General features: G+C 34.8%; 1 protein-coding gene and 1 pseudogene across 1 annotated transcript; both read left to right on the top strand.

Annotated features, from left to right (window-relative positions):
- The first annotated feature begins 86,859 nt into the window (after positions 1–86,859).
- On the top strand, positions 86,860–243,511 carry KCNG2 (potassium voltage-gated channel modifier subfamily G member 2). The gene is made up of 3 exons (XM_003760117.4): positions 86,860–86,969; positions 157,698–158,547; positions 242,278–243,511. Exons 2-3 carry the CDS (start codon positions 157,792–157,794, stop codon positions 243,100–243,102), a joined length of 1,581 nt encoding a protein of 526 aa, XP_003760165.2. The 5' UTR covers positions 86,860–86,969; positions 157,698–157,791; the 3' UTR covers positions 243,103–243,511.
- LOC100926628 lies at positions 192,202–193,575 on the top strand (annotated as a pseudogene).
- Positions 243,512–243,793: the final 282 nt, after the last annotated feature.

Raw genomic sequence — 243,793 nt, forward strand, 5'->3', positions numbered from 1 at the left:
GAGGCATCTGACCCCTATGGCATAAACCCAGATGACTGAAAGATGGTGTGAAAACAAAATGAAAAGAGGTAAAGTGACCATAAAGTAAAGAAGCAGTTCTTAAAGAATATATCAGAATGTTGCCTGGGATCCAGAAACATTTTTAAAAAAAACTATTTCAATATAATTTGTTTCCCTGATGGTCCTGTGTATTTCACACATTTAAAAAACATTATTCTAAGAACATATACATAGCTTTCACTTAAGGTGTCCACGCTGCAACAACAATTAATAAACTTTGCATATGGGGTTTTATACTGATTCCATTGAGTCAGCCATGTTTCAAAGTACTTTTAGACTGCTCTTTGAGAATTTCCCTCAGAGACTACAATACGTTCTTTCAAGAGGGCAATACCATTTTTGGTCAAAGATTAGTAATGAGACAGTCTTTTGTGTATCTCATAAAGTAGCTCCAAATGCAATTATTGAATGTGTTTTGAGCATCATTGGGATACACGATTGACCTCCCAAGAGAGCTATTTGGAAAGAAAACATTCATTTGGGATAGATGGGTTGTAGTATGAGCTGTTACATACATAATGCCTCATTACTTTATGGTCCCATATTACATATCGGATCCTCTCTGACTCCTAAGGCCAGTTCTCATTTAGCAGTTCTGATGTTCTATCCCTTACATCTTTAGCCTTTTCTCCGTTACCCATGCATAGCCGAGCACAGCCTTACACCATTCATTTCTAATAAGCCAAATGACCTCACAGGCTGAAGGTGGATTCCAAACTGCTTACTTTTCTAAGTCTAATTACTTTGTTTCCCTACTGTGAAAATCTTTCCTGAAAATCAAGAAGACTTACAACTTCTTTTTAATGGGGACAAACAGAAAATGCTTCTGGAAAAACAGAAGATGCAGACACAGCTTTTGTTTTACTTGCTTTTGTTTTCTTCTATCCATTCCACATGAATCATGAGTCTAGATGCTAAAACAATAGAATTAGTCCTTGTGTCTCCAGAGCCCCCAGATAATGGTTCAGCAAAAACCAACAAACAAAACTAACCAACCTTTTGTGTTCAGAAATTAATTCAGAGGCTTGACTTAGTTTTTCCCTTTTTAATCAGTAGAAAAACATGCTGTGAATGTAGCTTAAAAAAAAAAAACTTTCCCAATTACATGTGAAGATAACTTTTTAAATTTAAAATTTTTTTATTATAGCTTTTTATTTACAAGATATATGCATGGGTAATTTTTCAGCATTGACAATTGCAAAACCTTTTGTTACAATTTTTCCTCTCCTTCCCCCCCACCCCCTCCCCCAGATGGCAGGTTGACCAATACATATTATATATGTTAAAGTATATGTTAAATACAATATATGCACACATGTCCATACAGTTACTTTGCTGTACAAAAAGAACAGGACTTTGAAATAGTGTATAATTAACCTGTGAAGGAAATCAAAAATGCGGGTGGACAAAAATAGAGGGATTGGGAATTCTATGTAATGGTTCATACTCATTTCCCAAAGTTTAAAGATAACTTTTAAAACATTCATTTTTTTAAAAAAAATTTGAGCACCAGATTTTTCCCTCTTTCCCTTACCTCACCTCAGGAAGGGACTGAGAGAGATTATACATGTATAGTCATTCAAGACATATTTCCATATTAGTCATGTGTATAAGAAGACATAGACTTAAAGGGGAAAAAAACACACACACAGACACACACAAACACACCCACACGAAGTGGGAAAAAAAACATGCTTTGATCTTCATTCAGACTTCATCAGTTCTTTCTCTTGATCTAGATAGCATCTTTCTTCATAAGTCCTTAAGAATTGTCATGAATAGCTAAATCATTTATAGTTGATCATCACTCAAAATTGTTACTGTGAATAATGTCCTGGTTCTGCTCACTTCACTTTGAATCAGTTCATGTTAAATCTTTCCAAGTTTTTCTGAAATTCTCCTGCTTATCAATTCTTATAACACAATAGCATTACATTACATTAACATATCACAGCTTCGGCCATTCCCCAACTGATGAGCTTCCCTCAGTTCTTAATCTTTATGTGTTATGATCTCCTTTGGTCATCCAAGAAGACCTTCTCAGAATAATGCCATAGAGTAAAATACATATGAGTATTAAAGGATATAAATTATATTTAAAAACAAAAATAAAATCCATACATTTATGATAACATATTTGATCAAGTACACATACATGTGTGTATATATATATATATATATATATATACACATGAAATACAGTAATTTATACATACACATATATAAAGAGACAGAGAGAGAAACAAATTCAAAGGCTCCAACTTAAGAACCCCTGGGAATAATTAGTAGTTTCTTTAAAAAAGTAATGTAAGGCAAAGAAAGGAGAAGTATTGAAGGAGAAGAAGCATCTGATAGAATCATAAATCTGATTTTTACATTTTGTTCAGCCCAAGGATGTGTGACAGTTTCAAGGTTAGCAATTTATCATTTCTGACTATGAATACTTCAACATGACTGGTCTCAACACTACATTGAGAGAATTTAGCAAGCCTTATGGATCTCACAGAACCAAAGAATCTTAGAATTGGAAGGAGTCTCAGAAGTCATTGAATCCTGAAACACAAATCTCATCCCCAGCATCCCAGAGCTAGCAAGTAATCATTCAGCAACCCAAATTTATCTTTATATTTAGGAAGATTCAGACAAGGAAAAGTAATGTTACATTTAAAAACTAATAGGTAATCATGATGGAAATTGAGAGCCCTAGTGATATTGAAATCATAGAGTTAACAACATTTTAGAGCTGGAAGAGAGTATAAAGGCCATCAAGCCCATCCTTTTTATTTGACAGATGAGGAAATTGAGTTTGATTTGATCATAAATCATAAATGGACAAGTAATTGATGTCTCTTCTTTAAAAAAAAAAAAAAGGGGTGGGGTGGGGAGGGGAGGGTAAAGTTCTGAAAACTTATTTAAGGAAAAATAGATGCCTAAAATTTAACTCTTCTGATTAAATAATGAGGACCACAGTGCTTGACATAAAGCAAATACATAATAAATAGTAAATTAGTAAATACATAATTAATTGACTTTTTCAATGACTTATAGAATTAAAAAATTTTAGAGCTGGAAGGGCCCTTAAATATGAATTAGATCTAAACCCCATCATTTAACAGCAATAATATATATATATATATATATATATATATATATATATATATATTAAGACCTGTAAATATATGGCTAGATTAGCCCCAGAGGGCAGAAGTGGAAACAGTATATAAGGAAGAACCTTCCAACCATTATAACTACCCAATAGTAGGTAAGATGTCTCCGGAGATAGTGGGCTTCCCTTCTCTACAAGTTTTCCAACAAAGCCTGGATGCTCACTTACCAAGATTGGTTTAGGGGAATTTTGGGTCAGATATGAATTATACTTGAGGCCCCTGAAGTCCCAGCACTGAGATTATATGACATTAATCAAATTGTGCAAATTCCCACATTCAGTCAGTGGCAGAGAGAACCAGAACCCACATCTTCTCTCCCAATTCTGTGCCTTTTCCACTACATTATTCAACACACCATGCCTCTTTTTATACACAGTAAAGACTGGGAATTCATCTTCTGACAGTGCAGGAAAGCACGTAAGAATTATCATCAACATTTTTGAGTACTGTGCAGAAGTAGAAACATGGTTTTCCTTTAGTAGAAATATCACTAAATAATATCCATTTGTCAAACCAGACAGTAACTGCCTCCCCTCACCAAGTTACCTATTCTAAGAGAGAAGAACAATAATATGGGCTTTCTACTTTGGAATAAGTGAGTAGTTACTAGATTCAGATAGACAATTCTACCTCATTTCTAGGCTTTATTAATTTTTTTTTCAGGTTGTCTATACCCAGAATTTTATCTCACCACTAAGGATTTAGCCTGGATTTACAAAAATTATTTTAGGCAAATCATTTAAGGCAGGGTTAAGTGATTTGCCTAGGATCTCACAAGTAATAAATGTTTGAGATCAAATTTGAACTCAGGTATTCCTGACTCCAGGACTGGTACTCTATTTACTTTGCCACGAAGATGCCCCCAATTAAAATTATTTTTTCAAAAAGCAACATAGAGTAGGGGATATGCTAAGTGGCTTCCAAATAAAAAAAAATATATAAATTCAAGTCCTGTTTCTTAGAAATCTTGGTTGTGTGAACCTAAGCAAGTGACTTAAACCCTTAATAACTCAATAGTCTAAGACTATAAATCACAAAAATGATGGAAATTGGACAGTTGGGTGGCACTGTGGGAAAAGCACCAGCCCTCAAATTAGGAGGTCCAGAGTTTAAATACAATCTCAGACAAATAACACTTGCTAGCAAGTTGTATAAACCCAATTGCCTCATACATAAACACACACACACACACACACACACACACACACACAAATATTATATGTAAGGAAAAAAAGAAGAGAGAGATGTGAATTTATATTGGTCAAGAAAGTTCTCCACTGCTCTAACTCCTCGCACCTCAAAAACAAACAAACACACCCTCATCATTTAAAGACAACTATGACATTTGAATGTTTTCTTTTATGAAAGGTTAGGTAGTAGAAAGAGAGGAAGGAGAGAAACCTTTCATGGGGGATGGTAAGGAGGAAGGAGAATGAAAAAATATAACCAGAGAAGATCTTATCAGGGGCATGGGTAGCTCATTATAGGAAAATGAAGGAGGTAAAGACATTGTGTTCCCCAAAGCAGTCCTAGGTCCTCCTTTCTCTTCCCTAAATACAATTTATTTCTGGATGACCTCATCATCTACCATGGATTTAATTAGATTTATGTACATATATATATATTTTTATATTTGTCTAGGCCTAATCCTGAACTTCAGTCCCACATTACTAACTGCATACTGATCATTTCAAGCTAGATGTCCCAGAGACACGTCAGACTCAATGTGCTCAAAATAGAACTCATTATCTTTCAGACTTCCCTATTTCTGTCAAAGTCACCACCATTCTTCCAGTCTCATAGATGCATAACTTTTCTGGACTTCTTACTTTCCTTCACCCCACTATCCAATTAGTTGCCAAATTTTGCCATTTCCCCTCCACGTCTTTTTCATTCAATCCCTTCTTTCATTCACACAGCCACAATCTATGGTGAGAGATTTCAGCACCTCTTGCTTAGATAAGTACAATTGTCTTCTATCTGGACTGCATACCCCAGTCTCTTCCCATTCCACTTCATCTTCTGCATGGTCACCAAAAGCACTTTCATTGAACAAAGACCTGACCACTTCACTCTCCTATTCATGAAGTGTAGTGGCTCCATATTGCTTTTAGGATCAAATAGAAACTCCTCTGTTTAGCTTTTAAAATCCTTCATAAAGGCCCTAACCACCTTTCTTGCCGGGTTATACCTTACACCCACTCTTGTACTCTTCAATCCTTTTTAACTGGCGTTTTCTTTGTTCATTGTACATGACACTTCATTTTCTTGTCTTTTTGCATTGGCTAGTCTCCATGATTGGAGTACATTTCCTTTTTGCATCTGCCAAATAGAGTCTCCTTATTCCTTCAAGATATAGCTCAAGTACCAGCTATCCAAAATCTTTCCTAATCTCTCAGCTGTCTTCTCTCCCAAACTACCTTGTATTTATTCTCTTTATTATATATGTATATATATACATACACATTTATATTAATATATAGTATTGTACTTGTACATACTTGTACATAGACATACATACACATGCACACTTCTATGTGATGCTATATATACACATACACATACATAGATATGATGAGGTCCTAAATGGTGTGTTGGACAGAGAGAAATTGAAAATTGATCCCCAAGGCAAGCAGGGAGAAGGCACTGGTAGAGATCAGTTTAGCTTCATGGTCTCACCCTCTGGGGAGGTTTTTCAGTCAGAAATACAAGTGGTTGTATCCACTGAGATCCAACCTCTGTAGGGGTCTTAGGCAGTCTCATCTTGCCATGTCCTCTCAGAAATCCCAGTCATGTCTCTGGGGTTAAACTCTTCCTATAAATTTACTTATCACTGCCCTCCTTTGATTGAGTACCCCTCTTCACTCTACCTCGGGGTGTCTTTCTTCTTATCCTCCCCCCATGCTGTGTGGAATCTCTCCTAACTCCACTATGTTTCTTAACCCCACCCCACCCCTTCTCCCTCCTTATAGCTAACCAACTCTTTTAGGATGGCAAGTCCCTTTCAGGATTTAGCCTGTCAGCTAAGTATATGCCCCAACCTCATGGGGTGATCCCTTTCCACTGAGTAATTGTGTGTTTCGCTGAGGAACTTGTCTTTCAAATGCTCTCCCACTCTATTTCATATTTACCATTCCTGATGTCTATCATATCCCTTCATTTTCTCCATAACCTATTCTCCTAAATAAATCTGCCTTTTGCCAAAAAGAATCATCATTGTGAATTCTTCACATGACTGAACTTCAACTTTTGGTGCCTGTCATCATCTGGTATTTATAGCCACATCACATCTATACACACATTTATATGTTTTATACATACATACATATGTATATTTGTTATTCCTCTGTTAGAAAAATTAGCTCCTTTAAGTCAGATTGTGAGAATAGGGATTATCCTATTCTGTATATTTGTATTCCCCCACTTATTAGCACAGTATATACTTAAAAATGCTTTTTGGTTGATTACCAGAGAGAATCATCCATTACCCATCACTCCCCTCTCTCTATTAATTCTCAGGCTCTATCTAGGAGTTATCTGTCAACCACTGATATCACTTATCGGCTCAAAAATCCCCTCCCCATCCCCCATCTTCTGATCATTTTTGTCTGGTACATCTAGGCTGTTCACATTCTTTTAGAACTAAATGGCATGATTCTTTTTAAAAGCTTGGTTAATGTCCTGCCTTTCTTTCTTTCTTGGTTTCCTCAGTACAGGTGTGCAAGGTGTTATATTATGAAAAGAGCCACAATTTATCAGGTACCCACCACTGAGAAGCAAGACACAATATAAATTTGAAATGCTAGGTATGCTTCAATCACTTTGAGTGACATTGGTGGATATAATATATTTTTCAATAATAGATTACTGGATTAATCACTAAAAGGGGACAAGTTCATTCTGAGGTTTCCACACTACACAATATAACCTACTATATTTCCCTAAGGTTAGTAAATAGGAATTCCTAATCAGGCATCAAACACCATCCAAGATCAATATGCTCAAAACAATGGAATAAGAATTACATATCTGTGGTACAATACTGTGAAAGGTAGAGATGGTTTCAAGGCAGTCAGGTGTAAAGTTATGTTTGGGATTCAGCCACCAGCAAGTGCAGGAAACTGTTTGATTGCAGTTGTCCTATTCTGGGCTCCGTAGAAGCCAGGAGGCTCATGGAGTAGTTCGTCATCTGTTTACCAGAGTCATATCAAAGGGAGCTATTTGAGTGCCCCTATTCTCCTTGTATTGATCAATATTCCAAGGTCAAGCTGGTATATCCTAATAAAAGGCCCTGGATCTGATGTAGCCTGATTTTATATTCTTTCCAATCAATGGTATTTGAGATTATTAATCAATGCCCATTCAATATACCTGAGCTTGTTTGTACCAATTTGTTAATACATTGACATCAATGCTGAAAATATTTCTAGGATGAGAGAAATAAAAATTTAAAGCTATACTGAAACACAGAGAGGGTGAGTGAATGGATTTTCCATGGACAACTGTTTGTGAATGTCTAATATGGAATTTGAGTCCAGGTCTTCCCAAATCCAGAATTAATAAATATTCCTAGTTATCTTACATTTGGAAAACAAGTAGCTATACAAATTTGTCTTCACCATCTACTATATTGGTAAATTATAAAAAATTTACATTCTTAAAGTGAATGAAAAACATTAAGTAAGCAGTTAGCAAAGAGAGGCTCTATGTGGCATAGTAGTTAGAGCGCTACGATTAGAGTTAGAAAGACTCATGTTCATAAGTTCAAATTTGGCCTAAGACACATACTAGTTGTGTGACCCTGAGCAAGTCATTTAAGACTGTTTGCTTCGGTTTCCTCATCTGAAAAATGAATAACAGAAGGAAATGACAAACCACTCCAGTATCTTTGTCAAGAAAAATCCCCCATTTGGGATCACAAAGGGTCAGCCATAATTGCAACAACTGAAAAAATATACAAAGGATTGTACTAAACACTGGAAATATAAATAGAAAAATAGAGACACGTTCTTTTCTCAAGGAATCTATAATCTATGTGGGGAGACAACACATATAGGAGCTCTTAGTTGCAACTCAGATAGAAAATTATCCTAGTCCTTAGGGTGCAGTGGCAAAGCAGATATCAATGACTCATTTTTAAAGTTATTTCTGCTTATAAAATTCTATTTCCTGTTTTGAAACATATGATAGTGCCAAGGACTTGAGTATTCAAGTACTTTCTTTTCTAGGTCTTCAGCAGTTGTGACTGAGGAAGTTGGAATTGCAGCACTTAAAAAAAACAAACAAACAGTTGCCAGGTCACATCTCCAAAGGGTGATGGCAGGAGGCACTGGAATTCTCAGGGCTCTTAGGGTTATCTGCTGATGAATGGCACTTGGTTAGTGGGCCCTTTATCCACAGTTATTTGTCTTCTCAATAATGGTTGTGGGGTTCAGCTGAAAGCATGGTTGATGGACTGGGGGGTAGACAGAGAACACTGGCCTGGTACTGCAGTCCCAGACTCAGAATTGGTGAACTCTCTCTCCATTGTTGTGGTGTTTCTCTGTATCAGCCTTTCTCTTTTGTTGCAAAAAAAAACAAAACACAAAAAACTCAACAAAAATAAAAATAACAAACTATTACTCAGACCAGTTTACCCAGAAATGTGTTGCTACTGTACATCATTCTGGGAATGAGACTGAACTAAAAGAAAAAAAAAAAAACATCAATTTCACAAATCGCTCCTTCTTTTCTAATAATGGCATTTTCAATAGTATTGGCTAGATTTCTCTGTGCCATGATTGCCCAACAGCAGAAATGTCATTAAAATGGCTTTCTTTTTTCTGAATTGACTTTAGATATCTTTAGCCTAGTTAGATAGATTCTAGCCAAGCAGGGGAGGTACAGCATCCTTATCTCAACTCCTACTTGCATTGATAAATCAAGTATCTCTCCATCAGAGTTCTAGTGATGTTCTAAAAAGGTTTGAGTGAATCTTTTAACCTTTCATTCTGGTGTGTACTTCCCAGTATTAATCACCAATTATTAGCATCCTGACATTATTTTAACCTAAATTAATTTTTATGAAGGGATATTTCCTAAAAAGATAAAGCCAGAACTAAAATACAATACATTTTTCCAAATACTCTTCCCTATGTTATCTCAATCCTTGAGGATAATGGACTCAGACTAAAGATGACTATGACAAAAGATTTCATCCCACTGAGTTAATTTCTAAATATAGCATAGCCACTAGATGAGTGGCTTTCTGACTGTAGGATGTGTATCACAGATACCAAGTTGATTCATTTTGTAGTTACTCTTCAGGACTGTGCTTGTGCTTCACCAGATGCTCATTTTCCAGATGAGGAAACTGAGGCAAAATCTTAAGTGACTTGCTCAGGGTCACACAGCTAGTGTGTGTCTTAGACCACATTTGAACTTATGAACATGAGTATTCCTGACTCCAACCCTGATGCTCTATATACTGTGCCGACTAGTGTGTGGACAAACTGGTACAGACTCCAGTTCCAAGATACCTAATGGCTTCCCAACCTTACAGAGTTATAATTTGGTCTATTATATCTCCAGTAAACCTTCATTTAAAAGTAACAAAGAATAGGCACAATAGGGTAAGATACAAAACAGAGTCATGCATTCAAGGACCTCATAGTAAAAGCTCCTGGGAAAATTAAAGGTCTAAGGCCTTTTTCTCCATGGGAAGTTTCCCCTTACTGCAGTGCAGTCAGGGAAAGTAATCACTTTGTCTGGTTAGTGTTTTTTTTTTAAATAAAATGCCCAGTTTCAGCTCAGCAATGGAGTAACCTCTCTATTTTGAATACTCAGAATCTGGCTCATCTAGCTTCCAAGTGGTGAATTGCATCAGGCAGAGTACACCTTATATACTCCCAAGAACTCCTCATACACTCTTGCTAGCCCAGTCCCTTCTCTTCCTTACTATATTGGATTAATTATCAACAACTCTAGATGAGAGAAGTAGAATCAAAAACCTGGAGAATACTAGCTGAAATTACAACCACTCAAAAAAGTATTGTTTTCCTAAAAAAGAAAAAAGAAAACCATTTGAAAACTCAAAGTGAATACTAGGTCTACATCCCAAAAAGATCATAAAATAGGGAAAAGGCCTACATGTGCAAAAATGTTTGTAGCAGCTCTTTTTGTAGTCACAATGAATTGGAAATGGAGTGGATGCCTATCAATTGGGGAATGCCTGAATAAGTTATGGTATATAAATGTAAAAGAATAGTATTGTTTTATAAGAAATGAGGAGCAGGCTGATTTCAGAAAAACCTGGAAAGATTTACATGAACTGATGCTGAGTGAAGTGATCAGGACCAAGAGAACATTGTATACAGTAACAAGAAGATTATGTGATGATCAGCTATGATAGACTTACCTCTACTTAGTAATACAATGATCCAAGACAATTCCAAAAGACATGAGATAGAAAATGCCATTCACATCCAAAGAAAGAATCATAGAGATTGAATGCAGATTGAAGCATACTACTTTCACCTTTTTTTGTTTGACTTTTCTTTTGCCTAGTTTTTCCTTTTTGTTTTGGTTTTTCTTTCACAACATGACTAAAGTGGAAATATGTTTAAAATGATTGCACATTTACAATCTATATCAGATTGCTTGCTATCTTGAGGAGGAGGGAGATAAAGGAGGGAAGAAGAAAAAATTTGGAACTCAAAATCTTACAAAAATGAATGTTGAGAACTATCTTTACATGTAAATGGAAAAATAAAATACTATTTGAGAAAAAAATCTCCCAAATCCAAGTGAATCCCCCAAAATTTGCCACACTATAATAATCAAATCTAACTTCTACCTCAGCTCTGATATTCTGGGATCATGTAATTCCATGACACAATTTATACTTTTCTTAATGGGAAATGAAAAACATAAAAGGAGATTGATACAATCATAATAGGTGTATGTGGGTTTTTTTAAAACTATATGTTTGGGTTTTTTTTTTTTGCTTAAACATAAAAAGTTAGATCACATATTCCACCAAATGAAAATATTCTCCTAGTTTTTAAATTCTTTTTCTGTGACCATTGAAAGTTAAAAAAAAATTTTAATGTATTAAATAACTTTTTTTTTCTTTTAAAACTCTAAGAATTGGTTAGATGGACTGGGAGATCTTTGCAGAAAGGAGGGAAGGAACATCATCTTCTTTATTGATAATTCATTATGTAATTGTACATTTTATATTTCCAATACTTAACAATTGTTAATTTGCTAATCTATTGCTAATTGCCATCGTTACTTGATAATCTATTGTGGACTTTAGGCATGTATTTTTCAGTTGCTGAACTGAAAAAAATTGATTTTTTCCCACTTAAACTTAACTGGTTTTATAACTTTCATCTTATTTACAGAGCTTTTGTTACATCTCTCTGTTTTATTAAGATATTCAGAATTCTGTTCAGCATAATAGATTGATTGATTTAATTCAGCAAAATTAAGCAGTTTCTACGTTTAAGCCTAGATGTTAGGGATATAAATATTAAAAACAAATCTTGGCCTTCAAGAAACTGACATTTTATCAATACTATAATATGCTCATAGATAAATAAATGCCAGGGAAGAGAGCATTGCCTGGCTGGGGGGAGGGTAGTATTTAGAAGGTAAAGCCTAATCACTATTGTATACCACAGGAGGAATGATACAGTCCCCTGAGCTCAGATAACTGTGCTAGATGATAACGGGAACATGGATTTAGAAAACTTTCAGTATAATAGGGAGTGGGGACATAATTGACACATAGATTCATTCATTTATTCAATAAACATTTATTAAATGCAAAGCCCTAGGCTAGATGGTAGAGAAGATACAGAATTTAGCATTTAGAATGCTGCAGGACCTTTCATTTCCAGAGGACAAATTACTGCTTTTCCTTCAAATAAATGCACCAAAGATATAAATTAGTAAATAGGACCTGAGACAATATGAAATTATTCTTCAGGGCCACTCAAATCTACATCAGAGTTGTTAGTGAAGGAACATTCAGCAAACTCATCATGAGATCTGGCCTCCTTTGTATTCTGGTAAATACCTATGAGATCACTGACTATTTTACATTAAGAATTAATGCTTTTATATTACTAAATGATTAGAAGACAGCTCTGCCCAAGAAGATATGGGAATCATGAGGTGATTAGACGCATTAGACATAGTGCTTCGTTGATATAAAGAAATCCTAGATAAGAGAATTCTCTCTACCATGGTAGGTTGATACCTGCTCTGCAACTTATGATCTTAGAAAGTTTTTGAGACTATTGAGGGGTTAATAAACTTGTCCAGGATCACACAGTTAATATGTGCCAGAGGTGATATTTGAACTCAGGTTTTCCTGGTTTCAAGAAGGACTCCCTTCCCTGCATCATGGGAATGCTTCTCTCAGAAGCATTAGCTATAATCATAGCCAACTTTTTTGGGGGCATTTTATGGTTACAAATCACTTTTACATACCATTACATCCCTTTGTAGTGACCATGATGAAGATAGCCTTAGGTATTATCATTCTTACTTGATAAATAACAGGCCTTATTTAATAGGTAAGGGATTATATTACATGGCTTCTAAAGTCTCTGTCAACTGATAAGTCTAGGTTAAATTATAGTTATGTTATGTTAGTTTAGGTTATGTTAGAGCCAAGACTTAAGCATTAATTTCTCCTAAAGACTTCAAATTATTGATTCCATTTTACCCTATTAATGGATAAGATCAATTGCTCAGCTGTTATTAAATCATTATGTTGATCCAGATTCTCTCATGTGCCTCAATTGTTCTCAGCATCTTCTTCTTACTTAAAAATTTTTTGGGAATGGGGCAGAGGCAATTGGAGTTGTTACTTGTCCAAAGTCACATAACTAGCAAGTGTCTAAAGCTAATTTTGAACTCAAGTCCTCCTGATTCCAGGGCTAATGCTCTATCCACCATACTGTCTAGTTACCTGGTGACCCACTATTAAGCAGCCTACCGAGGATGTTTTCGAAGGCTGCATGATTCAAAAAATCTACCTTAGTATCTGAAAATCTCAGAATCATCTTTGTTCTTTTCACATCAAGAAAACTTTAGAAGTCTCCTATTGGGATATAAATATCTTATTTGGAAGAGGCAAATACATCAACACCTAAACCATTCCACAGTAAATAAATGTTAACGCTTTTACCTACAGGGTCATTGACAGAATGAGCTATCATAAGGACAGTAAGTTTTAAACGGTATATAGTGGGAGTGAGGAGAAAGGAAAGTTTTAAATAGCAGTGCTATAAGGCTCTAATGAGGTAATCAATGTAAAGCACTTTGCAAATCTTAAAGCAGTATATAAATAAATGCCAGTTATTATTATTTTTGTTAGCCTGCAGTCTAGTGATGATTTCATTCCCTAAGCTTTCTGTATGCTCTTGCTGAGTTCTAGCAATGTTTTTAGAGCAGCACAAGGATATCCTGGTAAATATTTAACAATTGCTCTCTCCAGAAAAACAAAAGTTTGCACACATTTTTTTTTTTTTGGGGGGGGGGGAGGTAACATGGCATTTAGGGCTAAGTGACTTGCCCAGGATCACATAGCTTGTAAATGTTAAATGTCTGAGGCAGGATTTGAACTCAACTACTTTTGACATCAGGGATGGTATTCTATCTGTTGGGCCCCCTAACTGCCCCCGTACATGTGCTTTTAAGATTAATCTGCTTTTTTAAGTCTAGACAATCAACAATAAATTAAGTGCCAATTCATAGCAGTTGCTGATTTTTGAGGTATAAATGCTCATATTAAAATTTAACACTGGGTTCTTCTTGCAAACTAGTTAGAGCTAGCTCCACAAGACCCCTAGTTATGAGCTATGTCTGCAACAGGGGAAAGCAAATCTACCTGAAGTTCTATCATGGAGGGATTTAGTACAACCAGGAAATACATTGTGTAAGATTATAATTTAGAACAAAGAGTTTTCTAGAAAGCAGGCATGTGGTTGGGCTATAAAAATGAAACCAAATTCTTTCACATGCTGCCTTAGGCTGCAAGTTATTGTTGGATCTGTGATCTTATGATTTGGGTACACCCTTCAAGGACATAGGCTACAAACCCAAACCCTTCTTACCCTCTACTACTTTTGTCTACATCCTTTAATAAATCCTTGACAGTGGAGATCCACTTTGTGCTAGAGTTATTCGGGTAAGTCAGGATACTCGGACCCTAATTAACTCATGTTAACTCTCTTCCCAAGTAGACTGACTTGAAATATAAATGGAGCCAGTTGGTAGGAGCTTTATTCCCAAGCCTTACCCCATGAAGCTTTAACTAGATTTTCTTTAAAAGTATTAAAAACTGGGGCAACAAAGAGATCATAAAGAAGGGAAAGGGACCTGTATGTGCACGAATGTTTGTGGCAGCCCTGTTTGTAGTGGCTAGAAACTGGAAACTGAGTGGATGTCCATCAGTTGGAGAATGGCTGAATAAATTGTGGTATATGAATATTATGGAATAATACTGTTCTGTAAGAAATGACCAACAGGATGATTTCAGAAAGGCCTGGGAGAGACTTACACGAACTGATGCTGAGTGAAATGAGCAGGACCAGGAGATCATTATATACTTCAACAACAATACTATATGATGACCAGTTCTGATGGACTTGGCCATCCTCAGCAAGGAGATCAACCAAATCATTTCCAATGGAGCAGTAATGAACTGAACCAGCTACGCCCAGAGAAAGAACTCTGGGTGATGACTAAAAACCATTACACTGAATTCCCAATCCCTATATTTATGCCCACCTGCATTTTTGATTTCCTTCACAAGGAATTGTACAATTGTACAATATATAATATAATTGTACAATATTTCAGAGTCTGATTCTTTTTGTACAGCAAAATAACAGTTTGGTCATGTATACTTATTGTGTATCTAATTTATATTTTAATATATTTAACATCTACTGGTCATCCTGCCATCTGGGGGAGGGGGTGGGAGGTAACGAGGTGAAAAATTGGAACAAGAGGTTTAGCAATTGTTAATGCTGTAAAGTTACTCATACATATAACCTGTAAATAAAAGGCTATTAAATAAAAAAAAAATGGGGGCAAGTAGGTGACACAGTAGATAGAGCACCAGCCTGGAAGTCAGGAGGACCTGCGTTCAAATTTGGCCTCAGACACTTACCACATCCTAGCTATATGACCATGGGCAAGTAACTTAACTCCAATTGCCTCAGAAAAGAGAAGTATTAAAATTGCCCTTCAGACTTAATTAATTGGCTCCAAAGTCTAAGGTTCAGGTCATTGATATAAATCTCATGTCCTAATGGAAAAGATTCCATGAATAAGGAAGTAACCCTTTGCTTCCTTAGGTATCTGACAAGCAGACTAACACAGAAACAGAAAAGCTACATTCTGCAGCAAGGCTAAATATCTTTTTCCTGTTGTGGCTAAATCAATTTTTTAAACTTTCAAATCATGTCATGCTTGTCTCATTTTTGAACATGACCTATCAGAACAACATTGACATGGAAGCCAGAATTCTCAATTAGCTCATTGGACTCTAATCCCATCCTGTCTTTATTTTTATTATCTTTAGAAAAGTGTGGGGCCTACTCAGTCACATAAACTGCATCGGGTTCCTCCCTGATCCCTCTCTGGCCTGTCCCTAGTTCCCCCTCCAGCCCCTCCCTGGATCCTCTCCTTACTCCTCAGACCCTACCCTTGCTCTTCCTCTTCCCTGAGATTTTAAAGGTTCCTGAACCCCAGAAGAATGTTGTTAATCATCTATGATTCTTAGTCATCTTTGGTTAAGTCTGTGAGCTCTTTCATGTAATAAATGGCAAATCTTTGTCCCCTGATAAATGATTTGTGTGATTGTTTCATGTTGAATTAAACCCTTATGCTTTTCCACAAAATAATTTAGTATTCTCTTAATTTCATACCACATCAACATGGCCTATCCTAGTCTTTCTACCTAACTATTGGAGTTGAGTTTAGGTTTATTAATCCTGGTAGAATCTGTGTAGGCAACTTTTATCTGGGGAATTATCGAGCACATCTTCATGGAAGATCGAGGGAAATGTGCTCCCTTGTATACAGCTTACTCAAGTAGTTATTTAATCTTTTAGGTTGTCACTTAATAACGAACTTTCCCTGTGACAAGGTCTTTCTCCAAATGTGCTTTATATCATAGTTGAAGAGATTATAAATACTGGAGAGAATACAACCTATTAAATGTGAAAAATTTAGGCTCTATCCATGTCTAGGGCCAACTTTCTATCTAAGCAAAGTAGATAGCGACCTACGTGATAAAATATTCTAGGAATATTCAGGAAACCCACCTGTCTCAAAATAGCTCCCCCTCCCACTTGCCATGCTTATGAAATCCCACCCTTGGAAGTGACAAGTGCCTGCTTCTAAAATACATGCCATAGTTAAGTTATAGAACTGATTTTCCTTTAGTTTAAATGCCTGCTGTAAATTTGTTTTCTTTCTTTGAGAACTGGGATTCTGTCATTAAGGGGATGGAAGTTTTGACTAGAGCCACAGAAGAGAAAATGATGGGAAAATCAATCATTTTAGGGTAGAATGGGTAGAATGCTGTAGGAAGAGTAAAAGGCCAACAGGTTCAATGAGTGGAAGTAGATCCTGGGTCTAAGGTAGGAAGGGACTCAAAGATCATGTGACCCAAACTTTTCATTTCACAGATGCAGAAACTAAAACTTAAGGAGGTTACATGTTATAAGTGTCTGAGGTAGATTTTGAATACAATTTTTCTTTCTATAGAACCAAAGTTCTCTTTCCTCTACTGTAGGAGAGAGAGAAGAAATCCAGAGACAAAATTTCTTTTTTTTTTTTTACAATTTTATTTAGGTATGGTCTTGCCTATATATCTATTTAAATTTATCCTTAGTGTTCATTTGGATCAATTCTGCATACATTTATAAAAATGTTTGTGAACTGTTTAGGTTCATGGAATGTATCCTATTATCATCATTCAATACTTATCAATCACAGGCATATAAGTATTGAGTTTTCTGAAGGGGGACTTCACAACATGTAGCCCTTATCTCCTAGCACTTGACAACCTTTCAAACTGTAGGAATATCTGTCTGAATAAAAATGATGCATTCCAGCACATTTTCATGTTAGAAATTTTGTGACCAGGAAGTATAGGATTTAATCTATCACATCACAATTACAGAATCTCAGATTTGGTGGGAAGGTAGGGAATTTCAATGACAATCTATCCAACCTGTTCCTGAACAAGCTTCTTTTCAGTAATACACCAGATAAAGGATCATTCCGTTTTTGTTTGTAGGACTCCAAGTAGGGATAATCAAATAACTCCTGGTATCCCATTTTTGGACCAGCTCTGATGGGATAATTAGATGGCACAGAGGATGGAATGTTGGGCCTAAGAGTCAAGAAGACCTAACTTCAAACCCAACCTCAAACACTTACTAGCTGTGTGACTGTAGTAAATAAGTAAAAGTAAGATGTTAAAATCTTAATTTTCTCATTTGTAAAATGGGACAACTAACCTATTTATAGAACTTAATATGTGCCAGACACTAAGCTAAGTGTTTTATAATTATTATCTCCTTTTATCCTCATAACATCCCTGAAGGGCAAGTGTTAATTATGAGTAGCCATCAAGAAGGGTTTCCTTACATCAAACCTAAATTTGCTTTTTTTGCAGCTTCATCAGAAACAGGGAACAGGCAGAATTTCTTTAAAATGCTTTTAAAATTTTAAACCAAGAATAATTATCTATAATGGAAATAAAGTAACCTCAATAAGATAAAGGCTGAAGCAAAGTTATTTTTATCACCCTTATTATTCAATATTATATTAGTAAAGTTAAAGCAATAAGTCAAGAAAAAGAAATTAAAGGAGTAAGCTTAATCAATGAAAACTCTGCCATTCTTTGCAAATTATATGATGGTATAATTAGGGAAACCTAGAGAATCAACTAAAAAAAACAACTAGTTGAAACAATTTAAACAAATTTTAGTTAACAATTTTAGCAAAGTTGCAGGATATAAAACAAACCTATATAAACTATCAATAAACAAAACTAATAAAACTCAGCAGAAAGAATTCAAAAGAGAAATTCCGTTTAAAGTAACTACAGGCAGTATAAAATATTTGGGAGTCTACTAGCCAAGACACACCCAGGGATTATATGAGCACAATTATAAAACGCTTTTTATGCATACAAGAATAAATCTCAACAATTAGAAAAATATTAATCATAAATACTTTGCCAATATAAAAAAATGACAATTCTATCTAAATCAATTTACTTATTCAGTAAAATAACAACCCAACTTCTTTAGTACTAAAAGTACTAAAGAACTGTTTTATACAATTAGAAAATGATAATAACAAAATCCAGCTAGAAGAACAACTTCAAGGAAATCAATGACAAGAAATGTTAAGGAAGCGAGTCTAACAATACCAGATTTCAAACATGGTAACCATCAAAAGAATTTGGTTCTAAGAAATAGAATGGTTGATCAGTAGAGTAGATTCACAACATACCATATACAGGGATAAATGACTACAGTAGTTAGTTTGATAAAAACAAAAATTTAAGCTTTGGGGGTAAGAACAACTTATTTGACAAAAAATTCCTGGGAAAATTGGCAGTCTGGTAAAACGTATGTATAGACCAACATCTCACACTATACATGAAGATAAGATCAAAATGGCTACAAGATTTAGACATAAAAGGCCATAAGCAAATTAGAGAAGCATGGGAAAAAATTACTTTCAGATCTATGGATAAGAGTTTGTGACCAAACAAGAGAAAAAGATGAGCACAGGAGATATGGATAATTTTGATTATATGAAATTAAAAAGATTTTTCACAAACAAAACCAATGTAGCCAAAATGAAAGGAAAAGCAGCAAAGGGGCAGGGTATTTTATGTTTCTCATTTCTCAGATATATAGGAAACTGAGCCAAATTTATAAAAATAAAGGCCATTCACCAAATGATAAATAATGAAAAGATGTGATTATTCAGTTTTCAGAATAGGAAATCAGTTATCAATTATTATATTAAAATGTCCTAACTCACTAATAATGAAAGAAATGCTAATTAAAACAATACTGAAATACCATCTCATACCTATAAGATTGGCTAACATGACAGAAAAGGAAAATTTAAAGTTCTGGAAATGATGTGAAAAATAGGAACACTGGCAAAGTTGTGAACTGGTTCAACCATTTTGGAGAATAATCTGGAACTATGTTTAAAGGACTATAAAACTGTGCCCTTTGACCCAGCAATACCATTATCACAATACCAATAAAAATACATAGATCTACATCTCCAAGAGATCAAAGAAAAGAGAAAGGACCTATATGTATAAAAATATTGATAGCAGCTCTTTTTGTGGTAGAAAAGAATTGGAAACTGAAGTGATGCCCACTGATTGCAGAGTACTTGAACAAGTTATACTTTATACAACTGTTATAATTTTTATATAATCTTGCTATTGTGCTTAAAGAAATGACAAGAGGAATAAATTCTAAAAAACTGGAAAGATTTATATTAACTGATGCAGTGAAGTGAGTACAACTCTAGGAGAATATTGTAGATAATAACAATAATGTTGTAACTGTGTTATAACAAGATGATCAATTGTGAAAGACTTAGTTACTTTGATCAATGCAATGAACCAAGACTTGATGAAAAATACTATCCACTTCCTGAGAGAGTACTGATGAATTCTGTGAGTACAGCATGGTTTTTTTTTCCCCACTTTATTTTTCTTGCTTCCCCTCCCCATGTAGCTAATATAGAAATATGTTCTGCATGACATTATACATATGGCATTACCTTCTCAATGGGTGAGATAGGGACAAAAAAAAGAGAGAGAATTTGAAATTCAAAATTTTTTAACAAATAAAAAAAATTAAAATAAAGTCCCTTCCAATCTTCAAAAATATTTTAAAAAGTCATTAAATAGTTACTAAAACAACAACTGTTTTGGAATGTAATATTTGCATCCCAATTTGAACTTTAACTTTTTACAATGATTGTGTGTTAAGCATGAGGGAAAATGAATGAATGAGAAGTCATATTTACATATTTAAATGTATTCATATAAACACATGTGAATATAAGTTATATACATGTATATATAATATAATGATATAAATTATATACATTTTATTCTCCTGTCTCCACATTTTAATTTTCTTGCAGAGTTGTTAGCTAAGGGATCTGGAATCTCAGAGGGCAACAGGTAGGCCTGGAGCATACAGATAATCATAAGTTAGAATGACCTCAGAGATTATTTAGTTCAATCACCAAGTGAACACTAAGTCCTTTTAGTTTTTGTTCATGTAGGGCAACTCAAGAGGTAGTAGAAATATTTTTCTTCTCGCTGACATCTTCTCCCTGGCTCCCTGGCCTTTGAAACATAATGCTCTACAAAATTAATTGGCACCAAATTGCTTAAGATTATCTATTAACTCCTTTAATAAGCTCCCAGAAGGTTTCCAACCTACTTCTTAAATGAAAGCAGCAAAGAACAATCTGTCTACAATTAAGCTGTAGGACTCCAGTAACACTTTAAAATTATTTATAAATATTTATGTTTGTTTGTTTTTGAAAACAGCCAATTCCCTGATTTTGGAGGGTGGACTGGCAGGCGGAGGGGAAGAAGAGGCGAAGTATTACACTATCTTGCTCAGTGGAGATATGAGTTGTCAGTGGGGAAGGCTCATGTATTTTTTCCTTTAAGTCATGCAAAAATTTATTCCATTTAGTTTTACTGCAAAGTCAAAAGTATTTGTGTATAACAGAGCAAGGTAGCAAGAATTATTAAATAGAACACCATTCAGGAATAAATGACTAAATAGAAGAATGAATGAGTGGATGGATGGATAAAAACTTTCATTCTATGTAATGCACAGTGCTAAAGTCTGCAAATATAAATAGAAAAATAACACAGATCCTGCTTTTCAGGAGCTCATATTTGTAAAGGGTGACAACTCATATAGAAGATTTTAGCTTCAAGTCATATGGAACAATCCTGTGGTCCTTAGGGTGCAAAGGCAAAACGGAAGGTTTTGCCTCTTCTTTAATGTTATTTCTACGGAGAAAATCCTATCAGTTTCTGATACTGAATCATTTTATGGTTCTGAGGACTATAGAGAATTTAAGTTGTCCTTACTAGAAGAACAACATTTGCTAGAACCATCTTCCCTCCTGCTTACAAAGTATGGTGTTATGCTCTAAGGTTGTAGTTGTTTGTCTCAGACCCAATGGCAACAGGAGGGTGATGTCTTAACTTACAAGTGATTGGATTTAAAAATCAGAGTTGTGCAGCCATTAGCCTCACTTTCTCCTCCTGAATCATCAAAGTCCAGTTGCAAGAATACAGTTCAGGAGGATCTTGAAGACAAAAAGACTCCTGTTTCTAGTGCTTAACGGTGCTTTGCCCACCAGTGCTTGCTTCTGTTTGTCTGCTGCACCACACGTAATAATTGTCACACTTAAAAACTTGTGTTCATTGAACTGGCTATTCTTTGAGTCAGAGTTGGGGAAGGTCCACTCAGGTCAGGTAGATATAAAGATCATAGAAAAATCAGACCTGAAAAAAAAAAGTCATTTAGAAGCCATTTAGTCCAATTCCTTCATTATATAGAGGAGAAACTTGTATTTCCTAAGGTCTCACAAATAGTAAAAGACAGAGCCAGGATTGAAACTTCAGTCTTCTGAATCCAACTCCAATATCCTTGACATTATGCCTGGTATTTATCTGAGTAAGATCTATTCTCAGCCCACAGGAAGGTATAATCATATAAAGGGAAATAGTCTTATTCCTCTGCAAGTTTCCTTCCAATTCAGAATTCTAAGGGCCTGCAATTCTGACTCTCTTCTTTACCTGGGTCTCTATGTACAGCACACATACAGAGGTAATAATTTAGTTGTCTTTCCAAAGAAAAGCTGTAACTTTCCACTGGCTTCCCCTTTTGAATATCTTAAATTTGCTCTGTGTTATGTATTTTAATTAGTTAATTATTATGCATGTCAGATTGTATTTTAAGAAGTCAGAATCACACTATATTCTAGCTATTAGATTCATTCATTTAATTTTTGCATCAGCAATTGATGGATATTCTTTAACTGCTCTTTATTACTCACTTTATCACAACAACTGAAGCAATCTAACTTGTCACCTCAAAGGATTCTAATAAGATAGCCTTGTTGAAAAATTCAAACTAACCAAACAGAATGCAGAATGAGATCAGCATAAATTGTATAGTCTCTACTTCAAATCTTTTTGTCAACTTAGAATGGTCTTACATCTACCTCATAGGAGAGTAGATCAGCAATTTCAGTTTGATATATTACAATTGAAGTTGAGTTATAGCATTAGAATGCTGACTAGAACATGAAAATACACTTTCTTAGTTTCTATCTACACAACAATGGACCTGTCCATCAGTTCAATCAGTGAAGTGACAAGAGTTAGTCTGATAAGTAGGTTGGTATCTCTTGAATCAAATTCACTGAGGGAAGGGTTTTTCTTCCCCAATTTCCATCCCTTTTTAGTAGAGGGGAGGGGACAGGGGATGAAGTATTATGTTGATGAGGCCCAGTTGTGATTTTACAAGTAATATACTTATTAGTCATTTGTGATTGTATGATTATCCAGGAAAGACTCATTTTAATCAGTATTTACATGATTACAACCAGCTGATTTTTCCCATATGCCATAGAATTTGTTCTGGGAGTGAAGTGTGAATTTTATTTTCTTTCTAAAAGCTGTGGAAACAAGGGAAAAAATAAAATCCCAAACCATTTCCTAATAGTGACAGATTTCCACCAGCCCCTTGCTTAGAATGCATTCCTCCTCATCTTTGCCTCTTAGAATTCTTATCTTCTTTCAAGGTTCAATTTAAACACCCCTTCCACTGAAATATCTCTTTCTCTCTCTCCCCCTTCTTCCCCCCCTCTCCCCTCTTTTCTCTCTTTTTCTTTCTCTCTTTCTCTGCCTATGTATCTCTTTATCTCTCTATTTGTGTATTTTTCTGTCTCTGCCTCTCTATGTCTGTCTGTCTGTCTATCTCTGTGTGTCTCTGTCTCTCTATGTTTCTCAGACAGAGGACAGGAATATTAGTCTTGGTGTGACATGGAAAATGTTTTCTAAATGTAGGAATGTTTCAGCCATTTCTATTTACACATGCCCTGACAACAAAGATTTCAGTTAGATTGAACTTCATTGAACTTCAATGAAATTTATTAAAGAGATAGTATACCTCACAGTACTCAAGATACTGCAAAGGCCCCTAGAAATCATCTAACCCAAACTACTTCATTTTACAAATGAGAAAACTGAGGGTCGGAGAAAATAAATGATGTATCCTAGATTCACTTAGCACGACGTTACTAAGAGGCAAGATTTGAACCCAGGTCCTAAGGGCTCTTGAGACAATGTTCTTTATATTGCATCACACTACATCTTGCTGATATGTTGACATCAGTTTAAGCATATTTTAGAGTACCAGGCCATATTTAGCACTGGTTACTACAAAAAGTTGATTGTGAAAATTTGACTCATTATTTTGGAGATTAGGTCAGCTCATTCTGAACGGTCTCTATCTGTAGCTTCCTCTGGAAGTTGAATAGTGAGGAGTACACAGCTTTGTTCTTCTCTCAAGCTTTCATCTGTGACAGTAAAACATTCTCTGGGCTCACACTGGCACGTTCCCCATTCTTCTTCCCACTCTTTTTCAAAACCATTCAGGCAGCTTTAATGTCAGCAGAAACTCAGCAGGGACCACGAGATGGAATAACAGATTTGCCCAGTGATCTGTCTAGTCTTCTCAAACAGCAAAAAAAGTAACTAATGCTGTACCTTGAAGAGAAATAGCAGGAAAATGAACAAATATAAAACAACCCCTGGTAATCACTGTAGACGTCACAAAAGTGAATGCTGACCATCAAGGTTCAGGGTGGTTCAAGGGAAGGGTATGGAGCTGAGATTTCCTTGGTGTAGGCAACTCCTGGTATAGAAATTTCCTTTAGAGGGAAAGGAACCCACATATGAAAAAATGTTTATGGCAGCTTCAAATTGAGTGGATGCCCATCAGCTGGAGAATGGCTGAATTAGTTATGGTATATAAATGTTATGGAATATTATTATTCTATAAGAAATGATCAATAGGATGATTTCAGAGAGACATGGAGAGACTTACATGAACTAATACTAAGTGAAATAAGCAGAACCAAGAGATCATTATACATGGCAATAGGAAGATTATACAATGATCAGTTCTGATGGACATGGTTCTCTTCAACAATGAGATGATTCAAGGCAGTTCCAATGGTCTTGTAATGAAGAGAGACATCTGCAACCAAATAGAGGACTGTGGGAACTGAATGTTTATCACAACATAATATTTTCACTCTTTTTGTTGTTGTTTACTTGCATTTTGTTTTCTTTCTCATTTTTTTTCCTTTTTGATCTGATTTTTTGTGCGACATATTTGTGGAAATATGTATAGAAGAAATGCACATGTTTAACATATATTGGATTACTTGCCATCTAGGGGAGAGAGTGGGAAAAAGGAAAGGGAAAAATACAAGGTTTTTCAAGGGTGAATGTTGAAAATTATCCATGCATATGTTTTGAAAATAAAAAAGAAATTTCCTTTATTAATACAGATCAGCAACTGTCCTACAAACTTGAAGATATTTAGTGGAAATAAGAGCTCTGAATCTTTGTTTTTTGTTGTTGTTCAGTAATTTTTCAGTAATGTCTGATACTATATGACCCTATTTGGGAATTTTTTGACAAAGCTTTGCGGTTTGTCATTTCCTTCTCCAGCTCATTTTATAGATAAGAAAACTGAAGCAAATAATCTTAAGTGAGTTGCCCAGGGTCACACAGCTAATAAGTGTTTATGGTCATATTTGAACTTACATAGATTAGTCTTCTTGCCTTTAAGCCCAAAATGTTATCCACTATATCACCTAGTTCCTTGTGGTAGCACCCCTACTCCTCTTAGATAGATAGTGGGGTAGCTAACTTGCCACCATAAATTTTGGACTGCTTGCCTTATCAGTTGACCTCTTAGGATAGTTTTGGAAGTCTCCAGGATTTAGAACATACCACTGTCTTTTGTTATTGAAGTATCTGAGAAAATAATAAGGCCTAAAGTTTTTCATCCACTGAATATTCATGACACATCATTACCAAGACTTTTGATTACAATCTTTCTAATGCTGGCCCTCTGTGGCAGAACCAGGTTGATTACAATGCCCCCTCACAATTCTTGGGTACCTGGCACCCAGCAGTCCCTTTCAGGAATTAGATTTGAAGGATTCTTTCCCATAGAACATGTTGCCACACATGCAAGGACTTAAACTTTATAAACTTACTGAGTTATCTGAGAAAAGCTGTTAGTGTAGACACTTGACCTCTCCTCACCCAACCCCCCGTCAGTTAAGAATTTATTAGTACTTACTATGTGCCAGGTATCAAGTTAAGTGCTAAAATGTAGGTTTAGTTGGGTCACTGGATATTTGCTCACCATGGATTTTTTTTTTACCTAGACTGCCAAATTAACTATCCACCATTTCTTGGTATTTGGAGAGCTATAAGCAATGCTAATACTATCCTCCATTATTATAGAACTTTGTCCAATAAACATGTTTTCCCTGTCCATTAATAGCAAAATCCTACTTCCTTCCCATCTTTAATTTGATTCTTTTTGATTCAACAGTGCCTTAATCCCCATGAGATGAAAAATCTCTCATCTCCTTCCATTACCCCTACCACTTTCCAGATCTTTTTCCCTTTGTCTTCTCTTTTCTATTGTGCCACATGAAATTCTGTTCTATTGTAAATTAACTCTTCTTCCATACTAGATTCCTTCCTTTCACCCTTTTAATTTTGAGCTCACAGAAACATGGCAGATAGAAAATGGCATCCAAGACAACTGAATGTTTCTTCTCTTGGGTCTCCCAATGCACTGCAGCACAGGACTGATTAAACATACCCCTTACTCCTCACTGCCAGTTTCCAGGCTGAATCTTTGCCATCATTACTTAGCAATTTTTTTTTCTTTATAGATTCATTTTATCTATCTATATTACCTGGTTTTAGTCATGTTGGATAGTCATATACCCAAGATCAGATCACTTTTTTGTCTTTTATCTGGGAATTCAGTATCTGGTTCAGTCTTCTCTGCCCCAATACACAAATTGAAGTATCTTCTAACATACTAACTTTCCATGCATCAGGTTCCTCAACTCCCATGAACACAGTGATAATCATCGCTTAGATCTTACCTTTACCCTTAATTGTACAACTTCTTTAATGCTGATCTCTCTCTCTCTTTCCCTCACTCTTCTCTTTCTTTTCTCTATCTCTGTCTCTCTCTTTCCCTCTCTGCCTCTTTTTCTCTATCTCTTTTCTTTCTGTCTCTGTCTCTCTCCCTATCACTGTCTCTGAGTCTCCTTTTGTCACTATCTGTCTCTGTGTCCATCCCTCTGTCTCTTTTTCCCCTCTTGACCTCCTGTCTTTTCACTTCTCCTAAACAAGAATAACTGAATAATTTCCTCAACCTCTTCTTTGTACTCACCACTAACTGAATCCCTGTATCCTTCACTGTCCTCACAGTCATTGTCTATAAATATCAGCTTTTTAAGTATAGAACAGGAGAAAAAAAGAAGAGACAGCAATTCCTTCTATCCTTCATGATTTAATTTCTCTGCTGAATGACTTTTCTAATGTGTCTCTTTTCCAGGCTTAACATTCTTTTCTCTTCACTATCTCCTCTGGGAAGAAAAAGCTGCTACTACACTTTAGCTTCTTTTTACATGTCCAAATGGTTATCTTTTAAAGTTTCCTCAGAAAAGAAAAGTGATTTTATACTTGAAGATAGTTGTCTTTTACTAACCAAGGTGGTGATTTAAGTAGGGCTTCCAATAAAAAAAGGCAATTTGTGCTATGTAATTGTGTATGTGTGTGTTGATTCTCTCTTTTTTTATTTCACAGGCTAATTTCAGAGAAATCAAAGTGAGACAATGGCTCAGAATTTATACAGGAGCAATAGTTGATTAACTCAGTGATTTTCCTTAAAAAGACTTCAAAAATAAGGGGCTCAGTCTATTGAAAACCAAATTTTCTTATGTCAGGTTTTTGCCTTATGGATGAGTGTAGTAGCAACTTCTGTGGAAAAACATCACATAAACATTGTTACTAGATTAATTCATTTCTTTTCAAGATGTCAAAACATGTATATTTAATGAATGAATAATGAAAATACAACTTACTCATCTCAGCTAGTTCCCCCTCCAAAATCAATGAATGCTAAAAAGACCAGTCTCTGAGAGGGGAAAAAAAGATTATATACCTTAGGAAAAATAAGGAGCTATGCTCCTTATCAAATTATCTTTATTAGTTTTCTAATGGTGGCCCTCTGTTCCAGAACCAGGCTGACTACAATGCCCACTCACAGTTCTTCAGTACCTGGAGCCCAATGTAGAATGTTTCTTCTCTGCCATTGCCTGACGTGTTTCTCTAGTCCCTTAGCCCCCATTCTTAGGAACTTATTCCCCAGTGATTATTAGTTCCCAAGTTTATTTTAATAACTTAACTCTAAGTAGCTTTGACAAAGGGATATTTACTTCAAAGATATTGCAAGAACAAATATACAACATTTTCCTCAACACCTCTGGGGTAGTGTTCCTTCTTCCTCAGTCTCTGAGGGTACAAATTCAAACTTAGCTCAGTTGCCACACATCCCACTGGTCCCATCAAGTTGTTATTTACAGGTTGCATTTCACATTAAAATGTAAGCTCCTTGAGGTCAGGGATGCTGGGAAGTGGATTCTAGAACTATGATGATGTGTAAAGGAAGTGCCCTGGAAAGACTGTGAAACATGTGCAGAGATATAGTAACTGGTTCTGGTTGCTTAACTACATAGTTGGAAGGAATCTTTTTCCATTATCTGCAAAGCCAGAACTTTTATGCTGAGTAATTTTTGACAGTTCTTTTACTCATTATGTAATAGTTAGATACATTCAAAAGTTTTTAATATGGGACTGAGCCTCAAGAGACTAGAACTGGATATTTAGATTTGGGAATTGTCTGAATGAAAATGATGCAGATAATTAAATGCATGGAAACTGATTAGATCATCAATCTAATTAGTATGGAGGGAAGGGAAGTTAGATGCTATAGTGGAGTTGAGAGGATCTGAGTTCAAATTTGACTTCAAATATTTACTTGCTTTGTGACCATGATCAAGTCACTTAACTCTGATTGCCTCCAAAAGAAAGAAAGAAAGAATCAGAGATAGTATAGAAGGAGAAGGAAAAATGTTCCTAGAAAGACTTTTTGTGGGACACTTTAGATAAAGAATTAGCAAAAGAAATAATTAAGAAGGAAAGGTCAGACAAATAAGAAGAGCACCAGGAGAGAGCATCCATATTGGGAAGAGCTTTAAATGCCAAGCAAATGAGTTCATAATTATCCTTAAGAGCTAGTGAAGATTATTAGGTAGTCAGATCTATGCCTTATGAAAAATCCTTCCTTAGTAGGAAGACTAATTAGAAAACTATTACAATAGTATAAGTGAGGGATGGAGTGGGGATTCAAGCCTTAAATTAGAGGGTAACTGTATGAATGTAAAGAAGGGTTGTATAGAAGATATGCTGTAAAGATACAAATGATGAGATTTGATAATAACTTCTATAGAGAGAAGTGACTACTCAGGAAGGAGAAAAGGTGTCAAACTTGGGAGACAAATCAAAAAGGATTATGATTGAGAAAAAGTTATCAGATTTGATGATTAAGAGATTTTTGCCCAAACTCATATATTTTATAAACAAAATCAGATCATTTAATAAATATTTATCAAGTGTCTATTACGTATTAGGCTATGGATAAGAATAAAGAAAAGAATAAAGCAATCCTTTCCTTCAAGGGGCCTACATTCCTATTTGAGGGAAACAAAATGTGTTCATATTAGCAAATTAGAATGTGTGTGTGTGTGTATGTCTGTGTGTGTGTGTGTGTGTGTGTGTGTGTGTGTGTGTTTGTAAGGTTCTATCCTTAAGTACTGCCCTTTCATGGGAAGAAGTTTGTTGCTGAGTTAAATCTTATTTTGTTCAGTGTTCTAAAAGGATCAAATACCTTTCTTCAGAGTTCTGAGATGGTTGCATTTTGAATATGACAAGCAGCCCTATACTGTAGAATTGAACACTAGAATTGTCCTGCAATTATGTGACAAATGTAGTTTCTCTGATTATAGACAAAAGACCAACCTTAAACTAAGGTGGGGTAATTTACAGAGAGAAGTCAAAATCTGAATTCAAAAAAATAAAAAGTGGGACAGGTGCAAGGATAGATTTCAGATCTGCATCAGATAAATTTGAAGATGGAAGTGTTAGATGCTACGGTTGCAATTAAAAAAATCAGAAAAATCTCCCAGTGGATGAGTTAGTTCAGCTAAGATATGAATCTAGTAAAGTTTGAGTTATACACATTATGGATAAACTTAGCAATGAAGGAATCTGTTCAGTGCTGAAATTAGGTTCATCAAGAAACTTATGGACAATAGCTAAGACAGAAGGAGGACAACTAAGTTTACTGTTCTAGAGTTGTTAGTTACTATTAATTTTTCTTATTTGTGTACCTCTATGGCAGGTTTCTATGTAGTCCACTTTCTCTTAAATATAATAAGAGCATGTAATAGAGAGGGTGACCCAAGTTTATTGTGAACTCCTGCATTTGCTTTGATATATGAGTGCCCTTAATGTTTTTTTAATTTTCTTTTTGCTTTGTTAAAATCAAAAAGTGTCATTGTTTGTGAGTAGCTCATTTTATGTAAATGGAAATGCATTAGTTGAGGTTTGATATTTGAGGGGAATAGGAATATTTTCCTCCACAACAGAGTTATGCCTAAGATCCAAGAGAATTTCAGAGGAACTATATAGTTGTGGTCCTTTTCTTGAAACCTAGGCCTGCCAGTGTAACAGCAGGTTGAAACAATCTAGCCAGATCAGAAAAGTGAGGTGTTCATATATCCTGTGTGAAAGGTATAAGACACTACAGCATGGATAGTCATCCCAGGCACATATTAGCTATAGCAAGTTAACACAGTATAATATCCAAGCCAAGAGAAAGAGTACAAACAATTGGGGAAATCAGGAAACAGACTTATATATGAAGCAACATTTCAAATGAGCCCCAGAGGAAGTCAGGGATTTTAAGAGGCACAACTGAGAAAGAAGGGCACTTTAGCCACAGGAGTAACCTATACCTGGGCATGGGGGTAGAAGTAGGCCATTTTGTTGAGGAAGTGTTTTTGTGAACTCAGTCTAAAAAGACTTGAGAGTAAGATTCTAAAGTGCTTTAAATACCAAAGGATTTTACATTTTATCCTGTAGAAAATAATGAGCCAGGAGAGTGACAAGGACAGATTTGTCCCTTCAGAACAACAATTAGGAAGATAGATGGAAATTGAAAGGAGGAGGCATTGAAGAAAGAATAAAATTAGACAATTATTACAGTAGATTACAGTTGAGGCAAAAAGGGCCTAAATGAATATGGCAGTCATAAGAAAATGAAAAAAGGGGGATAGTTGTGAGAAATGTAGCAAAGATGAAATTTGTCAAATCTAATTTTATTAAGCCAAGGCTACAACCCAAAGCTTCTTCCTCCAATTTCAGAGCATTCCCCACTATACCATGAAGTAGTAGATTATGCTCTAGTAAAGTAAGTAAGATTTAAAAAGGAAATAGAAGGCAAACAGCAGCTGACATTCTCACTGCTAAATATCCTATAACTGGACTCCTAGTAACATCTCTGTTTCTTTTTTTTTTCTTACTCTGTCCTTTTCACTATCATATTTGTTTTCTTCTCCCTAACCCATTTGGCCTGCCTCCTACTTAAGAACAGCTTGCCATTTCTCATCTTCTGTTCATTTTTCCCACCCACCTTTAAATCTCTGCTGACAACATGTATCTTCCACACTGATTTCTATGCTTATTTCATTGCTCCCATGAAGGTTCAAGTTAATCCTTTTCTCAAGATGTACTCTTCTAATGTGTATACTCTTTTAATGTGTATGACTAAGAGTAGGAACTCACAAAGGACAGCATTTTGGTTCTATTTTTTGACAGTTTGTTTGAAATCACTAAAGCATAGACCTACTCAGAGACAGTGGGATAGAATAAATGACAATGTTCACACCTATGAACTTTTTTCAAAAGATTCCCACCCTATGAAAAGGCCTCTCCCTCATAAAAATTCCCTACAACATATTATTTTAAAGGCACCTTTTTGCTCTCTTGATCTACTTTGCACTAAATTATGTTTGTCTGCATCACATATTGCCCCTATCTGGTTTCCATTTCTACATATTAATGATTGCAATATGCTTTTTCTTATAAAGATATGGAGTCCAAGTATTATTATTTCTATCTTCCAAATGAGGGAACTGACATTTAGAGATATAAAATGATGTGCCCTTTACTATTCTGGTAGGTCTCAGAGGTATGATTTGAACTCAAGATTTCTCCACTCTATCACTTTGGCATTCTATTAGGCTATCATGGTGCTGTTGTTGTTTTATTTTTTCAGTCATGTCCAACTCTTTGTGACCTCATTTGGGTTTGTTTTGTTTTTTTTTGGCAGAATACTGAAATGCTTTGCCATTTCCTTCTCCAGCTTATTTAACATATGCGAAAACTGAATCTCATGGAGTTAAGTTGCCTATAGTTACTATGTTAGTCCAGAACTCTGTTCACTGTGCTATCTAGTTGTCCTATGATGTAGTTTTTCTTTTTTAATGCCTTGAATTAAGAGTCAGGAGACCTGAGTTGAAATGCTAGTTTTTACTATTTACTAGTTTTTTGATGCTGAACATGCCACTTTACTTTTCAGAATCTAAGTTTCCTCAACCATAAAAAGATAGCATAAAACTTGTACTATGTCCTTTATATAGTTGTAAGAAAAGAATTTGTTTAAAACTTAGGATCAGGGCAACCAGGTGGCGCAGTGGATAGAGCACCAGTCCTGAAGTCAAGAAGACCTGAATTCAAATCTGGTCTCAGACACTTAACACTTCCTAGCTAGGTGACCCTGGGCAAGTCACTTAACCCCAATTGCTTCAGCAAAAAAAAAAAAAAAAAATTTAATTAACTACAAAACTTAGGATCATATATCCTTTGACCAGCAATACCATTACTAAGTCTGTCATTTTAAAGAGAACAAAGAGAAGGGGAAAGTAGCTATTGTACAAAAATATTTATAACAGAACTTTTTTCTGGTGGCAAAAATTGGAAATTAAGGAGATGTCCATTGATTGGGGAATGGCTGAACAAGTTGTGGTCTATGAGTGGGATGGAATATTATTGTGCTATGGGAGATGATGAGGGAAATGGTTTCAGAAATAAACACTCCAAGATCTGATCAACAAGGTTAGGTGAGCAGAACCAGGACAATAGTGTAAATTCTAACAACAGTATTGTAAGGATGATCAACCATGAAAGATTTGACTACTCTAATAAAGACAATTATCCAAGACAATTACAGAGGACAGATGATGAAAAATGTTGTACACTTCCAGAGAAAGAACCAATAAATTCTGAATGCAAATTGAAAAATGATTTTAAAACATATATATATGCATATATTATTGTTTTTTGGTTTTCTTTTGCAACATAACTAATACATAAACATGCTTTGCATTATTTCATATGTGTAATTTCCATCAAATTGGATAGCATGCTATCTCAAGGAATGAAAAGGAGTAGGAGAGAAGGAGAGAATTTGGATTTAAAAAAAATTTTAAGTTGAAAACACACATTTAGGAAACAACTAAATATTTTAAAAAACTTAATTGTATAAACAAAAGTTTCATTAAAATTCTAATTATTATTGTGAGCTCCATGAGGGCAAGAAATGTATCTTTTATATAGCTGTATCCCTAACACCTATCGTGGTCATTTACACTTTATAGATCTTTAATAAATGTTTACTGAAATGCTGTTTTAAAAAATCAACCAAAATAATACTTTAGGAAAAGAACCAATGATAGGTTTGAAAATATTGAAAATCTCTATAGAATTATTACTCTTGGGTTACAACTGACTCCTTCTCCCCGCTACCTACCTCGCCTTCTGCAAAATATCTGAAGTATGACAATTCAGTGGACTGTTGTGGCAATTTTGTTGTACCAACCTCAATTTGTGACTGATTATTGTTTCCCTTGGCAGAATTACTTAGCTATTGGTCTTGGCTCAAAGAAACTTTCACCTCTTTACCTTGAACAGAAAATTTACTGGGAAAGAATCTATGTAGTCTTCTATTTAGTCAGATTCTATTTTGAGAGTGGCCTTTTTATTTAAGGCTTTAAGATCCAGGATCTCTTCCTTCAGTGGGAGCAGGAGTATTCTGCCCACTATAATTCCTGGAACTAGAACTAAGGCAAGAAGATTATACTCCCTGTATTCATTGAAATGTCTTTCAGCAGAGTTATAGTAACATAATTACTATGTAATAAAAGAGGAAATTACAAAGCTTCCATTCTCTCAGGGTTGATCTTTTTATAACAAAGAGTTGTTTCATTATTTTAAAAAGATGAAGTAGCGGGAGGAGGGTGGAGAATCTGGTAGATCTCACAAAAATGGCAGACATAGATCATTACATGGCAAAATTTAAATAATCTTTTTAAATGTTTTTAATCATAAATGCTATGCCAATGCTATTTGAAATTTATTGAAACAGATTGACATGAGAACAACATGTACACGACAGATGTCACAGTAGACCATGTATATACTTAGCTTTAATTTCCCATATGAATTTCAGAAAAAGCTACAGTGAAAAACTTTAACTGTATGAATATATATTTTATATCTGTGTCTATCACAGATATAACATACACACATATGTGCATACTGTATTAAAAGACAGTTGAAGTCTGCTTATTCTCACACATGCAGAAAGAGTAACTGCCTTCTGATAAAAACAATGCTTATGTTACATATATATAATCATCTGAAACAAACATTTATCAAAGACATAATATATTTTTGAAACAATAATAATATAGTCTGATCTTTCAATTCACTTATCAACTCACTTACCTACTCTCTGCAGGAGCTTTTACAAACCTTTTCATCCTTCCTTAAACCTTCCATAGCTGCCTTTTCCTTCCCATCCTCCTTTTAAGAACTTTGTTTGATATTTTACAGAAAAAAAATGGGGGTCATTCCCCAGGAGCTCCCTTTTCTCCCTTCTTTCTCATCTCATAACTCTTCTTTAGCTTCTCTCATTATCTCCCCCTTTTCCCCACATGATGAGATAACTTTATTCCTTACCAAGGCTAACCCCTCTATATCCTTGAGATTCCATTCCATTTGGTTTCTTTCAAGAGATTGTCCCCTCTGTTATTCCCAGCCTGCTACCTATTTTTTATCTCTCCCTTCCTACTGGCTCATTCCTTTGCTGACTCAAAACCTGCCCACACTTCCATCTTAAAAAAAAAAAAAAAACCACTTATTTGATCCCTCTATCCTTGCTGACTACTTCTTCTATATCCTATATCTCTTCTGCCATTTATAACTAAGCTCCCTGAAAAGGTTGTTCTCTAATAGTGCCTATGCTTTCTCTCTCCTCATTCTCTTAACTCCTTATGAATCTGTATTCTGGCTTCATTATTCCACTAAAACTGTTCTCTTTAAAGTTATTAATGATCTCTTATTTTTCTATGGAGTAGCCTTTTCTCAATCCTCATTATCTTTCACATCTCTTGTAGTCTTTGAGACTGCAGATCAGCCTTTCCTATTTAATACTTTCCTCTCTAGATTTTGAGCACCCTACTGTTTCCTGGTTCTCCAACTACCTGTCCAACTACTCCTCAGTCTCCTTTGCTGAGTCCTTCTCCAAATCATGCTCTCTAATTGATCCTTATTCTTTTTTTCTTTCATAGTACTTCATTTGGTGATCTCAGTTTCCCTGGACTTGATGATCATCTCTTTGTTGATGATTTCTTAAATCTTCTTATCCTGTCCCAATATCTTGGCTGACTCCAATCTCAAATCTCCCCTTTCAATTGCCTTTCAAACTTCTTAAACTGTATATCTAGTAGATATATTGATACTGTTCCCATGGCTGTAAAGTTCTTACTTATCAATTCTCCCTAATGAATTTCTTGACTTTCTTTAAGTCCCAGCTATAATCCCATCTTCTATCGGAAACCTTTCCCTTAATTCTAGTTAGTCTTACCTTTCTTAATTATTTATTATATTATAATATAATTTATACAGTATGTTTATATGCCATATAATTATATACTACATATAACATACAATTAATCATACATGTTAATATATTAACTAATTATGTGCATATATAATTGTGTTTATAACTATTTTGTGTTTGCCTGCCTATTTTTACCTTCTGTTAGACTATGAGCTCCATGAGGGTAGGAACTACCTTGTTTTAATCCCCAGAGTTTAGCATAGTGCTTGGCAAACAGCAGGCACTTAATAAATGTTCAATGCTAAGTAGAAAGACATAAGTTGAACAGAGCAGTGATGAATCTAGACCTAGAACTAAGTCATAATAATAAAGACAGCACCAAAGTTGGTGCCCTGGATTTAAGAGTTTGGAAGACCTGGGCTAAAATTTTCTCTCTGATGCTCACTACCTGTGTCACCTTACACAAATGACTTAAGCACCATGATCCTTAGTTTACTTACTCCATAATCCTCAGTTTTCTTATCTGTAAAGTAAGGTGGTTAGACTGTATGACCTCCAAGACCCTTTGTTGTCCTGGCTCTATAATCTAGTTTGTTATAGATGAGGCACAATCTACAGTGGTAGGGACAATGCCCTGTGCTAACTAAATCTCAGCTCTGGGCTGATAAGAAATCTTCAGGAATATTTCGACCATGGGAACTTAGAGGATTATAAGAAATGTCATCTTTTCAATTTAGAAAATGAAATTAAAATGCACTGTTAAAAAGAGAGCCACTCAAACAAAGCTGGCTCTGTCTTTCTCTAAAAGTAGGAGGTGATGTGTATAATATAGTTTCAGGGAAATGTGAAAGCTGCAATGCCCCCAGACCTCTCCATTTCTGGAGATATGTGACAGGGCTTCACACACACACACACACACACACACACACTGTCTATTCAGTTTGAAATTTCCATTATCTTAGCAATCAAGAGAAGAACCAGACCAATAATTTCAATGAAATTAAGAAGTTCTCACTAACAATGCAGGCTGGCATAGTCTCTTCAAGGAGTTGCCTAGAGCAATGAGTATTTAAGTGACTTGCCCCTGCCCACGCAGCCAGTAAATATGGAGGGATGACTCGAATCCAAGTCTTCCTGACTCCAAGGCTAATTATTTATCCACTATACCGTGTTGCCTCTTATTGTTTCTTGCAATCAAAAAAGTACTAACTGGGCATCTAGTATGGCATTTAGACACTTTCAAGCTGATCATTTAAGTAAAATTGCTTTATTCAGATCTCTCAATTGTCAAGTATAATGATCATTTCTTAATCCACTTTCTTCTCACTCTCTCTGTAATCTTTGATACTAGAGATCACCTGCTTCTCCTTAAAACTCCCTTTTTATGAGTTTTCATGACGGTGATCTCTTCTTGTTCTCCTCCTACCTATCTGTTCACTCCTCAGTCTCCATTGTTAGAGTTTTGTCTAGGCTACTCCTGTTAACCATGGATGTCCCTCAAGTCCCTTGCTGTTCTTTGTACTTGATACTCCATCTCTGATTTCCATGCCTTTGCAGCGTCTGTCTACTGCCTCAAATGTCTCCTTGTTCTCCCTCCTTGATTCTGACTCTTAATTCCTTCAAGACAGAGCTCAATTGTCATGTTATATTCTGTAGGAGGCCATTCCCATTCTCACCTGTTTCTAGAGCCCTCTCTTCTAAATGTAGCATCTATCTACTCTATATACATCTTATAAATGCCTATTTACTTATGTTGTCTCCTCTGTTAGAATATAAGCACTCTGAAGGTAATGACTATTTTTGCCTTTCTTGTACATCAAAGATGATGAATGCATACTGATGACTCAAGAGTTTGTTTAGTATGATGGCCAAAAGTCTTCTAACTGGATATGGAATTAGGAATTGCTGAGAAAGAACTGGGTAGTCAGAAGGACAACCCACCACTTTATTACTTTCTTTTAAATCTTCAAGAAGGTAAGATTACTTAAAATTGGCACAGAAAATCAGTACCTTAGTAGAGAACATAGTCAGCATTCCTCTCCTCTACAAAGGGTCATTCTCCGTGAAGCTACCTTTACTTTGATGACTAGCACTCCCAAATGGGTGTCTTGTTTTCCACTGGATGAATTCCTCTGATCCAGGATGAACCACCTGCTAATATTCCATTTTCTCTGATTTTATACTTAATATGAGGGGGGGGGGAAGAAAGAGAGAGAGAGAGAGAGAGAAAGAGAGAGAGAGAGAGAGACAGAGAGAAGAACAAGAACAAGAACAAGAAGTACAAGAAGGACGAGAAGAACAAGAAGAAAAGATGAAGGGAGGGAGAAGGGAGGGAGAGAAGGAGGGAGGAAAGAAGAGAAGTAAATAGAAGGAGAGAGAGAGAGATGTTTCTTTTAGGCATTTAGCTGGAATCCTATGAAATAGAATTTATTCATCACTACACTGGTTTACGGATTGACTAAGGTCAACATTGGACTTACTGCTATTAATATATACATAAGTTTTCTAGGTGTGAGTGATCCTCTTAACTAGTCATTTTGCCTTTTTTCTTTGCCCAATCAAACTGATTCACATCTTGTAAAGAGATTGCATGGTGTAGATCATCTCATTTACACACTTTAAAATTTCATAAAGTTTGTTTATTGATTAATTCAACTGAAGTGAGAGGTACAACCCCACCCTTACATGTGTACCCCAAATGTTGAGTACAGTGTCTAGCAAAATAGTTAATGAATTCTTGTTGATTAATTGACTCATAGTTAGGAGTTGTTTTGTTCAGACTCAGAGAGAAGAATCAGAACTAAATGGATGAAAGTTTCAAAAACAAAAACAAATTTAGTTTTATTTTAAGGAAATACTAGCTAACAATTAGAGCAATGATTTGGAGTATTCAAATTTTTGAAACCTCAGAGTTTTTTCTACTATTCCCTATGTAAACATGCAGACAAATATTAGAAAATAGTATTTAGAATCAGAAAGGATATAATAGAGATATAGTATAACTTAGGTATATATTTTGTGTATGTGTGTATATACTATATAGATATAGGAAACAGGAAGAATATGTATGAATAAGGGAAACTAGCAAGGTTGTGATAGGCTAAATGTAGCACAATAAAGTATTAGAATTTTTGTTGTTGGCAGAAATAAATATATAATTAAGGTAGGAGGTTGATGAGTGGCTTAGTTTGTATCCCTACCTCTAGCTACATTTGCAAGCCAAAGAAGATTTTTAGATAGATGAGTGCCCCATTTCTACAGGCTCTATACAGCTCCTATGAGAATTTGGGGAAAATGTCTCAAAACAGATTTTGGAGTTATAGTTTAATTATCATAGATTTAACAGGATTGTAAAGGAGCTGGCACAAGGGAAAGAATGCTCAAAAGTTTAAATTTAAATTTTTACATACTCTTTATAATAATTTTATATAGATTTAATTTTATTCTGCGAAGTTTGTAGTACTCTATAATTCCCAGGTAAATACCATCAATCTTCTCCTGGAGATTATGCTAGCTCTTTTGACTGCCTGAATGAATATTAAAGCTTACAAAAGAATACTGGCTTTGGACACCAAGGACCTGGATTCAAGTTCTAACCTTGATACTAAATGTCTATGTGAACTTGGAAAAAGTCAGTACACTCCTCTTAGTCTTGTCTCATCATTGTTAAAACAGAGTTGGATTAACTGATCTCTGAGACCTATTCTAACAATATATCTACAATCTCATGATTCTTATCTAAGTTCTAAAAAAACACTTTTCCTTCCAAGGGGCTTCTTTTTTTCTATATCTCTTTGAGTATATTAAGTACTATTAGAGAATAGTAGGTAGTACAGATAGTGACTATGAGCAGCCTGGCAACCATAAGATTAGGAGATGCCATGTGGAGAACTGAGATGCATTATTTAGCAGAGAACAATGGAATGATATAACCATTGAAAGTGTAAGTTGCTCTGGCTATGTATGAGCTCTGGCTATGTAGGTTCCTGATATATGTGCCCTCCAGATATATTTCCAGTAACATAGATGTCTTGTATGTGCGCCTTCTCACATGCTCTTTGGCCCTATATTCCCTACATGGTGTCATCTATCTGTATTCTTTGGTAATATGGGCACTGATGGCATGGAAGGAATCTTTCCTTGCTATGTTACAATGTTTAATTATATAGTTATCCTGTCTGCATTACAGGGGTTAGGGGTATGACCCTCCAAAATCTAGAAAATCCATATTTTTTTTTTACCTTCCCTTCATGCCAGAGAAAAAGAAATTGTGTAAATTTATGGCATCAAATGATAAAATATGTTGATATTATATAATATTATACATATATTTTATACATTTCTGAGTTTAAAATTTTTCCTGTGTTATTGGCTGATCTTTGCTTGTCTTCTATGGATCCCACAAAACTCCCCCAAAATTCTCATTTAATTTCTTATTCCAACCTATGATATACTCAAAGTGATAGAGAAAATTGCAATATGGAAAGAAAGGATAACTCTGTTTTTACTAACATGTCCTCTGATTGTTTGGTAAAAAGAAAAAGTAATGGTGGATCTCATTAGCTATAGTTTTGACCAGGTCTTGATCCACATAGTGTCTTGATATTGGGGTAGCATTTCTTATGGCCCACAGGGGAAGAAGAACCCTCAGTATAACAATTGATTTGTAAATTTTTCTCTTAGAATGGCTTCAAAAGTTTCCTGTTTATTTCATGAAGTTTGTAGTACACTGTGGACTCTTAGTAAATACCATCATAATTAAATTTTCACAGTAATAGAGTGTTCTCACATACTTAGAGTTTCTTTCACATGAGTCATTTTATAGTAGAATAAATGTGTTAAGTATATGCCAAATACGGTAGAGAATAAACATTTCAAGAAACATCTGTTTTTCTGAAGACTAAAATGATCCTTTTTAAATTTCTTATCATTTTTCTTCCTTTTAACAAAAGGTATTATGACTTCTTCCATTTATTGTCTTTTTAACATATCCTCTTGTCACTTTCAAACATTTATTCAAAATTTCAATTAGTTTCTAAGAAAGTATTACAGATATAAACAATAAAATTACATGGTATAAAGAAATCTTTACTTAAGTGGCAATGTTGCTCACCTAAAATTTTTTTCAAAATTTTAGTTCTATGATATGCAATATGCAAAACTTTTTATAGCAGGATAGTAATCTTAGCTTTTGAAATTAATAAAAAATTATATCTTCTTCACTTCAGGGTTTCATTTTAATGGTAATAATCTACCCATTACTTATGAATTAAAAAGGAAAAAAGGAAATTTTTTGCTCCTGTTAGGTATTTTCCTAAGTTCTCCATAAATGTATTTATGAAGCTTTATTATGCTGTCTAAAAAATATCTTCTTATGTTATTCCTATTGGAAAACTTCTGGTCTGGCTTTTATGAAACTGCAAATTCCTTTAGTTTCAGAAGTTGAGAAAATACCCTGTGAAAGCAATCTATAACAAAATCAAATTTTCTTAAAACTCCAGTGACAAAGAAATCACTTCCCCAAAATTAGATAACCTCATAACAATAATTATTGCAACATTCCTGACAAATTATAAAACAACCTTCATTTGAAGATGTGACAAAAATATAATCCTATTATTGCTTCTGGCAGGTTTAATAGGACGTAATAATGTTTGACAGGAGGTAATAATTGTTTTTAAAAACTATTCCCAGTATTCCTTAAATAGTTTCAGTGGCAAAAGGAAATTGACCACATACAACTATATTCCTTATCTTTGGTTAAATATAAAAGAATATTTTATTTTAAATTAGCCAATAGGTGGCACAGTGGATAGAGTACTTGGCCTCAAATTAGGAAGATTCATCTACCTGAATTCATTTGATCTCACTTATTAGCTGTGTGACTCAGAACAAAGTCACTATGTCCAATTTGCCTCAGTTTCCTCATCTGTAAAATGAGATGGTAAATGAAATGGAAAACCACTCTAGTATCTTGACCAAGAATACCATAAGTAGGGTCATGGAGAGTCAGAAATGACTAACAAATGACTGAACAATAAAATCTTTAAATGAGAACTCTTAGAAACCACTGATAGCACATAAGATACTTGTTTTGGATATAGTATAAATCTCCTTGAGAAAGAAGAACTGACAGACATATCTGGAATTATAATGATTACAAATAACATAGAATTTTTTTTAAAATATGCATAGGTTATATATGGAAAGATAAGGAGGACCAATTCATAAGCTACTTTTTTGGATCTGTTTCTGAACAGCATTTATCTTCCTGCAAGACCCAGTATTATTCCTGAACTTATGGTCTGTTGCATTTCTTTTTTTAAACCTATATTTTTCAGCTTTTATAACATGGCTAGATTCCATTTTTTTAATAAAATGGAAATCTAACAGTATTTGATTTGTTTTTCATTCTGTGTGATAGTGAAATGTTTCCCTAAGTGCTTTGGCTATTCTGAATACACAACAGAGAAACATTTAAAGTAAAAGTCAAAGGGAATTAGATTTTTCTGTTTTGTTAACATCCCAACTTGGTAAGGGGGAACTTTTTACTCTTGTTTGTGATAGTCTTTATTTAAAATAGTGATGATATATTGGATTTAATATATAATTTAACATATTTAACATGTATTGGATTATCTGCCATCTAGGGGAGGGGGCAGGGAGGAGAGGAAAATTTGGAACAGAAGGTTTTGCAAGAGTCAATGTTGAAAAATTACCTATGCATATGTTTTGTAAATAAAAAAGATATCATAATAAAAATAAATAAATAAATAGTGATGGTTTCATGACTTTATTTTTCTTTGGATTTAGGGATTTTTTGCTATATTTCAGTTAAATATTATTTAATATGTTACCAATAAAAATCTGAACCTTTCAAAAATGTAAAGCTTTACCTTTAATAAGGATGCTAAGTGCAAATCATAAAAATATCTAAAATATTCAAAACAGCATTTATATGTCCACTTTATCTTGGATATTGTGTTCATTCCAAAAATAACAATACACTACTACAACTTTCTGTGTCTATCTCATGCATCATAAACATACCCCCAACACACACACACACACACACACACACACACACACACACACACTTGCCCTAAATTATCACCTAGTTATAGACTTCATGGTTATAATCCTCTTCTGACTTCACTGAGCTAACCTACAACAGCAGAAATAGTCTGTCAATAAGTCCATATTCAAATACTTTCTGGTTTGGTTGAAGATACAAAACCTTTCAATCCACTGACAAAGTCTTTAAGAATCTCATTATCATATGATGAAGTATCATGAAAAGGCATTAGTGGAGATTAAATATTTCTAAGTGTCACTCATGGATAAATTCTCAAGATATCAAAATAGGACATCAAAATGAGAAGTTTATAAAATCCAAGGAGATGTATCTTTATTTAAGCAAAGCAACCAATAAGATGTCAGTCAATCAATAAGTCAATAAGCATAAGTACCTATTTTGTGCCAGGTAGTATGCTAAATGCTGTAGATAGAAAAGTAAGCCAAAAGACCTTGCTCTCAAGACTGCATCTGTCAAGGAGCTCATAGTATAGTGGGGAAGATCACATGCAAACAACTTTGTATAGGCAGAATATATCCAGGATAAATTGGAAATATTCATTGAGGGAGGGCACTAGCCCTCCTAAATTAAGGACAATTAAGAATAGTTTCTTGAAAGAAATGGGATTTTAACTTAAACTTGAAGACAACTAGAGAAGCCAGGAAGCAGAGATAAGAAGGAAAAGTATACTAAGTATCAAAAAATAGTTACTGAAAATGCCCAGTCTGGAAATGGAGTATCTGCAAAAAGGAACAGTAAGAAGGCCAGTGATCCTAGGTTACAGAATACATGGGAAAGGTAAGATATAAGAAGACAGGAAATGTGGGTAGTGGCCAGGTAAAAAAGGACTTTGAATGCCAAATAGAGAATTTGGTATTTAATTCTGGAAGTGATAGAGAACCTGGCCTACAGGCTTTATTGAATGGGAATTTATTGAAAGGGAAGTGACATGAGCAGATGAAAATTGACTTTTGTATCTATTTTCCCAACTCTATAAAATATTTATGAGAAGGATCAATGCAAACTGTATGGGTATCCTTAATAAAAACAGGCAAAGGAATAAATCTGTATATTTTCTGCAGGTTTTCCATGTATTTCTTTAAGTAGTAAATAGCCAATTTCAAAACTCAGAATTATACCGATCAAATAATATCTACTGTTTATTGTCTTTTTAAATCATTTGACTCAATAGAACAAAATGTGGCCTTTTAAGGTTTTCTTAAGACAAGGTATCTTCCAGTATAGTTAAGAATTACATAAGACTTTGACAAATATGTTTTTGAAGATAATTTAATAAATATTAGCATCAAATGAGATGTGTAACAGGAAGATACACATTCATAAAAGGTATTCACTGATGGCATGACATGGACAATTTCCTGTCTGATATCTCAACAAAGAGAGAATTCATTAGTTGTTTTTTTTATTTTTTATTTTTGGTTTTGTTTGATTAATTCTTCAAGTCTCATTGAGTCATTCGCTTCCATTTGTTCAATTCTAATTTTTAGTGAATTATTTTCTTCACTTAGCTTTTTCATCTCCTTTTGCATTTGGTGAACACAACTTTTAAATGAAGTGTTTTGTTCATAACATTTTTTTTCCATTTCACAAATTCTGTTTTTCAATGAATGAATTTCTTTTTCATATATATTTTGTAAGAAGTTAAATGCTTTTTCTATTTCATACATCTATTTTAAGGAGTTTTTTTTTTCAAATAATTTTTTTTCCTTTTCTATACCTTCTTGCAAAGATCTCATTTCTTTTCCCCATTTTTCTTCTAAATCTCTTCTAAGATCCTTTTTGAATTCTTCCAAGAAAGCCTTGTGAAATGGGGACCAACTTATATCACTTTTGGGGCTTCATCTGAAGCTGATTTGTCTTTAGAATCCTCAGGGTTTGAGGTCTCTTTTTCTCTTTGTCCTTAAAAGCTGTCTATGGTCAGAGTTCTTTTTGCTTTTTTTTGCTCATTTTTTTTTAAAGATTGAGGTCTGCTTTTAGGGCAAAGGTACAATAGTGTTTTAGTTTGTCTTGGGGCCAGTGTTGCTGACTGACTTCTGGTGCTGGGTAGGTGTGGCCCACTCCTGCCTTCTGAGGTTCAGGGGTTCACAATTTGCCTTTTGTATTTGCTTTGGGTGTCTTACAGCTAATCTGCTGATCCACTAGCTTGTAACCAGGACAAAGTACCCTAAGACTCTCCAGAACAGATTCTCTGGTGCCAGATCATTGCCATGTCCTGGTTCCCCACCCCAGCTCCTTACCGCGGGCTCCCAGCACTATGGTCTGAGCTTGGCAGCCTCTCCCCCTGACTGTTTGAAATAGACCTTTTCTGGAGTTCTTCCAAAGCATCTTCTGGAAATTTGTTATATTCCAAATATTTGTAGGTTCTGTCACTCTAAAATCAGTTCACAGGCTTAATCTATTGTTAATATGAGGGATGCTTGGAGGAGGTCAGTTAGAAACACATCTGCTCTCCACCATCTTGGCTCTGCCCCTCAAGAACTCATTTGGGATAGGTAAAGTTCTCCAAATATTCAGAGCTACAGAAGACATTGTGCTATTGGTCATGTGAAGAATTCACAATGGCCATTCTCTTTGGCAAAAGGTAGATTTATTAGGGAAGGGAAAAGGGAAAGAGACTATGAGGCAGAGTGTGGTGGTGGGCTAACCTAAAGAAAGGCAGAAGCTATGGCATGGCCCATCTATTTTATAGGGATTTTATAGGGAAAATTTAATCTCAGGGACTTGACTGGGATTTCTAGACAACACAGGACAAGGTGAAACTGCTGGAGACTTCTATAGAGGATGGGTCTCAAGTGTTTGACATAATTTGGATTTCTGATTTAATGACCTCCCCAGAAGGTAGGACCATGGAGCTAAATTGATCTCTCCCGTCTGCCCCAGGGCAGCTACCCACAGGTAACACTTAAGATCTCATCAACTTTTATGGCATTTTCAGAAATAAGTACTTTTATTGCTATTTTACACTTGAGAAAATTGAGGCAGAGAGAGGTTAAGTGAAGTATGCAAGGTTACATAGCTAGTAATTGTCTTAGGCTAGATTTGAATTCAGGTCTTCCTGACTTCAGACTCAGTACTTTTTCCACTGTTCCATCTAGCTGCCTAAATGATCTGCCTAAAGTTATACAATTACAAAGTGGCAGAGCAAGAATGTAGCTATTCTGAATGTGGCTATTCTGATCCCATCCCACTTCAGACTAAATGTCTTGATGCTAGATCCCATACTTCAATAAACAGAAATTGAACTTAATAAGTAGATAAATAGGTAGATGTTTACTCAAGATTCTTTTGCATTAAAACAGAATGTATTGTGGCTTCTTTAAATAGCAGACTTTCTTGTATTCATATATAATTCCACTTACATTTTTTATATCCACTATATAAAGGAACGCTTATCTATTTTGTGTGAACATTTATAGCAGATAAGACACTGTGCTGGGTTGGCTGGGATAAAGAAATTAATATGGTCCTTGCCTTGAAGGAACTTTCAAAACTAGAGAAGATTTAAATTACTTTATATATGACCTAAAGGAAAATACTGGAGGATCCCTTCATTTTCTTGAAAGAAAGTTATACTGTTTTTTAAAATTTACTATTCTGCCATCTCAAAAAGCAAATCTAATATCAAAAATAATAATCTTAGAACCTGACCTTCTGCCACAAACTAAAGGAGATTTTTATTTAGGGTTTCTTACCTTGGGGCTTATTTTATCTCTGACTGGGAACAAGTTGGTGATACCAATGCCATTATAGGATCAAAATGAATGAGAGAGAGTATTAAAGGTCAACAACAACCAACCATTTTGCCATGAACTTGAAAGGAAATTCAACTCTTCTCTCAGGAAGCAGTGTTGTGGTTTGTGGGTTTAGGTAAGGGATTATCCAATCAAAAACAAAAACAAAAACTAAGAAACACAGAAATTCTAGACAAATAAACTGTTGACATATAATAACAACATACTTTTAAAAGTTTTAGAATCCCAGAATATAAGAGCTGAAAATTCAATTTCAAATTCAAATTCCACAAAAACATTAAATATCTATCATATTCAAGACATTGTAATCAAGTGCTGGGAATATAGAGGTTAAAAAAAGAAAGAAAGAAAAGTCCTTGCCCTCAAGAATATTACTTTCTTAGCGATAGCAAGAAAAAAAGAAATTGAGGGAATTAGAATAGTCAATAAGGAAACAAAATAATCATTTTTTGCACTTAATATGATGGTATATTTAGAGAGTCCTAGAGAATTAACTGAAAAACTCATATGACTTAATCTCTGTCCAACTCAGGAAGATGTTATTATCAGGTAATTCCCAGACAATCTAGATAGGAACTCTTTATCAACCCCCCAATTTCCATCCTCCAACCTCTGAGTATCTTCAAGCAAGCTTTTGAGATATTGACTAGCATATCTTTAGGCAGGTATATTCCATATGACTCCTGACCCCTCCCTCTTGTTTTCATCCCTTCTCTGCTCTCCCTGAAAAACCTTCAAGGCTATTTTTTCCCTATAAAGGATCTATTTAAGATGAAGATCTTTGCTAAGTTCCCTTCAGGTCTGAGCCCATTATGAAGTACTCTCTCTGTCCCCCTTCATAGTGTCTTCCCTTTAATGGCACCTTTCTCCTTACTCTAGTTAACTTTGATCAGTCTAACCTGCCAGTCAATGGCTTATTCTCATCTCACAGAGTATTTCCTTTCTTCTGGTTAATTGTGAGTTCCCCTGGGGAATTTGTCTTTTTCCTTGCTAACTATATGCTCTTCCAACTTTATTTCGTATTTGCCATTACTAGTGCCTATTTTACTTCCTAATTTTGTCTGCGACCTGTTCCCGTAAATAAATCTACCTTTTGCCAAAAAGAATTTTCATTGTGAATTTGTCACATGTTTATTTTGAACTAGAAATTGCTACTTTGACTACATCAAAACTACTTGAAATAATTAACAACTTTAGCAAAGTTACAGGATATAAAATAAACCCACATAAATCAAAAGCATTTTTATATATTGCCAACAAAGTCCAGCAGCAAAAGATAGAAAGAGAAATTCCATTCTAAAAAATTACATTATTCTAAGGGACCTTAGAAACCAGTGGACACAAACCACTCTCATATGTAAATGAGCAAACTGAAAACTTTGAGGGAAAAGCAACTTGCCTGAGTTCATTTCAGTCAGTGATGAATCAGTATTCAAATCCAGGACTTTTGACTCCACTCATACCAACACATTTTGCTCTCATGAATTGCATCCCTGGCAATTTCTCCTCTCTTTTCCTCTCTTTATTTTCTTTTTTCCGACTTGTACACTTGAAAGTTTTCAACAATTAGACTTCTTTGCTATTATCTGTTCTCAAAGAGCACAAAAATGAACTATGTTGGGGGTTGAAGTATAGTGTGTCCAATTGTGGTTAATCAAACCAATATCAGGTCAAAAGCTCTGCCATAGGTCAGGCACAAATAATTCATATGAACTTTTGGAGTGGAGATATCTCTTAATTTGTACATCTCATGTTTCTTTTGAGCTACTGGAATTCTGCTTTGTTCATAGTATATACCACCTTCTTTGATTCAGGCATGTCATGCTGGGTAGTCCAGGGTCTCCTATATCTCACAATCAATTCTAATATTCTTCAGAGAGATCCTGAGAGTATTCTTGTATCACTTCTTCTGATCTCCAAGTAAGCATTTATCTTGTGTAGGTTCTCCATTTGTCTTTAAGGCAAATATATGTTTAGCATTCTAATAATATGGCCAGTCCATCAGAGTTGCCCTCTCTGTAGTAGACTTTGATTAATTGGCAGTTCACCTTGAGAAAGGACCTTAATGTGTGCTACCTTATCTTGCTAGGTAATCTTCAGAATCTTTCTAAGACAATTCAAATGGAATCAATTCAGTTTCCTGGATTGGCTTTAGTACACTGTCCAGATTTAATAGGCATACAATAATGAGGTCAGTACAATGACTGTATAAGCCTTCAGTTTGGTAGATATTCTAATATTTCTTCTCTTCCACACTTTCCTTCAGAGCTTCCCAAACACTGAGCTTGCTCTGGCAATGTATGCACCAATTTCATTATCTGTGTGTACATCCCTTAAAAAGTATGCTTTCAATGTAAATGAACTTATCCACAGCATTAAGATTCCTCCATTTGTAACTGCTGGTTCCACATATGGATGGTGTGATGCTAGCTGATGAAGAACATGTTTTCTTGGTGTAATTGTTAGGCCAAAATAAATATAAATGGCAGAGAAACAATCCATTCCTTGTTGCATCTTTATCTCAGGGACTTCATTGAGCACATAATCATCTGCAAACAGAAAGTCAAGCACCAACTCTCCCTCTACTCTTGTCATACAGTCTTTGCTATCAATTCAGTAGTTAACCTTGATTCCATTTTTATCCTCATTGAATGGATCTGATGACATCATTGAAAACATCATGTTAAAAAAAAAAAAAAAAAAAGCATGAGAGCAAGCTCACAACCCTGCTTCACTCCTCTGGTAACTGGGAAAGTTCAAGACCATTATCCATTATCAAAAACCTGGGCAAGCATGCCATCATGAAAACTGATATACAATACTGATGAACTTCTCAAACCAGATTTTTCCATAATTGTTCATAAGCCCTCATACCTGAGAGTGTCATAAATCTTTGTTAGATTGACAAATACCTAATGGAATCAAAACTTTTCCAGTTGGAAATTCAAGTAGTGAGAGATTGACTTTAATCTATTGTACATGTGGTCAATATCTTTAGCACTGATTTATGATAGTCTGTTGAGAATATTATGGAAGTACTCAGCCCATAAATGTCTTTATCATGAATCAATGTGGTTCTATCAGCACTCCAGAAACATATGTATCTAGCTCTGACTTTTAAAAACTGGCCTTCCTTTGCCAGCCTTGTTTCACTGAGGGCTGCTCTTTGGATGCAATACCAAGAGTTATTTGTCTTTCAAATCTATTGGATTCTGTGTTGCCAATAAACATGCACACATTCCATTTATCAATGCTTGATGGAATTGTCTTTGCAAAAGTTTTTGTATATTTTTTTGTGCTTCAACCACAAAGTGAGATCCGATCCTTGCCTGCTGTGACAAGCAGAGCATGTCTGGATGAAGCAGACACTTTTTAGAGCACCTTTTCTAGTCCTTTCCTCATCCAGGAGATGAGCAGTATGGTCAAAAAATATGGTTCCTTCTTCCTAATCTCAAACCCCATCTTGACAAATAGTCCAGGAGGTGAAAGTCTTTGTTGTTCCTGCTGAACTTTAGCCACAACCAGCTAACCTGAAGGATCCCCACTTGACTTTTCTGTAGAGCCTGTTTGTACTTCAGACAGCTTAATGCTAGCCTTGGGTCTTTCTTCAGATTTTGTCAAATTGTATCAGAAGGACTCATGTTCTGCCCCAAGTTTTCTTGAGTTTTCACTAATCTATGTTTGCCCTGAGGTGCAAATTTGTTTTATTTGTGGGGGGAAATTAGGAGAGCTTGAAATTTACCAATCTGCTCTGCCATTTTCCAAAAATCCTATAACTTTTATTTCTTTAATTAAATTTTTTTTTAAATTTCATTCTTTTAAATTTTTTAAAATCATGCAAAGATAGTTTTAAACATTCACTCTTGCAAAACCTTGTGTTACAATTTTTTCTACCTCCCTCCCTACCTCCTCTCTCCCCTAAACATCAAGTAATCAAATATAGGTTAAACATATGCAATTCTACTGAATGTATTTCCACATTTATCATGTTGCACAAGAAAAAGCAGATCAAAAGGGGGACAAAAAAATAACAAGCAAGAGAAAAACAACAACAATAAAGTTGAAAATGCTAAATTGTGACTCACATTAATTTAAGCTCTCTAGTCCTCTCTCTGAGTGCAGATAGCTCTCTCTATCACAAGTCTATTGGAAATGGTCTGAATCACCTCATTGTTGAAAAGAGCAAAGTCCATCACATAATTTTGTTGCTGTTATGTACAATGTTTCTTGGTTCTATTCACTTCTCTCAGCCTCAGTTCATGTGAGTCTCTTCTGGATTTTCTGAAAATCATCTTGCTTATCATTTCTTATAGAACAGTATTCCATTACATTCATATATATCATAATTTATTCAGCCATTCCCCAATTGATGGTCATCTACTCCATTTGTAGTTCCTTATGTGGTATTACTTTTTTAAGAAAAAAGAAACTGAGCCACAGTGATTGGCCAACTACCACAGAACAATAATAGCTATAGCTAGCATTTATATAAGAGTTTAAGGTTTGCAAAGTGATTTTACATGTGTTCTTTCTTTTGATCCTCATTACAGCCCTGGGAGATAGGGATTATAATTATTCCCATTTTACAGATAAGGAAATTCCGGCAAACAGAAGTTAAGTACAAGTTCACATAGCTAGTAATAAGTGTCTGAGCCAGGAATTGAACTCGTCTTCCTGCCTACAAGTTCATCCCTCTATGCACTGTGCCTCTAACTGCCTCATATTCAAAACAGAATTGGGATTAGGCCACAGAATTTTATATTTCTATAGCAACTGTACAAATTAGCATGGATCCACAGACTTAAGCTGAGAAAATTTCAACAGAAAAGATACTGGTACTGAAGGCATTGCCTGGGATTTTAATAAAAACTAGCCATATGGACCATATGTACTCCATTATGAATATGGCATCACTGTTCCTGGGAACTGGAAAAAAAACTACTGAAAAGATCTTCAAATCATTTGTTTTCTTGAACTGCCAAATTGTTTACTTCATAAAATGTTTACTTTTAAAAATATATATTATCTTTATTGTGATTGTACATGAGAAGTGATACCAAAAAATGTTATCAATATACAAAAATAACCAAAAAAAAAGATGTTTTGGTCTCATAGAGTGAGGGATAATTGTGTTTTGGTACTATATAAATAACATAAACAAGAATTAGATACAATGGCATATAGCAGAAGAGGTAACCAATAAGTACAAATTTATGGAGAAGACTTGAATGAGAGCTGCATAAATTGTCTGTTATTTGCATCAGGATAAAATCTTATTTATTTATGAAGAGCCTGAAAGTTAGAAAGTTTAAGAAAATGATCCATGATCAATCAGATATTATGTGGCAGAAGTGAGATGTGAATTTTATGTTGTCTTTTTTTTTGGAAGGGGCACAAAGAGTAGAATATGATAGTTCATTAAGAACAATGATAAGAATTATGCTTCAAGGATCTGTGAATTCATTCATATAGGTCCTACCTACAGAAAGCCCTCTTATGATCTACCTGTGCTTTAGAAAGTCTTTATGAATTTCTCTATTTTTTAAAAAAAATTATTCCATGGCAAACATTCTTGCCATGAGTCTCTCTGTTATTCTCAGACAACAAACAGATGAATAGTTTTAATGGAAGCCTTTGCTCTTTGGTTTGAAGTATATACCACAGCTTATAACTCACTTCCATGGTTTTCAAGAGCTCAAGGTCACCTTTATACCATGATAATGCATTGAAGCAGGACTTCAGTGGAAAAATCAAAATAAGATCACACTTTTTAAAGACTCTAATGTTTACAAAATACTGTATCAGGAAATATGAATTTATGATGACTTAATTGGATTAGATATACATTTTTTCCATGCCAAAAAATAGTTTAAATCTTTGGACAGGTTTAATTGGTCAAACATTTACCCTATCAATTAATAGAACAGTTTAGTAATACACCAAGTCCCAGAAGTAATACCACACTGACTGTTTTATGGGCTTTACTAGGCAAATAAGTATAGCAAAAATAGTAGGTAGTAAAATAGTAAATGCCCATCTATGTGGGTAGGACAACAGATGTTCCATGATTGCTAATGTTCTTGGGTAACACAGCATTTTGAGGGAAGGGAGAAGGCTAGTACTGAGAAAGGTCATTCTTATGATTTCACTGGTGTAGGAAAATTGCCAGATTAGCAATTGTTTTATAGTTTATAATATTAAAGAATTCCCTGGGAAAATGAGCGGAAATGTTCAGAGGCAAGACCTACATCTTCCTGATTCTGAAAATCATTCTTTATCCCCTATTTTTCTGCACAAATTTCAATATACTTTTTTGTTTCTTTCTTTCTTTTTATACAAATTGTACTTCAGAGTTTTAGTGAACTCATTTACTCAGTCCTCTCATTTTACCAATGAGAAAACGAATATCAAAGGAGGTGAAGTCATTTTCCCAAGGCCTCATGTGTCATTGGTCCTCTTCAAGAACAAAGGATGAACAATATAGATGGTATGTTTTAGGATTTGAAACTAGGTTCTTTGACTCCAAAGAAAATATCCTTTTTCAGTCTAACTCATAAGGGAACACCTGATGAGGGACTTTTCCTAATTTGTATTGTTTTTGCAATTTATAGTATGCAAAATAAACAAACATGGTTTTTCTTCTGGGATCAGTTTCCCAAATAGTAACTGATCTTGTGATTTGAGGTCCCCATAAAGTGACTAACCCCTACTAACATGGTTTTAGACAATAATCCAGAGGAGCTGTACTTTTAACATTCTCCCCCATGATGTTTCTTCCACAGATAATAAATAAAAAGTAAAAGTATTTATTGAGATAACAATTTTTAAGAAAAAAAAACTGATAAAAAAAATCTCCCTAAATCCTGGGACATACTGTTCCATAAATATACTCATGTCCATGGGAAGAGTGAGCTAAAACTTATAGCAAAATAGCAATTGGACATCTGTGTAGGAAATAAATGATCAAAATAACTTATAACTCATTTTATGACCTGGAGTTCCTTTCTTGAATCTCTAGTTGTCAACTATTCTAGTGCAAGAGACTATTCTCTCTAAGGCCTCCTCCCTTCTTGATTAACTGTCTTTTAAAATCTGTTTGTCCTGTGTGTCACTGCTTCTAGCTAGATATTTTGCTTCTTTCTGATAATAGTTAGATGTCCTATCTGCTCCTTGTCTACTATCTCTAATTAGGGGAGTGTATTAGGGGAGGAAATTGAAATCAGAAATACTTTGTTTGACATAATAGATATTTTCCTAAATTTGATTAGGGGAGAAAGAGACAGACAGACAGACAGACAGAGAGTAATTCCTCTCTCAAGAGTAATTCCCTTTCTGGGATTTGTCTCCAATTCTAAAAGCAGAATCTTCACCTCTTGAACTTGAAGTCCTTGGGGACTTGACTCATTCACCACTTGACTGATTATTTTTATTCATAGGTATAGCTAATTCTTTCAATCAGTCAAATGATGTTTCCTGGGTGGTCCTACCTGCCTTCATCTCATGACTCTAAGTTCCATAATTCTTCCATAAGAATTTTTCACAAACTTTAGTAAAGTTGTGATTCATTTGAATTGCCTGGGACTTTTGCGATGACAGTAATTGTAAACTGAATCCACAGTTATCAACTGAATAAAAGAGCACATTTTGGAAGTTTTGCAATGTGTGGAAAGAATGCTAAGAGTTAGAAAATCTGGTCACACAGTAATGGAAGCTATTCTGTGGCATCTCATCCTTTCATTCTTCCATGCCTCATATATGCATGTCTGCACAAGAAAGAAATCATATAATACCAGATTCTCATTGTAAATAATTCTGTGAGAATTTTTTCTCTAAGTTACCTTGGTTAAAAATCTATTTTAGTCCAAGCAAATTCCCTCACAAGGAAAAGGGAGTTCACTCTTCCCATTATATTCAGCATTAGTTATGCACTCATTAAACACAGGGTCTGGTTCTGGACTCCACAACTTGGAAGGGACAGGGAGAACTTGGAATGAATCTAGTGGAGAGTGGCAAGAATGATTAAAAAGCTGGCAGATAAATCTTGTGAAGAATTGCTAAGGGAATTGGAATTATTTCGCCTGGAGAAAAGATAAGACAAGCTGTGTTCATTACCTATAACGTTTCACATCTCTATTTTTAGTCTCTGCAAATCCCATTTTGAAGACTTGGGAATTTGGAGGACTATTAGGAAGCAATTTTTTTTTTACCTTGGATGGCTATTTTCTCATTGATATTTCTGCTTTATGGACTAAGAGAGAAGCATGCCTGGACATGATTTTATTTCTATAGCCTATTTAATCACATTTCTCCCCACTATGTACATTCTTAAGATCAAAAACTAATCCTGTAATAGTGAAAACAAGTCAGTTTCCCCCTTTGCTTCTACTATACATCTGAGTTTTGAGTTATTTTGAAATTTTATTTCATTCCTATTTATGCTCAGACAGAATTCTAAGTGAATTCACTATATAGGAAATTGAAATCAGAAATACTTTGTTTGACATAATAGATATTTTCCTAAAGAAGGGTATAAAGAAATAGATTTTTATAAATTGAATTATGTTTTAAATACAATAGAATTTATTATTTAAAGACAACCTGTGGTGAACCATTTTGTTAATCAAATAACTCTTTCATTTCTAAAATGAATTGAAAAAATATATTAAGTTTTCACCATGTGCCTAGTATAATGCTAAGTGCTGGTAATACAAATGTAGAAATTAAAGAAAACCCCTGCCTTTAAGAAGTTTATATTCTAAAAAGAGAAGACAGCACATAAAGAAGAGTGGTAACCAAGGATGGTGAGTGGATCCTTGGGAGAACTACTGATACACTGTTTCCAGAAACAATGAAAGATACTTGTTTTTGTATATAAAGGTTACTTTATTGTTTTTTCTTCAAAACACTACAATTAGCACTGAAATTCTTTATCTAAACTATGTGATAAAAAGTTCAATTCAGTTTAGGAAGCACATAGATGAGATTGCAACAGAATAGGTCAAATGTGAAAAACTGTTCTCTTCATCTCCTTGGGAGTTCAAATACTAGAAATCTACTTTGAGGAGTAAATGTCAGGCACAAGAATGAATGTCCTAGTGAGGAACTGGGTCACATTACTTGAAGACAGATTTGAAGCTGGAAATATTATCTAGGGATTTCCTAGTTCAACTAACTCATTTTGCAAAAAGAGGAAAGTAAGGCACACAAAGATGAAGGGTTTGCCCAGAAACACACAGAAAATTAATAGAAGCCTCAGAACTACAGCCCAGTCTTCTTGAGTGCTAGGCTTTCTTCTTGACAATTTCTACTAACACCCTATCCAGCAGAGATATCTTTAGAGTGGTAAGTGAATTTAGAGATCACTTGACCATCTTAGACAGTATTAGAGATCACAAAAGTCTCTTTAATAAACCCAAAGAGTGGCTCTCTATTGTTTGGAGAAATGCAAATTAAAACAATTCTGAGGTATTACCTCATATCTATTATTTGGCTAACAAGACAGAACAGGAAAATGACAAATGTTGAAGAGAATATGGGAGAGATGAGACATTAATGCATTGCTGGTGGAATTGTGAACTGATTCAACCATTCTGTAGCACAATTTAGAATTATGCCTAAAGGGCTATAAAATGGTGCATGCCCTTTGACCTAACAATACCATTACTAGATATGTGTCCCAAAAGAGATAAAGAAAGTAAAAGAAAAAGTACCTATATATAGAAAAATATTTATAGCAGCTCTTTTCTCAGGACAAAGAACTGAACATTGAAGGGATGCCCATCAATTGGGGAATAGCTGAACAAATTATGGTATGTGGTTATGATAGAATGTTATCCATACCCAGAGTAAAAACTAATTGTGTCTAAATACAGAATGAAGCATGATTTTTAAACTTTATTTTTCCTTGAGGTTTTTTTTTGGGGGGGAGGGAGGGGATAATCTATGTTTTCTTTCACAACATGACTTTTATGGAAATGCTTTATAAGACTTCATGTGTGCCTTCTCAATTAGGGAAGAGCATGGAAAGAGGGAGGAGGGAACTCAAGTTTTGAATACAAATCTGTTAAACACAATTTGTTAAAATTTGTTTTACACTGTAACTGGGGAAAAACAAAATACTAAATAATAGAAAAGAAAGAAAAAAATAAACTCAGAAGAAGAAAGTTCTTTATAGCAAAATATGCAAATTTAGAGAAAGAAATAAGCTTTAAAATCAAAACCAGGATTCCAGGAAGAAGAGATTCATGAAATCCTTCTTCCTGGAATCCTGGTTTTGATTTTGATTTGATTCATGAAATCAAGTTAACATTCTCAATGAATCACAAAGGTTAATACTTTTAAGTATCATAGGGTAAATTCATGGCTAGAGTATTATAGAATCTAATCCAACCAATATTTAATTAAGAATCCCCTCTATAATATCCTAGGCAAATATTCCTCTGGTTTTTGTAAGGTAGATAGATGCCTTAGTTGATAAAGTGGGTAGAATTGGAGTCAGAAATAACTGATTTTAGGAACAGCAGTGGATAGAGTATTGGCCCAGTGTCAGATAGGATCTGAATTCAAATTTGACCTCATTAGCTAGGTTTTCTGGGCAAGTCATTTAACCCTCAGAAGGGAAGGAAGGAGGGAGGGAAGGAGGGAAGGAAAGAGGGAAGGAAGGAAGAAAAGGAGGGAAGAAAGGAGGGAAGGAAGGAAGGAGGGAAAGAAGGAAGAAAAGGAGGGAAGGAAGGAAGGAAAGATAGAGGGAAGGAGGGAGGGAGGAAGGGAGGGAAGGAAGGAAGAAAGGAAGGAAAAATTAGTTGATTTTAAAGCTTGTCTTAAATACTTGCTATTTGTGTTGCCCTGAGAAAGTTACTCAATTTCTCTGACTCAGTTTCCTTATCTGTAAAATGGAGATCATGATAGTATGTTTTACTATTAGTTAAAGTGAGGAACAAATAAGATATGTAAAGTGCATTGAAAATCCTAAATTGCTACATCAAGGTTAGTATTATTATATGAAAATATATATTCTAGAAGGGGGTTAATCAAGGTAAAAAATCATCTCCATATTCCTGGAGATGTGCTATTTACAGTGTAACCTAAAGATGTATTAACTTTCTTAGCTGCCATATTTTAAAAAGGGAATCAAAGGATGGTCACCTTGATGAGTTTCTACAATATACCGGAAAAATTAGAAGACGTGAACATTTAAAGAGTATCTCCCTGTGAAGGATAGGCATGAATACAAATGTTTTGTTAAGACTTCCTCTGATCCCCAGTGTAATTGGGAGTTTGGCATTTCCAAATCACCTTAGATGGAGATTCTCATGTGGGAGATTTATAGGACCTGCTCCTGCGAAATAGAAACACTGGCTCATTCCTGTGCTAGCATACCACCATGAAGCAACCTCTTTCTCTTGGTCCCATAGCTAGAATTGTGGCCTTTGAATCTACCTAGTTAAGGCACAGTCACTCTCTTCTTTCTCTCTGTCTCTGACTGTCTCTGTCTTTCCCTCTCTGGCTCTCTCATTCTGTGTGTGTATATGTGTCTGTCTGTCTGTTTGTCTATTGGTCTGTTTGTCCAGTGTCTGTTGTCTGTCTGTCTATCTCTTCTTCCTCCCCCCCTGCAATGGCTTGTAGGAGTGAAGGACTCATTCACTTATAATAAATAATATATCATGTAGTATCTTTCTCTTCCTTCAGGCCAAGTGGTCCTGAGAAATGGGCTTGCTGTTATGGCCTTGCTTTCATTTGCCCTTTTCAGTTCTAGGTACAGAGAATGGAGTCTCCAGATGTGGAAACTTGACCCATGGGGACCTTGGAATTCAAGATTCTAGGCTGAATGTTGTAACCAATACAGTGGAGAAAACCTAAGAAGCCAAAGTCCTAGACCCAAGGGAAACTTGGAACTTGGAACTTGGTAAGAATAATGCTGTATAGACACTGAGACAAGTGAATGTCATTCTCATTTCTCCAACAAATGTGACTGAGGGAATTGTACCCTGAAGTGTTAGAGGTAAAATGTTTATATTTTGCTCATTATACCTTTGAAGTCAATATTCCTTTGTAAAAGCTAGTTTGATTGTTAAGTGGGAAAATGGAAGTAGGGTACTTGAACCCCTAAATAGGAGAGAACATAATCAGTGGGGCCTTGAGTCAATGGCAGAAAGGAGATACCTGCTCCCCCAATTCTTTGAGTATCTCTGGAGAACCCTAGAGGATATGTGAAATGTAATATAGCTGCTTGAGAGAGGGTACCAGAGTAATCACTATTATACCAGTGGAATGGGAGGAAGAGTGGAAGCTATCGCCTTTGTGTTCATCAATCATGAGCTGCATGTGCTTTTCCAGTTAGTTTCTATCTGATAGTTTCTGTCTGTCTCCTGCCTGTAGATTTTCTTTTCTAAGCACAAGTTAGAGGCTAAAGTTCCTAAGTTCCTAAGAATGGCCTTTATCCCCTCAGGATATAGCAACAGTTAAAGACATTGGTAAAAGTTTCTACAGAAGCATATGAAGAAGCAACTTTTAAATAAACATTTTTTTTTTATATACAAAAACGACTGGAATGATTCATGGTTAATAATGTTAATTGAAAGAGAAGGGGGACATGACTCTATCACCCAGGAGTGATGATGATGATGATGATGATGATGATGATGATGATGACGACGACTACGACAACGATGATATTAATGATATTAATTAATATTAATGGTGGCAATGACAATGATAATAAAGAGAAAGTAATATGGTGTCTCTAGCAACTTTTTATCAATTCCCCAAATTTATGGGGATTTTCCAGGACTAGAATTCTGGACATATTTTCTTTTAGCAGCAAAATTCCTTATCTACTTTTTAAGTACCTTCTCTTTCATCCTTCAATCCTTGTATTCATTGGTAAAGATAAAAACATAAATCTTTTTCATTATTTGATCAGTGAGTGACTAGGGTTTGGAGAGTTTGATGTCTCTCTCATTGACCTAGAAGCTTATTTGGAAACCCACTGACTACCTAAAACGTTGTATGATTCTTATAATTCTTATCACATTAACCTTTTATTTTCGTTATTTGCATAATTGTCCATCCCCTTTTATTTGTGTGGTTAGAAACTCTTTGAGGGCAGAGATTATGGTTTTCTCTCTGTGTTACAGCATCAGTCACAGTGTCTTTCAGTACACTTGCCTTTAACAAACATTTGTTGAATGTATTAGACTACTTGGCATATAGGGAAAGGAGATGGGAGAAGGAAGGGGAAAGCTGGAACAGAAGGTTTTGCAAGGGTCAGTGTTGAAAAATTACATGTATATGTTTTGTAAATAAAAAGCTATAATAATATTAATAAATAAACAAAACATTTGTTGAATGAATGAGTAAATGATTTGAAGGAAAAGCTATTATCTTGAATTTTAGAGAAAATAAACAAATCTTGGATTGTATGTCACACATTACTTCCCCTCTGGGGGTAGCAAAACAAAGTAGGGGAGCCAAAACATAACAAATATCGACGCTTTTGGTGCCAAAATTGCAGAACAAAAATAACAAGATGACAGCTTCCAGTACAGTAAATTATCATCATGATATATGCTGATTTGATTAAGATGAAAAGTAATGTTTTTCAAGGAAAATTCTCTTTAAAGATTATATTCCATAACTTCATTGTCTCTATAAATAAAATAATCTCAACATTTTAAAACATTTCTTTGCTATTGTACAAAAGTCTCAAATTGGCTCCTAAGAATCAAATTTTGATAGATTCAGACAATTTTTCAGCGGCTATCACCTGTTGTCTCTAATGCTATATTTTTTCAGAGACATTTTTCTTAAGTAAATTAAAATCTACTAAAACTACACAAAGGCTTGTAGCTGAAGAGAACATTTTCTCTCAATTTTCTTTGCTTTTAAAATCTTGTAATCATCTTTTTAAAAGCATCTATCAATTCCATCACTGCCACCAAAGGATTAAATTCAGAGCAAAAAGTAATTAGGAAACATAGTGACTGAGTATATGATGGGATTTCATTTCAGTATCAGTGTCTCATGAAGAGAAAGGTTTCTTACTTCTTCTACTTACAATGTTTCCCAACTGGATTGGATGTAATTCTCAACTAACAAGTAACAAATATATCATGAGAACAATTTTTTCTTAACTGATTACATTCCCTAGGCATGATATTGTTTTGGCTTCTCCCCTCCCATCTGTAAATCTTTTCAAATTTGTCATTTGCTAGGCAGGAAAGGTAGGTAAGACAGAAATTTGTTACTTGGTATAGATGTCCAGAAAAATAAGACAATTTGAAAAGAATTTTAACATCATCTCCTGAAAAATTTTATATAGAATTATATATACTTTATACTTGCAAGGTATGTGTATATGTGTATGTGTATATACATATATACACACATATGTGATTATGTATTTATATAATTTATATAATCACATATGTATATATGTGAATATATTTGTATATATAGATGTATATGCTTCCATATATTTTAGACACATGCATGCCTCTGTGTGTATTCACATGCATTGTGTACATATATAAAACATGGTCATAACTTAATTTAAGAAAAATCATCTTGGCAACTGTGTGAAAGATTTAAGAGAGATTTAAGGAAGGGTGAGTTATAATTTAGATAAAATGTAATGAGGATCTAAACTAAGATGGTTGCTGTTTGAGCAAAGGGGGGAAAAGGTATAAAAGATTTTGTGAAGGTAGAAGCAGTGAGATTTTGTAACTGATTGAATATGCAGTGTGAAGAAAAGTGAAGGGTTGAGAATAACACTGAGATTAAGGACCTGAAAGACTGGAAGAATGGTGGTGCTTTCCAAACAAAGAGGGAAATTTTAAAAGGGTTAAGTCAGAGTGGAAAGTTCTGCTTTAGACAGGTTGTTTGAGATGTTTCTGGGATGTTCAGTTTGAAATAGGCAATAAGTGAATGTGGTTCAAAGGCTAAGGGGAGAGAGAGACGTATGCTTGGATGTGTGTATAAACTGTGAATTATCTGCATTCAAATGATAATTAAATCAGTGGGAACTAATGAGCTCATCAAGAGAAGGAATACAAAAAAGAAAAGGGTCCAAGACAAAGGCCTTGGTGAATTCTCACAATCGGCTTTTTTTTTTTTGCTGAGGCAATTGGGGGTTAAGTGACTTGCCCAGGGTCACACAGCTAGGAAGTGTTAAGTGTCTGAGACTAAATTTGAACTCTGGTCCTCCTGATTTCAGGGCTGAGGCTCTATCTACTGTGCTACCTAGCTGCTCCTCACAATTAGTTTAAAGATATGAATGATAAGCAAGCAAAGGAAATTAAGGAGCATCTGAGAAAACTGAGAGAGAAGAGAGAATCCGGATGAAAAGAGTGGTCAACAGTGTGAAATGCAACACAAGTCCTGAATGATGAAGACTGAAAAAAAGAAACCCACAAGATTTGGAGACTGATATCAAACTGTGCATACCCTTTGATCCAGCAGTGTTACTACTGGGCTTATATCCCAAAGAGATCATAAAGAAGGGAAAGGGACCTGTATGTGCACGAATGTTTGTGGCAGCCCTCTTTGTAGTGGCCAGAAACTGGAAACTGAGTGGATGCCCATCAATTGGAGAACGGTTGGGTAAATTGTGGTATATGAATGTTATGGAATATTATTGTTCTGTAAGAAGTGACCAACAGGATGATTTCAGAAAAGCCTGAAGAGACTTATACGAACTGATGCTGAGTGAAACGAGCAGGACCAGGAGATCATTATATACTTCAACAACAATACTAAATGATGACCAGTTCTGATGGACCTGGCCATCCTCAGCAATGAGATCAACCAAATCTTTTCCAATGGAGCAGTAATGAACTGAACCAGCTACGCCCAGAGAAAGAACTCTGGGTGATGACTAAAAACCATTACATTGAATTCCCAATCCCTATATTTATGTCCACCTGCATTTTTTATTTCCTTCACAAGCTAATTGTACAATATTTCAGAGTCTGATTCTTTTTGTACAGCAAAATAACAGTTTGGTCATGTATATTTATTGTGTATCTAATTTATACTTTAATATATTTAACATCTACTGGTCATCCTGCCATCTGGGGGAGGGGGTGGGAGGTAAGAGGTGAAAAATTGGAACAAGAGGTTTGGCAATTGTTAATGCTGTAAAGTTACCCATACATAAAACCTGTAAATAAAAGGCTATTAAATAAAAAAATAAAATAAAATAAAATACTTAGACATTAAAAAAAAAGATTTGGAGACTGAGAAATCATTGCTAATTTCAGATAGGGAAGTTTCAGCTGTGTCAAGGTCAGAAGTCAGATTGAAGAATTGTGTGTATTGTTACTTAGCTTTGCTTATTAACTTTCCATCTCTTTTCATCACATTTGTCATTTCTTATAGCAACCATTCCTCAATCAAGAGGTATCTATTTTATTTCTAATTTGCTATCACAAAAAGTAATACTATAGTTTTTTGTTTTTTGTTTTTTTTTTGGTATATTTGGAAACTTTCTTTATTTCAATGACCTCCTTGGAAGCATAAGCCTGATAGACATTTTTTGTCATTTAATTTACATATTTTCACATTACTTTCCAAAATGATTGTACTAAACTTACAGATCCACCAGCAATGCCTTACTGTGCCTATCTTCCCAAAATGCCTACAATATTTGTAATTTTCATATTTGTCATCTTTGTCAGTTTGCAAGGTATGAGATGAAACATCAGGATTATTTTGATTTACATTCCTCTTATTGTTGATTGAGAGCATTGTTTCAGATACTATTAATAGTCTGCAATTCTAACTTTAATAACTATATTTTTGTTCTTTGATTTCTTGAAAAATTTCTTTTGTGTATGTATACATGCATGTGTGCCAGTATGTGTGTGTGTGTGTGTGTGTGTGTGTGTGTGTGTGTGTGTGTGTCTGTATCTTGGTTATCAAACCCTTATTAGAAAAATTTGATGCAAAGATTTTTTTTTCTATTTGACTATTTCCCTTCTTAGCCTAGGTATATTAATTTTGTTTGTGTAGAAGCCAAGAAAACAATATACATAATAAGAAGGACAATACAAACTGAAAAGCCAATTCTTCCCCCCAAAAAAATCAGAAGTGAATTTTGCAGAATTATAGAAAAGAAGCATGACTTTTTTGTCAGTTTTTTGATAGATTGATCAGTTATGCTGATTTTGCTCCTTTAAAAATATATATTTTTTTCCTTTAGGACATTTCTCTGGGAGAAAAGAGGGAAAATTATAGTAATGTAAATAACAAAAGACTACCAAGAAAAACATTTTAAAAATTAAAAAGAAAGGAAAAGTTTGAGTTATGAGTAAGAGTAGAGGAAACAGCAGATATAGATAACTATCAACCCTCCCGCACCACATTCCCTACTTACATGGCAACAACTCTAATTTAATTTTTCATCACTTTTTGCCCCAACTATTTAAATAGTCTCCTAATTGATTTCCTTGTTTTAAGTCACTGTTCTCTAGTCCATCCTCTACGAAATTAACGAAGTGATCTGTTCATGTCATTTCCCTGCCTGAAGGGTTGCAGTGGCTTCCTAAAATCCTTTAAGGATCAAATCCATTTTTTTTTTTTTTTTAGCATTTAAAAACCCTTCACAAATTAGCTCAAACCTATCTTTCTGGGCTTTTTATGCTTCTTTTAAAGAACTTTTCAATTCAGCCAAATTAGCTTTCAATCAATAAATATTTATTAAATGCCCATCGTGTACTATTTTCAGTTTTTTGTTTTTCTTTCTCACATTTTTTTCTCTTTTGATTTGATTTTTCTTTTACAACATGACAAATATAGAAATATGTTTAAAAGAATGTCACATATTTAAGCTATATTAGATTACTTGTTTTCTTGGGGAGGGCAGAGGTAAGGAAAGGAGAAAGAAAAAATTGGAACACAAAATCTTACAATATGGAAAATAAAATACTATTGAAAAAATTTTTAAATGCCTACTATGTGCCAAGCACTGGAGTGCTGGAGGCACTATGTTCACATAAAACAATCCCATCTCTTTTCTGCATACTTTTGCAAACTCTTCCCCTCTAAATGTCCTTGTTATTGTTGAAAGCAAACCAATCAACCAGGTTTGCAAACCCAATGTCTTCCCACTCTCATTCATCCCACATATCCAATCAGCTTTCTTCACAGCCCAGCTCCCTACACAATCCTCCCATATATCCCCTTTTCTTTACTCATAACCACTACCATTTTTTTCCCTTGGCTGTGGAAACCAGTAAAATATCTCTTCTTATTTCTGAGGCCAACACAGCAGTGGTCTTGTGGGTAACCCCTAACCCCAGTACGGCTGGGTTCTTTTTAATTTTTTTTCTACTTAAAATAACATATATAATCAAGGCAGCTCTCACAGCTTTTGTGCCCAGAAGAGATATTCCATTTTAGAAATTTTTTCATTTTATTTTTTTCTCAATCACATGTAAACAATTTTTAAAAACTTACATAAGGCTATATTCTTATTTAAAAATGTTTTTTCTATTTAAAATGACATTTATAATCAAGGAAGATCTCATAGCTTTTGTAACTAGAGGATACCTTTTACTTTAGGACTTTAATTTAATTTTTATTTTATTAAACTTTTTTTTACTGTAGTTGGAGGAAATTAACTATTAAATAAATAAATATTTTCCCTTAACTACATTAAACAAACATTTTTTAACCTTTGTTGGACTGTGTTCTAAAAGAATTTCTTTCTGGCAGGCCAACTTGGAACTTAGAATGGATGTTATCAGTGTTGGACCCTTAAGTTGAAGTTGAAGAACCCTGAAGCAGCTGAATACCAGAGTATCCTTAACTGAAATATGAACAATTTGCAGTCAACTATAGTAACTATAGTAATTATAGTATAGAGATCAGAATGTTATAAGATAGAAATAATGCAAAAATTTACTGAACAACTTCTATTTGTGAAATATTGAACTAAATGTTGAGCAAATATTGATGTGTAAGTGAAGATTCATTGTACTGGAGGTTCTTACAGTCTAATTGAGAAGAAAGAACAGAAAAAGATTGTTTTTTTTTTTAAAAACTAAGATGTAGAGTTTGGGGAGATTATGGAGATCTAGTCCAACTCCTTATTTTATAGATATGGAAACTGAAAACCAGAAAGAACTTTTGTCTTGCCCAAGATCACATAGGCAGAGAGCACCAAAGATAAGCCCACCTCACAAGCTAATACTTTCTGTACTGTATCATGGCTATGCAGTTAACAAGTAGTGAAGAAGGCAAGTGTTACAGATTCTAAGAAGTCAGACATAGGCATTGAGGGTGGGATTGTCTGAAAAGATTTAGAGAGAAGGTGATATTTGAACTTTTCTTTGATTTAGATAAAGAAAGGGCATGAATGTGAAGACACAGTGGGAAGGTAGGAAGGAATCAATTAGATGTACTTAGGGTATAATGAGTAGACAGGTTCAAATGAAGCAGAGCATCCATTTTATCCAGAAGCAAGGATGGAAAAACAAGTTGTTCTTTAGATGTGTTCAACTTTTGATGATCCCATTTGGAGGTTTTCTTGACAAAGACACTGGAGGGTTTGTTTAGTAGATTTTAAGAATTTTGGAAGATTTTTAGTAGAGGTAATCTATTAATATGGGGAGTTACATATTTGTTCTTCAATCATGTCTGATTCTTCTGGATCCTATTTGAGATTTTCTTGACAGAGATCCTGAAATAATTTGTCATTTCCTATTCAACTCATTTTACAGATGATGTGTCCAGCTCTTCATGACCCCATTTGAAGAGTTTTTTGGTTTTTTATTTTTTGGGGTTTTTTTTTTTTGACAAAGATACTGGAATGGTTTGCCATTCCTTTCTTCAGCTCATTTCAGATGAGGAAACTGAAGCAAACAGGGTTAAGTTTCTTGTCTAGGGTCACACTGCTTGTAAGTGTCTGAAATCAGGTTTTCCTGACCGCAGACCTCAGATACTCCAGATTTACATATATAACAGGTCAAATTAAGTCTTCCCAGAACCATAAAAATTGAATACCACATAGGGTTGACCTAATAATAGAATGGAAAGTTCTTCCAGATCAGCAACCTCTTATTTTCATCCTTTTATAGCCAAAGCCTAGCACAGTGCCTGGCACACAGATACCTAATAGCCCTAGATAAGTCATTTGTAAACTTTCTCAGTGTCAGCTTCCTCTTCCATAAAAGCACCTATCCCACAAAGTCCTTTGCAAATCACAGAGTACAATATAAATTCCAGTTGCAAGCTATGAAATATTTGTTGGATTAAATTGCTTAGCCTTAACTAACAATCTATTCCCTGTTACCAGTATTGATGAAAGGTATAATATGCCTTCTGGCAAAAGATACTTTTATGGTAGTCCTTACTATATGATTAGGAGAAAAATAATACCCAGCTAAGTGGCACAGTGGATACTGACCTGGGCATGGAGTCAGGAAGATGTGAGTTCAAATCCAGCCTCTGACACTTACTAGCTGCATTTGCCCTCTGTTTCCTCATCTATAAAATGATCTGAAGAAAGAAATAGCAAACTGTATCTTTGCCAAAAAGCAAAACAAAACATACAAATTTCAAATGGGGTCATGAAGAGTCAAAAACAATTGAACAATAAGAACAAATCCCCAAACCAGTAAAAATTAAATATTATATAGAAATAAACATTTTGGCTAATTTTAAAATATATTAAAACTAGAAGTTGGTCTATTTCTAATAAATAGATTCAATTATTTTCTATGATAAGGAAATCATTTAATATAAATAGATTTATATTTATATAGCTATAATAAGCTAGAAAATGAACATAATATTATATGTAAGAAATTTCTAGAGATAATGAAAGAATCTTTCTAATATATAGTAGATTTAAACTAAATGATAAAAGACTTTAGATGAATTCCAGTTGTACTGGCTGAATCATGACTAACTTAATGAAAGCAATATTGGAGATGTATTATGTAAATTACTCAGGTATACCATTTTGAAAGAAGACAGAAATCAAAATGCATGAAGTAATACAAGCAGAAGGAATCAACTATATGAACATGCAATTTGCTTACTGAAGTAAAAATGAAAATTGATTATAATACATCTATGATATGACTAAGGTACTCCTTTGATTGAGAAAAATCTAAAATATGCACATTGGAACTTACCCAACATATAAATCAGAGAGTAATTATGCACATTAGGTCTTCACTACAGAGTTCCTTTCAATAATGAGCATTCCTTACCACACTTAAACTGTGGTTTGACTTAGCAAAATTCAGATTCCACATGGCATTTAAGGAACATATCTGCTTTCTTACTCTTTGCATCATGTATAAATACAAAGACAAAACAAAAAAATCAATCCTTGACTTCCTAAAGTACATGGTAAGCAGACAACAAGAAATATTCAAGAGTCTGTGTCAAAATCTTAGTTATATTTCTATTTAGAACTTTGACTTGATGAGATCCTGAGTAATTAGGTGAGGTTGCTGAGAAAGACTAAAGTACTGATAAGATTACTCTCTAAATCAAGTAGGAAGGACAGAGATGGGGATCAGTTCAATCTTATAGCTTCACCCTCTGTAGAGGGTTGCTGTGTTCAATCAGAAATCCAAGTTATATTGACCGCCCAAGGTTAAATTTCCTTTATAAATCTGTAGATTGCTCTTACCATCTTTGCTGAATCCCTTTTGGAATTAGCCTAACACAGCATTCTGTTTCATGGTGTCTTTCTTCTCATCTCCCTACCATTCCTCATAGTGTCTTTCTCCTTTTTAAAGCTAACTAACTCCTCTCCCAAATCTATTTCATATTTACCATTCCTGGTTATCAATTATATTTCTTCATTTTGTCTGTAAGCTCTTCCCCTAACTAAACTACTTTTTGCCAAAGAGAATGGCCATTGTGAATTCTTCACATGACAGAATCACAACATTTGGTGCCAATTGCTCTCCTCAATCTCATCATCTGGTGCCTGAACATCAATATCCATTTGGTGCTGAACCCCAAACACATCATACTGAAGCAGAAAAACAGCAAATTTTAGAAACAGTCAGCTAGTGCTAGAGAATTTAAATGAGAAAAGAGAAATAAAGACAAAAGACACAGAAGGAAAATGAAAAAAAATCCAAAGATAGATTGTATATGCCCTATGGCACTATGTGTTTGTTCTAGCAATAAACAGGAATGACATAGTAGATGAAAAAAGGAGCCTCAAAGTAGCCAATGGTAAAGGTGTGTACCTGGGAAAGATGCACAACTTTAGAAGTAAGAGATGCTGCATACTGAAATCTAGAGGCACAAAAATGCTGATGCAAAGAACAAGAAAAAAGATGAATCAGAAAATAGAATCAGAGAAAAGAAATGTTTTCAAGCATGTTATAGAAGCTCAGTGAATCAGAAAGTGGCATGGAGATGGGAAGGGTGATTTACTGACAAAAGCAGATTGATAAAATAGATTGGCTCTTTTTTACTTTAGCCTTTAGAGAAGAGAATGGGTCAGACATTTTTCTCCTATGAAACAAGTAGTGGGAGGAGGAAAAACACCCTAAGATCATCCCAGATAGACAACAAAGAAATATAATCCTGACAGAACTAGATAAGATGTCTTCTATAATTCTGAAAGCTTTAGACAAAAGGGAAGATAAAAATCTGGCAATTCTTTTTAGAGTCCTTTAAATATTTAGAAAAAAAAGCAGCTTCCCTAACCAAAATACAGAAAAAGCAACTGTCTTTGTTGCTTAACATGCAAAATAGAGGGAGGAATGTTGACTAAGTGAGTGGAGAACAATATACTTGCCTCATTAAATTTGCCTTCTGTTCTGGCTCCATTTAATTGTGTTTTGGGGATAGATTGGGTCTTGGGAACGTCTAACTTTAAATTAGATAGTTTTCCGTGCCAAAGGTCTTAGATCTTTGCATAGATAAAGGGGAGGGGTGAGAAAAAGAATCACTTCTAGGGAATAGAGGGCATCCATAAGGCCTGACAACAGAGATTATTAGTCTGGGATATCCACAAATTCACAATGGGGACTGGGCTCTAGTAGGTCTGAGGATGTTGACCTGTGGCATTCTTTTTTGCCTTATGTTTCATTTGTGAGACTCCCCAGTGAATAAGGGGTACCCCCAGAGCCAGGGGACAATGATAGTGGCCATATATATCAGAATTATGACTGTAAATTAAATCTACCCATACAAATAGTCATAGAAAGTCTTTGTAGAAATGCTAGCCCTGTTAGGTCAGTGACCAGGCTCAAATATGACACTTTAGGAGAAACAAGAGAAGAGGTTATCAATATAAATTATGCCAATTATCATAGTGCATATAATTTGTACTTAGGTGTTGCATATGACTTGTTTGCTATGCAATATATTTTCATTATTGCATTAAATGTCATTGTCCTATATGTTATTATGCAATGTTATATATACATTCTTATTATATTTAGTACAAGTGGTTTATTTCTATATATAAGCTACAGATTTATATCTTTAATTTAATGTACTCATCTTTGTCATTTATGACAGTGATTATATGTCAAGTAATATTTAACTGACTATACTTTATTCTAAATAGTTAGGTTAAATGTAAACTTTTTATATAAGTTCACAAATATTCATGTATACCCAGAGATGTGCTAGAACCAACTCATGAGGACTGGTTATTAAATTTTTAGCTTGGGCATTTGCATCTGGGAAATTGGAAACTGTTAACCAGTCAAGGCTTGATGCATTGTTTTCTTGATTGTCTGGACATAAGAAAGTGATTGAGAAAATGTAATGATGTGGATAATAATTTAAAGTGTGTAGTGCATACTTTTTGTTGGGATAGCTGATTGTTAAATCTTTACCAGCACACGGTATATTTCATTTACTTTGGTTGAACTAGAGATTCTTTATAGAAGGGGATTGTAAGTGATTGCTGACCAAATCAATCATTCAAAGAAGAGAATTATCCAAATGACAGATGTGCACAATAAAGACAAATTGGAGTAGTTAAATGGAAACTATGCCTCTTTAAACTTATTGTTGGTCAAAATGTAATACTCAAGCAGGGGTCTTTGTTGCTGAGATATGTAAATAACAGAAGCAAACATATGGGCTATATGAGTGAAGAAAAATACCATTTCCTACTAAACCACACCTTTTATGAAAGCTCAAATTTATTTGTTTGTTAAGCCAGAGAGAATCTTGGGAATAAGTTAGTTGTCTGTAATAAAGGACCTTGATTTCTTGCCAGACAAAGGTATACAAAAGAAGAGACTTCATTTGTATCTAGATTACTCTACCCTCTTTGTAAGCATGTGTATTGGTTATAATTCAAGAACTATCAGCTGCCATCAACCTGAGAAAATGTTTAACTACTGTGTCCTATGAGACATGATCTAAGTAAGTTCTGTTTGGTATATCAGTGAGGTTTTCCCTTGGCCCAAAAGATAACCCCAAATAGAGAAGAGGGACTCAGAGGGAAGGGGAGGAGTTCTGCTGCTGATAGACACGTATAGCAAAATAGGAATAAGAGCTGGAATTTCACTGTTATCTGGAATACTTGTAAGAGTAAACTTTCCTCTACTTTCTCTGTAGAGAATTGCCTAAAGCACAGAGAGGTTTAATGACTTTCCCACTGAAACTCAGATCTTCTGGATTTAGGAGTGAAGTTTTCTATTCATACTTTGGCCAGTTGATTGGTTGGTTGGTTGTTGTTCCTTCTCAAAGAGGATCCAAATGACATCACAAAGTTAGTCGAGTTACAGTGTGTCCAACTGTGGCTATTCAGAACAATAGAAGCTCAGAATGCTCTGCCACAGGTTGGACACAAATAGTTGCTTATGAATATTTGGGGTGGCTTCTCTAATAGAGATTTCACATTTCTTTTTTTTTGTTGTTGTTCAGTAAATCATAGACATAATTAATAACTTCACCCAAGAAAACGACAATAATGAGACGTCATACCAAAATGTGTGGGATGCAGTCAAAGCAGTAATAAAGGGAAATTTCATATCTCTAGAGGCTTACTTGCATAAAATAGAGAAAGAGAAGATCAACGAATTGGGCTTGCAACTAAAAATGCTAGAAAAGGAACAAATTAAAAACCCCCAGTCAAACATGAAACTTGAAATTCTAAAAATAAAAGGAGAGATCAATAAAATTGAAAGTAAAAAAAAAACTATTGAATTAATTAATAAAATTAAGAGTTGGTTCTATGAAAAAACCAACAAAATAGACAAACCCTTAGTAAATCTGATTAAAAAAAGGAAAGAGGAAAATCAAATTGTTAGTCTTAAAAATGAAAAGGGAGAACTCCCCACTAACGAAGAGGAAATTGGAGCAATAATTAGGAATTACTTTGTCCAACTTTATGGCAATAAATTCGACAACTTAAATGAAATGGAAGAATACCTTCAAAAATATCGCTTGCCCAGATTAACAGAGGAAGAAGTAAATATCCTAAACAGTCCCATCTTAGAAAAAGAAATAGAACAAGCTATTAACCAACTCCCTAAGAAAAAATCCCCAGGACCAGATGGATTTACATGTGAATTCTACCAAACATTTAAAAAACAATTAACTCCAATGCTATATAAACTATATGAAAAAATAGGGATTGAAGGAGTCCTACCAAACTCCTTTTACGACACAGACATGGTACTGATACCTAAACCAAGTAGGTTGAAAACAGAGAAAGAAAATTATAGACCAATCTCCCTAATGAATATTGATGCTAAAATCTTAAAATATTATCAAAAAGATTACAGAAAATCATCCCCAGGATAATACACTATGACCAAGTAGGATTTATACCAGGAATGCAGGGCTGGTTCAATATTAGGAAAACTATTAGCATAATCGACTATATCAATAACCAAACTAACAAAAACCATATGATCATCTCAATAGATGCAGAAAAAGCATTTGATAAAATCCAACATCCATTCCTAATAAACACACTTGAGAGTATAGGAATAAATGGACTTTTTCTTAAAATAGTCAGAAGTATATATTTAAAACTGTCAGTAAACATCATATGCAATGGGGAAAAATTGGAACCTTTTTTTGTTTGTTGGTTTTTATTAAAGCTTTTTATTTTCAAAACATATGGCTGGATAATTTTTCAACACTGATCCTTGCATAACCTTGTGTTTCAAATTTTCCCTTTCTTCCCCCCCCCCCCCACTCCCTCCCCTAGATGGCAAGCAATCCAATATATGTTATATATGTTAAAATATATGTTAAATCCAATATATGTATACATATTTATACAATTATCTTTCTGCATAAGAAAAATCAGATCAAAAAGGAAAGAAAATGAGTAAGAAAACAAAATGCAAGTAAACAACAACAAAAAAGTGAGAATGTCATGTTGTGATCCACATTCAGTTCCCACAGTCCTCTCTCTGGGTATAGATGGCTCTTTTTGAAGCAGGTTGTAGTCCCTTTAAGAAAATGCATTTGTGATTTCTGTCAGATGGATTTGTGATTCCTTTATGATTCCCAACCCCTCCTGGCTGACGCATTATCAATCCAGGATCCCAGGGCCTTTAATTCACAAATCCTGGTCAAAAGCATCCCTTTGAATTCCAATAGGAGATCCGGGCTTGTCCCAGCCCCCATCAGATCTGAGCCAACTTGGGCTGTCCCAGCCCCCATTCTGATGATCTGTTCAGGTTTCCCAACCTCCACCAAGACAAGCAACATAATGAGCTTCCATTAACTAAGGTCTTTGCAGATGGACCTTGGCAGTGTCCTTTACTACCAGGTCTTTCTGCCCACTGAGAACCACCAAATGCAAAATCCATTTTCCATAGATCTGCTGCTGGAATAATATTCTTTTCCAGTGCCATCCTCTCTTTATCCTCACCTATTTCTCTAACCAGACTTTATGCTTCCAATCCCCATAATAAACCTCTTTCATCAATCTAGGTTTTCGGGTCTGTAAATTCCTTTACAGGGAACTTCTGTGCTGCCAGAAGGGAGTCCCTAAAACTCCCTACCCTTGCACCAAAACTTCCCCTGAACACCGAACCTGCCACTAGACCTCATTTAACTCCCTGACCACCAGAAACCCTAATTTCATTTGGGTACCACAAATCTAAACCTTATCATATTCATTACAAAATCCTTGGAACTGGCCTCAATCATCTCATTGTTGGAAAGTCACATCCCTCAGAATTGTTTGTCATATAATATTACTATTGTCATGTACACTGTGGATCTAACATTTCTTCTGCTAATTCAATTCTGCTTTGCTCACAGACCATAATACCTTCTCTGATGAGAGCACGCCATGCTGAGTGTTCCTGTGCCAGTGTCTCCCATGTCACACAGTCAGTTCTAAATATCTTAAAATTGAGACCTGCTGCCCATAGATTTGCAGAATAAAGTCAATAATTAGGGCTCAGTGTAGATAGAAACAAATGCTTGTTTCTTTAAGTCCCAACTAAAATTCCACCTTCTTACTACAGGAAGCATTTCCCAATCTCTCTTAATTTCAGTGCTTACGCTCTTTTTAATTATCCTATTTATCCTCTATATAAATTGTATATATTTGTTTGCATGTTGTCTCCCCCATTAGACTGTAAATTCCTGGAGAACAGGATCTGGTTTTTTGCCTCTTTTTATATCCCTAACACTTAGTACACTGCCTGGCACAAAATAGGTAATTAATAAATCTTTATTAATTTATTGATTACATTTAAGTCCTATTTTGGCAATACGCAGCATGTCATAGTGGAAAGAAAGCTAACACAGGCAACAGGAAAACCTGGACTTCAGTCCATATGTGAGCTATGTGACTCCAAGTAAATTACTTAGCTTATATATACACCTGGAAAACTTTCCAATACTATAAGTTGCAAATTTGCATTGGTAACAGAACTTCTTCATTAAAACTTCACTATACTAAGAAAATCAAATATCTTGTTCCCACTCCTAAAAAGGGGCAGGGATAGAATATGCTCAGAATGTCCATCAATGGTCATCAATGTCCATGTCTCCTAATGCTTTGCTTGTTGTTTTTTGCTAAGTAAACTATAGCCTCAAAGTCCTAAACTACTTTTTTGCAAACTGAAGTATAGCAGGCAAGTTCTTGCCTTTTTGAAATCCAAGTATGATTCATTTGTATGCTAATTCAGAGAAGGTTTTAGGAATGTCTAACTTTGTATTAGAGAGCTATCTGTGATAGAGGACTTTGACTTCTCCCAAGTCATAGTAATGGAAATGGAGGGATTTAATTTCAACTTTGTGGATGCTGTCTCCTATGTTTTTTTTTAAATTTATTTAAATGGATGTTGTACTTTTATCTAAAAAACTGTTGGTCTGTGATTTTCTGTGAGCAATTCTTAGCATTATTCCCTACCAGGGTAGAGATGAAAGTATTAGTACCTATTCAATGGCAATCCTCTAGGTGATTTTACAGCTTAAATTTTCACTATAACCTAGACATAGGTTCTCCTTAGATGCTGATTGATATGCATAGTAAAGGCTTGGACATGGGCTATTTATAAAGAGAATGATTTCCTTAGGTGATCTGTCATTCCCTGCACAAAACTGTTGGTTTCTTCCTATTTCCCCTAGGATCAATACTGTTTTACTAAGTATTTAAAGCTCTTTACAACCTGATTCCAATGTTTGTTTCCAGTCATACTGTTTCATGCAACCAAACTGGATATCTTGCTGTTCCTTACACACTAAATTCCATCTCCCATTTCTGAGTCATTGTATGGCCAACATAACTAATTTTAAATGCTTGGACTTAGAGCTATGCTTTGGCAGAATTGTAACAAAACTTAAGTTTTAAAAACAAACAATGAAAATATGCAACAAATATACAGGGAGCTCTTTACAACAATAGTGTGAACAAGACCGGTGAAACACCTAGTAGGAGGCCAGCCACTTCACAAATTTGTACACATCCTACCTCTGATTTTTTTTTTCTCTACTGTGTGTACCTGTGAATATGGATGGTTGCCAACCAAAAGTGAAAATGAACTTAATAATACAATATGAATACAAATACTTGAAGTTGTTAAAGTTAAACATGGAAATATTGAAAAATGACTGTATTAAATTCACAGGTCCAAAGTTGATCTCTTTCCCTAGTCCCTTCCCCAACCTTCCCTTCTTCCCAATTTCCCTATTACTATTATCATCTTCCAGGTTTACTTAGGTTTTCAATCTAAATGTCATTCTCAATTCCTCACTTTTTCATCCTCCCCATATCTAATTTATTGCCAAATTCTTTTGATTTTACCTTCATAAAGTATCTTATATTTGTCTCTTTCAATCTGACACTGCCACCATTCTGGTCCAAGCCCTCACCACCTTACACCTAAACTATTGCTATAGGTTTCTGATTTGTCTTCCTACCACAAATCTCTTCCCACTCCAGGCTAGAAGGTCTGTCATACCACATCCCTCCAGTGTCCTGCCACTTAGCTTTCTGAAGTCAGAAGACAAGATCAAATCCCTCATTAGTTACTGTGTGGACAAGTAACTTAACCATGGTCTATCTCCATTTTCTCATTTATTAAACAAGAATAAAAATAGTATCTACCTCACAAGGTTCTTTTTAGAACCAAATAAGATAATATTTGTAAAAAAAAAAAAACACACTTTTGTGCTTGTCATACAATAGGTACTTAATAAATGATTATTTCTTTCCTTCCTTTCTCCCTCTTAGTCAATAAACTCCAATGGCTACCTTGTCTCCAGAATCAAATAGAAAATCATCTATTTGGCTTTTAAAGTTCACAACCTGATCTCTTTTTACTTTTCCAGTGTTCTTGCACTTCCTTCCTTCCATGTACTCTGTCTTAGAATGACACTTGACTCCTTGCTGTTCCTTGCATATGAAATTCTCTCTCTCAGTTCCAGACATTTTCACTGGCTGTTCTCTATATCTGGAACTCTCTTTTTCCTTGTCTCTAGCTCCTGGATTTTCTGATTTTGTTTAGGTCCCAGCTAAGATACCACCTTCTATAAGAATACTTTTTCCAATACTATGTGACTTTGGACAAGGCATTTAATTTCTGTCTGCTTTAGTATCCTTAACTATAAAATAGAGATAATAACAGATAATAAAAACATATCTTTTAAGAGTTTGTTGTGAAGAATAAATGAGATAATATTTACAAGGTTCTGAGTATAGTGTCTGTCATGTAGTAAGCTTTTAATAAATGTTTTTTTAAATTGACTTTACTCATATAGTTCCTTCCAATTGCTAAATTCATCTTAGGTTTCTCTGGATTTGCAAGGTGTTATTCTTGGTTATAATCCTATATCCCTTTGTCCTTCAATATTGTATTCTAAGATCTCCTTTTATTTATAGTATGAGTCATCATATCTTACATGATCCTTACCCTTTCTTTCTTTCCTTTTTTTTGGTGGGAGAATGGATGATACTTAAACTGCTTCTTTCTATATTCTTGTAGTATTTATTTGGGACATGGAAGCTCTCAATTTTGCCAGGTTCCAAGCAGGAACTGATTCTCTGGAAAACAAAGACCAAGCATTCTATAGCTTACTTTTGGTTTTCACTGGCCAAAAAACATAGACCACCTATAGCAGGGGATCTTATTTGCTGACAAGTATGAATAATAAAGGCAAGGCTATAGAAAATGTGGATAGAGAACTTTGCTTCCTTAAGCTTACCTTTTATCCTGGTTCTGATTCATTTTCATATTAAACCAGAAAGTAACTTGGGAAATAATCTATTATTATTGTAGATAATCTAGTTATCTAAAATATATTTGCAGAAAAAAGGTTTCAATTTTGAAAAGAGCAATGATTTCTGCCTTTTGTTTACTATGTATGATAGCTTTTAGTAAAGAACTATCAGCTTTCTCTTATATCTGAGAGGATCCCAAGTCCCTATGCCATTGTAAAATGGAGTTGAGCTAATAGTTGGATAACTAAAGATTATGAGGAATAAAATTGGTAGCAGTGAGTTATAACCAGTGAGCAGCCAATTGTCTATCTTAAGTTTAAAAGAAACACATGTAGAATGCTTTACAAACCTCATTGCTATATAAATGTTTTTTTTAATATTAATAAGACTAAAACCAATGTCTCTATGCCCATCAAAATGCTGTTATCTCAACAGAGGTTGCCAGGTTGTCTTCAGAATCTTCCTAAGAAAATTCAAATGGAAACAGTTTAGTTCCTGGCATAGCACTTGTATACTTTCTAGGTTTATAGTTATACATCATTAATGGCTCTCTCCCACATTTTCTTCCAGAGCCTCCCAAATACTGAGCTAGCTCTGGCAATGCATGCATTGACCTCTTCATCTATATATACATCTTTGGAAAGTATACTGCCAGGCTGAGTGAACTATTTATCTACATCATAGTCACACAATTTTTACATTTGCTATAGCCAATGGTTCCATGTATGGATGTGTGGTGCTGGCTGGTAGACGACTTCTTTTTGTGATATTAATTGCCAGACCAAAATTAGCACAAGCAGCAAAGAATAAATTCATACTTTGTGGCATCTCAGCCTCAGAAGCTGTAGTGAGTGAGTGCATAATCATTTGCAATCATACACTAACTCTTCCTCCACTTTAGTCTTAGCTTATAGCCTTTTTAAGTTAATTAATGTTATCAATAAATCAACTAATTTTGATGCCATTTTTGTTCTTACTGAAAGCATCTGACAATATCCCTGAAAACATCATGCTAAAAAGCATGGGAGCAAGCATGCAACCCTGCTCTAATCCATTGATAACTGAGAAAACACAACAGCATCATCCATTGTCCAGAAATGTCTATCAGTTTTGGTATGGGCAAGGTTCCCCTACTTATAAATCTCAGTTTGAATAGAAGGAGCACCAAGTATATTATCATATAAAGGGAGCCCACTAACCTCCCAAAACTCTTCTTCAGTTGGAAATTCAATGAGAAGTGGATTGACTTCAACCTGTGGTATATGGTCAATGGCTTCACATTTATTGATGATGGTCTTTTGATTACACTATGGAAGTGTTCAGCTCATCTCTCTAGAATTATATCTTTATCATTAATCAATGTGGTTCACTCAGCACTGAGTAGTTGAGATGCACCATATATCTTTGGCCCACAAATAGCACTCAGAGCATCATAAAAGGGCTTTGGATTATTGTTGTGATATGGGAGGCTGTTCTGGCAGGAATAACTGGCCCACCTTCCATTGGCTGCTGGAGGTCTAACTCAGACCTGTAGCATGTGAACAGATTATAATGATACAAGGAGACTGAGAGGCAGTTGTGTTGTCTGACCTCTCTCTTCTTCCCTTTTGCCTCCACTTTATTTCATTCCCAACCCACAAGGAACATCTGTGTCAGCAAAGGCTGCTTTGCAACTCCTTCAGATGTTATGATTCACAGCTGTGGAGACTCTCGGAGAATTGATCTGCCCCTTCACTTAGGCATGGTCCTTAACAGATTAGTACTATCAGTATAATACTGAATTTCTTCTGCCTTTTCACTGAGCCAAGAATTCTGCATGTTTCAATTCAATTCAATTCATGCATCCTCTGTTTCAATTGCATTTTACTTTTGATGGAGTTAAGTGATATTTTCTAAACCCTATAAAGTTTTTGTTTTTCTTTTAGCAGCTTCTGAATTTCTCCATTACTTTTGTCAAACAAGTCGATATTTGGGAGGGATATAACTCAGAAGGGTAAATTCAGTGTACTGAGAAGAGCTCTAATCTAATTATATTTAATCTCCTGCCTTGAGGCTGCTGATTTTGTTGAATGTAAACGTTCAGTTTGGAAAAGATAAATTTGTGATCAATCTATCACTCTACACTACACATTGCCTTTGTTACTCTCACATCCTGTCTGTCTCTTCTCCTTACAATGACATAGACTGAGTTTGCTGTGAGGATGCATCTGAAAAGTTTTATTGAATTTAGATAAATGGAAGACAGTGTGGTTGAAGAGGTCATGAGATGCACAAGTCTTCAGCAGTGACTGTTGCCGTTATTCTGATTCCATTCCTCCAAAAGACTCCTTACAGTGTCTGATAGTCTGTGCCTACTCTAGCATTAAAGTCACCCAGAAATACAAGTTTGTCTTCTTTTGACACTTTGATGATGAGGGTATCCAGTACTTCATAAAGTTTTTCATCATAGTGGGAACATATGCATTGATGATAGTTGGCCTGGCACTTTCTTGTAAGTGGAAATCACATTATCATGAACCTGTCATTCATTCTTTTGGGGAGACATACTATCTTGTGGAATAGATTACTTTTGGTTGTAAAACATACACCAGCTTCGTGGCACTCCTTATCACTGTATCCACTCCAGTGAAACATGGATCGAGCTCAGCATCGGTAAGCTAACCTTCATTTGCCAGCTTTGTTTAACTGAGGACTGCTTTTTGGATGTAATACTTGCTGAGTTCTCTTATTATAAGAACTGTATATCTTTCAAGGCTACTAGATTTTGTGCTGTACATAAGTGTATACACATTCCAAACACCACAACTTTGCAGAAGTTTTTGTACATTTTGTTTTCAACCACAGGGTGGGATCTGCACCTATCCTAATAAGCAGGCCAGGGTTATGTTAATTGAAGCAAACAATTTTTAGGGTATCTGTTCTAATCTCGCCTTCACACTAGAAGGTAAGCACTGCAGTCCTTTTAAAAAGACTGCTCAGAAGCTAATTTCAGGAAAAGCTAGAAAGATCTACATGAACTAATGAGCAGAACCAGTAGAGCATTGTTAGGGATGGGGGAGGAAAGGAGAAAAATTTAGAATACAAAGGCTTACAAAAATGAATGTTGAAATCTATCTTTACATGTATTTGGAAAAATAAAATACTATGGGGGGGGGGGAAAGGCTGTTCAGGCACCCAAAAAGTTGCCAAATCTCACTGCTGCTCTAGTCCAGTGAAAAGATGACTACAGCCAGGGCTGCCTGTGCACAGAATTGTGACTAAAGCTCCCAGTGTATCTGCCCCTGTTGCTTCATCATTTGCCTGTTGCTACCTGACATTGAACAGATAAAAGTGGCAAAATGACACAGGTGATGTCTTTTGACTCATACATCAATTGGATTTAAGTGAGGCAGTGTTACATAAAGTCATTGACCTCACTCTCTATTCCAGTTATTGAAGTTCAGTGGCAAAACAAAAATCAAGATGACTAGTAATGGATCAGGATGAAGTAGATGACCTTCCTGTCTTCAAAGTCTAATGAAGTGCTAAGCACTCCACAGTACCTGTTTCTGCCTCTTTCATGAAGCATTGGGAAAAAATTTTCACATTCACCTATTTTGTAGGACAAGCATCTTCCCATGCTTGGGGTAGACGCCCCCCTAACAACTGATGTGTTTGAGGCCTATTGTTTATCCTCAGCATGGTTTAGCCCATCTACCAAAATACTTTAACCAGAATGTGGTCACTGTGCATGATACAGATTTTTGGAGCTATAAGTGAGATTTGAGAGGTAGATGGACACCAAAAGTGGGAAGAAACTCTGAAAATGGCTTGGCAGCCCTCAGAACAGAGATACTAGTCTTCTCTGAATACCTATATACCATAATATTCACACCCAAAAATATCATTTTGCAAATAAATATTGAAAGATAATACATACACACATTATTTACTCAAGAATCTAGTATAACTTTGTATTTCATGTTTGGGTAATAATTAGCATGTTAAACTTTTTTCTGAATGGTAACATTTAAGGTAATCTCTATATAAGAATATATTTAGGGTATACTTTAAGCCTAAACTTTTTATATAATTATTTTATATAATTTCTTTATGGAGACATGTATATTGTAGAGAAATTATAGAGGAAATCCAATTTCTTTTTTCCTTTCCTCCTTCATCTCATCTATAGCTTTCTTTAATTCTTCAAATAATTGATCATTTTATCTGTATACATTAATGTTCCCTTAATTAATTTGGTTTAATCCTTTTCCAATTGTAATGCCCTCATTTGCTCACTTGCCCAATTTACAATGACAGTGGTTATTTAGGTCCCCAAAGGTGTGATCTTTACTAGTCCCCATAGTCACAGAGTAATCCTGTGGGTAGCTATCCTTTCAAACACTAGCTCATGAACTATAACCATTATACTTCCCCTTAGCAATCATCCAGTAGGCTTACTTATATCTTTAACAAAGGGATGTGTTCAAATGGAAGAACAGTAAGTACAAATAATTTTCCTTAATACCTGGTTATATTTTTCCACAAATATACTCAGAGTTTAGGAAAGAGAAAAAGTGGACAGGAATTCAGTGTACAATGGCACTGGGGCTTATATGTAAGGAACACACATGGCCAAGGCAATTTATAGCCTTGGAAATACAATGCCTTGATATGCTTCCTTTTCCTCTTTCTAGAGTGGTGATTCTCAAACTTTTGTTTTCAGTATCTTTATCCTATTAAAAAATTATTGAAGATCTCTCCAAAGCGTTTTTGTTTATCTGGATTATATTTATAGACATTTACCATATTGGAAATAAAAACTATTTTTGAATTTGTAGATCCTCTAAAAGGGTTTCAGAGATTCCCAGGATTCTCTAGATCATACTTTGAGAACCACTGCTCTAGAGAGTGGTCACAAAATTCACTACAAGTCATTTCACAGTTAATCTGGGCTAGCTCTTGGTAAGGCATGGTTTCTTTATAAGCCCGATGGCCACCAGGTTTCTATCTTTTTCTTTTAGAATAGGATGTCTTAGCTGGAAGGGTCAATATGCTGTTGAGTTTGAATAAGCAGGTTACTTGGTGGCTTACTGGTTTCTCACCAGGTTCTGAGTAGACTGCTCTGCCACTAGGAAGCATCTGATAGAAAGGGATCAGCAAGCCACACAATACTAGGCAAGCTGATTAGACACAGGCCATTGCTGCTAGATTTTTCTCAGGGTGCCATATCTCTGCCACGTTGGTCAATCTACAGAGTTTGTTCTTCAGTAGGCAACTGCAGTGCCTCCATCTTTATCTAATGGATGGACTGAGGAATAATGTAGCCTGTTAAATTAGACTGTTGCCATGTTTTATGACTTTTATTTTAGGATTTTCAGGAATGTCTTCTCTTTGACACTCTCAGAGTCTGAGCTCTGGGATTGTTAAAGCACCCAAAGGAAAGAGATGGGATTATTGCTTCCCTTTTTCAACAAATTTTTTCTGTTCAAAAGTCTTCTTCTTCTATAAATAGCTTTTGATTGTTTATTACCTTTTGGTGATTAGTATTTTTCATTATCTCCCATATCCCTTTAGGAATCTTATGTAGATGTACAACAACATTAACTCTTTATCCTGGAGACACTCACTTGTTTTGCTGAGTTCTTCATTTGAAATTATTCAAGTTATTCAAGCCTCCTACTTCTTCTAGAGTAGGGAATATTGATTTTGAAGGTCAAACTTCCTTTTTAACTTTTCAATGTCTCCATCTTTTAGCCTCTGGTAAATCTTGAGTTTTTGCTGATGTTTCCCTTGGGTACTCTTCTTACACATTTCTCAGGATACAGTTTCATTTACTGTTGTGGTAAAAGTACAATAATAATATATTAATCACTAGAGCCTTCTAGTAGCAAGCCTCTGAATGTAGCTATTTTGGCTATGGTCTAACCTGTTACTTGTCCCACTATCTAAGCCTTTCCAAAATGACTGGACTTCTCTCTTCTTGTATATTGCTAACATAGCCACTTGAGCTCAGAGTGAGCCTCATGCCTTGCTATGGTATGAAAATAGAACTTTAAAGCAGATTAGTCAATCTGGCAGAAAGTTAAGCTAATTACAAATATATGTACAAAACTCAAAATGTGTTTTTCCCCAAAATATAAGAATAGTTCAGAGCAGTAGTCATAGGTTGTGGATAGAGAGATGACCTCAGAGCCAAAAAAAAAACCTGAATTCAAGTCCTTTCTCTGAAACTTATCTGTATAAAGGCAAGTGGCTTTGCCTTTCAATGTCCTAGACCCCAAACACTCCCAAGTAAGTCCAGAACCAAATTAAAAAGCAATTGAGAATTATTTAACAAAATAAATAAAAAGACAGTAAAACGTAGATAATATTATATTTTAAAACAAAGTAAATCGAATGGGATATGCCATCTGAATCTAGAGAGAGAGAACTATGAAGACTGAGTGTGGATTGTTTGTTTGCTTGCTTGTTTTTTCTTTCTGGTCTGATTTTTCTTGTACAACATGACAAATATGGAAAATGTTTAAAAGAATTGCACTTTTCCACATTAAATGTATTTATTTTTAAAAAAATAACATCTTTTTATTTTCAAAACATATACAAAGATAGTTTTCAACATTCACTCCTGTAAAAACCCAGTGCTCCGGTATCTTTATGTACAGATTAGTGGTCTCCATTTGTATCTGTTTGACACCACTGTTTTGGGTGATTCATCAAAACTATGACTTGTAGAGAAGTGCTGAGACCAGCACGGATAAATGGAGTTCCTCCCTTGGAAACTCCCTATCCTAATGAAATCACAGATATAACCCCTATTCCATAAAGCTGTATCTAGGACCTGAGATCCTAGCTGTGACTTGCAATAATTCATAATCCATTATATAGCAGTGAGCTGGCAAAATTCTCTTAACAATTCATAGATGCTAGCCCTAAATGTAAAGCCTCTTCAGCATGGTAGGTTGGGCTGGAGCATGGACACTGACATAGCTTTAGGATATCCAGATATCCAGGATATCACTTCTCTGGCATAGGGAAGCATTAGAAGTTTTTTTTCTGCACTAATTTAGTTCTCAACAATGTTAAAGAGTATACAAGATTTACATGATAATGTTCTTGGATGGAGATTTACTGAAGTAGCACTGTAAGAGAATTCTAAAAACAGCATGAAAATCATGAATAGCTATTATTAGCTACAAAAATTTTAAAACCAAACTTGACACAAAAACTTGGAACTTGTTATACCTTGGACTAAAAATAACCTAAGATGATGGATATCGGAGGCTATAAAAATAAATGCTATTTAATTTTTCCTGGATTAGAAGATAATCTGACATTAAGTACAAGAAATCCAGGAGTAACCCATTTGAAGACCATGATATATAACTAGAATCTTCCATTAAGTCCATGGTTGATATTCAGTTATCAAAACACTCATACCTATTCAACAGTAATAGGAATGTATAATATCTTTTTGGGCTGGATGACATTTTCAAATCCTGTTTCATCAACATAGGAACATGATATATATATATATATATATATATATATATATATATATATATATATGGCATTTGCAAGTCCTACAAAATATCAGTTATTATTGTTATTAGTAGATTTAATTCCCAGTAAATTATCATGTGAAATTGATTAAATAAGTTAACTTTTTGTTAAGCCTCTTGTGAAGTGAATTATTTATATCTATTGTATTTTTTAAGCATTTTAGTGTACCAGATCATCTAAAATAGCACGAGTTTTTTGAAACTGGTGGGAAATGTAAAGTGAATGCTTATCACCCATCTCAAGGAATTAAAAGGAAATTTATTTCCTCACCTAAATTCAAGCTGTTGTAAAGTTTGAATCAAAATGGAGACAATTCACTTATTCACTTCACAATCCCTTCCTTTTCATCACTCCTGAAAGCAGGATAAGTGTTAATAGAGTTATTGTCATCAGATGGAATTGTCTGCATTCAATTAATATAACCTTATCATTATTATTGGGAAGATCTGTGCCAGAAATAATGTGCCCAAATAGAAAGGAGTTGGTAAGGAAATAGGCTACATGCAGCATTCTGCCTTTTCTCTTTTCTCTTTCACATCTAGCTATAAGGTGGTTAGAAATTTACAACCTGAAAAAACACCTTGCAGTTGTGATTGCAAAACTGTTTTCAAGCCCTGAGGAATCTTGAAGAGCAGAGGAGATGCTAAAAGTCTAGTGATGAATAAATTTTGTTTCACATAGCAAAAAAGATTTTAAAAGTGGCTTTTGGAAGTTAAAACTGATTTGGATGAAGAATTTTCTAGAATGGGTTATTTGACAAATAGTTTTGACCAATCATTGGAGTAAAGTAGAGATTACTAGTAATTAGCACCAGTTCATAAAGTCATGACAAACTAACCTTTTGTGACAGGATCACTAAATTCTATGCAACAGACATAGTATATCATGATTTCCAAGTGTCTCCTGTATTCTTTTAGAAAAATGTAGATTGGATAGTAAGATAGATAGAATGATAGTTTGAACAAACAGCCAAAAAATATTAGTTTACATTTTTATTTATATCTTTTGCTTTAGCAAAACTTCTCCCAGTATCCTTCCTCTTCCTAGAGAGCCTTCTTATAGAGCAAATAATATTTTTAAGAAAAAAGAAAAAAAATCAGTAAAAACTGATCAGGAAAACTAAAACATTTGTAAATATGTGCCTTGCACTTTCACATTTACAAAACAGTGGGATGGGAATATCTTGGATCAAAATGAATAACTTTTATTTGAGGCTATGTTTTTGTTCTCTACTATTTTGCAACATTCACTTTGTATTTTGTGGCTGTTCTTACATTTTACATTGTTGTAAAGATTGTGTACTTAGTTTTCTAGGTTCTGCTTACTTCATTGTGTATCATCTTTTTTCATGCTTCTCTATTCATCACATCCATCATTTTTTAACAGTAATATCCAAAGTATATTAATTAAGGTATTGAACCAGAATGGCCTCTGGTGATAGATTTTGTCCTTGGCCCTGTCCTATTCAATATTTCCAATAATTAGAACTGTCCAAACATGGCATAAACTGCTTGGTGAGGTCGTAATCTCCCTATGACTCGAAATGTTCAAAGATTGGATCACTAAATATATTAGGAATGTTGTAGAGGATAGTCCTTCATAACATGAAGTTGGACAGTATTATCTCTAAGATGACTTTCAACTTTAATATGATACTATGAAATGAGCTAACATCCTATTCGAGGTCTTTAACCTTTTACCTTGCAGTTACAGGGAAAAAAAATTATTTTCCAATTGTAAAAATAAATGATAAAACAATCCACTCAAGCACTTTGACCTTTTCAGGGGAAGCCATCCTATTCTTCCAAGATGTGATTGTCAATATGACTGAGATATAACAACTACTAATTCATTATAGCAGCATTGGTCTTCTTGAGCTAGTACACTACCATAATTTGTGGTAGGAAAATTACCCTCTCAGTGATATGACAAATGTCTAGACTTCGCTTCTGAGCTGCCAGCAAAATATTCTGCTGTAGATATCCAATTTTGCAAATATTTCTAAGAAGGGAGTTTGAAACTACCCTCTGACACTAACATAAATGACCTGGCTTTTCTTTGAAGTTTCTCAGTTTCCACATTTGTTTTTACACCACACTCAGACTCTTGTTTTCCCTCTATTGTGGGTATGGTCTGATTATGTTGCAGTTTGAAGAGAGAGAAGAGACCTAAGTGGTGGCAATCTATGCCTGGATTTCCAACAGTAGGTGCCCCCTTCATTAGGGTGTATGTCGAGGTGTGGAATATAGAGGGATAGGACTAGTTGAAAAGAGGGTGAAGTTTGGCCTTATTGCTGCCCCTTGCACTTAGCCCGACTGTGGCGCCACTAAGTTAGACTGAGAATAAGCGTGAGAATGAGTTTCCTAGGGGGCGGAGAGCTCCGAGTGAGAAGCGGTCTGCAGAAGCAGATTCCTAGTCTCTGGCTAGCTGAGAAGCCTCGGGACACCCTTCTTGCTAAGGGCTGCACCTGTAAGTCTGCTGACCTATTTGTTAACCCTTGGAGCGAAAGTGGGGAAGTGACCCTTTGCGCCCAGCAAAGGGTCCGACACTCAGGCAAGGTAGAGGGAAAGGTGCAGGGGATGAGGACGAGGGAGAAAAGAGAAATCAGGGCGGCTGCAGCTTCAGCTGATCCCAGGACCGGAGGGGGGAAGCGGCGGAGGACGCGGTGGTGTCCCGGCCGTCGCGTGGGTTCATTCAGCTAAAGCCAGCAATCGTGAGTGTGGAGGTCTGGGGAGACCAGGGAGCAGCTCATTCAGGGGGTAGGGAAAGCCAAGGAAGGGGGGCGGGGGGATTTGGAGAGTTGAGGAGCTCCGCTTCGTCTGTCCCTTTGTCGGTGGAGCTCTCGCGGCTCTCTCAGGAGCCCACTCCCCAGTTGCTGCCGCCGCAACTGGAGGGGACACTCGAGACGCGAACTTCCTCTGTTACCCCACGTGTACAGCCAGCTCGGGGCTCATTTCTTGTCCCTGAGGGTCTCCGCGCTGCCCGCGAGCCAAGCCGCACCGCCTGCAGGGGGCAGAGGCAGGCAGTCTGGACGGAGGCGGAGGCTGCCTGGGGAAAGGCAAGTACCCGGGACCTTCTGCAGGTACCTAAAGAACTTGCTCAGACCTTGCTCCGCTTTACGGTGCTGCACTCTCAGTAGCCCGAACCGGGAGGTGAGGGGGAGGAAGCGGCGGGAAGTGAGAGGACCTCGTAAGAACTGGGTGGAGGAGAGGGAAGGGACGATCCTTGGAGAAGAAAAGTTTCCTTCCCTGCTCAGTCCTGGAGGACTTTAGCGAATTGAGCTGCGCATCTTAGGCAGAAGTCTTATTTCGGGGATCTAGAGACTTGGATTTAAACTTTCCTTTTGATGATTTTTACCTGTATGACCTTGGGTCTCTCTAAAATAAGGGAGTCAGGCTAAATGGCCCTCAGATCCCTGGCAGCTCTACTATCTTTGAGCCTTAGAGTCTTTTAGGTAGAGGAGACATACAGGTGGGCTTTATCTCCTTTCCCAGGAATGTAAAGTCGGTAAGGAGGCAGAGAGGGAGGTGAAAGGGCTGGGCTCCTTCCTTCTGGTGTGGGATGTGTGGAGTTGTGGGAGGTAATAGGAAAGCCGATGCTGCAGCTGGGAGGGAGTTTGAGGTTCGCTGCCAGAGATAGTCAAGCTTTTCTCTTATTGCTAACAAGGTAGGGGAATGTTCTCCCGGTGGGTTGATTCCTCTTATCTCTCATGATTTGCCTTGGGTTTTGATGTAAGTGTTATGTCTACACGAACCTTCCCCCACCTGCAAAATCACCAAGCCAGTAGGGCGAGCTTTGAGAAGGCTGCTTCTCGTTCCCCTTCATGCTCAGCCCACGTTTCCACCTTTCTCACTCTGTTGGGCTCAGCCATTCTCTGACCTCTCTACCGGTCTTTGGCTTTCTTTTCTGAAGATAAAGAAGGCTACTACTAACTGCATACAGTCTGGGTGCTGTCTTTGTAGGCTAGACGGAAACTTCAAGCAAAGTGGCTGGAACTCTAATTTGCTCTCTAATCAGTCTGATAGAGGACTGAGAAGTGGCTTGGCCGGGAGGTGGGGTAACATCAAGAGAGATTGACACTAGGTTATGAATTTTAGATTAGTCCGGATGGGCGCAAGGTGGGAGCGAGGACATACTTCTTGATTAAAGCAAATAAAAAATCTTGCCTCTGGCAGAGTATTACACCTCAATCAATTCCACTAAGACTGATGTTGATTCTGACGGAAGGGAGTTGTGGACTTCCTCCTTTCATTTCCTCCCCGTTGCTTTTGACGTTTACTTTAGGGTCAGAGCAGCGTAGGGCAAAAGAAAGGTCTGATAGAGTTGAGAGTTTCTTTTGGTTTGCGGGAATCAGCAACAGCCATCCCTTTTCTTTGGCTCGTTGTAGTCTGGATGTACTTCTGTGCGAATCAGAGGGAGCTGTAGATCTCAGCCTGGGCTTTCCCTTTTTCCTGCTATTCTGGGAAACGAGAACCACGGTGGTAACAATCGGGGTAGTCTGGTTAGAGCTTAGGTATCTATCTCCATTGCATGTTTCTTGCACATAGGCCCTCCCTTCTCCACTTATGTCTTTAAGATGTTCTTTTAATAACAGTGTTTAAATTCTGACAGTTTTGGGTTAGACTCCCTAATCTCCCTATCTTTAATAGTTGCACATTGGATGATAGTTATACAAGGAAAGCATCAGATGTGATTTTAAACTGTTTAATGTTTTACCTTCCCTTTATTTCTCACCCCTCATCCTCACTGTACCTCCCCAAACACAAAAGAAACATTAATCTCTAGCATTTTATGATTGAGATTGCTAATATATAGTATTTGTGTGGTTAGTATGGATTTTAGGAAGTCTTTCCTCTTTCCTCCCTTAAAAAACCTCTCTCCCCCTCTCCTCTTTCCCTCTTCCATTTGCTCCAAGGACCCCCATTTCTCTAAGGCTATAAAGCCCTCTTGCTCAAATCTAATTTTATGATCAAGTGGCATGCTGTGAATAATGGATTTTGACATTGTTAGGAAAGCTTGGGTTGATTACATTATGATATGATCCCTATGGAACTATTAAGTGCAAGACTGGATTAACTCTTCAGTATCTGGGTTTTTTTTCCAATAAGCAATATATTTAAAATATTCTGGTTATAGAGCATATCATATTCAATTAATGTTCATTGTTCCACAATTTATATTTTCTCATATCAATGTAGTCAAAGTGCAATAGAGTTTTAATTTCTGATGTAACATGGAAACATTGGTACCTGACTAAACAGAAGCAAGCATTACTTTAGATGAAAGATGTTTCTGCTCTGTTTTTTACATTTACTTATCAATATTTATGAATACTAATCAAGATACAAACTGAATATAAGAACCTTAACTTATTAATAATAGCTAGGAAGTTAGTGGGTGTATTCTATTGTTGGGGCATTGACATCATAGTGTAATGGCATATGCTGGACTCTGCATTTTGAAAGAATATTTTGCATAATTCAGTTTACTTGGTTTTGGATCTCTTATCATATGTCTACCATAGAGATCAAGAATTATATAGTAGTTTTTTAAAAGATCTATTTTTGTAGCTTAATAGAATAGCATGCATAACTGAAAAGACTGAAAACAACCTTTAGATTTTCTTTTTTTCAGTGTCAAAACCATAGTAGCATTTGATTTCTTCTCCTTTTCCATGTTTTACTTTGTAAATGTTTTTTTTTTAATTGTTTGGGACTCTAGTTTAAAAAATTATTGGCATTTTTTTGATAGATGTGAGAATGCAAAAGAAAAAACCTAACTAATATAAATGAAGTAAAATACTTTAGTGGAGTTAGAATCTTCTTTTTTGAAGGTTCAGTATAGTTCTGCTTATATTAGATGCTTAATAAATGAATTGATTTAAGTCAGAAAATTCTGGCAATTTGGGGAACTTAAAGTCATTCTTGCCTTCTTCCTTTCCCTCATTCCACATATCAAATCAGTAAACCAGTTTTATTCATTTTAACTTCCACAACATTTCTTGGAATTCAGCCCCTTCTTTCCAATCATATATACCTCCCTAGTTCATCTCCTTGTTTAGATGAGTGAATAGTCCCTAATAAGTCTCCCTGACTCCAGTCTGTCCACTCTCCATTCCATTCTCCACATTAGTGGTTCAAACACACTAATAGAAACATCTGTGCCTGCAGGACACATACTGATTTTAAAAAAAAAAAACTCAAGTTAACATTATGTTGTATTTTTATTAATTTTGTTAAACATTTTCTAATTATGTTTTATTCTGGTTTGAGTTGGATACCTTTATACAACTTCATAAGCAACAAAAACATAGATCTGACTCCCTATAACCTCTAGAGTCAAATATAAAATCTACTGTTTGTCAGTCTCCTCCAACTGACAATCTTATACAACTTTTCTGCAATCTCTTTAGCACAACTATCCTAGTCATCTTACTGTTCCTCACACAGGACATTTTTTCTACTCTCTTTGTATCTTTGAACAGACTATCCTCTCTATCTAAAATACGCTTCTTTTTTTTATTTTTGCTTCTTAGAATCCCTAAATTCCTCAAATGCCATCACAGTGAGGTCTTTTCTGACTGTCCTCACCATCCCTACCCTATAGCTACTATTGTCTCCCCCTCAAAATTAACATATTTATTTTACATATATTTATATCTATACTTGTCTCCTTTTATCCAATGTAAGTTTCTCAAGAGCAGGGAATTTTTTTTTGTCTTTGTATTACTTTTTTAAAAAGTTTTTTGTACTTAGCATAATTCCTAGCACTTAGTAGGCACCAAATATACAATTATATATGTGAATATATGTACATAAACATATATATACTATTTATGAATAAATGATATAGAACTTAATAGTTCCTGTTCTTTCTCTATATATACATATATGTGTATATGTCACACATATAAATTCATACACATATGTGCATGTATAGATAATATAACCTTAGAGTTTATAGAACACTTTCCACAGAACAGTTTAATACCTAGGTAATACAATCTTATTATGTTCATTTTATAGATAGGGAAACTGAGGTTCAAAGAGATTATGGCTTGCCTATGGTTATACAGCTTCTAAGTCTTATAAACTGATCTTCTGGTTCCAATTTCATGACTTCTAGTATACAACAATGCATAAAATAGGAATTTTTTAAAAATCCATGATTTTGTCAATGTTACCTCCCAATAAAGACTTTGACACCTTTGTGGACAATTTCATGAATTTCTGTGACTACCCTCCCTCTCAAAAATAATCATTATTTTTTAACCAATCTTCTGATGTGGTTCTTCTTCGGATGATGAACATTTCTGTACTGAACCTGGCTGATCATTAGACAGCAGACAAATCATCCCTCACTGCCCCTACTAGAAGCATTTCTTCCTTGATAGGGCTTGCCAGACAAAGGTTGTCCAAGACCCAATGGTGACTGCCCTACCATGATGAGGCATTTAAGCAGGACTTTAATGGAAGAATTAAAGTAACAAACTCTGTAACTCTAAGAGTTTTTAGTGATCATTTATTTAGTTCACTTTCCTTCATTGAAACTGAAACCTCAAGTGCTTAAGTTTTAAGCCACAATCATATAAGTTATATGAGGAAGCATAGGAATTCAAAATCTAGTACTCTTTTAACAATTTTTTTTAATGCAAGGTATCTGTAATGTCTACCAGGCAAATGAGAATCAAACAAAATTAAGGAAAAAATCACGTGTTCTTATGATGCATTGATAAAAAGTGTCCCTTTGAGATCATTTTCCTCTAATGATGATTTCAGAAGGTTTTCTTGAAGAAGTGCATCTTTTTTGAGATATTAAAAAGAGGGCAGAAAGAGTCGGAGGGTTGTAGAGGGAGTGGGAGGTTGTTCCAGGCTTGTGTGCCAGTGTAGAAGGAAATGTGGAGGTGGAAGTAAGAAAAGGGGAACATATGGGGCCAGAATTAAGATGTGATTGTGCTGAAAGGGGTATGAGTAAATGAATGACAAGACTCGAAGGGATCAAAGCAGAATGAAATGGAAAATTAAGGGTAATATATTTGACCTCTGGAGAGCTAGTCTCACTTACTTGGATGTGGTGCTAGAGATGAAAAGTAGCTGAGATATTATCAGTTTGATATCTTATATTTGGTAGACCCTCTTTTATATACTATCAGAATAATACCCTAACAATATTAAGTGTGGAGGTTGTTTGGTACAGAAAAGGAACACTGGAATAGGAGCCAGAAAAGACCATAGACTTAGTTCTAGCCCTGTCACTTATTAGTACTAGGGGTAGGTCATTAATCTTTTGGGGGTCTCAGTTTCCTAATCCATAAAAAAATGGTGGAGTTTCTAGCTCTGTTAGATCTTTACTTGTAACAATATATATGTGTGTGTTTTACTGGACATGTAATTTTATTCTGAAGGTAATTCATAGTGAGGAACTTTTTTCCAGCAAGCTAATCAATCAGCTTCTTCTCTGCAACTTAAGAGTCTTAGAAAGTGACCTAAAGCACTGAAAGGTTAATACCTTGTCTGTAGTCACACAGCCAGTATTTTTGCCAGATATGGGGTTTGAATGAATGTCTTCCTGACTCCAACGTAGGCTTTTTATATATTACACCAAATTGTCTCATTTTCTTCTGAACCATCAATGATGAGCTGTTTATTGTTTTTTTTTTAAAGTGTCATAAGTAGAATGATTATATTAGGGAAAGGTTTCATATATTTAGAAGTATACAAAATTTTCTGTCTTTATTTAGTGAATTGGCCTTTATCAAGTACCATTTTTATGCCAAACACTATACTAAGTCCTAAGGATACAAAGAAAGTAAAAAAGAAAAAAAAAGCTCTTGTTTTCAAAAAGCTTATAGTTTAGTGGGAGAAGAGGAGAAGCATTAGTTAAGATGAAAGAATAGATAAGTTAGTTTTAAAAAATGAATTTTTAAGGACTGAATTTATGTACCTCATATTTTATAGTTATTTGTGCCAGACAGGAATGTCTGTGAACTATTATTAAAAAATTTTATAATAGTATTTCAATATTTTTCTTTGTTTTCTTTGTCATTCTATGCATTTTATTTAATTTATTTAAAAACTTTTTCCTGAGAAGGGGTTCATAGACTTTACCAGGCTGTGTAAAGGGACCCCTCATAGACAAGAAGCTTAAAGATACTCACTATAGGCAAAAGAACAACCAACCTTTTCTAAATCTCAGTTCTCAAAACAATTGCCAGGTAAAACAACTTATAAAATAAAATATCTACCATACCACTTCATGGAGATAACATACAAGATATCAATTTCACTAGTCTAAAAATCAGTTGAAAACTATGAATTAGAGAGAAACGTGTTTTTAGAGATGTAATAAAGACTATATTCACAATTGAATATTCTTATAGGGTGAAAGACATTCTTTAGGATGAAAGATAATGAACTAAATTAAGCATAGTACTGAATTCAGTTGAATAAATATAAGTGCTTTTATGTGTTGTGCTTACTGTCCTAAGTAAAAGATAAAAATGATATACAAATGATAAATTTGAAAATAGGAAGTATACATAACTTCTCATAACTTACTGCTGCCCCTCAATCCTCAAAGGCAAGTTTATAAGCTAACCTGTTTGTATAATTTGTCTCTCCCCCATCTCTTCCAAGCCATTGAAATGGGGCTGTGCTTTTGGATGAAGTTTAAAAGCATAGCATTTCTTTGCTTTTAACAACATCTTTGTTTTTCTTATGGCTTATTACCAGAGACATGTTAACAAATTGTACCCTATTCCAGATGGTAGACATCTGTTTCCTCTCTCTAGCAGATCAGGAAAGGACTTCCTTAAGATAACCTGAGCCCTTGTTAACATTTTTCATCATTAAGGAAAAGTGTATTGTAGATATAATTGGGAATCTTTGGAGATTAAATTGTCACAATTTAATTTACTCTTTTAGATATTTAAAGTTGTGAAGTCTCAATCTTAGGCTGGATTTCTATAATGTAAAATCAAAGAGTTAGAGTTATCAGGATCACAGTAGCCTGAAAAACCCTCAGGCTAATTTGAAAAAAAAAAAAAGGTTCTTCACTAAATCCAGCAGCAAGTTTTGCTAAATTATAGCTTAAAGGAACTAATTAGATTTTTGTTTCTGGTTTGTGTGTGTGTGTGTGGGGGGGGGGTTGTTGTTCTATTTTTTTTCTTTCAGATTATCAGGAGGAAAATATTATATTTCAAATCAGAATATCATATTTAACAGCATAGCACTTAATGCAATTAATTGAATACATGACAGAAAAATAAAATCCATTAAAACTAGTGCCAGTTGTACAGATTTGCTGCATGGGCAAATGGATAAAGAAGGTATTCCTTTTCACTGTAGAGACACTGGCAAATTGTGAGGAGGTTGGGATGCTTCTACATATTTTTCTTTATATATCACTTGAGGAGGGAAAGGAAAGAGGGAGAAGAATAATGATATCCCAGGTTCTACCATTTACTAAATGTATTAGCTGGCAGAAATCTTTTCATCTCTGAAATGGGGATAATGCTAACACTATTTCCTTCAAAAAGTTACCATTAGGATAAGTGAGGGAAAACATTTACATACTTTTTGGTATGTGTATCTGTATTCATAAAGCACTATGTTAATACTAAAATAGGCATAGCATATCAATGAAGGTAATATATTTCAGGGGGCTGTTTTAGTTTATTAAAGCCTTTTGTTTTTTCCAAAAAGAAAAATCTCCTTTTGGAGAAAGTAGAAAAATTATTTTAAATGAAATAGTAGCATTGGTATGTGTTTCTTACTGCCAATTGGGTTCATACAAAAACAGGACAAGCATTCTATTCTTCCTGAATAGATTTGCTATCCCATTCTCCATCCTGCTTTTTCAAGCTTTCCATAATCTCCCCTACTCCTGGGACTTTACCTCATGTTCTTTAAAAAAAAAATAACGTTGACATTAGTCTTATATCTTCCTTCATTCTTTTTTCTTTTATGCTAGTTTTGGATGAAGAAATGGCTTTTCTATTGGCAAAGGTCAATCCCCTATACGTGCCCTTGATTCCCTTCTCACAGACATATCATGCATCAGTATTATCTCCATTTTCTCTTTTATTTTCATCTCTTCCTTTCTACTGACTCTTCCTCTAATGCTTACAAACATGTCCATGTCTTCCCTCATCCTTTTAGGCATCAAGTTACATAGAAGGCATAGTGGATAGCGCCATGAGTCTAGAGTTAGGGAGACCTAAGTTCAAATCTGACCTCAGACAATTCTAAATGTATACCTCTGGGCTATTTAGTTTCTCCATACCCAGTTTCTTCAACTATAAGATCAGAATGATAACAGCACCTACTTTGCAGGTTTGCTTTGAGGATCAAATGAGATAGTATCTGTAAAGTTCTTAGCACAGTATCTGGTTCATAGAAGCTACCATATAAATACATATTCTCTTCCCCGTCCCACCTTTTAAAACTCTCCCTCTCCCTTGATCCTGCTAGCTATTGCCCTATGTTTCTCTTCCTCTTCTTGACTAAACAACTTGAGAAAGCAACTTCGACTTTTTTGTAAACCTGCCAAATTTAATGGTCTTTGAAAATAATAATTCTTGTGGACTTGGCATTTGATGCTGTCAATAAAACTCTCTCTCCCTTTGGATTCTCTCTTCACTCTAGGATGTGAGACATTACTCTCTTCTAGTTCTTTTCTTATTCCTTCTACTCCTCAACTTCCTTTTGCATGCTTTGTCTATGTCATATGGGGTGTCCCCCAAATCCCTGAAATGGGCCCCCTGTTCTTTTCACTTAATACTGTCTTACATGGTAATATTATCAGATCCCATGAGTTCAGTTACCATCTCTTTGAAAATGGTTCCCAGATCATTATCTAAACCTAACCTGTCTGCTGGACTATAGTCGTGCCTCTCCAGCTGTCTCTTAGATTTCTCAGACTGGGTGTTCTGTGGCACTACAAACATAGTATGTCTAAAACAGAACTCATTATCTCTCCTACTCAATAAACTCCCCCTCCAAACTTTCCTATTTTTCATCAAAGGCATCTCCATCTTTCCAGTCACCTGGGCCATAAACTCAATCTTCAATCTTCAATTACTGAGTCTCCCTCATTCCACATATCTAATCCACTGCTGAATCTTGTCAGTTTCTCTCTTCAGAACATCCCTTTTCTATCTACTCATATAGCTACAACTCTGTTCAGGTCTTTATCTTTCTTGCCTGAACTACTATTTAGTGAATGAGTGATGAAATCTGACAAGAGTAGATAAATAAATTATAAGATCATCTTGCTGAGGGCAAGAGCATAGAGAGAAAAAAATCCAAAATCCAACACCTACTTTAAGGATCAAGAAGAGAACAGGGAGTCTGAAAGTGAGCAAGATTTAATATCTTTGATGACAGAGGAGGAGAAAATGTTTGGAAGCAGGGGAGTGGGCAAATGTCATTAGTGTTAAATGTTTCAGAGAAGTCAAGGAATAAAGCCTGAATTGAGACCATTTAATTTAGTGATTGTGAAGTTATCAGTGTACTCTGAGAGCAACTGAGTAAAGTGATAGGGATAGAAGCTAAATTATAAGGGAAAAGAACAGACTAAGAGGTAAGAAAATCATTATATCAGGTCTTGACATTTTAAAAATTAAATTTCATTCTTATCAATTATTAAGTATTTATTTTCCCTTCTACCTTTCCTCTGACTGAAAAAAGAAAAAGAAAAAGAAAACCCTTGTAACAAAAGCATCAATGAGCAAAGCAAATTTCCATATTGGCCATGTTCATGTGCATCTCATTTTGCATATTAGTCCATAACCTTGTAGTCTTCCAGAAGCATGATTGGTCATTTTATTAATTAGAATTGTGGTTAATATAACTTTTCTATAAAAAGGAAGAAAAGAATATGATGGAAGGTAGGGGGAGGCTAGAAGGGTCAGAGAAAGACTTTTTAGAACTGTGAAAATCTACTCTTGTTTTTAGACAGATGGGAAAGGGCCAAGGGAGAAGACAATATTAAAAATCATAGAAATTTAAATGATAATTTAAAATGATAAAGGACCTTTGATGAATGGCAGAAAAGAAATGATTGTTAAAGCAAAGGCACAAAAGGGGAAGGAGAGAATAGGAGCAAAGACACACATGGAGAGAGCTTAGCCTTAATGAGGTATAGAGATACTTCTTTGAGATAGCTAGGAAAGGAGGGAGGATGGATAATACTATATAGAGTAGAGATAAAAAGCTGAGGGAACTCCTTCTGAATGGATATGATTTTCCCTACATTATAATTCTTTTTCACTTAGAAGCTCATAAATCTGTCTAACCTATCAATATTAAAATGTGTGGCTTTGAAATTTGCTTCACTACCATGTCTCAAGCTTCCCTGGGTGCTTAGTTGTGTTGTCCCTCCATGGATTTTCCTCCCTTATACCAATGGTTTTAGTTAGTGATTCTGGATTTGGGGTGGGAAGTGAGGCAAATATTTCCCAAGTATTTAAGATGCTGAACATCTTAAAATATTTATCTTCTGGAGCTTGTTATAGCAATTTATTGAGTTGTATGATATAGAAGAGATTAAAGCACAGCCTAAGAATTTAGAAATAATTATGCTATCGTTGTGGTTAGTCATGGTGGCTCAATAGTGTCGATTTAAATACTTTCCTCTTTGAGTGCCATCATAATCAAGTTTGGGGGTTTTTTTGGCATAGAATCCTGCTATCTATTGACCCCATGCCTACTGATGTAGACAGCTCCATCATTTTCTTCTTTATCATTGCCTTTCATAGGTAAAGATAAAAGATTTCATCAAGTCATAAAAAAATTCTACAGCTCTGTTGAAAAGTCTCTGTCTGACTGGCCCTTTGATTAATTTCAGCATATGCTTTTGAAGACATAGAGCTATGATATGTTAGCACTTTCAACTTTTAAAAATAGCATATTTAGTGCATGTACTCTCTCAGAGGTACAATACTTTTTCAAAAGTATTAATGATGGAGAGTAGGGAAGGAGAAGAGAACAAGCATTTATTAAGCACCAACTATATTCCAGGCACAATGCTTATCATTTTACAAGAATTTCATTTGATATTCACAATAATGTTGTGAGATAAGTGAAGAAACTTCGGAAAGTAGTTAAGTGATTTGCCTAGAGAAACAGATAGGAAATGTTTGAGGCTGAATTCAGTTGGTCCTGACTTCTGATCCAATGTTTTACTCTCACCTAGCTTCTGAAAGAAGAAGGGAAAAAGGACGAATAAGAAAAGAAAGGAGGGAGGGAGAATAACTAGGCTAATTAGATTTTCTGTGTGGATCCTGTTATTATTCTTTACTTAGTATGGGCTTCAGTTGAAATTATTACATTATGAGATGACAACAATAATAATGTAATAAATTATAATTGTTTAAAAATTAATTTTAAAAATTATACACATTTTATATAAGTTTTAACTCTGAATTAGGAAATTCCTTCTATAAGTGCAGATTAGCAAATGACCTGAAACTTAGTATCTTAAAAGAGTTTTCCGGGAGCAGTGAGAGATTTAGTGAATTAGTTAGGATTGTCTAGCTAATATTTGTCAGAGACGTGAGACTTGAGCTCTGGCTTTCGTGAATGTGTTGCCCATGACACCATGATGCCTCCAATTATTTACCTATTTTACATTGGGTTTTCCTGTTGCAACTCTACACCATGAAAATATTATCAACATTTTTATTTTATAAATGAGTAAACTAAGCTTAAGCAACTTGTCCAAGGTGACTACCCTTGGTTCTTTCACAACTATATTTCTTCCAAACTTTAATAGTTTCAGAAAGTAAACATTCTATCCATGAAGATTCTAAACTGCAAACTGGAATTTTATGCTTTAAGCTATAATTTTTATCTACTATAGTTGATCCTGTAGTTAGTGGCTAAGTTGTAGTGAAATCTGTACATACTATACTCTGTGCAAGAATATCACTTCAGGTAGATGAACCAAATTGTAAGAAATTACATATGGACTTAAAATTTCACTCAAGAAATCTGACATTGCTACTGATACAATGAAAATGTTCTCTAATAACCACTACTTTAGCTAATGATGGCTGCCTTCAGTGAGGACTTGGCACAAGTTTAATGAAAAAGATTTAAGAACAAGGATTTAAGAACAATTTATCATTTCACTAGGGGCAGAAAAGACCATTTGTTTCCAAAGCACAAATTCTTGGCCTATTGTCTAACTGTAGGTTGTCCTAGTATCAGACTAACCAAATTCAGAGAGATTCATCATTGCATAGGGCTGTAGGATGAGGAAAAAAAGGGAAAGGAAAAGAAAGGAGATAAGACTTTATATAGCAGCTGCTATGTACCAAGCACTGTATAAAGTGTTTTCACAAATATCTCATTTGATCCTTGAAACAATTCTGGGAAGTAGGTGCTGCTATTCTACAGTTGAAGAAACTGAGGCAAACAGAGCCAAGTGACTTAGCCAGGATGATACAATTAATAATTTGAACTGAAATGTTTCTGACTCGGAGTCCATTGCTCTATAGATTGTGTCACATCACTGCTTTAAAATTTTTCCCACCATAGCAAGTCTCAAACACCATCTACTGAGTCTCATAGGAATTTTAATTTGGGTTTATGGTTGTAGTACCCATACAATGATAGAATAATGTAGTGTTCTTGTTGGTTTTCTGAGGTCTCTGGGGCAGCCTTCATTTCAGCAAAGTAATCAGGGCAACAATAGCCAGGTGTTAAAGTCCAAAGTCCAAATTCTTTATTGTCTCCTTGCCTGGGGTCCGTTAGCTTGATTGAGGCCCTTCAGATGGGCCTTGATCTTAGTTGGGAGAGCAGGAGGACAGTCCACCATAAGACTGATGAAGATGGAGAATGTCTCTCCTTGGCTCCAAGAGATTCCCGCCTCCAGTCCTCTGTCTTCTCTGAGTCTGACCCTGGCTGACTTTGTCCCAGTTTATATGCTCTATTCTAATTACATTATCATAGGTGTGAATCTTGTAGAATAGGTGTCAATCTTGTGGAACTATATAGAAGTACTAAGTATATGTACTGAACTAGAGAACTATTAATCACCATGCCCAACTAGATTAACCATTGTCTTATCAATTCCACTGACTTAACACCTTGTAAGAATCCCTGTTTCAAGTACAAAAGTGCTGGCCCATTACAAAATAATATGTTCTTGAAGTATTTTGAGATATATCCCCTTAAGAAAATAGCAATCACTAGTTAAAACCCTGTGGATTGTCAATGGTGTCATTTGCTGATCATTGCCTAACTTTAGTCTCCTCTATTCACTAAGAGTCATGATGACTTCTTCCTATATGATAGGAATGTCAAAAGGGAATCTTTATTAATAAGCATGTTATAGTTATTTCTCAAACCCTATTTTTACAAAAATCCCTATTTTAAAGGAATGATAGAATAAATAGTCAAGCAGTAAAGATTTTTTTGGTCTCTTAGTTTATCCTGAAATCCTCCATTGAGTCTACTGTTTTTTAAAATTGTCTTTGGTTCTTAAAAGATGATAAAAAATGAAATAGTCTTATTTTCAGGGAGAGTATGCACATTAATGAAACTATAAATCCTGCCCTTAAATTAAAATAATCTCATTTCATACTGAAATCAGAAACATTGATCTAGAAGAATTTTTACAGGAACATGGTGTGCAAACTCCTTAAAAAGAAAAGGATATTCTTTTCCTTTTCATGCCAAGGACAGACAATTTTGCTAACATTTAGTAGATCCAAGCACGAGATAGCAAGAAAATGAGGGGGGGGAATATTTCCTTTCCTTGTTCCTCCTGCCTGGCTCTACCACTCTTTATCTACTCATTTAGTTTTCACATGCCTCATAGAGAAGACACTCCTCTACTTATACTTCTTATGATTTAAATTGTTAAATGTAGCTTGCTAATGTAGACTATTATGATGATGACAAATATAGAATCACAGAATGTGAGAGCTGGAAAGGAACTCAGAAGTCATCTAGTGCAGCCTGTTTATCTTAAAGAGGAGGAAATGGGGGTTAAATGACTTCCACTGATTAGTGGCCGAAAAAATAAAACATCTTTTTCTTGACTCCTAGACTAACCCCTCACTGTACTGTAATATTTTGCCTGAAAGAGTCTGGTCCTGTTCATATAGCAAGTCCTATATATACCAGCATGATTTTTACTGGCATGGAATTTTTTTTAACACACATACAGTCTCTCTTATACTTGCACAGTTTGTATTTAAATATTTTTTTTCTAGATGGAACATCTTAAAACTCCATCCCGATAATGCTGAACAGAAGGTGAGTTAAGATGATATAGTAGAAATATATTCAAACAGACTTTAATCAAATTTACAGATTTTTCTCTTTTTATGGTTAGTTTATTGCATAGAAACCTTCCTTGTTAGCTTTTCCCCTGGCGTTGTTTAAAAAAAAAAGTTTCTAGCTCTATCCATTATGAAGACTCAGCTTTCTCAGGGTTAATGAGGGATGTTAAACTGCTCTTCAATTATGTACTTATTCTGCATTCAGGGTTGCCCTGCAATTGAGCCCCAGTCTTGGTTAAAAGAATACACTAATGTTCTCCACACTGTTGACCATGCAAGTGGAGTGGTTTCCTTTGGGGTTTATTTTTCTGGTTTTAAAGGCTTATGCAGACAGAAACAAGTACAAACCTGTTGTCGCATGAAGGATGTCATTTGAAAGGATGTCAACTAGAAAAGCAGCAGGCATCTATTTGTAATTTGCCATGCAAAAAAACATTTCTACTGTCTGGCAAAATCCAGATAGAAGAAAAGAGGGAGGAGGAGGAAGAAAAGGAGGAGGAATGTGAAAATGGGGACTGAAGAAAATATACCCAAAATGAAATTCAATTCCCACCCTTCCTCCAAGAGGTCTTCCCTGCCAACTCCTTTCTTCCCATCTAAGAGGAGAACTTGTAATTTCTTTACATGTTTGATTTCAGTTACAGCAAGGATGATAATATGGTTGCAGGTCACAGAATCAAAATGCTTGCTATAGTCTAAATAAACTATATCTACAGCATTCTCCAATTGATTGCTTTTGTAGAAGAAGCCAGCAAGCAAGGAAAGAAAAGAAAATCAGTCTAGCATGACCTGTTACTGGTGAAACTGTGCTAGCTTTTTGTAATCCTAGCTCCCATTCCTAGATGTTCATTAACTATATCTTTAATAATTTGTTAGAGAAGTTTCTGAGGAATTGAAGTCAGCTTCACTGTCCTATAATCTGCACATACTCTCCCTTTCCTTTAAAAAAAATGTTATTTTTTAAAGCTACACAGCTAGTAAATATTTAAGACCATATTTCAACTCAGATTCCCTTGACACTGGGGCTGATATTTTATCCACTGTGCCACCTAACTGCCCCATACTCTTCCTTTAAAAAAAAATCACGGGGCAGCTAATTGGTGTAATGGATAGAATACCAGTCCCTGAAGTCAGGAGGACCTGAGTTCAAATCTGGCCTCAGACACTTAATACTTCCTGGCTGTGTGACCCTGGGTAAGTCACTTAATCCCAATTGCCTCCACAAAAATAAAAATCAGGATAGCTATCTTTTTTCAGTTCTATAATCAACTTGATTATTGAACAAATGCTGCATGTTAACTATTATAATAGCTAGAATTTATGTAGCACTTTAATATTTGCAAGTACTTTTAATATTATCTCATTTGATTCTTACACTAGTCCCGTAAGATAGGTGCTAAATTATTCCCAATTTTACTGATGGGGCACTGAGACAATTTATCCAGCTTTGAACAGCGAGAAAGTGTCTGAGGCACAATTTGAAGTTGGGTCGCTAAGAGTGCCAACTATTAAATTAATGTTTGTAAATATTCTAAAAACTAAGTTATTAGTTCCCTCTGTGACAAACTAGAGGGAAAGAATTGAGAAAAATGACAAATGAATAATCATAAAGGGACATTTTCTTCCTCAAATCACACATAGCTCTGTGAGTCTATATTTTCTCCTTATTACATTTTACCTAATATTATAGTTATTTGTGTTTATGTATTATCCTTGCTGTAAAACAGTAGGCTCCTTGAGAGCAGGTATCAGGTCTTGTTTTATGAATTAATCAGTAAACATTTATTAAACCCCTACTAAGTGGGCCTGAAATCAGGAAGATCTGAATTCAAAACAATTAAACTAGCTTGTGAGCCTGGGCAAGTCAATTAGCTCTGTTTGCCTCAATTTCTTCATCTGTAAAATAAGCTGAAGAAGAAAATGGAGAGCCACTCTAGTATCTTTGCAAGAAAACCTCAAATGAGATCACCAAAAGTTGGACATAACAACGACAAATGTACCAGACATTGTCCTAAGTACTGGGGATACAAAAATGAAAAAGATAAAGCTTACAATTTAATGGAGGAAGACAACATGAAAAAGGAAGCTGGAAAGGATGGGAGAGGGGTAATATGCTGGGCAGGATATGTTGGACAAATCAAAGAAGTTCAAAATGAATATAGGTAGGTGAGAAATGAGGAAATTTAGATTTAATTAAGAGAGTATTGTCATCAATCTTTTTTTAAAAAGCTTTTTATTTTCAAAACATATGCATAGATAGTTTTCAACATTTGCTCCTGCAAAACTTTATATTCCAAATATTTTTCTCCCTCCCTTCCCCTATCCTCTCTCCTAGATGGCAAGCAATCCAATATATGTTAAACATGTGTAATTTCCACATTATCATGCTGCATAAAAAAATTCAGATTAGAAAGAAAATAATGCAAGCAAACAATAACAAAAAAGTGAAAATACCATGTTGTGATGCACATTCAGTCCCCACAGTCCTCTGTGTAGATGGCTCTCTCCATCACAAGACCATTGGAACTGACCTGAATCACCTCATTGAAAAGAATCACATCCATCAGAATTGATCATCATATAATCTTGTTGTTGCTGTGTACAATGTTTTCTTAGTTCTACTCACTTCACTTAGCATCAGTTCATATAAGTCTCTCCAGGCCTTTCTGAAATTCCATCCTGCTGATCATTTCTTAAAAAACAACAATATTTCATAACCTCTCAGGAATCATTGGATTCATCCCCTAACCTGAATTCCTGTCTCGTGCTGATCTTAAAATACACGATCTTAACAATAACCTTCATTTGCTATAACTTATTCAGCCATTCTCCAGCTGATGGGTGGATTATCCACTCAGTTTCAGTTCCTTGCCACTACAAAAAGGGCTACCACAAACAGTTTTGCACACATAGGTCCTTTTCCCTTTTTTAATGATCTCTTTGGAATTCAGGCCCAATAGAGACACTGCTAGCTCAAAGGGTATGCACAGTGTGATAGCCCTTTGGGCATAGTTCCCAATTGTTCTCCAGCATGGTTGAAATAGTTCACAACTCCACCAACAATGTATTAATGTCCCAGTTTTTCCACATCCCCTCCAACATTTATCATTATCTTTTCCTGTCATTTTAGCTTATCTAAGAGATATATAGTAGTACCTCAGAGTTGTTTTAATTCCCATTTCTCTGATCACTAGTGATTTAGAGCATTTTTTATGACTAGAAATAGTTTTAATTTCTTCATCTGAAAATTGTTTATATCCTTTGACCCTTTATCAATTGGAGAATGGCTTGTATTCTTATCAATTTGAGTCAATTCTCTATGTATTTTATAAATGAAGTCTTTATCATAACCCTTGGCCATCCATTTCTTAAAAAACAAACATAAATAGTAAGTAGTTTGCTTTCTCTCCTGAATTTTAAAATTACTAGAGTTTTTAAAAAATTCATTTTCATTTCTTTTTCTTTTCTGATTTGTTCCTTTTCCCTTCAAATGCTTCAACAAGTATTTATTAATCACCTGGTATGTGTATATATAAAAATATATACATATATTTATATATATACATAGGATATTTAGATTCAATTTATTTTTTAATTAATAAGGATTTATTATTTTTCTCAAGAGGAAGGGCAAGAGGAAACTCTTGAAACAAATATGTACAGTTAAGCCAAAAAAAAAATCTCTTCTAGGCTGTGTCCAAAATTAAGTGTATCATTCTGTCCCTTTAGTCCATTATATCTCTATCAGGAAGTAGATAGAATTCATCAACAGTAGTATTGATCATTGCATTAATCACAGTTCTTCAGTCTTTCAAAATTATTATTTTTCTTAATGTAATTATATACTTTATTATCTTTATTCTTCATTTTATTCATACAAGTCTTCATGGGTTTCTCTAAGAACGATCCCTTTTTGTCATTTCTTAGGACACACTAATGTAACATTATAGTTCCCCAGTTGAGGAATTTAATTTCTAGCTTTGGATATCATAATAAGAACTATTATAAATATTTTTGTACTTATAAGACATTATATGCTTTCTTTGATCTTTATCATATAACTAGTGATATCACTGGGTCAAAGGATATGTACAATTCAGTAGTCTCCAGGATATTGAGGTGGACTTGATGCTAATAGAGCCCATTAGATCAGATTCAGTCTTGGGACCAAGTGAAACACTCTTAGATATAGTTAACAAAATATATTGACAACCACAGTGCAATGCTTTCCACATAGTAATTGTTTAATAAATGCTCATATAAAGTATATATGTATCTGTGTATGTATATGTACCTGTGTATGTGTATAGATAAATAGGTGTGGGGGGATGTATGTGTATATATATCAGCCAGGATATAGTAGCACTTATCTTCAGCTTTGATAGATACAGCCTTCTTTTCTTCTTTATAAAAACATATCTGATTTTCAGGACAGGTTCAGAGGTCTGGACTCTACAGATATAGGACTTTTTATGCACTTGGGCAACCAGAAAGTTGGGGCAAAGTAACCAAGAGCCATTCAAGCCCCAGAGACAACTTTGTGTCCTTTTAGAGAAAACTAATCCCTGGGTTGGGAGTGGTGTTAGGGAAGGTGAGGTCAGGGAAGAATAGGCTCAACCCATGTGGTGGGGAAATGCTGGTAAATATTAGTCATATTACAAGGGCATAAGTCTAAATTGGTTTCCAGGCTAGCTGGACCAATTCACAACTTATCAATAGTGCATTAATATGATTGCTTTCTTGTCAGTCCTCCAATATTTGTTATTTTCATCTTTTGTCAGTTTTACCAATCTGATGGGTATGAGGTAGAACTTTAGTTGCTTTAATTGACATTTCTCTAATTATTAGTGATTTGAAGCATTTTTAAATATATGGCTTTAGACAGTTTGGATTTCTTCCCTTGAAAACTATTCATAGCCTTTGACCATTTATGAATTGGAAAATGGCTCTTATTTTTAAAAATTTGAATTGGTTCCCCATAAATAATAAATAAGACCCTTTTTAAAGAAACATGCTGCTAAGATTTCCCTCTCTAGTTATAACCCCTATCTAACTCAAAGCTGCATTGAATATGTTTATGTTAAAAAAAATTTTAATTTCATGTAATCAAAATTAACTATTTTATCTTTTGTGATCTTCTCTATCCTTTGTTCCTGAATCCTACTCTTACCCATAGATCTAAAAGGTAATTTCTTACTTTGGAAAAGCATTTTCCTAGATAATGGAGATGCAAAGATGAAAAATGTCACAATCCTTATCTTCAATGAAATTTGCATACTAGAGGGAAGATAAAATTCTATGCAAATAATGCCAGTTAGCATTAAAATGAATAGAAATCAGTAATTTAAAAAAATTTAAGGAAGAATAACTTTAATCTTGGGGTTACAAAGAGCAGGGAAGTATATCCAGGGAAGGTTTCATAGAGGATGTAGCATAACTTTGAATGAAAAGGATTTTAAGAAGCAATAATGTTACAGGAGCCTTTTCTGGTCATAGACACTAATTTACAGTGATAGAAGAGAGAATAAAATTAGTTTGGGTAAAATTTAAGATATATAACAGAAGTATGAGATAAATCTGAAAAGATATGTTGGCATCAGATTATGAAGACCTTTGAATGCCATCTAAGGATTTTTATTTTATTCGATAGGCAATAAATTTCATGCAAAGTTTTTTATTTTGTGTACAGTAAGATGAGAGATATACATTAGGAAAATGACTCAGGCTGTGTTATGATGGATAGGAAAAAGGATGAACTGAAAGAAAGAAGATAGCATAGGTTAATAATGTCCAAACAAGAGGTGCTGATGATCTAAACCATGATGGTAACAATATGAAGAAGGAGGAGAGAGGGAAGATGAGAGGAAGCCATGAGGATAGATTTAGTGGTAATGAATAGGTAAGGTAAAGGGAAGGGTCTGGTTGCGATGATGCTAGTAAGAGAAATCAAAAAGTTGATAAGAGGTTCAGGTCTCAAGAAAAAAAATCGTATTGAATTTTTAAAATTGTTATGATATAGTCTGGCAGAAATATTTTGTAGCCAATTTCTATTTTTCTGCTATTGGGGTCGTTGGGTCTAATTATGAAAGGTCTTAGAAACGAAACAGAAAATGTTGGTTGAATCATGCACCCTTTGTTGTAACTTTTCCACTCCAAGAGTATATAATTTCAAAAGCATCACAACTTGTCCTTTGTTCCTAAAATATCTTCCTTGCTGATTTTGAAAATTCTGCCTAGGAAAAGGATTCTTAATCTGGGAAGTGATTCTCTTTGGGGACCATAAGTAGTTTATAGGGGATCTATGGGTGGAAACAAAATTACATCTTTATTCAAAAATAATTGGTTTCCTTTGTAATTAATTGTGTGTGTGTATATATAAAAAAGAGGATCTCTGGCAAAAAAAATTTTTGATCATAAATCTTGACCTAGGAATAAATCAATTCAATCAGTTGCCTTGAGGTATTTGTTCTTGAGAAAATGCAGATCCCTTCAGGATATCTAGTATTTTTAATTTGTCATCATCTTTTGCAATTTCTAGAATCAAAGACATTTAGGTTTTAAAGAGAAACCTTGGAAATGATTTAGTTGCAACCTCTCATTTCATTTTTATTCACCATATTTTGTTTCAACAAATCATCCAGAATTGATATATACTCAGAATTGTACATACTCAGAATTCAATCCTGCACAATATCTAATCCTCCCCACTTCACTAAAAATTAAACAAAATGACAACTGAGAATGATTGTAATTACGTTCAGCCTTACGTTTTAGTAGAAAAAAGGACAAGTATACATTTTATGAGTTAGTATCAACATTGCATATTGTTTTTGGCTGACATTTTGTTCCTTTTTTAGAAGTTGTCTTCATTTATAATAATCATATTATACTCATCATTCTTTTGGGTCTGGTTTTTTTTTTTTTTTTTTTTTGGCCTTTCCATAGTTTCAGTTGGTATTTTTATATATTCTTTTATTTGTCCTATTCATTATTATTTAAAATAGGTTTATTATTAAAATGATCAAAGGGTAATGAGATTTTTCAATAACCATTGACTAAGATGTAAGAAGGGTTGCAAATGGTGTTGGAGAGGTAGTGCCTCATGACATTGAAAATATAGATTCTTCAAGTGTTGAAGTAATTTAAAAAAGGAAAATGGTTGAATTAAGGACAGCATATTCCTATAACCACTGATGAAAATTCTTTACTTTTGGACCCATGGCTGTTCTAGTAAAATTTTGGGGTGTTTTTTAATATAATAAATTCAAAATAGGATAAAATATAAAATTTGTTATTCCCCAGTCAATGGAATTTCCTATTGCTCTTTAATTGACTAATGTAAAGTTGGTTAATTCAAAACCAATGAGTTGTTATTGGTTTTTTCCCTTTCTGGTTTCATAGAATTAGAATTAATAAAGTATTACTGTACTGTTAAATTATTTGTATAGTGGTGGAGTCCAGAAGTCCCGGAACTTCATTTCTCTATATTTTCCCTGCCTTCCCACATAGCCACCAGTAACAACCATTTTTAAATGAGCAGTTCTTGTCCACCCCCTTAAGCTGGAAGACAAAGATTTAGCATACTAAGAATTCTTAAATTGTACAACTTTTTGGCTGAAATGAAATGGCATCTGATATGAAAAATTGAAGCAAATACTACTTAAACCAGGCTGCATCAATGCTCACTGGGATAAAAATGATGTTTTGCTAGCACACCATAATTAAGAGTACTTTTAGATTTAGTTGGAGGTATAAGTAAGTTATTTTGAGAAAGGCTCTAACATAGTGACATTCTTCCTTTACCTTTGGTATGAATTACTAAGTTTGTCTTCATCACCACAAGTTCTATTAAATATACGCACATAATACATACATACATATTATATATACATATATAGATACAGGAATATATATGTATGTTTTCTTGATATCTTTTTTATATCATTATAATTTTCTCCAATAGCCCTCCCCATTCCATTCCCAGAGAGTGATTCCACATTTTTTTAAATGATTTTAATACAAAAAAAGAGAAAAAAAATCAGCATAATCAATCAATGCATCAAAAAAGTCTAAATATATGTCCAAAGAACAACATTTGAGAACCTACCTCTGCAAAGGAATGAAGCACCATAAATTGATAAATAATACATTTTTATCTTTGATATAAGAAATATTTTTTCTTTTCTTTCTTCCTCCTTCTTTCTCCCTCTTCCTATTATCCTATCCTTCCCTTCCCCTCCACTCGCAACTATGTCTCTCAAGTTTTGTTGAATGATTCCTTCTTTACAAATTGACAAATATGTACTGAGTTCCTAAAATAGGGAAGGCACTATGCTTGTGACAAAAAAGAAGAAGGCTTCTTTGAGGAGAGGGATTCCATTAGGTCAGAGGAGAAAGAAAATCTTTTTCAATCTCTTGTCCTATTGCACCAAGAATAATAACGTATCCAAATTTCATCCAAGGTATCTAGTGATATAGGGCAAATGTCTTACAGCTGGTGTGGGCTTGTTTATAATTTAACAGGGAAAATGTGTTAGGAAAGGAAATAGTTTTGGAAAAATATGGATGAGGGAAAAATTTCATATGAATTGGCAGCCAGCAGGTATGAAATGCAGCCAGTTAAAATCCTTTTGTTTTAGCTTTCTATTTTTAGCATTTTCTAAGTGCCTAACATTTCAGAGAATACACAAAGTACTTTATCATGGTTCCTAATAATGTTTATTAAAAAAGAAAAAGAAGAAACCTCTAGGGTAGGATAATTACAAGCACTGAGCTTATTGGGATTTGGGCATTAAAAGATAAATAAGCAATTCTCTATGTTATCAGTGTTCATTTTATGCAAATAAAGTCTCCTCGCCATGGTGATTCACTTTTTTTTAATTCGGGCCCTCTCCATCATCCAGGGATTGATTTTTCTGGGATATATCTTGAGATTATAGGATTTAGAGCTGAAAGGGACCTTAAAAATAATGATAATTATTGTTATTGATGATGATGACAATAATAATAGTATGTATGTATATTTACATATATATATAATATATAATATATATACATATATAATATATACATACATATATATTATATATATATGTGTGTATATATAGATAGATAGATAGATACTCCTTACTTTATGCCAGGCATTGTACTAAGTGCTTACAATTACTATTTCATTTGATACTCCCAACAACCCCTGGAGGGGTAAGTATTATTGTTATCTGTATTTTAACGATAAATAATTTAGTCAAAGAAAGATTAAGTGACTTGCTCAAAGTCACACAGTTAATGAGTATCTTAAATGGGGTTTGAATTCAGCTTTTCTGGACTTCAGGCTGGGTGCTTTGACCTCTCTAGCTATCACCTAGTCTAATTGCTGTATTACATAAGTGAAGATATTAGGACTCAAAGAAGTTCCATGATTAAGGTCACACAGGTAGAAAGTATAAAAATGACATTCAATTTGATAAAAATTGTTGTCTAATTTTTTTCATTCATTAAGTGGAACTAATCATTTAAGGCAATAACAATGTATTTCTCCAGTTTGTAATATAAATCTACAGAGTATCTAGTTTCATATTATTCTTCTTTCTTCTAACCCTTCTGAAAACCATTGCATGCTTGCTATCATCACATATTTTAGTCCTCATGGTTTCCTTCTTTTCCAAAGCAGCCATAAACCAGTGATTACATGCTTAATGGGATTTTGATGACTGCCTGACTGCCTGCTTTTGAATGAGCAGGATTTTTACACACCTTTTCATTGCTTAACCCTTTCTGAAGCTTACCTAACAAAATATAGGCTAGTTATCCATGAACTTTCACAAAGGCAGACTCTCCAACTGGTTATTCCTTATCTCATCCCATTTTCCTTCTAGCATTGTAGTTTCAGCTAAGTTGACTAATTACTGCTCCTAAGTCTCCTCTTCCCTTCTCCTGACTTTCTGCTCTTTCAGATATCATCCTGACTCAACAAGAATTTAGGAATTATTCACATATATTATTGATATCATGTTGTTTGCATTCTCAAAGGGTGGGGGAAGAGACTGGAGAGAGAGAATTTGAAACTCAAAAATTTAAAAAGTGGATATTAAACATTATGTGAAAAGAGGGGCAGCTAAGGAGTACAGTATAGAGAGCACAAGGCTTGGAGTTAGGCAGACACATCTTCCTGAGTGCAGATAATTAGTTTTACTAGCTGTGTGACCCTAGACAAGTCACTTAATTGTGTTTGCTTCATCTGTAAAATTAGCTGGAGAATAAAATAACAAACTACTCCAGTATCTTTGCCATATGGGATAATGAAGTCAAATACTACTGAAATGAATGTTGAACAAAAAAAAAATGTGGAAAGACATATAATAATATAATATTTATAAGAAATATAATAAGTATGGAGGACAGAAATATAAGAAAAAGTCTGTATTCCTAAAGAATTTTTACATGGACTCCAGTCATTTCCACTTGCTGAAAGCCTTAGCTATTCTGAAGACCCATAAAGCCTTTGATTCTTACCAACTAACTGTGATCCCTCCCCCTATGTGCCTAGCATTTGACACAGGGCCCTGAAAAGAGTACACATTTAATAAATGTTTATTAGTTGATTGACTGCCTGACACTGTACTAAGCACTGGGGATACAAAGAAAGGTCAAAGATGCTCTATAAATTCAAGAAGTTCACAGTTTAATAGGAAATACTATATAACTATATGCAAACAAGATATATGTAGGGTAAATTAAAAGCAATCAACAAAGGGAAGGCATTAGCTTTAAAAGACATTGGAACGAGCTTCTTGAAGAAGGTGGAATTTTAGCTGGGACTTGAAAGAAATCAGGAAGTTGAGATGGGGAGGGAGAGATCCAGTGGAATGAAAAGTTGGGAGATAGAGCGACATGTTCTTGGAACAGCAAGGAGCCTAGTTAGTGTTATTAGATTGCAGAATATGTGGGAGTGAATAACAGGTACCAAGACTGGAAAGGTATGAAGGTGGAGGAAGTATTGAAGGGCTTTAAATACAAAACAGAGAATTTTATATTTGATCCATTTTAACTTGTATTATAGTTATTTCTATATCTTCTCTTCACTATTAGAATATGGGTTCTACAAGGAAGGATTGATTTTTTTTAATTTTATTATTCTCAGGGTTTGTCACAATGCTTTGTACTAGTAGATGCTTAATAAATGTTTATTGGAAGAAGATTGTTCAGTTGAATGAGGAAGAGTACAACAAAATATTCCATCCTTGAAGGGATACAGGATGTTATACTTCTGGCAGAGAGTTTCATTTCATCTTAAATCTGAAAGTCACCTACCGTATGCCAGTACACAAATTAAAGTCTATGAGTGAAAGTCTAATTAGGGATTCCTAATTATGCTTTAGAATATAGAATGTACTTTCAAACTTATTCTGTGTTTCACTGGGGGTTTCAGTTGTGAAGCAATTAACTGAGACATTTATCTGTCTCATTTATCTATGGGATGTGGTAAGGTATCTTTATGAATGTGATGTGGGAAATCAGTATGGTAGACATATAATACGCTACCACACACTTGCCAGAAAGTTTTTGTATACCAAGAGCTTAGAGAAGTACATTTCAAAAGAAATGTTAGATTGGACCATTTAAAAGCAATTTCTTTGAAGGCAGGTCATATCAAATGGGTTATTTACACTTGAACCATTTCTCTATTAATAACTCCTTATTTGGAAGTTAAACTTCTAGCAACCTTAAACATAGTCCAAGAAAAATTTTTGAAGAGTCTATGATAGTAGAGCAGCAACTTTTGTGAATTTGGAAACAAAGATATTAACTGAAAATTATATGTTGTCAACTACCTCATTCTTGACACATTGTCCCTCTCTAACTTACATAACTGTATACTGAATTTCTTCCTCTCTCTCTTCCCAATTACTTTTGCTGGTTTCTTTTCCCTTGCTTTATTCATCAAATGTGAGTATCTCCTAGGGTTCTTTTGTTGATGTCATCTATTCCTATAGCTTCAATAAGGTAATATGAGGTAGATATACAAGTACTGGTCTTAGAATCAGAAGGAAATAATAGTTGAAATTTATATAATACTTTAAGGCTTACAAAAAGATATCCACAAAGGCCCCTTCTGATGGCTTCCTGTGGCACTGTATTTGACCCTCGTTCTTGAAGATTATATCACTGCAATCTAATCTCTGGCAAAGTCTATCATAGTGGAAAATTGGTTAGCATGATACTGGCAATAGATCTAATCTTCTGACCTAAATGATGAGAGCTAAGTTCATCTGTAGACTGGATACTTGTGGATAAACATTTTGGCCTGGCAACCTAGGAAACAAAGGGAAATGCAAAATGACCCTCAGTCCTGTGTGGTCCTGTTTCACGTCTGCAATCAGTTAGTGTGGCAGAGTGATTAAAAAAAAAAAAAGGAGGAGATGATGATAAAAATCTTTAGACTATCTGTAAACTTTAATTTGACTACTAGTACTTTAAATGTGAAATCCTTGACCAGTGTTAGCTGTGTCATCCAAAAATGCCCATTCATTTACAACTAAATGAAAATATTCTTAGTTTTGGAAAAGACAAGAAATGAATTGGAAGAGTTGATTTTATTTTGTGTTCACTGACAATAAAAAGTATCATTTGCATGGCATATCTGGTCATCTCATGTTGCTGTGCTCATGATAAATATTTGCAAAAAGATGACAATGAAAATCATTGCAGTTTATTCACTAACATATTAAAGAATTGAGAAGTTGATAAATTCTGCAAGGAAATTCAACAAGACTTTTGAAATTAAATCAATGGGTACTTTGATTCTCAGTGATTTTAATAGAAAACTTGAAATATATGAGAATGGTAAGAAATATATTGGAAGGTCAGGAATAACAAATGAGAACATCCTCATGACTAAGTATAAGAGCCAAAAAGAAAAAATATATGAAAACATTTATATAATGACTTAAGGTTTGCAAAGCATTTTACATACATTAACTCTTTGGTCCTCATAACAACCTTATCAAAAAGATAATGTTATTTATCGTCACTTTACAGATTAGGAAACTGAGACAGATTAAATGATTTATCCCAGATTATATAACTAGTAAATCTCTAAGTCAAGATTTTAAACTTCAAGTTCTGTAGTATTTCCATTATACCATGCTCCCACCATCTCCTACTAGACATGGTGAGCATTGAACAACATGACAAAAATAAGTATGTGATTTGGATTTAGCAGATAGAAAATAGCTCACTTTTGATATGGGAATAATTCCTGAATCGTGATCTGTGTATAGTCATACAATAGTCTGCGTATATGTGTATTCACACATACATATCTATACACATACCATCTATATTTACAATGGTATATAGTGGTGTAAAAAAGATCAAATTTAGTACAAAGTGAGAAGAAAATAAAAAATGAAATGATATGATATGCAGATGAAGGAATTCAACCTTGATCTATTTAAGTAAGGTGATTTTTAAAAAATGGATAATGGGTGGAAGAAAGGACAGATACAGATTATAATAATTTCATACAGAAGTATAATTGATGTAAATCAATTGCAGAAACCAAAAGAGGCTTAGTCAGCCAACACTAGACTGACTTGCCAAGTAGAGAGACACAAAAGCCAAAGATAATACAATTTTAGCAAATAAGTTTGATCCTTTCCATAAGATTTTTTCTTTTCTTTACATCAATACATATTTATAGAATAAAACAAGCATTTTCATAACATGGTACAATAAAAAGGTGATTGTACATAAAACTGAAAATCTACTAAGCATAACTTGCTCTTCTTTTTAAAATATATAACAGAATTATCATGTACATTTTTCCCTTTTTTTCTACCCTTCGAGAGGGCTACCATTAGATACAAAGAGGTGTGAGCATGTGTCTTATGAGCATGTTTACATATATGTATGATTTTATGTGAAATTATTCTACATATATTTCTTTTTATCAGTTCTTTCTTTATATACAGATAGTGCCTTTCTTTATATGTATTATAGCTAATTTGGGCATTTATAATAGTCAAAATAACATTCACTCAAAATTGTTCTTGAAACAATTTTGCTGTTACTGTATACAATGTTCTTTTTATTCCACTCATTTTGCTCTTTATTATTTCATGCAAATCTTTCCATGTTTTTCATGGACTCATCCTTTCTTATAGCACAATAGCATTCCATCACTACCTTATACCACAATTTGGTCAGCCATTCCACATTTGATGGGCATCCCTGCAATTTCCACTTTTTTTGCCACCACAAAGAAATGTTCTGCTATAACATTTAAAAACATCTAGATTCTTTTTCTTTTTTCTCTAATCAACTTTGGAATAGAATTTGTTGTGGTTTTGCTGGGTCAAAAGGTGTAGGTAGTTTAATAACTTTTTGAGCATAACTCCAGATTGCGGTCCAAAATGTTGGAGCTCAACTCCACCAACAATGAATTAGTATCCCAATTTTTCTATGTCTCCTCCAACATTTGTCACTTTCCTCTTCAATCAATTTAGTCAATATAAAATAAATTTAGTCAATTTATTTGACTAATTAAATATTTAGTCAAATTTTACAACCAACTAGGGTTATTGGATTGGTGAACACAACCATAGAGCAGGTATGGGAATGGATCTAAAGGGCTATCCCATGTAGTATGAGTAGAGCTCCTCTGATAACTGCAAAGAACATAAGTGGTTCATTGTTAAATGAATTGGCATTTTTGGATGATACAGCTAATACTGGAGTGTCTTTTACTCTTTAATTTCCTACTTTCTGCACACCATAGCATCACTATGCTAGGGCAAGCATCACTTTAAAAAGGAGAGTGCTTCCTCACTCTTTCTTTCTTTAGAGTGAGTTGCATGTAAAACTATCTCTCTGACACCTTTCCTTGCTCCATGCAATTTGACAATTGTGAGGGCATGATGGAATATACAAGACTTTCCCAGATGACCCCAGGCCTAAAACCCTGGGCACCAGCAGCATTTTTTGTAGGTTGTTTTCTTTGTTTTTGTTCTTCTGTGCAGGTGACCAATCAGTGACTGTGAAATGGATGTTTACAACTTTGAAAGCAGCCTTGAGAGTTCAAAAGACTAGGAATTAGTATCATACTTTGAAGGATTTTCTGACAAACTGTTGATTTTTAGCCATTTCAATCATGTTTGATTCTTTGTGATTCTGTCTGGAGTTTTCTTAGCAAAGATACTGGAGTTGTTTGTCATTTCCTTCTCTAGCACATTTTTTATTTTTTATCTTTTTATTGTTTTCCTTTTTCTGGTTGTATATGTACATTAATTTTTTAAAATACACATTTCATCATGAATCATGTTGGACGAGGAAAATCAGAACAAAAGGGGAAAACTACAAAAGGAAAAAAAAACAGAAAAAAAAGTGAACATGGCATGTGTTGATTTTATATTCATTCTTCATAGTGCTCTCTCTGGAAGCAGTTAACATTTTCTATCCAAAGAGTTTTGGGATTGCCTTGGATCACCAAATCACTGAAAAGTTGATCTTTCAAAGCTGATCATTGCACAATCTTGCTATCACTGTATACACTGTATTCCTGGTTCTATTTAACTCAGCATCAGTTTGCGTAAATCTTCCCAAGCCTTTCTAAAATCTTGCTTATTATTTTTACAGAACAATAATATTCATTACTTTCATATACCATAACTTGTTCAGCCATTTCCCAGCTGATGGGCTTCTACTCATATTCCAATTCTTTGCCTCCACAAAAAGACCTGCTAAAAACATTTTTGCCTATGTAAGTCCTTTTCCCTTCTCTATGATTTCCTTAGGCTACAGAGCTAGTAGCAGCACTGTTGAATCAAAGGTATGCACAGTTTGATAGCACTTTGGCCATAGTTCCAAATTGCTTTCCAGAATGGTTGAGTCTTTTCACAATTCCACCAATAATGCATTAGTGTCCCAGTTTTCCTACATCCCCTCTAACATTTATTATTATTTTTTTTCCTATTATCTTAGTCAATCTGAGAGGTGTGAGGTGGTACCTCAGAGTTGTTTCAATTTGTATTTCTCTAATCAATAATGATTTAGAGCATTTTTTTTCATATGACTATAAATGGATTTAATTTCATCATCTGAAAATTGTCTGTTTATATCCTTTGACCATTTATTAATTGGGGCAATGACTTGTATTCTTATAAACTTGATTCATTTCTTTATATATTTTAGAAATGAGGCCTTTATCAGAAACACTAGCTGTAAAACATTTTTCCAGCTCTGTATTTCCCTTTAAATCTTGTTTCTGTTGGTTTTGTTTGTGCAAAACCTTTTTAATTTAATATAATCAAAGCTGTTCATTTTGCATTTCATAATACTCTTTAGTTCTTCTTTGGTCATAAATTCCTCCCTTCTCCAAAGATCTGATAAGTAAACTATCCCTTGCTGTCCTAATTTGCTTAAGAACAATAGCCTTTTACGCCCAAATCATGTACCCATTTTGACCTTATTTTGGTATGGGTTATGATACATACGTAGGTCTATGCCAAGTTTCTGACCTATTATTTTCCAATTTTTCCAGAAATTTTTGTAAAATAGTTCTTATCTTAGAAGCTATAATTTTGGAAATTATCAAATACTAGATTACTATAGTCTTTGATTATTGCATCATTGTGTATCTAACTATTCCACTGATCCACCACTCTATTTTTTATGTTGTACCAAATGGTTTTGATGATTGCTCTTTTATATTAGAGTTTTAGGTCTGATACTGATAGGTCACTGCCCTTTATATTTTTTTTTCATTAATTCCCTTGATATTCTTGACTTTTTGTTCTTCTAGATGAATTTTGTTATTTTTTTTAGCTCTATAAAATATTTTTTGAAGATTGGTATGGCACTGAACAAGTAGACCAATTTAGGGAAAATTATCATTTTTATTATATTAGCTCAGCCTACCCATGAGCAAATGATATTTTTCCAGTTGTTTAAATCAGACTTTATCTGTGTAAGAAGTATTTTGTAATTTTGTTCATGTAGTTCCTGAGTTTGTCTTGGCAGATAGACACGTTAATATTTTATTTTATTTTCAATTATTTTAAATGGAATTTGTCTTTCTATCCCTTGCTGCTGGACTTTGTCAGTAATATATAGAAATGCTAATGATTTGTGTGGGTTTATTTTATGTTCTGTAACTTTGCTAAAGATGTTAATTGTTTCAGGTAGGTTTTTGCATGATTCTCTAAGATTCTCTAAGTATATCATCATCTGCAAAGAGTGATGATTTTATCTTTTCAATGCCTATTCTAATTCATTTTCTTTTCTTTTTTCTTTTTTTATTGCTAAAGCATTTGTAGTATAATGTTGAATAATAGTGGTGATAATGGGCAGCCTTGTTCACTCCTGATCTTATTGAGAATGTGTCCAGCTTCTCTCCATTACAAATAATGCTTACTGGTTGTTTTAGATAGATACTAGTTATCATTTTAAGGAAAACTCCCTTTATTCCTATGCTCTTTATTGTTTTTAACAGGAGAAGGTGCTGTATTTTGTCAAAAACTTTTTTCTTAACCTATTGAGATTATTATATGTTTTGTTAGTTTTGTTATTGACGTGGTAATTATAATAAAATTATGACAATAATATCATATATGGTATATATGGTAAATTATGGTAATTGTTTTCCTGATATTGAACCAGCCCTGTATTCCCAGTATAAACCTCACTCAATCATAGTGTATTATCCTTCCAGCACATTGAAAAAAATTTTTAATAGTATTTTATGTTCCCAAATACATGCAAAGATAATTTTCAACATTTATCTTTGTTAAACCTGGTGTTCCAGATTTGGCTCCCTCTCTTTTACCGTCACCAAGTTAGCATGCAATTAGATATAGATTAAATGTGTAATTCTTCTAAACATATTTTCATATTCATCATGCTGTACCAAAAAAAAAAAATCAGATCAAAAGGGGGGAAAAACATGAGAACAACAACAAAAAGTTGAAAAATACTGCTTTGATCCACAGTTCTCTCCATAGTTCTCTCTCGAATGTGTTTGGAACTTTCTATCACAAGTCTATTGGAGTTGCCATAAATCATCACATTGTTGAAAAGAGCCAAGTCTATCACAATTGATCATCACATGATCTTGGTATTACTGTGTACAATGTTCTCTTGGTTCTGTTTATTTCACATAGCATCAATTCATATAGATCTTTCCAGGCATTTGTGAAAAAACTGTGGATCCCTATAATGTAAAACTTGATTTAAAAAAAAAAAGTGTAACAAATCCAACCTGCAGCTTTCGTAGTTATTCTTGTCTGTGATTCTTTCTGTTCTTTTCTATCCACGAACAAAAAAAGATGCCTCAATGATCCATTTTTTTCTTTCTTTTTTCTCTTCTGTTTCATTTCTCTCCAACCTCTTATCCATCCCCAACACCTATTGGAGGAAAAAAACAAAAACAAATCCCTTGTAACTAACATATATAGTCAAGCAAAACAAATGTGCACTTTGCTGTGTCTAAAAATGTATGTCTTATTGTATATCTTGAGTATATCTCTGCCACATCACCCTCTCCAAATATGTCACTTTTTTACTATTACGTTGATTTTATTTTGTCTTCTTTTTAATCATATTGACTAAAAGTTCATCAGTTTTATTAGCCTTTTCAAAGAATGAATTTTTAGTTTTATTGCTCTTTTCTATGTTTTTTTCCACTTTATTTCTTCTCTCATTTTTTGGATTTTTGTATTAGTTAACTTTTTAATGTTTTAAATGGATATTCAATTCATTTATGTTATTTTTCTATTTTGTTAATCCATATTTTAGAGACATGATTTTTCCCTGAGAAAGTACTTTACTTGAATTTTCATTTTCTTTTACATAATTATTGTTTCTATGATTTTTTTCTGTGGCCCAAAAATTATTTAGAGTTTCATTGTTCAGATCCTATTGGGCTCTATGTCTTTTGTGTTCACTGAATTGGTTACTATTTTTATTGCATTATTGTCTATGAAAGATATTGTTACTTTTGATTAAAAAAACATTTCTTTGTAGTATTTCTATGTCCTATTAAATGATCAGTTTTTATAAAAGTTCCATGGGATATAAGACAGACACATATTCTTTAGCAGTCCAATTTAGAAAATTCATAAATCTTTTTTATTAATGTCATATTTTTTTAACTCTAGTTTCTATAGCAGTTTGTTCAGTTGATAAACTTTTAAGACCTTATATGTTATGTCATTTATTGCATCTATATAAATATATATATATATATTTAGTTATTTATATATACTATGTATATATATATAAAATATATAAAAATCTGCTGTACCTTTAAGCATAATGTAGTGTTCCTACTTATCCCTTTTTATTATACCTATTTTTATTCTATCCTTGTCTGAAATACTATACTTGCTTTTTTCAATTCACCCCAGATTTATTAGATTTTCCCCAGTCCTTCTTTCTGACTATGAGTATATATTTATTTGTGTTTCAAATGTGCTTCTTACAAGCAATATATTGTTGGATTCTATTTTTCTAATTCATTCTGATATCTCTTCTCCCTTCGGTGTGACTTCATTTATGATTACAGTTATGATAGTAATGTATCTCCTCCATTCTGTCCTCTTGTACTTTTTTCCTCTTTGTCCTCCCCTCCAAAAGGCCATAAAAGAAAGTGTTTCCCTAACACTTGTGACATGTAATTGGAGCAATCTATTCCCAAACCCTAACCTTTTCCTCTCTTTCCTTGATCCCAGATAACAGATTTATACTCTTTTTCAGTCCTTATGTCTGTCCACTCCCAAGAACTGCAGTTTGTTTTGCTTAAGATTACTCTTACCTATCTTGTGCTCCCTTTTACAACTATTCCTCTCCTCTATCCCTGTCCCTGCCTGCTTCCATGTCATGTGTGTTTGTGTTTGTGTGTATATATGTGTGTGTATGTGTGTGTTTGTGTGTATGTGTGTGTTTATAAGAATGTATGTATTTCTTTATAACTATATATGTTCAGATGAAGTTTTGGGCATACTTGTTTCACCCACTTCTCTATTTGTATATTCTTCACCTTATATTCTATATTATGTGAAATAGTGACTTCCCTCCCCCTTCCTCCTCCTACACTTCTTCAGATATTCTCTTTTCCCTCCCATTTTTGTCTTTTCCTAGTACCATCAAAACAAAAACTAAACAAAACTCTGCTGTCTTATTTGTGTTTTTTATGACCCTTGAAGATATTAAAGTTCTTAGGGGACAGTTGTCTTTTACCCTCTTAGGAAATAAACAATAATCACATATCTTCCAAATAATCAGGAATACTTCTTTTTCAATATTTCAGTGATTCTGTTGACTCTTATTTTTTTTAAAGTTTCTATGTGTACGTGCCTTTTCATTGGGAGTCCTTAGAAGTTTTATATTTCATTATTAATCTAGTTTTTTACTTTTTGGATTATTCTTGTTGGTAAACCTTTTTTTTTAAAGAATATTATATCCCAAGTTCTTCTCTTCTCTTGAGTGACAATTGCTAGGTCTTGTATAATTCTGAATGTAATTCCTCGGTACTTGAAACACTTTCTTTTTGCCTGCTTGTAGTATTTTGTTTGTGCTTTCATTAAGGAAGTCACTAATAGATTCTTTCTATTTTTACTTTGTCCTCTGTTTCTAAGACATGTGGACAGTTCATTTATGATTTCTTGAAATTGCATGATCAAGCTTTTTGCATGATTTTTTGGACTCATAACTGTTTTTAGAAAGATTGAGAAACTTGGAGGGTTACCAAGGTCCCTTTGGGAATTTTTACCTGGCTTGATCAGTTTTATACTTATGTGATTTAGTGTATATTTATCCTACTATGTACAAAGTATTTTATTTGCCACTAAAATTTTAGTATGGATGCAGTTCAAACCCTGCTTTTAAATCTTATGGGCCAAAGAACAAATGCACAAATGACTATTACCAGGAGGAGTGGGAAAAGGAGAAATTTAGATCAAGGACTGTGAGAAATTTGAGGAAAGAAGTATCACTTTCAGGGCAGCTAGATGGCATAGTGAATAGAGTACCAGTCCTAAAGTCAGGAGGACCTGAGTTCAAATATACTTCCAGACACTTAATACTTCCTAGCCATGTGACCCTGAGCAAGTCACTTAATTCCAAATCCCTTACAAAGAAACAAATGAGAAGCATCACTTTGACCTAGGAGCATTCAAGGAAGATTTCAGGAAGGACAAAGTGACATGCATCTCCTGTGGGTCTTTGAGGAAAGGAGAGATTTCAAGTATTGAAGACGGGAGGAAAGAAGAACAAAATCATAATACTATAAAAGGAAAATATAATTTGGAATGGTGATTTTGTCCTATTTGATTCAAATGGGTATATTATTTTTTATTTTTTCAAATGGGTATATTTAAAAGAGAGGAATATGAAATAGGATAGACAGATAATTTGAAGCAATGTTTTGAAGAAAGTTGAATATGGGACCATAAATTAATGCTTTCTCTGTTAGGCAATAAAGAATCACTGAACTAAAGAGTGTGTGAGTAAGGGACTAATAGTAATTTATTGAGATGACTGTGGAGAGAGGATCATCTGGACAAGGCTAAGAAAACTATTTTAAGGGTAGTATATTATAGTAGTCTAGACAAAGGCCTGAACTAGAGAAGTCATTGTGGGACTAGAGAGGTGAGACCAAAAGGAGAAAAATTGCAAAAGTAGAAACATCTGGGTTAGACAACCAATCAGAAACAAAATATAAGGGAGCAGAAAAGCACAAAATATTTTAAGATTCTAAATCTGGGTGGCTGATAAATCATTAGTACCCTTAACAGATAGAAAATTTAGTAGAAAGGGTAGCATTAGAATAGGGCAAGATAATGAATTAATTTTTAGACATGTTGAACTTTAGTTGCAAGCAGGACATTAATATGCACTTATTATATAGATAATTAGGATTGGAGCTTTGAGCCATAGAGGAGATAAAGATTTAGGTTATTATCTTAGAAAGGTAATAATTGAAATCATGGGAATAGATGAGTTTACTAAGAGATTATAGAAAAGAAACAAAATATGACCTGGGACAGAACCTTTGCAGGAATAACCAACATTTAAGATGGTGCAGAAGAAGAGTGTGGAACTAACATATTTTGATAATAAGTAGAAATTGAAGGAGCACTATGAAATAAATATGATGAGAACCAGGAGAGAAGGCATCCAGAAAAAAAGTGAGAATGATGGAATCCATAGTGTCTAGAGTCACAGAGATCTCAAGGAAGGCAGGAAAGAATCCCCATTTGGTCTGAAGATTTAAAAATGTCATCAGTGGTCTTGGAGAGAGCAGTTTCAGATGGGTGGTAGAAATGGATGTCAAACTACAAAGACTGAGAACTAAATGAGTAGGTAAGAAAGATGTGGAGAAGCAAAAAATGATACCATTTAAAATGTTTTGTATCTAGAACTCAGGGGTCCTCAAACTACAGCCCATGGGCCAGATGTAGCAGCTGAGGACGTTTATCCCCCTCACTCAGGGCTATGAAGTTTTTTTATTTAAATGCCCACAAAATAAAATTTTTGTTTTTACTATAGTCTGACCCTCCAGCAGTCTGAGGGACAATGAACTGGCCCCCTATTTAAAAAGTTTGAGGACTCCTGGAATGAAGGCAATCAATGCAAATTTGTATTTGGTTTCTATTTGATTTGTAATCAAAATCATCAGCTGGAGAATTTTGCATGCATTTCTTACCCGATACAATATCATTATTCTAGGAGATATGCTAAAGCTGCACACAAATGCCACCCCTCTGCTTTCTCTTGGCTGAGAAGGCACAATAATAAATACATTAAAGATAAGTGGCAATATTAAGGAGATAAAAGGAACCCTTTTAATAGGAAAATATTTATGACAACTGTGTCTATGAATGAGTGTGTAGCAGTGATATTCAGAGTGTGTCTGCTTATATTCTATGCAGAAAGACACATGCTTTCCTACATCGACCCTTGTAAATTCAGGCATTTTAAAAGCTTGTGTTTAAGTTATTTCTTTTCTTGGTATAGGTATAAAATTAAAGTTTCTTGTTCCTGTTTTAAGCAACATCAGATTTGAGAATATAGGGAAAGTAGCTCACAAAACTCGAGGCCAGAACCAGATTAAAATGTAATTGGGAAATTTTTGACAAAATAAACATACACTACAACATAGGTAATAGTCTGTCTTGAACTATACTTTTCATTTTCTATGACCATTAGGATTCATTCACAATATGCTTAGTTCTAACTGTTGTTGCATTTTCTTGGGTCTCACCTCTTTAAAATCCGAAAGTATTTGGGATTCTTTGCTGTGGGAGTATATCTGTGTTGTGAGCTGGTGTATGGCAGCAACACACTCAAGTGGGTGGTTTTGGCATGTACAGTGGATTTGGAGGCAGGTTGTATAATACATAACTAGCTGTGCATATTGGTCAGAAGAAATAAGAAGAAATTCAAAGTTTATGAGAGAAAAAATTCCTACAAAGATTGGCACACACTTCTAAGGCTTTATTGTGTCTCAAAGAATGCTCACAAAGAATTTTTTGTCGAACAGTTATTTATTCATGAATTAGATTTTGGGAATGATAGATGCACAGATAACTACCCATGATGAAGTGAAGTTCTTGGCTTGGAGGGGATTGAAATGAGAATTTGATGATCAGGGATAAGGTATGTCTATGGAATTCCCCAGAATTAAGGGAAAATATAAGTGTTAGGCCCGGCCTTTTGTATAAAGAGAATTCTTCTTCAATTTATAATGTATGCTGGACAGCATCCACAACAGTGGAAGACACCTTTGGCAAGCATATGTTTCCATGTTTTCTGCCTTGTTTGATATTAATAATCCAGTGGGTTGTTGAGCAAAGTTATTTTGGTTGCTATGTTCTTTGGGGAATATTGTATGATTTAGATATATGTCTGGAAATACTTTGTTGGGAAAAAGAGGCTTTTAAGATGATATTTTGAAACATTTTTTTAAAACAGTAAAATAAATGATGCATTTATTTATTGAATTTGCTTTTAAAAAATACATCCAGGTTCGATGAATTTTGGAACATGTGCAAAATGAGTACATATAGATTAAATGTAAATGTGGCAACAACTAACTTCATGCCTGTGCCTCCCTCTATTTAAAGCAAGGGAAGCAGGGAGTAATAAACCAGAAATTTTCAGTTCTCAACTGCCCAAATATATGCTGAAAGATAGAATCATATTTTGATTCTGAAATTTTGTTGGGCCAGGATTTTTTCTACTTGTCATTCACTTTGTTACTATTAATCAATGTGGGAATATTTTGAAGTTCAGTTTCTGAATAATAAGATGTTTTTAGATGGAACATTGCTTATTGGAGGGAACTCTGATAATGAAGGGCTCAAATAACAGGGCTCAAAACCATGGCATAACAAAACTGGTTGTAGCAACTTGAAATAGTTAAGCCATAGATGGGAAGACTTATAGGGAAATAATAATAGTGTTCAAATATTTGAAGAGTTGTCCTGGGAATTTGGGAATTTTGCTTTCCTCTTTAACTACTAGTTTCTTTCCCATTTCCATTTTAAAAATATCAGCCAACTACTTTATTTTCTCATTTTTATTATTTCTTCTAATTTAATATCGGTTCTGATCTGTTGTCTGATAAATTTGTGGGCTGGCTATATACAGATGGCTCATATGGAAATAACTCCCACATTGTTGGCCAGTTGTTTCCTGTCTGTTAAAACACAATCAGTCCCACTTTTTGAAAGTTATTTTGTTCCTGCCTTGACAAGTACCTCCTAACGCTCTTCTTGAAGGAAGTATTCACAATATTATGTGTGAAATTTTTATGTGGTCTGCAAATGTTTGATTTTATTATTCTTGAACCAGCTAGATGGCTCTGGAAATATGAGCTCTGGGCCTGTAGTCAGAAAGACCTGAATTTAAATTCTCCCCTCAGTCATGTATGACCTCTATGACTCTAGGCAAGTGACTTTCAGTTTTATGTGCTTCAGTTTCCTCCCAGGGCTTTTTGTGAGGATAAGGTGAGATAATATTAGCAAAACATTTAGTTCAGTTCCTGGCACATAGTAGATGTTTAATCCTTCCTGAATTTTATTTTCCAATATTTTTGCCATCTTTCCTTATGCTACTTTTGCATACAAGACATCAAGTATAAAGTGTGTAATACTCTGGAGGGTCTCATCAAGTTCTCTGTAAAAATTCTTTCCTTCATTTTTGTAACATCTGAAAATATCTGTTTTCTGGTTTCATTTGTAATGAGAATATCAAGATGGATATGATCAAATTCTTCCAGCAACATGTCCATTTTTGGTGGCTGGAAAAGAATTTCACACTGTCAGTACCAATAGTTAAATTAATGCTTATACATAGTCTAAGAACTGTATAATTTTTAGCACTCTTTGTCTCCTTTGCCCATTACTCTGTGACCATCATTGCAAATGGGGGAGGGACTCACATAGAACTGAGGACCCTTTTATCATTTTCTTTGATGTTTGTTGGGTTGGTACCATGATCAAAGAACTCATCAAGTGTCTAGTCTATTGGTGATGAGCCACTCCATGTATAGCTTTGACTAATTCTCAGAAAATGTCGCAATCTATTGCCAAGACCATATACAAAGCTTACTAATAGAAACTCAAGGATCACTTCCATGTCATAATGAAACATCAAAGTCTACATGGTAGATTTTACTAACACAACCTCTCTTAATTTAGCCTAAGATTGTATTGTTTTGAAATAGGGCTTCTGGCCTTGAGGAACTTATGATCTATTTGATGAAATAAGATTTATATACATAAAAGTTAAAAATAATAGAAAGCAGAATATTATCAAATACTAGATTTTGTGGTACAGACTCTAAGTGCAATGAAAAAATAAATGATGTCATAGTGAGATAGAAAGAATTCTGTCTAAACTTGGAATCATTAAACAGGTTCTGGTTCCAGTTCTGCCACTTACTATGTGACCATTTGATAAGGCTCCTTCTCCTTTCTGGGTATCTGTTCTTCATCTGAAAAATTAGGAAACTTGAACTAGATGATCCTCAAGGTCCAATCTGGTCTTATCAGTCTGAGTTTAACGAGGACAAGAGCAGTCAGGGAAGGGTTCATGGAAGAAGTAAGATTTGGAAAAGACGACCTTAGTTCTTGCAGAAGAAATTAATATCAGCAAAGGAAGAAATGAGCCTAGTTCAGGGGCATGGGAGGAAGAGGTTGGCCTGACTTAGAGAGTTTGTGTTAAAATCTAGTAGGATATTAAGTTGTACAGACACAATCATTGTGGTTTTTTATGCCCTCATATATCCTCATCTTTCTCTGTCTCTATCTCTTTCTCTCTCTCTCTGTCTGTATCTCTGTCTTTCTCTGTGTAAGTCTCTTTGTTTCTTTCTCTATCTCTCAGTCTCTGTCTCTCTCTGTGCATCTCTCTCTTATTTTAGTCACTTTAAGCAAACTTTGTTGGCTACTCTTCCTATAGCAGCGACTTCAGGTGGCATTGAAACAGAATTGAACTCAAAGTATGTGCTCAAAAATGATCAGTCACTATGGAGAATGAAATTCAGACAGTGCCAGGGAGAATATGCTACCACAAAAAAAGAAAAGCTAACAATTCAAAGCATATATAAGTAGCTGGTAGCTTTGGTTTGTTGATTCACTTGACAATTATATAGAATGAGTTTCAGAGCTTTCTATTTTCATGTATTTTTCCAATACACTTAAAATTTGTGTGGTGAAGCTGTATGACTACTCTTTTAGCTTTTTGACCCAGCATTTTCATTCTCACTTCATCTATGTCTCTCTCTTTAAAAATGTAATCTAAAGAATTCCAACGCTGACAGAACAATGGTCTTAAATCCATTATCCTGTGTTTGACAGTGGTTATTGTCATATGCTTAAGAGAAAGAGCAGATAAAACTTACAGCTTGTTCTGAACAGTGACACATAATAAAGCGAGAAAGACAGAGTGGTAGGCAAGTCCATCAAGTCAGTCTCTTATTAATGATATATTAAATATTGAAGCCAAGGTTTCAAAAACATTGCTCTTAACAACCAAGCTTATTTCATTATGAATATCCGTATTTTCTGAATAAAATAATAGAAGTCATGGGTTTGGTTTAATGAGGACACATCCATTTCATTATCTGTTACTGATAAAAATATCAAATCATTCTGAGTCAAGGACTAGATGATCTCTCACACCCCTCTTAGTGCTAAATCTGTCATCCTAAGCATTGACCTTTGGCAGAGTTCCATAGGTTGGCAGTAAAGCATCTGAAAATCATTTTTGAAAATGGCAAGTTTTGTGAGTTGAATTGGAGATGGGGCTTTGGCTTAGTGTCTTTTCCAACACTTTTCTGGTTTCTTAGGAATCCCTCGATTAGATAGTAGAGGAATCACTGGAAACAAACTCCAGACTCCTTATTCAAAACCTCAATCTCAGCTTATAGATTTTTTTTGTTGGTAGTTATGTCAAGGAAGAGCAGAGCTGTTGGGGAGAAAGCACCTGGTTGACACATCCAGTTTGCAGTAGTTGCTAGAAATGACCATTTTTAGACTATCTGTAAACATTAATTTAACTGTAGGCACTTTAATTGGGAGGTATTAGTTCAAAGAGCAACAAATCAAGACACTAATGCAGCACTGAATGATACCAACATTGATATTCCTACTATAAATGAAGTTAGGAGACATAAAGAAGTTGCAGCCAAATGGAAAGATGTTGGTGCACAACTTTTTGGTGAGGCAAAGAAAAGAATTGGCAGAATTGCTTTTATTTTTGTGCTCCGAGACAGAAGAAAACATTTCTTGGAACATTTAGTCATTTTGACTTTTATTGCTCATTATGAGCCAAAAGGCCACAATGAAGAAGCTTATGTACCAGTATTTGTCACAGTAAATGAAGTAATGGAGAATTTCTATGAAGAATTTTATAATATGAAATAGAGAAATTCCATGAAGACTATCACAGTGTTTCTTAGCCAAAACAATATATGCTTTAATATTTATTATTGCCAATAGAAAAGTAAGCACAGGTACTAGTGGAAGGAAGTAATGATTAAAAAAAAAGTTAGAAAATTTAGTAGAGGATTAATATAAACCAACTTCAATGAGTTATATATGAGTATGGGCAAACCTGAAACTCTATACTTTAAAAAATAAAAGAGGCAAAAAGCTTGTTTAATCATCAGAATCATCAAACCTATAAATCTTAAGTACTTTCTTCAGAGGGCATGAAATATGGTAAATACCAATCAACCTCAATAAATACAATTGGTGCCTGCCTGACACATAGTGAACATTTAATAAATGCTTGCTGCCTGCCCTTTTGTCAGCTGAATGCACTACAGATGCATAATGATATGGAGTCAGAATTAAAAAAAAAAAAAAAGGCTAGATTGCATCTGGAAATTTCATACAATACTTTTATCCCAAAAAGCTTTTTGACATCCAAAATCTTTCTTTTCAATAGGAATGTTCTTCTGGCAATACTGTATGACTAAAGATCATAGAACCATGACCTTCAAAGAATGAAAACATGACCCAAAGAGTAATGAAAAGTACTAGAAATACATAAACTGCACTCTATTACCAATGATTGTGACTTCCATATGAGAAGTAATGTAAAAGATGACATTTAGAACATAAATGACTAAGAAAGGAGCTGTGTCAGACATATATCTAGAGCAAGAGAATGTACCACCATGTCCATTAGTGTCCACAAAATATTAAAAGACCCAAAAGAAGCTATTTTACGGTTGTGGAAAGTGTCGTTAATTTCATAAAGAAACAAATTCACCCCAGAATTGAAGTGTCTATCTTAATCTAGTGAAATTATCAAGTAGAGTAAAAGGGAGACTTTCTTTTCCAAAGAGGAAAGTGATGTATAAAAGTGAAACCATGTTCATTTTGTTAGTAGTTTAGATAAACAGTTGGTAGTGTTAAAAATGTGAATGGAAAATGAGACATCTGGGAAATGAGGGATAATTTATTAATATAAAATGGTGAAAATTAGGTCATTCAGTATACTGCAGAGTGATTCCCTTGTCTTTATTCAGGATTGCTTTGTGTGGTTTAAAGTAGAAATCTTATTAGAAAAGACTGCTAATTGCTTATTGTTGAACTCATTTTAAGTTTCATAGGTGCGGGAAAGAATGATTTTAAAAAAAGATACCTTCAGAAATCACAAGTCCAAATGTACTTGACATCTGCTGTCCAGTCTCATCCCCTCCCCATACTCTTATATTCAAATAAAGATGCAAATTTTCCTCTTAATTTCAAGGAAAGCTTTTTAAATTATTTAATAGTCTCTTTTTTTTTTTTAGCACCACCTAACAAAACAGAGCATTTCGTGTACTCTGTATTTTAACTTCTGCTCTTTTAACTAAGTAATTAATTGTGTTTATTCAATTTTTTTCATCTGAAAAAGGGGATAGCCTCAGGAGTCCAAATCATAGGGAAGGAAAGATATTTGAAAAGTTATAAAAACTTTATAATCAGTGTATTGTATCTAGATCAAGAATTCATAATCTTTTTTGTATCATGGAGCTCTTTGTCAGTCTAGTGATATCTCTGGATTCTTCATCAAAATAATGTTTCCAAGTGCATAAAATTCATAGGATCACAAAAGAAGTCAAATTATATAGAATTATGTTAAGTATTTTTTTAAAAATCCATAGAACATAGACTAAGAACTCCTAATATATACCTGTGAACAGTCCTCTCAGTTGTTCATCTCTTCAGATTAATGATTAAAGGGAAAGCATGTTATCTTGCTGAAAATGCTTTTTCCCCTTGCTGTTGTATGCTCCCATTGTCTATATTTTTCTGTTGATTTTCATGTAGAAATGTTTAGTCTCTATATTTTTATTATTAAAGCTTTTTTCAGTTATTTATCATTATTATAGCTTTTTATTTACAAAACATATGCATGGGTAATTTTTCAATACTGACCCTTGCAAAACCTTCTGTTCCAAATTTTCCCCTCCTTCCCCCCACTTCCTCCCCTAGATGGCAGATAGTCCAAATGTTAAAATGTTAAAATATGTTAAATCCAATATATGTATACATATTTATACAGTTATCTTGCTGTACAAGAAAAAATCAGATCTAGAAAGAAATAAAAAAAACCTGAGAAAGAAAACAAAAATGCAAGCAAACAATAACAAAGTGAAAATGCTATGTTACAGTCCATACTCATTTCCCATAGTCCTCTCTCTGGGTGTAGATGGTTCTCTTCATCACTGAACAAGTGGAGCTGGTTTGAATCATCTCATTGTTGAAGGAGTCATGTCAATCAGAATTGATCATCCTATGATCTTGTTGTTGCTGTGTATAATGATCTCCTGGTTCTGCTCATTTCACTCAGCATCAGTTCATGTATGTCTCTCCAGGCCTTTCTGAAATCATCCTGCTGGTCATTTCTTACAGAACAATAATATTCCATAACATTCATATACCACAATTTACTCAGCCATTCTCCAGCTGATGGGCATCCATTCAGTTTCCAGTTTCTAGCCACTACAAAAAGGACTGCCACAAACATTTTTGCACATGAGGGTCCCTTTCCCTCCTTTAATATCTCTTTGAGGTATAAGCCCAGTAGAAACACTGCTGGGTCAAAGGGTATGCATAGTTTGATAACTTTTTGAGCATAGTTCCAAACTACTCTCCAGAATGGTTGGATTTGTTCACAATTCCACCAACAATGTATCAGTGTCCCAGTTTTCCCACATCCCCTCCAACATTGGTTATTATCTTTTCTTGTCCTCTTAGCCAATCTGACAGGTGTGTAGTGATATCTCAGAGTTGTCTTAATTTGCATTTCTCTGATCAATAGTGATTTGGAACACTCTTTCGTATGAGTGGTAATAGTTTCAATTTCTTCATCTGAAAATTGTCTGTTCATATCCTTTGGCCATTTATCAATTGGTGAATTGTAAAGCTTTTTATTTTTTTAAAAAATACATATAGATAAAAATCTATCCTTGCAAAACCTTGTGTTCCAATTTTTTCCCTCCATTCCTCCATCCCCTCCCCTAGAGAACAAGTAATCCACTATATATGAAATGTGTGATTCTTCTATACATATTTTCACAATTATCATGTTGCACGAGAAAAATCAGATCAAAAAGGAAAGAAAAGAGAAAGAAAACAAAATGCAAGCAAATAGCAACAAAAAGAGTGAAAATACTATACCGTGATCCACACTCATTCCCCATTGTCCTCTCTCTGGGTGCAAATGGCTCTCTTCATCACAAGACCATTGGAATTGCCCTAAATCATCTCATTGTTGAAAAGAGCCACGTCCATCAGAATTGATCATTGTATAAACTTGATGTTTCCATGCACAATGATCTCCTGGTTTTACTTACTTTGCTTAGCATCAGTTCATTTAAGTCTCTCCAGACCTTTTTGAAATCATCCTGCTGATCATTTCTTATGGAACAATAATACTCTATTATATTCATATGCCATAACTTATTCAGCCATTCTCCAACTGATGATCATCCACTCAATTTCCAGTTTCTTATCACTACAAAAAGGGCTGCCACGAACATGTTTGCACATGTGGATCCCTTTTTCTCCTTTTTGCTTTCTTTGAGATACAGGCCCAGTGAAGATACTGCTGGATTAAAGGGTATGCACAATTTGATAGCCCTTTGAGCATATTTCCAAATTGCTCTCCAAAAGGGTTGGATTCATTCACAGTTACACCAGCAATGTATCAGTATCCCAGTTTTCCCACAACCCCTCCAACATTTGTCATTATATTTTCCTGTCATCTTAGCCAATTTGAGAGGTTTGTAGTGATACCTCAGAGTTGTCTTGATTTGCATTTCTCTGATCAATAGTGATTTAGGAATGGCTTTAATTTCTTTATCTGAAAATTGTCTGTGGTTACCCTTTGACCATTTATCAATTAGAGAATGGCTTGAATTCTCATAAATTTGATACAGTTCTCTATATATTTTAGAAATGAGGTCTTTATCAGAACCCTCAAATATAAAAATTTTCCCCAGCTTATTGCTTCCCTTCTAATCTTGTCTGCATTGATTTTGTTTGTACAAAAACTTTTTAACTTAATATAATCAAAATCATCCATTTTGCATTCCATAATGTACTCCAGTTCTTCTTTTGGCCTCTATATTTTTGAAAAATATATGCCAAATGAAATTAAGAGGTGAGAGAGGAATCTACTGGGAGAAAGGAAGGGAGAAAAGTAAAATGGTGTAAATTATCTGCTTTGAAAAGAGGCAAGACAAAGCTTTTACAGTGGAGAGGAGGAGGGAAGAGGTTAGTGAGTGAACTCATCAGAATTGGTTCAAACAAGAAATAACATATACACTCAATATGGGCCTAGAATTCTAATTACCCTGCAGGACAATAGGAGGGGAATGGGATATGAGAAGAAAGTAGGGTAATAGAAAAGAGCTCATATTGGGGGAAGGAGTGGTCAGTAACAGAATACTTTTGAGGAGGGATAGAATGAAAGGAGAGAGACAATAAAATAAATGGGAGGAAATACAGTTAGCAATAGTAATAGCAAAAAGAATTTTGAATCAGGTTTCTCTATTAAGGCTCATTTCTCAAATATAGAAGGAACTGAGTCAAATTTATTTAAAAAAACAAAAAGCCATGCCTCAATTGATAAAAGATCAAAAGATATGACCTATGCCCAGAGGGCTATAAAATCATGCAAATCCTTTGACCTAACAAATACCTTTACTAGACATGAATCTGAAAAGAGATATTTTTTTAAAAAAGAAAAGGACCTATATGTACAAAAATATTTGTAGCATCTCTTCTCAAGTCACAAAATTGGAAATTGAGGGTATGCCCAATAGTTGGGGAATAAATTGTGATATGTAATTATGATGGAAAATTATTGTTTTATGGGAAATGATTATCAGGATGTTCTCAGAAAAACCTGGTAAGTCCCTCATGAACTCAAGAAATATGAATTTTACTGTGTACAAAGTAATAGCAATGTTTTGGAATGATTCAGCTGTAGATGACTTTGCTATTCTCAGCAATACAATGATCCACAACTATTCTGAAAGACTTAGGATGAAAAATCCTATTCGTACTCAGACAAGGAACCTTGATTGTGTCTGAATATAAATTAAAACATTCTCTCTCTTCCTCCCCTCCTCTCTCTGTCTGTCTCTCTGTCTCTCTCTTTTCCCCTTTCTCCATCTTTCCCTCACTCTCACCCCCCCCCCTTTATTTTTATGAGGGTTTTTTTCGGAGGGTGATTATGTTTTCTATCACAACATGACTTTTATGGAAATATTTTGCATAACCTCACATATGCTTTCTTAATAAGGGCTGGAGATGGAAATAAGGGAGAGAACCTGGAACTCAAAAGTTTTAAAACCAAATGAAAAAAAAATTGTTTTCAATATAACTGAGGGGAAATATTAGGTAAATAAATTTTAATTTTAAAATATGCCCAAAAATATTTTGCATAACTTTACATGGGCATTATTAGTGGGAGGAGTATGGGGAGGAAAGGAGAGAATCTGGAACTCAAAATTTAAAAAAAAATTTTAAAAACAATATTGTTTTACATGTAGTTGGGGAAAATAAAACTATTATATCTTTTTGCATATTATAAATTGTTTATATATGACATTTATATATATGCCCAAAATAGGTTGAAATAAAATAGACAGGCCAATGGACAAGGAAGTTACTATTCATTGGAGAAGATGTGAGCAATGTGGGGAAGGGATGTTTTGTGTGTATATTGGGTGGTACTAATTTCAAAAAGAAAAAGGGAGCCACATACTAAACAGAGATAGAAAGGAGCTTGGGTTCAATTTCCATAGTCCCAGTGTATTCATTGGTAGCAATAGGCAGAAGGAGCTAAGCTAAAACAGAGCTGCCAGAGAGAAACAAACTGGAGCAGAGAGGGAGAGGCAAGGTTCTGTGATATGGGAGTGCCAGTAGAATCCTACTGACTCAAAGGTAGATCTTGAGGCTTCAGCAGGTTCTAGTCTGCCCCTAAGATTTCTGTGCTAGCCATTGACAGTGTGCTAACAGGAAATGGAAGATCTCCTTCACCTAATACTCATTTGTGCTGAAAACCCTATGAAGTACAGGAATAACAGAGATATTTTAATACAAGTATTAATCTAAAACTAAAAGTTAACATTATTTGACATTTCCTAAGAAGTTGAGGAGTAAATTGAGCAAATTTTTCCACTATTATTTAATATTGCTATAAAAATGATAAAGATAGCAATACAAGAGAAAATTTAAAACATAAACATAATCAAAGAGAATAAAAAATTATGCTTATTTGCTGGCATAATAGCTCACTTAATTTCCTCACCAGATCTGTCTAGTGACTAAATGGTTTTCCTACCTCCACATAAATTTTCTCTAGGACTTTTCTATTCTATTCCCCCCATCTGAGTGACTATAAGAGATCACATTCATTTGTGTTGGGTGTAGGAAATAACTACTTTTGATTACTTGCCTTGCTGCTTTCACTGTTTTTGTATACAATATTGGATTGCTCTCTTGAGTGGTGTTTAGAGAGAATGTCATTTTGGATGGGGATTTGGGCTATGATTTGCATAATTGTTTACTCAAAAAAGACACAGTGAACCTAGTACAAATCTTTAGGGACTGCATCTAACACTATCATGAGAGAATATGCCAATCTTTTCAATTTACTTCTGTAGATACATATATACATACACACATACATACATATGTATGTGTGTATGTATATAAATATAATATATATATATATATATCTGCAAATACATATGTATGTATGTGTCCGTATTATAATTGGTGATGGGTTATACAGAGAGGTAGAGAAAAGTAATGTATAATTTGATTTAATGAGGTATTAGGTTAAGGAAAAAGTCTATTTCTATTCTCTGTTATGACAGTACAACAAACAACTCTTAGTTTAATACACTGAAAGCTACTGATTGTTTTCTATTAATTTCTTATTTGTTTTGGTACAGAAAATGTTTTATATTCATTTTAAAAATGGGCTACTTAGGATAAAAAAAATCAAAAGAAAAACAAGTCATTCTGTATGAAATTATATGCTAAAGAATATCTTATAGGTTTTTTTTAATGTGACAAATAATGGTTTTTAAAATGGAATTAAGTATATCCAAATTATAAGTGATATCATTATGCTTCTAAACAACATGTCTGAATTGAATCCCCAAACTTTTAAAGTGCACTAATTAATTGTATCTTTTATTGACCTTTCCTAAAGAGTTTAATAAAGAAATCTCTGAATCTTTTCCAGTTAAGAGCTATCAGAACTAACCATGCAATTAAGCTCCAAACCCAGAAAACTTAGTAGAATTTAAGGAATAACAACTTGATTTTTTAAAAATTGACATTAATTAGGAGAACTTTATAACCAAAATTCTCTGAGGATGGCTTTAAAAAGAAAATGTAAGCTGTTTCTGTATTTTGTGATTTAAAACAAAACTAGATTATTAAAAGGATTTTAATTTTTCCAGGTGTGGTAAGGATTAAGTGATGAGGGCTAGTGTTATGCAGTATATGGAGAGCTGGCCTTAAAACAAAACCCCAGTCTTTGGTATATATACTGGTTGTGTGAACCAGGGCAGGTCATTTATCTTTTCATATAATAAGATGCTGATCTAAATTAAAGGAGGATTTCCTGATCTGGTAAAGAAAGGCCTATCCCAATGAATTCATATCTCTGACCCCTTATACTAGTAATTCTAATAATAATTATCATTAACTCACATTTAGAGTTAACAACATTTTTTCCCCCACAGTCCATTCTGTGAGGCAGGTAGTGTAAAAATTTCTATTCCCATTTTGCACATGAAGAAACAGATTCAGAAAGATGAAATCTTTCACCAGTCTTTGAAAAAAATAAACATTTATTAAGCCCCAACTATGTGCTTAAGCACTATACTAAGCCTGAGGGATAGAAAAAAGAGGCAAAAGACACTCCCTCACCCTCAAGAAGCTCATAATTTAAGGAGGTAGAACAATTATTAAATAACTATATACAAACACACTATGTACAGGATAAACAGGAAATAATTAAGAAAAGGAAGGCAGTGGAATAAGAGGGGCTGGGAAAGGCTTCTTGTAAAAGATGGAGTTTTAATTGGGGTTTAAAGGAGGAGATCTTATTCTCAAAACAGCAAGGAGTTCAGTTTCACTGGACTGAAGAGTACAGAGCAGGGAGTAAAGTGTAAAAGTCAGAGAAAATTGGATTATGAAGAGCTTTGATGTGAAAAAGAATTTGTATTTGATCTATAAAGTAGGTGATGGGGAGCCATGGGAACATGGCTATAAAATAAAACAAATAAAACAAAGAATGAATTAAGTTTTTTTTCTTATTTCTCTCCTCCATTCAGTAATTATTGAGTACTTACTCTGTATGCTGCACTGTGATCTCTTTTAAGTAAAATCAATATGGGCATAGCACTTAAACCATAAAGTATTTTCTTTACAACAGTCCTTTGATAATGCAGTTATTATCCTCATTTAACCAGAGGAAACTGAGCTACAAGAAGTTAACTTACCCATGATCACCCTAACCTCAGATCTTTCTTATTCCAAAGTTAATAGTCTTTTTACTGCGTCATTTGATCTGCCAAAATTGTAGAATGGAAATGTTGGTCGACTATTTCTGAGGACATATATGTAAAGTAAATTTTAGATTTTGTGACTTCCCACTGACTTCAGTTTTAAACAAATCTTTCTTTTTAAAATTGTTTTTGGAATAAGTTTAAAACAAGTGACTCCAGTCTTCCTAAGATGATTCAGGCATACAACTCCCACTAATCTTAAAAAAAAAAAAAAAAAAAAAAAAAAAAAAAAAAAAAGTGTTACTCATTTGCATTCATTGCACATCCTGAGGTTAGCATCAGGACTCCAGGCTTACTGCAACAGGAAGCTTCACATCACACAAATAGCTTCAAAAATTTGAACCAAGAGCTAAATCCACACTCTTAGGGAAAAAAATATCATACAAGTTCTTGAAGTTCAGTAACACCTCACAAATTTGGACTTTCTGCATTTAGAATCTGTGGTCATACGATGAGCCAAAGCTTACCTCTGTGTCTAAGAAGGAGGGAATCACAGAATTATATAGAATGATGAGTTAAAAGGAATTTTAAAATTAATTCAGTCTATATAAGAATAAGCCAAAGAATTGTTTTATTGAATCAATTATCATCAATAAGTGGTAATTTAATCTAAAATAAAGTTTTAACTCTTTGTGGAGATCTTACTCCTTACAAGTATTATCTATCTGTGGCAGGTGTGGCTCCTTCTCACCATTGTTGCTGGGACCTTTTCTGTTCTTTGGTTGTAATCCAGCAGATAGTTCTATTTACTTCTCTAAGTCCTGCTTTAGAGTAGTTGGCCCATTTAGCATTTAATCTAACAGCAACACCACTCTTTCCTTCATGTGGGACATAGAGTTTAGCTTTTTTAAGTCTCCTGCCCCTTTAATCCTCTGATCCCCTAGGCCCACCATCTATACAAAGGATCTCTCAAGGTAATTAAAGGAATGCCTGTTTCAGGTACCACTCAAATGAATCTGTTTTTTTGCTTTGGATTACCTCATAGTCAGTTTCTAGTTTCTCTTTCTAGAGCTTGGGTAGTAATTATCCTGTTTACATCAACACTTGCCACTGAGTATTTCTGAGGTCAGATAGATATTCTTCATTTCTGACCATTTTTCCTCAATTTAGCTTTCTCCAAAGCAGCTGAACCAGGTTATAAAAAATTAGTTTGAAGTCCTTCAAAGAGATTTCCAAATGTGAAGGAGAGAAAAGGAACTCAGTTTGCTTCAAGCACAACACCTGTGAACCAGTAAGAAAGGGGCAACTTTTTCTTTTAAATTTTCAAAACAATAATAACAACAATAATTAAAATGGCCATTTATATTATACCTTAAAGGTTTAAAAACACTTCATAGTACTATATCATAAAGCTTACTTCATGTGACTGTAAAGAATCTCTTCCAACTAATTTACATTCAAGATGGGTATAGATGTTAAATATGTATTTATATGTGCATGTGTCTCTGTCTTTCTCTTACTCTCTGTTTCTTGCTCTGTCTGCCTCTGTCTCTCTGTTTCTTTGTCTCTCTCTCTCTCTGTCTCTGTCTGTCTGTCTCTCTCCCTCTCTTCCTTCCTCCCTCCCCCTTACACATATATGATGATAGATTTAGATATATGCTCACCTGAGAGTGAAGAAGACCTGAGTTCCAATATTGCTTCAGACACTTATTAGCAGTGTGACTCTTCCTCATCTATAAAGGGAGTGTGGACACAAGGAACATTTAAGGTATCCTTGAGCTCTAATTCCTGTGGTCATTATATTAAACCACTCTTCTTTTCATGATAACTTTTAATAGTTTTAATAGTCATTTAAAAAAACCTATTTTAGTGCCTAAGGTTTTAATTAAAAATTAAATTATCTTAATTTTAAAATTGGAGTGTAAACCCACTTTTTATATATACTTTTAAGAATACATCATATTAATTTCCAGATCTCCTTACTGATTAAGCCAAACTATATAGCAAAGTTTTAAAATGAAAGAATTTCAACTATGAGTATAAAATATTGTACACATTGTAAGATAGACTTTATAACCATAGTCCTTCACCTATATAATGAAGAAAATAGGGTACAGTTTATTAATTTTTCCCAGGGCAAAGCTCCATTATTAAAATTGTGCAGTGTTCAGTTTCTGTGTTGTTGTTCTTTCTTTTCATGCTGTGGAAGTCTTTGTCTACATTGTTTTCCTCATTCTACCTTCCTCCTGCATCAGTTCATTTATTTTCACATTTTCTTTGAATTCTTTTTATTTGTATCTTATAGAAACAGTTGAATTCACCACAATTTGTTTATACATTCTCCAGTTTATGATGTATAAACTTTTAAAAAATAAATCCATTATAAGATATGATACTATTGAAAACTAGAAATCTGATATAATTTAATTTGAATTGGTATGTGCATACAAAAGTCTTGTACTATTGGATTTTTGGAAGGGTTTTTTCCATTTTTAAGTAGTGCTGACTTACAATGCACTAAAGCTAACTCAATACAAATTGAATTAAGGAAGATAATTTCATTAAAGCCATTACTTATTTCAGATTGCTTCAGGGTCCTAAAACCTATAATTCATTTATAATCTATTCAGCTACATTTAAATGAAAATAGAGTTTTATTTTTGGGAGGGGAAAGTTCACAAAAAGTTTAAAAAATAAAAGAAAGAAGCAAATCACAATAAGGACAAAAATTGATAGGTTCATAAAATTTCAGAGAACTTAGACACACCTTCAAGCCATTTTATATTAAGCTCTCATGGTGGGGGGGAACAAAAGAAAAGATTGAGTAAAAAATTCCAGAGTGGTTGGTAAGGAACTAGGTATTTTTTTGCAGGGGAGATTTCTTTTGTGTAATAGAATATTCCGCAAAATCATTAAAAAAGATCATTAAGAAAGGAATGGTGTTTGGAAGGTAATGGTCCTGTCATTCTGCCCTGAGCAGATGACATCTTGACTGTTACGTTGAGTTCTAGATGCCCTATTTTGGGAAGACATTGTTAATTGTGGACCATCCAAAACAGAAAACTCAAAACAAGGAAGCGTCTCCAGGTCCTGCAAAAGTAGATTGAAGTGAATGAACTGAGGATATTTGTGTGAAGAAGAGATTGGAGAAGGTATGTAGTGAAATTTATATTAAAGTATTTGAAAGGCCATCATATGAAAGAACAGCATTGAAAAAGGACATAAGTCAATGTCAAGAACAATGTTGTAACAATTAAAGTGGTACAAAAATATAATGCCTTGCTTCAGAATGCCCACTTGTGTGATGATGGTCTGATAGGTATTGGAAAACATGGATTATGAGAGAACTCCTCATTGGATGGGATATTCTGTGAAGTCTAGTGAATAGAGTGGCTTATTATTATTATTGCTATTTGTGATCAAAAGTAAGGTAAGTATGAATACAGTCAGTCAACCAATATTTACCAAGTGCTTAACACACCAGACAATGAGTTAAGTTTTGGGTATGAAAAGAAAGGCAAGAACTTACCCTATCCTCAAGGAGCTTACATTCTTATAGGGAAGACAATATTTAAGTAACTAGATAACATACAAAATTTATACAGGATAAATGGAAACCATTCTGAGAGGAAAAAGCATTAGCAGCTAGGGGAATATGAATGGCTTCATATATAGGTTAAAATATGAGAATGAGTCTTGAAGTAAGCCAAGGAAATGGAGGAGACAGAAATTCCAGGCATTAGGACAGCCACTGAAAAGGCATGGAGACTGGAGATGGAGTATCATGTTCATTATGGTTGAATCATAGAATATGTAGAGTGGAGGAAAATGGAAAAATGGGAGAATACAGTACTATTAAAAAAGGTATGAATCCAGAGACAGGGCACAAAATAGGTCTTCTTTAGTCTGCAGCCAGCTTTCAATTTACTGTTTTGGTTGTTTAATCTTGTCAGCTGTGTCTGACTTTTCATTACCCCATTTGGAGTTTTCTTGGAAAAGATACTGGAATGGTTTGTCATTTCTTTCTCCAACTCATTTTTACATGTGAGAAAAGTGAGACAAATAGGGTGATGTGACTTGCCTAGGGTCACACAGCTAATAAGTGACTGAGACCAATTTGAACTCTGGTCTTCCTAACTCCAGATCCAGAGCTCTATCCATTGCATCCCCTAGCTATCCTTTAATCATTTTGTCAGAAGTCTAAAACACACAGACTGCAACAGACTGTGTGTAGTCTGAACTAGATTAAAATATAATTGGGAAATATTTAGTACAATAAATAAAAATACAGAAAAGCATAGATAATATTAATATATGATTTTCTGAGTATGCAGTCCACAGGAATCCCTACATATAGTTTGGTAATCCCCATTTCTTTTTGACTTTGAAAAGACTGCTATTCTACATTGTCCACATTGTAGCATTGTTCACAATGTAGCATTTTCACTCTTTTTGTTAATGCTTGCTTGCATTTTATTTTGCTGCTTTTTTTTACTGGTTTGATTTGATTTCTCTTGTGCAGCACAATAATTGTATAAATATGTATGCTTATATTAGATTTAACATATATTTACCATTTGCCATCTAGGGGAAGGCATGGGGGAAGGGACAGAAAATTGGAACAAAAGATTTTACAAGGGCTAATGTTGAATAATTGTCCACACATATGTTTTGAAAAATAAAAAGCTTTAATAAAAAAAGTTCTATAATTCATGATTTTTAACAATTCAAATAGCTTTTCCTTCCAATTAGTATGAATTAATGTGATTATAATGGGAGTGGATAGAGAGCCAGGCCTGGAGTCAGGAAGACTCATCTCCCTGAGTTCAAATCTAATCTCTAACACTTACTAGCTGTGTGATCCTGGGAAAGTCACATAACCCTATTTGCCTCACTTTTCTCACACGTTAAAATGAGTTGAAGAAGGAAATGGAAAACCATCCCTGTACCTTTGCCAATAAAACCCCAAATGGAGTTTTATTAAATTGGATACAACTAGAAAAAAAATGTCTGAATAGCAATGTAATATTGGTGCTGTGTTATATTTGCTTATATTTACCTGAAATATATAAAAAAAATCGGTCTAAGGGAACAATGCAATAATTTGAAATAGAACATCTAGCAATCCAGGGCTGAAATGAATAACACAAGTGTCTTAAAAATACCTTCAAAATATAATACTATTGAACAAAGCTTTATTGTCAGTATTGCTGTGTTCTGTTAAAGTTGGTTCTGCAAACATATGAAAAGTTTATATTCAGAGCTGTATGGCTTAATTTACTTAGTTGAAATAGAATATCCCATCACTACTGAATAACAGTCATTTTATTTTTATCAAAAGTAAGAATATTTATGTCATAAACAGCAAAGACTCAAACTGTTAGAAGGAAGTGGGGGAAAGAAAATAAATCTTGGTGATTCCTGAAACTAGCTTCATTAACATTAACAAAAACTTGGCTTAGTTCCATTTATCATACCTTATTATTCTGTGTTATTAAACAGAATTATCTCCCTGAACTTATTTAATCACAGTAAATTTTCCCCTAAGAAATTGTTAAGCTGTAAAAGCCTACACAAACATATATCTTTTCCTTGATAATTTTATGTCTCTATAAAATTAGGAGAGTCAAGAGACCCAAAGGGATTTTTAAAAATGGGAAAATATGCCTCCTTTTTGTGTTGACTAATGTGATGAAATGTGTGATGTATGCTTTTTTAGCTATTCTGTATATATTTCTGCTGTGGGGCTAAGATTGGAAGTGAGTGTAAAACATGACATTTAATTGGAACCAAGCAAGACTTTCTTAAAGTGGCATTATTTCAAGATAAGCATTCTTTTACTATCTATAAATGTCATGCCCTTAAAAAAAAGAATTATGTAGAAGTTGTTAGTTATAGTGATGTATCATTAATCTCCTGCAGTGCAGAAAGATGCTTTGTTTGAACTCTTACAGCTCCCGAGGATACAGTTTACAATCAACCTAATCTATGTTTTATGTCTCTTACATCAAATCATGTCAGAACCAGTTCACTTGCAAATTGCATTTCATTTTACCTATGATACTTAAAAGTTAATTACTGAAACAATATTTATCTTTGTTTGCAGCATGGTACCAAAATATTTCATAACTTGTGGGCATGACACATGAAGGGAAGATGTTTATCTTACATTCAAGACAATCTTGGTCCTAAAATCAAATCTCCTTTCTTAGTCTGCCATTCAGACTATATTGTGTATTTGCTCTATCACCTCTCTGATACAATGCCTTAATACAGTAATCCTTTACTAAGTCCCTATTGTGTGAGAGCACTGTGCTAGGGATTGGCTGTTATACAACACTTAAGACCTACTCTTTTCCTCCATGGAGCATATGTCCTGGCAGGTATGCTAGTCAAGTATTTGTAATATGTGTGTATGCATATTATATACCTTCAGAGAGAGAAAGAAAGGGTGGCTTGGAGGAATTAATTGTTAGGGAATTAATTTGTTGTTATTATTTAGTCATGTCCAGCTCTTCATGATTCCATTTGGGATTTTCTTAACAAAGATCCCTAAGTGATTTGCCAATTCCTTCTCTAGTTCATTTTATAGATGAAGAAACCGAGGCAAACAGGGTTAAGTGGCTTGCTCAGGGTCACACAGCTAGTGTCTGAGGCCAGATTTGAACTCAGGAAGATGAATCTTCCTGACTCTAGACCTGACGCTGTCCACTGTGCCACCTAACTATTCATTAATTTATTTGCCCAAAGTCAAATACTTAATAAGTGATATAGCCAGAAATTGATCAGATTAGAAATGCTTTTTGTTAGCTTTCATTGGTATGATTTCAGTCATCAGAGTAATGGATCTTATAATTTCTTTTAATGATACTTGAGGTCATACTTTCTATTGATGTTGCCTCCTGGAGTTATTATAGAATCTAGACTGTTTGGGTTGAAAAAGGAATTTAGATCTCCTAGTCCAACTCCTTATTAATGGGGAAACTGAGGTCTGGGATAGTTAAGTTATCTGCACAAAGTTATACATCTAGCTAATGCAAAGATGGAATTAAAACATGGGTCTTTTAAAACTATATCATACTGCTTCTCCAAGTTATTATAAAGTTGTGTTTTTGTGTTTCCTAGGATTTCTTCTAGTTGGTGTTATTTTGGGTTACCGTGCAGCTACTCCCTGGGTATCCTCTATCATTCATTTTCTATTCAGATACAATCCAGCCAACTTATGTTACATTCAAAATCTCACTTCATTGCCAACAGACTGAGAGTTTCACTATCTTATTCAATGTTGGGCATTTAATCTCATCCTATGATTGAAGAGTAAGTAGAATTTATAAATGACACTGAGGAAAGAGCCAGGTTATGACATCTGTCTAAATCTAATAGTCATAGGGAAAATTGAATGCCACTCTAGAAAACTGGGAGCCACTTGAAACTCAAATAGGTGGGGTCAACAAAATGTAGCTTTAAATGACTTAGACCAAAGGTCCTATTGTGGAAGTAGGTGTGGATAGAATGTCCAGGATGTGCTATAGAATTTGAATAACCAATGATGGCATAAAATATGTAAAGAAATTAAATCTCTCACTATAACTATTACCTTCAGGATCAAATACAAAATTCTGTTTGGCTTTTAAAGACTTCCATAACTTGGCCCATTCCTGCCTTTCCAGTTTTCATATTCCTTATGCTGCTTTTCCCCAACTCTGCAAATGAGTGACATTGATCTCCTTATTTCTCTTTACACTAAACAGTCCACCTCTCAATTCTAGCCATTTTCACTTGTTGTCTCCCTTGTATAGAACTCTTTCTTCACATTTATATCTCCTCACTTGCCTAACTTCCTTCAAGTCTTGGCTAAAATCTCACTTTCTGCCAGAAAGTTTTTTCAATAACCAATATTCTCTGCTGATTATCTCCAATTACATGGTTGTATATTGCTCCCCTCCCCATTAAATTGTAAGCTGCTTGAGACTAAGGACTATACCTTTTTTATGTCACTAGTGTTTGGCATGATGCCTGGAATACAGCAAACCCTTGTCTTTTTAACTGATTGACCAACTGATTTAAGTACAATGTCCCTAAAGTGAATATGATTCTATCCTTATCACCATTTATGAGGGATTCCTGATAAGGTAGTAATTCTATTGCAGGGAGCTTAATGTACTTTATGGGCAATTAAACCGGGTAGTGGAATACTAGACTTAGAATCAGAAACCCTTATCTTCATAAATTCAAAACTGGCCTCAGACACTTGCTAGCTGTGTGACCTTAAGCAAATCACTTAACCTTGTTTACCTCAGTTTCTCAACTATAATATGCACTTGAGAAAGAAATGGCAAACCACTCCAATATCTTTGCCAAGAAAACTCATAATGGGATGATAAAAAGAGTCATACATGACTGAAATGACTCAACAACACAAAATAATATGCTTTCCAGCATCATGGATGAGATTTTGTAAAGCTTTTCTCTCTTTTTCTCTATGAATCAGAGGATAAGGAACTACTTTTCAAAAAGAGATGCCAAGATTCAGGGGTATACACTCTCCCAAAATGTTCTAGCAAACTTTGTGATCAAAGAATGGTATATACTTTATTGAATAACACAGACTGAATGCAACTTTTTATGAAGCCAGTTTTATAGTCCGTCATTTCAGATAGATATGGCTAAGATTTTTGATGAAGTCAGGGAAGGACTTCAAATGCTGTTTTTTGCCCCTAAAATTTCCCCAAAATGATGTTGTTTTCCAAGATACTCAAATGCATTTCAACTTTAAAAAGCTTTCTGCTCTCCTGGTTGATTGTGCTCTTTGAAGCATACTCTTTGAGCTGGACAGAACCTGAGAGACAGGTGGGAGATTATAGGCCACTTTTAAAAACTGGGACAGCATTATCATCAACATCAGGAAATTCTATTTTTAAGCCCCACTTGTGCATGAACTGATAAGCTCAAAGACCAACATGTTACATACTGCCCATATCAAGAAACTGCAGAAAGCCACAGATATCCATCAGTAATTCTAAGTTCAAGAGTTGCCACTGAATCCTGACATCTGGGTAACACACCATACAGTGATGTGCCAATCAAAACTAGATAAAATGTGATACAAACAATCTCAAGGTGAATGGAGAAGTAAAGCCACACTATAGATTTTGAACCAAATAAAACTTTCTTTCATTTAGTAGTCTAGTGTTAGTTTTTTGGTAACAAGAATAAGTTTTTAAATTAATTTGGCTAATGTTATTGGAGTTACTGAGGAATGATATGATGTAGTACTTGCCCAATTAGCAAGAATTTGATGGAATTAAGTATTTTATTGTAACTATATTGTTTTCTGCTCATGAACTTGGATAGGATGATGGAGAAAAGTGACTTATAATATTGAACACAAAAGAATCTAAAATGACTTTTTTGATTTCTTCCATGAAAAGTTGGGCATTTAAAAAATATCTGATATCAAGTTGTTGTGTGGAATCAATTGTATCTGATTGTTTATTGATCTATTTGGGGATTTTCTTAGCAAAGATATTGGAGTAGTTTGCCTTTTTTTCTCCAACTCATTTTATATATAAGTAATTATGACTAGCTTAGGGTCACATAGCTAGTAATTGTCTGAGGCTAGATTTGAACCCATGAAGGTGAATCTTCCTGATTCCAAGCCCAGTATACATGATTAAATTCTATTGTTGACACATTCTCATTATATCAGGAGTGGATGTTAGTATATTTCTGTTTCAACCAACTTGAAGTTACAGAGAGCGTCCTACTTACAGCAAGCTTGATGATCAGTTAACTGCTTATTGGATTTATTATCTAAATCCTACCATGATATAAGCATTCAGCATTTGTGATCATATACAACACTCCAAGAAGATGCAAACTTTTTTTTGGCCAACTGGAAATGAGGGAACTCTTTTTTTAAGGCTTAGAACTCAATTCATCTAAACAAAAATTTTACAATAGTTTTCCCCTTTCCCAGAGAAAAGCTTTCTCCGCCCCCCCCAAAAAATGGAAGAAAAAATCTATTCCCTCATTTTGGTGAAATTCACAAATAATTGTCTACTAAAAAAAAGTTTTGGTCAGTTCCACTTAATGTTTTATTTGATCCTGACTACAAAATGGTCTATTCAGCTCAGAAATAATTAACTACAAATTCATTTTCTAAACCTTCCAAAAATCCATTGTTTTTCTCCCTTTTCATTTTTTCCCCTTTCACCTAGATAATAGGACATTCATCCAGTCATATACACACTCTGTACACACACTTTCAAAGTGTGTTATCTCCGGCAATTCCTCAAGAGACTATCTTTAATTTGTTTCTTCACACATTCCAAGCTGGTTTATTTTCCCTGAGCCTGGTTGGAGTGTGGCACTGGTGCTGCCTCCACTAATCAGAGGTTTATAAATAAATGGGTTCAGGTGCTCCAGGGACCTTAGTGGTATGGCCAACTAGGAAATAGGAGCAAAATGCTGCAAAGCTACAAGAGAAAAGAATTGTATATGTTCTCTTACTTCTGAGAGTTTGCCCTATAGGGAAAAGAGTCAAGATTTGTGACCTTTTGTTATAAATGAAATCAAATTTCAATTAGTTGAGCCTTGATTATCAAAGTTTCCGAGTGATTCATTATTAAAATTACATGACAAAAATTAAATATATATTTTGTGGTCATTAGTATGTTTTAGACTCCTAAGGACTATAATATTTAGTGAGGTATCTTTGAGTTTGCCATTCATTCATTTATGTGTTTCTTCTAAAAGCTATATATGTTTTATTATCTAGTTTGGTTTTTAAATGGATACAAGGTACCTTTGAACCCAATTTTTTTTCCTCCTAAATGACTGAAACTTTGCTGTATCTTTGATGCCGCCAGCTTAGAGGAGACTGTATAAAAAGAGTACTGGACTTGAAGCTGGAAGTCCTTGATTCAAAACATTATCTGACATTTATTGTCTATGGGTAGATCATTTGCCTCAATTTCCTCATCTATAAAATGGGGAAAATACTGGTACTTCTTACTTCAAAGAGTGGTTATGAGGAGAGTGGCTATGAGAAGAGTGTTTTGGAAGAGTTAAACACAAAATATATTTTCATTCACATGGGCAATTTAAATATTATCAATTATAAGCTAAGTTGTATTCTTTATGACAATGCTATCAAGCAAGTTGGGTATATACATATGTTCTTATAAAAGAAGGGAATGGAAGGAAATAAGCACTTATACAGAACTTAATGTGTGCCAAACACTGTTTTATATAATTTCCTTGTTCTTTTTCCATACTTAGTCCCCCAAAATTCTTTCTTGTAATAAACATAGTTAAGCAAAATAAATCCATGCATTGGCCATGTCTAAATGTATGCCTCATATTGCATCTCTAGTAAGAGGTTGAAAGCATTCTTCATCATTCATCTTCTGGAGTTGTGGTTGGTCGGTACATTAATCAGAGTTCTTAAGATTTTCAAAAATGTTTTTCATTTCTGCCTTGTGATCACTCATTGCGTTCTATTCACACGTTGTTTCATCTCTTACAAGTCTCCCTAAGTTTTTCTCAATCCAGTTCCTTTGCCATTTCATTTCTTTTGGTGAGGCAGTTTGGGTTAAGTGAGTTGCCTGAGGTCATACATTTAGTAAGTATCAAGTGTCAGAAGCTGGATTTGAATTCCAGTCCTCCTGATTCTAGGACCTGTGCTTCCTTTGTCATTTCTTATGACACAATAATCTCCCTTCCTCCCTTCTTTCCTCCTTCCTCCCTTCTTTCCTCCCTCTCTCCCTCCCTTCCTCCCTCCCTTTCCCCCTTCCTCCCTCCCTTTCCCCCTTCCTCCCTCTTTCTGTTCCTTTCTTCCTTCCTTCCTTTCTTCCTTTCTTTCTTTCTTTCTTTCTTCCTCCCTCTCTCCCTCTCTTCCTTTCTTTCTTCTTTTCATATTATAATTCTATATCATCATGTGCTTAGCCATTTCCCAGTTGATACACACCTTTTAGTTTCCAGTTATTTGGGGCAGCTTGGTGGAACAGTAGATTGAGTACAGGATCTGGAATCAGGAAGACCTGCATTCAAATCTGGCCTCAGTTACTTACTAGCTGTTTGACCCTGGGCACTTAAGCTTTGTTTGTCACAGGTTCCTCATCTGTAAGAGAGGGATTAAATTAGTTTGAGTTAGTATATTAGTATGAGTTTTTTGAGGATCAGATGGGCTAATAATTGTAAATTAGTAATAGTGCCTAGCCCATAATAAGTGCTTAATAAATGCTTGTTTCCTTCCTTTTTTCTCTCCCTATAATTTTCCCCTCCCTTGTTATCTTCATTCCTTTCTCCTTTCCCTCTCTCCCTCATTTCCTCTCCTTCTCTCTCCCTTCTCTCCTTCCTCCCTCTCTCCTTCTCTCTCTTCCTTTCTCCCTCCCTTTCCTTCTCTCCCTTCTTTACCTCCTTCATCTTTCCCTTCTTCCCTCCCTTCCTCTTATTTCTTCCCTCCCTTCTCCCTTATCAGTCTATATACCGCTATCATCAGCTCACCCCAAGAAGGTCCCAAAATGAGCAAAATCATGAAACAAGATCAAGGTGTAGCATATGGAGGGGGAAGCAATGGGCTACCCTCTCTCCCTTTCTTTCTCCCTCCCTCTTTTCCTTCTTTCCTTCTTTCCTCCCTTCTTCTTTTCCTTCCTTCCATTTTCCTTTCTTTGTTCCTTCCTTATTTCCTTTTTTCCTTCTGTCCATTTGCTGAAAAAGTAGAAACTAGAATGCACTCAGCTCCAAATCACTAATGTTGATATAGAACAAATACTTTGTCAGAAAAAGGAATAATAGACTGAAGGATAGGAATGGAACTGAGCAAGGAATGAATGACTGGAAGAGAGTTTCATAGGGTTGAAGGATAAGGAAATTTTAGGAAAGACCTCTTGTCTCTATAAATCACTCTTCTCAGTAATGACTATCTCTCCATGTCATCTTTTCTTCCAGTCCACTGAGATCGACTCATCTGCTTTCCACTTTTTGCTTACATTTGAAATATCTCCTGAGGCTATTTGGGTTCCAGGTTTTAGGAGGGGCTATATTAAGTGACAAGAGGAATAGTATAAAGCTGCTATGTGGAAAACTCCAAAGTAGTGACCTTTAGGACTATATTTTGCTGGAAAAAATAAGTATCTCCTACTATGTTCCTATGTTGAATATCCTAAAATGTAATCTACTGATTTTATATGTATGGTTTATGCAAATAGTCCTGCAAACAACTACATTCCAGGGAGGAGGGAAGAATTGAATAATAATAAATTATATTTATATATTTAAGTTTTGCAAGAAACTTTCCTTACATTAATTAGCTCATTTAATCCTCATAGCACATCTGTGAGGTATTATTTTACAGGCAGCTAAGTGGTACAATGGCTAAAGTTTTCTATCTGAAGTCCAACAGACCAGAGTTGGAAACATGCTTCAGACAAGTGACATTTCTCAGCCTCAGTTTCTTCAGCTATAAAAAGTTCTTTGCAAAACATTATTTACTTGTGAGGAACTAAGACTCAGAGACAATTAATGTCTTGCCCATGATCACAAAACTATAAAGTATCAGAGGTCAGATTTTAATCCTAGTGTCCTCTAACTCAAACTTAGTACTAGTATTAACTAAAGATTCCTAATATTCTTTCTACTACCTCTCCACTACATCAAAATTGGCTATAACATACACATTTTCTCCCCTCCTTTATACTACCTCATTTTCCTTCCAAATGCTTTCCTATTCCCTACCTTAACTCAGAGTTTTGCTAGTGATTTTTTCATATAGAAACTTAATTCCAAGAGTGGATAGGATAGAGGGGGTGGAACTAATCAGAATTTACATAACTGTAAATTATCTTCCCATGCATATTTTTCTATATGTGTAATCACTCTATGAGTGTATATTATTTTGTGTTCTGCTTTTTTCATTTGATGTACTGAATATTTCTACTTAAAATTTTCTTCTTAAGTGCATTCCCAAGGGTCTATGCAACCCATATACTTGTCATTTTATTTAGTTATCCCTGAAAACAACATATCACTGTTTGCTTAGTCATCTTTCTATTATGAGCATTTGAGCTGTTTACATTGTTTGGGTATTATTCATGATACTGCTATGAATATATGAGTACAAATCACTTATCTTTCCATTTGGATTATTTCCTGGTGATAAAATCCCAGAAGCATATTTACTAGGTCAAAAGATCTGAACAGTTTTGTAACTCTGATTAGATGCTGTTGATATTACCATCCAGAAAGATTAGGGTAATTTATAATATCAAAAGTAATGTCCAAATATGTTTATTTCTACTCAGCTTAACTCTAAATTTTTGTCACATTTATTTTTTGCCAGTTTAATAAGGGTAACCACTTAAAAGTTTTTTTTTAATTACTCTTAAAGTAATGCAATTTTTTTCCATGTGATGACTTACTTCCTGACACTAGGATCAATGGATTTAGAACTAAATGTCTTCTGAGAGATTATTTAGCCCAACCCATCATTTAATAGATGAGAAAACTGAATCTGAGGCAGATATAATGACTTGTCTAAGGTAACATAGTTAGAAAGTGAATAGGACCAGATTAACACAGGTCTTCTGTTTTCAAATGTAGTTCTCTGTGCTATCTCATATGTAAATCATTAGATCACCTGGAATCTGAAGATTAACCATATGTCTTTATATAAATTATTAATTTTGAATTATAAATCCATCAATTATGTTTGTTATATATATATTTTCAGATAATTTTCTTTTATATTTTATTATATTTCCTATGTAAAAATTTATTTTAACCTTTTCAAATGTACCCATAATATCTCTGATAAGAATAATTTTTCTTAGTCAGAAATTTATCTTTTCTCCCTAGCTAGAAGAGGGATGACATTACATATTATCCTAGTTTTTAAAAGCTATTTTTTAAACGGTTAACTCATTAATCCAGCAATAATTTATTACAGTGCATGGTATAAGGAATAGATCCAAATTAATTCTTCTTCCTTCAATTGTCCCCATCAAAAATTATTAAATATTGATTTATTTTCCTTTGAATATGTTGCTTCTATTTGTCATTTATTAAGCTCTTTTAATTATTTTGGCTATATATCCTGTTCTACTAGTTACTTTTTTAGTCTATATGATTTGATTTAATTATTATCACTTTATTATATATTTTTAAATCAGATAAGACAAGTCTATCCATTTAAAATATTTGTGTGCATATGTTTTTGTTTCAGATTTGTGATTTCATCAATGTCAGGAATGCCCAGTATGGAAACTTTCTACTTATACAAATATGCATGCATATATTCATATATACAAAAGATGTGTGTATAAACACACTAAAGCGATATTAGATCTATAACAGTGTATATTTATATTAACATATTATAACTATATAATCATGTATAATTTATAGGCTTCAAAAGTTGTCTGAAAAGTTAGATAACATTCCTATAATCATAGAAATAGTAGATGTTGAAGAAGTGGCTGAATAATATACATATATACATTATTTTTGGTCTCTGTTCCTCTTTATTGCTAAGATTCTGAAAGTATTTCCAATAGAACCTTTTGAAAAATTAAAAAACAAATGCTCAAGGATTTATTATCTTTCCTTCTTAGTCTTCCCCACTGGAGGAAAACAAACAAACAAACAAAACCTGTGCAACAAATTTATACAATCAAGTAAAACAGATTCCCCATTGGCTATGTCCAAAAATGTCTGTCTCATTTTACATTTTGAGTTCATCACCTTTCCATCAGGATGGGTATAATATGTTTCCTCATTGGTCCCCTAAAATGATGATTGGTCATAGCATCAATCAGAATTTCTTAAGTCTCTCAAAAGTTTTTTCTTTATAATGTTGTTGGTATTGTATAGATGGGCTGCTATTTAGTAGAGTAGAAAGAGTGATAGGGCTGGAGTCAGGAGTACCTTTACTAGTTATGTGATGCTACATAAGTCACTTAATCCTTTTTGCTTTGGTTTCTTTCATTTATAAAATGAGCTGAAGAAAGAAGCGGCAAACAATTTCAGTATTTTTACCAAGAACACCCCAAATGGGACCATGGAGAGTCAGATATAATTGAAAAATGACTGAACAGCAATGATATAAATTGTTCTCCTGATTCTACTTACTTCAGTTTATACAAGTCTCTCCAAGTTTCTCTAAAATTATTTTTTTGCATTTTTTATAGTCCAGTAGTATTTCATTACATTCATATACCATATTTTCCAGCCATTCCTCAATAGATAGGCACTCCCTTAGTTTCTATTTCTTTGCCACTAGAAAAAGAGCTGTACTAAACAATTTTACACACACACACACACACACACATATGTCCTTTTCTTCTTTCCTTTATCCCTTTGAAACTATAGGAATAATAGTGGTATTTTAGGTTCAGAGTTATGTATTTTGGGGTCATAGTAACTTTCCAGAATAGCTGAACTAATTCATAGCTCTACCAAGGATACATTAATGATACCAAGAAATTCTAGGGGTATTCAGTACTTGGACCAATTTGGACAAAGACATGGAAATTATTTCTGGAGAATTACTGTAGGAAATAAATTAGGAGCAGGTAAGCAGGCAAGGCAGAAGGATTCTGTCTACTACTGTGGAAGGACAAACCACATTACTGGGCGCTGAAACGGTCTGTCATGTAATATTGCTAATAAGATGCCATAGCTTTGTCTCAGTGACATCATTTCCTAACTGCAAACATAGTGTACTAAAAGGGAATGTTTCAGCACTAGTAAATTAGCTTGTTATGTTTATTCCCTGACTATAAAAGTTAAAATGGGAAGATTCTGAACTGCACCAGAGTGAATTAGTCTCATTAACATGTCGTCTGAAACAGCCTTTTTAAAGTGTGTTGACTAAGCTAAAAGTATTTAACAAGTCTGAGATGCTGGGCTGGGTGTGCTAGAAGTATACATTCATTAAAGATAAACATAGTATTTCTACCTTCTGCTAGTCTCATTTATTTCCTAAAATAAAATAAAGTTAGTTCAGTAAAAATGTATTCTAAAAAAAACCATTCCAAGCTTTACCTTTTAACAGACAGCTCCTCTTAAAGAGGCATCCCATGGCCAAAGAACCAATTGTAACACATGCTTAGTAAATGAATGATGTCCAAACACCAAAGGAGTTTTAATCATTCCAAGTCCTTTCCTGTGATTCATAGCTGCACATCTGTCCATCAACATAGATGTCACAGATGTCTGATGGATGCTCATCAGCAACAATCACTATACTAGCCACAGAATTCCTTTTAGGAACTGATTTGAAATTTTTTCTGGCTTTATTTTTTCAGAACACACACATATATATATACATATGTGTGTGTGTTTATAGTAATCACTCTTCAATACCGCAAGTTTATCTGATGGTCTGGGTGTGTTGTTCAGCCAGACACTGATAGCAATTCTAATTATGACATGTTTGACTATTATACAAAGTACAAGAAATATACCCTGTTACTTTATATTTTTTAAAAAGTAAATTAGCTAAGATGACAGGAAAAAATAATGATGATTGTTGGAGAGGATGTGGGAAAACTGGGACATTGATGCATTGTTGGTGGAGTTGTGAATGAATCCAACCATTCTGGAGAGTAGTTTGGAACTATGCTCAAAAAGTTATCAAACTGTGCATACCCTTTGATCCAGCAGTGTTACTACTGGGCTTATATCCCAAAGAGATTATAAAGAAGGGAAAGGGACTTGTATGTGCACGAATGTTTGTGGCAGTCCTTTTTGTAGTGGCTAGAAACTGGAAACTGAATGGATGCCCATCAGTTGGAGAATGGCTGAATAAATTGTGGTATATGAATATTATGGAATATTACTGTTCTGTAAGAAATGACCAACAGGATGATTTCAGAAAGGCCTGGAGAGACTTGCACAAACTGATGTTGAGTGAAATGAGCAGGACCAGGAGATCATTATATACTTCAACAACAATACTGTATGATGACCAGTTCTGATGGACCTGGCCATCCTCAGCAACGAGATCAACCAAATCATTTCCAATGGAGCAGTAATGAACTGAACCAGCTACGCCCAGAGAAAGAACTCTGGGAGATGACTAAAAACCATTACATTGAATTCCCAATCCCTATATTTATGCCCACCTGCATTTTTGATTTCCTTCACAAGCTAATTGTACAATATTTCAGAGTCTGATTCTTTTTGTACAGCAAAATAACGTTTTGGTCATGTATACTTATTGTGTATCTAATTTATATTTTAATATATTTAACATCTACTGGTCATCCTGCCATCTGGGGGAGGGGGTGGGGGGTAAGAGGTGAAAAATTGGAACAAGAGGTTTGGCAATTGTTAATGTTGTAAAGTTACCCATACATATAACCTGTAAATAAAAGGCTATTAAATAAAAAAAAAGAAAAAGAAAAAAAGAAAACCTGTGGAAGCTCACAAAAAAAAAAGTAAATTAATTTTTTTAACCTTGAGACAATTACCCTAAACACTAAAAAGAGAGTGAATTACTGATTAGCTTTTGAAGAAATTTATTACTCTATTAGTATTCAGGATAGTTGAGAAACTTTTCACTAAGCTATATAGTTTCCTAGTATAGATTATCTATGTTCACTGTTAACATCTGTGTCTATCAACTTTTTGGTTATTCCTGTGCTCTTTATGGGAAAGGAAACAAAGGGAAATGAAGTTAACTTTCCCACCTTAAGTGGCTATAGTAGGAGGTTTGATAGGATTAAAAATGCTTGGCCAAGGTGAGAGTTTTATATTATTTTTTCAATCCCATTCAATTTAGGAGTTAAATTTTAAAAATTATAAAATATTGGAGATGAGAAGGATCTAATAAATCATTCAGTTTACCTTTCTCATATGTTAGGAAACTGAGGTGTGAGGTGTGAGGCAGGGATAGGAACTACTATGTGCCAGACACATAAAAATTTCATCTGATCCTTACAACAGCTCTATGAAGTGAGGTGCTATCTGCATTTTACTGTTGAGGAACTGAGGTTAAAAAAAAAAAAAAGATGAAGTGGCTTGCAATAAGCTGGTAAGTATCTAAGAGGGAACTCAAATCTCCTGAATCCAAGCATAGGACTCTATCCACTAAGCTACCCAGATGTCTAGAGAGATAAAGTGACTTTTGTATTATAACCGAATAACTTGAATAATAGGTTAGAAAAGGGAATGGACAAAAAGGGAGAAACTAAGTCCCTAAGTCATCCATATTTCCCCAAAACTATCAGTACCCACATGTTGGGAGGCAAGGGAAAGAGGGAATGGTAATTGAGAAATTCACTTCCCAAGCAAATATTTTAATGTTTTTTCATTACTCTAATACTACATTTTTGGTTGTTTTGGGATTTGTTTTTTGCAGACACTGCCCTCCCAGCGCCATCCATTTTCTCATTCTTCTCTGGATCTAGGCTTTTCACCTCAAAGAGGGCTGGACACCTCCATGATCACAACCAATGTATCAGGAAATGGCTCTGCTCTCTGGGAACCCCGACCCCAACTTCACCCCATACTCTTACAATGGCTTCGAGAAGCTCTGCAAGGTGCAGGCTAAGAAGGGCTTATTCTACAAGAAAGCCAGGCTCTTGCATCCTGGAGAAGACTCCTGTTGCCCCACTTACTGTGAGGACTGGCCCCAGCATGTCATCATCAATGTGGGCGGCATCAAGTACAGACTACCTTGGACTACCCTAGAGAACTGCCCTCTGACCCGGCTGGAGCGGCTGAAGTCCTGTCACAACCACGATGAGATCATGAGTGTCTGTGATGACTATGATGTCAGCAGCAATGAATTCTTCTTTGACCGCAACCCTTGTGCCTTCAAGACCATCATGAATTTTCTCACTGCAGGGAAGCTTAGGCTCCTTCGAGAGATGTGTGCCCTCTCCTTCCAGGATGAGCTGGCTTACTGGGGGATTGAGGAGGAATGCCTGGAGTGGTGCTGCCTTAGGAGACTTCGGCATAAAGAAGAAGAAGTCGCAGAGGCTCAGTTTTATGAGACTGAGCTGATGGTGAATGAGTCTCCACCCTGTGCCTTCCAGGAGGGCAGTCGGCTGGCTCAGTGCATGAGACAGCTCAGGGACATGGTAGAAAATCCTCACTCTGGGATTCCTGGGAAAATGTTTGCCTGCATCTCTGTCTCCTTTGTAGCCATCACTGCAGTCAGCCTCTGCATGAGCACTATGCCAGATATTCGAGCCGAGGAGGATCGGGTGAGTGTGTCTGCAGGTGCAGGCTTTGAACTTGGTACTTTAGGTTCCCTGGAGACTAGACTGCTATACACCACACACACACACACACACACACACACACACACACACACACAGCGTAGGCAAGCTTTCTGTGATATCTATAAGTGTTCAATGATGGGTGTGGGTCTAAATATATACTTTGCATATATAAAATGATACAATTCAGTGGGTGTGTTGTCCCTGACCATAAAACATATTAACTAGAGTTTTAAGCAATTAATAAAGGGATAAAATTCCATTAATAGCCTTCAGCACTGCTGGGTGACACTGGACCTGGAGTTAGGAAAACCTGAGTTCAAATCCCTCCTCAAAGGCTTAGTTGTTGTATGACTCTGGACACTTCACAATCTTTGACTGCCTTGGCTTCTTCAGTTGTAAAATAAAGGTCATTAAATAGTATCTATCAAATCAAATTAGATAATCTTTGTAAAATACTTATCACACTGGTTGGCACTTATTAAGTGCTTAATAATGCTGATTTACTTTACCTTCCCTCTGCATGTGCTTCAGAGATCCTACCTTTTGTTTACAACAACTTGAAGGTAAAAGATTCTGATTATCTAGAAACACAACCACATTTAAATTCAAACCCTTTCTGCTCCAAATCTTAGAATTCTATTTGCTCCCTTTCTTCTTCAAGAAGTCGGACATCATTTTCCAACTTAGTTCTATCTAAGAATTAACTGGAGTGGGAACTCGGTGTGTGTGTGTGTGTGTGTGTGTGTGTGTGTGTGTGTGTGTGTGTGTGTGTAAGGCTTGTTTCACACAATGGCAACCAATTAACACATGAATCTAATCCAGTTTGTGTGTTTCACTAGGCTAGAGGCATGAGTTAAATAAGCACCTCCTTTCCCCTTCTCTCCTCACCCCATTTCACCCTTACTCTAGGCATCTCTGGCACTGAGTGCTTCACCAACAATGGAAAAAATACAGAAGTTATTGCTTGGATGACTTTAACACATTTATCACAAGAGAACAAGGATTTAGCCGCTCTACCAGAGTCATTAAAATGTCAAGAATTTATGATGTGCAATCAGCTTCTTAGAACCCAAGAACCAAATCATTATTAGAGAACAGATAGATAAGCTGATGGAAAATAGCCTGTCCTTGCATTCTCTTGAATATTCTCAGTCAAAGCTGTTGAGAGTGAGAAGTTATCTGCTCTGGTTGTCATTTGCACTTTAATTTAAATTTAAAGAAATTGGTTTGGCCTCATTCATTGTTTAGGTACCTGATTACTGAATTGCCATTTCTAGAAGCATTGATTGAGTCCAAGTTTCTGATTCTGCTACTAAAAAAGATACTTTATGACTTTGAAAATCCAAATATATAGTTTAATTCCTTTGCATAATCATTTACATACAAGTCCTAGAGAGAATCTGCCTTAGTGGGCACTAAAGAGCTCAGAAGGAAGTCTAAAGGGCCTTTCTCCAGCATACCTTACTCTCAGTACTCTCATCGCCTTCCAGTTGCCCATATATAGCTTATATCAGTTCCATCTTTCAGCTTTTCCATATATCCCACCCTTCTTGAATCACTACCTTTTCCTATAATTTTATAAACTCACAGTTGTAGTGCAAAACATCAAGAAAATCCATTTAAAAAAATCTTTCTCTCTAATAGTAGCCCTTGTGAATAACTACATACAAATTCTCTCATATCTTTTAGGCTGCTCAATGCCATGGGACAAAAACTTTTACTCTCCCATTTAGTTTGTCCCTCCCTTCACTTTTACTTTTCGGAAATCTCTGAATCCTTTCAAGACCCAGTTCAAATGCTACTTCTTTCAACAAATCTTCCCTGATTCCTCAGATTGTTAGTTAATCCCCATGCTAAAGACATCTTTTATTGACTAATGATAAATGTGTTATATGACCACCTCCCTTCTCCCCTCCAGGATGTAGGTGGAAATGTGTCACATCTGTATCCTCAGAGAGTGGTGGTGTCTGTTGTTTGATTGTGGGGACTTCTTCCTACCTAGTGGGCATTTTAACATGAGTGTGTGGGGGCCAGTGATGCCTTCAACATTTCAACTACTTTGATTTTTTTTTAAAAAAACTAAGATGCCCTAACAGGCAGATTTTCTAAAAATCTCTTCACCTCTTTGCACATATTCTTCCTATCCATCTGCTAGCAGCCTGTGATCATCACTCTGAGGTAAAGCTTATAGTGCTTGTTCCCCAATATTATACTCATATGTATCTATCCACACATGTATATTATAAATACATAATAGGTTATATATTGTAAAATGCATGTTTATGTATATATATACATATATATGTATATATATATACACACACACACACACAACACACATATGATTCAATTTGCACTCTTAAGTTCATCACCTCTCTATCTGGAGGCAAGTAACACAATTAATCATGAGCCCTCTGGGATTACAGTTGGTCATTATGTTGATCTGAGTCCTTAAATCTTTCAAAGTTAATTGTCTTTACAATATTATTATTGTATAAATTGTTCTTTGGTTCTGCATTGCTTCTTAAAAGTCTTTCCAGGTTTCTCTAAAACCATCCCTTTCATCATTTCTTACAGCACAATATCATACCATCACTTTCATATATCATAATTCATTCAATCATTTCATTATTGATGGGAACCCTCTCAGTTTCCAATTTTTTGGAACTATAAAAAGAACAGCCCTACATAATTTGTTCGTGTGGTTTATTTTCCTTTCTTTGATTTATTTGGAGTATAGAATGTGTATCATTGTAGAAGAGACAAAGGATATGCCTATGAACTAAGCTTTTCAATTATTATTTAGTTGGAGATTTCTTTTTAAAATGCAATCTGGTCATGAAAAGAAGAATTACGCAAAATTTATTTTCTTTGTCAATTAAAGATAATAGATTTAATATTTAAAAAAAAAAACCCTTTTGCAGATAGGACATAGGAGGAGGGTAGGGAAACTTATAAACTTTTAGTACTTTGTTTTTCTTTTTGTTTCTTTTCCGCTGGTACTTGATATCTTGTAAATTATAAGACTTAAATATTTTCTAAATGTGAATCCATTTAAAAAAAAAAAATAAGTGGCTAAACAAATTGCTTTTTGGCTTTTTAAAAACAGTGCTGATTGCTGCCAGCGACTTGGCTTCCATAGTGAGTCATTGGAGCTGCATGTCACGTGACAGGCCCCTTAGAAGTCTCTCTGAAGTTCATGTGCCTTAAACAGTGACAAGCTCTAATGGAACTCCTTAATTTGTATCCACATTAAAACTGACATCCTAATAAAGCCTACCCAATTGGGTTTTTTAAAGGGTTTAAAAGAAGGGGAAAGATGCTTTTTCTTAACAATTGGAATTGCCTTAATGCAGTTACTAAAAAAAAAAAAAAAAAATTTTCCCCTTTTTGGCAATCTGTAACTAGTTTTAGCTTGCTTTCATCTTTGCAACATCTCTATTGATTGTTATTTTCAGGAGCCAAGGCAGAAAAATTTGGAGAGAGATCATTATCCCCACTTAGTAAGACAATTGGAGCAATGTAGCTTTTGCTGCTTTCCCTAATGATGTTGATGCATAAAACTACTCCCTTCCAAAAGGAAATTCTTGGAGGACCCAATTTCTTTGTGCCTTTAAAAAAAAAAAAAAAAAAAAAAAAAAGTGACATGAAAGGTTTTTTTCAATCAAAGTCTTATCCCATGACATCTGTGGCAGCTTGATTCATCCAGACATAATGAGATCCAATGAACAAGGTGAAGATCAGTAATGGTAGCTATCCCTTTTCTTTTTTTCCTTGACATATTGGACTGATGGGGTAAAGCTACAGCTACTTCTTGGACAGGATCAATTGGGCAACCTGTCTTTCTTGGTAGAAACTATTGTAGTTATCTTAAGATTTGCTTCATTTGCCTCACGTAGTACATTCCATAGACTAAGAGTATCTGTAGAATGCATCACCTCCCTTCCAAAAGGACTGAGCCTGACATGAGTTGGCAGAATTCCATTGAAAGTTCAGTTCATCAGCCTCTTTGGGATTTCTACTTTTTCAAAATCTTCCTATGATGACTCATCCAGTTACCAAAGTGACTCTGGGCTCCTGAAGACTGGTTTTGGAGGTCAAGTTTTGATGTGTCCAAACAAACTATGGTACTTGATGGTACAGAGCACTGACTTTTGAATCAGAGGAATTGGGTTCAAATCTTGCCTCTGTTACAGATGGTGTAGACTTAGGAAAGATGTTTAACCTCTCTGTTTATCTGTTTTTATCTATTTTTTAAAAAGATATCTTCCAGCTGAAAATGCTTTTATGAATATACCTCAACAGTTTCTTTGTCATGGGTCTCTGATATGGCCTAAAGATCAAATTCCATTCCTAATAAGTATCATGACTTTTAGTCCTATCTGTGTAATATGACCATTTGTTCATCTGTAAATTGGTGGTGTACTATCTCATTGGGATATTCTGAGAAAAACACCATTCAAATGCTGAGTAGAATAAAGGGGAATAAATAAAATAAGATTTGGCAATGGAAAGATTGTTAGATTTGCAGTAGGAGTAACCTTTTTTTCAAACCTGATGTGCAGTCCTGGCTCTGCCAATTAGCAAATAGGTAATTCTAGATAAATTACTTATAGTCTCTAAGTCTTGGTTTCCTTATCTATAAAATTAGGTCACTAAACTAAATGCTCTCTGAGGTCCTTTCTAGCTCTATGTTTATGAATAGAGGAAGAGGATTAACCTACTCAACTACTAGAGTGTCTTAAAAGTATTGATTCACCCTGGGAAAATGCTATATTAATTCCTACTCAGCAGCAGGTCCTAACTCAACAGAATCTGCATGTAAACATTGCACTCATCTTTTTAAACTAAATGATATCTACTTTATTGCTTCTCTCCTCACAAAACAAAAACACTGTTCATAAGAACAGCTAATGTTTTAAAAATATGCCTAGGGGATTTTAAAAAGCATAATATGGAGAAGAGAAAATTAACTTTTGTAGCTTTTAAAATAGGAAATAATTACCAGAGAGATGCTTAAGATGGAATATTGAGTGACTTGAATTATAGCCAGCTCTTCCATTGGCCCATGGCTGTAATATTTCAAAAAATATTTCAAATACTTTAAGGAATATTGAAGCATTTGCAGTTTGGTAAGACCTAGAAGACCTTGCCAGCCAGGGTTATACCTTTGAGAAATCAGGGTTACCTCCACTAATGTTTTCTCTCTTTGTGTATTTTTCAGTTTTGTGATCAAGGTATAATTGTGTTGACTAACTTCTGAGAAAAATAGTTAAGTAAAATGCTTTAAAATTCAAATACTAAATACTGTTGTTATAATTAATTCTTTAGATTTCTTACCTATCTGAATAAATTTCATTCTCACCACTCTTATTTCTCATTTTAATATAAATAATTTAAATAATTTGCCCAAGTTCAGTCAGAAGTATTATCTGATAATTGAGATGTGCTTGCTGATTCAGATCATTGGGAGATATACCTAGCCCTTCCTCCACCATGAAGATATAAAGTAGCTCATCATCTCTAAAATCAGAGATTCAAATAGATGACCTCTGGGATTCCTTATAACTTCAATTCTAAAGTCCTATGACCCTATGAATTTTTCCATCCTTTCTTCTTTATTTCCACTATTAATACCCTAGTGTAAACCACCATTCTTACCAACTTGTATGGAATAGATAACCCCCCCAAAAAAATTTTTCTAGTTTCAACACTATTTAATACCTTTAATTTTAATTTTGTATAGATACTAAAATAAATTTTCTTAATAAGGCATTTCTTTATGGCATTCCTTTATGCCACTCCTCTGCTCAGAAATCTTTATTGGTTCTCCAATTTGAAGTCAGGTCTAAGTTCAAATCTTGTTTCAGACACCTAGGAGCTATGTGATCATGGATAAGTCACTCAACCTCATGTTCCTCATTTGCCTCAGTTTCCTCATCTGTAAAATGAAAATGATAATAGCATCTACTTCCCAAAGTTGTTGTGTGGATAAAAAGAAATGTTATATGTAAAATGTGCTATAAACTAGAACTATGTAAATGCCAAATATTGTTATTGCTATTGTTGTAAGGAACTCCAGAACCTATAACAAAGAATTGTCACAGAGAACTATAGAGTTTTAGACCTGTGTTAGAGGTGCACTTCTAACACTAATATCCCCTCAATTTAGCTTCATTGTTAGCATGAAACATGACATAAGTCACTGAACATTTAGCAAAAGAGGTTTACTTTGCCCTAATACAAAAAGAATATGCAACAAGGCTACATTAGCACTTAGCCCCTCTATACATGGTCATCAGGATATTCTATGTGCTAGTTAGTAGATTATCAGGATATTATGATTAATTTGTTTTTTGCATTCCACAATGTCCAAGAGTCCAGACTCCATGTGGCTAGGACTTTTTATTGTCCTATATAATTAGGAAGCCATGTCAGGGGAGTCTGGGGTGAAGCTTGTCTCAGGGGTTGTATTGTTCTGTCTCGTATTTTGGCTAGGGGTTGAGGAGAAAGGAAACTATATCTTTTAAGAAACTTCTAATATTTTATTCATCTATTCAAACTTTATTACTTTGAAAGGAGGCTATAATAAGAACTCTTTTTCTTCAGTTGCAGTTAGGACAAATAGTCCATATAGCTTTAATATATGTACATTGAGTGAATGAATAAACCATGTTTGAAATTTGAGTTGATTTTTGAAACTTATTTTTTTGTTCAGTTGAACTGTTTGTGTTTGATTAGATTTACCAAAAAAGTAAGACTAGGGGCAGCTAGGTGGTGCAGTTAATAAAACATTAGCCCTGAAGTCAAGAGGACCCGAGTTCAAATATGAACTCAGACACTTAACACTTCCTAGCTGTGTGACTCTGGGCAAGTCCTTTAACCCCAATTGCCTCAGAAGGAAAAAAATAAGACTATAAGAAACAGCTTCTGATAGTTATATATATATATATATATATATATATATATATATATATATATATATATATATATATTACTGAGAGAGAGAGATTGTAGCATAGCATAACACTTTGAAGACTTAGGAGATGTGAATGGAATTTCATATTTAACCAAAAATAACTTATAGCAAAGTTAATCTAATACATATGAATGTTATAATTGTTATTGTGATTTATGGCAATTAGGAGACATGGTAAGCAATTGAAAAGATTGACTATTGTTTTATATAGCCAAATCAATTATTTTTGATGTCAGCTGAGGAGCTGAGATGAAGAAAAACCAGGAAGAATAAGAATCATCTTTAAAATCTGCTTAACCTCTCCAATCTTTGTCCTATGTCATTGGTAGGATGTACCTGCAACTGAAGTGTTTTAGAAGTCTCTGAGTAAAGTATTTGATACCAATGGATACCAATGCATCTTTAACAGACTATGTGTATATCTGAGAGAATGGGTACCAGGATATGAACAAATTCCCAAAAATATTAATGGAGATGATTTTGGGCTGAATCTATTGAGGAATAAATGGTTCCAAAAATAATCATTTTAACATTACAAGATAGGAAACATATGGCTATACAGAAGTTCATCTGAAAAATATCTGGAGTTTTTCATAGACCCAATATGTGTTATTTGTAATATAGTAGTCAATCAAATTAATGTGTTCTCTAGCAAGAGAGACTGGGTGTTCAAGAATAGGAAGTTTATAACCCCCTACTGTTATCTTCTTTGGTCATATTACAACTGGGATACTCTGTAGAATTTGGGGAACCATATTTTAAGAGGGACAATTATGAACTAGAATCCAGGCAAAGAGAGTAGGATGACAAAGGGTTTTAAGAATATGCTATATGAGAATCAGATGAAATAGCTTAAATAAATATTTAGCCTGAAGAAGAAAAAATGTGGACATTGTGAGTCATGATATGTGAGACATGATAACTGTCTTTGGGGGGAAAAAAGATTCAATTTTTTTCTGGCTAATCCTAAGGGTAGTAATAATAATAATAATGATAATAGCATTTATATAATACTTTCCATATGCCAAACATTGTGTCAAATGCTTTATGAACAATGTGTGAAAGTTTCAGAGATAGATTTAAGTTGGATGGAATGGAAAAACTTCCCCCAAAAGAAAATGGGCAGCCTCAGAAAGAAAGAAATGCCCCATCACTGGAGGTCTTCAAGTGAAGGTTGGAAGACCATTATTTGGACATCATAAAAGAGGGACTAATTCAGGAACCAGTTTGACTTGATAGCCTCAGCAGTATCTTCCAACTCTGAGATTCTGTAAAGAGTTTTAAAGCAAACTTCACTTGAAACAGAGTTAGCTTCCTTATCAACTAGAGACCAAGCAGGGCTGTCATTTAAGTCATCCTTCTCCTTCATTGCCTTGTCTGGAGCTTGGAAAGAAGGACTAGCATAATTGAAGCTATTTGAGATCAAGGACCCAGAATTGCCTAAATGGTAGCTCCCAGGGAACCTCCCTTTCATGTAGCACTCTCAGAAAAACCATCTCAGGCTCAAGATATTTTATGAGTCTATGTATATTCAAAACCAGAAATTACAAGGACCCACCGAAGTACTTACCAACCAGCTAGAAGTCACAATTGGTTCAAAGCAAAGTCATTGCACTGCAAGAAAAGTAGTTAGAATATTTCCTCCTCTCCATAAGAACTGGGTCACCCTTTCAAACAATATACAAAGCACTAGTGAGAAGAGTATGTATGTTAAAGAAGGCAATGGTAGGTGATATAATTAAGAGCTAGAAAAATAGTAGAGATACATGTGGTCCAGTGAAAAGAGGACTGGATTTGTACTCAGAAAATCTCAGTCTAAATTCTTGCTGTACTTCTTTTTACTTGTATGACATTACAAAAGCTATTTTATCTCTTTGCCTTATTTTCCTTATCTGTAATATGGGGAAGTTGATTTAGATATTTTTTAAAGTTTCTTACAACTCTAGTACTGTGACCCTATAATCTTTCTAGCTCAGAATCATTTGATCCTTTAATAGCCACAGTTTGCTGGCCCAGTGTTAAAAAGGCACTGGAAGCTAGAAGGTATTCTCAGGGAGAACCCTAAGCCTACCTTTGTGGAGTATTGTTAATGTATTGCAGAAGTAGAGTTTGTTGTTTTTTGTTGTTGTTGGCCATAGATGTTCACGAGTTAGTCAAGTACCACTGCTTTATGTACCACAGTGCTGCAATAATGTATCTACTTTTTTAGTGTAAGAAGAGTTCTGATGATGACAAACCTTTCTCCTAGTCGCTGTTAGTGTATTAATGTTGCTCAACATGATAACATGAAGCCCCCAGTGGGACTTTGCCCATAAGAATTAATCCTATTATAAGGTTGCTTCAGGCAATTATAGTATACACTTAAGTGGTTTTACCATTTTAAAATCATTGGCCTATTTCTAGGTTAGCTATGTTATTATTAATCAGTTTGGACACCATCCTGGTACAAATAGCAGATAAGTTGGGTTTCCCCATTTCCTGATGTCTTGGCTCTGTCACTATTTCGTTAGAGAGTTAAACTATGTAGCCTCCACTGAGAAACACTCTCCCCAAAGGAAAACAACAACAAAATTCTCTCAAGCTAAATCTGGCAGTGACAAGTGGCTGGGTACAGGCTGAATAGAGTGTACATAAAGGATATCAACCACTCTGTAGGATGCCTATTATTTGGTCTCCTAGAAATAGGTGCCAGATTCTTGAATGGAAGATTAGTCAAAGGTGGATGATTAGAGTGCTAGAGCTAGGAGCGTGACAGAAGAGAGAGTTGGCTGTGTTGCCTGGTTTTGGGCACAACACCTGCCTATTTTGGATTTGCATGTCTTTAATTGATGAAGTCCTCTTGGCTCCTTCTGGGCCTATGGAAATATGAAATGCTGTTCTTATAGAATAGCATATTGGCTTAGAAGTTTTTTATATAATATTCTTTTTCTGTTTTTAATCCCCAACAACAGAGTAGAGCTAAAAGATTTTTCCTATGAGGATTCTCTCCTTGTACCTCATATATTGGGATGAGAGCATCTAATCAAAAGTCATAACCCTGTGTTGGTGACATCAAAATGGGTTGTTGTGGAAGGTGACTGTAATGTCATAAGGGAAGGATTATGATTTTTATTTGGAGAAGAAGCAGGAGAAAGAGATAAAGCACTTTAGTAACAAAAGCCCTTGCTATTCCCAAGCACATGTGATTGAGATTCAAAGACAAGAAAAAAATTAAGCTGCTTTGTGAATTTACAAGATCTACCACAAGGCTACATTTTCTTCATATTAACAGCTATTCTATTAGATGCTTCTACCAAGTGACTCCACAGCAGGCCAGTTTTTCAGATTTTTTTGCTGTGACACAAAGTATCCTTGTATCTGCCACCAAAAGCCACTCACTGGTTCTGCAGCCTGGTAAGCTCTAGAATAACAGTATAACTAAAATATTTTTGATCCATCTAGGATGAGTGGTACAGTACATTTTCAAAGTGGGACTTGATTAACCAAAGATTCTTCAGCTTATCACTTCTTTTAAGTAGGCCTTATGATTTCACTGGTGCACAGAATTCCATGTATAGAAATTCCTTTCACTAATAAAGATCAACACCTATCTGCACTGCTTATAGTTTCCGGGGGGACTAAATTTGATGGATTTATCCATGGTCATGCTAACTGACTGTCAGGGGTAGGATTCCTACCCAAATATTCAGTACTCTAAGATCAGCTGTTTATCTACTATGTCATGCTGTCTGATATTTATAAAGCACTTCATGGTTATAAGAACTTTCTTATTTGAGCCTAATGACAATCCTATAAGACCTAGCTTCTTAAACTGTAATTTGTGATCCTATATGGGCTCTTATAACTGAATGTAGGGATCACAGAATTATGATTTATTTTTAGTAAATGTTTAATTAGTGTACTTATTTTTAAACCTATAAACCTGGGATCGTGTAAAAATTTATTGGGTGAAAATGGGGCATGAAAATGGGGCAAAGCTTAAGAAATACTTCAGTACTTTTAAAAAGATCCTTTGATTTCATCAATGTGAATGTTCTATTTTTTGATACAGATTGTAACCCTTTGTTACCTTAGTAAATACTTTTCAAGAATTTCTGTCACCCAAGACATTCATAACCTATGGGCATTTTTGGCACTGAACTTAACCAGATTGATTCTCATACCACTGGCACAGAGTTCTTCCATGGGATCATGAGTGAGGGCTTCCCATGTTGGGATAGGATATGCCAGAGCTTGTAGTCTAGTGGCATGGTCTCTGAGAACCCAGGGTCACTATCACTCCATGATGAAATAAATACCCAAATAGAATTTAGAGCAAGATGGTGGGATGATGACTTATCATTACCTCAGTTTACTCACTCATAATCAGTTAGGGTCTTCACAAGGATCCAAATCATGGTCTTCTGATTCCAAATTCAGGGTTGAGTATTTTACATATCACATCAGCTCAGTTGACATGCACATTGACCTTGGTGACATATTGGACTAATTCCACTCGACAGGACATGAGTATTTCTTTCATTCATGTTTGTTGAGTAGAGTTTGTGGGCAAATGGAGAGAAAGAAGTCTCTCGTGGAAGCATTTTTTCTGGAAATGGCACTGTCCAATGTGAAAATGGTATTAGAGGTACAGTAGCTGTTATAAAGTGGGTAGCTGGATTTCATGGTATATAGAGTATCTGATTTGGAGTAAGGAAAACATGGCTTGTCTTGCTTTATATATTTACTAACTGTAATGCTAGACAAGTCACTTTACTTCTGTTTCCTCATCTATAAACTGGGAATAATAATAGCACCTGCTTTCTAATGTTGTGAAGATAAAATGGAATAACATGTAAAGAGCATTTCAGCCCTTAAATGCTATCTAAATGCTAACAATTTAAAAAGAATAATAAACTGCTATGTAAATGCTAAAAGATACAAAATAAAATAACAGTGGCTTACAAAAAGTTTTTCATATAGTCTCATTTGAAATCCACAACATCCCTGTGAGGTTAGATGCTGTTATTATCTCCATTTCACAGATAAGGAAACTGAGACTTAGAGAGGTTAAGTGATTTGCCCAGTCAGAATCATACTTCTACCAAGTTTCTGAGGTAGGATTCAAACAGGTCTTCCTGATTCAAAGACCAACACTCCAGCTACTCAGCCTCTATAGGCTTGTATTCACAATTTTCTTCTATCTTTCTGTTTGTCATGTGGAGAAAAAGGGACACAGTGAAAGAGTGATGGGCCTAAAGTCAGGAAGACTTCCTCCTAAATTCAAATCTTACCTCAGACAATTACTAATTGTGTGAACCTGTGCATATCACTTAATCCTGTTTGTCTTAATTTCCTTCATCTGTAAAATAAGTTGAAGAAGAAAATGGCAAACCACTCCAATATCTTTATCAAGAAAACCCCCAGATAGGGTCACAAAGAGCTGATCATGAGGGACAATGAGACTATGTAACAATTGTTTGAATGTATCAGGGATAAGAAATGGAGAAAAGGCTACATTCTTATTAGGCCTGAAATTTCAGCTAATACTGAGGGGATATAAAAGGAGATATAAGAAACATACTGTGTTGACAGTTGAGGTGTTCCTATAGACTATCTTAGATTTCATAAGATCACAGACATAGAGATGGAAAGGACATTCAAGGATCATCTAGTCTAATCTCCTAATTTACAACTGAGTATACTGACATCCAGAGATTGAAAGTGAGTCTAAGTGATTTGCTCAATGGCCAATTGAGTCCAAATCCAATTTCTACTACACCATTACCTTCCTTTCAGGTATGCAATGAGTCTGGAAGAAGGACAAAGAGAGTATGTGTTAATCTTTCTCCCCCCTCTTCCTCCTCCCCAGTATGATGATAAAATGTTGTGTAAGTAACCATCACGAAAGGAATGCAAGCAGAGACATGAGAATTGTGACGCTGTCAGTTAATCAACTAGCATTTATTAAGCACTAAGCCAGGCACTGTACTTAGCACTGGGAATACAGATACAAATAGATAAAAAGATAATCCTTGCCTTGATGGTGGTGATGATGATGAAAATATTTCTGTAGTGCTTACTGTGTGCCAGATACTGTGCTAAGTGCTTTACAAATATTATCTTATTTGATTCTTATCACAACCTTAGGAGATAGGTACTGCTATGTTTATGCTCATTTTACAGATAAAGAAATGAAAGCAAAGTTTGAAATGATTTGCCCTGAGTTACAGAGCTAGTCAGTGTCCAAGGCTGGATTTGAATTCAAGTCTTCTTGACTACAGATGCAGTGTTTGGGCTAATATTCTAATGGAAGAAGACAATGCATAAAACAAATTGAAAGTGAGGGGAATGAGATGAAAGTACTCAGGTTGGCACATGGTAGATGAAGTGGCAGTGAAATGTCATATACCAGTGAAGCTTAATTTTCAGAGAATATTCTAGAATTTTTATTTTAAATAGTGACTAGTGCAATTAAAAGGTAATGTCAACAAAACAAAATATATTACTAATGTCTTAAAGGGCTTTTGGTATGCTAAGTAAACTCTCAGGCAGAGCTGAAATGTTTATTTCCAGAAACGAACAGGTTGATCTAGGATGAACATATTATTGTGACAACTTCATTCTTGAGCTCTTTGATGCATTGATGAGAGGTACTTCAGAACTATTAGGAGAGGGATGGACAGATATTTTTATTTCAGCAAATAACTAATTTATTCTTTTTATCTAGTGATTGTTGCTGTGTTGCTTGGAGACAGCAATGTCACAGAAAAAATTGTTGAATACCTGCCTGTATTCTGATTAGTAATGGGAACAGATTGTGTGTGTGTATGTGTGTGTGTGTGTGTGTGTGTGTGTGTTTGTCAGCCTTTCAAAGAACAGTTTGTCTTCGTTGAAGTTCTGTGAAGTGGAATTTGGGTTTTGTTGTTCAAAAATCACTACTTCCTTTTACATTTAGATGGGATTTTGACTAACTATGTGAATTGATTATTTTAAGAATTCACATGATTAAGTTGAGACCAGCAGAAATTAGCTATAGATTTCATGGCATAGATTTCAACTGCAGAGTTCATTAAAAACACTTCAGCAATATGTGAGAAGCTAGAGGCAAAAATTTTGAAATATTTGAGCCAGTGCCGAAATCCTGCAAGAACAAAGCCCTGATTGATTACTTTTCCTTTTAGCCACCATTGCCAGGTCATCACTCCATAAGGCCCTTTGGTTTGAGGGTTGCTTTGTTAGCTGACATAGTTAGCATCATTTTAACTAGAAAGTATTTCTCAACATTAGCAAGAATCTGTCCAACTCTCTATTTTTAAAAGCCTATTCTTCCAATGACATATTCAGAGGGTTCATCTAGATAAGCCTCATTAGTGTCAATGGCAGTTATCTGTATAAAATATTATACTAGACTCTTTAAGAAGGTGAGCTATCACTCATTTCTTAAGGCAGCACAGCACCTAAAATAAGAACTGTCTTATATCAAGGGATTTAGAGATGAACAGGACCTCCCTTCCCTTCTCTTCTTTAGCTATTGTATAAATGAGGAAACCAGTATCCATAAAAGAGGTAATGACTTTCCCAATGTTATAGGTAGTAAAAGATAACCAAGAATCATATTTAGGTCTGCTGACTCTAAAACTTTTCTTTGTTTTTGTAGTACTTTTTTTTCAAATACATGCAAAAGATAGGTTTTAACATTCATGTTTGCAAAACCTTATATTCCAAATTTTTCCCTCTCTCTTGTACTCCCCAAGACAGCAGGTAATCTAATATAGGCTAAACATGTGCAATTTCTCTAAACATATTTCCATATTCCTTACTCTAAGTCTAATGCTGTTTTTTATGTTACACTATCTGAACACCAAGGACAGTGGATAGAGTGCCAGACCTGGAGTCAGGAAAACCTGAGTTCAAAGTCAGCTTCAGACACTAGCTGTGTGACTCTGGGCAAGTCACTTTACCTGCTTTGTGTTAGATTCCTACTCTGTAAAAATGATATGGAGGGGGCAGCTGGGTGACGCAGTGGTTAGAGCACCAGCCCTGAAGTCAGGAGGACCTGAGTTCAAATTTGGTCTTAGACACTTAACATTTTCTAGCTGTGTGACCTTAGGCAAGTCACTTAACTCTAATTGCCTCAGCAAACAAAAAATGATATGGAGAAGGAAATGGCAGGCCACTTCAATATCTTTGCCACATTAAATAAATAATTCAAATGGAATCAGGAATACTCTGTCAGTACTGAAAATGACTGAAGAAGAGCGACAAATCTGATCACCAAACTGATTAAGAGTGTATTTTTTGGACCCAGAAAATGCTTTGAGAAAAGCATAATGGAAGGCCCTAGGTAATTACCCATTAACTTGCCCATTGGAGATTTTCTTTGTTGAAACTGGTTTATGATCATCTCTATAGTTAATATCAAATTTCTGTTCAATGTCTTGTTTTACATCCATCTTGTTCCATCTCCTCCCCTTTGGGGCAGGGTCCACATAGCAAAGTCACCATTGTACTTGACCTTATGCTTGAAGTATTTGGAAAAGATAAGCTTTTCAGGCATATAATTTAGTAGCCATATGGGCCCTAATAGCCTGATCCCTTCTAGGGAAAATAGAATTCATAGGATTATATATAGGATGGAAACTCCTGCTAAATAAGTGGAAACTTTACATCTAGACTGATTTTTCTGAAATAACCTAAATAGAAAAGCAATTTTTATTTATTGTCAAAAATCCTCTAAACGAGATTTGGCAACTTATTACATATATGCACAAAGCAATAAAAGAGCTGTTTTTCATTATCATGTAGCCTAGTCAATCTTGTGATTTGCTAACTTTCTCATCATCTCCTTGCTAACAATTCATTAGAGTTGAAACTAATGAGCAAGCCATTTAATCCCTATTGGACTCAATCTCCTTGTCTGTAAAATGAGAAAATTAGACTAAAAGTTCTCTAATATCCCTTCCAGCTGTACTTCTATTATTCTATGATAGTAGTATATTTATCCAGCATATTTAGGACTTACCATATGTCAGGCACTGTGTTAAATGCCTCCCCCAATACATACATAAGTACATACATATACAGCCTCTCCCAAAACCATAGTCCTTGCTCTCAAGGAACTCACACTCTAATTGGAGGAAACAACACATTAAAAAGAAAGTTTAGTTACAAGGATATGGAAAAGTTGGTTATACTAAGGATCCATGGTAAGGTCCAGACATCCACAAGTTCTGTCAGTAAACATCAGGGGCCCTCAGAATACAAAGGCATGGTGCATAGTAAAGCCTAGAGGACCTTAGAGTGTAGTAGCAGGACTGATGGCAATATCTGATGGTCCTCTTTCTTATCTAAGGAATAATAATTGGTTATCCCACCTGTTATCACTGTGAGCTTTCAAACAATCTAAATGGGATCTAGGAAGCTCTGGGGGGTGGGGGGGTAGGAAAGCCAGAGGGAGAAAGGCATCCCTGGTGGGGATGGGTTTTCCTTATAACCTCTGATCCTGCTGTCCTGAATGCATTCTAAGTGGGACATGGGACAGCTGGAGAGGAGAATAAAAAGAGAGAAAGACACTTCTAGTGAAGATGGGTCTTCTCCCAGTATGTCAGAATGGAATCTAATTCTTTTCCTAGGTATTATTAAGTAGAGGTGGAATCTGGATGCTCTTTTTACCAACATCCAAGCCAAGAACTCTTGACCTCTGATAGCTTGTTGATCAGTTGAACTTCACAGAGGCATACTGTATTTTCCAAGGAACTTGGATGACAAATTCCTGTTCTGAGCCAAGGACCAAAACTCCTGATTCTAAATATATGAAACCTATACCAAAGAGGAATTAGTGATTAACAATTGTAAGATCATCCTTCAGATTTTGCAGTACTCTTAAACAATTGCATCACAACAGTTCCCGCTGAGGAAGACACTGGATAACTTTTGGCAAATAATTGACAATGAGTAGAACTCATTCACTGCTTTTCCAGGATCAGTGGTCATGCACCATTTTCTTAATCTCTGCTGACTTACAGAACTATCATGCTAATAGTCCTTCCTCTGTAGTACTTATTAGCATCAGTGATGATGCAATAGATTACTCACACTTTCATGGGGTCTTAACAGAGATGTAAAAGTAGGTATACATCCATCAAATGGGAAATATATTTGTTGACACTACTAATGTAGTAGTAGCAATGGGCAAGGTACCATAGAGCCTTGTGCCAGAAACTTTTGAACTGCTCCAAAATACCACAAAGAAATTGATATACAGTATGTTTAGGTCAGCCCTTTCAGCTTTTTTTTCAGCTTTTTAGTGTCACCAAGGAAAGCTCACTATGGGGAGTAGGATATTGGAAAATGACTGTGATGGCAAAATGAAAGGCATAGATAGGATAGTGGAAAACACTGCCTTGGAGTTTTGAAAAAAAGTATTTATAACAGGCTCCTCATTCTTTTGTCTAACTTAGCTTTTGGAACACAGGAGTCATCTGGCGATCAGATATTATTGTCTGAACTGAGAAGTGACCTAAGGACAGTTATGTGTACCTTTATTTCTTTGAACTAGCCAAAGGTGGGAACACAGTACAAGGCAGTGAGTAGGTCAACAATAAACACTTGACTTCCTGGATATTCCACATATGAGAGAATGTATCAACTTGGCAGCACTGATGTATAAATAAACTAACCTAAGGGCAAAATAATTGCACCTGGCAGAAATAAAACCCAATGTAACAAGAGTTCACCTTCCCATCACATTTTGTAGCAGAGTACCTTCCTCGGAAGAATTCTAGAAGGTATAGGTATTTATATTATATATTATAATATGTAAATTCTCATTGGGTGAGAAGAGAAGTGGAGAGAGGATAATAGGGAAAAGTGGAACTTGATTGGCAGAGGGAACTTTTGCCAAAAAAATTTTCTCTACTGCTGCAGATTGACAACTTCTCTGGAACTTATAGCCTTGAATGGGAGTCTTTTTTTTTTTTTTACTCCAAGGACAGTTTTCTGTACCACTTTCCTCTCTCTCATTCCTCTTTTACAGAATGAAGAAACTTAGGGAAAAAAAACAAGTGGTTTTCCTGTGGTCTTAAGAGTGCAATGGAAACCATGCTAGTTTTGCAATTAGATGACCGGGCTTCAGAAATTTTAGCTTCCCCATTTGTCACTAGTGTGACTTTGAAGTAGTCATTTCATTTCATTTCATTTCATTTCTCAGTAGCTCCTTTTCTAAAATGAGATGATCTCTAAAGTCCCTGTCAGCTCTAAATCTGTGAATATCAGCCAGTAAGCATCATGGTATTATAGATTTAGAGCTTTACTTTTAAGATGAGGAAACTGAGGTACAAAGAGATTGAGTCACATAGCTAGTATCCAAGTAAAACTCAGGTCTTTTAACTCCCAAATCCAGTGTTTTCTACTATACAACCTTGTCTCTCACTCTTTCTCTTATTTCAATTCAAATAAATTTAACAAGTATTATGAAGTACATATTATATGTAAGGTATAATTTAGTTGATCTGGCAGAAGAAAATTGTAGTTATCTCTACATATGTACACATATAGCTGCTTATAGTGTCAGATTTTTCAAAATATTAGTTATGGTGAAATGATTTTATCCATCTTTTAAAATTCTTATGATGGATGGCTATCTAAAGGAGAGAAGGGATATGTTGAGAAATACAAATTCTAAAAAACAAAATCAACAAATTTAATAAAATTTTGTGGGGAAAAAAAAGAAAAGAGAATTGAGATTAGGAAGGAATCACTATGCAAACTGTTTCTGTCACTTCTGCTTCAAAACATTTGCTAGAAACCTATGAGCAATGCCTATTAATTTTACTGTTTCTTTAGTCTGAGGAAAGATATGCTCAAAAGCCAAGGCAGGGATGGAGGGAGAGAAGCCCAAAGACATGATTTTGACCCTCATCTTTGGAAGAGGTTTAGTTAGAGTCCTTAAGTTTTCTACCATCATTTCCTAATTGTAGTATGGAGAGAATAGGATAATACTACAGGATTTAGCTTCAGGCGAGCAGTTGTGATGAGTTAATTCTTAGTAAGTACAGAATGTGTTTGAGAAGTATGGGGCTATTCAGAATGGAGTGAGGAGTGGGGCTCTTCAGTGAGCAAGACTGTTAATATAAATGTTCCTTACTATTATCTTTTTCCCCCAAAAGTTGATTTCTTTAACATATCATGAATTAGTGAAATGCATGCAATGTTCTATGGAAGCAACATGAAGAAAAACTGATCAAAATAGACCCATAAAAAGTAACCAAAGTTACTTCCAAGAATAGTAGCTATTCAGACATGTTATGGATACAGATTAGTGCTTAGGTATTATAAATGAAATGAATGTTAAACAGATAAGTGAAATAGATGCATTGTGATTACATTGTATAATATGACTCAATTTCCTAAATATTTAAAAATGGTGCTAGCTACCTATGGGAAAGAGGGTAGCCAAATGACACCCATTTTCCACTCCCACAAAAGCCCTGTTTTTTGTTTTGAGATAATTAGAGAAACTGGCTTTTTTTTTTCAGCTGCCTTGGCACCTTTCAGTCATTCTAATGCCCTTGTTTTAAAGATTAAAATTGTTTTTAATGACTGCTGAATATTTTCAATTTTTCTTAAGAGAAAAGATAACTGATATTGAGAAACTAAATGACCTATCTAAGGATCAACAATATCAGATTGATGTTGTTATTTAGTCATTTTCAGTCATGTCCAACTCTTCATGACCCCATTTGGGATTTTCTTGGCAAAATTATTGCACTGATTTGCCATTTCCTTCTCCACATCATTTCCTAGATGAGAGAAATGAGGCAAACAAGACTAAATGACTTCCCCAAACTCACACAGCTAGTATATAGGCCATATTTGATTCCAAGCCTGAAACTTTTTCCATTATGCCACCCAGCTTTCCCAACATTATCAGAACCAGAAACTCCTTATTTCCTGAATCCTTGGTTCATGCCTTACCATTATATCATAATGCCTCATGTTTAGCAGGCTTTTCTTAAGAAGCCTTAATCAAGTCCTGGTCTAGCAATGATTTAGGTGCTTGGACTAATGCTGCTCTATCATCTAGTATTATCTTTTTTTTTTTATTATTTCAAACCACTTTGTAAGTAAGCAATTATTATTATAGACATTTTTAATGGATAGAAAATTCTTAAATTTGCATCTCTTAACTAGCACTTGGAGATGATTTACCACAGTATTTTTACATAATAAATCTGATCCTCAAAAATCATAAGTGACTACCTATTGTATCTAGGGGAAAAAAATGCAGCCTCCACAATCTGACCCTCACCTCCTTTTTCAGTTATATTTCCCTGTTTTGTAGTCTATGCTTCATCTATATTGGCTTATTTGCTATTCCTTATACTCAACATCACATCTCCCATATTAATACCATTGAACATGCCTATAATATACTCCTTCCTCACCTCTGCCTTTTAAAATCCTTTGCTACTTTTAAGGCAGATCCAAGCTGCTACATCTAACAGAAGCTTATACTGATCTCAACAGTTCGTGTTCTCTTCCTTTTCAAAGTATCTTGTGCTTCCTTATCTGTGGATATATTGTCACCTTTCCTCTCTGGAGTAGAATATATACTTTTACAGGGAAGGAATGTCCCATTATGTCTTTGCATCTTCAGCACTTAAGACAGCAACTTGCTAATAGGTACCTAACAAAGGTTTATTGAATTGAGTCATCTGTTTATTCTTTTTGACATATTCTTTCTGATCCTTTTAACTAAAGGTATTGAGAAGATAATTGCAGTGATTTCCTCTCACTGTCCCCACCCTATCACTTTTGAAAGCAAATTGATAGGCCTTCCGAGCATTTTCAGTGCATTCTTGCCCCTTGAATTGCTTTGCTTGGAAATATATATTACAATGCACACACATTAATAAAAGGTTGTATTTATGTTGGACTTTCCTTCAAAGCATTTAAAGCACATTAGAGGTATTTTCTAATTAAATTTCCAAAAATCCTCTGGGAGAATAAACTGTACTTAAATCCAGTGTTAACCTCTTTGTACAGGGACTGAAATGGACAAGTTCAGGTGACAGACCTAATAATGTTTCAGTGGCAGATGAAAACAAAGATCCAAAGTTTTCTAGATGTATCTCCAAAATATTACCTTATAGATAGGAACTTAAGGCTGTTACATTGTATTCTTGTATATTTTTAGGGTTCTATAAACTCAGTATGAGCCAGTAGTTCACATGGTGAAAACAAAAGAAATCTTAAACTTCTTAGAGCATCCAGAATGAGGAAAGTGATGAATTGTTCTGCTTGTACTCTGCTCTGATCATAAAGCACACATCTGTAATATGATATTGTATTCTGGGAGCCACATTTCGGGAAAGTCATAGATAATGACTCCCAAGTTTACCTGTTATTTCTTAATTGTTAGATCCATTGGCCTATTCTCAGTCTTGACCTTTCTTAAACCTCTGCAGCATTTGATATTGTTGACTATCGTCTTCTCCTGGATACTCTTTCCTCTCTGAATTTTTAAAAGCCATTCTTACTATGAACTTAATCATCAATAAATGCAAATATTTAAATATTTTAAAAAACTTTTCAAGATATGAATTTTCCCATGTTTTTGAGGGAATATGTTTTAACAATGTAGTAACAAAATGTTCTATTTCAGTTAGTTATCTTTTGCAATTCTCTTTTTTTCCTCTCTGCTTTTTAAGTATTTTATTGATGTTCTTTTTACCTGTCTTTCATAGCCCTCACTAGACAAATTGACTGAATGGGGGATCTTCAACCTATAAAATAAGACTTGTGAAAATGTGATGATGGTCTTCAAGTAGTTATAGAGTTATCTGGTAGAAGAAAGATGGACATTTTCTACTTTGTCCCAGAGGAAAGAATCACAATCATTGTAAATTTAGAAAAGTAAAATGGACTGCATTGGGGGAGGGAGTGGGTTCATTTTTATGTGAGGTTTCATGAAAAGGCTAGGATAATGTCTTGTTCAGGATAATAAAAAGGGAATTACTGTTGCAATATGAGTTGGACAAATGGTTTCTGAGGTCCTTTCTGATTCAGATGTTCTAGGACTTTGAAAAGATATGAAAATCAGAAGAAACCCAAGGTAGATATAAGCTGAAGATAATGGGACTAACAGAAGCACACAGCTTGTGAGCCATCCTCTCCCGGACTTTTTCACTCACCCATGCCTCTAGCTTACCTCCTATCATGAAGGGTTTCTGAATTTAAATTATAATATGAAGCTATGAATTTTTTCCCTAATCCTTTAGCTTCCTTCCCCCATCCACAAGTTGGAGTGAAGTAAGTTTATGTATGTATGTATGTATGATGTAGTGGGGTAGAAAATATCAGAATTTGTTTCCCTCAATTATGCATGGTTTTTTTTTCACATAGGCTTTGTTTTCTTTCTTCTTAACTAGTGGGGAAGGAAAGATTGGAAGGAGAGCAAATGCTTCTTAATTGAAAAAATAAAGATTTTAAAAATAGTCTGGGAGGAGGCCATTATTCAAAGGGCTCATTCCCTAATTTATCTTCTTCACTTCACTTCACTTCTATCACTTCACTTCTTCAATTCGACCTGTACCTACTGCAATCATTAAGTGCTGGGACTCTGTGTCCTGTTCTTCAGAATATGGTGCCTTGTAACTGTAGAAGGAACCTTATTGAATAAACAGCATGCAATTGTGGAAAAAGAACTTGCTCTGAAACCAAAGGACTGGGGATTGACCTAATTTTATTCTTCCCCTCATTAAGTCACCCCGTTAACTGTAGTATCTTTCCTCTTCTATAAAATGGGGTGGGAGAAAGGAAAGGTTTTCTTCTGCCCCTAAGTCCTAGAATCCTAATCTTTTCTTACTGTATAAAAGGAGAAATCTGGGCCTGTCAATGTAAGTCTTTCAGTTCTTTCTTGGATTCCATCCTGGCATTTATCTCACTCACCCCAAACTTGATATACCAAGAAGAATATATCACCCTGTAAAATATAATTAGAAAGTGTCTGTAAAATGATTTGGCTACCCCTTATAGCTATTTAAGGCACTGTGCACCCAAAAAAATAAGATAAGAAAGAATTTCTCCTAGCTCCCACAATGCTTGTTACCACAAGCTTTGTCACCACCACTCCTTTCCCACTTGCCTCTTCAGAAGGGTGATAGACAAAATATAGTTTAGAAAATCATTATCAAGACCTTTTTGATCAATGTCCTGTAGTGTAATGAGCACTGGGCCAGGATTCCAGAGGCCTGAATTTTAGCCCTAGGTGTACAGTAACTAGATATGTAGCCTAAACAAATTCCTTCACCTCTCTCAATCTTAGTTCCCTCTTGGTAAAATGAGGAGGTTGACATAGGTCAACCTCAGGTTTCTACTTCTAAGGGTCTCTGTTATGAGTCAATATACAGTTAACACTCGATGTTGGCATAGCAGAAGGAAAAAGAATAGACACTTCTTATATGACTTGTGAGATATTGCCAATCCTCATTATTTTTCTTTATAAATTCTTCTTTTCTTCATAAAGACTCTTGGTATCTTGTTCTGCTTTGATGACAATATAGATTAAAATAGAAAATATTGCTCAAGGCCACAGAATGAATGTAATTAGTGTTATGTGAGGTTGGATTCAAACTCAAATCTATCTAAATCCCTGTTGCTTCTCAGAAGAGAAAGAGACATCAAAGAGTCAAGCACATCTTATTTTTCTGACTAACTTCTGTAGTGGAGCAAGGGGAAGATGGCTACAGTGTAGGTAATTTCATTTTCCATTTTCCTTCTCCACTACCTAATTGCTTCTGAAAACTGGGTAAGACACTCTGTCTGCTAAGTTACACCAACCTGGAGAGTCATTGCTTTCAAGAATTATTATGAAAAATTGTTGTTGTAATTAAAACAAGTCTAATGGGAAGTCACTGGAAGCACATCAGAGATGGGTGGTGGAGAAAGAGATTGCCTGAATTTCATTTTTTAACTTTCATGTATGCTCACATTTCTTTTTTCTTTCTTTCCAGGTTGGATAATAGAAATAAGTTTAAAATGATTATTGAGAATAAGTTGAACTGAAAAGATTTCACTATGTGGGCATCAGATATTTCATCATATGTATCATTTTTATTCCTTTTGGCATTTCCCACATAATTCAGAATTGGAGTGGATCTGAGAAATCAGAAGATTATAGATTGAGTTGACAAGAGCTTACCAAGTCCAAATGACTCATTTTACAAATGAGAAAAACAGTCTCTCAGAGAAATGAAGTGACTTGCCAAAAGTCATCCAAGTAAATTAAGTGGCAGTTTTGGAATCTGAATATAGGCCTTTGGCTGCATGTTCCAGCTCTTATTCTATTATATTCTGTTACCCCTCTGTGAGTTTTGAATTGTGTTTAATTTATAAACTGCATTCTTTGAGTGTTGAATTGGTTGAGTCATAAGTGACTAGAAAACACACAATATTTGAGTGGAGACCTGAGTAATGCAGACTGCATTAAATCATTAAACCTAGAGGTGTTCAATTATAAGAGTAGTTTTTAAGAAAAGTAACTTATATCTATAGCAACTACTTGATTCTCAGGTATCGCTGGGAGGGAGTATCATTGTATAATGAAAAAAACCTTAATCTTAGGTCTGAAATCAGAGTCCTGCTCTTATACTTACTAATTATATTAACTTTCAACCTCTCCAAAATCAGTTTCCTCATCTGTAAAATAGAGGTAATACTTGGTTTTAAATACTAGATACTCCATTAAGTTTGTGATTTCTTTAAGGGCAGGGACTATTTTTTTGAGTGTGTTTTCTTGTTGTTTGTTTGTTTGGTTGGGTTGGTTTGGGTTGTTTTTTTTTAGTTTCTTTGTTTGTTTGTTGGCAAGGCAATTAGGATTAAGTGCTTGTCCATAGCATGTCTGAACTCAGGTCCTCCTGCCACCAGGACTGGTGCTCTATCAACTGCATCATCTATTTGCCTCACAGGTACTAATTTTTTTTTTTTTTTTTGCCTTCTTTTGTATCACCAGTGCTTTGCACAGTGTCTGGTACACAGAAGGCTCTTAAAAATAGTTTATTAATAGATTGATTGATTGTAACCTGTTCCTTAAAACAGGTAGCTTGCAGCTTTATCTCATTGTGAAGAAAACTGTATAGAATGCTATTAAGAATTTCATCAATAAACATTCATTAAAGATCTTAATTCCCATTCTATTCTATTAGAGGTGAAAATTCTTACATGAGGGAGAAGCTCCTGGAATTCTGTTCTTTGAAAATTTAAGCCTTAACCAAATTTCTGCGTAACAAGTCAGTTCGAAAAATGTTTTTGCCTGATTTGAATATTAATCATTTTTTTAGACTTTCCTGTATCCATTTGACAGAGAAGGGTCTGGAACACAGAAAAAGAATAGAGTCATAGAGTTATTAGGGAAAGGGAAATAAATATAGATGGAGCAAGAATGTACAAGATAATGGGCTAAATGCAAAAGATACATATGAAAGCCAACAAAGTCACTCTTGTTTTCAAGGATCTTACATTCTAATAAAAAAAGGGAAGAGAGGATGCAGAAAAGGAAGAAAGAGCACCTAATATGGGGCCATGGTAAAGAACTATAGAAGAGCTGGAAGTCTTTGTTTTCAGTGATGTGGAGATAGAGGATGAGTACTTGGAAAGAGACTACAGGAAGTAGAAGAAAGTAATTAAAGTTATCTCTTTGTCTAAGACTGCATTAATATAGGTATAATCAATATCAGATTGCTTGTCATCTTAGAGTAGAAAGGGAGAGGAAAGGAGAAAATTTACAACTTACAGTTTTATAAAAATGAATGTTGAAAATTACCTTTACATGTAAAAGCAAAAATACTATTTAAAAATAAAAATGATATACTAAAAATACTACTTAAAATAGTATTTGAAAATAAAACTTTTTTTTTCAAAAAGGAATACATAAGCATATACCTTGTAGAGACTGGAAGAAGAATCCTGTGAAGTACCAGTATATGTGGGATTTGTTTTGATGTGATCCTGTATAGGTATGTCATTGTACCAATTTCTATCTCTAGTGAGGTACCCTTTTATCTGATTAACATTAGCTGATTAGCCAGCTAAACAGCAGTTAATAAGAAGAGGAAAGTTCATGTTCTTAATGGAGAACTTTCTGAATAAGGGTTCTTAAGAGAATTATGGAAATTGGAAATTAGGTAGATTATAGAATCTAGGGATTGGTATACTGTATCCTGAGATACAATGACTTTAAAATAAATAAAACAAAGAAAAGTTGGAATTAAAGGAACTTTCACAACCCAAATCCAAAGCTAGTTGCATTGGAGGTTTTGTTGGTTGCTGTTTACAGAAATTGCATCTTAACAGCTGTTGGGGTGCTGGTTCCTTCTGTTTCTTTCCTGCTGCCACCAGTTCTTGCCTGGAGTAATTTCTTTGCATGTGCTCTATAAGTCTCTTCTACTAATTAAACCTGTGACTAGACTTAAATACTACTTTACCCAGTAGGAAAGCAGTAACTTTATAGAAGTCATTAACCTCACAAGGTGGTACCAAATGGAAATACATAAAAGCCCCAAAAGAATTCTTGGATTACAAGCTGATCCTGACCAAAACAATAATAGAAGCTGGGGGTGATTAGGGAATTCCTTCCTAAGCTTGTGAAGTTATCTTTTTTTGTGATATTTCTGAATATGTTCTTTTAGAAATTTTGAAATACCAAACTTGAACTTCTGACTTTACCACTTCACTTAATTTTATTGTCCAAGGTTATGAGTGTTGCAATCAGAGAAAGGATAACCAGATGAGTGAATTCTCTGTGAATCTGATCTCTTATAAGTGTGGCAGAAAGACTATTGTATTTAGTGTCAAGAGACCAGTGTTTAATACCTGACTGATTCTGATGAGGAAGTTGGAATGCTCTTTGTTCCTCATTAACACTTCCATATTATCCCTCTACCCCATCACTTCATAACCTTTAAAGATTCCACTCTTTGAATTTGTCACCCATTTTCGCTCCTTATGGCTATTATCTATTGACACCCAGAATATTCCTCTTCCTTCCTACCTCAATAAGTTCAATACCTAGATCACAGTCTGTTAGGAGACTTCTGTATAAACAATGATACTCTTTCAAATACTGTAGTCTCCCAGTTCCTCAGCCTACTTAATTCCCATGACCTATTTCTCCATTTCAACCTCTAGACAGAAAGATGTCATGCTATTGAGTGCCATCACTCACAAGGATTCCACTTTCCATGTTCATGCACTCAGAAATTCCTTTATGTGATCATAACATTCAATCATTCTATTTTTCTTTTTGATGTATGACCCCCTCACCCCCACCCTATTCTTCATTTTGCACCAGGACTACCAATTCCTTTACTGCTTAGATTTTTCCCACACTATCACCCTACTTTGGTTGAACTCTCCTTCATCCCCTATCTCAATACATTGACATATCAGTTCAACTTTGCATTATTCTCTACAATCAAATCCCTTCCCCCTTATTCTGTCATCACTAATACCTTGCCAAACCCCAACTATGAATTAATCCCAATCATTTGCTGCCTTTTGTCCTATTCATATGCTACTGAATAAAGCTAGAAGTCTCAAAACCATGCTCACTGGTTTTACTAAAAATTTTACATAATCTGAAATTAGGCTTCATTGCAGCAATGCAACTTTTTTATGCCTTCCTAATTGATCCACTCTTTCATTACGATAATTGTTTTATATCTTATCACTCCTCCTCAAACCTTCCATTGAATTCCCTACATGTACCCTCTCATATGAGAACCTCAGTATATATCTCACTAAAAAATGGAGGCCATTCACCAGGAATTACTTCTTCTCTCTTCCTCATCTCACTTCAATGACATGTCTCTCCCGCCCCACTCTCACTATCTTTTTCTTTATCCCTCTTGAAGAGGTGGCCCTTTACTTGCCAAAGCAAACTCCTCTGCAGATATCCTTGATCGTATTCTTCCCATCTTTGAAAGATTGCTATCTCTGTAATCCCCCTGTAATCTTCAGTTTCTCTATTTGTCTGATCATTCTTTATGATCAGTAAAGTTTCCTTTACTGATTCTTTATCTCGGTCATGCCAGTTAACTATGGGTGTGCCCTACAGTTATGTCTTAGGGCCTCTTCTCTTCTTCCTCAATACTATTTGGCTTGGAGATCCCCTCAACTCCCAATTGGTTCAGTTATCATTGTTCTTTCTGTACCTGATTCTCAGATCTATATACCTAACCTGATCCTCTCTCCTGAGTTGTTTCCTATCTTGGATAGCACAAACTGGATTTTTATTTGGCATTTCAAACCCAACACATCCAAAGCAAAACTCATTAGCTTCTCTTTTCTTCCCAAACTTTACTATTACTATTGAGGGAAATACCATCTTCCCAGGCTCACCAACTCAGTATCATTCTCAAGTCCTTTCTCAAATTCATTCCATATCATACACATATGTATACAATGAGATTCTAAGTCTGAAAATGTTTATTTTTATAGCATCTCTAGTATGTCACTACCAAGTACAGACTCACATCCCCTCATACCTGGACTATTATAGTAACCTACTAGTTTCCCTTTCTCAACTCTTTCCCCACTCTAATCCATGTTTCACTCAGCTGGCAATTTTTCTGAAATGCAAGCCTATGTCAATTTCCCTCCCCCAACCTTTACTCAATAAACTCCAGCAGCTCCCTCTTACCTTCCAGGATCAGATCTAAAAGTGGTCTATTTGGTATTTCAAACCCTTCACAATTCTGTACCTTAGCACTAGCTGATCCTCATGTTTACACTGTTCTCATTCAACTTTGCCTACTGTTGTCTCTAGCTTCCTTCAAGAATAAGATCAAATCCCAACTTTCTGTATGAAAACTGTCCCAGTTCATGTTCGTTCTCTCTCTCTCTCTCTCTCTCTCTCTCTCTCATATCATGCTTTCCTTATGAGATTATATTCCATCTGCTCTGTATATATCTTATATGTATATAGCTGCTTGTTTCCTCTGTAAGAATGTGCTTCTTGAAGCACATTCCTTCTTCTTGAATCCTGCCTTCTTGAAGGAAGGAACCATATTTTTGCTTTTCTTTCCATTCCCAGGGCTTAATACATTGTCTTGTTAATGATAAATACTTAATACATTCTCATTAATTGCTGCTTTCTAACTGTACAACTAAGTCATTCCTAACACATTTAGCCTCAGTTTCCTTATATCTAAATTGGCATTAGTAACATTTGTACTATGTATCTCACAGAGTAATTGTTGTGAGGCAGATACTTTGTGAGCTAAAATATACTCATAAAAATGCTTTGTATTATTTTGGTAATAGAAGTAATAATGATTTTCACTGTCATCCATTGTGTTCATTTTGAAATGTGGCTACCTGACTACTTCCAAATCCATATGACTTCATTATCATCTATTCTACACCTCACATCTTCTTTACAAAATTAATATAATATGCTTTTTCCTGGATAAACAATATTCATACAATTTCTCTGCTTCACTAATTTAAAAATCCTAGTGTGACATGACCTATTCTTAACAAAGCCTTTGCTAGTTCTTTGCAAGCCAGGTTTTCCCTTCCCACATGTAAAAATCAAGATTCAAATCCTGATTTTACCACTTCCTAGCTGTGACCATATGCAAAACAATAAAATCTCTCTGAGTCTCAGTTTCCTCTTCAAGAAAATGGGGATTATTATAACTGCAGTGCTTGTCTTGTGAGGTTGTTCTGAGGTCCCAGTAAAATAACATATGATGAGTGTTTTGTAAACTTTAAAGTACTATATAAATTTAACTTATAATTAAATGACTTAGCCTAGGTTATGCATACATGTAGAATGTGATAGCAGCACAAATTGAAATCCATATCCTCTGACTCCAAATCTGCTAGGTTTAGTAGGTAGAGCACTGGTCCTAGAGTTGGACAGCCTAAATTCACATCCCACCTCAGCTACTTATTAGCTGTATGATCCCAAGTAAATCACCCAACCTTCTTTGCCTCAGTTGCCTGAGGAGTATTTCTCAGTTATTTATAAAAGAGGGAAAATAATAGCACCCTCCTTGCCAGAAATGTTGTGAGGCTAAAATGAGATAATATTTATACTGTACTTAACTCAGAACCTGACACATGGTAGATCCTTCACAAAAGTTTGTTCCCTTCCCTATTCCCTTCCAAATTTAGATTTGTTTTCTTTGCTCCACATGGCCTCTTCTTTCATTTATTATTACATATTATATGCTGCATAAGCATCATATGTACCCCAACTAGACTATAAACTGGATGAGAGAGAAATTCTCTCTTATTTCATCATTATATTTCTACCCATCTACTCGGACTTCAAATGTTTGAATTGAAGAAAGTGAAAATAACTAGTTATAATATCCTGGGGATCACACATTGATCTTGCCCTTTTTGCCACTATTACTTCAATCCTTTTCTTTCCTTTCTCAAATTCCTATGTGACACCAAGCTTATGTTTATGGGGCTGCCCAATGCCTGTTGTCAGATGCCCACTTCTGGCTCTCCTCAGCAACATTTCTGATATATACCCTATTCTTTTTGCCTTGCAATCAGTGGAGACTCCAGGAATGGAACACTAAAGCCCTGTCATTGCAGAGCTGTTTACATACCTATATTAACAGTGGCACTGTGCACTATATTAGCTGATTTTAAAGAATTTCTTCTGGGTTCAATCTCATAGGATAATTTATATGGGCAATTTGCTCTTTCATTGGACCTCAGGAAAATGACTGAACAAGCTATAGGGGGGAAAAGTGATTTTTTGCATGAATTTCTTAATATTCATTAATGAAAAATTTAAATTCATGAAAACTTATATTCATATGCTCTACGTTAAAAAGCCTATTTTAAAACTGAAAACATGAGCTAGAAAAAAAATCGAGGGTATCCATCTAAATAGGCTTCTGTCTCCTTATTCTCCTTACCCTCTTCTTCTTCCTATAGTCTGTATCCATATGCTCCTTCTTAGATTTTTAAAAGAATTTAACTTGAATTCCTGAATTTGACAAGCCAAGCGATATTATAGCCCAAAATATCTGTTTTCATTAGCTGAGCAGGCACTTTAATCAGGTTAGATACAAATGTGACAAACTTAAATATGTTTTATACACACACACACACACACACAACAAACACACACACACACACACACACACACACACACATATACACACATATATAATAAAAGCAGCATTCTACTCCAGTGTACCACGTCACCAGGCATCAGCCTCCACCCATATACCAGGTTAGATAGAATGTGATTCTTCCTGGGGAAGAAACAGGATGAGATAAGAAGTGGCACAATAGAACCTAAATATCTTTTTTTGGTCAAATCTACAAATTATTTATTTTTCAAGCCATATTCTGTTTCTGCTTACTCATCTATGAAATTAGTATGCCACTATTATTGCTCCATGAAAATATTATAAAACTATAGACTGAAAATAGGAGACCATCTTATTCCAGCCCCTCCCTCCAGCACAAATCCCTGCTACAGCAGACCTCACAAGCTGTCATCTAGGTTCTGCTGGAATTACTCTCATGACAGAAATCCTCAGCCCTCAAAGCCTCAAAGCCATCCTCTTTACTTTTAGACTTTTACTCTAATTGACATGAGGCTTTTCCCTATTCTGATCTAAAATGTTATCTTTTTCCTCTTTCTATCTCTGTTTCTGTGTAGCTTTTATATCATAGTTTTAGAGCTAGAAAGGAACCAAGACTTCATCTAATCCAAGTCCCTCATTTTAGACTTGAGAAAACAGACCCAGAAGGGTTAAGTCATTTGCCTAAAGTCTCACAAGTGGCCAAGATAGAATTTGAACTCAAGTTTTCCAATTCCAGAGTACTGGACATGGAACCACCAAGAAAAGGTGGTGTTAGAAATACAATCTTGACAAGAAAATCAGATATAGAGGAAAATTTGTTAAAGAAGAATAAGGAATTATCTTAATATTTGTAGTTAGAAATGAAGCCTCTTGGAAAGGGCTTTTTGTAGTGGCTTAAACTGGAAACTGAATAGATGTCCATCAATTGGAGAATGGCTAAATAAATTATGGTATGTGAATGTTATAGAATATTATTGTTCTGTAAGAAATGACGAACAGGATGATTTCAAAGAGCTCCAGAGAGACTTAACATGAATTGATGCTGAGTGAAATGAGCAGAACCAGGAGATCATTATACACGACAACAAGACTATATAATTGTATAAATATATATACATATATTGGATTTAACATATTTTAACATATTTAACATTTATTGAACTACCTGCTATCTAGGGGAGGGGGTAGGAGGAGAAAATTTGGAACAGAAGGTTTTACAAGGGTCAATGTTGAAAAATTACCTATGCATATGTTTTGTTTAAAAAAAAAACGCTATAATTATAATAAAAGAAATGGAACCTCTTCAGGAAGAAGGAGCCCCTGAGTTCAGAAGTGAGAGAAGCTTTATACTTGTTAGTTTGGGGCACTCCCTCCTTTCAGAGACTAGATTAGTCTGTTCCCTTCCAGGTTACAATTTTTCTGATAAGCCCATTATATGTTTCCCCTAAATATGTATAACTTGTTCGACCTGCCTCATCATACATCCCATGTTCAAAAATGGCTGAAAACTCCCCCTACAGGGTGTATTGTTTAATATTCAATTAGCCTACTAAGCAGGCACAATAGTTATTTGGTCAAGTCAGATCATTGACCCCAATTAATTTGGGCTGGATCAGCTATTATCTTAAGTTTGTGGGTTTCTCAAAACTATAAGACTCTGACTGGCTGAATCCACCTAGCTATAGGTGGATAATATATATAAATAACCTTCCTAGCTCCCCAATTCCTTGTTTGCTCAAGACATCTATTGATCACTTAATTTTTCTGTGGAATCTTAATCTTCCTTAACTTTTCATATTCTAAAAACTTCTTGATTAGTGATATCTACTATCCTACACTACCTAAGCTTGCAACACTGGGGAAACCCAACTTTTCAGTATTAGAAATATTATTTGATTCTCGAGAATAAGCCTTTATTAAGCACCTTTTTTGTATTAAGCATTCTCTATATAATTTAGAAATATTATTTGATTCTCTTAGCAGCCCTGAGAGTACTATTATTATCTCCATTTTAGTTGAAGAAACTAAAGCAAACAGAGGTCAAGCCTGGGTTTCCACAGCTAACAATTGTCTGAGGCTGCATTTGAACTCAGGTCTTTCTGACTCTATGCCCAGCATTCTATCCCCTGTAACACCCAACTGCCCCTTGGCTATGGGCTTTGAATCAAAATATGGGCTCAGTTATCTAAGACAATTCCAATAGACATGTGATGGAAATTGCCATCCATGTCCAAAAAAAGAGCTATAGAGACTGAATGAAGATGAAAGCATATTGTTTCACTTTTTTTTTTTTGCTTTTTCTTTCTCATGCTTTATCCCTTTTGTTCTAATTTTCCTTTCACAACATGATTAATATGGAAATATGTTTAACATTGTTGTATATGTATAACCTATATCAGATTGCTTGCATCTCAGGGAGGGAGGAGAAATGAGAGGGAGGGAGAAAAAAATTGCAACTCAATTTTCCAAATCTTCCAAAAATAAATGTTGAAAACTATCTTTACATGTAAATGGAAAAGTAAGTGGGGAAAAAGTGAAAGAGATATATTTGAAACATTTTTTTTTAAGTTTCTGGGTTCAAATCCCACTTCTAACATCCACTAGCCATGAGGCCCTAGGCATATTACTTAACTACTATGTGTCACAAACAATTCCCTAAGATTAATAAAATTCAATTTCAGTCCATGTTAGTGGAAGGAGTTTTCACACCTCATAAGTCATTACTTCTCAGCCTAGAATTTCCCTCACTGTCAAAAATCACAGATCTTTCTCATCTTCAAATAGATTTAGTGGTTACTTTTCTCTATATATATTGTATTCCCCACTATGAAGTAATTTTCAATAATTGGCATTAATTATGTGATTAGCTGCCAGAAAATGAAAAGCTAATTTGATTTTATATAACAGCCCTTCAAATATTTGAAAACTGCTATCATATCCCCCCTTAACATTTTTAACATTTCCATTCTCTTCAATTAATCCTGGTATGTCCCCACTCTCTCACCATTTTGGCCATCCTTTCTCTATATACATTTCAGCTTGTCAATGTCTTTCTAAAAACTGCTTTCTTTTTATCTTTTAAACAAATTATTTCATAGACAAGGGGGTGGAGCAGAAGATGTATTCTGAAATAAATGTGATGATACAATGACAATAAAAAGTAAAAAAAAAACAAAAACAAAAAAACAACAATTTAAGAAAAAAAATTTTTTAAGAAAAGATAGGAAATCATTGCTATTCCAGTGTACTGTAGGATGCTGCTTTCCTTTCTATGTGGCTCTGGTGCTTGTGAGGAGGGCTCTCAATAGTCATGGCATCCACCCAAAATGGCATGAAGCCCCATTTCCACAAAGATCATCAAAGACGAGTTGCCACCTAGTTTGACCAGCCAGCCAACAAAGAAGATCAGAGACAAAAGGCCTATCAAGCAAAAGTCCAGCAAATTGCTCTAATCCTGCATCTATTTGGCCCATCATGAGATTTGTTATTGTCTAATACCAAAGTACATGCTGGTAGAGGATTCAACTTGGAAGAGCTTCAGGTGGCTGCTATCCATGACATGGACCATTGGTATCTGTGTGGACCCTCATCACTGAAATAAGTCTATATAGAATTTCTCCAGGCAAATGTGCAGCAGCTGCAAGAATATAATTCCAAACTGATTCTCTTCCCAAGGAAACCATCTATACCTGAGAAGGGAGGTAGCTTTGCTAAAAAACTCAAGTTGGCAACCCACTTTTCAGGACCATTTATGCCTATGAGAAATGACTATAATAAAGAGAGGTTCACGTCATTACTAAAGATGAGAAGAATTTCAAGTTGTTTGCTAGTCTTCAAATGACTTAGGCCAATGCCTGTCTTTTGGGAATTTGGGCAACATGAACCAAGTAATCTGTAGAATGGAATATGAAGAAGAAAAAGTAAATAGCTTCTGAGAACTTTCAATAAAATAAAATTTAAAAAAGAAAAGGTGGAAAAAATCATTTATTTTTAATTCAGACAAGAGAAATTTCTCAAATACACATGCCCAAGTCTTGAAGTCAAATCTGGGCTGAATGATCAGCATCTGTCAATTGATTTCCCAGCAAGGCTGATCTTTTGCTTTAATAGAATATGATGCTCCTTTAAACTGTTTTTATGCACCGTTCTCCATGAGGAATCTAGCTAAAGATTTACTCCTTTAGGATAAAAAATTACTTTTGGTTTCCCCTTCATGATATTCTCCTAAAAAGAAAATACTAGTTTACCTCCCTTTATACATATGGTAGGAAACAAGAAATTTGGTGCCTTTTTAATATAGCTGTCACTACCCAAATAATTGATTCAGTTCTATAAAGATACAAAATATAATGTGAACCACTATAGTCCTGACCTTAAAGAGTTTACAAGTCTATTGAGTCAGTTTAACTCTCTCCTTCCACTTTACTTACACTACCTGAGGATCTCATCCCTTTAAAAAAAAGAAACAATATGAAAATATAGTATGTTGTGTACTAACTTTGCTGTGCTTTGCCATATTACCCTGTATTACTGATTTTCCTATGTTGATTAAGAAACCACTCTTTCATACTCTCATCTCAGATTCCTCAATTTTCTCCTTTCTAAAACAGACATAAAGCACTAAGCAAGATATAATTGTGATGGTTATGTTCTTCCTATCTCTTTTTTTTTTTGTTATGTCTTTGAATGTAACTGTGAATTTGCAGCCAACAATATAAAAATAAATTATTTGTTTCATAGCAACTTGTGGAATTTTGCTATGTTTTGTTTTCAAGTAATAGCCCACTTCTTTCAGGATGGAGGAAATGACTATGTCTTCTCAGGCAGTTTGGCTATTAAGGGACACTAATTGTATTAGGGAATTCAAACTAATAGCTTTGCTGCACCATAATTTTATGGTAGCCTTAATTGCCTTTCTTGGTATACTATGAGTTTCTAAGAAGCAAGGATGGTAGAGTTCCTGTTGGGAAATGATGAGTAACTCAAAGAGTGCTCTATCTTCCCTGGCAGAGAATAACTGGCAAGTGAAAAATGCCAAGCTTCACTTCTTTGGCAAAATACAATTGTTTAGGTTGCTTTTGTTCGTTTGGCAAGACCACCTGGCAGCTCTCTCCTATTAAAACTCTGACTGCAGTAGAGAAGGAACATGAATGCAAATTGCAGGCAACCCTTTGCTGGCACTAAATGTAGCTGGCACTGATTGGCAACTCTGTTGCCCCTGTGCAGCTCTGGATTGCTACTCCTCCAGCATAGAAAGGAGTGCTTGTGGTAAGTCACAAAGGAATAGATGGCCTTGTCACAGTTTGCAGGCCAAGAAGAATTCTAGTGCTTAAAGCTTCAGGGAAGCAAGGACCTAGTCTGAGTAAAGATCAATACACAGACCAAGAGACTGGTGACCACATCTCTCTGGATCACACCACTTTAGAAGTACCAAAAACCTACAGCTCCCAGAACTAGCGCTGAAAACAGCAACATGAAAATGCCTGAAATTTAGGACAGTTCTTCCCTATTCCCAGTTAAGCAGAGCTGAATATAACATTAATTTTAAAGTCAAGAAATAATCTGGAAAAATGAACAAAGAACAAAATAAGAATTTGACCATAAAAAGCTACTAAGAACCAGACTCATAAGACAATAATATGAAAACAACTATAAGCAAAGCCTCAAAGGAAAATGCTAATTGAACCAAAGCCTAACAAGAATTTCTGGAAGTTTTTTTTAAATTAAAAAATTTATTAAACCTTTTTATTTTCAAAACATATGCATGAGTAATTTTTCAACACTGAGCCTTGCAAAACTTTGTTCCAGATTTTCCCCTTCTTCCCCACATCCCTTCCCCTAGATGGCAGGTAGTCCAATACATGTTAAATATGTTATGTTAAATCCAATATATGTATACATAGTCATACAGTTGTCTTGCTGCAGAAGAAAAATCACATCAAGAAGGGGAAAAAACTGAGAAATAAAACAAAATGCAAGCAAACAACAGAAAGAGTGAACATGCTATGATGTGAACCACATTCAGTTCCCACAGTTCTCTCTGGGTGCAGATGCCTCTCTTCATCCCTGAACAGATGGAACTAATTTGAATCATCTCATTGTTGAAGAGACCCACATCCACCAGAATTGATCATAGTATAATCTTATTGTTGACATGTATAATGATCTTCTGGCTCTGCTCATTTCACCTAGCATCAGTTCATGTAAGTCTCTCCAGGCCTCTCTAAAATCATCCTGCTTGTGATTTCTTACAGAACAATAATCTTTCCTGTAACATTCATATACCATAATTTATTCAGCCATTCTCCAATTGATGGGCATCCATTCAGTTTTCAGTTTCTTGCCACTACAAAAAAGGCTACCATAAACATTTTTGCACATGTGGGTTCCTTTCCTTCCTTTAAGATGTCTTCAGGATAAAAGCTCAATAGAAACACTACTGGATCAAAGGATGTGAACAGCTTGATAACTTTTTGAGCATAGTTCCAAATTGCTATCCAGAATGGTTGGATTTGTTCATAGTTCCACCAACAATGTATCATTATCCCAGTTTTCCCACATGCCTTCCAACATTGATCATTATCTTTTCGTGTCATCTTAGCCAATCTGAGAGGTATATAGTGGCATCTCAGAGCTGTCTTAATTTGCATTTCTCTGCTCAATAATGATTTGGAGCACCTTTTCATATGACTAGAAATGGTTTCAGTTTCTTCACCTGAAAATTGTCTGTTCATATCCTTTGACCATATATCAATTGGAGAATGGCTTGAATTCTTAATTAGAGTCAATTCTCTATATATTTTAGAAATGAGAACTTTGAATGTAAAAATGTTTTCCTAGTTTATTGCTTCCCTTCTAATCTTGTCTGCATTAGTTTTGTTTGTACAAATCTTTTTAACTTAATATAATCAAAATTATCTATTTTGTGATCAATAATGATCACTAGTTCTATTATTAATATTGCTTCTTATTTCTTTTAATTAGATCAATTTTTGCTTTTCCTTGATTTAAGATCAGGAAGGCTACCCCTGCTTTTTTTTTTTTTTTTTTACTTCACCTGAAGCATAATAGATTCTGCTCCAGCCTTCTACCCTTACTCTGTGTGTGTATGTATGTATATACATATAATTTCTATATATAATATATATATATATAATATATATATATATATATATATATATATATATATATATATATATATATATATACACATACACACATAGGATTCTGGCTTTTAATCCAGTCTGCTATCTGCTTACATTTTATGGGAGAGATCACCCCATTTCCACTTACAGTTAAAACTACTAATTTTGTATTTCCTGCCATCTTATTAACCCCAAATTATATTTTTCTCTTTCCTTTTCCCCTTTCCCTCCTTCCCAGTATTTTATGAGCACCACTTGCCTCAAGCAGTTGTCCCCCTTTAAAGACTCTGCCTCTTCCTTATACTTTTCCCCTACTATGTCTCATTTCCCTTCTATTTAGCCTACCCCTTCCCTTTTCCCCTTTCCTCTCCCACTTTTCTATAAGATGAGAGATGTTTCTCAGTGAAAGCAAATATATTCTTTCTTTGGGCCAAATCTGATGAGAGTAACATTCATACAATATTTGTCATCCTCTCTTCTTTCCCTCAATTATAATGTTTTCTTTGCCTTCTCCTGAGCCACCTCTAGTTTTTTTTTATATTATAACAGTAAAATCAGATTATACATGTACTTTCTATGTATACCCATGATAGAAATATGATTCTCAAGAGTTTTTTTTTTTCTTTTTACTTTTTATGCTTCTATTGAGTTCTCTGTTTGGAGGTCAATTTTTTTTGTTTAGCTCTGGTCTTTTCATTAAAAAAATGGAACATTCTTTATGTTATTGTTTGCTTGCATTTTTGTTTTCCTTCTCAGGTTCTTTTTCTTTCTTTCTAGATCCAATTTTTCTTGTGCAGCAAGATAACTATATAAATATAAATACATATATTGGATTTAACATACACTTTAACATATTTAACATGTATTGAACTACCTTCCATCTAGGGGAGGGGGTGGAGGGAAGGAGGGGAAAAGTTGGAACAAAAGGTTTTGCAAGGGTTAGTGTTGAAAAATTATCCATGCATATGTTTTGCAAATAAAAAAAATAAATTTAAAAAGGAAAAAAAAAGAATATATTAAAGTTTTTAAAAATTGCATCCTTAGCACCTAGCATGTTTCCTAGCATAGAATAGAGCTTTAATAAATCTTTGCTGACTGATTGAATACCTATATAATTTCATAGGTAAGTTTAAAATTTAATTTTTCCATCTTAAAAATGATAAGATATAAATGAATATAAATATTGTAATTTATTAGAATTCAATTCTAAATAACATTTAAAGATTTTTTCCAAACTTTATTCTATAAGATGATTTAGCAAATAGGATATATATATATTTAGTGTGACAAGAATACTTACATATGGAGGCATAAAATTATTCAATATAATTTGTGTGAAAGTTAGAAGCAAAGTTTGAAATGACAAATTTCTTATTTTTCTGCAGTAAGTGAATGTTAACTAGGCATTCATTACATTTTCAAGTACTCTTGTTCCACACTGCATTCACTATTGCCAGTGTCTCCTAATTCCCAAGCCCTCAGAGAAATCTCTGGTCACTGTCTTTTGCAGTTTTAAACCAATTTTACCAAGTTTAGCTCTGTCTGAACCTTTAGAGATCTCTGGCCATCATTTCATAGGAATGATGGTTTAGATACACAGTAGAGCGCTGGAGAACAGCCATGTGCAAGCTCAAGGTCTTTTATTCACATGTTTACATCCTGACTAGCAGACCTCCTGCTGACTCTGACTTAATACCAAGTCAAAGAGGGTGACTTCCTCCTCCTCACTGCTTAAATAGGGTCTATGAAGTCACATGCACAGCCAATCAGAGAAGGAGATGTCTCCTGTTAACAATGCAATCTCAATGTGGCCAGAGTTCCACCCCTGAGGCAGTCTCTGTTTACTCACAGAAATCATTTCTGGGGATCTCAGGCAAAGCCTGTTCACTTCTGTTTGTACTTGTATGTGACCCAACCCTTACAAGTAGCTGTCTCTTCCATTTTTAAATAAAGAAGCAAGATCAAAGATTTCATTGCTTTCAGAGAAGTTGATAAAGATTTGAAATAATTCAACCATAGAAAAATAAATGTAACTCACCAATTTCACTGAATGTTCATCTTCTTCCCTGAAAGAAAATGCTCAATTTAATTGGCAAGGTAATTTATTCCTGGCTGCATTCCAAGTTTCTTCATCTTTCAGAATATCAGATTCCAGCCCCTTCAATCTTTTAAAGTGAAAGCTGCTATGTCCCGAGTAATTCTTATTGTGGCTCCTTGGTATTTGAATTGTTTCTTTCTAGCTGCTTGCAATATTTTTTTTCTTGGTCTGATAGTTCTGAAATTTAGCTATGATATTCCTTGGGGTCTTAATTTTGGAGTCTCTTTCAGAAGGTGTTCAATGAATTCTTTCAATGATTATTTTACCTTCTGATTCTATGATATCTGGATAGTTCTCTTTGATGAGTTCCTGAAAGATAGTGTCTAGGCTCTTTTTTATTCCTCATATATTTCAGGAAGTCCAATAATCCTTAGATTGTCTCTCTTACATTTATTTTCCAGGTCAGTTGTTTTCCCAATTAGATATTTTACATTTTTTTCTATTTTTTTCATTTTTTTGTTTTTGCTTGACTGATTCTTGTTGTCTCACCCTCCATCACTCTTGAGATGATTTTGCTTTTAATCTTAGGTCATGACCTTCTATTTATCTATTTCCTTAACTTTTTTTATATTGAATGAATAGCAGATAAGTGTCATCTGAATTCTTTTTATCTAATGTGAATTCTACTCAGGCAAAGATACTCAAGGAGGCCAAAGACAGAAGAAAGGTCCTATATTTGCAGAAATTTTGTGGTAACAAAGAATTAAAAACAAGAGTTAATAAAATGCTAAAACTGGTCCTAGGAGTCAACTGCTAAATTTTCATGAGAGCATTTACAACTCAGAAAATACAAAATGCCATAATTAAGGACTTGATTTCTTATTTTGTTAATTCTCTATACCTAACAAAGTGATGAGAAAACGTCAATAATACAAACCAAATTACTGTCTGCAAACATACTCACCTCTCTCATCCTCCAAAAATTCTCACTTAATCCTTCTTTTCTTGCTAATTCTTGTCCTATATCTTTCCTTAGCAGATAAACTTCTTGAGAAAGCTGTCTAAAATAGGTGTCTCCACTTTCTCTCTTCTCACTTTTTTCTTAATCCTTTACAATCTGACTTCTGACTTCACCATTCCACTGAAACTACTCTCTCCAAAGTTACTAATGATCTTATTGGATGATGGAGGGGGCAGAAAGGAGGAAAAGAATTTGAAACTTAAAATTTAAAAATAAAAGAATGTTTAAAAATAAATAATTTCTTTTGGGAAAAAAGTAAGGCTCTCAGATTGGTTGGGTGACTTGCTAATGATTACATGTTAAAGAGTTATCAAAATTTGGGTTCAAATCCAGGTATGTTATTTCTAAGGCTTTTCCCATACCAACACATTACCTGGATTTTTATAAATAAGAAAAAGAAGCAAATATTGAAAAAGGCAAGACTGATACTAAAACTGAAGTTAAGAACTTTGTCTTCAATTTTAAATGCTAGGAAGTTTCTCTTGCTCTCGCTTTCTTTATATATATATATATATATATATATATATATATATATATATATATATATATATTCTATATATATATATATATATATACACACACACATACATATATACACACATACACATATATCAACTTCTATGCTAGAATTTTTCAAACTCCAAAAGGAATCACATATCACACTTGTAAATTCAAAGCCACACACATGCAAATAACTATCTTATAGATGCATCTGTGAAACATAATTTATTGGAAAAGATAGACCAGTTAATTTCACCTTTGGGCTCTTTCCCTCTTTTCCTGCTCAGATCTACCAAAATGCCTAAAAGAAAGATAAGCAGTGAGTGTAATTATAGTGACCAAGCTTGGCATGAGAGCAGAGAATAGAAAAAGCACATCTTTTTACTTGGAGAAATTGTACAGTGGGATATCATCAAATATAAATGAGATGTTGATTGGCTTTCCTGAACTGTGATTTTAAAAAATATTTTATATGTGGGATTATATAGTACTTAATATCATCTTAAATTCCTCAATCATGTCTTTGTAATTAAGAACACTATATTTCTTTGTTTTTCACATATATTAGTTCTGCAAAGGCACTTTTATTTGAACTAACTGATATGGTAATACTGAAAAACATTACATAGACTTGGAGGAGGCTTGGACCATGGAAGACTGATCCAACTCTGTAGTCACTCATGCCTCTGATGGTTTTCATAGTGCCACTTGTAGGAACAGATCCATGACAATATTCCAGCAGTTTGACTTGGGTTTTCAATTCATTCAAGGGCACTATAAATTTGTTGCCAGTGACTTTCATATTGTCTCTTCCAGTATCTATCTAAACTCAGTGGTTTTCTCCTGACAGACATGTTTCTAACTTTTGTTCCAATTGTTGTTTTCAATTCCTGGTAGTCATTGAATCTCAGAGTGGTTAACATGAAGCTATTTTTTAATTGCTTCTCTTTTGTATCAAAGAGACACAAGGATTAAAATGCAGTATCAATACAAGTGGACATTTTTTCTTGTTAGCTGAATCACTATATTATTCTCTACATACTTTTTCATACTCATTGAAAAGAAACTGAAACTATTCTGAGTTTCATAAGTTCTTTATCCATATCATTCCTTGGCATAAATAATTTGAGATCTGAGCTTGAAAAGTCTTATTTATTTTTAATATCACCTATAGAACAGGGTATATCATGTAAAGGTCAAAAATGGATTTGAAAAATTTTAATTTAGCATTATCCTGTAAAACTTAAAGGTGATGGATTACTTTACAACAGCCACTGCTTTTGATCTATGTTCCCAGTCACGTTTGATTATTTCTTCAAAGTACTGAACTAGCATCTATTTCTTGTTATTTTTCATTCGTGTATGTCTCATAGGACTTCCCTCCATGAGAGTCTAGATAATACCAAAAAAAGCAAAGATAATTATATGTTTTTTGCTTCAGGTGTATTCATTTGTTAGGATGTGGGTCAAATAATATTCACATCAGTACACATAGAATATTTCACTATTTCTTTTTGTTTTATTTGAATTCAATGTACCTTCAGAAATAATACCTATATCATCAAAACAGGCATATTATTGATAGTTTTAAGAATGTCAAGGGGGTCACTCAACTGGTTAAATATCAATTGATTACTCGTTATTAGTAGCCTCTGAGCAGGCAGAAAATATTCAGTTGAACTATGTTTTTCATTGTCAAAATACCATACCACATTGGACATCTATCAATGGTGTCCACAGTTAGTAATATCAGCAATTATAGAGACTATTTTTCCATTGAGGGAAGAGATGCAGTATTTTATTGCATAACATTGTGTAAATCCACAATTAAATCATTTTATGGATTCAAGTTTCTTAGGTAGCATTTCCAGGAGATTGTTACCTGTGCTTTGCCATTACCGAATTATATTTTTGGAACTTATATGTTCCAAATTTAGAAGTTAATTTTCCTGACAAGCCAGAGATTCCTAACTTGGGGTCTGAACTCTGTTTGTTTGTTGTTTTTAGTATTTTCATAATTGTATTTCAATATAATTACATTCCTTTGCAATCCTATACATTTTCTTTTGTGCATTTAAAGACATTCTGAGAAGAGATTCATAGGCTTCACTAGACCACCAAAGGAAAAAAAAATCAAAAACCCCTAATCTAGGCGTAACAACCTCTCGATCATCAAGACTGACATTCTAATCCAATTTTTGAGATTATCACAGGTTGGTCATCAAATGGAATGTTTAACTACATGAAAGAGATAAAGTATTTTTGTATTGGTCATTACTCATTCTATTATGTGTATTGGTCTTGTTGGTATAATGATCTTTGTGTAAGTTCCTAACCAAGGCATCTAGGGTATTTTCACTATTATAATCACACTTATTTTAAAATCTTTCTTTGCCCTACCTCCTTTTAAACAACAAGCTTATCTTTATTTTCAAATTAAAAGATTATTTCATATGATTAAATAAAATTATTATTCCTTGGATTTGTTGGGCTATGTCAGTGGAGAATGTGTGATGGAGGTTGCAAATACCACATTGTGCTGAGGAATGGGACAGTTTGATTCAAGAAAGTTAAATTTTTAGACTATTTTTAAGGTAATAAAATTGCTTCTGGTTCAGAATCAGATTATCTGAGTCTAATTCCTAACATTGTCATAAACTAAAGTTGGAATTTTTAGAAATTTAATTAGCTTCTCTGATCTTCATTTTCTCCTCTCCCAAAGTGAAAGGATTGGTTAGATAGAACTCTGAGCCTCCTTCATGTTACAGAATATTATTCCACATCCAGGGATACAAAATAATCAACAGTAGTGCTGACAAGTTGACAATAAGATCTTACCTTGAAAAACAATCATAAAATACCTAGATTGTTTATATATAAATTTAAAACAGTTCCCCTAAATAGATTAAATGGCCCTTTCTCTCTCTACATTCTTGTTTGTACTAATTTGCTTGTCGGTTCTTTTTTCAAACCTAATGTAAATAAATAGCCTAAATAATTGTTACAATTTTTAAATTAATGAACTTTTATTACATCTGTTTATAGGTAGCTAACAATTAAATGTTAGCAAATTCATTAACATAGGAATTTTTTATTATCCCTGATGATAAAACTGTGCTTATTTGCTTGCTACTTCAGGTTGCACATACTTGGTCTTACAACTATAGCTCATGAGACTACCACAAGTGATTCATTAATTAGGAATACACTGGGAGTACCTATTAGATATTTTTTTTTAGCAAAAGCATTTAGTGATATGGCATTATAAAAACAATAGTTATGAAATTCCCCTTACATGAAAATTGGGACACTAATGCACTGTTGGTGGTATTGTGAATTGAGCCAACCAAATTTTGAAGGAGTAATTTGGAACTGTGCTGAAGGTCAACTAAGCTGTGCATACCCTATGATCCAGTAATACTATTACAAGGTCTACATCCCAAAGAAATTAAAGAAGATGTGGGGGTGGGAGGGTGGGCAAAGAACTACTTGTACAAAAATATTTATGTGTAAGTAAACAATTAGAAACTGGGGGATAGTCATCAGCTGAAATGACTGAACAAGTTGTGGTATATGAATATATGAAATACTACTGTATTATAAGAAATGATGAGCAGGCAAATTCCAGAAAAACCTGAATTTACATGAATTGATGCAGAGTGAAATGAGTAGAACCAGGAGAGCCTTGTTCACAGTAATAGCAACACTGTATAGAGATCAACTTTAAATGATTTAGATATTGTCAACAATGCAATGATCTAAGATAATTCCAAATGACTCATGATGAAAAATAATATTCACATCCAGAGCAAGAACTTATGGAGTCTGAATGCAGATCAAAGCATATTATTTTCACTTTATTTTTTCATAGTTTTTTTCTTTTGATATGTTTCTTCTTTTACTGTTTGACTAATTTGAAAATATGTTTTACATTAATTAAACATATATAATCTATACCAAATTACACTCTTAGGGAGAGAGAGAGAGAGAGAGAAAAAAAATTTGGTATATTTTTAAAATTAAAAAAAATATTTTAAATGATTATTTAAAAACTGTCTTTATGTGTAATTAGAAAAAATACTTTTAAATTTAAAAAATTGAATTAATGATATAAGAAAACCTAGAAATTCTAATTGGTAGAGGAGAGGAGGCAATAGATAAAACAGTCTCTGCAAGGAATAAAACAGGGATGACTGAAGAACATCATGCAGAAGTAATAGCCAGAAAGCCATATTCTAAGGCTACATTTTAGAGTAAATTTAAAAAATGAATGTGTGATAAATTTTTAAACTTCTAATAACTTGGAATAATCTGTAACTAGGATTTAAAGCTTTGGAAAAGTAGATTCAATTCAGGTTATAAAAGGATTTAAATATCAAGCAGAGGAATTTGTACTTAATTCTAAAAGTAATAGGGAGCTTCCGGAATTGATTGATCAGGGGAATGGCTTAGTCAGACTTATATATTTAGGAATCTTTCTTTGGTATTTGTGTGGAGAATGGAATGGGGAGGGAAGAAACTTGAGGCAGTCAGAAATGTGTTTTTCTTCTAATCTTACAAAGTAGACTTCTTTTTTGCTGTTACTATATCATATTCTGCACTATCATTGGTATATAATTATTGTTATCATTTAATCATTTCACTCGTGTCCAACAACAATGACAGTGCCATTTCCTTCTCCAAATCATTTTACTGATGAGGAAACTGAGGCAAACTGGGTTAACTGACTTGTCCAGGGTTACTAGGTATGTCTGAGTCCAGAACTCAGGAAGATGAGTTTTCCTAACTCCAGACCCAGTACTCTGTGTACTATGGTGCCCCTTAGCTGCCCATAGTTGATGGATAATACTGTCTGTGTTTTATTACCTGTGTGAGACAGTGAACTTCATAAACTTCATAAAAGCAGGGTCACATCTTCATTATGTTTGTATCTCCCCCACTATAATAAAAAAAAAAAGCACTGCGCTTTATTCATGTGAATTAGTTAATAAATGTTTGTCAAATATATAAAAGATAAATGGATAAATAAATGAGCAGATAGATGGGTGAATGGATGTTTATGTTGGTCTTGGGAACAAGAGACTAGTAAACACATAATGGTTAGTAATTATAATCTCACACAAAAATCCCACAAACTAAATAAACAATAGCAAAGACATGAAATCCCTAATCAAGCCTTAAAGATTTTACAACACAGTTTTTACTTCCATCCCTTTTTGCTTAATTTTACCATCTGGGGTAAAATATATTCTGTGGGGCCTCTGAATCATAAGTTTTTATTGAATGAATAACACCTACACCACATCACTGGGCACAGATGGATTTACTTCTAAGTAGTTACTGAAATCCACTTTACATTTTATTTTACCCATTAATTCACATTTGAATGTTATATTTTTCTTTATTTTACTCATTGTAATGATAAATACCTCACAAAGAATAAATAAAAACCATAGATATGGCAGGTGGTGCTAGACTCTTGACAAACAGTAAAATGTCCAAGTCAGAGAGTCTAAAATCCTTGAAAAGAAAAAAAGATTGGCTGTATTTTTTTTTTCAGAGCAACATATTGGAAACTCATTTTGAGAATGAGGCTTTTCAAAGCTCACATACTTATTTGGAGGCTGCCTACTAACCTGTACCAGACAGGATGAGAACTAGGAAAAAGCTGTATCATTAAAAACTGAAGAAAAGAGAATATGCCAGAGGAAAAGGTAGTCAGCAGCCACAAATGCTACAGAAATGACCCCCCCCCAAAATGATGCAAACTGAGAAAATCCCATTAGATTTGGTCATTAACAGATCATTGATAACTGGTAAAAGTATCTAGTCAAACTCCCTTACTATACGGATTAATATGACTTCTGTGGCAAGGACTGGGTTTTGTTTACTGGGTTTTTCATTTGCTCTGCTGTGGTTTTTGTTTTTGTTTTTGTTTTTTCTCTCTAGCACTTAACATAGTGATATGCTCATAGAGGGCAATTTAATGATTTTGATTGGAGTAGGAAAAAAAAAAATTGAGACACAGAGAAGTTTGAGTGGCTTTCTTGTCACTATGTGGCTAGTTGGTAGTAAAACTAGGACCTGGGGCCCTGTTGCCTGATTCCTAGAACAACCTTTTTGTTCCTTCCATATCTTGGATGACATCCATGAAACTTAAGACTAGGTGACTTCACTAAAGTCTTTTTTTATTTCTTCCCTGTGTTGTGGAAGTGATTCTGAATTCTTAATGTCTCACTTGTAGGGTCAGTCATCAAAGAGTGTGGATATGCTGATGAAATGATGGGGATCTTTGAAATATGAGGTTGCTAAAGTTTTTCAGCTCTAGTTCTATGATGTATGAACTTTGTTATAATTTAATTACATTTTCCTTAGTTCTATCATCTTCCTCTAGAAATTTTCCTGATTTCCAAGATCCATTTTACCAATTAAGGGTGACAAAACACAATAAAGTTTTTCAACATTTCTTAGTTTGACCCAAATTAATATATATAAAGAAACATCTTTAAGGCTATGTGATTATTACTTCTCTAATTTCTCTGCCTTGAATCTTTTCCCAACCTAGGTAGACTCATTGGCACACATTTACACATAGTGAATTCAAGAAATGTTTTTAAATTTTTAAAAATCAGAGACTTTAAAAAAAATCATAACTCGTATTAGTGGATTTCAAGTTCACTTGGAATCCATAGTTTATTTATTATGAATGGGACAGCAGTAGAAACAGATTGTGATATGAATCAGTTGTTTTCCTTGTTAGAAAAATTTTGGATGATTTTTTCTAACTGTATCTACCCTTCACCCAAACTGAAAGATTAAATGTAGGTTTTATCACTAATCTGAAGATTAGTCTTGAAAGACTTTTACCACTAATCTTCAAGACTGCTAATCTGTAGGATACTAATGTTATTAATGTAAATACATCACTTAATATTGAGATTATTTTTCAGTGGTAGCTCTGAGAACAGAGAAACATTAGATTAAATAGTACCCCTGTAAAGAGCCGAATGCAGAATGCCTCTAGATATAGTACCAATATTATGGACTTTGACTAGTTCCTATTCCTGAAGTAAAGTCAGTTTATGTAGAGCAACCCTCTCCTAAGCTAATGTTTTTGGTGTATGTATATATATATATATCATGACATTTTCATTTTCCCAAAGAAAAAGTCTTTGCAGGGTTCCTCTAAAGTAATTCTTGCCTTTCCAGAGGTATCAGGGGCTTCCTATATATCTTCCTGGTCGCTTACTTGTACAGGAGATAGACAAGATATTTCATTAACTAAAATTTTAAATAGTTGGAGGAAAGCTACTATGAAAATTAACCAACCAACAAATACTTATTAATGATTTCTGTGTTTGGTTTAGTCAGATTTTGCCCATGATAAAATGTAAGTGGTTCCTTTTTCTTTTGTTTTGAAATGAAGGTTTTGCTGAAATACACTATCTTCTGTCACTTTGTTTTCTAATAGCTTATAGGAAGGGAGAAGTTTATTTTTCAGGGCAGCTAATCCTTCTCTACTTGAATTGCAGGTAATTTAGGTATGCTCAGTTCTCTGAAACCAGGAACAAAACAGATTAAAGGAGAAATATCACTTATCCCATGTCATAAGCCTAGGACATTTCGGGTTGCCTCTTCATAGGAATTTGTAATTAGGTTTCGAAAGGAACCATTTGCCCCCAATTTAGTTTCACAATAAAACAAACAGGTAATAAATAAGTGGGTTTTTTGTCATTGATTTTTTTATTAAAGTTTTTTTATTTACAAAACATATGCATGAGTAATTTTTCAACATTGACCCTTGCAAAACCTTCTGTTCCAAATTTTTCCCTCCTTCCTCACATCCCCTCCCCTAGGTGGCAGGTAGTCAAATACATGTTAAATATGTTAAAATATATGTTAAATCCAATATATGTATACATAGTTATACAGTTATCTTGCTACACAAGAAAAATAGGATCAAGAAGGAAAAAAAAAAACCTGAGAAAGAAAACAAAATGCAAGTAAACAACAACAGAAAGAGTGAGAATGCTATGTTGTGTTCCACACTCAGTTCCCACAATACTCTCTCTGGGTGTAGATAACTCTCTTCATTACTGAACAATTGGAACTGCTTTGAATCATCTCATTGTTGAAGAGACCCACATCCATCAGAATTGATCATCATATAGTCTTGTTGCTGTGTATAATGATCTCCTGATTTTGCTCATTTCACTTAAAATTAGTTCATGTAAGTCTCTCCAAGCCTCTCTGAAATCATCCTGTTGGTTGTTTCTTACACAACAATAATATTCCATAACGTTTATATACCATAATTTATTCAGCCATTCTCTAATTGATGGGCATCCATTCAGTTTCTAATTTCTTGCTACTACAAAAAGGGCTGCCACAAATATTTTTGCACATGTGGGTCCTTTTCCCTTCTTTAAGATCCCTTTGGGATATAAGCCCAGTAGAAACACTGCTGGGTCAAAGGATGTACACAGTTTGATAACTTTTTGAGGATAGTTCCAAATTGCTCTCCAGAATGGTTGGATTCGTTCACAACTCCACCAACAATGTATCAGTGTCCCACTTTTCCCACATCCCCTCCAACATTCGTCATTATCTTTTCCTGTCTTTTTAGCCAATCTGAGAGGGGTGTGGTGGTATCTCAGAGTTGTCTTAATTTGCATTTCTCTGATCAATAGTGATTTGGAGCACCTTTAAATGAGTGGTTTTTAAAACCTTTGTTATATACTGTATATAATACATCAGTCTTTGGATCTGAGGAAGCAGCCTCATTTTTCTAATGATAACTTTAGTTAAAAGTAGCATGAAAGGTATGGCTGGAAGAGGAACTGGGAAAAGGATAATAGAGGTACAGTCCAAGGGTGAACAAAATGCAGTGGATTCCCAAAGTTCTGGTGCCATTTAAGCTAATAAAACTCAAAACTAATAAAATAATAAAGCTTAAAATGATACCAAGATTTTTGGGGCAACCTGTGTTATGATTCACAAAAGGTCCTCCAGTACAAAATATATGTTATCTATAAAAGATTTGTGGGAGGACATGGACAAGAATTTTCCTGAATGAGATTGTGTGAATGGATTATAATATGTATCAATGGAAGAAGTATCTACACCAGTGAGACCGTGGGTCCATTAAAAGTATCGACGAAGAAATATCACTTTACCATCTAAACATCACAACATATGAACTTTGGTTTTTTGGGATTTTTTTCCCCTTGCATATGTGGTTATATGGAATTGTGAAAAGAATGTCAAACTTGGAATCAAAAAAATTCTGAATTCAAATATTGCCTGTAACACATAATTGTTTGTGAATATATATAAAACCTATTTGAGCCTCAGTGTCCTTATTTTAAAAACGGGAATAATAATATTTATAATAACTATCTTATAGAGTTAGTATGTAAAACAGTGATACAGAATATGAAAAACATTTTCTACATAAATATAAGCTTCTGTTATTGCTTTGAAGCAATCAAATAACAAATATTTATTGGATGATGCTATGTTTATGCCATGATAGGGCTGCTATTCCTTAAGTATAAGCCACAACAGCAAAATCACAAAGGGCTCCAAGGGACATTCACATTTTTGTTATAACTATTTGATAAAACTTTTAAGTATTTCTTTTGACCTTGGGGCACCATGAAAAAAAATTAATGAGACATTAAGGGTACTAGGAACCTCTAGTGTAAGAAATATGAAAATGATAAAGAAAGTTCCCTGTAATGGATCCTAGTGTAATTAGGAATGGAAGGAAGGAAGGGAGGGAGGGAAATAGGGAGGGAAGAAAAGAGGAAAGAAGGAAAGGAGGGAGGGAGAAAAGAAAGAAGGAAGTGAGGAAGGAAGGAAAGGAAAGGAGAAAGGGAGAAAAGAAGAAATTCTTCCTTTAATTTAAAATTTTTAAAGAACTAGTTACTACTTTTATGACTTTGAACCAGTCACTTTCTGTCTTTGGGCCTTAGTTTCCTCATTTGCAAAATCAAGGGGTTTGCCTAGATGATTTCTCATGTTCCTTCTAGTTATAAATACATGATCCTATGTCTTTTTTGTGGCATATAAGTGTATAAACAGTCAATGCTTACTTAATTTACCTTCTGTCTATAAATATATCATTCTGTTCTTTCTTTTTTTGCATACAGATTTAATACTTAATTAGTTAACTCACCATCATGAAAAGTCCCTTTAACCTTTCAAATATACTTTAATGTGTAGCAATGCTAGTGATCCATTCAAGAAATCTACTTTGGTATTTTCTCTATTAACATACTTTTGGCTTCCATTTAACTTCTATTCATAGAATACTTATCTTCTAATATGACATTCTCAATTTAATTCCAAAGTTGTACACAAAGTCAAGAGTGTACAGAAGAAAGGTGGACCTTACCCTCTTTTTCTGTGCTCTAAATTCAGTCACCTAAGCTTTTTACTATTGATAAATGATATTTACTTTTATGGACAGAACAGTTAGGAAGACTTTTGAATGTCAAGATTGAAGGAATCGTTTTGCAGAAAGAAGTCCAAATACATGATTTATAAACTAGCTGGCCAGAGGTACAATTTTATTCATTCTGTTTGTGGCAGCCCTTTTTATAATGGCTGGAAACTGGAAACTAAGTGGATACTCATCAAATGGAGACTGGCTGAATAAATTGTGGTATATGAATGTTATGGGATATTATTGTTGTGTAAGAAATGATCAGCAGGATGATTTCAGAAAGACCTGGAGAGACTTACATGAAGTGATGCTGAGTGAAATAAGCAGGACCAGAAGATCATTATATACTTCAAGAACAATACTGTATGATGATCAATTCTGATGGACGTGGCCCTGTTCAACAATGAGATGAACCAAATCAGTTCCAATAGAGCAGTAATGAACTGAACCACTCAGTGAAAGAACTCTGGGAGTTCTTTGAAAAGAAAGAGGTTATTGAACCACTACATAGAATTCCTAATCCCTCTATTTATGTCCACCTGCATTTTTTATTTCCTTCACAAGCTAATTGTACACTATTTCAAATAGTACACTATTTTTGTACAGCAAAATAACTGTTTGGACATGTATACACATATTGTATTTAACTTATACTTTCACATATTTAACATGTATTGATTAACCTGCCATCTGGGAGAAGGGGTAGGAGGAAGGAGGGGAAAAGTTGGAACAAAAGGTTTTGCAATTGCCAATGCTGAAAAATTACCCATGCATATATCTTGTAAATAAAAAGCTATAATAAAAAATAAAATGGCAAAAAACAAATTATTCATTCATTCCACCAATAAACATTCATAAAATCTTGCTATATACAGTAGATTCATAATAAGTGTTCCCAATAACTACTGCACATTATACATGACAGGATCTTACCATTCCTCATCCTTTTCCAATGTGTTCTTTTTATTATGAAGTTATTACAAAGTTCAACAGACTGTGCCCTATCATGTACTTGAAATATTTGAAAAGAAGTTGAAATCTCTAATCAAATATTATAGGTCCAGGAGTAGAAGTGAAATTGTGTTATGTATTTGTTACCTAGAAATGAAAGCAAGGGGAAAAAAAACAAGTGAAGAAATCAAATACACACAGTGGGAGGCAGGATTCCAGCATGGTGGTAAAGCTTTGAGATCAAAGAAAGACAAATCTTGGATTTAGGATTTCATTATTATTATTATTATTCTACATTTGCTACATAGTACTGAAAATGCTTACAATTTCAGAAGAAGCCAGATATAACAGAGAAATGTATTTGATATGAATTTCAGGAACATCAACTTTTTTCTGTAATTTTTTTGGTTGTTGCATTGACATGAGATGAGTTTCTTGAGTAGAAAACAACTACTATTAGCTCCCTGACAAGAGAAACCTGTGAAATATAGTTATTTGAATTTGACTTCATTAACACTGCTAATTCAAACTCTGTTTTTTCTTTCTTACTTTTTTCTGAGCTGTCATCACTATGGGGGGGGGGAGGAGAAGGGAGGAGGAGGGGTTGGAAATGCTAAATCTTTGGACAAATAACTATTCTTCTGTGGATACACAAATTCACCTTTTATTCTCAGAAAAATGCTATAGGATATTTAAGAAACTGTCAAAGAGGTGAACTCTCAAACTGAAAAGCACAACAAATATGTGTTCTGATGTTAATGTTGGTATTGCCAAGGCTTCCCTATCTGTAAAGTGTGGGAACTGGACCTCAAAGGGTCCTTTCTTCCAAGATTCTAGATTGTTAAGGTCTTTTTAGTTCTTAGATCTTAATAAGTTGTGATCTGTTCATCAAATGATTATATAAGTGGAGGGGGCAGATTACAGAATAAATAATTTGAGTACCCAAACTTTTTTTTTCCATTCAAAAGATTCAGAACTGGAAGAAACTTTACATATGGCATAATTCATTTTACACATAAAGAAACTGGAGCTCTCAAAGGCAAAGTGAGCAAGATGACTCAGTAAATAGGTTCAACATTCTCTGTACCATCCACTAAAAAAATTATTTAAAGATACTTCTTTTCTTCATCATCCCTTTACTTCCCCAAAGAGAAAAGTCACTCAGAGCATGGAGTGGAAAGATCAAAAAGTAATCAAAAAGAATATTAGATTCTTAGGAACCTAAATAATCAATTCACAAGATAATCAGTCTCTGAATATATAATGAAGATTGGCAACCCGAACAGTCACAATTGACACTAAAATGTAGAGCAAGGGTGGAAAAGTCAGCTCAGGGAAACCAGTATAGTATAGTGAAAGAACGATGCATGGATGACCTGAGTTCAAATCAGCCCTTGCTACTTAATAGGTATTTGTTTTTGAGAAAATCACTTAACCCTTCTGGATCCTAGTTTCCTCATCTGAAAACTAAGGACAAGGAATAAGATTAACTCTGAGATTCCTTTCAGCTTTGAATCCTAAGATACTATGATGAGACTATGGTGTAAGTGTCAAATTTCATTATTGCACTGAATTTTTCCATGGCCACAGATAACATTTTTAACCGTGGTTTTCTGTTAATAAATACCTGCCACTAGTCACAAGGTTAAACAGGAAAGATAGTGGATGAGTCAGCAAAAAAATCCATCAAACTACCAGGGAAAAAAATGACTCAGAGTCTCTCATTGACAAGGAATCATTTCACATATTAATAAACTCATATGTTAAATTGAGAATACTAACTTGCTTAAAACTCTCAATATCAATAAAATTCAAGAAAAAAAAAACTTCAACAGATCCCTTTGCTTTTCAAAGACTATATATATATGTATGTATATATGTATATGCATCATCCCTGTGTGTATGTGTGTGTGCATGCTGTTTTCCCCATAGCTCCCCCTCTAAAATAGAATGCAACATCTTTAAGGCAAAAACTACCAAAATCTGCACTTTTGTATGTCCATAACCTAGCACAGTGCATGATATGATACATGTTTGTTGTATTAACAGAAGAAAAGGATGAGAAAACATCCCATGCAGAATAGCTAAGATGAATTAAGGCAAAATTTGCTTCGTAGCCCAATTGGTGACTAGCTGAATATGGTCATTAGGCTAAAAGATGCAGAAATGATTCATTCTAATTATCCTCCATAGCTGTTTTTTCTAAGGACAGAAAATACACACAAATTCACACATTATACCTGTTATATATACATATATATGGGCACATTGGCTTGGGTTTCTTAATCCATACACATCAAAATCTTTTAGAATCATGATTGGGATTGATTCCACTCTGAATTGTTCACTAAATTACTGCTGACTCGGTAATGATGGTTTTTCTTTGATTATAATTGATTAGGAAAGCTTTCTGGAGTTTCATTTACTTATATGATCTAGGAGTAATTTTGTGATGAATTCTGAAAAGTGTCAGTTTTTTGCTATTTAAAGTGTACCTAGAGGCAACTAGGGGCATAATAGATAGAAAGCTGGACCTGGGGGCAGAAAGACTGAAATTAATATCCCTCTTCAGATACTTATTAGCTGTATGACCTTAGACAAGTCACTTGATTTTTCTCTCTGCTTCAGTTTTCTCACCTGTAAAATGGTAAAAATTATAAGAGCATTTACCTCCCAGGATTGTTTTGAGGAAAAATTAAATGTTTCTAAATCTCTTTGCAAAGCTTAACGAGCTCTATTAATGCTAGAAATTATTGCTGTTACTATCTTAGGAATATTTTCCTCTCTGTGTACAGCCATATTTGTCCCCTATACTCTTCTCATTTGGACAGGGAAGAGGATTTTCTTCCTGCCTTCAGTATTATTTCTGTTCTCTGGAACTATTAATTCCCAGGATTTCTGAATAACTTACTTTTTTATATGCAAACTAATTTAGACCATTTTGTATAAAAATCTGACTAAAATATATCTTTCCCTTCCCTGTTGCCTAAATTCTATACATGAAACATATTAAAACATGACAAAATCATAGACTCATACTCTTAGAATTGGAAAGGACCTCAGAAACCTGAATGAGAATGCCTTCTAAAACATCCTGAGAGAGTGGCAATTTGCCTTCTGCTTGAATACCTCTTTTCATAAAGCGAAGTAAGTATCCAATGATATATCCCATTCTACTTCTGGAAAGCTCCAGTTCTCTGGAAATTCTTGCTAAAAAACACATATAAATCTAGCTCTTTTCAGCTTCCATTAGATGCTCCAAGTTTTACCCTCTTAGGCCAACCATTACAAATTGGATCCCTTTACTTCTTGCAGACATTATCATATCTCTGATAAGTCTTCTCATCTTATTATGTGCTCCTTTGAGGATAAGAGTTATGCTTTCTCTTTATTTATATCTCCAGTGTTTAACATAGTGCCCAACACATAATCATCTCTTAATAAATTCTCATTGATTGTCAAACATGTATAGTTCCTTCAGTGATGTTCATATAACCAATCCTCTAGTTGTTCAGTAATCTTCATCTGAATAGGTGCCTTCCTGGCCTTTGTCCCTTATCTAAGATATTAGGATCAGGTGTTCTGACCAGGGCAGAATAGAGAAGGATCATCATATTTCCCTCTTTCTGAATCTGATTCCCTTCCACAAAGTCTAAGATTGAAATAATTTGTCCCATTCTGCCGTTTCCTTTCTTGTTCTGCCTAGTGCATTGCTTTTTCTCATCCTTTAATTTTATTTTAGATATCATCCTATCATAATCAACTCATATCTATGGCCTCTGTCTATATATATAATCGTAATTGCCCTAATCATGAGAAAGTTCTTTTGTACTACATACATGTACATATGTAAACAATTTAACCTTATTAAATCCCTTATGATTTTTCTTTCCTATTTACCTTTTTATATTTCTCTTTAGTCTTATATTTGAAAGTCAGATTTTCTATTCAGCTCTGGTCTTTTCAACAGAAAAATGCTGGGAAATTCTCTATTTCACTGAATATCAATTTTCCCCCTTGTTCAATTCTAGTTTAAGGAACTATTTTCTTCAATGAATTTCTGTGCTGCCTTTTCCATTAGGCCGATTATACATTTGAGGAGTTATTTCTCTTCAGTAAATTTTTGTGCCTTTTTTTTTCCATTTCACTAATTTCACTTTTCAAGGCATTCTTCTTCTCAATGGATTTTTATACCTCTTTTATCATTTGACCTTTTCTGGCTTTTTAATAAAAAATAACATTTTTATTTAAGTTTTTACATATAAATTCTATCCTCTCCTCCTCCCTCTCTGAGATGGTAAGAATCAGAAATAGGTTCACATACATAATGATGTAAAACATTTCCATATTAGTTATTTTGTACAAGAAGACTTGAATAAAAGAAAAAAAGTGAAAAATACTTTTTTTCATTCTGTTTTCATCAATATCAGTTCTTTCTCTAGAAGTAGATAGTATGCGTCATGAGTAGTCCATTGGGATTGTCTTGGATCATTGTATTATTGAAAATAGCGAAGTCATTCACAGTTGTTCATAGAATAATATTACTGATACTGGGTACAATATTTTTCTGGTTCTGCTCATTTCACTATGAATCAGTTAATGCAATTCCAAATTTTTTAGAAGTTATTTTTATAACAATAATATTCCATTACAGTTATATATCAGAGCTTGTTTAGCTATTCCCCATTTTCTGTTTTTAAGGTGTTACTTTCTTTCAGATTTTTGGTACATCTTTTACCAAGCTGTTGACTAATTTTTCATGATTTTCTTGAATTACTCTCATTTCTCTTCCCAGTTTTTCCTCTACCTTTCTCACATGATTTTTAAAATTCTTTTTGAGCTCTTCCATAGCCTGAGACAAATTTATAGTTTTCTTAGAGCCTTTGGATGTAGGAGCTTTGACTCTGATGTCTTCTTTTGAGTGTGTGTTTTGAACTTCCTTGTCACCTAGTCATTCTATAGTCAGAATTTTTTTTGCTGTTTACTCATTTTTTCTAGCCAATTTCTTGACTTTTAACTCTTTTTAAAAATGGGGCTCTGTTTCCTGGGTGAAAATGCATTGTCCCAAGCTTTAAGGGTTTTGTTCAACTGTTTTCAGAGCTACTTCTAGGGACCTATAACTTTTCAGCTCTTTCAAGTGGTATGAACTAAGATTTGGTGTGTTTACTACTCTCCTGTACTGTGAACTAGCCTGTGAATGACCACAAAAACTTTCTTTCTGCTCTGGAACTGTGAACTGGAACAAATGTGTTCCACTGCAGTTATGAATTCTGATGTCCTAGTGCTCCTCCTCACCTTTGAACTGCCACTCAAGACTCCAACCTTGGTCCAAGTATGGGGAAAGTAACAAAGTCCTGCTTCCAGTGCCAACAAAGAGACCCTTGCAATCTCCTTATGACCAGTTCTTTGACCCCCTTACCGTCTATGGGCTGAGAATTCTGAAAGCAGCAGTAGCTAATGCTGCTGCTGATTGAGTAGCTTCCAAGGTCTGCTCCTGGCTTGCTGGGACCTGGTCTATATCGGTACTTTCTGCACTGGACTGTGCTCCACTCTTACACCAGTACAACAGACATTTTTTTTTGCTGATCTTCTAAGTTGTCTTAGACTGGATAACTATTTCACAACATTTTTATGGGTTCTGATGCTTCAGAATTTATTTTAGGGCATTATTTAAAGGCATTTGGAAGGGTTTTAAGGAGAGTTCAGGCAAGTTCCTATCTTCACCATCTTAGCTCTGCCTCCCCTTACCCCTTTTAAATACAGAAATGGATATTTAATGCCATTGAATTTCTTCTTATTGAATTTATCTCACTGTTCTAGCCTTTCAAGATCTTTTAGAATTCTGATTCTGTTGTTTAGTACATTAGCTATTTCTCTTAGCTACTTAGCAAATGCAAATTTGATGAGTATGCTGTCAATGCTTTCATCCAAATGATTGATAAAAAAAAAATGTTAGAACAGCATCAGGCTAAGGACAAATCCCTGCAGCACTCCACTGACAATATCTCTCCAAAATGATATAGACTCGCTTCTTAAATCCTATACTTCTTATCTTGTCTTTGTCTCTCAATCTTAGCCAAAAGAATAGAAAGAAAATACATGGAAAAGGATTTGTTGAAATTTTAGCATACTGTATCTGATGTATTATTCTGGTCTACCATTCTAGGTGCCCCATCAAAAAAGGAATTGAGGGAGGCCAAGTTGGCTGAGTGTGGGCAAGGACTCACATGAGTTCTCCTCCAAACCCTTCCAAATAACTTTAAATAATAACTTAACAAATTTTTGAATGGTAGCCCACAAAAAGACAGAATGAAACAATTTCCAGCCCAGGACAACTTAGAAAGTCTTTAGGAAAGATCTGTTGCAACATAGTGAGCGTAGAGCACAGTCCAGTGTGGATGGCATAAACACAGCTCTGGACCCAGAAAATCAGGAGTAGATTTTGGGGTGACTGAATCAGTGGTAGCAGTAGCATTATCCAGATCTCCCATCCCATAGATGCCAAAGACAACTTTGAAGATGAATAGAAAAGTTCTGGCACCTGGGTGATAGTAGAGCACAATCAATTGCAGGTGGTACCAGTACAATTCTGGCCCCAGGAAACCAGGAGCAGGCCTTTGGAGCCACTGAATCAGCAGGAACAGTGAATGGTTTTGGAGTTCTCATCCCACAGACGTATGTATGGGGGTTAAACAACTGGTCAAAAGGAGATTACAGAAATCTCCTTCGCTATAACTTAGGCTGGACTTTGTTGCTTTGCCCACACTCAGATCCAGGTCATAGTCCTGAGTGGCAGTACCAGAGAGAAAGGAAGAGCACTAATATACCAGAGCCTTTGACCATGGTAGAGTGGGGACTTTTCTCACAGTTTCAGATTAAAAAAGAGTACTTGTCACTCACAGACCAGAATAAAGGCCAAGAAAGTAATTAACACCTCTCCTTTAGATCATACCACCTTGGAAAAACTGAAAATTTACAGGTCCCAAGAAATATCTCTGAAAACAACTGCACAAAATCTTTGAAGCTTGGAATAGTGCACCTTCAAACCTGAAAACAGAGCACTACTTTAACAAAGATTTAAAAGTTAAGTAATAGGTTGGGAAAATGAGCACACACACACACCCAAAAAAAAAAAAAAAAAAAAAAAGCCAGAAAAAAACCTCTGACCATAATTAATATGGTGACAGGGAAGATCAAAACACACACATACTCAGAAGAATGTAACAAAGTCAAAGCTCCTACATCCAAAGCCTGCAAAAAAGTATAAATTGGTGTCAGTCTATAGAAAAGCTCAAAAAAGGATTTTGAAAATCAAGTAAGAAAGGTAAAGGGAAAATTTGAGAAGAGAAATAAGAGATTCAAGAAAACCATGAAAAATGAATCAACAGCTTTGTAAACAGATTAAGTCAAATGGTAAAGGAGGTTTAACAAAAAACAATGAGGGGAAGAATGCCTTTAAAAGCAAAATTAATCAAAGGGAAAAGGAGACACAAAAATTCATGGGAGAAAAAAAAAAAAACAACTTTTACACTTGATCTTAGCCAAAAGGCTGAGAAGCGATTAAACCCAACTTTTTAGAAAATAGAATTGGCCAAATGGAAAAGGAGCTCACTGAGGAAAATAATTCCTTAAAAATTAGAATTGATCAAATGGAAACTGATGGTTTTATGAGAAATAAAGAAATAATAAAACAAAATCAAAAGAATGAAAAATTAAAAGATAATGTGAAATATCTCATTGGAAAGATAACTGACCTGGAAAATATGTCAGAAGAAGATAATTGAAAAATTATTGGACTTCCTGAAAACCATAATCAAAAAAAAAAAAGAAGAGCCTAGATATAGTCTTTGAAGAAACTGTCATGGAAAACTAACTTGGTTTTCTAGAATACGATGGTAAATTGGAATTGGAAAGATTCCAACAATTATATCTTGAAAGAGACCACAATATGAATACTCCCAAGAATATTATAGCAAAATTTCAGAGCTCTGACATCATGGATAAAATATTGCAAACTGGCAGAAAGAAACAATTCAAGTACTGTGGTTTAAACACAGGATAAAACAAGACACAATAGCTTTTCCACTAAAGGATTGGAGGACTTAGAATGTGATATTCTGGAAAGCAAAGGAGCTAAGTATTATAACCAAGAATTAATCACCTCCCTAGCAAAACTTGTATAATCCTTCAGAGGGTCAGATGTATATTCTGAAATAGAAGACTTCAAGTATTCTTGATGAAAAGATCAAAGATGAATAGAAAATTTGACTTCCAAAAACAAGAATAAAGAGAAATATAAAAAGGGAAACCATAAAGGACTTAATGAAGTTGAACTGTTTACTTTCTACATCGGAAGATGATCCTTGTAACTCATAGGAAGTTTCTTATGATTAGGGCAGTTAGAAGGAGTATATATAGACAGAAGCCACAGATATGAGTTGAATATGAAGTAATGATATCTAAAAAATAAAATTAAAAAATGAGAGAGGAATATTCAGGCAGAAAGGAAAAGGGAGAGGCAGAATGGAGTAAATTATTTTACATAAAAGAGACATAAAAGACTTTACAATGGAGGTCAAGAAGGGAGAACTAAAGGGGAGTGAGTGAACCTTATTCTCATAAGAATTGGCTCAAAGTGGGATAACATACATACTCAATTAAGTATAGAAATCTATTTTACCTTACAGGAAAGTAGGAAGGGAAGGGAATAAGAGAAGGGGGAGTGTCAGGGCAGCTAGGTGGCACAGTGGATAGAGCACCAGCCCTGAAGTCAGGAGAACCTGAGTTCAAATCTGGTCTCAGATACTTAGCTAGGGGACCCTGGTCAAGTCACTTAACCTCAATTGCCTCAGAAAAAAAAGAGAAGAGGGAGTGTCAGAAGGGAGGATTGTTTGAGGAAGGCAGTAGTAAGAACAAAAACACTTTTGAGGAGGGTACAGTGTGAAAGGAGAGAGAGAACAGAAAAAAAAAGTGAGGGGAATTGGATGAAGGAAAATACAGATAGCAATACTTACTGTGGAAAAAACTGAAGCAAATTTCTCTAATAAAGGCCTCATTTCTCAAATATATAGAAAACTGACTCAAATTTATAAAAATAAAAATAAGAGTCATTCCCTAATTGATAAATGATCAAAAGATATGAAACAGTTTTTAGATGAAATAATCAAAGCTATCTATAGCAATGTGAAAAATGTTCTAACTCACTATTGATTGGAGAAATCAAATTATTTAAAACAATTCTGAAGTACTACCTCATACATATTAGATTTACCAATAATAGTATAGAAAAGGTGAACTGATTTAACCATTATTTACAGTAGTTTGGAACTATGCCCAAGGATTATAAAATCTTGCATATCCTTTGACCTAATAATACCATTTCTAGGAATGTATCCCAAAGGAGACAAAAAAAGAAAAGAAAAGAAAAAAGAAAACCTATATGTACAAAAAATATTTATAACAGCTCTTTTCTGATGGCAAAGAATTGGAAATTTAGGGGATGCCCTTCAACTGGGGAATGGATGAACATTATGATTATGATGAAATATTATTTTGTTATAAGAAATGATTAGTAGGTACATACCTTTTGATCCAACAGTGTCACTACTGGGTCTGTATCCCAAAAGAGATCATAAAAGAGGGGAAAAAGACCCAAATGTGCAAAATTGTTTGTGGCGGCCCTTTTTGTAGTGGCAAGGAACTAGAAATTGAGTGGATGCCCACCAGGTGGGGAATGGCTGAAAAGTTATCGTATAGGAATGTAATGAAATATTATTCTATAAGAAATGATAAGTAGGCTAATCTCTAAAAAGGCCTGGAAAGACTTACATGAACTGATGCTGAGTGAAGTGAGCAGAACCAAGAGAACATTGTACATAGTAACAAAAAGACTATGTTAAGATCAACTGTGACTGACTTGACTCTTCAACAATTTGATGATTCAAAGCCATTCCAATAGAGCAGAGATGGAAAATATCATCTATATCCAGAGAGAGAGGTATGGAGAATGAATATGGATCAAAGCATGGTAATATTTTGTTTTTTTCTTTCTCATGGTTTTTTCCTCCTTTTGGTCTGATTTTTCTTGCGCTGCATGACAAATATGTTTACTTTCTTTTTCTTTTTTTTTTCCTGAGGCAATTAGGATTAAGTGACCTGCCCAGAGTCACACAGCTAGGAAGTGTTAAGTGTCTGAGGCCAGATTTGAACCCAGGTCCTCCTGACTTCAGGGCTGGTGCTCTATCCATCCATCCACCTAGCTTCCCTGATAAATACGTTTAGAAGAATTATACACATTATATCAAATTTCTTGCTGTTTCAGAAGGAGGGGGAAGGTAAGGGAGGGAGAAAAACTTATAATAAAGTTTTACAAAAATGAATGTGGAAAAATCTTTACATGTATTTGGAAAAATAAAATGCTGTTTAAAATAAAAAACAAATGCTGGTTAGATTCACTGGACAAAATAGTCAATGACAATAGTAATCTAGTGTTTTACAAACTCAAAGACCCCAGCTTTTGAGATAAAAATTCACTATTTGACAAAAACTGCTGGAAAAAATTGGAAATTAATATGGCAGAAACTAGGCATTGACCCACACCTAACACCTTATACCAAGATAAGATCAAAATGGGTTCATGGCTTAGATATAAAGAGTGATATTATAAGCAAATTAGAAGAACAAAGGATAGTTTACCTCTCAGATCAGTGGAGAAGGAAGGAATTTGTGGACAAAGAAGAACTAGAGTACATTATTGATTACAAAATAGATAATTTTGATTATATTAAGTTAAAAAGTTTTTCTATAAACAAAAGCAATGCAGACAAGATTAGAATGGAAGCAATAGACTGGGGAAATTTTTTTACATTCATGAGTTCTGATAAAGGCCTTATTTCTAAAATATATAGAGAATTGATTCAAACTTATGAAAATTCAAGCCATTTTCCAATTGATAAATGGTCAAAGGATATGAGCAGACAATTTACAGATGAAGAAATTGAAACCATTTCTAGTCATATGAAAAGGTGCTCTAAATCACTATTGATCAGAGAAATGCAAATTAAGACAATTCTGATGTCAGGAAAAGATAATGATGACAATGATGAATGTTGGAGGAAATGTGGGAAAACTGGGACACTAACACATTATTGGTAGAGTTGTGAACTGATTGAACCATTCTGGAAAGCAATTTGGAACTATACTTAAACTGTGCATACCCTTTGATCCAGTAGTGTTTCTATTGGGCTTGTGTCCCAAAGAGATCATAAAGGAAGGAAAAGGACCCACATGTGGAAAAATGTTTGTGGCAGCCCTTTTTGTAGTGGCAAGAAACTGGAAACTTAGTGGATGCCCATCAATTGGAAAATGACTGAATAAGATATGGTATATAAATGTTATGGAATATTATTGTTCTATAAGAAATTAACAGCAGAATGATTTCAGAGAGCCTTGGAGAGACCTACATGAACTGATGCTAAGTGAAATGAGCAGAACCAGGAGATCATTATACATGGCAACAATAAGATTATATTATGATCAATTCTGATGGACGTGGGTCTCTTCAACAATGGGAAGATTCAAACTAGTTTTAATTGTTCCATGATGAAGAGAGTCATCTACACCCAGAGAGAGAACTGTGGGAACTGAGTATAGATCACAACATAGTATTTTCATTCTTTTTGTTTTTTGCTTGAATTTTATTTTCTTTCTCATTTTTTTCCTTTTTTATCTGGATTTTTTTGTTTTTTGCTTTTTTTTTTTTTGGTATATTGGATTACTTGCCATCTAGGGGAGGAGATGTAGGAAGGAGAGAGAAAAAAAATTTGGAACACATTTTTGCAAGGGCAAATATTAAAAATTATCCATGCATATGTTTTGAAAATAAAAAGCTTTAACAACAACAAAAAAAAAAGAATCAAAATCAAGCTCTTGAAATTGTAGTTTAGAGGTTCTATTTCCTTTTCTTTAAATATTAGGTTCTTTGGCTTTCTCAGTTTCTATTTTCCACAATCTTTTAGATATCAATGACAGTATCATAGTAGATGCAAGTTATTTGGGTTTCGTGCTTTAAAAACAATGGGGACTTACTATTTTCTCACATATCTTTAGGTTTGTTTCCCCATTAGTTATTTTTATTTTCTTTTTAGTCTGAAGACCATTCCTCTGATCAAAGAGAACAAAACAAAACAACAACAACAACAAAAAGAATTAGAAATGTCTGCCTTCTCTCTTTTGATTTTCCCATCCATTCTAAGCAGTAATCTCCTTTTTTCCCCTAAATCAATTTTGTCCTTAGGATTCGCTGACAGGCTTAACTCAGTCTGAGCTTTATTACTTCTGGCACTATTTTTTATATGTAGGAAATGTATATTATTCCTGCTTAGTAATTTTGGGGGCGAATTTATATTAGGTATAGGCAGGCATCAGAATCTATTGTACTGTCATTGATTGAGGAAGTATTCCCATTGGCCCTTCCATTGTCTCTTAGGTTAAGGGCCAATAGGAATGTTCTCCCAAACTGTATGGATACACTATGCCTACATAATGTTATGATTAATCATATATGACCTGAGAAATACCTGAGAGCTTCTTAACCTCTCTTATCTTCAACACCATTTTGACAGTAATCTCATTAGGAGGTGCAGCTCTAATGCCAGAAATGAAATCACTGGGAATGAAGAAACCTTCATAGGTAATCAAACAACCCTGCTAATGTTGTACAATAGGCATTGATTTTGTGAGCCCAACCCAGCAGCTTCAGAAATTAGCAGGCAGGATAACTTTGCTAGAAATTTCACATGATATTCTAGACCTGTGAAAGTTCTCCTGCATTCTTACAGTTTACACTGGCATTAAGAAAGCAATCATTGAACATAGATTTATAATTTGCAGCAGTTTCTCTTGGCCTTCTAATGATGTGGCATAAATTTTGACTCTATACCAACAGGTGTGACTTTTCAACTACTGCAGAAAATCATTTCCTGTTTTCAAAATTCTGTTTTCAGGAAAAAGAAGGGACAAAGGCTCTTCAGCATATGTCGCTTTAATTGCCAGATAGAATCCAGGAATAGATATCTAGAGAGCTTGTCTCAGAATACTAAGTTCTCCATCTAAATTCTGCCTCTTTGTGGGACCTTTTAGTCATAGTTATGTTTTCCTCTTTCAACATTCTGAAGTTGAAGATAATGTGCTACAGTAAAAAGTGTTGGAGACAAAAGATCTGGATTCAAATCCTGACTTCATCACTAATTAGCTAAGTGGCCTTAGATAAATCATTTAAGCTCTCTAAGCCTCAATTTTATTACCTATAAAACAGATTAGTTAGTGAGGAGGAAATAGAGGGGACTAAATGACAAATAAGTTCCCTTCTAGTTCTTAATCCTGTTATCAATTCTAGATCTTGGTGATAAGTTTTGATAACTCCAGGTTTATCATTTGCAACAATTAGACCAAATTTAAGTGTTCCCTAAGCCAGGAAGACCTAGAGTGTCAGATTAAATTTTTTTCAGTTACTCCACTGATAATCTTAACAAAGTTACTTCAAGGGGCAGAAGGTGGCATAGTGGATAGGGCACCAGTTCTTAAGTCAGGAGGAACTGAGTTCAAATCTGGCCTCAAATACTTAATATTTCCTAGCTATGTGACCCTAGGCAAGTCACTTAACCCCAGTTGCCTCAGCAAAAAAATAAAAACAAAGTTACTTCAAAATATTTTCTCCCTTTTCCCTTAGAACTTCTGATTCATATTTGAAGTCTTGCTCTTAATGTGTGTATTTGAATATATTTGCATGTAGTTCTATTGAATTTTTGTTAAAATTCAATTGACGTTTTTAAAAATGCTTACTTGGATCAAAGCACATATTAATAGGCATTAAAAAGCTGTTGCACTGAGGATACAAAAAAGAATGATTCTGCTAGAGTGAGACATTATACACACACACAAATAAAATATATACAAATAAAAATATACAACAAAATATAAATGAATATATACAAAGATGTATTATAGTACTATCAAAGAAAGAATGGGCAGCATTTACCACTTGTACCTGAAAACCTCCTTCTCTATTGTACCAACTTGGAATTTATCAACTACTTTGTCTGTCCTCTGTCTTCTACATGTTAACCCCATATTCCCCTCCTACTGAAGGCATCTGAATAATGGTGTGATCCAAATTTAAAATGAAGATTCTAGCTTTTCTAATACTGGTGGGGAATGGGAAAAGAGGGAGGCTTGTTCATGCCCTGTGCCTTCAAATATCTGCATACCACAGAAAATTCCAACTTTTAAGTTTTTCAGTATTAGGTATTGCTAAATAAAAAAAAAAAAAGTGTGTGGGGGGGGAGGGGGGATGAGCATATTTTCCAGATATACAACTTGGTCTCCAGAGATGAAGATAAAGTTCTCATATTGTACATGAAATTTTTTCACCCCTCAAGCTGGACTAGACAGTGAGATTCAGAATGACATTCATTTCTTTAGAGGGATATCAACAACTCTTCAGAATTCTCTAGCTTTGTATCTCTATTGCAAAGGTCTGATGGGGACAGCTTGTGCCCAATATATTTCATAGAAACCAATGTTTGCTTTTCTCACAGTTTTTGTTGTTATATTTTTATATCATTTTCATTTCATAATATTTATTTTTTTTCACTTAGCAGAAATCTTTTTCTCTCCCTCTCATATTTCCCCACTGAACAAAATAAAAAAGGAAAGCCTGTAATAAATATGTGTAGTCAAACAAAATAAATTCTTGCATTGGTCTTGTCCAAATATATCTAAATCCAGATAGATTCATCTATTCTCTGGAATCATGATTTATGATTGCATTGAACAGGGTTCTAAAGTCTTAGTTTTTTGTCTTTACAATGCTGTTATCGTATACATTGTTCTCTTAGTTTATTTCTCTTCACTCTGCAACAGTTCATACATATATTCACAGATTTCTCTAAAGTAACTTTTTATCATTTCATATAATATGATAGTATTCTGTTTCATTTATATACTATAATTTGTTTAGCCATTCCTCAATGTATTAGCCTTCCCCTTAGTTTCTGGTTTGTTTGTTTGTTTTTTTGACATCACAAAAAAAACTACTATAAATATTTTTGTACATAAAAGTTATGCTTCTGCTTCTTTGATCTCTTTGAGATAACATTGCAGTCTTTTGTAATCATCCTCTATAACTTTCCCTTTTTTCCATCTTCTGTAAATCTTCACATTTTGGAATGTGAATTCCTTGGATTAAAGACTGGTTCACTCATGGCTTTGTATACAGAGAACCTATGTCCCTGACTCTTAATGGGTCCTTAATGAGATGAATGAAAAACTCAAGAAAGAGTTTCTGATTAATTAATAATCAATTTATTAATCAGGCTAGCTGATAATCAACAAATTGATAGTCAATAGTTTCTCTCAGTAACCAGACAAAACCATGAAGTTTCCTGAATGTTTAAATACCTTTAGAAAAAGTGTCCTAGTAGCTGAAAAATCACCTGAACTAGTGATGAAAAATGCTATCCACACCCAGAGAAAGAACTGATTGTTTCTGAATCCAGATTGAATACAGATAATTTTTTAAACTTTATTTTTCTTGAGGTTTTTTTTGGGGGGGGAGATCCGTTGTGAACAGTAATGTTGTGAAAGAAAACATGACTTTTATAGAAATGTTTTACATAAATTCATATGTGTTCCTGCATGGGGGGGAGGGAGGGGGAGGAAGGGAGAAAATTTGGAACTCAAAGTTTTAAAAACAAATGTTAAAAATTGTTTTACATGTAACTGAGGAAAATAATTTTTTTAATTTTAAAATAAAATATTTTTATTATTTTTATTTTAAAATAAAATATTTTTAAAAGATGAAAAAAGAAAAAGAAAAATTCTACCCTCATTGGTGAACAATTAATGAAGGAGTAGACATAGTGATGACGAAAAGCCTTCAGCTTTTCCTACTAACAATATGGTGTGATCATGACAAATTCAGCTACCTCTAAGAATCAGGACAAAGGAATCCCAGATAACTCTGGTTAGTTTTTTCCTTCATAAACTGGGTTACCCTGGACTTCAGTGGAAGGATGAAATAATGTGGGCAAGGTCAAGAATTCAACTAGATTAGATTCTGTTTACTCTCTAAATGCAAGTAAGATCTCCTAGTTGGGTAGGGTCCTATCAAGATTGTGGAGCATGGATCCCCAGGATTAGGCCATGTCACCTACTAGCCTTGTCCCTCAGAAACTGACTGAATGACCTATAGGGACTAGTCCCTGAATAAGGAAATAATAGAAAGGAAAAACCTCACTCCTAGTTTAATAATTGGTATTAATATTAAACTTCAATTATATGATTAAAAAACCCCTTTTTTTCATTACTTATTGAATTGAATTGTATAAACTCTTTTTAAACACCTGAGTAGAGGACTTCTCTATATGTCTACATTTATTTTCTCCAACCCCTCCCCCCTCACCTTTTCTTCTCCATTGGAATTATTTGTAATTGTGTCTTGGTCATTTCATTGTTGAATACTTTCCATCCCTCTGAAACTGACTTTCCCTCTTGACTTCACTGGATCCTACCTAGCTTTTTTCTGAACTCTTTAAGACATCTCCTAAATTCTAAGGTGCATGTCATTCTAGGCCTAGCTTTTCCCTCACTTCTTCTCAAGGTTCTTATCATTTCAGCTTCAATTAGTTTTTCCTCACTGCTTAGAATCAATTCCAAATTAGCAGGTTCCCTTCTCATTTCCTCCAATTTTTGAAGAGTTAAAGCAAGCCAAGAATTTTTCAGCTGTTTTCTTTTTGGCAGAGAACTCAAATAGATGTCTGCATAATTGAAATTATTATCATTTTGTGCCTTCAAAATTGGTTACCTTTTTATCTGTTTCTTCCTTCTGTCTAGATCAGTTATAGGATATTCCTATCAAAATATTCTACTTCTATTTCCCCTTACCCAAATGGCCTTTACAGTGTTCCCACCAACTCTGGTTCCTGGATTTCCTCACATGAATATATTTTCCTTAATGTAATCTGTCCCTCCACTACTACTGATTCTGTCCTTTTTGATTAAGATATACTATTCCCTAGCTAAATTCATTATAAGCCACAGTATACTGAAGTTTTACCTCATTATGATAGTCTCTAGTTTATCCAGTTTGTTTGATATTTTTATACAAATTTGTGAGGCCATGGGTTTCAATGATATCTACTTCTTGGGGGTCAGAAACTTCAATTATTGTTTTGTGCTATACTTGAGTGGTAGCATCAGGATTTGCTGGGGTATGATGATTGTTTGCCCCTATATAAAAGGTTCCCAGACTACTGTGCCTTAAGTTTTTTTTCTCTGTTGAGTCTTTCATCTGTTATTTCTTAATTTTGCCATTGTACTTCTTCTCCTTTCTAATTTGCTACTTTTAATCTATTTGTTGGCTTGGAACAGCTAAATATGTATAAAATAATTCAATAAGCCTTATTGAATACCTTAAAAGGCTCTTTCCCCACTTTCTCCTTTTCTCTGTAAAATGCATAAGTTGTGTGACTGTTCTAGCTACTCAGAAGCTTGGTTTTTATTCCTTATTTGTCCTCAGCTGTGCCTTGACTCTTGAAGGGCTCATACTTATAAATAGGATGCAGCTGCCACTAGTATTACAGGTTGTAGAGGTCAAAATGATATTTTAATGTCATTTGATTTGACCTGGTGATCAGAAACTACTCTTTCCCTCTTCCTGTATTTAAAAAAAAAATCTGTCCTCTCTTGACCCGATCTTCATGTTGGTTTTGGCTTCTTAGGCGAAATTAAAATCTTTTCTTCTGAGGAAACAATTTTGAGGCTGCAAAATACATTATTGCCTGTGGTAGTTGTGTACCTAAGATACTTCTCTTATCCAAGCTAGTATGTATTTATTAAGTACTTACTGTTTGTAGGGCACTGTCAGACACTAAGAATACAAAGAAAAAATAAAAAATTGTTCTTATTCAAAAGAAAAGCATAACCTTTGGTTATGGGGGTTGGAGGATAGGGAGCAGGGAATACAACTTGTGAACAGATGCAGGATAATTTCACTAGGGAAAGCAATTGGGAAAGGCTTTGTCTAGGATATTATCATCTGAGTTGAGTTTCATTGGATACTAAGGTATTTAAACCGTATAAATTAGGAAGCAGGACCTGCCTATCATGAGGAATGGCTTACACAATGGTATAGAGGCGGGAGATCCAGTGGCAAGGCAGGAGGCACACTAATTTGGCTAAAACATAGGGAATGTGAAAGAGAGTTATATTTAATAAACCTTCAAAGATAAGCTAGAACCAGACTGTGAAAGAGTTTTAAGTTCTCAGTTTGAGTTTCTATTTTATCCCATAGAAGGTAGGACTTTAGTTGGGATTTAAAGGTCATAAGACTTCATAATATGGTGTTTGAGGTCCATCCTAAAGGAAAAGAGAGACCATATGTGTGTCCAGTACAAAGAAACACACAAGACATGAATCATCATTGAGGAAAAGAGACACCAGTTAGGTTGGATCACTAAGTTCAGAAGGATGTCCAATGAAGCTGGAAAATTGGTTGTGAAGGGTTTTAAAAGCTCAATAGAGTAGTTTGTATTTTATGCTAGAAATAATAGTAAACTACTGGAGTTTAGAGTAAAGTCAGGAAAGCCACTTTGGCAGCAAAAGCTAGAATAAAGTAGAGTGAGGATATGGACACAAATAGCCAAATTATTTGGAAGCTGTGGGAATATAGGTGGGAAACCTGAGTTTAAGTAGTAGTTTTGTAAGTAGAGAGAGGATCAGATTTGAGAGATATTATAAAGATAACTGTGGCAAGATTTGGCAACTGAATATGGGGGATAATGGAAACTTTGAATAGTACTTTCATTCCATCTCAGCCACTCATAGGGATGGCAACATTTTCAATCACGCCATTATATGCAAACATTCCATTTTCTTGAGCAAAGATTCAGATATTCCCTGTCTGAATCCAACTTTCTACCATGTCAATTCTCCCTATGCCTCACCTCTTCTATATTTTTTCACCCTCATTGAGACCTCCAATTCTTTTATCCATCAGTACTTCCTCAGACTATTAACTCTGCTCTGACTTCATTTTCCTCCAACTCCAATTTCAACCCTATAGTTAGCAATTTCAACCCTATATTGAATTCTGCTCTTAAATATCTTACCTTTTTGTTCTCTTAAGTATTCATCTTCTACTAAACCTTAATTATGAATTGCCTATGAATTATGCCATTTCTTCTCTGCTCCTTTTTAAAAGCTCTTGACAAAGCTGAAGGGAGTCTTTACAACTTACTGAGCACATTAAAACTTCATGATATTCAATTGAACTTGGACCCTCACTGCAGCAAGATAGTTGATTTTCTGTTTCACTCTCCAGAAGTTATATTTAAACCTTCTATTGTAATGGCTGGGTACAGTTCCTCTTTCTGAAAAAAATTGAGGCTATTCAGATTGAGTTCTTTTTTCACATTCTTTGAGCCTCTGATCATTTGTCATTCTCTCTGTTGCCTTCTGCTTGATAAAGTTAATTTTTCTATATGGACATTTGATTTCATCTTCTCTAGCAAATGCATACTCAGTTAACCCTTCCCTTCCTCTAAAATCTTCAATCTTTTCCTACTTGTTGCTTACCTATTGTCTTCAAATGTGCCCAAATGTTCCCATCTCTAAGAATTCTTCACTAGATGCTTAAAACCTACATTTCCCCAGCCAAACTCCTAAAAATACGTAACTGGTCCCATTCTATTCCATCTTCTCTAGTAGATCACCCTCATCTTCCATTTCTAGCTAATGGATGCTTCCTTACTTCCTAAAAACAAGCTCATGTCTCACCATTATCAAAAAACCCTCACTGAATCCAGCTGTCCCTACTATTATTCCACATGTTTTTTTCTTTTGTGGCTAAATTCCTTGAGAATGTCATTTGTACTTATTTCCCACACACACACCTCTCTTCTCATTTGCCCCTCAACCTTTTGGCATCTATCTTCAGATTTCATCACTGAAGTGAAATTGGTGCCTCCAAAGTTACCAGGGATGTCTTAATTACCAAATTTGATGTTCTTCTCTTAGTGCCATTCTTCTCAGCCTTCTGTTTATTTCATTTGATGTTCTCCTCCTGAATATCCTCTCCCCTCTGGATTTTCATAACATTATATCTTCTTAGTTCTCCTTCATTTATGATCAAGGGAGTCTCCTTTGATGGCTCATTATCATTCACACCATTTCTGCAGGTATACCCTAAAATTCTGTCCCAGGCACTCTCCTCTTTTCCCTCTATATTCTCCCTCTACCTGTACATTGGGAAGTGGGGTGTAGCATCTCCACTGTATGACACAGAGTAGATGGAGGATGACCCATGGAAATTTACTCCTATTTAGGAAGCCCTTAAAGAAGTGACCATTTGCAATTATCCCTTTACATTTTTCTGCACCATGTTGTTTCCTCATACGCTTTGTGGTATTTGGTCTTGATCAGGTAGTTGATTCAGCTTGTCCTCAATTATTTGCTCTGAATTATGATCAGCTCTAGCCAAGAGCCTCACTGTGTTTTTCATTTGATTTGTGGCTCTTTGCCTCCCCACTTAGCCTGAAATAGCTCTAATCTCCCTGTTATATATTGTTATTAAAAAGTCATAATCTTATCATTTAGCCAAGATAGGTGGTTACAAAATACATTTTTGGAAAGTAACTAGTTTGTTTGGATGGAAAGAGTGCTGAACCTAAGATTAAATCTCAGCTTTGCTTCTTCCTGTGTGACTGGGCAAATCACAAAATTTCTCTCATCTTCAGTTTCATCATTTATAAAAGAAAGGACTGGGCTAAATGATCTTTGATATATCTTTCAACCCTAAATATTTTAGACCTTTCTAATTATCTTTCTTAAAAAAAAAAAAGCTACCAAAACCATTGTAGAGCCTGAATTATCTGAAGTACTAACACATGTATTTATACATTAGGAAGATAGCTGCAGAGCTTTCTGCCAGTTCTAATTTTGATATTTTATGATTGCATATCATAATTTTATAATTTATAGAATATTTATCTCACAACATCTTATAGGTACATCAGATAATATCATCATTTTACAGGTTAACAAAATGTGGCTAAGATGTTAGTTGTATTAGAGGAAAATTTTAAGCCCAGATTTCCTCAAGTTTTATGCTCTTTCCACTCAGAGACATGAAAGCTCTGACAGTTTACTAGCCAAGTAAGTGTTCTATAAATTTGAAAATTGTCAGATATTTCTCCATTCCTCCTTTCCCTTTGTGTTTTGTATGTAACATCCATTCCCACTGAGGTGAGACCAAAGAGATGCTCTAGGTTTCATGCTGCATATACAAAGGGAAGTATGATGCTAGATGTTTTAGGGGATAGACTGTCAGGAAAATTCATCTTTCTAAATTCAAATCTGGCTTTATGACACTTAACTTTGTGACACTGGGCAAGTCATATAATCCTGTTTACCTCTGTTTCCTCATCTGGAAAAGGAGGTGGCAAACCACTCCAGTATCTCTGTCAAGAAAACCCCAAATCAGGTCATGAAGAATGGGATACAGGACTCTTGATTAGCTAAAAGAATGCTAAGTCCTAAGGAACTTAATTCAACTGACTGTAAAGACACATTGTGGGGAGGATTCTGGGAAGATGGCAGAGTGGATTAGTAAATTTCAGATTTTCCAGATTTCCCCCACCAATAGATCAAATTTGAGTCTCAGGACAAAGTTAGTGAAAAATCAAGAAGACTTGGAGTATAACATGGGTAAAACCCAAGATCAGAAGATCCCAATCTGGGGTATTAATCAGTGTGAAGTACAAACATCTTCAGGCTAGCTCCATAGAAACATCAAGTGACTGTTCCTCCATCACTTCTATTTAAATTTCACTTTTCTTCTTAGTCTCTTTGCATACTCTTATAATAAAATCTTCTTTGATCATTTCATTATTATTATTGTAACTTCATTGGCAACTTTTTCTTAATAGATTTTTTTTTCCTTTTCTCTAGGGTGATTTCCCGCCCCTCCCCCCCTCATCCTAGATTGCTGGATTTATTTACTTTGCTTTTTTTGTTTCTATTGTTTGAATATTGGGTAGTACAGTGGATAGAGCTCTGGAGTCAAGAGGATGTGAGTTTAAATTCAGCCTCAGACACTTAACTGTGTAACTGAGAAAGTCACTTAAACCCGTTTGTCTCAGTTCCACATCTGTAATATGAATTGGAGAAGGAAAAGGCAAAGCACTCTAGTATCTTTGCCAAGAAAATACCAAAATGGGTCAAGAACTAAAACGACAACAAAATTAGCAAAGCAAATAATTTGCATCTGGGTTTTTACAGAAATCCTTGAATGCCTCTCTTACTCAAAATTCATGTTTTCATTCAGATTTGCAGGACAAGTCACGTTAGGTTGTATTTTGATTTCTGTTGCTCTTCAGAACACATTATTCCATTCCCCTTTATGGTTCCTGTTGGGTGCAGAATAGTCTTGTGTTTTTCATATTTCCTTTGCATTATATTTTAATATATTTCTCCTGGTCATTCATAAAATTTGTTTTCATTGCAATTGTTCAATTTAATCACTGTATGTCCTGGAGTTTGTGGTATAGAATTTTTGTTTATTTTCCTAGAGGCAATCTGTGAATTCTTTTAATTGGTACTTTTTGATTTTCAAAAGTTCTGAGCATTTTTCTTGTATTTATTTTATTATAGTGTTCAGGTTTATTATTTTTGGGGGGAGACCTTCAATATTTAAGTTATCTCTTCATATAATGTATTAAAGATAAATCTGCTCTGCATATAGAGAGAATATATTTTTTGCTCTTTTTTTATTGCTTTTCCTTCTCTCAGATTATCCTTTGCTTCTGTATATTTGTATTCTCAATCCATTTTTCTCTCCTTAGTTTTGTTGGCAAAACTTGTCTCCATGGATTCAAGGTTTTTATTTTGCCAAATGGTTTTGCTTTTCATGACACAAATTCTGTTTTTAATTTCTTTTGTTAAATCATTCAGGAACATCATGCTGTAATTCTATACTGTGTTGGGAATCCACACTGTCATCTGCTTCTTTAAGCATTAATTCATTTTCCTTCATCTTACAATATTTATTCAGAGATGTTCGGACTTATTTTGATGCTCTGGAGACTATCTTCCCTTCTGTTATTAATATTTTCCTTATTGATTTGATTATGCTCAAGATTTTTAACTGAGATTTTTATTCCTGAGATCTTTGGTAATTTCAGTGCTTTCCCCTTTTATTCTATTTTTTGCTTTTCCTGGTCTTTTTCCTTTGAAAGTTAATCTCATGAGAGAAAGATTTTGAAGTTAATATGGTCTCCTTCTATGCTGAGCAATTCATGGTTCACCAGCCTGTTTCTAACCAAAGTGAATTCTAATGGATAGAGCTGGCTTCAGCTGAATGATAATCCTCTTTCCTTCAGGCTTGGTGGATGGGTGCTCACTTTATATGTATGTTGGGAGAGGACAAAGTTGAGTTCTGTTGCTTTCTGATAGAAAATGGTGAAGTAAGGGCAAAGGTACAGGCACTATGGCATCAACAAGGGAATTACTGGGTGGATCCTAGAGCCTAAACTCAGGAGTTCTATTATACAACCCTTGTAGAACATCAGGGCTGATGGGAAGGGTTGCTGAGTCATTACATTAATGAATAGTCTTCTCAGCTCTTCACTCTTACCTAGTAAGAGTTCTTGGTGTCTCAGAATGTGGAAACAGCTGTACTCAGTTTATCTCTTACTTGTAATTTTTATTTAGGAGCGATTTGAGAAGTCATGAGGCTCAGAAAAAAGTTATCCAATTTATTGGTCATGTGAGTCAAAACTAAGGAGAAAAAATTCCTAATAATCATGAAGTAGCTGCTTCATGATGCAGTGAATTTCTTGTTATTGAAATTATTCAAACAGAGGCTAGATCACCACCTTGAAGAGATGCTATACATAGATAATCTAATCTCTTACTCAATGCATAAACCTAACAAAAGTCCTTAAGACTTTAATTGTATGATTGATTGCCTAGAAGAAAAAACAGCAAATGATTGGCTCACCAATAAAAATACATTTTTTTCATATATGTTGTTTTTACATCACCTACATTTTCCTAAAATATCCTTCACTTATGCAAATAAATGAAAGAAGGTGCCTTTTCATATTTCTTCTTAAAAAGCATGCTTGGTTATAATTTTGCAGCTTTGAATTTCAAGTCAACCAGTCCACAAGCATTTGTTAGGTGATTACTATGTGACAACCATTGTGTACAAAGAAAGACACACACACACACACACACACACACACACACACACACACACACAATCTGCTTAAGAAGCTCACATTCTAATGGGGGAGGCAAGTAACTATGTATAAATAGGACTCAGAGGCAGGAAGCCTTCTTATAGATAAGCTAAAATTTGAGCTAAGTTTTTTTTTCAACTTATAAACATTTAATCTGCAGCTATTATGTGCAAAATGCTCAAGTAGATACATCCATATACCCAGGTCATGAAAACTGATTTTATTTTATTTTTTTATTAAAGCTTTTTATTTTTCAAAACATATACATGGATAATTTTTTCAACATTGACCCTTGCATCACCTTGTGTTCCAAAATTTCCCCTCCTTCCCCCACTTCCTCCCCTAGATGGCAAGCAATCCAATATATGTTATACATGTTAAAATACATTAAATCCAATATATGTAAACCTATTTATAGAATTATCTTGCTCCACAAGAAAAATCTGATCGAAAAGGAAAGAAAATGAATAAGAAAACAAAATGCAAGCAAACAACAAAAAGAGTGAGAATGTTATGTTGTGATCCATACTCAGTTCCCACAGTGCTCTCTCTGGGTGTAGATGGCTCTCTTCATCACAAGATCATTGAAACTGGCCTCAATAATCTCATTATTGGAAGGAGTCACATTCATCAGAATTGACTGTTGTATAATATTGTTGTTGCTATGTACACTGATCTCCTGATTCTTTGAACTAAGTCTTGAAGGAATTAAGAGAAGCTAATAGAAAGCTCGAGGCATGGGGAGAATAATTAGTGAAAATGCCAGTCAAGAAGATATAGCATTATGTTAAAGAGAAAAAAAAGGTTGTTTCATTTGTGTTGTTATTTCCATTTGTAATGTTGTAGCTATTTTGTATATTATTTTTATGGTTCTGATTAATATATACCAATTTGTGTAAGTCTTCTCATTCTTCTCTGTATTCATCAGAGAAAATTCATCAATTGAGAAATATTCATTATATTCATCCATACAACTTGTTTAGCCACTTTCCAATTGATGAGCTTTTTTTTTTACTTTGTTTCCAGTTCTTTAGGGCTACAAATATTTTGGTGTATATGAAGCATTTCCTTCTGTCACTGACCTTCTTGGTATATGTGGCTAGCAGCAGAATCTCTAAATCAAAGGATATAGACACTTTTTAATGTCTGAATAATTCTAATTATTTTTTTAAATGACTATACCAATGCAGAAATTCACCAATACATTTGCCTGTCTTCCCATAGCCCTTTCAGCACTGATTATTTTCATCTTTTTCATCTGGATATGAGATAAAATTTTTAAAGTATTTTGATTTTGCATGCCTTGGTGATTTAGAATATCCTATCATATACTTGGTTGTAATTTGTAATCCTTCATTTGAGAATTGTTCACTTTTTTTGGCCACTTAAGAAATTACTTTAAATAGTGCTTTCACTTCTACATCTCTTTTATTTTTTTCAAAGCTAAGGAAGGGAAAATGGAGGTATAGAGGACAGATTGATTTACCTAAAAGTAAATACCTACAAATGAATTTAAGGATCAGGAAACAGTATTTCATATTGGGGGAAAAAAGCATTAAACTTGAAGTCAGAAGACCATGGTTCAAATCCTACTCAACTCTGCTACATATTACCTGTGTAGCCTTGTGAAAATTATTTTCGGTCTTTTGTCTTCAATTTCCTCATCTCTAAAATGAAAAGGTTGATTCCTGTAGTTACTAGCACCTGAAAAAATTACTTTACACGTAATGACAGCTCATGGAAGAGACCAAAGGACTTTAATTTCTAATACAAGTTTATCTGGACCTTCAAACCACTGTAGATTTTGTAGAAACTGCCAAGATAAGTGTTCTTAGAAATGTGTTTAATAACATAAGATGAATACAAAACCTTTAAACTGACTACTAATGTCCACATGGGCTGCCCTACCCATTGGAGGCATTGCTGGCTTTGGAAGGAAACCCTGCAGAAAAATTATGAAGTAGGTGAAATTTGTACTCATTGTCCTTTCACTGCTCTCTCTGCATTCCATGATTCTCTCTTTCCTTTCTTATTGTCCTTATTGTGCCCACTGCAACACCCTACCATGTTTTCAAGCCAGTATGTGCTATTTAAAGATCACACAGATTTCTCTTCTCCCTCTCCTCACAATTTCCTTTCCCTCAAAGCTCCCATGTTAATTCCACATCTGAGAAAGGGGATCTGAGCACACTATTAAGATGCTAGCAAGAAAAAACTTGATATCTTTACTATCATCTTTTTCTCCTTTTTTACCCATCATTTTTTCTCCAACTATCATTTAGTACAAAGATATAAATAAGGAATTTATTTTAGTCTAGAAGACAAAAAGGGATTTGAGAAAGAAGAATTCTTCTTAGCACATCTCAAATCACAACATGGAAGGAATAGTCCAAATTACCTACACAAAAGGGCAATCCTATCTTGGGCACCATATATTTTACTGATTAAGAGATTTTGGGAGTAGGGGTGAGGAATAAGAATGCTAAGAGAAAATTATTGCTGAGAACAGTATCACAATCAGGAATTCTCAGCCAAACTAGATCAATCCCCAAATGACTGATTTAAGCACCATTTAGCAGTCCAGATAGAACCACCTCTGAGCAAAGTAATAATCATGTGTACAATATTTAACATTAAGCATGAGAAAATGATGATTTATGCAGAGGGTAGGATATTGGATTTGGACAGCTCATTAACAATACTAAAGTTAATGGAAAGAGGCCAGATATATTCAATACACACATAAATTCCCTCAAGCAATGGGGTGGTGATGGTCTTTTTAAAAAAATATTTAAAGAGAAGTTAACTAGAATGAAATTAGCTTCTTGAGTTCTCAGAAAATGATAAATTAATAGCTGTACTTTGACCATAGCTGCGCGCTTATTCTCTATGCATAAATGGTCATGTGTATAAGTGCCTAGGAGAGTATAGTGACAGAAGCCTCTTCCAGAAGCTGAAACATGAGATTAACTCAAAGCCATCATTATTCAAGAAGAGAGGGGAGGAAATAAACATTTATATAGCATTTATTATGTGCTAGGCACTGTACTTTTTTTTTTTTTTAACAGGAGAATCAAACTTTCTCAGGAGAATCAAAGTTAGCGTACTTTACTTACAGTATTTGTATCTTTTTTATTTTTAATTTGGACCATAATTTCACTGGTCTAGGGAACTCCCAGGGAGAAAACTCCTCTACTACTACTAGCTACTAGCTAGCTGGAATTTATATAGGGCTTTAAGGTTTGCAGAGTATTTTACAAATACTGCCCCATTTGATTCTCAAAAAAGCCCTTAAAGTTAGGTACTATAATCATCTCCATTTTACAAACAAAGAAAATGAAGCAGAAATTAAATGACTTGTCTAGTTACTTGTGTTGGTTACACAGCTAATAAGTGTTTGAAGTTGGATTTAAACTCAAGTCTTCCTGATTTCAAGTCCAGCTCTTTATCCAATACAACACCTAGCTGCTGAGAAGCTAATTTGCACAGGATTACATAGTGTATGTAAAAAGTGTGACTAAAACCCAAGTTTACTGATTGAATATTTACTACACCATGCTGCCTCTTTATTTGTACATTTGGATACTCTAGTTTGGGGAAGGAGTAGCATCAATAAATCAGTAAACAAATATTAAATCCTTTTTTTTTTTGTAAAAGGTGCTATGCTGGGACTAAGGTTTATTTTTTTTTAATCAAAAGCAAACCTTGCCCTCAAGAAACACATTCTATAACAGATGTGTATATTTCATACATATAAACATCATCATATATATATACACATCATATATGTGTACACAAATTGCATATATAAATATGTACACATATACACATGGTATGCATGTAATGTGTGCTTATAATGTGATATGTGTGTAATATAGGTATCCATGATGTGCTTGAATACATATATATGCATAAATCACATGACTGTATATACATGACGTACATATATACAAAACAGATACAACTTGATGTTAGAGGGAGGCACTAGCAGCCAGGAACTTAGGAAAGGTTTCACATAGAGGCAGCACTTTAACTGAGCCTTATAGCAAATTCTTTAATGTAGGTGAGGAGGAAAAGCATTCCAGGCACAGGGGCAGGAGATGGCACATCATGTATGAAGAACAGTAAAAAGTTGAGCTGGAACTTAGCTTAGATAGGAATAATGTGTGATAAGGCTGGAAAAAGGTTGTAAAGGACTTTAAATGCCAAGTGGAGGTGTTTGTATTTGATTCTTGAAGTAACAGAGCTACTGGAATTTGTGACATGGAAGAATGATATGGTCTGAATTATAAGATAAATCACTTTGGTGATTGTGTGGAGAATGGTTTAGAGCAGTGGTTCTCAAAGTATGATCTAGAGAATCCTGGGGACCTCTGAAACCCTTTTAGCGGGTCTACAAATTCAAAAATAATTTTTATTTCCTATATGATAAATGTCTATAAATATAATCCAGATAAACAAAGACTCTTTGGAGAGATCCTCAATAATTTTTAATAGGATAAAGATACTGAAAACAAAAGTTTGAGAACCACTGGTTTAGAGTGAGGGGAGACATGAGGTTTAACTCTCCTTAAGTCACTTAAACTCTTAGACTCCTTTCCTCCACTGTAAAAGAAGATAATAATAGTTTCACTAGCCACCTCCCAGGGCTTTTTAGGATCAAATAAGATAATGCATCAGCAAATATTCAGAGGCCACAGTGCTTGCAGTCTTTTGCCTTCTACACTAAAGTTAATCATTTAAATGGATAATTTGTTTCTCTATTCTCAGATATTTGAAGAACACTATGGTTAGAGGGATGGGGAACCCATAGGAGAATTAGAACAAAGGAGAAAAGCTGATCGGGAAAGACATTCTCCTATTATAGAAGACTATAATAGTCTGAAGGCCCTGATCTTTGTTTTTTTCTTATAGCTTTTTATTGACAGAACATATGCATGGGTAATTTTTACATTGTCCCTTGCACTCACTTCTGTTCAGACTTTTCCCTTCCCTACCTCTACCCCTTCCCTAGATGGTAGGCAGTCTCATACATGTTAAAGTATATCTTAGATACAATATATGTGTGCAGATCCATACAGTTCTCTTGCTGCACAAGAGGGCCATTGATCAGGCTTCGTACTTGTTTGGAGAATGCAGGACACGCCTGATCTACAAATAGTCAAGATTCCTACGATTATTTTTTGGGATAACACATGTTGCTTGTGTGGTCAGTGATAAGTTTTGAATAGGAGGCATCCTATTTTTTTTTTTTACATTGACACAAAGTGTAACATTATGGCTTTGCTTCCTCGCCCACTAATTGCTTAAACGTACAAAAAGTCAGTTCCTTAACTTGGAAACAGGCTCTGCCTAAAGAAGACACTGGACTGCTTTTCATGAGAGTGCTCTGCTTTGCTAAAATGGGGAGCATTACAAATAAAACTCTCCTGGTGGACCAAGGAGATAGACAGGATATTAAAGATAAGGCAGTGTACATAAAATGGAACTTATCTCAGTGTGGCAAACTGACAGTCAAGTGGAAAAGCACAGCATTACTGAGAATCATTTTTCCAATAACAATTTGTATTTTAACCCCAGTACTGAGAAATGAGTAAGCCTTTATGTATGGGCACTTCACAATGACTGCAAGCCTGCACTAGCCCTGGATCCAGGGGAGAGTAGTGGAGACTTCCCTCTGATTTTCAAAGTCCCTCGCCTGTCCCTTCCTTCTCATTACAAGTATGGTTGTTGACTTTATGATCCCCACAGCCAAGAGAAAGCTGAAGTCTCCATCCAAGGGAATGCCAGACATGTGATTTAATTGCTACTGGGAACTTCTGCCCGTGTTGGCCCATGACTCTTTGTCTGGAACATTGGGAGGGAGGATAATCTCCACATGCTGGGCATTATATATCAGAAGCAGGACCTGACTCCAGGTCTCCATTGGAACCACAATCACTCCTAGATATAAATAGTTTAATTAAAACTAGGGATCTGCACGTTCACAAAGTAAATGTAAGGCATAGTAATCATTTTTCTTTTCTCTTCTACTTGAATAATACTTAGAGCTGAGGGAGTTGGGGAGGCAAAGATGAAGGGAAAGTGGGGAGGGAGGTTTATGATGAAAAATGAATCCTCTTACACCAGGGCAAGGATGAATCTAGGGTTCATCTCCCTGCTGCTTCCTGACTTCTTTTTCTTCTCCGTGGCCAACTCTCTGTCCCTCTCCTCCCCAGGGTGAATGCTCCCCCAAATGCCACAACCTCTTTGTGCTGGAGACTGTCTGCGTGGCCTGGTTCTCCTTTGAGTTCCTTCTCCGCTCAATCCAGGCTGAGAGCAAGTGCGCCTTCCTCCGGACACCACTCAACATCATTGACATCTTGGCCATCCTGCCTTTCTACATCTCCCTTATTGTGGATCTGGCTTCTGCCCGAAATAGCAAGCCAGGTGGCACTGGGAATAAATACCTGGAACGAGTGGGACTTGTGCTGCGTTTCCTTCGAGCTCTGCGTATCCTATACGTCATGCGATTGGCCCGTCACTCCCTGGGCCTCCAGACCCTGGGGCTGACTGTGCGCCGCTGCACCCGTGAATTTGGGCTTCTTCTCCTCTTTCTTTGTGTGGCCATGGCTCTCTTCTCCCCATTGGTTTACCTGGCAGAGAGTGAATTAGGATCTGGAAAGGAGTTTACCAGCATCCCTACCAGTTATTGGTGGGCAGTCATCTCCATGACAACTGTGGGTTATGGAGACATGGTACCCCGAAGCATCCCTGGGCAGGTGGTTGCTCTAAGCAGTATCCTCAGTGGCATCCTACTGATGGCCTTCCCAGTTACCTCCATCTTCCATACTTTCTCTCGTTCCTACACAGAGTTAAAAGAACAACAGCAGCGGGCTGCAAATCATGAGATGCACCTCTTGGAAGAGAGCACCAGGTCCCACACAGAAGACAGTTCTTCTCAGGCAATGGATACTTCCTTCCTACCTGGGGGACCAGCAGCTGCTGCTATCCTAGAGCAACAATGGGCACTAGCAAATCATGCCGCCAGAAGGAGCTGCTGATGGAAAGCCAGGAAGGGCATGGCCAAGTCAGCCCCGAAAGCAATGGGAAAAGAGGAGCTGTTTCTTCCTCAGCCTCTAAAATTAAGACAGTTGGCACTGTGTATAAATTTGCCTGTGAACAAGGGAGATAGGAGAAGGGAATATAGTTAGGAAAGCTCATTCTAAAAAATAAAGTATTTTTTGAGCTTTGGTGCAGAGCCAACATGTATCCAGCTCCACTGTACATAAGCTTTTTAGTTAAGCAACCCTGACATGAATGTAGACTGGAGCCCCTTTGTGGACTTGGCACTGAGGCCAAGAAAATGCTACTTCTCCCTGATAACTTTAAAAATAAGGCTAAGTCACTGAGACAAAGTCCTTTCCTGATACCACCAGAAAAAGGGGAGGAGGTCTCGGTGGAAAGTCAGGCTTCAGAAACACAGCTACCTGCTGATAAGTCTGAGTCTGACTCTTCATGGTTATGCATAAATTTAGTAAACATGTATATTGCTCCAATAAGCTCTGGCTGCAGATGAACCTAACCTATCCAGACAGACACCAAACATCTCAGCAGCTGGCCTTTTTAATGAGGAGGTGGAATGTCAAAGATAGGCTTGGGCTTTGAGAGTAAACAGTCTTTCTAAAAAGCAGATCATGGGCCTTGTTCTTTTCCTACTTCCATTAGAAAAAAATTCTATAACTCCATAAAAAT

Source organism: Sarcophilus harrisii, chromosome 1 (assembly GCF_902635505.1).
Source record: "Sarcophilus harrisii chromosome 1, mSarHar1.11, whole genome shotgun sequence".
NCBI classification, from domain to species: domain Eukaryota; kingdom Metazoa; phylum Chordata; class Mammalia; order Dasyuromorphia; family Dasyuridae; genus Sarcophilus; species Sarcophilus harrisii.

Bases quoted from the DNA above. Each gene is read 5' to 3' on its own strand.
- KCNG2 (XM_003760117.4), top strand. From the start codon at position 157,792: ATGTATCAGGAAATGGCTCTGCTCTCTGGGAACCCCGACCCCAACTTC. The intron at 158,548-242,277 runs GTGAGTGTGTCT...TCTCCTCCCCAG, and splicing joins TTCGAGCCGAGGAGGATCGG to GGTGAATGCTCCCCCAAATG.